We start from the raw sequence: 239,173 nt of genomic DNA, 5'->3' as shown, positions 1-239,173 counted from the left end.
CATGCATACATTACCATGAGGACAGCATGAAGAACAGGATTCAATAAATGCTCCCAAGACCCAGTAGATCCACAAGGCAATTATACCTTTCTAATTAGTTAATACAATCACCTGGTTTACTTGGCTTATTACCATGGTCTACACCTGCCTGCTCACTAGATTCTCATCCAGTCACAACTTATTACCTGGACATTGGTATCCACTGGGGTTTGGTTCAAGGACTTGGTTACCAAAATCCATAGATGCTCAAGCCCCATTAAACACAATGGCATAGTAAAATGGTGTCCCTTATATAAAATGGCAAAATCAAGGTTTGCTTTTTTGGAATTTATATATTTTCTGAATATTTTCAAGCCATGGATGGTTGAATTGATGGATAAAAAAATCCATGGATATGGAGGGCTGACTGTACCAGTCATCATAGGAAGCAGTTTTATACTAGGATGATTCTTTGTTCAGCTAATCCAGCATTGTCAACTGTGATTGGCAGCATCTTTGTAGCTTCTTAAGCAGAGAGAGGGTTCTTATCAATTCCTATCTGATTTTAACTGAAAGTATGAACCTGCTGCATAAAAAAAATCTGCTCCCCTACTGAGTTACTGCCCTTTCCCTCACCACTCAAAAGACCATCTACATACTTGATATTTGTAAGTGTTACACATCTCATATGGCATTCCTAGAAACATAATGCAGAAACCTGAAAAAGAAGACCTCTCCCTCCATGCCATCTGTCATCATCCACATGGGAGGGAGTGAAAAGGCAGGCCCAAGACAATCAGGCTTAGCCAGAGCAAAAAGAAGGGTCCTCTCTCCAGTCCATCTGCCATGGTACAGGCCTCAGAGGGAGAGAAGAATCACTGGACTTGATCCCTTTCCTCCACCACCATTCTATTCTCCTTTTCTGTCATGTCTTTTTAGATTGTAAGGCTGATGGCAGGGAACTGTCTAATTAAAAATAATAATAATAATAATAATCGTAAGCTGCTCTAAAAGCCTTTAGGGCTGAAGGGCGGGGTATAAATACCGTAAACAAGTAAGTAAATACATACATACATACATACATACATACATGCAAAAAAAATGATCTTCAGAGAATGCTTGCCTGGAAAGGAGTTGGTTTTATATACTGGGTGACCTGGAAAGGCAGGATTGATTTGCATGTGTATTGTTTTGTTGCTAATGGCAGGCCTCAGGGTGGGAGGGTCTGCAAAAGAGAATTAGTGGCGGGGTACAGACCGCCGCCGCCAGTAGGTCCGCGGGGGAGCCGGAGCCTTCAGACGGCCCGACTCCCGCACGGACCGAAAAAGAAGCTCCAAAATGGAGCTTCTTTTACCGTCGCGTTTGCGACGTAGCGAGGCGCCAGGGGCGCGCTCGCTACATCACAAGCGGCGCGACACGTACGGACGCTCAGCGTCCGATACGCAAAGATGGCGGCGCCCATGTGGAAGGGGCGCCGCCATCTTGTACGTATAGGATACGTACTAGGGTTAGGGGGGTGCGGAAGCACCGCCCCTTCCTAACCCTAGTACGTATTCTATACGTACTAAATGGCGGTATGTATCCCGCCAGTGTCTGCTTGATAGTGCTCACTGTCTGCTGGGAAGCCCCTGACCCTGGGAGATTTTTCATTTGCATTTGTTGACTCTTGATCTTGCTATTTTTCAGAACTGGTAGCCAAACCTTGTTTACTTTAAGGGTTTCATCTTTCCTGTTGAAATTGTCCAGGTGTTTGTGGATTTCAGTGGCTTCCTTGTGCATCCTGATATGGTAGTGGTTGGCCTGGTCCAGAATTTCAGTGTTTTCAAACAGTATTTTATGCCCAGGATAGTTTGTAACATGTTCTGCTACTGCTGATTTTTCTGGCTGACCCAGTCTGCAGTGTCTCTCGTGAATCAAGGTTTCCCAGCAGACAATGAGCACTAATCAAGCAGATACTAATCCTCTTTTGCAGACCCTCCCACCCTGAGGCCTGCCATTAGCAACAGAACAATACACATGCAAACCACTCCTGCCTTTCCAGGGTCACACTGTATATACATACCCAACTCCTTTCCAGGCAAGCATTTTCTGAAGATGCCAGCCACAAATGCTGGTGAAACGTCAGGAAGAAACTCTTCTAGAACATGGCCACATAGCCCCCCCAAAAAAAAAACACCAAAAAAAGTTATCAACTCTCTCATGAATTGGTTGGTTTTGGTTTATGTTGAATATTTATGCTTATGTTTAATAGTTATGGTTAATGCTTAATGGGGATCCTACACTGGGGATCCTGCACTGGGTGTTACCTGGTGTGGGGGGTGGAACTTCCAGGCAGGACTTCCAGGGGCAGGGGAACAGCCACGTGGGCCGGGGAAGCTCCCATGTGGACCGGCAAAGCACCCACATGGGCTGGGAAAATGGCCACATGGACTAGGAAAGCACCATGCAGGCTGAGGAAATGGCTGCCCGCCCAGGCTGAAAACATCCCCCAAGGACCAGAGGTACCTGTGCGGCCCTGAGGAGCACCTGTAGAGGCGGGGGACTGACTGGGTGTCATTCCCCTCTTCTGGGATGTCACCCCCTTCTGGGGTCTCACCTGGTGCAGTCCACACTCCATGCACATACACGCACAGTGACGCCACTGCGGTAGGCTATCTATGTGTATCTAAATGATGGGAGGTTTAGTGATGGAAAAATCCAAATAATCTGGTCCTTTGTGTTAAAGATAATTGCTTGGATGAGGAATGCACTGAATGCTATTTCCCATGGAAGAGTACTGTAGAGCATAAACCGAAAGTAGTAAAGGGGGTATGGGAGATTTGGTAAAGAAGAGTGGCATACAGAGTTGCATTGATTTATGGACAAATTGTTTTTAAAAGCCCACAAAACTGTAGGGTAGGCTAAAGAGAATATTGGCCTGGTATATGGAAATGATAGCAGTTCTTTCTATAGACATCTCTCTGCTAACATCTACGATTGCTGGAATAAAGTTTTACTGTTTGAAACACAGAACAATGGTTCACTGAACTGTGGAGGAAAAGAGCAGTTCTTGACAGTCTATTGGGGAAGGAAAGATTCTGCCCTGTTTTCTCCTCTCCCATCGGCTGAGTTGAGTTCAAAGTACATTTGCCCTCTGAATTCAGGTTGCAGAAACTGACATAAGGTAAAGAGAAAGGAGAAAGGTGGAAGAGAAAAAGAGATCACAGGATATTTTAACAGCCACTGAAAAGTGGGATAACACAGGATTAACTGTCAAATCAGGACAGCTGGAAGGTAAGGTTATGTGTGGTGTAACTCACTGGGAAGCACCATAAAACTACCAAGGTCAGTTGAGGATTCATGGTAACATGTTGTCTGACAAAAGGTCCCCAGACATTTTGTTGCCTGAGGCAGAATAACAAATAAAGAAGGTGCAAATAGTCACTCAGCACAGTTATTGCTCAAGTCATTGAGCACAGTCCCCAAAGCAGGCAATTTATCTTGGCACACAAGGGGGAAAAGCCCCATAATTGTCTCTCTGTGTCCCTGGCAGTAAAAATAATAATACTGTAACAACAAGTGGAATAACTAAGGTACAAACCAAAACAAGGGCAGGAATCATGAGCATCACTTTGGGTTATCATGAGGGTGGTCAGAGTGGCCAATACCTGGCAAGCATTTTCAATCTGATCAAAGAGACAGAAGGTTATTCTTGTGGTGACACGTAATGCTATTTCCCATATCCAAGAAAATATAGAAGCTTCCCTGGCTCCCGAAATCCTGTTCAGTCAGTGCCAGAATCTGATAAATATATACTGTATGCAGAGGCTTCTTTACTTTAGACAGCGGTAGATTTCATACAGCCTTCCAAATGTTGATGGACTCGAATGCCCATCATCACTCACCATTGGCTATGCTGGCCAGGACTGCTGAGAGCTGCAGTCCAACAACATCTTGAGAAACACATGATTTGGTTCTGCACACTATGCTAAACATGAAACATGCAGCTATATATCTTCTTTTAAAACTATAAAAGTAGGAACAGGCAAAATAGGCCCATGTGCTGCCCCTCAAGAGTCTTTTTTGTAGTCTGCAACATCCCACCAGACTCCTCCAGCCCCCCCCCCTGCACCCACCGACCCCACACACTTCTAGCAAAGGGGAGGGGGGTGACTGGCTCTCTCTGAAGTTTCCAGGAGCAGCAATTAACCTTCTAAATAGGTTGCAGTGCACTGTTGCTCTGTTTAATGTCAAAAATAACCAATGTTTCTTTTCAAATCCAGAATAACATTTCACGGGACTTTTGGTTTTGTTCTGTTTTTCCCCCAGGTGAAGGGGCAGCGTGTGTAGTCCTGGGAAGCTCCCAGGGTCAGGAAATCATCCATTTCACGAACCACATTTGGCCACCCTTTCTCTAAAGTAATTCAATACAGCTTTGATCTGAATAAGGACTAACCAGGGGGCAAATTTCAAACTTCACCCATTCTTTTTTTAAATCTAAAAATGTGTCTTCGCTACATACAGCTTATATATATATATATATATATATATATATGCGCGCGCGCTTTCTTTTCTCTTTGTTAATCCATGTGCAGGAAGTGTATGAGTGTACATGGCATAGAGGGGAAAGAACTTTTAGAGAACACAAAACAGGAATCACTGCTCCCAGTTGATATTGGAGCTGCACATGCTTACTTTAGAACAGATGTGGAAATCATGCGGACCTCCAGAGGTTCTTTATATTACTATACTGATTATTATTATTTAGCTATATAACACCATTACTGTACATGGTGCTTTACAAGTAAAAGAAAAAAAAAAAGCCAACCCTGCCAAAAACATACAATCATGTATATACAGAGAGAGAGAGAGATAGGGAAAGGAAGAAGTACAGCTGATCCTGTGTATTGACAGATTCTTTATCCACAGGTTCAACTATCCACAGTTTGAAAATATTTTTAAAAATATAAATTCCATAAAGCAAACCTTGATTTTGCCATTTTTTATAAAGGATACAATTTTATTATGCCATTGTATTTAATAGGACTTGAGCACTTGTTATAGAGGGGATCCTGGAACCAAACCCAAGTGGATTGCAAGGTCCCATACATAAAACTATACAACACAGTTGTAAAACAAATTGTCCAGAAATAAATACAAAAATGAATGCAGCATAATATAGAGCAAATTGAGAAATACATATAGCCAAGCAATGCTAGACTGAGGAACAATATGAAACTAAAAATACAGTTTTGATTGCAAGTTCCAGCTGCCCTAGTCAGTATGACCAACGTGGAAAAATGCTACAAGAACATCTGGAAGATTGCTTTAGAGTAAAAAGGGGGGGAGGGGGGAGTACTTCCCTGGATGCTACATGTTTTAACCACATGGGTATTTTGATCTTAAAATTTGTTATGCTTTCATGATTTGCCTTAGGCTGCTACCTCACAGTGCCTGAGAGCAGGGCCAGCCATGTTTCCTAGAATTCTGGCTGTATTCTGAATCTCTATTATTTGGAGAGACATGCCCTGCCAGACGACTGTTCATTGAATAAATTGTGTTGGTTTTGACATGTGCATGAGTCCCTATAAACTGGTATTCCATTATTAAGCTGATGAGAGGTAGTAAAGTGAAGCCTGTTTCCCTGTCTCCTACTTCCACCACCAGGTCCCAGAGTCCCTTCTCAAATCACACACAGGATGAAATTTGCTTAGGCATACATATATTTCTGAGTCACGCTATGTGTATATATTTCTTGTATAGTGTCTACATCAAGAGAAGTAATAGTGCCATTATATTCTGCTTTGGTCAGGCCCCACCTGGAATATTGTGTCCAATTCTGGGCACCACAATTAAAAAAGGACATTGAGAAACTGGAGCGTGTCCAGAGGAGGGTAACTAAAATGGTGAAAGGTCTGGAAACCATGTCCTATGAGGAACAACTTAAGGAGCTGGGGATGTTTAGCCTGGAGAAGAGAAGGTTAAGAGGTGATATGATAGCCCTGTTTAAATATTTGAAGGGATGTCACATTGAGGAGGGAGCAAGCTTGTTTTCTGCTGCTCCAGAAACTAGGACCCGGAGCAATGGATGCAAGCTGCAGGAAAAGAGATTCCACCTCAACATTAGGAGGAAATTCCTGACAGTAAGGGCTGTTCGACAGTGGAACACACTCCCTCGGAGTGTAGTGGACTCTCCTTCTTTGGAAGTCTTTAAGTAGAGGCTGGATGGCCATCTGTCGGGTATGCTTTGATTGGGATTTCCTGCATGGCAGGGGGTTGGACTGGATGGCTCTTGTGGTCTCTTCCAACTCTACGATTCTATGATTCTATGTATGCAGGGCCAAAAAAAATCACCATTGTGCAGTGAACATATTCTGCTGATAGATGAAGTAGAGTTGTACAGACAACATGTTCATCTCTGTCTGGTCTTAGCAAGTTGTGCATTGTGCAATATTGTTATTGTATTCTGGTTGTGCTGCCTATTCTCTGCATTATGGCTGTGCTTCCTACACTTTGCATTGTGATTGTGCATCCTATAGTTTGCATTTCAGTTGTGCACTGTAGTTGTGCAGTCTATACTCTGTATTCTACTTCCTCATCCTATGCTATGCACTGCAGTTCTTCACTGTGCATTGGCATGTGCTGTGCGATGTTGCTAGTCAACATGGCAGTTGTATAGTGCTGCCATGGCATATGTCCATATGCAGGTATTTAGGCTACACTAAGAGGATGTTGGACTGAAGTTATATAGTGTTGGAGGACTCATCAAAATGAGGCAGGTAGTGATTCAGTGCCTGAGGGGCAAAGGAGGACACCCCCCCAGAAAAAAAACCCAACAGGCAAAAGCATATTCCAAAATCTATGGCAGAAAAAGCATGCTTTTTAAAGTGTCAGCCCTAGCCACAGTTAAAATATCCTTCAGATTCTTATTTGGCCCTACCAGATATTTTCCTAGGCACCCAAGGGAGCAGGTACCAGGTCTGTTCAAATAGATTGTTTCAGTGGCATTGAAATGGGTTTTTTGGATTATTCAGTGAAATGGCAAAACAAGTAAGAATGTTATGCAAAAATCCAACGATGCTCAGGGACGTAGCCAAGGGGGGGGGGGGGTTCTTGGGGTCCAGACCCCCCCCTTCCATTAGAAAAATGAATGGTGTGTGCTGCTGCGCCGCCACACCCAAGCCCCATTATAATGGTGGCACTTAGTCTGGACGCCCCCTTCCTAAAATCCTAGCTACGTCCCTGCGATGCTGCATGCAGAAGCAGACCCAAAGATTTGCAATGAGGCATGAAATATATTGGTTCCTTTCCAAATAAATGCCCCAAATCCAATTGATAGTCCCAATTACTGTATCCATGAAATTTACATAAATCTTGGCCTACCATTTACCAGTCAATTCAATTGATCTACTGAAGCTGTGACTAGCAACGGAATTTGGCAATCTATTTCAGGAAAAACTGAGTACTGCTAAGACTGTGTGAGTACCAGTGTCTTTGTATTTATCTTCAGTGCAGATTACCTTGATCCAAATTCATGTTTTCCTGCAAACAATGGTGTACCACGAGGGAACATCATGTATTGGATGAAGTGGGGGAACAGGCTGCATGGGTCATTGCCCCTCCTATACCTGATATGTTTGAGGAGAGAATCTATTGTGGGTTTAGCAGAATTTAGAAAAGTTACATTTTGGATTATTGCACCCATAATCCTCCAGCCAACACAGACACCAGCTGTTGCTGGGTGAAGGGTTCTAGTAGTTGTAGTTCAAAAAAGTCCCTTTTTTCCTACAACCCAGGACCTAGGTGGCAAAAGGTATATTTCAGAGTGCACAATTATAGCAGTCTGATGCCAATTTAAGTGATTTGGCTTCATCCAATGGAATCCCTGGGATTTGTACTTTCATGATGGTCTCATAATCCTTTGCTAAGTGGGTTTTAGTGGAACAGTTCAGGAGACTGCTAGTCTACCCACCAAACTACACCACAGAATGGAACCATAGCATTTAAATTGGCATCAACGTGCCACAGTTGTGCAATGTGGATCTACCCAAATATGTGGTATTTTGGGATGAAATTCACTCATGCAACATCTGAAATTCCACCCCATCATCTGCGTAAGTAAAATCTGAGTAAGATACAGTCTAGTTTGCTTCAGTGATTTGCGCTTTCAAAGACCAGTCCATGGAGGATTAGATTATCTGAAACTTGCAGGTTTAAAGGCAGTTGAAATGCTCTATGCAGGTAGGCTAACAAAGGAATAGGCACTAGCACATATGCATAAATGCAGCAACAACCCACTGAAACTGTCCTTCACTACTATCCCCTCAAATCTTCACAAAGCTCCACCTCAATATTTGACAAAGCAAAGTGTATTTTTAATGTTATTTGACCTAGAGATAGCCTAAATTTGGTATCAGCAATGGACCAAAGTATGGTCAAGGATATGAAAGCGTACAATGTAGCAACCTTGCTGAAGCCAAGCAGGACTGGAACTGGTCAAAACGTAGATGGGAGATTACTGTGGACCTACATGTATACTTAGAAAAGCAAAAATAAGTCCTAAATTAGACATCCATATACCAATTACATTAACACAAATCCAACGAAAAAAGTCTGGATAAAGTGGAAACAGAAGTTAGCAATAGGCCACTCTAGATTAGGGTAGGCAACCATGGAGGGCAGAGGGGCCACACAAGCCCCAGTTCCTTATTGACTGACCCCAGCAATTTTGTTGGAAAACAGGCTATTATGAATCTGCAGAAAAGTCCAAAACCATTTTAAAGAAACAATTCCTAAAATAGAGAGGTGAACACCCCAAGAGGCCTCTATAGGCATGGGGAGAATGATTCGTGTTTTCAGCAATGGAGAGATATGGAGATTAAAAGAAGACCTTGGTGGGTCACACGCAGTCTTCAAGTGCACAATGTTTTTGAGAGTTAGCTTGAAAAAATGAGTCTCCAAAGTGTTGATCAAGAACCTAGTTTGCCCTCCTGCAGGAAGGGTGAATGTTGCCTTCCAAGTTGCCATAGGTTTATAGCCCTGTTATAAGTTGCTACCATACATTTTAAAGAAGCCCAGAAGCCAGACAAGCAAGTTGTGCTCATTACAATGATGAGACCAACATACAACAATAATATAGATAAGTGATGAGCAATAGTACCTGGCATGGAGGTTAATCTCTGGTAAGTGCTCTTTAATGTCTATACAATTCCTAATTTGCAGTTTGTGCCTACCATGTTTTATTTTATTGCTGTTTAATCTGCTCTCTCCTGACTGCTGCAACAGGCAGCTGATATATCTAATAGGTTCTCTATGGAGACTATTCTCTAAATATCTTTAATGCCTGGTGATATCTCATTGTCGCCAAATTCATATTTCTTCTCCCATGTACTTAGATGCTGCCCTGCTGAATACATGACTCTGGGATAAATGCCTAGATATTTAAATATCACCCATTTTATAACAGCAGCAAAGAAACAGGAAAATAATGGCATTTCTGTTAAAAGTATGTACTAGGCATTTACAAGTCATGGAAACCATTAGGTGACAAGGTGCTAGACAAGTAATCCATAGTGTATAAACTCATTAAGGAATTTTTCCATCTCAGTGGATAATGAATAACTTTCCAGCTAATCTCCATGACATAACAGAGCCATTCATTTCATTCTGGAATAGAGTTTTCTCATTTTGACAATAAACCTCTCTGAAGGTGAACAGAATGATGCTCCGAACTCCAGATCTCATGTCATAAGTTGTAAAAGGCTGCACGAAAGGATACAAAAATGTAAGGTTGTGAAAGACAAGAGAAACAGACTGTGGAACGGAAATCTGGAGTGTCCTTTCACAGATGTCTGCCAATGGGACTTATCCTACTGTTTTTTATATCATGCATAATTTTATTTGACAAACAAGCAGTACTTCTAAATTTGTCCTTGCAACAGAATTCAAGACTGTTGTTGAAAATTATTCTTTAGATCAAGGGAAATAGAATGTGATCTATGAGATGTTGCTGGACTGCAACTTCCATCATGCTGGTGAGGACTGCTGGAAGTTGGAGTCTTTACCCATGCTTTAGGTGATGCTATAACATAGACAACATCACACTTGATCTTAGCCAAAAGGCCGAGAAGCGATCTGAAGACTGTTGAAGAAGATAGATTTATATGGATGTTTATAATATAACTTATAAGTCTAACATTGTATGTAATGTTTTTTTCTCTTTTTCATTTGTTAATGTATAATTCTCACAATATCCAATAAAGATTAATGAGTAAAAAAAAAACATAGACAACATCATAGTAGTTTTTAGCCTAGGTTTAGTGAAATTAAACCACCAACATCCTGTTTTAAATAAGAACTACCAGTAAAGGAGGTGTGGTGGGCAGACTGCATGAACCCACAATCCTATTTTTAAGACCCCCAAGTGACTTCTAAGAGCCACAGAAATGTTGGCAAAAATTGTTTGGAATTTTTAATATATATTTTTCAAATTCCACGGGGCGAAATTTTGCTAGGTGGTTCTTTTTGGTTTTGTTTTGCTCCCTTATGTTGTTAAAGATTCAGAAATTGACTTCCAGTTTACTTTTGTTGTTGTTCATGTTACTTGCGGTCAAGCTGGCTTTGACTTAGCTGACTCTTTAAACAAAGGATCCCCAAGAGCTCTAGTCATCAACAGCCCTGGTGAGGTTTTGCAGTATCGGGGACATCGCATTCTTTATTGACTCAAATCTATCTGTAATGTAAAGTTGAAGGCTTTCATGGTTGGCATCCATAGTTTTTTGTGGATTTTTCGGCCTATGTGGCCATGTTCTAGAAGATTTTCTTCCTGACATTTCGCCAGCATCTGTGACTGGCATCTCTGAAAAAAATCTTCTAGAACATGGCCACATAGCCCAAAAAACCAACAAAAAACTATACTGTATCTGTAATGTAGTTTTCCTCTTTTTCTACAGCCTTCTACTTTTCCCAGCATTATCATATTTTCCAATAAGTCATGTTGTTTCATGATACGTCTAAAATATGATAGCCTCAGTTCAGTCATTTTGGCTTCTAGTGAGAGTTGATTTGCTTGAGGATCCATTTTATTGTTGTTGGTGCTGTCATCATCATCCTTGGTATCCACAAAACTCTTCCTCAGCACAATTTTTCAAGAGAGTAGATGCTTTTCCTACCAATTTTCTTCATTGTCCAGCTTTCACAGTCATACATAGAAACTGGAGACACCAGTCATGGATGATTCTGGCTTTGATATTTAATGGCAAATCTGTACACTTGCAGATCTTGTCTAGTTCTTTCATATCTGCCTTTAAAAAAAGGGGGGGGGGGGACTGCCAGACATAAAATGAGAAGGTCCAAAATATAATCATCATGCTCTCCATGGGCCCTGGGGAGTTGTGGCAGGGGGACCTTTAAAATAAAAACAATAGTTTTAAAAGTAAAAAAAAATACTCCTATGTCTCCTAGTTAGCAGAGCAAGCTGTACAGCCCTCCGGTATCCCACAGGGATAGCCCCTCAACAGCCCAACTTGTAGTATCAACTGCTGTGGAAAGGGGCTGGTTATCAACTGGTTCTGTGTATTTGTGGAACAACAATCTAAGAACAAATACTGCAATAAAAATCCTCAGCTTCTGATTGTCTTATATTATGAGTAAAAATGTGTGGGACCAGCTGTCAGTCTTATCAAAGTGGCAGAGTTGTGTTGACATGTAGTTATGTTGTTGACTATTTTACATTTTAAATTCTAGGCTATTGCTCCGTTATTGTTGTATGCCTTCAAGTCATTTCCAATTTAGGGAAACCCTAGGGTGAGCCTATCATGGGCTTTTCTTGACAAGATTTGTTCAGAGGAGGTTTGCCATTGCTTTCCCCTGAAGCTCAGAGAATGTGACTTGCCCAAGGTCACCCAATGGGTTTCATGGCTGAGCTAGAATAGCACAAATATGCTGATAAAGGAAGCCCAATATTAGGAACAATTCCAGAGCCCAAACTATTTTAATCTAGCCTTGCCTTCATGGCTGTTGCATCAGCACCTTTTACCTTCATCAGCATAGTTATGCTGGTGTAGAGTTCCCACACGATTCCAGTCTAAAAGGGGGGCAAGCTGTTACCTTCAACCAACAAAACAGTTATGCAGCTATTCTACCTCCTTTTTTCATATGGATCACTTATACAAAGATAAAAAGAGGAAAGAAGAGGTAGGAAAAATCAGTTATAAGAAGGAGTTTTTGTATGTACTTCTGACCCCAACCCATTAAGCAGGACAATTTAATAACAAAAAGACTTGTCTGGAAGTACCCTTCACTCACAGTCTGTTATAACTATTTTAGTGCATCAGGAGTTGCACAGAACCTCCTAGTACTTTGTACATACTGGCTATATTCTTTTTGGATGATCTCCTCTAATATCACAGAGGCCCTTGTTAGCCATGTGTATATTTTCCTAGCTTTCTTGGCTGCTGTTGGCTTTGCTGCTCTTATATCACTGTCTCAATTGACATCACAAGAGACCTTTTAATATTTAGATGTTATAGCTGATTGGCATAACCTTCAACTATCTCAATTTGGCAGGGACAATCTCAATTAATTCTCTATTGTTCCATTTTTTAAAAGCTGCTTTTTAAATGTCTGTTTATCTCTCCTCCTCTCACTTCCCCCTTTTGACATCATCTTGCTTCAGTTGCTGCAAATTGAGTTCAAAGTGGAAAAGTAGGCCTGCATTCAACTCAATAGGGCAGGGGGAGCAAAGGAGAAGAGAGGTGGGGAAGAATCTTGTCCACATAGGCAAAAGCAAACTACAGATGTCCCTCTGTATGCGTGGACTTGGAGTCTGTGGTCTCGCTCTTTGCGGGAGGAACAAGCTGCTATCTTTAAAATGTGTGTGTGTGTGTGTGTTTTTGTGTGTTCGTGTGCGGCCCTGTGCGTGCTCTACGGGCATGCACGCCATTATTCTCTATGGGACTTGCATACAAGTGAGTTGCCATTTTCTCAGGGGGGTCCGGAACGGAACCTCTGCGAGTTAGCAGAGGAGACTGTACTGCAGTGTTTCTTGCTCTTTAACTCTGGTAGCAGCTTGGCTAGCAGAGATTATCGCACCCAGAAATCCTGCTGGGATAGACGCAGGATTGAAAAGTCAAACACGGATGTTATCGCACACAGCTGCAGCTGGACAAGTGCAATCCGTATGTAACCCAGACCCAAGATGCACTTATCCAGCAGCTTTTCAAAAATGGGAATTTGTTTGACTTTTAAATCCTGTGTCTATGCCAACGGGATTTCTGGGTATAATAATCTCCATAGTATGTACCATTTAGGAATTTAAAATCTACAGCTCTATCAAGGCTGCAAGCCTTTCAGGATTTGGTTCTGCAATTGTGGAACCTCCAGCTGGAGGAGGAACTTACCTGCTTTTGTAAAAGATTGAAGACCTTTCTCTTCAATTTGCTGGATTGATTTGCTAACTGTGCCTAAAATGACAGATGGTTAGTGACTGAGCAGCCACTTCTTGAATAACGGAAGTTCCCGTTATTCAAGAAATGTCTGCTCCGCAAACGCTTTGACAACGGGAGAGAAGCAGGATGCCTCAATGACGATTTAGAAGCGCGACCAGCTATCCCACCTTCACGCTTCAGGAATGTTTTGCCAGCATTTTAGCACCTCTGTGTGATAACCCCCTTAGGGAGTGCTAGTTCACCGATAACCAATATAGAAATTACTTGCTGTTGCTACTTGCTATTGGAAAGACTAAGAGCCCTCCTCCTGACCACCATCTTGAGGGGGAGAGACGAGGCCTGGCCTGGAAAGACTAAGAGCCCTCCTCCCAACCACCATCTTGAGGGGGAGAGAGGCCTTGCAATTTTTTGTATTGTACTGCAATTTTTATTGTACACCGCTATGATCATTGCGGAATAGCGGTCTATAAATAAAACTTATTATTATTATTATTATTATTATTATTATTATTATTATTTCTTTTTAGTATTTTAGCATTACATAGTGTTTTATCATCCATTTTTTATTATAGCTGTCTGGTGTAATATAGATGAAAAGGGAGTTATAAACAAATGTTGTTGTTGTTGTGTCTCCAAGTTTGTGTGTTCTTCCTCAGTAACAACTTTTACCATATCACCCACACTCTAATTCTGCTTGGCTATATGTATCCCAGTTTTCATCTGTGAAATGTCACAGGGCATGGATTGCTTACATACAATGTGGAGGATTTCATTCTAAATTGCAGCATTCATGAACTTTACTTATGTGCCAAAACCTTTCAGTAGCACTTTGTGTTCAGCATCCTGTCAGTTACTTACACATGCATAAGTGCAATTTACACATTCACATATCTCTTTCTGGACAGGGAACATAATTTATTCTATTGCCTATGGGGTCTATCAGAAAAGTTGCCTTGGACTGGGATTCAGGCAGTGATTCAGGTGATGAAGATCTGGCTGCTCTGAACTCCTGATGGAAGGGGAAAGTGGGTGCACTCCATTTGAGAGCACATCCTCATTTCTTCCCATAAGTGCGATCAGCTGCTTCTCTATGGTCTGAATCACCAATGCCTTCTCTCTTTTTCCCATCAGTAAGCAATAAGCATCAATAGAGAACCAGCACGGCGCAGTGGTTTAAATGTTGGACTATAACTCTGGAGACCAGGATTTGATTATCAACTCAGCCATGAAACCCACTGGATCACCTTGGGCAAGCCACATGCCATCAGCCTCAGGGGAAGGCAATGGCAAACCTCATCTTAACAAATCTTGCCAAGAAAACCCCATTATAGGGTTGCCATAAGTTGGAAATGACTTGAAGACACAACAACAAGCAAGAGCGTCAGGGTCCTCCTGGGGCTTGACAACTGCCAGGCGAGGATACAGAACTGTGCTTGTGGAGCTATGTGAACATGTAGACTCTTGAAGTGTGTGTGCTAGGTTTACATCATAAGAGAGATAGATACTATTTGATTTCTACAATAGAATTGTTTTATAAATGTGTGCTTGTGTGTGTTCAAGTTGCCTGTTGACTTATGGTGACCCCATGAATTTCAGAGTTTTCTTAGGCAAGGAATACTCATACTGCACTCAAAAATGCCTGCATCCCAGCTGTACGGTTTACTACTAATGTTGTTAAACTACCTATTGGAGCTGCAGATTCTGTGCCAGGTCAAAGCTTCAGCAAACAGCCTTTTCGTCTCATCCACTGCCCAATCTGATGAGTCAGTTTTTGTCAAACGCTCTTCTTAAAACCACATTTCAAATATAGGCCACGACCAAAATATGACCAACAATGCTGCGTCAGCTAAGGAGGCTGAAGACACAGCCAGTTTTTGTAACAAAAAAGCACAAGTGCTAGCTCACGCTTCACACAACATTTGAAAATCCAAGAGTTCTCGTCAGCATAATTCTTCAGGACAGCCAAATGTTTTGGGCCAGTGCTGCAAGTTTAACTGGTGGATTGTGGGCTGTGTATTAACCTGTTCATTGTCATAGCAGCATATTTCTTCTCGTGGTCTTTCTCAGTGCTTCTAAGTTAAAGAGTGGTGCTTAACCACTGTGCCATAGTCACCTTCCCAAATACGATGGCGTAAACCTAACATGGGTTCAGAAATGACAACATAATTATTGCTTTTTTTTTCTCCACAGAGTTCATTAAACTAAATGTTAACTTGTTTTCTTTCCCACAACAAGATTTCTTTGAAAACATTGTCTTTCCAAGACGTGTGTCTTATGTAAATTATGCCATGTTTCTAATTTCAGTACCAATCACAAAACAAAGTTTAGTAAAAGGAAGATACACATGTGAGTAAATTCACATGCTATGACAAACAAATGTCTTTTATCACAGAATAGGGTAGTCCTTTTTAAAATGTACCGAACTTTGAACTTGCTTGACCCTGAATCATATAATTTTATTGTGGTTTTTATACAATTTTAACTTTACTCCTGTGTTTGTTCTTTGGGGGCACTATGTCCATGTAAGACATGGACTTTGGAGATCAGGATTTGATTCCCCGCTCAGCCATTGAAACCCACTGGGTAGCCTTGGATGACTCTCACACACACAGCCTCAGAAAACACCATGATGGATTTGCTTTAGAATCACCAAAAGTCTGAAACAACTTGAAGGCATAAAGCAACAACAACAAAATCAAATTACTGATGATACTGCGGGCAGGGAGGGTTGAACCAAATTCTTTAAAAAGTGTTAAGCATTTGGGGATATTTTAAAATCAGGGGTAGACAACTGTTTTCTGTCAAAAGCAGCATTCACTTAGGGGTAATCTTGTAGAGAGCCAGTGTGGTGTTTGAGTGTTGGACTAGGACTCTGGAGACTAGGGTTCAAATCCCGGCTCAGCCATGTAAACTCACTGAATGACCTTGGGGAAGTCGCACACTCTCAGTCTGAGAGGATGGCAATGGCAAATCCCCCCTGAAAAATCTTGCCAAGAAAACCCCATGATATGTTCACCTTAGGGTCATCATAGAAACGATCTGACAGTACATACAACACAATCTTGTAGAACATATGCTGCTAGTGGGCAAAGCTGAAAGATTACACCCTTTCTTTTTCCCCTCCTTCTCTTTCCTCACCTCAGAGGCTGTGTAGAAGGGTCATGTTACCTAAGTCGAGGCTGGAAATGACTATTTTCCTGGGGGCTTTTGAAATCATGCCAAGGACTACATAAAGTGTGTCCATTGCTTAGAGAAGGTGTTTTTTTTTTTATGTTAACACCTAGAGGCTATGGTCTTATAAAGGGACTTTTCTGAATTCTGATCAGGTCAAGGGCTGACGGTTGCTCGCCATTTTTCTAAACGAACAAACTTTTAATGGACTTAATTGCTTAACCGTGCTTCACATTCCATATATATATATATATATATATATATTCGGCACAGAGAGGCAAGCATGCAATACATCTCCCTGCACAACCTTGGAAAAGCTATCTGTGCACAAGTTTCAGAGCTCAGATTTACATAAGATCAGAACAGCTTGGTAACACTGCTCTGTGGATTTTCAAGGCTACTTATTAACTTATTATGGTACTTACTGGTGTAACTCAAATCTCTTGTCTCTCTCTCTCTTTTTACATATTGTAAATTAAGCACAGGCCTTTTCACAGAATAAGGGCAGCTCTTTACTTCATAACTTCATCCACATAACACCTCCTATCACTGCTATCCTCCAACTCTCATGATTTGCCTGGGATCATTCCAAATAAGCCTTTGTCATTCCATTTTTTCAGGTGCTTTTAAAATGTCCCCCTTTTTCCTCTCCTCCTCCCATTTTCTTCTTAGCTCTCAGCTTACTTCAGTTGCTGAAAACTAAGTTCAAAGTATAAAAGCAGTTTTCATACAATTAATTCAAGAGCAGGGAAAGAAGACAAGGGGGCAGAATTTTGCCTTTCCCTGTATACTCAAGCAAAGCAACCTGTTGCAACCTAGCCTAGCTTGTATTTCTTCCTCATTAATAAATTTTGCTATAATGACTACACTCTGATGTTGCTTGGACACATGTGTCACAGTTGTCTTCTGTTGGAAGGCATGCCTTATACATATACAAATAAGAAACTACAACACAAATGGACAAATATGTGATTTATTTATATTCCAACCAAGTTCAGGATAGAACATACACTATATTGGGAACTGCAGTTCAACAGCATTTTGAGAACCATGCAGTTCCAAACAGGAGCATAATTTCCATTCCTGACATACACAGAGGACTTCAACTGAGTTCAAGCATACTTGCACCGTACAGCCATGGGTGAATAAGGCCGGCTCATATGCTTCACTGGAGAAGCCTACCTGATGGATATCAGATATTTAGCCCTAAAAATGCTCATAGACTTTGCTACAGATTATAGATTTTGCTACAGAGTTTCATGGGAGTTGTAGTCCAAAACATCTCAAGGACACTAAATCTAAGGTGTTTCAAAACCAGAACTGAACTGATTTTTAAAGATCTGTGGAAGTTACTCTTGCAAAGTACAAGAGGAATAACAACTCTAGATGCTCCTATAAAAGGAGTTAGGTAAAATTTTACTGTTGTCATTTCAGATATCAATTCAAAGATAATACCAGAAGGGGGGTTCCAAATTTTGCTACAGAACACCCTACACATACAGTACATAGCCACCATGGAAGTAAAATCTCAAGTATGATTATCTCCTTCAAGAAAAGAAAGAATAAAGACTAAATAGTTTCTTAGAAGGAAGAGGAAACAGAGCTGTAAGTAGGAATCTGCATAGTAACTAGCGGATCCTTATGTCAAGAGGGGACAAAATTCCCAAACCAACCTGGCCAGTTCTCTATTGTCCCTCTACTGATTACCTTTTCCATGTGTTGATGTTTGTTTGTTTTGCTTCTAACAATTACTTTTCGGGAGCATCTATACTGCTGATTTCCTCAGTCATTCTGCACTGTGTGTGTATGTACATATGTTCATTTCAATATTCATTTTTATATTCTATATTTATTAATTTCTATATTGCACTTGCATGTCATTTTTTCTCTTTAGCTAAGCTTTAGCTTGTGTATGATTCCCAGGCATTCTCTTATTATGGCAGTTTACAATGACAAAAATAATTGAAACAACAAACTGAAATAAAGGCGGTTTACAGACCGCCCTTTTGGGGTGGCCAGTACTTGCCCCTTTCCCCGACGGATCGGCGCCTCAGCTGCCATAGCGGCAGCCCTGAGGCCCCGATCCGCCACTTTTCCAGGCTGCGGGAAGCGGCAAAAGGCCGCTTCCCGCGGCCTGGAAAGGGGTGTCCTTGGGGCTTAAAGCCCCAAGGACACCCCAACAGTGGCGAGGAAAGGAGAAAGGGGCCGCTCAGCCCCTTTCTCTTTTGTGTCGCTGGTGCAGTTGTGTAAAGGCTGCACCAGCAACACAAATGAAGGAAGGAGCTTTGTTTCGGAACTCCTTCCTGCACCACGGAAAGGGCACAACAGGCACCCTTCCGCGGCGCCAGGACATCACGTCTGCGCCGCCCCATTTGGAAGCGGGGCAGTTGTGACGTCCTAATGGCAGTGCCCATGTAGAATGGGCCCCACCATTTTGTACTAGGGTGCCCTTCTGGAAAGGGCCAATGTTGCTTTTCTTTAAAGCAGGGGTTCCCAACCTGGGGGTCGCTGGACCCTTCCTTGGGGGTCGCCAGGTTAGGATTTCCCCCTACCTACCCCTCCTCCCTTTTTCCCCGCGGGTGCCGGTGCTACCACCGGCACCCGCAAGGAGAAGGGGAAAGGGCTGGGGCTGCCACCTCCTTCTCCACTTCTCCCCATGGGTGCCAGTGAAGGCACCTGCGAGGAGAAGGGGAAAGGGCCGGGGCTGCCTCCTCCTTCTCCGCTTCTCCCCTCAGATGCCAGCGAAGGCACCTGCGAGAAGGGGAAAGGGACGAGGCCGTCGCCTCCTCTTCCCTTCTCCCCACAGGTGCCATCGAAGGCACCTGCGAGGAGAAGGGGAAAGGGATGGGGCCGACCCCTCCTCCTCCGCTTCTACCCACAGGTGTAGTGTTAGAATATAATTCAGAGTATCTTAATTTACTTTTTTTTTTTACTAAAACCAGAACTACAGAAACAGAAACCAAAAAATCCAAACATCCATGGCCCACTCTTAATCAGAAACTTTTACCAAACATTCTCATGGAAGCACACAGAGACTTTTGTCATATGCTCTTTTCACAAGGAAATGAGCCTCAGAACACTTAATCACTGGCTATTTGCACAAGCTAAGTAATGGTATCAAAATGTACACAAGCACATTCCATTAATATGGTAAATTTTATCACAAGGACACATGTGCATACTAATATCTCAAAATTATTTGTTCAGCTCTAACCAAGGAAACAATTCGTTTATATGCTATTATGCTAGAGTCCAATGGTTTTAATAAAACCCACTTCAGAGTTCCGAAGCTGATATAAAGTCTACATGGTTTACAATTGAAATCATAAACAGTTAAATAAATGGAATATGCTCCCATGTAATACTGAAGGATTGATGTATATGATTTTTTTAACTGAACCTCTAGCTAAAGGTTTTTTGAATTCCTGCACTTAACTAGTTTTTATTAGATGAATAGAAAGCAACAGTGACATCCAGTGGCTTCTACAAGTAAAGTCCTGATAGTTCTGTCTTGGATTGCATGTGGACAGCATCCTGCTTTCTCAATCAGTGAAATTTTTCAACCTTGACTTCATTCAATAGATACACAATGTACCACTACAGAACGAGACTTGGTTTTGATGTCTAAAGAGGAGAAGCTAGTGACTCATGTTATTGTTGCAGAGCCAGTCAAGGGAAAGTTTATATTACTCCAAGAAAATGGAAGAAGATTATGCAAGATGTCCTTAGAGGACCTAAAAGAACCGTTTATGTTAGATAATGTGTCAATGAAAGCTAGTTATCTAAACTAGAGGTGTGGGAAGGGAGTTTCACTGGAACAAGTAATGAACTGCACCCCATCCCAGTAAACACAGTGTGCAGAGACCAAACACCTCGGGGTATTAGGGTGGAATTCCGAGATGACATGCCCCAGAAGGCTGATTTTTTGTGTATTCCCATTCCTAATGTCTGATTTATAACTTTATAAATTTATATCTGATTTATAAATCAGACATTCAGAATGGGAATATACAAAAACCAGTTGCAAAACACTGGACATTCCATCTTAAACCTCAGAACAGCAGTCTCTGAACAAAAGAACTACAAGGGAAAGGGAAGACTGGAAAGAGAAACAGCACAACAGGGATGTATCCACAGACTACAGTCCATCAGCAGTGGATTGAACAGAGATCATGGTTTCCTGGCACACTACACACATTTCAACACTAACCACCCTCCTCAGGAGGGCACCCTTGACCATCATCTCATCTCTGTTTCTCACACTACATTCCAATATTCATTCATATGATTATCTACTCTCCTTAACTTTAGGCAACATCCTTTCTCCTGCCTTTGTCCCCCAATGACCATCATTAAAACTGAACTTGCCACTTCATCTCCATAACCACAAGGTTTTGGATTTCAATGGACATTCCGGCTTATACAAGTCTGTCTCTGGACTCAAATCCACCCTATGCATCTGAGGAAGTAGGCATACGTCTACAAAATACCATGCATCTGATTTAAGCCAGTGATTCCCAACCCAGCAAGTACCATGTCCATTTAAATTTTAGGGATCTCCTTAGCTAAAATAGAGGATATGACTCAGAAATGTCTTCTTTCAAGTCCATCTAGGAGAAGATGTATGATTTAAGACACTTCAGTTTTGTGTATGAAGATGTTAGTAGAACATTGGGGAAATAGTCTTCTTTATCTTGAGGTCATGGATAGACATGACATACATTTTTCTTTTCTTTTCTTTTTTTACTGACAGACCATTGAGGTAGAGTACAGGATTGATCTATTCACTCTGATTCTCAACAAAGATGGCCCTACATTTAGGCAGAGTATGCAGATGTGATGTGAATTGGGAACTTCTCATCTCTTAGGCATTCTTCTTAAGTACTATTCTACATCACCTTGCTACATCAAAGTAAATCTCACTAGGGTGCCAGTGTGGTGTAGTGATTTGAGCACTGGACTACAACTCTGGAGACCAGGATCCAAATCTCCTCTTGACCATGGAAACCCACTGGGTGGCCTTGAGCAAACCTTGCTCTCTTAGCCTCAGAGGAAGGCAAAACCCTTATGAACAAACCTTTTTGAGAAAGCCTTGTGATTAGTTCACCTTAGGACTGCCATTAGTCATCAACAATTGCAAGGCTCCCAACAAGAAGTCCCACTGTGTATTTTAAAAATCCTGATGCCACACATTTGGAAAGTAAAAAAAGGACTATGGAAAAGAAATGACTTTGAGGGGATTTGGAAAGAATTTGTCAAGAAAGTATTGAGAAAAGAAGATGGAAGATTACCTCCAGAAGAAGAACTGAAATTTTGGATGGAATATAAGGATGGAAATGGCTCTGGGGAAGGGGAGCACTGAGGGGTATATAAAATAATGTGTTAAAATGTGATAGTATGTAATAGAATGTAAGAAGACATTTGTTTATGGAAATATTTAAAAAATTAAATAAAAAAATTTGGAACAGGGATAAAGCTCTATGATGCTGTGCTCATGCATATTAGATCTCACTGAAATATGGATCAAGTATGGGGTATGTATAGTTTGTATGTGTGCAGGCAAGTTGGAGACATACAAATGGAGAAGGAGTGGAGCTATGCCCCCAAGTGAATCATTATATATCTGCAAAAATATGCAATCAGTCCTACAGCAGAAAAACAGGTCACACACATTTAGTTGGAAAAACATAAAAGGAAGGCCTTATCTGTTTGTAAAATTTGAACTGATTGGTTTATGGCAATTAAGGGAGAAGGAAAGGTCTCAAATCCAGACTTTAAGTAGACAGCCTCCAGTACCTTACCTTCCCTATGTAAGAGATTTTTGGTTGTTCAGCAAACCAGGCCAATTAAACTCAATGAATCAATACTGCCCTCTAGGCTCCAGAAATGGTTTCAATGCAGTCAAAGACTCCCCTGCTTCATATACTGTCAGCCAATTTCAACAAGCAAATCAGGGCCCACTAGACCCTATAAACATCCAGAAATATGTCTGTCTCTGAACTCTCCACTCCACGCTATGCATCTGAGGAAGTAGGCTCAAGTCTAGGAATGCTCATGCTATCAGCTCTTTCTTTCAGTCTCAAAGGTGCTGCAAGATCCTTTGCACACTGATTTTCAAGACTAACATGGCTATGTCTTTGCAAGATTACTCATTTGCACCTGCATCTGATTTAACCCAGTGATTCCCAGCCCAGCAAGCACCATGCCCATCGAAATTACTTTTGGGGAACTCAGTACCTCTGTATGAGCTACTTGCCGTCAGGAGTTGCTGCTCATCGTGCCACCAGCGTATCTTTGGGAGCATTTACACTTTAGAAATAACAGCTTGACACCACTATAAGTGCTGTAGCTCCATCCTACTGAATCCTGGGGTTTGTGGTTTTGTGAGTCACCAGCACTCTTTGGCTAAGAAGGAAAAAGGCCTTGTAAAACTGCAAATCCCAGGATTCTATAGGCTGGAGCTACAGCACTTAAAGTAGTCTCGTGCTGCATATTTTATACAGTGAAGCCAACCAAAAGGCCTTTCTAGTACTGAATTCTTTCCCTGATAATCCACCAGGTGTCTCTATATGAGGCCCACAAGCAGATCATGAGCATAATAGAGCTTCTTTTTCTTCTTTTTTTAATCTTTTAAATTAGTTTCTAACTTATTATTGCAGTTTAATATGTTTTTAAAATAATTATTCTATTGTCTTAAACTGGGAAACTGTTTTAATGTTTTTGCAAGCTGTCATGAGATCTTTGGTATAGGGTGGGTTATAAATATTTTAATACAATAATAACAATAATAACAACAACAGCAATATCTCCCTATTACTGTGCAACTGATACGGAAAGACATAGCACCTCTGAAAAGGCTAGGTAAATATATAGCAGTGTGGATTAGTAACCACTGACAGCCTTATGGACAGGGTGGCTATATGTCTTACTTCGAAGTGGAGAGTCCTATAACACTATTTTGCATTATAACAGGGAAGACCACCAAAGTTATCTGCCTGCTCACTAATTTATCCAGCTGCTAATTGTCAATAATTTAGACAAAATTACAGTACTACTTGCTACTCCAGAGCTCTTGCTCTTCCTCCTTACATTTGCCTTAGTGTTACCATACATCTTCCTTTTCCTGGACATGTCTTCCGTTCCCCCTTCCCCCTTACTCAGAGCTCTACTACCTGATCATTCACTACTTCTAGTCTTGACCTTGAAAGAAAAGCTGGACTTTTAAAATATAAATCTGCCCAAAAGAGATGTTTTAGCTGTGAAAAAGAAGACATGTCCAGAAAAAGGAAGTTGTATGGTAACCCTAACTATGGCAAATGTAAGAATGGAGAGCAGGAGCCCTGGAGTAGCAAGTACCGTAGTAATTTTGTCTAAATTATTGATAGCTGGCACCCAGATAACTTAGTGAGCAGGCAGATAGGTTGCTTGGCTGGTCTTTCCCACTATAATGCAATATACTGTATTTTTGTCTAAATTATAATACCTCTACATATATCTATATGGTACATATAATTTAGAATATGCAAATCTTATGCAGATTTATAGGTTTTTAAATGAAAGATCTCCTCTTTTGGCCACTCTGTCCATAAATTTGTCTAAACTTCTATTGAAATAATCCAAGAGGGCAGCCACCTCTAGCAAATTTAGCAGCAAATCACAGTCTGCAGTTTATATTCTGTCACCATTCTGCACTGGATGATCCTGAACTTGGTTAAAAACTTACCTGTATTCACTTTTTCCACACCATGCCCTATGTTCCAAAGAGTGACTTCCCACAACACAAAAAAAATTTTTTTCATCTTAACACAGATCTCCCATTTCATGTTGGCTCTCAGTTCAAAGGTATTTTAAGACACTGGGGCATGCAATCCCTGAGCATTCCTCCAAAACCTGTTCTGCAGATTATTCTACTTCTGTTGTACAGATCAACTCTGAGAGAAGCAGAGTTTAATGCCTAGGGAAAAAAAGCATTACCCTAACACTGCCGTCTAATCTACATAGATATCTGATGGCATTCCCGGGTCATTCTAGCTGTACATTTCAGAAAAACCTGGCCTACAAGGCTGATGAACTGGTACTTATTTGTTTTCTATACCTGCCTATGGCTTATCCTTTATTTCTTGATGTTATCAGGTTCTCCATTCTGCTTCACTTCTGCATGTACTGAACACAAGGAACATGTCAGCCAAAGCAGAGCAAGGAACAGAGCTAAAGCATATCATAGAAATCCAAAATTCATCAAATTTTCAAAATCCAAATTCAAGGCTTCACATTTTGAACACAAACTTTGTTTCAGAGAATGAAATCAAAATATTATTTGAGAAAGTCCTTGTTGATAGTTATACCATAATGCTAGCAAGTACTACTAACCTGAGAGCCAACATGGTATAGTGGTTTGAGTGTTGGACTCAGGCTCTGGGAGACCAGGATACGAATTACCCCCCAAGCTGTGGAAACCTATCGTGTGACTCTGGGCAAGTAACAACATTTGTTATTTGCCCGGCTTGAGTCCCTATATTGGGGAAAAGGAAGGATAGATAGATATATATTTGCCAAATACTGCAAATACAAATTTGAACCGGGGAAAAAATAATCATTGGGTTGCAGCAAGAGATGTGCTATACAGTACTTGACAGCTACCTAGGACACCTTAGAAGAGATTGTTACAAATACTTCAGTCCCACCTTGCACATGTTGGAGTCAATCAAGATTTCCTTTATTCTTTCCAAAGGTGACTCTAATCTTGCAAAATGAGCCATGTTAAAGATGAATGTACTACTACAAAATTGCATTAATTCGTTTATATCAGATTTTCTGGTATGCTGTCATAAAACAGCCAGAATCAATACAAAGCTTCGTATTTCCTGGACACCGTATTATAAAACAGCTGCTACTTGGCAGTCATAGCAAAACTTTGTTACCTAGATACCTACTTTAAATAACTGTTACTAAGACTACTTTTTGTAATCAGTTAAACATCAAGGCTTTGGTCTCATTGCCCTTAGTGTGAAGCTCTAGCTCCAGATCACCAAAGGTTCTTGCCTCTGCTTCCATATATCTTCTGCATCTGATATGTAGAAACAAGTGTGACCAGAATACCTTCCTTCTACAACTTTATCCCTTAGTGGCAAATCTGATTTTTGCCTAAATTACTGACTTGATTAACATGTGCTTTCTTTCCTTTAAAGCTGCATTTCATTATGCAGTTTTATATCACCATCCTTACAAATTTGGCTATCCTTACAAACATGGTCACATAATTAATTCTCTCAAATAATATATTATGTATGAGCAGTAACTGCAATTATAGCAGCATGATTAACATTCATACCCTTAAGGGTATAACTCTGTACCCGTTTACCTGGAAGTAAGTCTTGCTGAATTCAATGGGATTTACTTCCTGATAGACATACATGAGCAGAAAGTAAAATATATTATACAGTCAGATTAATATGTATTGTTGACATATACCTTCAAGTCATTTCTAACTTATGGTGAGCCAAAGATGAATCTATTGTGAGGTGTTTTTTTTTTTTTTTTGGGGGGGGGGGGGTTTGGATTGCTTGTTTGTTTGTTTGCAAGATTTCTTCAAATTTGTTTACTTCCCTCTGAAGTTAAGAAAGTGAGACTTGCCCAACTTCACCCAGTAGATTTCAATGGCCAAACAGGGATTGGAACCCCGGTCTCAAAGTCGTAGTCCAATACTTAAACCACTACACCACATTAGTGCTCTTAATGTCTGTAGGTAATCCTCATTAACACAATTATGAGAAGAAACTACTGTATTACAGCACAAACCTGAAGCCAGTTTGTATTTGTTCAAAAATTCTGAAGTATCACCATACAGTTATTTTAGTTTTGTTTGGTGTGTATGTGAGAGAGAAAAAGGGAGAGAGAGGGAGAGAGAGAGACACCATGATTTCTCAAGCAAACATACAATTACTGGCCTTGTTCCCACTATGTTTAAATCGGGATCTGGGTTAAACGGGCATGGTTCCCACTGAATCCGATTTTAGAAATCGATTCAGAAAGGAGGCCCATGCTTTTTTGACCATTTTTACCCATTTTACCCACATCAAAAAAACGCTGGTAAAATGGGTGTTTTTTGGGCTGAATCAATTTATTTGGAAATAAATCAATTCAGCCCAAGTAGGAACTAGGCAGCCCACCCTGAAGGGCAGCTGGCATGGCCTGTCCTGTCATCGGCTTCTCCTGGCCCCAAAATCCCCGGCCCAGCCTCCTTACTGGCTTCTTTGGCTGCCAACCGGCTTTTCTGCACCTTTTTTAAAATTTCCCACTGCTGGGGAAGCCAGAAGGAGGTCGCAGAGAAGCCGGAAGCCTTGCAACCTCCTTCCCGGCTTTCCCTTGGCTTCTCCGTGACCTCCTTCTGGCTTCACTGGCCACAGGAAATTTATAAAAAGGTCGCAGGGAAGCCAGTCAGTGGTCAAAGAAGCGGGTAAGGAGGCTGGGCCGGGGATTTGGGGGCCAGGAGAGGCCAGTGATGGGCCGGGCCAACAAGCTGTCCCCTGGGAACTACGTTTTGTCTGAACCGGTTTCGGGCATCAGTTCTGGAAATGGATTTTCCAGTAAGTGGGAACAGGACCACTATGTCATATTTCAAATACATACTTTTCCATACCAGTGCTAGCTGCTTCTGAATTACCTTCCAGTCCGCTAGGGAGAAAGTAACTTTACTTGAACAGTGCTTGCTTAATTCTTTGAAAACAGCATTCTTACTGCTACTGCACAAGTTGTTTCTCTCAAAATGGCCCGGTACAGATGAGAAGAAAGGGACGGCCAGAGGCCATCCCTTTCTTCTCTGGATCGTTGCCGTGGCAACCACATGGCTCCAGCAACGATCCGCAGTAAAGAGGAGCTCCGAAATGAAGCTCATTGCTGCAACATTGCCAAGGCGTCATTTCCACTTTGTGGCATTGCGGTTACATCATGTATGTGCTGCGCTGTTTGGATGCGCTGCACATGTGATGTAATCTATATGTGCGCTGTGTGGATGGCACCGTGTAACAATGGCGCCATCCACACAAACTAGGGCTTGGGAGCGTGTGGTTGCTATGCGCTCCCAACCCCTAGTATTGCCGCCGCCACACCACTTCTCGCCGGTATGTACCGGCCCAATATTTGGAATTAAAGCAAATAGTAACTTTGAACCAAGCCTGAAGTTATTTAATTCTGTATTAAAATAAAGTTAACAAAAGGAACAAGTGTGGACCATACTCATTTTCTAATGAAAACCCCTATTAACAGTGTTTAATTCATTTTTTATATTTGGCTACTATATTTGTTACAATTCAAATTATGTTCTCCTAGTTTCCTTTCCTAAAACAAGGCTTATATAAAAGAGCCACTGCAAAACTCAAGTAACCATAAATCAGTATGCAAGGGCTTCTCAAGTTGTTTCTGGTTCACTACAGAAGTAAGGATGCAAAAAACACACAAAGGGACAGTCAGTCGTAACTCCTTATTGTAACTAAAATGGCCATTATGAGTTTTCAATTTCTCAGGAGGGTCAACTTGTGATATATTTGCCACGGGTAAAGTCTCCTTATCTGAAATGTTTGGGAGCAGAAGTGTTTTGAATCTGTTTTTTTCCCCAGATTTTGGGCATATACATAAATGAAGGTCATTTATATATAATATTTTAAATAATTTTGTGCATGAAACAAAGCTTATATATACTGAACCATCAGAAAGCAAAGGTATCACTATCTCAGCCACTAACATGGACAATTTTGGATTTTGAAGTATTTTGGAATTTGGAATTCCAGATAAGGGATACTCTGCTTGTATTACCAAATACTTCATGGCAGAACTAAATATTCTAAATGTGGAATACCTAGCCCTCAGCGTGGGGTTCCACATTTGTTTCAGAAACTTCTTCAAACAACCTAACTGTGAATCAGCTTCTTATGTAGCTTTTACTCTTTTAAATATATTTTGTGATATATACTGTATAGCCAAGAGAAACAACATCACTGGAGTTTATCACACGGCAGGAATTTCTCTTAATTTTGAATGAAAAGAAAGTGGGGCCAGAACGCATTCATGTGAATTCGCTAGTTCAGCTAATTTACGTGAATTTGAATTGCGTTTGAACTGACTCCCCATTGCCCAAACATAGCTTGCTATTGCCCAAATTTGCATGTGGTAGTCCACCACGCAATAACGTGAAACCCCATGATTGCATTCGGACTGACTTCCCATTGCCTGAAATTGCTTGTGGTAGTCTATCACGCAATAATGGTAAACCCCATGATTGCATTCAGATTGCCATTGGATTATACTTCCAGTTTCCTTTGTCTGATAAACTCTACTGTCAATATATATTAAATACCTGATACTGACAGACAAAGTCCATTCAATATATTATTTGTACAGCAATGTCACAGGACTGGATTCAGTGTAATTTAGTCACGATTCATTCCCATTTAAATCAGTGGGCTAAATTAGCTGAGACTACTTCAAGTCCCGCTAATAATGGGATTAAAGAATGACAAAGTGCTCTAAATCAAACCAATAAATACTGAATAGCTCCAATCCAGAGCTAATCAATTTTAAGTCCCATTGTATTCAGTGTGATAACCTAATTGTAACAGAATAGAAATAAAATAAGACTAATGGTGTGTTAGTCTGGGTCTTTAGTGTAAATTTCAACTGTCCTGATTAAATAAAATACTAATTATGATTTTTTGGTAATATGTACTTCCTTAATTATTACTTTTGCATTCAAATACTTTTTATTCAAATAAAAATAGTCTTTAGAAAATGATTAGGGAGTGAGATTATTATATGAGCTCTTGGAAATCACTACAATTTTTTTTTAAAAAAATGTTTCAGTTTGCTAGAACCATACATAAAAAACAAGTCTCAGGCGCATGCTCAGATGACACCAAGTATGAAGATTTTTCTAACCAAATTATATTCTGAATGCACTTCTTTTGTTTCGCTTCCATGTAAATATCACTTCATGTGTAAATTTACAGCGCTTTATAAATAAAGGTTAATAATAATAATAATAATAATAATAATGAATGCATTTATATTTTGAAATCTAAATGTGCTAATGTCTGAGTTCTCACTTCAGATATATTTATTCACTAAGTCACAATTAAGTTGAAGCTGACTTGACAGCATATAGCAAATACAAACTTTATTATCTCATAGAATCATTGAGTTGGACGTGACCGAAAGGGCCAGCTAGTCTGACCCCCTGCCTTGGAGGAATATACAATCAACGAACTCTGGGTTAAGGTAAAGAAACATTCAAATTTAAGTTGGCTTCAGTTAGTTGCAGCATGACAACAATTTTCAGATTTAAAAAAACAAAACCCGAATCTAACTAGAATTTTGAAAAGGGGGGCTTGTATTACAGTCCTCAAAGTTCTCCAGCCATCATGGCCATATTAGTTAAGGGATTCTAGCAGTAGTCTTCAAAAAGTAACTTTTCCAAGCTCTGAACCTAACATAACAATGTTTACTAACATGAAGGTCCATAATATAATAAGCAGACAATGACTGCCTTTCTAGAGGAGAGACTAATTTACAAAACATATCACATTATCACACACCGCACGCGTATCCTGTTCTTATCCTGTCTGTGAAGTGTAATGGACCCATCATTTGGTATTAACAGGAGTTTCCGTTAATACCAAATGACGAACCTATCACAGGGTTATTCCTATTTAATACTACAGTCGGCCCTTCTTATACACGGATTTTTTATACACGGATTTAAGCATACACGGTTTGAAAATGTTCCAAAAAAGTATAAATTTACCTTGATGTTCCATTTTTTATTAGGGACACCATTTTGCTATGTCATTATACTTAATGGGACTTGAGCATACACGGATTTTGTTATACACGAGGGATCTTGGAACCAAACCCCAGCGTATAACAAGGATCCACTGTAACTACAATTTATCACAAGCCAGAATCATAAATGATTTGATTCTGATGTACTTTCAATAAAAAAGTGTTCAAACTACATTTGGCTTCTAGGATCTAATGAGCAACCATGGTTGAGTACTGCTTTATTTATTACACTTGTTTCCTCTTCTTCCAAACAGTTCAGAGAAGTTTACAGGGGACTTCTATCTCACTATAGAGGATACAACCAAGGATTCTTTTCCTGCTGCCTCTCCACCCCAATGGTGACCTATATAAGCATGACACTTACACTATAATTTAAATTTTAGTTTTATTTGCTTATAAAAAAACGATATAAGGAAATTTGCAACCCTGTTCTGCGGAATACCTTTCTGATCTAAAAATGTACAATACTATTTACAAACGCTATTGATATATTATTTAAATCACAAAGCATTTTAATTGCATTTTGAGTCATTCTGTGACCTAGATTTTTTTTAAAAAAAAAATTAAATAGATTATGGCATAAAGAATATCTATTCTTCAGGCAAACATGTGATCCTACTTATTATTCTAAACTGAAATATGTCTCTCTTTGTTTCGATTGCAACCTGTATGATCCCTATATGTACATACTAAAGTCAAGGACATCCTTGTATTCAAGAATAAGTTTAGTTAACAGCGCTCTTTTAAGTAGTACTGTAATGCAATTTGAGATGAGACTGCAAGTTGTAAATTAAGATGAACTGCAGCATAGAAATATTTAAAACATGGAGCCCTGGTAGTACTGTGGTTAAATGCCTATACTGCAGCCACTCACTCACAAACCACAAGGTTGTGAGTTCAATACCAGCCATGGGTTTCAGGTTGACAGCATGGCATACTTCCTTAGATTGCTAAAATGAGTACCCAGCTTGTTGGGGGGCAATTGTAAACCGCTTAGTAAAAGATATAGGCCCATTACAGACCGCCCAAAAGGGGTGGTCTCGGGCTGCTGCCGGTTGCAGCACGGAGGAGTCGCAGCAGCCAAACCGCGCGACTCCTCCACGCTGCAAAGAAGGAGCGCGAAAATCGTGCTCCTTCCAGCAACCCGGAAGAGACGCCACAAGTGCCAAAGCACGCACTTGCGGCATCACTTCCGGGCCGTGACGTGCGGACGCAGAGTGTCCGTTACGTCAAAATGGTGGCAGCCATGTGGAACGGCCGCTGCCATTTGTTATGGACTCTGTCCGTAACAGGGTAAGGGGTGTCTGGAAGAGACGCCCCTTTTTCAAAATGGGACGTCCTAAGGACGTCCCTTATGGCAGTATGTAGAAATATACTTGCTAAAAAATCCACAGGAAACATAAAGGAGGGAGCAAAAGCTAAAAATCAAGTAATTATACAAATAACCCATATAGCTTCTTGCTTTTCTGTGGAATGTTTCTTTTCCAAAGCTGTTAATAACACAAAACGTTTTTTTTTTTTATAATCAAAGCTCCCATGAGCAAAAAAAGTCCTTTTTAATATGTGCCACCTTGACTTTTTTCCTTTTCTTTTTAAAACACTCCAGCACATTTTCTCCTGTGTTTAAAATTCTGCATGCCAAATATTAAAGCCAAGTTATAAACTTCTGGAAAACAGGATTTATAATGGAAATCAAGGACTACGTAATCACCAGACACTTTTGCACTTTTAAGTTCTGACCCTAGATTTTCAGGAGGTGGAGAGAAAACACTTATCAGAATTTCACATTTGGGTACAGCATGAATTGTAATATAGCAGCCAAAGCAACCACAGTAACCCAGGTTAGTTACAGTTTATATTATAAAACTTTACCTCACTGTTAAACAATGCCATTACTTGAGTCATCCATTTTCAGAAGCAGAGTCAGGCTTGCCAAAACACACCGCTAGCTCTGCACAGCTGTAAAGAATAATTCCTGTCCACCACTAGATCACTTCTCTGAAACCACTGTTCCAACACAACTGTGTATTTTAAATTTAATATTGATGTTGTACCAAATGCTAAGTTCAGCTTAAGTTCTTAAAAATGCTGTAATAGTCAGCAGCTGCTTGAGGCTTTCAGTTGACTGCTTGATCTAGGGTACAGCAATCCCAAAGAGACTATGGTCACGGTGGTTAAAGCAGTTGTATGAGCACAGAAGTGTCCTGACTGGTAAGAGCTCCAAGTTTCTGCTAGTCTTCATTCGCTTTTAAAAAAGAAAAAGAAAAATATTACATAATAATAATAATAACAATAATAATAAGTTTTATTTATAAACCGCTATTCCGTGTTGATCATAGCGGTATACAGGTAAAAATTGCAATATCAAATACAAAATACAGGATAAAAATTGCAATGCATAAATAAAACTTCAATAAAAACATTTCAGAATACAGATTAAAACCATACATCAAATCCAGGCCAGCTAAATGTGCTCGGTAATGCTGTACATATAGGGGGGAGTTATATATCATCAAGGAGCATCGGGGAAGGCTTGCTGAAACAGGAAGGTCTTGAGTCTCTTTTTAAAGAGATCCAGGGAGGTGGCGGAGCGGAGTTCCTCAGGGTGTTCCAGATCCCAGGGGCCGAGATAGAAAAGGCCCTTTGTGAGGTTGATACATATCTCATTATCGGGATCCTCAAAAGATGGTATCAGGGTTATAGTACTTTCTCAAGTAGGCTCCTAATTTATACGCTCTAGTTACATATAAATTTAGGGATACTTGTGAAACTCTCTCATAATACTCAATATAGTAAACTCCCCATAGATTTGCTTTTAAAAAATGAACAAGAAAGTGTTGGCAGAAATTAATTTTAAAATTTAGAATGTTTATGTCAGGGCCACAGCCGTAAAAACTGCCTTGAAGCTGGTTTATCACTAAATGGGAAGGCAATAGGCATTCTGCAACTGTGCAGAACAATTCAGCACTACATAATCTGCTGAGAAAATGGGCCAGAGCAATGCAGGGAAAGTTAACGTACTGGATAGTATTCAAAAATTAATTATTGGAGGTGCAGACAGTGCAACAGAAAATCAAGATATCATGTGCTGTTGATGAGGTGTTAGAAAACAGTGTCAGAGTTGCCACTTCTGCTCATGTCTCTAGAAACCTTCCCCAGAAGAAATATCACATTATAGTATCAAGCATAGCAGTGTGTGTGTGTAGATTCCAAAATTCCATAATCTTATTTTCTCACTGCATCTGTAGGGGGGCAGAGAGGATAGAAATAGCAAAATTATGCAAGTGGTGTGTCTTCTTCATGGCAACTCTCTCTCCATGGTAGTAGAACAGTAGGATGTCTGATCCCAAGTCTTGATTTCAACATGTGGCAAGGGCCACATTCTCCTACTGACCCAGGTACATAGACAATGAGATACATTGACTTGTTTATACCAAAATCAGACACAAGATTGGTTCAGATATAAAGCCAAACTATGCTTTTTGCCATGTCTGAACCAATACCATTCAAACAACCATGATTTTTTAATGGTAATCAAACTACGACCTGGAATCACATTGTTTGAAATAGAGCCTCCAATACAGCTCCTCTAAGTCAAACACTTCTGGAGTGAACCACTTTCTCCTTCATCTCTTTTTCAAAGGCAGTTTTTCATTACATCATTTCACACAGAGCTGAAAGTTCATTAGGTAACATGTAATATACTCTCCACAGTTATAATTTTAAGAGGAACTAGGGAGAAGTTAAATATTGCAGAGCTAACAGAAACAAAAAATGAACAATTATGAGTCAGCCAATGGAATCCAAGTCCCTTTACTTCTCAGTAACACTAGAAACTAAGGATTTGATCACTAAAAACATTCTGTCTTAAACTGAATGAAGTAAAAAAAAGATACAAGGGTACAAATAAATAAACTATGGGGTGGTACAGACAGGCCAAAATAAAGCTGCTTCAGGTCACTTTGGAGGTATGCTATTTAAATGATGCATGCATTCTAAGAGGCCAGAAGCTGTGCCACAGCCATGTTCCAGTCCTGGAGCATGGTTTTGGTGCAGCTTCTGGCCTCTTAGGATGCATGCATCATTTAAACAGCATACCTCCAAAGTGAGCTGAATCAGCTTTATTTTGGCCTGTCTGTAAGGGCCCTAAGTTAAGGAACTAGATTAATGGAAATTGTAGCCCCAAATGGAAAAGGTTGTAAGAATATGATTAGAAGATAGATTACCACCGTTGAAACTTAATGTTGGTAATCCAGTATTGTTCTGTTTATGAATTTTATCCATTTGTTTAGAAAGGGGATATTTTAATAGGATACAAAACAAAGCATATAGAAGTTAGCAAGATTTTTATTTAATTTTTAGTTAATTCATCTCTAAAGAAAAAAAGCCTTTCCTATTTTAAATCTTCCTGTACCCAGATATCAGCATCTCAGGTCTCCTCAAAGAGATGTTCAGAAAGTGGTGATAAAGCAAGGCAAAGCAAATTGACTCCCTGTCTATGAGATGCTCCTTCCCAGGGATCCCACCTCAACCCTAATATTATCATCCTTTGGGACCTACCTTAGATGTTTCTCTGCTTATAGGCTTTTGATAGGATGTAGCTGGGCGGTTTTAAATAGTACTATCATGTCCATTAATAATCCCTATGATTTGTTATTCTTGGTTTAGTTTTATAATATAAAAACATATTCTTTCATAACTTCTGTATATTTCAGTTGTTGCAAGATACCTTGAGTCTTTTTTTAAAGAAAAGGTATCTAATAAATTCAAGTACAAATAACAAATCTAATAAATAATAGCAATACATTATTCAGCAAAATTACCTGTTTTACATCCACAAACTGCACACATTCTAACCACATACCCAGAAAGTCACGGCCACAGTGAGCACATTTTTGTTTATGGGAAAGTATAGTCTGCACTTCTAGGTTCTTCTTTAGTGCTCTATGTAAATAAACGTTTTTGTTTTCCAGCTGAGTGAGAATAAATCTTGCTGTTAGCTCCTGTACAATCAAAAAGAATAACCAATAATAATTACAAAAACTTGCAACAAAACCTCAAAACAATGCTTTTAGTTCTCAGTATTTAGCAGGTGATTTTATGAGTATGGTTCCATATTTTAACAAATACTTCTACAGATGTACCTTGCGGCCCTTTACAATAAAATGCACAACATTTTTACTGAATGTCCTCATGCAAGTGTGAATGTGTCCATACCCCTAAAACCAAGAAATACAGTGATTTGTTTACTTATTTGCAAAATTGCTGTGTACATGGTATTATACTGCACTGCAACAACAATGATAGTTGAGACACAAATGTTATTTTATGTTGTTGTGTGCTTTCAAGTCTGTTCTAGCTTATGGCGACCATGGATTTTTTTATATTTTACAATAAATGTTTACAAAAAGAAAACACCTACTGGTGTGTTGGCTTAGTACTAGGGAGTTTGTATGTACATTCCCTATAGAACAGCAGACTGTTTTATCAACAAAAATAGAGCCAAAACCTGCACAGGTGGAGAGTTACAGTTTGCCAAATAAAGAGCAAAGATGATTACCACACTACACTCTTATAGTAATTTATAGTCCATTTTTACTGCTCTGGCTGCCTCCTGTTGTATCCTAGGGCTTGTAGTTCAGTGAGGATAAGAGCTCCCTGGCTGAGAACTCTAAATGTCCCTTCCTAACCTGTAAATCCCAGAATGCAACAGGAGGCAGCCAGAGTAGTTAAAGCAGAATAGCAACTCTGTAAGAGTATAGTGCTGTGATCTTGAAATAAGGTGCTAGGGTTTGCAAGGTGCAATACAAAAAGGGATCCTTCACTGTTTCAGTGGGAAAAGATGGATCCTACAAGAGGGGCAATGGATGAATTCTGAGCAATATCAAGATGAGAAAGAAGAAGCTGAAATATGTTTCAGAGGCAGAGAACAAAAAACTTTTTTCTTGGTCATGATCACTTGGAAACTCAACATGGGCATGAGTAATCCTGGTCTTTACTAGCTTTAGGTAGCAAGGTAAAGTCCTCTCTGGGGCTGGATGAACAGGCCACAAGGCCAACAGGCATTTTATGTGGGCATTTAGAGAGGATGTTTTGAGGGGGAAGCACAGAGTTCTGCTTCAGTGCCTACTTAAGACTACTGGATGTGGATTGGGAACAGGTGTGGCATGTTTGTATTCTTTGGCCAGAGGATGTAGGTAGCTACAAGTTGGTTGCCCTGTTTGAAGAAAAGGTCAAATGAACCAAGGCCCACATATCTACTCTTTAGCATTTTAGGAGCATGAGGTTTTCTTGGACAGAGAAAACTGTCCTAGATGAAGGGCACACAGATGATATCTCTGAGGAGGCGGTCTGTTACCAAACACAAAAGTTAGGCATTTAGATGAATGTAATACACAGAAGTAGAAGAACCAGGAGTCATTCTGTGAGTTTGGAGCTACAGAATTTATTCAAAGCTCTCCCCCTTATCAGTGATGACAAGAAGCAGCAACAAGAGCAATAGTGTCAGTGGCCCTGGAAGATTCAGCACATGGGATGGCCCCTGCCAATCCTCACAAGAAATGTGTGTGTGTGTGTGGGGGGGGTTAGTGCTGAGGGGAACAGAAGCAGTGGTTTGCTAGCCTGGCAGTATGTCTTAATAGGTGTGTCTCCTCCCTGCAGTAAAAATCTACGTTATAACAGAGAGAAGGACAAGACTCAACAAACTCACTGACTGTTACCCCTTCCTTTTTGTCCATATGGGAACCTTCAGGATATTGCAAGTGATTATGAGGTTCTGAGTAGGAAGGTGAAGGACCTTGATACAAAGGTTCATCTCTCCTTTCAGGACAAGCTAGTAAAGTGTGGACTGGACAATGCTACTGTTAAGTCAATTTGTAATTGGTTGATCGACGGAGCCCAAATGGCTTGTCCTCATCCTGAAGAGCAGTGAAAGGGAGAGGTGCCAGCCTACAGATAGCCCTCTCTACCATATGGATTAAGAGCAGAAACAGAAAATGCAAGCCTATGACTAACATCTTTCTCATGTTTGCTTGATGAGGAGACCATTGTGACTTCGAAAGCTTGCAACTTGTAATTGTGCATTTTGGTTGGTCTAATAAAGGTATCATTGTTTGAATGTTATTGGATTTGCTATATGGCCAACACGGCTACCCCTAGATGTTAATATGTTATTTTAACTGTTAATAGTGTCTTTGCACAGTCTGAATACTGTAAAATTGTTACCTCAAATTAATATTTGAATGGCTAACCCTTTTTATAGAATGCCATCTATTTCACATTGTTAAAATTCTGGCTGTTTCCAAGATAAATACTTATTTTGTAATTATAGATGGTTTGCTGAGGTCTTTAAAGTTATGTAAATAATCTGTAATCATTATTTTTTTTTCCTTAATGTTCATCTGTAAACCTGCCTTTGCACTTCCTTCCTTGATTTCAAGTGTTTGCTATTTTCTGCTAGTAGTATGGGGTCATCTGTATGTCTTAAATTGCTAATGCTCCTTCCTCCAATTTTCATTCCTACTTCCTCCAAGTCTAATACTGCTTTATGTATAATATGTTCGGCATACAAGCTAAACAGACACAGTGATAAAATGCAGCCTTGCCTGACCCCCTTGCCAAGTGGAAACCATTCTTTTTCTTTGTATTCTGTCCAATGGTAGCCTCTTGTCCTCAGTACAGGTTATGCATCAGGATAATCAAATGTTACAGCACACCCACTTCTTGAAGACCTGTCCAAAGTTTTTCATGATCTATACTATAAAAGGCTTTGCTATAACCTATATAGTTTGGATTCTCCTGAAATCACATATTTGCAATATTATCCCCAGTGATGCTTCCTTTCCCATGGTCACCTGGCATTTTTCTGTCCATATGTAGCAAAAGTCTTTGATGTAGAATTTAGATCATAACTTTGCTTGCATGCGAGATTAACGTGGCCTGTGGTTACTGCAACCCCTGCTTTCCCCTTTTATTGGGTAATGGGGTGTATATTGAATAGTTCCATTCCATGCGCCATTGTTTTGTTTTCCATATTTGTTGACAGATTTTAATTATAATTTCAGTAGATGCGGGGGTGAATAAGACTGAGCGAAAGGAGTGGCCAGAGGTCACTCAAGCTCCGATTGCTCCAGGATCACAGTGGTCAGACACCATCGTCCCGAAGCTGGCCACTGCCAAAGTCCCAAATGGGCTGCTGGCAGGAGCAGCTTTTTGCAGCTCCTTTTGGGGCTGGTTTTGGGCTGCCTTAAGTGCCCTCAGAGGACATCCAAGTGATTTGGGGGCAAGTGTCATTTCAAAGCACCCAGAAGGTGCTTTATTTGTCCCATGTGTTTTGGGCCACAGTCTTTTTAGCTTGAAGCAGCTCTATTGCTATGTCATCTGTTCCTGATTATTTATTTCTCCCAAATGCTCTGAGTGCAGCTTCCACTTGACTTTTTAAAATCATAGGTTCATCTTCAAATGTTTCTCCTCTGAATGAATCTGTCATCTTTTCATCTCTTTTACATAGTTCTTCAATATATTGTTTCCATCCTGGTCATATAATTGTTCCCCTGTTGGCTCTACAGCACCCCCACTCTTGATTTAATTTTTCCTTTGATTTCTTGAATCTTGTGGAAGAGGCCTCTTGTTTTTCCTTTTTTATTGTCATTTTTATTTCTCTGCATTGCTTATTACTGTAGTTTTCTTAGTCCTTGCATACAAGCTGCTGAACAGTTGCATTCAGGGTTCTTACCCTATTTCTGTCTCTTTTTACTTTTGCTTCTCATTTCTCCTTAACTGCTTGAAGAGTTTCACCTGTCATCCATTGAGATTTCTCTTTCTTTTTGCGTGCAGATAATGTATTTGGCCATTTTTCCTGACTGTGTCCCTGGTTTTAGTGCAGAATTCTTCTGGTTCCTTGTTAATAGGGCAAATCTATTTTTACCTTATCTTTAAATTCTATGGGTTGTATTTTGGCTCAGTGTTTGGTTCAGTGTTCTTCTTTATCTTTACTCTAATTTTTGAATATTAATAGTTCATGGTCTATGCCAAAATCTGCTCCTGGTCTTGTTTTTTAAGAGAACAGACCTTTTCCAACTTTTGCTTCCAATTATGTTGTTTATTTGATTTCTATATTGATCTTTAGGTGATATCCATTTATAAAGTCACCATTTTGCTTGAACAGTGTGTTTCTGATAAGCAAACGATGGTTTCACAAAATACAATCAGTCATTCAAACAAAAACAAACAGCTTCATTTATATACCGCTTCTTACCAACATAGCAGTGTCTAAGCGGTTTACAACTGTAAGCTAATTCTCCTGCTTCACTTTTTGATCCTAGGCCAAATACTAACCTTAAGAGTCAAAATGTCCTCCTCTTGTATGGCACTGACTGGTTTCTTCTCAAACAATGGATTATCTTCACAGTAAAGTTCTTCAAGCTCAAGGCTTTCTATCTGTTTAAACAGAAATTCTTAGTATAAGAGGAAGAATAATCAATATTTCAAAGATATGTTTACTAATCATCCAAAATATTTGCAGTTATATTTAATTAACATTGATCAAAAAAGAAAAATAGGTTTCACACACACACACACACACACACACACACACACACACACTGTATATATAAATACATTAATTCAGATATATTGATCAAATATGATTTTAACAACAGTAGGGGAAGCAAAAACTTTCCAGTCAAGAACCATCTATTCCCAAATTAGACACCATCTTTATTCAGACTATCTGAGGATGCCTTTATTGTGTGCCCTGTCAATGCCTGAGGATCAAATTGGAAGAATGCACAAAAGGGCATTCTCTGTTGCAGGAGAGACAAATCCCCCCTCCTACTGGATGATTCTTGGCTCCTGGCTCTCATTCTTGATATCTTTTGCTGCCACACAAAATCTTTTTGCCACAGCAAGTCTTTGGGAGCTGATGTTCAACTTTACTCTAATAAACAGTCTGTTTTTTTCTGTTTCATTCATATATCTTTTTTTAAAAAAAAACCTTTGGTGTAAGTTGACTTAAGACATTCTGTTGTATCAAAAATATAAGATATACATGCATTAATAATAATAATACCAACAAAATAACTGTGAAGGCTGCCTAATAATATGGATTGCCAATTCTCCAGCTTTGGCCTGAAATGACAAAGTTCTAATTCCAAGAGAATGACCAATCCTCCTGTCTTGGCTCAATGTCCAGCAATTGACCTTGCTCCCCAAAATTTTCCAGAGGCAATATGGGATATGTGACAAGCCACAGCATGGTCTCCCTGTAGCCTGTCATCTCAAAAGACCTAAACAGAGTTGATGCAACTGCATGCTTAAGCAGGAGAAACCACAATTTTTTCTTAAATTTGTGCAAAAACTTTAACTTCTTGACAGATGCTGATGAAGGACCTGCAGACACTAACAGAATAAAAAAATAAGGAGTAGATGTCTAATTTTAATGATAGGTGCAAAGAAAATGCATTCAAAAATCAGCTTCACAAATTCAACACAGTTACAACAGAATGCATTCTATACTGTCAAGTATTTTCAGCTAAGTAGAAGGAATGAACAGCAGTGGGAACTATGCTAGAAGCATAAAATACAAAGAATTAAAAAACAAAAAAATGGCACATCTCTCTTTTTTTTTTTCACCAAAAGAAATGTATCCCCAAGAAAATCAAGTGATAATTCCTGAAATAGGCCAGGTTTCCCACAGTATTCTCCATGACGTTGTTACACAAACCAAGACTGTGCAAATAAGATGGCACTGAGAATTAACAGCTGTTCTTCTTACAGTATGTGGGTGGCAATGCCAGAAAAGCAGAATATGGGAAGATTATTGGGGGAGCTGTAAGTGAGACGAACAGAACTCTCTATCTTTTGCTATGTTTTGCAAAATCTGTTGGTAATCTTTCAAGATGCCATGAAGAAACTAGAATGTAACAATAACAGCTCCAAAGAACTGTATGTATCACAGAAGACCTACATTCCAAACTGAAAACAAGGGCAACTTCTATGGAAAATCAGCTCAAGTTATTCTGGATAATGCTTCTCCAGCTGACAACTGAAAATTCATAGAGGAAACCCGAAGTATACTGACACAGTATGTGAATACCAGAAGACATTGTACAGTGTTGAACGTTTGCACACAATGATATGAAATGGGTTGATTTATAAATTCTCACTCTACACTGTGATAAACATTAGCAAGTGTGATGATGTGCAAGCCACACATTTAATGTAATATGGTTCTTTCCAAAGAAATATTATAGGTTGAGTCTCCCTTATCTGGAATTCTGAAATTCAAAATATTCCAGAACCCAAAACCTTTTACACAGGCTGCTGAAATAGTGATACCTTTGCTTTCTAACAGTTTAATGTACACAATGTACACACACCTTGTTTCATGCACAAATTTATTTTTAAAAGGTATACAATTACCTTCAGGTTATGTGTATAAGGTGTATATGAAATCTAAATGAATTTTGTGTTTAGACTTGGGTCCCATCTCCAAGATATCTATTAATGTATATGCAAATACCTGTACAGGTATTTCAAAATCTGAAAAAAAAATATCTGAAATATGGAACACCTTTAGCCCCAAGCATTTTGGATAAGGGTAACTCAACCCTTAATTGGATTGGACTATGTCTATGAACAGGCCTGAGTAGTTCTCAGATGCTTAAAAAGACACACACCTGCTTTCAGAACAGGCAAAGCCAAAACTACTCTGAACAAATTTTGCCATGAAAACTCTGTGATATGGTCTCCCTAGGGTCACCCTAAGTTGTAAATAACTCGAAGGCACACAATAACAACGCTGTTGAATGAAAAACCACCCAAGACTTTATTTTTGCTTCATAGTTTCAAGAAATTCTATTAAACGTTTTATTTATAACTCTCCAATTAAAGAGATGCTTTCAAGTTCATTCTATAATAATAATAATAATAATAATAAGATTTATTTGTATACCGCTTTTCTAAAATGAATTAATCAAAGCGGTTTACAACAGTTCGCAAACAATAACATAATACAGCATATCTCAAAAACATCATAACATCATAACATCAGTGGCAATACATCTCAATACAAAGGCAACAATATAATTCTCAGTGCATATCACAAAACAGCCGATTTTACATAACAACAATAACAGCAATAACAATATCCAAACAGCAATTAGCCCTCCAACCCCCAGAGTTACCACAAAAACAAAAGACTCCAGATTGCCCAGATGGTATCAGGGCACAAGCCACAGTTCTTCCGGCCGCGCTAGCAGCAGTGGCAGTGAGAACGCCCCAAACAGGCGCAGGCGAGTCCTCTGGCCTCTCTCCCCGATGGCGTGGGGGGTGTGGAGGCGTCCTCCGTCGGGGCCGGCAAGTCGAGATTTTATAGAGGCCGCTGCCACCGGCCTCCTCCCGGTGGAGGGAAACGCCCCAAACAGGCGCAGGCGAGTCCTCTGGCCTCTCTCCCCGATGGCGTGGGGGGTGTGGAGGCGTATTAGTAGTAGCAGGTATTACTTCTCTTGCATACTTTCTGGGCTATGACTAAATCCCATTGACAAATGTGTAGAGATCATTTTTATCATGAATTTATTCATGGGGGAACATGATGCACATACCAGTTCTAAGAGGTTTGACATAGTTATACTAAAACAGCATAAAGTTTGTTTTGCCATTATGACATTTTCTTAAGTCACCCAGGTTACTGTATATACTCAAGTATAAGTCAACCTCATATATAAGTCGAGGTCAGGTTTGGGGACCAAAATAATGGATTCTGCCATGACCTGTTGATAAGTCAGGGGAAAACTGAGGGGCCATTCAGACTACCTTTTACCTCGGATCAGGAACTGAATTATGCACGTGAAGTTCATATTTGCCCTGAATCTCCCACAAGCAAATCCGAGGCTTCCACACCCGTTCCAGGGTAAATGCCTCTTAGCGTGGGTCATTTGGAAGCGGAGTAAAAAATGTATGTTTTGAAAAAAACAGGTTCGGTGAATATGAACTTGCCCCCGATCATGATCGGGGCAAATTCAGGGAAGGGATTTAGGTCAGAGGGAGGGCAGTGGACAGAACATTCCTTCCCCTTCATCGGAGAAGGAGGAGGAGAAAGAAGGAGCTGGAGGAAGGATGCAAAGGGTGATTGGGGCTAACAAAGGAGGAGGAGGAGAAGGCAGGAGCCGGAGGAAGGATGCAAAGGGTGATCGGGGGTAACGGAGGAGGAGGAAGAGGCAGGAGCCGGAGGAAGGGTGCCAAAGGGCGATCGGGAGTAATGGAGGAGGAGGAGGAGGCAGGAGCCAGAGGAAGGATGCAAAGGGTGATCGGGGTGCCTGAGAAAGGGTCAAGGTCAGGGTAGGGCAGAAGGAGGGCACAGAATGGAACAAGCCTCCCTCTCGCGCCAGGCAGCTCTTTTTTATTTTTTTAGATATATGACAGTCTATGCGCATAGTTCTACAGGTAGATACATACATAGATAGAATGTGTGTCTGCTTGTGGTACTTTCCCTTTCATTTCCTTGCTCCCAGCACACACTTTGCAAAAGACTTTTTTTCTAAATTATTTTTTATATGCGAATGCCACAATGCGAATGTTACAAATGTTTCTCTTTCAATTTGGCAAATTGATACAGAATGCTTTTGCTACATATGTGTATTCTTGGGTGGCAATGAGGGAAAGCAAAGGATGCAGAGATGGCATTCCAAGGTGAGTTATTATTATTGTTGTTGTTGTATGTGTATATGAGGCATTCTGGGGTGGCAAAGCAAGAGGTTGCAGAGATGGCATTCTGGGGTGAGGAATTATTATTATTATTATTATTATTATTATTATTGTGATGGGAAGAGGATGCATGGGGGGAGGCAAGGGCTTTGGAGGTAGCATTGGGCTGGAAGCGAAGGGGAGGCAGGAGGTTGGAAGGCTACAGAGACCCATGACTTTGGGGGAGTCACACTCTCTCAGCCTCAGGGGAAAGGCAATGGCAAATCTCCTCAGAACCAATCTTGCCAAGAAAACTCCAGGATGGGGTCGTTTTAGAGTTGCCATAATCTGTAGTGACCCAAATCCACACAACACACACACACCTGGAGGTTTTTAAATTTGACAGAATATGCGCACACTCCTGCCTGTTTGTTTTTTTTAAAAAGGAGGGGGGAAGCACACTTCCGATTGCCCAATGGCTGCAGGAAACATCACCTATGACGAAAGTGGAACTGAATTTGATTGACAGCAAAGGAGCCTTCATTTTAAACTGGTTTCTCTGCAGAAGCTACAAGGGCATTCAGGGTTAAAATACCCTGATTGAGGTAGTGGGCACTTGCTTCCAGAGGGATTCGGGGGGGGGGGGGGGGGGACCGAATCTGCCCGTTCATCCAGCACAAAAAGGTCAATATGAATGGGGCCTTAGAAGACAGCCGGGCTGGAAAAGAGGCTTCAGGGCAAGTGCATGCCCTTCCTCCTCCTCCTCAGCTTGGCTGGTCCCATGGAAGATAGTTGGGTTGAAGGGGAGGCTTCAGAGTCAACACTCTACCCTTCCTCCTCCTCCTCAGCTTGGCTGTCACTGACTGACCTGGGTATAAGTCGAACCAGTGTTTTTGGATCAATTTTTGTGCACAAATTTCTTGACTTTTAGTCGAGTATATATAGTTATCTACCTCTATGGTTATTAGGAAGATCATCTTGTGGTCATGATTATTATATAAAGCATATGAAGACACATTATGCCTGTGAACTACTATTTTGCTAACATTACATAAACAGCTACCCAGTGTAAATAAATGCAGAAAGCTATGAAAACTATGAACACCTGTAACACACATACACAAATGAGAGGATTCTGTGCAGCTGCTCTATCTGTAAAACAGCTTATAATTTTCCACCAATAAAATCTTGAAATTTTGTAACATTAAATGGTTCATACCTCCAGGGCAAGATGAGTGAGCAGGCAATTATATTCTGGGTCACATAGTTTGTAGCAATTGCCATAAAAATATATCAGTTTCTTAAAATATTTTTTAAAATACAGCCATGACAGAATCCTTGAGGTGTAATCCAAAAATCTGCTTTACAAGAAACGTCAAAAGATGATTTCACTCTCATAAAATATAGCGAAGAACAGATCAGTAAGTTTGGAACTCTCGAATTCTATAGCTAGTGCAGGTTTCACATAAAAATGGACTACTAGATGGTCAAGAATATGCATTAAAGATACACTTATTAATAATTTAGTCACACTAAAACATTTAAAGCCCACTGGTTTGCATGGGAAAGATTTAAACATAGTAAATTTTTCCACTGAGATCAATGGTTTTAAAAGTACTTGACTCTAATTGGATCATACCAATCAACCAACAGTTCAAGAGGCCAGGAATCTGCATTTGTGGTATACAGACTGCCAATTGACAACAATCTGCAGTGCATAACAAACAGTACTTTCACTGTGGTAATTTGTGCAAAATAAGTTTTCATTCATACCTGTCTTAACAAATTAAGAAAAAAAGATATCACCGTGTATGGTAGTCACTACCCAGTTCAAGGCAGCAATTCTAGATACACTGACCTTTCGATACAATAGAATTAAGTTCAAGACGTAATCAGGCACTTTAAAACCTGAGCAAAGTGAGAAGCAGGAAAACTCTAACCCTTCCCCTTGTGTTCTCATTTCTGTCACTCTCTACATGTCTCCTTCTTGGAAGGTTTTTAAACAGAGTCTGGATGACCATCTGTCAGGGGTGCTTTGACTGACAATTCCTGCATGGCAGGGGGTAGGACTGGATGGCTCTTGTGGTTTCTTCCAACTCTATGATTCTATGTGGAGAGCAATGATCTGAAAAGGAAGTCTCCTCTGTGTAGAGAGAGTCAGGAAAGCTGATTTTTTTTTAAAGTGCAACCCCCATATCTGTGATGGATACATTTCCAGAATTACCATGAACAGTTGACTGAAAATCACAGATAATAGTGAACCCTGTATTTTGGGCAGAAGTTGCACTAGAAGACCTCCAGATGCCTAGAAAAACCATATTTTTTTGACACAGGTAAGTGAAACTGTGGGTAATTCCAAGTCCCCCCCCCCCCAAACACACACACACACCATTAGTTTTGGCCAACTGGACTTTTTTTTAGAAGAACTGAGGCATCAATGGCCTTCTGAAATAATTTTTTTTTTAGTTCTTTTTTGCCAATTCTTTATTTTATAAATATTTAGGGTTATAGGAATTGTTTGGTAGACATGTATGTCAAGAAAGGATCAGACATTTACCATATATACTCAACTATAAGTTGACCTCGCATATAAGTCGAGAGCAGATTTTCGGACCAAAATTATGAATTTTGATATGATCTATGGATAAGTCAAGGGTAAAGCCTAGGGGCATGTAGTGAAGGCTTCACTGAAGACCACATTTTCAGTTTTGTATGCATCCATCTGATAAAAGTTGAATAGTTATGTCTCCAAAGCTGCTTCAGGTCTTTGGTAAGAGAAATCTTTTTAATCACTGAAAAACCCATACTCATGTCTGTAAAATTATCAAGTCTTAGTTGGCCCTGGACTGAGCTGTAAAAACATAGAAGTTTTGATTTTGAGAAGTTGGTTTTAAAACTGGAGTATATCTGAAATATGTCCAATACAATATATAATTCTAATATTGATCTATCTGGCTCCATAATAAAAAGCAAAACATCATCTGCAAAAATGTCGATGGCATGATGACATGGAATGATCTAAATACATTTAATGTTACAATTTGCTTGAATTATTTCAACTAGTTCAACTGCAATAGCAAAAAGTAATGGGGAAAACAGACAGTGCCTCTTGAAAGATGATGAATCATACTTTCATGCCAATAAGCATACTGTTTACATTATAGAACACTTGTCATTTTTCATTCTTTTTTTAATTTACATAATTTGAGTGCATGTAAAATGATAGTTCTAAGAAAGTATTTTAATTCAGAATTTATTTGGTTTAATAACATGCTTGTTTTCATTTTTCATAATTTTTGGAAATTTTCCCCCTGGAGTGTGTATTTTTCAGGCATATATATTAAGGTTTTGCCAATATAATCTAGAGGAAAATGTCTTTGCAGTGTGGATATGGGCCATTTTAAACTTTCAAAGAAAACATGCATGTATAACGTTTTAATATATATACCTAGAACAGTTGCTCCTTTCAGTCCTTTCATTATGCACAAAATCAGCAGAAGAACAGGTTGCTTACTGATAACTGTGGTTCTTCAAGTGGTCATCTGTGCCCTCACACAATAGGGTTTGTGCCTGTGCAGAGACTTCATTCGGAAAGCTGAAAAGCTGAGCAGATTGTCAGGAAGCCCCACCCACTCCTGTGTACTGAGCTTGCTTAATCCCGTCAATCTAGTCCCACCTTCAGTTCAAGTCTACCACAAAAAAATTGGCAGGGACCTGACTGATAGGGAGGGTTTGTGTGAGGGCACAGATGACCACTGAAAGAAACACATTTACAGGTAAGCAACCTATTCTTCTTCGTGGTCTCTGTGCCACACACCACACACAATAGGGTGACTAAAAAGCTCACCTGTGGCAGGTGGGAAAGTCACTGCAGAGAGAACAGCACAGCCAAAGCTGGCATCCCAACGAGACCTAGAATCAAGCCGGTAATGCCAGACAAATGTGGAACGTTGAGACCACATCGTCACCTTGCAGACATCAGGCAGAGGGACGCCTCTGAGGAAGGTGGCAAATTAGACAAGCCGTGGTTGAGTGTGGGCGCACACCAACAGGAGGAGGGCATTTGGCAAATTCATAAGCTAGAAAAATGGTCTGGCTAATCCACTTTGAGAACCTTTGAAAAGAAATAGGGTGGCCTTTCCTAGGTACACTATAACAAACAAACAACCTGGTGGCCAACCTGAACTCAGCAGAACGTTGAACATAAAACACAAAAGCACAGAGAACATCAAGTGTGTGCATAATCTTTTCCAGAGGCGTGGAAGTGTCTGGATAAAAAGTGGGTAGCATAATGTTCTGAGAAAGGTGGAAAGGGGACACCATCTTAGGGAGAAAGGAAATATCTGGCCTGAGGACCACTTTTTCCCTGTGAAAAATTAGGAAGGACTCATATGAGCAGAATGCTGTCAGCTCGGAAAACTTCCTGGCTGAGGTGATGGCCACGAGAAATGCCACTTTCAGCATAAACAACCTCAGAGAGGTCAACCCCAAGGGTTTAAAGGGCAGCCTGGTAAGGTGCGTAAGCACCAATGAGAGTGACCAGGAAGGAGCCAATGGAGGTAGCAGTATAGATGGTGTAGACCCTTTCAAGGTAGGTGAGGTGAAGAGTTTAGCAGACGGCAAACCAGGGGGCTGGTTAGTTACAATAGCTGACCGATACATCCTGAAAGATGAAAAAATCTGTCTTTGATTACGCAGATGGAGCAGGAAGTGAAAGGTAGTAGAGAGTTGGACTGGCGAGCATGGCTCAGCTCTAGCTTCGGCAAAGGTACAAAAGCTCTTCCACTTTTAAGAGTAAGACCATTTGGTAGACTCCTTCCCTGAAGCAGAGAGGACTCGCAAAAGTTCTGGAGCAAAGGTCGGATCCTCCAAGCTGTCATGTGGAGGCTGTGTAGGTCTGGGTGAAGGACCACACCGTTGGAGAGAAGGTCCAGCCAGTTCGGAAGTTTGAGACATTGGCCCCTGGACAGCTGGAGTAGGGGGACAAACCAGGGTTGTCTTGGCCAGCAAGGAGCCTGTAGAATCACACTGGCTCTGTCCCTGGTCATTTTGGCCACAACTCTTGCCATTAATGGGACCGGAGGGAAGGCGTAGAAGAAGTGACAGCCCCAACTGAGAAGGAAAGCATCTCCTAGGGAGCCCTTCCCTCAGCCCACTCTGGTGCAGAACATCAGATACTGCATATTCTCTGGAGTAGCAGTGACCAAGATGGGGTGCTGCAATGCCAGCAATGGTACTGATACCATAGGAGCAAAAAAGCCACAGTAGTCACCTAGGCGGTTGCTGCCATCGAGACCTGAGTGGAGGTTGAAGCGGACATTGAGGCCAAAGAAGTGGTAGGCGGAAGAGATATCTTAGACTTGTACTTCTTCTTAGACTTCTCAGTGTCACAGTCACTCAAGATGCCAGGCCTCTTTTTGGTCTTGTGAGGTTGCTTATCCTTGGAGACAGAAGGAACCTCCTTCAGTAAAGGAGAATGAGCAGCAGATGGCGTAACCTATGACATCGAGGGAGCAGGCTCTAAAGCACTTGACGTCGAGGACCTTGGTGTCGAGGAAGGCACTGTTGATGTTAAGATTTTCGGAGTCACAAGGGTTGACCTCGAGACCGATATTGATGTTGGAGCCAATGTTTTGGAGATCTTAGGGATCTTTGCAGGTTTGGAAATTGGAACCAAAGCCAAAAGATCAGTCTGAGAAGAAGGTTTCTCCTCAAGAGAAAGGATGTGTTCCCAATAAAAAGCTTTAAACGCTGGTCACCATTGCAAAGAGTCGTGCTGGTAAAAGAGCAGCAAATATTATGACGATGCGTAACATGTCTCTCACCAAACAAAAAAGGCATTTAGAATGTCCATCAGTGAGGGGCACCTTCCTAGTACAAGAAATTCAGAGCTTAAACAAGAGTTGGAGGCTATAAGAGGCCTAGAAGTGAGGTGCCCAGCCAGGCAAATTACACTAGAAATAATCCTCACTTCAAAGCTCTGCGAGGTCAATGCTCACAATAGAATGAAGAAAAAATTGGGGGAAAAGCTTAACTCTACTGTACACAAGAGAACTCAGCTGGAGAGCAATCCAAAGGGAGTGTTTCTCTTGCAGCGGATGAAAGAGAACTGAAAGTGGGGCTAGATTGGCGGGTTTGGGCAACTTCAGTACACAGGGGTGGATGGGGCTTCCCACCAATCTGCTCAGCTTTTCAGCTTTCCAAATGGAGTCTCTGCGCAGGCACAAACCCTATTGTGAGAGGCAGAGAGACCACGAAGAACTAAATATACCTCAAATCCAGTGCAGATGGCAGGGTTGAAAGAGGCCTTCTGATAAATAGAACCATATAGGACTCAACTATTAATGATAAACTCAACCAAAAAAAAAAAAAAAGGAAAGCAAGTATCAGACACGTATAGAATGCAATACTAAATAAATACTAAATGCTATGCCTTGAATTCAGAGCTTGGATGTTCTGAGTTACAAGAAACATAAGGGTGAACAAGACTGCCCCAAAGAGGCAGCTTGAAACCACCCCTGAGAGAGCTGGGTTGGGGCCATGGCAATCCCACACCGCAGTACCAACATGGTCTTTTGCTGGCCCAAAAAGAAGCAACAAAATGCCACTCCTTTTTGAGTGGGTAAAAAGCTGGCTTTTCCCTCCCTGCCAGAGTTTTACGGCGTTCTGGCAGCATGCAACATGTAAACACCATGCTGGCAGAACACCATGAAGGTGAGCCACGTGTGGGCAGCCTGGCAGCTTCCAGGCAGCTTTAGGGCAGCATTGGGGCATGCGTCATGCATACACCATGCCCCCAAGCCACCAGGAAGCCAGCGTTTCGAGCCAGTCTGTTTCAGCTCATAGTTACCTGCAACACATTCTTTTTTTTTTTTTTTAATAATAAGGGAATAATGAAGTCACATTGCAAAACCCATGTAACAAGGTACTTTGGGATGTAATAAGAACTATTTTGTTCTTACTTTTCAAACCAAATTTTAAGGGACTTTTAGAGGCATTCTGACAGGATTTTTTTCAAGTTTTAAGTCATTATCTTATCAATGCTAAGGAGTATACCTTTCGGAAAAGGCAGCACAATAGTAATGGGCAACAAAAAAGAACAGTTTTTCACACTGCATCAAATAACAGGAAATTACTTCTTAATGACCATAACACGTGTTCAAGAGCTATTATGAGTGTACATCTTTCTTTTAAAAAGGGTTTTGTCATTCTAAATTCTTCAGCCACATGTGGGCCAGCATCATGGTGCTCCAGTGGCATGGCATTTACATGTTGTATGCTGCCAGAGCACCATAAAGCCACAGTGGGGAGGGAAAAGCCAGGTTTTTACCGGCTCAAAAAGGAGCAGCATTACTGGAATGTACATGACTTATATCATGAGTTTTCCATTTTCAGTTTGAATACTCATACATATCCATCTGCTTTACTGGGTTTTGAAACTTCCTAGTAAATTGTGCCCTATTGGATTGGATTTCTGCCATCTACTTGACTGCTATTAATATTAATGATACAAAAATCTGTTGCTGAAGGCAACTTCTTCAGTTTACTTCTCAATAGACTGTCTTCATTAGAGAATCTAAGCTATTAAAGAGTGCTATTCACAATACTTTGCAAATTCAGGTAATGCTGGTGTTATAAAATTGGTGTTTCTTGCACTGCTGTGTGTATATATGTGCCTTCAAATCACCTGTAAACTTTGCCAACTCCATATATTTCATAGGATTGTCTTCAGCAAGGAATATTCACAAGTGGCCATTTACCATGTCCTTATTCTGAAATATAGGCTACAGCACCTGGTATTTGTTGGTAATCTCTCACCCAAGTACCAACCATGTGTGACCCTGCATAGTTTCAAGATCAGACAGGATCTGTGCCATTACAATATTTAGGCCCTATTACTACAGATGACTTAATTATTAATGCAGACATTTGAACATATGTGACCACAAATGTATGTTATCCATGCTGTTCAAGGAAGCACAATTTTACATACAACCCTTATGTTTGCTGTATAATGTATGCACCATACACAATCATTTTATCGTTATAAATAGTGCCTCAGATAAGCTTCAATTTTGCTGCACCAGGCAACAAGTATGAACATTGTAGAAAAATGTATAAGAAAATTGTTTTTTGAGTGAACATTTCTACCTACTTTTTCTGTAACAGACTAAAGGAGAAACATGAAATGACCTTTGTGAAATAATTTAGTGCTGACCTCAAGTGGCCATTGATATCATTGCATGCAGGTATTCAAATATCCTATCCTGCTTTATTTGGCCCGTGTGTTTCACCCCTAAAATATGTCAATTTTAAATGAATATCTACATAAATTGTAGTAGTTCAAGGATGCTTTCACATTGTCTTTTCTTTTGAATTGCTACCCAGAGATTTTTACACTCCTAAACAATGTAGAATGAGGTACAGAAGACTGCAGAGGAAGGGGGAAATTACTCCAAATTAGGCAGAGGTCCTCCCAAGCTGGGACATTTCTCCTCATTCATAACCCCTATGACCGATCCTAATTTTTCAAGAGGACTCTCTTAATCTCTAAAGATGCTTTTCAGGAGTTACAGATGGCTTCAAGAAAAGAGAAGGGTTGCTATACCTTTACATTAATTTCTCTTAAGGTAATTGCTCTTAGGATTCAAGCCTCTGTGGTTTTGTTTAATTGTGTCAATATTTTATGAGCTAAGAAAAATACAGTATCAGCTTGTCTGTGGTACTTATCTGAAGACAAGCAAATTGTTATTAAATTTGGCTTTTCAAGGCCTTTGTGAAGGATTAGCAGTTAACAGGGGTGAAGCAGATGTGGCCAAAGGAGTGGTCAGAGACTGCTCCCACCCTGATTGCCCTGGACCACCACAGGACCACGGCAACCAGATGCTACAGTCCCAAGGACACCTGCTGCCACAGTCCTGAAGGGGCTGTGAAAAGGAGTGGTAAGAAACCACTCCTTTCGTGGTTGGTTCTGGGCCACATTCAGCGGCCCTGGAGTGCCCTCTGAGCGATCCAGGGCTGTTCTTCATGTCCACACCCCACCCCCACATCAGCCCAACAGCGGCCCTTTGGAGCTGTTTATCTGAGGCCAGAGCCTCTGATTTGCCTCATTGCATCCCTAAATTGTCCCAATACCAGTATCAGTTCCTACGAGAAGGTGAAGACTAAAAGGACTGAGAAGAAGTTAGTACCCAGATTTTCTTCATTTCCTGTAATTTAAAGAGTAAAGTATAGTTTTAGATATTAATAGGAAAGTCTAAATAAATCACAATACAAGCATGAGGCTTCACCATGAAGGAAAGGAAGCAAAAATATTCATTCCCAGATTAATAAACCATGATTAAGATTATTATGTTAAAACATACTTTAGATTTACAGTCCTTTAGAACAGAGATGGACAACTTCCCACAATGATTTAGAGGACCATTATGCTCCTGTCCAGCAGAGCTGTTTAGGGTGGTAAGGGAACTGACAAAGGTTCCACCTGTGCAGAATCCTTTGCTTAACCTGATAACGGCCTGCTGTGATGCTTTTAACAACTACTTCTCAGATAAAATCTCTCAGATAAGAGCCGACCTGGATGCCGGGATTGTAGCAGAATCGACTGATGAGGTGTCCAGTGAATCCGTTGTTGAGGTTAAACTGGATCGGTTTGAGTTCGTGAGTACCGATGACGTGGACAAGATCCTTGGAAATGTGAAGAAGACGACATGTCCCCTCGATCCCTGCCCATCATGGCTGGCCGTCCAGGGGGGTGATGCCTTGAGGGCATTTCTTAGAGATGTCATCAATGCATCCCTTAGGGAAGGTTATGTTCCAATTTGCCTAAAGGAGGCGGTTGTTAGACCGCTCCTGAAAAAACCTTCCCTGGACCCCCTGGATATGAAGAACTAGAGGCCTGTATCCCATCTGCCATTTTTAAGCAAGGTGATCGAGAGGGCTGTCGCCCTTCAACTCCAAGCCATCTTGGATGAAACCAATTATCTAGACCCATTTCAAACCGGCTTCAGGACAGGATATGGGGTGGAGACTGCCATGGTTGCTCTGGCTGACAATCTTCGTCTAGGCATTGACAGAGGAAGCGTGACCCTGTTGGTGCTTCTAGACCTCTCAGCGGCCTTCGATACAATAGATCACGATATCCTCTTGGAACGCCTGAGAGAGTTAGGAATTGGTGGCACTGCACTCCAGTGGTTCTGGTCCTTCCTCTCGGGTAGATTCCAGAGGGTGATGCTCGGGGAGAGTCACTCCCCAAAAACGGAGCTTAAATGTGGCGTCCCTCAAGGCGCCATACTGTCCCCGATGCTATTCAACATTTATATGAAGCCGCTGGGAGAAATCATTCGTAGACATGGGGCAGGGTGTTATCAATACGCTGATGACACCCAAATATATTTCTCCATGTCCCGATCAGCAGCTATGACAACAGATGGCATTTCTCCCCTCAATCAGTGTCTTGAAGCGGTAATGGGCTGGATGAGGAAAAACAAACTCAAGCTGAATCCAGACAAAATGGAGGTACTTATAGTAAGGGCCCCCAAACCAGATACAGGGTTGCAACCTCCAGTCCTAGATGGGGTCACGCTCTCCACAAAGGACTGTGTTCGCAGTCTGGGGGTGCTCCTAGATCCGTCGCTTCACATGACGAACCAAGTGAATGCAACAATCAGGAGCGCCTGCTATCAGCTCCAGCTGATACGCCAGCTGTGCCCTTTCCTGGAAGTAAAGGACCTAGAAACTGTTGTACATTCACTGGCAACCTCACGACTTGATTTCTGTAACGCGCTCTACATGGGGCTACCCTTGTGCCTAGTCCGGAAACTTCAACTAGTGCAAAATATGGCAGCCAGGCTGGTCGCCGGAAAAACTAGGAGTGACCGAATAACACCCATTTTAAAATCTCTTCACTGGCTGCCTATTGGTTTCCGGGCACAGTACAAGGTGTTGGTTATCACCTTTAAAGCCCTACATGGCTTGGGCCCAACCTATGTGAGGGATCGCCTGCTCCCATATAATCCGCCCCGCACCCTCAGGTCCTCTGGGAGGAATCTATTGCAGCCTTTAAAAATCAGACTAACTGCTACCTCCCAGAGGGCCTTCTCTGCAATTGCTCCCAAACTATGTAATGGTCTGCCAGACAAGATCCGTCAAACTGCCAGCTTAGACAGCTTTTAAAAAGCTGTCAAGACGGATCTCTTCCGGCAGGCCTTTCCTGAAAAAAAGTGCCCAGCCACAGAATGACTGCCCCCCCCCACATCATGTATTAGCCCACTGCTCTGTCCTCTTATTTTTGTGTGTGTGTGTTTTTAATAGATATTTTAATTGTACATGTTTAATCCTGTTTTAAGGGGGGGGATTTGGGACATAATTTTGTAAATGTGGATTTTAATATGTTGTGAGCTGCTTTGATTGTCTTGTAACAGTAAAGCGGGATATCAATAAAAGTTTTATTAGTTTATTATTATTATTATTTGCACACATTGCTTTTCTCTTTCATGCAACAGGGCTCTTTTTTCACTTTTTCAAAGAGACCCACAAGTTTCCAAATGAGGCAAACCATAGTTTGTCTTTGCAAAATCAGGATCATAAACCAAAAGGAAACACGGTGTGCCACAAACAAAGACCAGAAGAAAGGAATATTATCTTCAGAAGGAAAGAAGGAGTGCATTTGCACAGAGCTTCATGGTTTGATATTATGATTGAATAACCCCATATTAATTATAACCTTGAAACATTCTCTGTACTTCACCAAAATGTACCTTAGGATACATGCTTAAAAACAATAACCTTATAACAGTCATGGCAAACTATTATATGTAGTTTGTTGTGGCCCCAGAGTGACAGAGAAGACTAAATATCTTACAAAACACAGAATTCCATAGTACCAAGGCATGACAATTAAAGTGGTGTCAAGCTGCATTATTTCTGTGATACAGATGCAGCTCTAGACATCTAAATCAAGCATATTTCTATAACTAATAAAATATATGCTTTAGAATATACTCACACTTCATATATCTGAAATTCATTTACTACCGGTAAATTCCAGAGTTCATAGATTATTCCAATGAAAGGATTTAATACTCATACTTACACCTGTGGGAAAAATCTTAATGTTGTTTCCTGCTACATCCAGAACTCTAAGCTTCTTCATTTTGGAAAGTCCCTAGTTGAAGATGATAAAGAAATTTTAGTGCTTTAACATAATTGAAGTATATTATTTATGGTGTGATCTTAAGCATGTATACTCAGAAGCTCTGCTGAATCTCAAGTAAATATGTACAGGATTAGAGCTTTACATTCTTAAATGTAAAAAGCGTTGGAAAATAACAATGATAGAAGGAAAGGTAAAAATTACTTATAAGAGCAGGTATTAATTATTTCCAAAGTGAAACAAATAAGGCACACTGAATGTAAAGTTTGGGGAGGTAACCGAGGCATGTACTTGTCTGGTATTGATGAATGAGTTTCAAGTTGTTCAACATGATGATGTGGGCAAATTGCTTGGAGAGATGAGGCCAACCACTTGTCTGTTAGACTCATGTCCATTTTAGCTAATTAAAGTTGCCAAAAGAATGGCCAGTTTGGGTGCTGTATGCTGTAAATGCTTCTCTTGGACCTTACTTAGAAAGGGGTGATTAGAGACTGATTGACAGTTACCTAGGGAAGTTGGATCTAACTAATTTTTCCCTGCACCAAAGGTCTTACAATTGTTTCTTTCAGAGAGGTTGGAACATAACCCTCTTTCAAAGGTTGTGGCAACACAACTCTAGGCTTTCTTGAATGAAACAAATAACCTGGATCCATTCCAATCTGGATTTGTAGTTTTCAACATCAGCTGGAGAATCTTCAACTCAGTTTTTGTTTTGTTTTGTTTTATTTTTTAAAAAACTTGCTTGAATTTTCTTCAAAGAGAAATTTCAGCATGCCCAGTTAATATTTTAAACTTCCCAACTATTAAGAGCTGTGTGTGTTTAAAATACTTTTGTTTATAACAGCAACTTTAACCTCCTCATTTATTTCATGGGTTTTTACAAGTGATAAACCTAAAGTGAGTGCTGTGCAAGGCATGTTTCTTAAGAATTCTGAAACTACTCAACTCAATATGCTTTTAACATGTACAGATAAGATCAGAGGAAGCTTGTAAGATACATATTAAATCAATGTTGGAATGAGTACATATGTCAGAGGTTGAAGACTGGCACGTGCATGAGCAGGGCAATATATATATACACCATTCAAACTAATTGATGTGGCCTTTAATAGCCAAAACACCTACAGACATTTTACCTTCACTTTGTATTTTCTCTGACTTAACATATATACTATATTTAACATGCACCACTCATATCTTATCTCCACCCACATATTCCAAAATCTATCTATCTTTGATTTTCTATGTCCATCAGATTCAGATAATCAATGATCTCCTGCTCCCTCGATGGATTTTTTTTTCTTGCCAAATGGGCTGTTTTTGGACCTTATCACACACACAATTTTAAACGTTCTGGGGACGGAAGGAGGACGCTCGTGCGCGCGCACGTGCTGCAGAAAACAGAGTTTATCGCACACGAATACATCCTCCAAGAGGCCCTGTTCTGTCCCCCGGCGCGCACCCGTTCGCGTCCAGTCCTGATGGCTGTGATTTTTTGCTGACGGAATTAAAGAATCAAACAGAATTTGCCTAAGGCACAAGTTTAAAGGCTAAGTGTTCTTCCAAACATGAGTTTGCTACACTCAAAAGGCTTAGTGCAAATATTCTAGCTTTTTCCATAACAGACTTTTTGAACAAAAAGGAGAGAGACAGAAAAACAGTGGGAAAAATGGGAAGCTTGCAAATTTAAGAAAATGACATCTGAATCTCCCATACTGTTCTGGGGATGAATGAGTGCAGTAAGAGCTTTGTTTGGGGGGGGGAGTCTACATAACACATTAAAACATTATAATTAATCCACAGAAGATGAGCTCACTGAAGCATTTTTAAAAAATCCCTCGAAGAGAATATATGACTGCAATGTTCTCAAGACAGTTTTTCAAAGCACAACATTACTCACATCAGGGAGTTCTTCTATTTGATTTCTTGACAAAATGAGGATTTTCAGTTTCATCAGGTATTTAATTTCTTCTGGGATTGCAATGATGGAATTGTGGGACAAATGGAGTTCACGCAGCTTTCTGAGGCAACAGAATTCTTTGGGAATACTTCTTAGTTGGTTATTGTCTAAGCTCACACATTTGAGATTCTTAAGCCTATGGGGGGGGGGGGGAAACAAAACATTTCAAGATAATGCCCTCCATGTTTATAGGAATGATGGTCTGTATCAGTGCTGCTCAAAAGTGATGGTCCCTGGATTGGTGTAGGCCCATAGCTACTGGTTGTAATTTCTTGACAAGTTGCCAGGAAAGAAACAGTTGTAGCCAGTGGAGATAAATATGGCTGTGGTTCCTAGCATATGGGTAGGGGTGGATAAGCATTCCCTCACATCAGGTAGCTTGAGATTTACTGGTCTACACTGTATATAGTCAGTAGTGTTTACATGTATGCATTTGTTGCAGGACAGAGCTAGCCTAGCCTTATAGATGAGAAGAATCAACTAAAATAGTTAAGGATGCCAAGTCACACTGGAAATAAGTAGGGCTGGATTTCCTCTTGCTTAAGCCTTACCCCCTGCTAAACCCCATAATGGCTGAAATATCATGGGTGGAAATGTCAAAACAGCTAGGATATCTGTATGCATGTGTGTGACTATAATACAATATATGATAATTTGGATTCAGTGCAGTATTCATTTGGGCAGAAGAGAAGCAGTGGTGGTATCTAGTATAGTTAATGAGTCTTGGCAAAAGTAATGTGTGTAAAAAAAAACTTCTACTGTATATCAACAAATGCTAGCTATTAAAATCTACTTGCATGATACAGCCAATTCAGATGATTCAGATCAATAGTCATTAAAATTACCTTTGAATTTCTGGAGGAAGACAAGTGAGCTGATTATTGTTCAGGTTAAGGAGTACCAAATTCTGCAATCCATCTGTTAAAAAAGATGGCTGTATATTATGGTGTATTCTACAGTATACCATGTTCCTCCATAGATTTCATTATGCATTTTTGTATTAAAGAAATACAATCCATTATTTGCTATATGGCTATGCCTTTATAAGCATTTTGTTATTGCATTTCTTTAAAATGCCTCAGTATATATAAAACACAGATGAATATTCAATGAGGTAACTTGATAAGTAAATAGTTTCAAATAAAAGACATAGTGCTGTCAAAAGACTCAAAGAAAGAATGCACAGAGAGATAGAAAGCAGTGTCCTGGAACCCCAAAATGAGAGTTAAGAATAGGATGAACCCCAGTATGGTCTGGTACTATTACCACCCCAATCTTATACATAGTTCTTGAATGGAGGTTCCTCTGAATTGGTGGAAAATTCTATCCAGGATGAATGAGTGCAGAGCGGAATGTTAAATGACAGTCTTAACTGGAAAGCTTTAATTGAAGAGAAAGAATGTTCTGATTTACATACAAGGACTCACAGACAACCTAAAGGCTACTGGTGGCCCTATATTAACAGAACGTATAACAAACAGTTAGAATTGGAGCCCTGGTGGCACAGTGGTTAAATGCCTGTACTGCAGCCATTCACTCCAAACCACAAGGTTGCGAGTTCAAGACCAGCAAAAGGGCCCAAGCTCGACTCAGGCTTGCATCCTTCCGAGGTCGCTAAAATGAGTACCCAGACTGTTGGGGGCAAATTAGCTTACTTGCTAATTAGCTTACTTGCTATTCACCGCTATGATCATTGGAATAGCGGTATATAAATAAAACAAATTATTAATTATTATTATTATTTGAACAATAAGGTTTGCCAATTAATAAGTTATATTAATTGATATACAGTAAATATTTTGAAAGAGTAAATCAGCCTTTAATTAGTCAAGCATACAGTTGTCCCTCCATATTGATGGGGGTTCTGTTCCAAACTCACCACCTCCACAGATAGGAAAAAACATGAGATGTCAAGTCTCATTATTGTCAATGGGTGTGCAACATGCATGCAAATATGTTGGCATGGATGCATGCATGTGCCACCATTGACAATAATGGGGTGGGACCATCCACAGATGCTCCAATCTGCAGATGGCTAGCCCGCGATATGGAGGGCTGACTGTATTTTCTTAACATTTTAAATATGGTTTCCTATAGAATCCATAGTAGTCAGAAACCAGTTTAGAAGAAATATTCTCTTTTCTCACATCAGATTTTTTCCCTAAAATCCCAATCAATGAGGAATCCGGGCGGCTAACAACAGTGGAAGTGCAATAAAAATATAATAAAAAACAAACTAATTCCTTCCCAGCCCCCCAGCCATATAAAGCAGACAATAACAATAAACAATATCAATTCAGTGGCAATCAATATGAAAACATAAGAACGTTACAAGTCAAACAAGGTTCATAGAAAATCCTTTCACCAACCCCTCAGCACAGGTGCAAATCAAAACAATATTAAGCAAATTAAATATAAACATAACATAATAACTGATAGAAAAAAATAACATAAAAATAGCAATTACAGTAAGTCAAAATGATAATACATATAACATAATAAACAACGAAATTACAATTTATCACAATTAATAAAAAAACAATTATGACAGATCAAAATTCAAAGGAGGAAAAAACAGTTTCCACAACTGCCTGCCAGGCAAACCCCCCCAGGAGCCAACACAGGTGTCTCCTCTCCTCCTCTTCTGGACGAGGGACCGATGGAATGGGAGGAATATGTTTTATTCCTACGCATTTGTAATTCAACAAATTTAATTAGGCCTGAAACAGATGAGCCACATACAGCAGCTTCCGGCTGCTTTGGGGGAGTGGCGTTTATATGACACATGCCTCCGAAGTGCCTGGAAGCCACACCAAAGCCGCAAGAGCCACCTCTAAAAGGAGCAGCATAAATCCACTCCTGCCAGCAGCCTGTTTGGGACCACTGCAGCAGACCACCTGTGGGTTTTCATGGCTGAGTGGGGTTTTGAACTCTGTTCTCCAGAGTCACCGTTCAACACTCAAACCACTACATCATGCTGGTTCATAAATTGACTCATCATACTTTAACAAACCTACATGTGTATGCCAAATTACCAGTGATGTATTCCAAGTATTTTACTCCAAGTCCCTACCTTGAAGTCCTTGCAAAATACTTTCAAGTCAAGTCTGGGAGCCAATTTTAATAGAAAAAGAGGAGGAGGAGGAGGAGGAGGTGTGTGCGTGTTTCTAAGGAGGTAGGATATGGAAAGGAGGGATCCAGGTTGTTTGAGCTGATCAGCAGCACCAAAGGGTGTGTGTGCAAAGATGTGTGATTATTTCAGTTGGTTTGGGGGAGAAACAGGAGGGATATCAGAACAAATGGGAAAAATAAATTAGAGGTGGGAGTTGATGTCTGCTTGGCAGCCTGTGGGAAATGCTTCCTGTGCTCTGGGAAGTCTTGCCTGTTGCTTAGGAAAAGATTTTGAAGATCCTTCCACCCTGAGCCTATTGCTGAACTTGTTTGCTATGTCCCCCTCCAAGAAATGCTTCCTGCATTCTTGGGAGCAAGTTTTGCCTACTGCTAGGAAATGCTTTAGAAGACATCTCTGGGGCCATTCAGACTACCTTTTGTACCGAATTGTAACCCAGATTAAAAGGCAGAAGTTCCCATTGGCAACGGTTTAAACACATCAGAATAAGGGTCTTGCACACCCAATCCAGGGCAAATCCCCCTTAGAGTGGTTTTTCTGAAAGAAGATTATTTCCAGTGTCTTTAAGGAAAATCCGTTTCTTCCCTACTGCCGGCAAATGTGAACTTGGCCCCGGTCATGATCGGGTCAAGTTCAGGGGAGGCATTTAGGTCAGAGGGTGGGCAGTGGGCAGAACATGGTTGCTTTGCAAGTGGCATTTTTAAAAAAATATTTGTGTGTGTGTGTGTGACAGAATATGTGAATGCTTGCTTGTGTCCCCTTTTATATTTGGCAAATTGATACAATGTGTGAATGCTTTTGCTACATATGTGTATGAAAGGAGAGATGGAATTCTGGAGTGGCAATCCGGGGGGAAAGCAAAGAAAGAGGATGCAGAGATGGCATTCTGAGGTGGCCTCCCCTGCAAGCTATATTTATTATTATTATTATTATTATTGTGATGGATTATGCACATGCTTTGGGCTGGAAGGGAAGGGAAGAGGTTGGCATGGTGGGGAGGCAAAGGCTTCAGAGGTGGCATTAGGCTTGAAGGGAAGGGAAGGGAAGAAGTTCGAAAGAGGAGGAAATGCTGGGCTGGAAGCGAAGGGGGAGCTAGAGGCTAGCATTCAGAGGGAAGGCTGTGGAAACCCATTACTTTAGGGGAGTCACACTCTCTCAGCCTCAAGGTAAAGGCAATGGCAAATCTCCTCGGAACCAGTCTTGCCAAGAAAACCCCAGGATGGGGTCGTTTTGGGGTTGCCATAATCTGTAATGACCCAAATACACATACACACACCTGGAGGTTTTTAAATTTGACAAGTTGACAGAATATGTGAACACTGCCGCCAGTTGTTTTTTTAAAAAGGAGGGGGGAAAGCACCCATTCCATTGGCCAATGGTTGTGGGTGTCAGGGATTTGAAGGGTTAAAACACAGCACACAGGGAAATGCTTGATGTGTGTGTGTTTGGCCATGAGCATTCAGCAGAGTGGCAAGGCTGATCAGCACAGCTGAAGCTCATTGGCTCAAGGACACTTCAGTGTCCAAGTGCACGTAGCCATGGATGATGAAACATGTGTCTGGATTGCACAGGAGACACATGACATGGTTACACACCTGAACTCACTGGGTTGGGGAGACCACATCGTCTGGAGACTATATAAACCCAGGGGTTGCAAGGGATAGCTTGTGGGTTTGAAGTAGGAGTTGGATTGGTATGGTTTGGAGTTTTAGAGATCTGGTTTTGTATTATAGCACTGTTAATAAAGAGCACTTTGGGGACTTTGTTTCTCTGGTGGTTTATCAGAAGAAGCTACAGCATCGGTTTGCTGTGTGTCCCCGGAGGTTCCTGCATTGCTGCAGTTCCTGGAAGACATCCAGTTGCTGTCATCCCAATGGGACTTTGGAGCCACGCTTCAGCTTCTGGAAATTGCCAGCTCTGCTACAAGGGTCTGATTTAACCCCAGGACTTGTTTGAGTTGCTGACAGTGGTTGTTGGACCCCAGCAGTTGCGCTGACAGTGGGATATGTCACCTTTGAGGAAAGCAGAAGTGTAATTGATTGACAACAAAGGAGGCTCCATTTTAAAGCGGTACTGCAAATGTGAACTTCAGAGGGGCAAATTGCATTGATCAAGGTAAAGGGTAGTCAGAACATCTACCTGGGGAAATTCGGTATGGGGGCAACCGGATCTGCCCAGTTCTATCCAGAGCAAATTTGCTAATGAGAATGGGGCCTCCTACTCCTCCAAGGCCAGCAAGTCAGTAGTTAAAAACGTTACAGACCGCCCAAAACAGGCAGTCTTGCGCCGCTGCTGGTTGCTCTGCGAGGGAGCTGCAGCAGCCAAACCGTGCGGCTCCCTCGCGGAGCAAAAAGCCGCAAAATGGTGCTTCTTTCCATGGTGCGGATATGATGCCACGAGGCGCCAATGGCGCACTTGCAGCGTCATATGCGCTGCGCAACGTGCGGACGCAGCGAGTCCGCTATGTAAAGATGGCGGCCCCCGTGTGGAACAGGCACCGCCATTTTGTACGGACTCGGTCCGTATTAGGGTTAGGGGCGTCTGGAAGGGACGCCCCTTTCTAACCCTAATATGGACCAAGTCTGTACTATTACGCCCGTTTGTAACGGGCCAATGTTTCAGTGCTTCATTTATGGGAGTCAAGGCACAGATATGACTTGAGTCCTACACAGGTCTGAGTCAAACAACTCAAGTCTACATCACTGCAAATTACACATCATATTTGATACCTAATGAGATATTATATGACCTTACCAAATACTGAGGGTGGTATTCTGTTGATCTTATTTCCAAACAGATGAAGCTTCTCCAGAGATATGAGGCATTTCAGCTGTTCTGGAACTTCATCCAAATTATTGTTTCCCAAATTTAGTACCTTCAACTATAATCAGATATTTGATTAAATAGCCTTGTATCATTTCTGCTCCTAAGGTTAAAAATAAGGCTGTTTATCATTACCACCATTCATCTAAGAGCATGTATTACTGAAGTACATTATCTTTAAGCACTGTTTTAAAGGTCAAACTATACAAAGTGATACAAGAATGTAGCCACAAGTGTTATTTTTAAAACACTGTATTATCAGTCTGCTCATTATATTCATCACTACTGTCATGCAAAGTCATGCCCTTCTTTAGTTTTCAAATTAATGGATCATAACAAATGTTATACTAGTCTAAAGAAAACAAGAAACAGACCAGATTCTCCTGCCAAATATTCCACAGAGACTTGAGATTTGACTATGGACACCAAGAACTAGATTCAGGATTTTAATTTTGGAGAAACCCAGCAACACTACAGAAGCATTTTAGGAACAATGAATTGTCTTTGAAAATGTCAGTTCTTTGGGTCATCCACAGATATGCTGAATGTATTTGGCATTAAAAACATTGAGGAGTGAATGATGAGGTCCATTGTAAAATATAGAACATGGTTTATCTGAGTTATCTGTAGCCACTGTTTCAATGAATGGTGTTCTGTAACATGCCATGATAGAGAGCTGGTAAGATTGAATAGCTTTTTTGGCCCTTGCAAGTACTTGGATTCAATGAACTATTACAGGTGTGCCCAATTTTGCATATGCCCCTCCCCAATTTCCTTCTTTTTTTATTTACACATAAGACCCTAAATCCTATCAGAACTTTGTTTTGAAGCTCCCCTTATTCTGGAATGATGAAACAGGTATCTTTTTCTTTTCCAAAGCATCATTTAGAACAGAGCAGCAATGAAAACCAAATGCCAAGGAAGAAACTGTTATAGGATTGCACCCATTCCGAGAAAAAATGCTGGCAAAGTGCTCCTCAAAATAATTATGCAGTGTGATATAGCCAGCAATTTCAACAACACTGCTTTCAGTATGAAGTATAAATATTTTACAACTGTGGAAAAATACACACATTTTGCCACAGTCACTGGGCTTTGTTAAAAGTATACTGAAGTAATTTCAGTTTTACCAGAACATTTTTCAAATGATGTTTTTAAAAATTCATTTTAATCCCAGGTTGAATTACAAAACTGCCAACTTTTAGTCTGTCATAAAAGTTCCATAACCACTTTTATGGCCCATTTAAAAGAACGGCTGAGATTGAAAGGTTTACAGAACTATTCCCTCCACCGCCAGTTCAGCTATTCACTCTATCAATGCAATCTTAAAAGTATGCACTATTTTCAATGGCCTTTACCCCAAGTATTTGTAAAATTGCAGCCTGTGCAGTCAAGTTGATCCAATATCCACTGAAAGTACAGCCTAATTTAAAGATAAACAGCCCAAAAACACAAGTAAATTAAAGCTGCACTCCTCAGAATTAATAGGATTTCAGTGGGCGCATTAAGCACACAATTTAATCTCTCACTGAAATAAATGTTCTTAAAATTTACTATCTTTGGATGGTGTGTACCTTCTATTTGAAAATATTTAAATTAAAGTATTTTTATTTACAGTTCAAAAAAATATGGACTGCCATTAAGATAAATAAATAAATAATTGTGCATGCTGGTTCTCAAATGTTCTAAAAATATTGCTTCAAAGACAACCAACACAAACTTACTTACAAAGGGAGCAACTGTTCATTGTGAAAGCCCTTCTCATTTTTCATTACAGTTTCGATGGCCAAAACTGTCCTTAGGAACAGTTGCATACATTTGTATAAACCACTGCAAAGTATCCCTTTCTCTCTAAATTTGTAATTAGTGCTACATACGCAAGCTGTATAATTCTTATCAGTGAAGATTTTTCAGAAACAGGATGATGTACAAATATAGCATTTTATAATTCCACTTTAACTGCCATCATGGTCCCACCCTATGGAAACCTGAATTTAGAGATGGATATTTAGGTGATGTAGCAGTTTGAGTGTTGGACTACAACTCTGGAGAACAGGATTTGATTCCCAGCTTGGCCATAAAACCCACTGGATCATCTTGGGCAAGTCACATCCTCTCAGCCTCAGGGGAAAACAGTGGCAAACCCCCTCTGAACAAATCTTGTGGGGAAAAGCCATGACACAGCCTCCATAAATCGAAAACAACTTGAAAGCACAACCACAGGAAATTTAGAAGTCTTGGCCAAAGAGCTTTAGTGCCTCTTGTTGTTGTGTGTCTTTAAGTTGTTTCCAACTTATGGCGGCCCTAAAGTGAACCTATCATGGGGTTTTCTTGGCAAGATTTGTTCAGAGGAGCTTTGACATTGCCTTCCCGAGGCTGAGAGCATGTGACTTTGCCCAAGGTCACCGTGGGTTTCATGGCTGAGCAGGGAATTGAACCCTGGTCTCCAGTGTCATAGTCCAAACCACTACACCATGCTTCATCTCAAGGACTGCATAGGATGTAGTTAAAGTAAACTATAGTGTGATAGTTATGTAGCATGAAAAGACCCCTAGTTTCCTTCATTCTGTGTAGAAAATGGATTCCAAGCCAGCAAACATGGCAGTGATTATTGTGGACAGATTATTATTATTATTATTCATTTTATTTATATCCCACTTTTCTCCCGATATAGGGACTCACAATGGCTAACAATAAATTTAAAACAGCACAAGTTAAAGACAATACAAAAGCATTAAAATATAGATAGAATTTTTTTTAAAAAAAAATTAAACCACGTTAGCAAGTTAAAAACATCTTGTACCACCCTTGAGACTTAACTGAAAGAAGTTGGCAGCATGAGCTTTCGTAGTCTTAAATCCACTAAATGCATCTGAGGAAGTAGACTTAAGTCTACTAAAGCTCATGCTGCCAACTTCTTTCTTTTAGTCTCAAGGGTGCTACAAGATCTCTCTACATACTGATTTTACAGACTAATTGGGCTACATCTTTAAGTTTGAAACATCACGCTTAAGTGTATTAATTCTGTAATGGAATGATTATTCCAGATTTATACTGCTAGCAGTTTGCGTGGTGGATCATGACTGGCACTGCCAAGAAGATCCACACCCCGCCTTGTTTCCTTGTGGCAAAAGAGAAATGAAGGATTCTCTTTCGCTTTAATTCCACGCTGCTCCAATAATTGCAAACTAATAATTAATAATAATAATAATAATAATAATATTTTTAATCATTAATTTTCAACCTGAATTTTATATGTAATTATTATCCTATGTCCTGTGATATAAATACTGCATACAGTTGCAGCTTAATATGTGTATTTTATGTAAGGATTGTGTTTTAACTATGTTGTAATCCGCCTCGAGCAATGAAATAAAATAAAAATAGCTCCACTTGGAGCTATTCTTAAAAAACGCAGGGAGGAAGTGTGTGTGTGTGTGTGTTGTGCCTTCAGTTCATTTCAGATTTATGCCTACCCTGAAGGGCCCCATCATGGGGTTTTCTTGGCAAGATTTGTTCAGCAGGGGTTTGCCATTGCCTTCCCCTGAGGCTGAGAGAGTGTGACTTGCCAAAGGCCAACCAGTGGGTTTCTATGGCAGAGCTGGGAATTGAACCCTGATCTCCAGAGTCATAGTCCAACACTTAAACCATGCTGACTCTCTAACTTTAGTAGTCACTTGTGTATCTTTAGTACTCAAGCGTGTATCATTGCTCTTTGATATCTTGTCTTGTTCTTTCATGGCTGCCCTTTCCATTCCTAAAGTCTGCTTCTTTATTTCTTGGCTGCAGTCTCCATTAATATCAAGGTCTGATCCTAGGTACGAGAAATCTTTAACTACACTTGTCCCTCCATATTTGCCAGGGTTAGGGGCACAAGACCCCCGTGAGTATGGAAAAACCGCAAATAACAAAAACACCATGTTTTTACTTGAAGGACACCTCTCTAGGAATCTCGAGGTCCTCCAGGGCAACTCTGTGGTCAACATCTGACAGACACTGGCCATAGAACTGCCCTGGAGGAGGTACATATGCCTAGTAGAGTATCCTTTCTAGGAATCTCTCGGTCTTTCAGTGCAAGTTTTAGTTAAAGTTGACCATAGAGTTGTGCTGGAGGACCTAGATATTCCTAGAGGACACATATTAATCAAATCTGTGAATCATTAAAATCCGCAAATATCAGATCCGCAAACATGGAGGGATGAGTGTATTTTGATTAGTTGTCTAAATAGGAGGGTCTATGTAGGTGTGAGACAGTGGTTCTCAATCTTTGGTCCTTTTGAGACTCCAACTCCCAGAATCCCTGAACAATGAGCCTACTGACTAGGACTTCTGGGAATTGAAGTCCAAAACATCTGGAGCAGGCCCAAAGGTTGAGAACCACTGCAATAGGACAATGGTCCTCAAACTTTGTCCTCCAGACTTTTGGACTTCAGCTCCCAGAATCCCTGACTGTTGGCCAAGGTGGCTGAGGCTTCTGGGAGTTGAAGTCCAGAAACCTGGAGAACCAACCACAGCACTGGGGTGAAAAATGAACAGGAGACGGAGGAGGAGGGGCCGGAGGGGCCGCCTCACCTGGCTGAGAGCCTCCATCTCCTGGGAGAGCCGGCGCAGCCTGTTCCCCCGAAGGCTCAGCCCCTCAAGGCCGCTCATAGTCCCCAACCCCCGGGGCAGGTGGCTCAGCCCCCGCGCCGTCAGCAGCAGAGAGCGAGTCCCTCGTCCGCCCCGCAGCGCCGGGAGCAGCTGCCTCTCCGCCATGGCTCCCTCCCTGGCTCTCTTTGGCCGCCTAATAGTAGCGCCTTAGAAACGGGATGAAGTAAACAAGGCCGCGTCGTCATGGAAACAGGGAAGAGGGCGGGGAAGGGAAGGAAGCGCATCTACGGAAGCCGGGAGGAAAAATGGACGCATGCGCAGAGAGAAGTAAAAGGGGCAGAGGGAGGAGAGGGGAAGTGGAGCGAAACAGGCGCATGCGCAGAAGGAAGCAAAAGGGACCTGAGGGAGGAAAAGGGGAGTGCAGGGAAAGGCAATAAGGAGGAAAGGCACAAGTCAAGAGTTTTCTTTGGATTCATCCACACTGCAGAAATAATCCAGCTTGACACCACTTTAACTCCCGTGGCTCAATGCTAGGGAATTCTGAGAACTGCAGTTTGTTGTGGCACCAGACAGAAAAGGCTGAATAGCTCACAAAACTACAGTATTCCCAGAATTCCATGGTCAATGCTATGGCATTCTGGGAAGTGTAGTTTTGTGGTTGTTATTTTTATTTATTTATTTTTTGTAGGTTTATTTTTATTTATTGATTGCTATATTTTATTTTTTATTTATTTTATATTTTAATTTCAATTTCATTATTTATTTTATGTTATTATTTATGTTATTTATTTATTATGTTATAATATTTTATTTATATTTTACTATTTAATGTTAATATGTATTAAATGTGTATTATGCTACATTATATTTGTAGAATGTATGCCACAGGCACGTTTATTTTATTTTATTCTGTTTTTAACCGATTACAATGCAATCAGTTAAAAATTTACAATGCTCTATAAATAAATCTTAATAATAATAGTAATAATAATGTTCAGCCTTCTGTCACAGAGCTTTGGTGCCACAGTTCCCAGAATTCCATAACACTGAGCCAGGGCAGTTAAAACAATGCCAAACTAGATTGTTTCTGCAGCTGCAGCAGGGTCCTCTAACCGTAAAGGAGGACACGGCACTGCAAATGTAGGACAATCAGGAAAAATTGAGCAAATAATAATAATAATACATTTTATTTCTATACCACTTTTCCGCAGTGATCAAAGCGGTGTACGTAGTAAAATTATTAAAACGACAAAACCACATTACATTAATTACAATATACAATTAAAATCCAATTCATAAGTGTATGTAAGTGAGAGGGAGAAAATGGGGTCGAACATAACTTCAGTGAACATGGGTGAATGCTTGGTTAAAGAGAAAGGTTTTAAGTCTCTTTTTAAACAGTTCAAGGGAGTAATGAGACGGACCAAATAAAAACTAAAACCAAAACGCTGGTATAAATTCATGCTACTTAGGTCATGCTGCTCAAAGTGACGAACATTTTGAAATCCCCCCCCCCCCGACAGAAATTTGAAATGCAGGACATGAAGGGCGGCCAGATGTTCTAACTGCAGAGGAGGAGGCACCACAAAATGGAGAGCCTTGAAGAACCATGGAGGACATGACCAAGTAAAAGCTAAAAACACTCATATACTGTAAATATAAATGTATGTTTCATAGGACTTTCTCACATGGAGAAAACCAGGGCTTTAAACAATGATTATCCTGTGAAAATCGTGGGATCTTGATTAAGATTTTCACACACATCGTAATTAAAGAGCCACTATCCCAGGAATAAACAGGCAATAAACAGCAACAAATCAATCACAGGGAAATCCCATGAATAATTTGTTGCTGTTTATTGCCTGTTTATTCCCGGGAGAATGGCTCTTTAATCACAATGGCGAGTTATAGACCGCCAATTTGGGGTGGGCTGCACCCGCCCCTTTCCCCGGTGTATCGGGGCCTCAGCGGCTAGAACGGCAGCCACTGAGGCCCCGATCCTCCGCTTTTCAGGCTGTGGGGAAGCAGCAAAATGCTGCTTCCCCGCAGCCTGAAAAGGGGTGTCCTTGGGGCTTCAAGCCCCAAGGGCACCCCGCGGCAGCGGGGAGGAGGAGAAAGGGGGGCCCCTTTCTCCATTGCTTCGCTGGGCACAGCCGCCTGAAGGCTGCGCCCAGCGAAGCAAAGCGCCACCGCAAAGCAGGAAGGAGCTCCGAAACGGAGCTCCTTCCTGGTCCGCAGAAGTGAGGATGTCACGTCCGCCCCGCCCCGTGTAGAGGCGGCGCGGCCGTGACGTCCTCATGACGGCCGCCGTCATTTTTTACGCGCGGAGCGCGTATTAAGGTTAGGGAGGTGCGGAAGCACCGCACCTCCCTAACCCTAGTACGCGCTCCCGCGTACTTTAATGGCGGTTTGTAACCCGCCAATGTGTGTGAAAATCTTAATCACGATCACACAATTTTCACGAGAGAATCACTGTTTAAAACCTTGATTTTCCCCATGTGAGAAAGTCCTTACTTACGCTCAAAATGGAGAACATTTTGGAATTCCTCCTGGGCAGAAGGTTAAAATGTAGGATCCATTCTGGAAAAGGAGGGCATCTGGTCACTCGGGGGGGGGGGGGCAGCCTTCAACTATGTTAAAAGGTCTGAATCATAGTTGGCTAATGTGTGTGGACTGCAGCTTCCAACAGCCACAGCCAACGGGGAAGAAGCTGAAGCCCAATATCATCTGGTCACAGCTGCTTACTCCAGTTCTACAGGGGGATCGTTAGAAAGTGGGGGGGAGAGGACTATTGGGGCTTTCAGAGTGCACACTGCAGAGGATTCAGTGGTCTACGAATTGTATACCCTCCTCCTGGCATTGCCTATAAACAAATGCACACACCGCCACCCTCCCACGTCTCTGCATTTTGCAGGAACCTTTTTTTACCTGAAACGAGGCACCAGGAAAGAGGACATACATTTTATTTTAAAGAACTATTGTCTTCCCAGAAACTGCCAGGAGCTCCACTTTGTTAATACAGTATAAATCATTCTCTCCCACACTGACGTCTTAAACAAAAATTTACTCTTCTTTAATACAGTCAGCTCTCTGTATCCATGGATTCTTAATCCATGGATTCAAGCATCCACGGCTTGAAAATATTACAAAAAGTATAAATTCTAACTAGCAATCTTGATTTTGCCACTGTATATAAGGGACACAATTTTACTACAACATTGTATATAATGGGACTTGGGCATCCATGGATTTTGGTATTCATGGGAAGTCCTGGAACCAAACCCCAGCGGATACCAAGAATCCACTGAACAAGTCATTCTCCCCCATACTGATTTGTTTTGAATTACACAAGCATGAAGTGGAGGGATCAAACACACGCACGCCCTTCCACATTCACTGGGGTTAGGGGCACAGAACTACTGTGAATGTAGAAAAAATGCAAATAACAAAAACACTGTGTTTTTACTAGGTCCAGTGCAACTCTGGGTTCAACATCTGCCAGACATTGACCATAGAATTGTGCCTGAGCAACTACAAATGCCTAGTGGAATGTTCTCTCTAGATCCTTCAGTGTGACTTTTGGTTAAAGTTGACCACAGAGTTGCACTGGAGGACATAGATCTTCCTAGAGAACATATTAATAAAATCCATGAATAATTAAATCCACAAAAGTCACAGCCACAAAAGTGAAGGGATGAGTGTATATTCCAAAAAGCAAACCTTGAATTTGCCATTTTAAACAAAGGGACACTGTATTTATTGTGACTTGAGCATCCATGGATTTTTATATCCTCCGGGTATCTGTGTGTGTCCTGGAACCAACCACAGTGGATACCAAGGGCCCACTGTATTGAATTACTGAACTTCTGCCATCCAGTTTTACTAGGACCAGAGAACTTCCCAAGATGGATCCTGGGTAGGGGAACTGGTCCTTGGACATACCAATATTGCCACCCCTCTGCATCCAAGAGGCTTTATTTGCAGTTGTCTCAATAAAGCACCATTATTATCTGCACAAGTCATTCTTATTCATGTATCTGCATCTTCATTACAGAAAGAAGTAGCCATCCTGTTAACTATCACAGAAGATCAAAACAGACAGTTTTGACCTAGATGGCCCTTGGGTCTGGTCTGATGTAAGATTATTTCGTGTATGATCCAGAACGCAGATTTCAGGACCTTTGAATTATGTTGAATCAGAAAATGTTGTTAAACACAGTGTGAGGATTTCAGAATGAATGAATGAATGAATAAATAAATATTTAAAATTTCCCAACAAATGGTTAAAAATCTTAACATGAGAAGCATATAGAACAAGGGTTGGAATTGTGTGGCCTACAGACCACACATTGCTCCTGAAGGTTGCCTACGCAGCACTAGTCCTCCCCTGGATGCCCCCGTCTTTTAAAAAAATGAAGGGACAAAAACGGAGAATCACACCTCCAGTAAGCCCCATTTCATATTTCTGAAGTCCAAAGCTGTATCTTTAGAAAACCAGAAGTGACCTTCTGATCACTCCCAGTTTTGTAGAAATGGGAGGATATGGCCCAGAGGGGGAACAAGGCAGGAACAGTGAAAAATGGGGCAGTTATAACTTCTAAACCTTCAGGCCATACCTGACTCACAAACATTCCAACAATTCTCCATTATTATTTCAATGTTTTCAGAACACTATTTTCTACTTGCTATCACTCAATAGAGCCAGTAAGGCATAGTGGTTGAGCACTGGGACTGTGACTCTGGAGATCAGGGTTCAATTCCCTACTCTCCCATAGAAACTGATTGGGTAACCTTGGGCAAGTCACACATACTCTCAGTCTCAGGGGAAAGCAATGGCAAACTTCCTCTGTACAAATCTTGCCAAGAAAACCCCATGATAATTTTGCCAACTTGAAGGCACACAACAACAAAATCACTCAAGAGAAATGGATAGGAATGCAACAGTCCGTATATCATTGCTGGTCCCCCCCCCCCCAATTTTATAAGATGCCAGGCAAACAAACAACAAATAAAATCTGTAACACACAATTTATTGTGAATTGTACTACAACACATCAAGGGATATTTTAGAAACATGATTTAAGTTAGATTTCATAGTGCTTAAAACAGGTTTCTGATATACAGTACATGTCCAAGCTTTGTATCTTTAGTAAAAGAATTCAGCAGAATTAGTTTGCTTAAAAGTTTTGTATCCAGGTAAGTCAGAAACTGTAAAGATGGACCCATTTTTCAGTATCTTCTGATGAGTCGTGTGTACTAGCTTTCATTTTCTGTAGTCTTATCCAACAGAGGTTTCACAGAATTATAGTGTTCTCCTAATCCATATGCATGTCTCATATACCTAGAAAAAATGAATTACAAAATGAATGACAGTAATTACAAAATTTCTTCTCAACTAGAATGAAACATACTCTAGCTTCTATAAAAATGGTGAGATAAAAATCAAGTAATAAATAGTAATTACACACACACACACAAACTGCAAGTTCTCTCTCTCACACACACACACACAAACTGCAAGTTCTCTCTCTCTCTCTCTCTCACACACACAAACTGCAAGTTCTCTCTCTGTCTCTCTCTCTCTCACACACACACACAAACAAACTGCAAGTTACTGCTCATCAATAGAAAAGATGTAAGTATACAGACTCAATATTTGGAATAAAAATAAAACTGTAAGTGCAAAGAGAAAGTTCAGTGTCCACCAATAAATAGCAGTTATTTAAAAATGAATATTTCTCTAGAAAAATGCATACAAATGATCAAACAGTAGAAATCCCTCCCTTCCCCACACTTTCTCTTTTGTTAATTGGAATATAGTTTATATAAAAAACAGAGGACAGACTTCTTTATCCATGGATGTTTGTTCCAGGAAATGGGAAACATGCTGCTAACCTCCCATTATTGCTTTATGCTTGTACAATAATGTAATGATGGGAGAGATTGAAATAGTGACTTTAACAAGTAACATGCTTTCAAATGACAGCCATTAATGTGCTGAATTATTTGTTACTCACAGCTAACAAGTACTGTGTTGCTCATAAAAATTAACGTGCCACTATCAATCTTTTTCATATTTTTAAAACAAACTGCACAGCACTTAAAAATAGCCCTCAAACCTTTTTGGATCCCCAAAGTTTCTCTACTAGTGCATAAATATTATATATTACACAACACAGATAATACCTTATTTCTAGTAAAAAAAGTAACAAATTGCCCCTCATTATTCTGGGACAGAGAAGAGTAACATACTATGGCCTGAATTCTGTTTGTAGGCCAAACTAGAGTAGACCAAATGAATCAGGTGGATATGTCTATGTGTTGACTCACTATGCAACCATTCCAATCTAGTCAGGGCTTACCAATGAGATTTAATGGCCAACATGACACTAGTGGAAAAAAACTCATCTAGCAGAGGTTTAAAACATACTGCAGAAATAACCCAGTTTGAGACTGCTTTAACTGCCCTGGCTCAATGCTAGGGAATTCTGAGAACTGTAGTTTTGTGAGACATTTAGCCTTTTCTGTTAGAGAGCTCTGGTGCCAGAATAAACTACAATCCCAAAGATTCCTTAGCATTGAGACAGTTCAGTTAAAGTGGTCTCAAAATGGATTATTTCTGCAGAGTGCTTTGGACTATAGTTGCACTAGATTAATGTTAGGCAAACAGTAGTGCAAGAGACAATGTAGACAGGTCAAAAATGGAAACCATGCTCAATTCTGTCCCTGTACTACCTCAATATATGCATATCTGCTATAGCAAGAGATATCACTTTATAGAAACCACTGAAACTTTGTTACATTAACATAACAAGTATAATATAACAGACTTCCCACTTAATAATAGACTTTTATAATGGACTTCCCTATTTTTTATTTTTTAAAAAGCAAATACTTTAAAAGCAGGTCACAAAAATATGATAAACATTGTTAAATTGTGAAGTTTTTCTATGTTGAAATGAGGTTGCTATCTATAATGGCGAATCAGAGACTGGAAAAATATTCTAGTTACTAGCCATGTTTTGCCTATGGTAAAATCTTTACCAGTAGCCTCTATTAAGAGACTTGGAATTACCAGCCCCTCTATCAGATTCCTGTTTGTAATGTAGTACAGTATCTGTAAATCTATATGCCTAGCATCTGCAAAACGAAGCAACTTTATACATAGAATATACAGATATTGTTATATAAAGAATATGACACGGCTTAATTTTTCACTGGATGCTAGCACCATATTCCAACTCCAAACCCTGGCTATAGTGTATTTCCCCTTTCCCCTTGTGAGCTCCAGTATACAGGGCAATATCTGTATTAGAGGGAGTGACTCTGACCTTTAAAATGTAAAAGCTCTACATTAAAAAACATGAATCCCAGCCTAAAATAATGAATACTTACTCATAATTAAGTTCCATCAGATTCAGTGGGTCTAATTCCTAGATGAGTTATAGAGGTTTAAACCTTACACTGTAGTAATTACAAGTGTTAGTGATTTCATGGCAACTAGACAGGATGGCTATAGGCCTGATCCAGATGGGCCTTTGCAGCGCTCCCGTCACATGCTAGGGGTTGGCCGAGGGCGCACTGCCCATACTGGCCTCACCCCTAGCACGTGATGAGGGCATCAAAATGGCGGTGCCCTATACACATGGGCGCCACCATTTTGACACGACAGACACTTAGCATCCGCACGTCATGCCCCCATAAGGATGTCACGAGTGTGCCATTGGCGCACTGCGATGTCCTTATGGCACCACAGAAAGAACCTGCTTTTTGCGGGTTCTTTTTGCTGCGTGTGGGAGCCGCGCAGTTTTCCGCTACGGCTCCCTTGCGCAGCAAAACAAGGCGCGGGCAGGCCACCCTTTTGGGGCGGTCTGTATAGCGCCACTATTACCTTCAGTATGAGAAGGAATATGCCTCTCAGTAACAATTTCTGGGTAACATAACTGGGACGGGGCTATTGCACTCAAGTCCTGGTTGTGGACTTAATATGAGCATCTAGCTGACAACAATGCAGATTGAGATAAATTTCTGGTTTAATGTAGCAAGGCTCTTTTTATGTTCTCGTGTTTGAATATGCCTAGGATCTGAGTCTGTCTTTCTATGATTAAACAGTAAATACACAAATAAAACAAAACCTTAGAATATACAATTCAACAAATACTTCACATATTATCTGACCTTCTTCAAACACTAAAGTCCCTTAAACGTCTTGGAGTACCTACTTACACAAGTATTAGTGGGTCCCCATTATATTCTTCACCAACTATAATAGGAGGTGAATCCATTTGAACAACTTCAATTGGTGTTTGCAAAATGTGCGACAGAGCTCTTAGCTGTAAAATAAAATTAAAATCTGTTACCCATACAGAACACTTTTCTCTCTTTTTCACACAATTACCACAGGCTTTAAACAAAACAGAACTCAGGCCCGTTACAGACCGCCCAAAAGGGGCGGTCTTGGGCCGCTGCAGCCAAACCGTGTGACTCCCCCGCGCTGTAAAAAAGGAGCACACAAATCGCGTTCCTTCCGGCAACCCGGAAGAGACGCCGCAAATGCCAAAGTACACATTTGCGATGTCTCTTCCAGGTTTGGACGTCTGGACGCACAGCGTCTGTTATGTCAAGATGGCCGCGCCCATCTGTATAGGGCGCCGCCATCTTGACGTACGGAATACGCGCGAGGGGCAAGGCGCATCCGGAAGTGCCGCCCCTCGCGCGTATTCACGGCGCGATGACAGCACCGCTTAGGCCCATCTATAAGGCGCCTCAGGTTTTTTTTAAAATAGCAGAGTAGTGATTTGGAAGAAAATTCCGTTAATATAATTTTATATTATATTATATATGCTTTAAATGGTCCAAATCAGAATAAGCACATAAGGACTATGATTCTATGACAGCAGAATGGATTTTGTACTGCTGAAAACAGGCCAAATAAATATTTCTCTCCTTCTTGATATTAGTGGCAGAAGGTCACATAACACTAACTAGGATCTATAATGGACTAATGGTATAGAGCTATTTATGAAAAACAGTCACTAGTTCCTATTAACCCAATACTGGCTTCAGTAAGCTAGACATATACAACAGTAATGCATACACTGGAAGGGCCCTTATGATGGCAAGAACATTTTTAGAAAATAGAACCATTTTTTCACCATGCAAACAAGATGAAAATGTACTTGACTTCTACTCATGCATTAAAATTTCTCCTTCCTCTCCTCTCCTCATCTCCACCCCACTCCACATTCCAAAATCTGCTCAAAAAGGTGCAGATTTGGGGCATATGAGGAAGGGAGGGCAGACATTCCTAGATACAAATAAAATTCCAAGCATTAGCCTGTAAGGCAGAGGTGGGAATCATCCTGCTCTCCAGATCTTTTGCTGAACTGCATGTCTAGCAGCCCTAACCATCATAGCCTACCGTGAGGAATGCTAGGAGTTGTAAACCGATATTAGGGAGGGGCTCAGGATTCCCATCCCTAATTTAAGACAGCAGGAAAGTATAGGGTGATATACTTACTTCTAATTGCCCACCCCATGAAGCTGTGTTTGCTATATCATAACAATATTTTTCAAATTCCTCTGGAAGGGAAAAAGAAACTTTGAATTAATGTTTAGTGCAAATGTATGAAAACAAAAAGATAAGTTTTAAAAGGAAAGGTTATAATGGATGAAAGTTTCAAAGGCTAGAGACCTTTAAAAAGTAAAGTAAAACATGAAGCAAAGCATAACAAAATGGGACCAAAAGATGAAAACATTAGATGACATGAAAAAGGCAAGAAATAAAAGGAATTGATAGATTTGATAGTGAAGTGTCCACTATAATAATATGTTCTTCTTCTAGATAACATAATGGCAATGTTTTCATTTCCCCCTTTTTTTCATAATTCAGGAAAAATATTTTGCTCTTAAAAGTTGCCAAAATAGTCTTAACATTCATGTTTTGAGTTGTGACCAAGTACCCAAAGTTTTAATTTTTTTTTATTACTTACTGCTGATGACCCCTTTCTTTCCACCCAGGCTGTAGTACTGTACATTCACTTAAACAGTGGGGTTTAAACCTTTGAGTATCATCCATAGGATTGGATGATACTGGACTTTTGAAACAGCTGGTCCTTACATTTTACATGACATGTCTACATGATGTAACTGTTGTAATTTACTTTTACATGATGTAAAAGTAAATATAAATAATCTTGATACTTTTCCCTGGAAGATTTGACATTCCTTGTAATGTACAAGCAATGACAGAAGTAATTAACCTACCTCGACTGTACAGGTCTCCTGTATTTGGATTTGTTAAAAATGGTAGGAAGTCATCCACATGACCTCTCATGTACTCTGCAGTCCGACTCCTAAGAGTTGCAACAGTCCAGGAGTTTTGTCGTTCTCTGAGCTGGTCTTCAATAGCTCTGTACATGCAATGACCATCAGATGGGATCTGTTTAATTTCCAATTGCCTTGTGGCTAAAATATGTGCAAGTTTCTGACTTTCAAGGTGCCTAGCTCCTGTTAAATTTTCTATTTCAGCTTCTGCTATTCTTTCCTCTCTTTCTTTTTCCAAGGCTGCTTTTTTGTCCTGTTGGTTGAAAAAAGTAAAACACGTGATAACTTCGTGTTTGCTCATATTATGAACACTTGCACTTCCCTGGTCTAAAGAATGAGAGATATACAGTGGAAACTCGCCATACGCGAGGGATCCGTTCCGGATCCTGCCGCGTATGGCGATTTCTGCCTATGCTCGAGCCCCATTGTAAACAATGGGGCTCATGCACGGCGGCGCGGAGGTGCACACGGTGCAACGGGCGTGCACGCCCATTCAACTGAATGGGACGTGCCGCCCCTTCCGTCCCGTGCACGCGCTGTGGCTTGAGCGCGTATGCTCAAGGCTGCGTATGGCGCGCCCACCTATGGCGAGGTTCCACTGTACTGCTCAATACCAACTGAGAGCTGAGCAAATTGTAGTGCAGTAGCATCAGTTAATAACAGTACTGAATCTTTTCTAAATATTTAAGTTATATCCACGAACAGGAGAAATCCTTCCACTTATAGGGAAGGATGTTTGCTAGCAGAAGGCCAACATGGATATTTCTATAAAATGAGTTCTATAAACAGGATCATAGTTAGCAGTTAATTATTGCTAGTAAATTACCGTATATACTCAATTATAAGTCGAGAAATTTATGCCCCAATATTGACCCTAAAATCTGGGGTCGAATTATACATGGGTCAATACATGGCTTGAGATCGACTGGAGGACAGTTACCAACATCAACAACAACAAACAGTAATAATGCTCATAAAGCTCCTTTAAAAAGTAGCCCTGATGTCCCACTCTCCGTGCCATGGCAGTGTTTGCTGAAAGAGCTGTGAGGCACCAGTGTGAGTGTGCATGTAGTGATTCTCTTCTCAATCCTATCTCCAAATTTTGCCTCCTCTTTGCATTTCCCCATTTTCCCTGTTTGCAAGCTGATCTCCAAACCTTGCCTCCACTTTGCATTTCCCCATTTTCCCTCCATTTGCAAGCTGATCTCCAAACTTTGCCTCCTCTTTGCATTTTCCCATTTTCCCTCTGTTTGCAAGCTGATCTCCAAACCTTGCCTCCTCTTTGCATTTCCCCATTTTCCCTCCGTTTGCAAGCTGATCTCCAAACCTTGCCTCTTCTTTGCATTTCCCCATTTTCCCTCCGTTTGCAAGCTGATCTCCAAACCTTGCCTCCTCTTTGCATTTCCCCATTTTCCCTCCGTTTGCAAGCTGATCTCCAAACCTTGCCTCTTCTTTGCATTTCCCCATTTTCCCTCCGTTTGCAAGCTGCTCTCAGAAATGGCTTCCCGTGCCAGAGAGGGCACCAGTGCCATAGGTTCACCATCATGGACCTAGATGTTGCTTACAAAAGATAATCACATCAAAAAGAATCTTACCCGTCTTTTCTGTGCTTTTGATATTCTTGGAGGCTGAATCTCACCTGTGCCCTCCAACTCCAATCTTGCAATATTTATAGTTGCTGAGTGTTCCTAAGAGACAAATAAAAATTAGCTAAAATATGGGGAAATTACTTGCTTATTTTATCATATCCTAGATTTAGGTAAGAAATTATACAGAGACCTGGGTGATGTCCACAATTCCTTCTTATGTCTATCATTCCTTCCATGGTCTGTCACGTTCTATAAATTAAATTTCCTTTTGGCATTTAACTTTAGAGACCTCAAATTTTCAGAAGTGTCCACAACATACAAGTAGGTACCATAGCCAAGGTTTCACTCAACCTTTAATGCTTCAGCTATCAAGCTTTGTGCTTTAACAGTCAAATCTGGTGAAGCAAACAAAGCTGGGGGCGGGTGGGGAACTTTGTGCATCTAACAGCTGTGTAGGATCACAGTTCCAAACTAGAGACTAGATATTTCAGGAAACGTTTATCTCATCTCATTCAGACTATTCATCTAAACCTGAGCCAGACAATCCATCTATAATCATACAGTACGCCCTCCACATTTGCAGCTTTGACTTCTGCAGATTTGATTATTCGTGGATTTGATTAATATGTTCTCTCTATGAATCTCTAAGCCCTTCAATGTGACTCTATGGTCAACTTCCACTAGAAGTCATGCTGGAGGATCTAGAGATTCCTTCTCTGTGCATCTGTAGGTCCTCCAGAGCAATTCTATGGTCAACGTCTGGCACACGCTGACTACAGAGTTGCACCAGAGGACCTAGAGATTCCTAGAGAGGTGTTCTCTAGGTAGAAAAAACAAAAACAAAACAGCAGCCACTGAAATTTACTGTCTACATCCCCATGACCAACATAAGTGAGAGATAACTCATAGAACATGACAGTATTGCTAACCTATTCTAGAATTGTTACTAGGAAATTTAAATGCAAGTGAGAGTGGAGGGGATTTATCTACAAAGTAGATTTATCTATAAAATGCTTTGCAAACAGATCAGAAAAGGTTCTGTAATTCACACAGAGGGCTATTCTAAATCCTGGCTGCTGTGGAAAGAAAGCTAGATATATGCTGACATTTGTTGATGCAGCAAAAAAAAAAATCTATTTGACCTGGGAACTGAAGCATATATCATCAGTGTTTTCTGGCAAAGGACCACATATATTTATAGACCAGCCACATCTATTCTGAAGAGTCCAACTTACATTTCATGCAACATGGTTGCTAAAAAATATTTTTTTAAAAATATTCTTTGACATGCAGTAAATGCAAGATTAATAAAATTCACCACAATCAGATGAACAATGAGACTGAAAATTCCTAAACAGAAATAAAAAAAAATTACTTACAAATATTCTTCAGTAATTCAGTGGATATTATGCCCTGCCCAAGGGAGAATAATGCATGCCCATAAAGTTTTTAAAATAACATTCACCAAACACATACTTTATTCTGTTCAGGCAATGTCTCCTTTAGGTACTTTAGTTCTCCTCTGTGTTTCTCTTCCAACTCAGCTTCCAGTTTAGCGACATCTTCCAGCAGCTGTTTTCTTCTCTTTTTGTCATTCTTTGGAACTGTATTTTTCATTCCTTGGATTTTGGCTGCAGAAATAAGAAACAGATGAAACAAACAGTTACAATTGTTCTTGTTATTGTATATAAGTGAAATATATATAAGCTGTATATAAGCCAGAATGATAGTCAATAAATTTTCAGAGTTATACAAGTACAGGCCTCTGTTCTAAATAAAATCTGCCCCTGCATAATTAATTTAAACTTAATTATCATACAAGCATATTGATGAATACCTCTGTAATATAACTGCACTATACAAAGTAGCTAAATTCAGTGTAAGAAAGAAAAATATGTACTCTAGCCACATCATTAGCTATAATGCAGTGGGCCTTTGGTGTCGGTTTAGGTTTGGTTCCAGGACCACAACAACCACACCATGGATACCAAAATCTGTGGGTGCTTAAATTCCATTCTATACAATGGCAGAGTAAAATGGTGTCCCTTATATAAAATGGCAAAATTCAACGTTTGGTTTTTTGAATTTTTAAAAATATTTTCAAGCTGCAGATAGTTGAATCCATGGACACAGAATCTGTGGATATGAAATATCAACTGTACTTTATTACCGTCTAGCTATGATATTTAATATGGAACACAACCATTGCTTATCAAACACTGACTGTAAAGAGAAAGTTAGTTTTCAAAGCCAGAATGATAGTCAATAAATTTTCAGAGTTATACAAGTACAGGCCTCTGTTCTAAATAAAATCTGCCCCTGCATAATTCAAGATGGTAGTCTCAGCTATTATTCAGTTGGCATTCTCTTCAGCTTGTTGTTTTCAATGAGCCTGAAGATGCTTAACTACCCATTCAACCTTGAGTAAGTTTTGTGAGGGTCAAGGAGTTCTTTAAGAATGAGTGTAAGTAAGTGAGATACATGTATGGGAGAGACAACACATGATGATTGTGTGGAAATGTGGCAGTATTTCACAGATTTTCTAAATCCCTTCTCAGCCATGGAAGCCCATTGGATGCCACATCAACTTCTCTCAGCCTCAAAGGAAGGTAATAGCAAACCCCCTCTGAATAAATCTTGCCGAGAAAACCGAATGTAAGTGTAGTTTATATCACTCATGTCGCTCCAGCTTTGGATGTCTTCAAACAGGGGTCAGATGGGCATCTTTCAGGCGTGCTTTCGTCCTTGATAGCAGGGGGTTGGATTGAAGCTGCCTTGTGAGCCACCTTGGGGCCCTTTTTGGGAGAAATGCGGCATAAAAATGAAAACAAACAAACAAACAAACAAATAAATAGCTTTTTAAGATTCATGATACAGAGGTTAAAAGACCTATGCCTGATATTTGTTGATCCTAGATGTCTCTCATCAAGCTATTTGTTGTTAACTGCCATCAAGCTGACTTCAACTTATGGTGACCACATGAATGTGAGACCTTTAAGTGACCCTATCATCAACAGCCCTGCTCAGGTCTTGCAGATTTGGGGCTGTAGCTTCCCTGATCGAGTCTACTTATCTGTAATGCGGTCTTGCCCTTCTCTTACTGCCCTCTACCTTACCAGGTTTTATCATTTCTTCTGAGTCATGTCTTCTCATGATATGTCTCAGTTTAGTCATCATCTTCTTCTAGGTTTCTAGGGAGAGTTCAGGCTTGATTTGCAGTCCATAGTACTCACAGCATTTTTCTCCATCACATTTCAAATGAGATTATTTTCTTCCTATCAGCTTTCTTCACTGTGCAGCTTTCACAAAAATACATAGAAATTGGAAATATGATGGAATGGACAATTATGACTTTAGTATTCCTGGTGTCTTTCTGTTTGAATTTCTTCTGATTCTCATTATGATAACTTTTACCTCATACTGTTATAAATAATAATAATAATAATAATAATAATAAAATTTTATTTCTATACTGCCTCTCCAATAAGATCATTATATTCAGTAAAGATTTAAGGACATAGAAAAAAGCACAGACTAGCTAATATTATACACCTTTATTCATACCAGTTGAAAATGAACAAAGCAAGTAAAAATATCCATGTTACTGCCAAGCCACCACAGTATAATAAATAAATCTTACAAGCCTAGTTACGTTAGGCCACAGAAACTGCAGCAGCACTGTTCCTTCCAGAGTCACCAAAGCAAACAAGAAAGCTGGCTGTGATCATGCAGGAAGACAAGAAACCCAGGCTCCTCCTATTACCACAACTTCAAGAGAATAATATTGTTGAGGCTACCATGGCAGTGAAATAATATAAAGACCCCATATCAAGAGTGCTCAGAATGCACCCAAGAGGGGATTGTTAATACTTTGTGACTGCTAATATAGGTTGACCTCAGAATACAATCTGTTTCTATGCCAAATGTGTGCCTACGTATTTATTATTTTGCCTAGGCACTAGCTTATTTGTCCTTCACAGAATGCAGAAGGGCATTCCTGGCAGATGATGACATATATTACAATTCAAAACATGTATGAGGTCTTGTAGTCATCTTACCAAAACGTATCTTTGTCATCCAGAGTCATGAACAGATGGCACTTGGCAAGTCCCATCAGGACTTCAGTAACTTTCACATTCTTTCAAAATGAGCCTAGACACAAGTTGGTTTTCTGGACAGTTCTGTGAAACTGCATAATGGACATATAAGCACTACCTTTTATCAAACGCTATTGCTGACAACTTTCACTAAGAGCATACCACTAAAACCACAATCTGTAACTAAGCCCTATGATACAACAGTCGGTTAAGATTCTGATGATTAGGGTGTTTACACCTTATATTCAATATGCTGATCTGTACATAGAGAGTGGTGTTTTTTTTCAGATTAGCCAGTGTGAACTGGTTTGAGGGTTGGACTATGACTCTGGAGACCAGGGTTCGAATCCCCACTCAGCCATGGAAACCCACTAAGTGACTTTAAGCAAGTCACTCTCTCTCAGACTCAGAGGAAGTCAATGGCAAACCTCCCTCTGAACAAATCTTGCAAAGAAAACCCCAGGATAAGGTCAGTTTAGGGGCTCCATAAATCAGAGATTACTTAAAGGCACAGATCAACAAACCATTTTTACATATTAACATTCAACATATGTACATTATATCCAGATGGCTATTTACAATAAACAATACAAAATAAAATACAAAAAACAAAAACAGGTACAATTACACGTAATGGGATGCGCATGTGTTCATGCAACTTGGGTGTGACACTGCTTACACTGCTCCATCACTACTGAAGCTTCTCAATTTAAAAACAATAGAAATAATGGATGGGGGAGGTCTGTTAATCACTTTTAAAAATGTAATCAACTCATAGATTTAGTGCTACTACCCTAACCAAACCTACGTCTGACCATCTTCAGTGGGGCTTAGATACAGTTTCACTCTTGAAAAGCTACTAGCTCTATATATGCACATGTGTGTGTCTGTGTAGCTCAACTGTGTAGAGTTTTTATTTTATTGTCTTACCAAAAATGTTGTTGTGCCTTCAAGTCATCTCCAACTTAAGATGACCTTAAGGTGACCCTGTGTTTTCTTGGCAAGTTTTTTCAGAAAAGGGTTTGCCTGGGCCCAGGGCTACTCAACATCTTTATTAATGATTTGGATGACGGCATTAGGGGGCATAGTTATCAAATTTGCAGATGACAACAAATTAGGAGTAGCTAATATTCCTGAGGACAGGGTCAAAATTCAAAATGACCTGAATAGATTAGAAAACTGGGCCAAAGCTAACAAAATGAAATTCAACACGGAGAAATGTAAGGTACTGCACTTAGGGCGGAGAAATGAAATGCACAGATATAAGATGGGGGACACCTGGCTGAATGAAACTACATGTGAAAGGGATCTTGGAGTCCAAGTAGACTACAAATTGAACATGAGTGAACAGTGCGATGTGGCAGCTAAAAAGGCCAATGCAATTTTAAGCTGCATTAATAGAAGTATAGTGTCTAGATCAAGAGAAGTATTAGTGCCTCTCTATTCTGCTTTGGTCAGGCCCCATCTGTTACTCTGTGTCCAGTTCTGGGCATCACAAATCAAAAAGGATGTTGAGAAACTGGAGTGTGTGCAAAGAAGGGCGACTAAAATGGTGAAGGGTCTGGAAACCATGCCCTATGAGGAACAACTTAGGGAACTGGGTATGCTTAGCCTGGAGAAGAGAAAGTTAAGAGGTGATATGATAGCCCTGTTTAAATATTTGAAGGGATGTCATATTGAGCAGGGAGCAAGCTTTTTTTCTGCTGCTCCAGAGAACAGGATGCGGAGCAATGGATGCAAGCTCCAGGAAAAGAGATTCCACCTCAACATTAGGAGGAACTTCCTGACAGTGAGGGCTGTTCGACAGTGGAACAAACTGCCTCGGAGTGTAGTGGAGTCTCCTTCCTTGGAGGTCTTTGAACAGAAGCTGGATGGCCATCTGTTGAGGATGGTTTGATTGAGAGTTCCTGCATGGCAGGAGGTTGGACTGGATGGCCCTTGCGGTCTCTTCCAACTCTATGATTCTATGCCACTGACATCCTGAGGCTGAGGGAGTGTAACTAGCCCAAGATCAGCCAGCAGGGAGTTCCATAGCTGAGTGAGGATTCAAATCCTAGACTCCAGAGTCATAGTCCAATGCTCAAACCACTACAGTGATGTGAAATTCCAAAATTGGAATAAAAATGTGAATAGAAGTCAAAAATATTTGATGAGACTATTTTTAAAATGAGGGGGTAAGACCCTAGAAAACCCCATGACAGAACCTATCATACACACACACACCCCTATGCATGCATGCATGCGTGTGTGCGTTGTGGGTGGGTGCAGGTGCACGCATATTATATACATATATATGGATGGAAATGGAAAACCGCCTTCTGAAGAAACTTGCTGAGAAAATCTGATGACAGGTTCACCTTAGGGTCACCATAAATCAGAAATGACTTGAAGGCACACAACAAATGCATGTGTGTGTACTCACATGCAGTATATGTATGTCTCTGTATGTTGTGTGTGTAAATGCATGTGTATGTATATACAGTAGAATCAGAGTTGGAAGAGAGCTCAAGGGCCATCCAGCCCAGCCCCTTGCCATGCAGGAACTCACAATCAAAGCATCCCTGACAGGTGACCATTATTACTTACTTACCGTATTTATAGCCCGCCCTTCAGCCCTAAAGGCTCCCAGAGCGGCTTACAGGGATCATTATTTTTAATTAGATGGTTCCCAGCCCCCAAAGAAAAAGACTCCATCACTTGTAGTGAAATGTATATATAGATGTGTGTATGTATATACGTGTGTGTATGTGCATGTGTATGTATATGTCTGTGTATATATAAATATATATAGTGTGCATGTGTATATACAGTACATATATATATATATGTCTGTATATGTGTGTGTGTATATGTGTCTATATGTGTGTGTGTTTGTATACATGTGCGCGTATGTATATATATATATGTCTGTATATGTGTGTGTGTATATGTGTCTATATGTGTGTGTGTTTGTATACATGTGCGCGTATGTATATGTATATATATGTCTGTATATGTGTGTGTGTATATGTGTCTATATGTGTGTGTGTTTGTATACATGTGCGCGTATGTATATATATATATATATATATATGTCTGTATATGTGTGTGTGTATATGTGTCTATATGTGTGTGTGTTTGTATACATGTGCGCGTATGTATATATATATATATATATATATATATATGTCTGTATATGTGTGTGTGTATATGTGTCTATATGTGTGTGTTTGTATACATGTGCGCGTATGTATATATATATATATATGTCTGTATATGTGTGTGTGTATATGTGTCTATATGTGTGTGTGTTTGTATACATGTGCGCGTATGTATATATATATATATATGTCTGTATATGTGTGTGTGTATATGTGTCTATATGTGTGTGTGTTTGTATACATGTGCGCGTATGTATATATATATATATATATGTCTGTATATGTGTGTGTGTATATGTGTCTATATGTGTGTGTGTTTGTATACATGTGCGCGTATGTGTATATATATATATATGTCTGTATATGTGTGTGTGTATATGTGTCTATATGTGTGTGTGTTTGTATACATGTGCGCGTATGTATATATATATATATATATGTCTGTATATGTGTGTGTGTATATGTGTCTATATGTGTGTGTGTTTGTATACATGTGCGCGTATGTATATATATATATGTCTGTATATGTGTGTGTGTATATGTGTCTATATGTGTGTGTGTTTGTATACATGTGCGCGTATGTATATATATATATATATATGTCTGTATATGTGTGTGTGTATATGTGTCTATATGTGTGTGTGTTTGTATACATGTGCGCGTATGTATATATATATATATATGTCTGTATATGTGTGTGTGTATATGTGTCTATATGTGTGTGTGTTTGTATACATGTGCGCGTATGTATATATATATATATGTCTGTATATGTGTGTGTGTATATGTGTCTATATGTGTGTGTGTTTGTATACATGTGCGCGTATATGTATATATATATATATATATGTCTGTATATGTGTGTGTGTGTATGTGTCTATATGTGTGTGTGTTTGTATACATGTGCGCGTATGTATATATATATATATGTCTGTATATGTGTGTGTGTATATGTGTCTATATGTGTGTGTGTTTGTATACATGTGCGCGTATGTATATATATATATATATGTCTGTATATGTGTGTGTGTATATGTGTCTATATGTGTGTGTGTTTGTATACATGTGCGCGTATGTATATATATATATATATATGTCTGTATGTGTGTGTGTATATGTGTCTATATGTGTGTGTGTTTGTATACATGTGCGCGTATGTATATATATATATATGTCTGTATATGTGTGTGTGTATATGTGTCTATATGTGTGTGTGTTTGTATACATGTGCGCGTATGTATATATATATATATGTCTGTATATGTGTGTGTGTATATGTGTCTATATGTGTGTGTGTTTGTATACATGTGCGCGTATGTATATATATATATATATGTCTGTATATGTGTGTGTGTATATGTGTCTATATGTGTGTGTGTTTGTATACATGTGCGCGTATGTATATATATATGTCTGTATATGTGTGTGTGTGTATGCCTGTATATATGTATGTGCGTATGTGTGTGTATATATATATATATATATATATATATATGTCTATATGTGTGTGTATCACACACCCATACATAACACACCCACCCACACCCCCATCCCAAGGGGAGGAGGAGGCGCCTCACCTTGCAGCTCCCGCTTCTCCTTGCGCTGCCTCCTGGCCAGCAGCTCCAGCCGAAGGCCTCCCTCCTCCTCCTCCTCCTCCTCTCCTCCTTCCCCTGCCGCCGCCGCCGCCGCCTCCGCCTCCTCCTCCTGCGTCCCTTTTGGCGGCGGAGGCGCCTCGCCTTCCCCCGGCCCCTTCTCCATGGCGGCGGCTGAACTGGCCCCTTCTCTGGGCCGGGGCCACGTGCAGCAGCAGCAGCAGCAGCAGCAGCAGCGGCAGCAGCAGGAGGAGGCCCCGCTCCCAGGAAGGCGCGCCCCTCCCTCGCTCCCTCCGCCAGGAGACCAAAGACTAAAAGACAGGCGCGGAAGCGGAGCAGGCTCAGCCTAGAGATAGGAAAAGATAGAGTGGCTTTTCACGGAATTTCCTCGTAGGCCGCGAAGTTCCTGATGGATGTCTGCCTTCCAAGTCGTTTCCACTCATGGCCACTCGCCTGAGGGACTTTCTGAGGCTGAGAGAGTGTGACTCTGGAGCGTGGAATCCTACCCCGGTCTCCAGAGGCTGGTCCTTCTCTCAAACCACGACGCCATGATGTCTCTCTCTCTCTCTTCCACACACACACACACACACACGTATGTTATATGATCATGTAACCTATTAGATATATATATATATATATATATACACACACAACATACATATGCATATATGTATATACACACATATGTGTTTCCATATATACGTGTGTGTATATATGCATATATATATATATATCTGCATATACATATATGTATGTAGGTATATATATATATACACACACACACATTCATATACACATATATACATATGTATGTATACATATTTATACACACATGCATATATGTATGTGTGTATATATGTGTGTAAATGTATATTTATACACATATATGTATACGCACATACCTATACATACATATACACACATGTGTATGTATATATCCTTATACACACACATATACAAATACATGTATACAGTCAGCCCTCCCCATAGGCAGACTTGCCTTCCACAGCTTTGCGTTTACATGGAAGGCAAGCCCCGGCAAAAGAAATGCAAGCATGCGCCCCATTATTTTCTATGGGGCTTGAGCATATGCTCTTTTCCCCATATGGGGGGGTTTCCAGAATAGATCCCCCGCAAATGGGGAGGTCAGACTATATAATATGTATGTATGTATATATACATACACACATATACATACACACACACACATATATATTATTTATAAAGCGCTGTAAATTTACACAGCGCTGTACATACAATCAATTTGTAAATTTACACAGGGCTGTACATACAATCAATTAAAATAGATAAAATAATATGTATATGTGTGTGTGCATACACACACACATACACACACACACACACATATATATACACACACAGGATCTATTAATACACAAGCATATACATATATATGTGTAGGTACTGTATATATGCATGCAGACTTAATGGACTGACTGTCAAAACAGGAAAAAATTGAATATTATGGCAAGACATTTTGCTTCTGTCTTCTTTGTTACAACAAGCAGTAGCTAGGCATCTTAATTCAGAACATCACAGCATATCTCATTTGTCAGTGACTGGAACAGAAATGCTATTAGATACAAGAACAAAAAAGGGAAGGGGGTGTCTAAATTTATAGACATCATATGCTTGGCACTTCATGCCGTGAGTGGAGCAGATCCATCCACAAAGGAGTATCCTATTCTCTATTAACTGCCACCTTGCCGTTTTTGTTAACTGCCATCAAGTGAACTCCGAGTTATGCCAACCCTATGAACGAGAGACCTATGGTCACCCTGCCATCAACAGCCTTGCTCAGGTCTTGCAGACTCAGGGCTGTGGCTTCCTTGAGTGAGTCAATCAATCTGGAATTTGGTCTTGTTCTTTTCATACTGACTTGTATCTATACAAGCATTAGTGTCTTTTCTAATGGATTGTGTCTTTTCATCATATGTCTAAAGTAGGACAGTCTCAGTTTAGTCTTCTTGGCTTGTATTTGTAGAATTGTTCTCCAGCACCACATCTCAAATGAGTTGATTTTGTTCACTGTCTAGCTTTCACAACTATACTTGGTAATGGAAAATACATTTGCATGGACTTTAATATTCAGTGATATATCCTAACACTTCAGGATCTTCTCTAGTTCTTTCAAAGCTGCCCTTCCATGCCTTATAGGTCCAAAATACACTACAGAAATAATCCAGTTTGAGACCGCTTTAATGGCCCTAGCTTACTGTTAGGGAATCCTGGAAACTGTAATTTTGTGAGACATTTAGCTTTCTCTGTCAGAGAGCTTTGGTGACAAATAAACTAGCACTGAGCCAGGGCAGTTGAAGCAGTCTCAAACTGGATTATTTCTGCAGTGTATTTCAGACCCTAGTCTTCCTCTGATTTCTTGACGGAGTTTTCATTCTGATGAATGACTGAGCCCAGTGGCAACACTAAAGTTGGAGTGACCCGGTGCAGTAACCATACGGAATCCTTAGTAATGTTTTTTGTACTAATGTCATTCATAAATCGTAATTCCTGTATATAACAGAATGGAATGGCAACAGTTGTGAAATACAAAATTAAAATCATACCTTTAAATTGCAGTATCATATACACAGCCTAAACGTGTAATTACACATACATGGATTCATGTGGTTAAAGTGAACATTTGGTAAGACATGATGTTTTAAAGAAAATGTTAAAATAATAAATATTTTTAAATTGTTAAACAATTTACAAATTAAAAAAAAAAAACAGAAGCCTCTCCTTTCTCCTCTCATTGAGCCTCACACCATCTCTTCTACTGAGGTCCAGAGTTTTAAAGAGATGCAGGCAAATACCAAAACCTATTTCTGCCCAAAGGCAGATGTTTGGGGAGCAGTGGTGTCAACCCACCTTGGGGTGTCACCTGGTATGGCCTGAACCCCCTGCATCCCCCTAGTGACACCCCTCACTATGTCAAGGTATGGGAAATCTTGAACAATTTCAACATCTTCATTGTCTACTTTAAAGCTGTGTTAAACATCTGTGGTCATTATTTTTGTTTTCTTAATGTTCAATTGTAAACCTGCTTTTGCACTTTCTTCCTTGACTTTCTAAAGTAATCGTTCCAAGACTTTGCTGTTGTCCTTCTATCAGTGAGCTGTGGTCAACACATATAGCATGATGGTGATAAATTTTCCCTTTTTAAACCACAGAAAATAGATTTTATACTGTTTATATATAGTAATGTGTGTATTGTGTATACCTGTACATATTTATAAAAATACATTTAATGCATTTATTTATACGCTTATATACACATATATGGTTTATTCTGTGTGTATTATTATTATTATGCTGTCATACATCAGGCACGCAGAAAGCTAGAATACTGTAATTTTTTCAGGTTTGCCAGTCAGTTCTTCCCACTCTCTCCACATCCATCATACTTCTTATTTCCAACAAGAATATGTATTTTAGGATTGCAAGTTCTTGCACTGTTCTAAAAATAAGGTTAAGAAAAATAGCAGACAGATTAAGCAAAAAATTAAAGAGGCACCATATGGAATAGATAATAGACCTTGGCAATAAGAATAAGCGAAGTCTCCCTTCATATAAATGAAGACATTGTCACAATAATAACTACTGTCATGTTAAATCTACCATAGTAAAAGCAATTGTGTTCCTGAAGTATATTCCAGCTTGGTTGACACCACATTGTTTCGTATAACACAAAGCACTTACGTTGCTGAATATTTAATTAGAGGAAAGATTTGAGGCATAAACAGCCACAAAGAAACATAGAAATATTATGCCAAATGCTTTTTCATTGCATTTGCAACTTGCATTTGCAAATAGCTAGTATGTCATAATGGATTACAGATAAGATTTGGAACGGATGCAGGGGGTCAATTTACAGGAAAAGGTGCTTTGCAGCCTGATTTCTTTTGTGCTGCCAGGTTATCTCTATAATGGTTATAACAGTTGCATGGTCTTGTCAGCACAGCCATACCAGGTGACCTAAGACCTGAACAATGTTCTGTAACTTTTTGTTTCAGGTTTGGTTCCTGAAAATGAGCGAGCAGTCTGTGCAGGATAATGCTAAATGAGTACCCATCAACCTATTTTAGACCCTGTTATCTGCCATACTGTTTCCTTGTGACCCTACTGGACTTTTACACCAATGAGACCTAAAGTAAAATATGAGTTCTGGAAAGACTTTCTCTAGTTTAGGAAGAAAAGTAGGAAATCCAACTACAGATGCTAGGGAGCAGAGTAGAATTCAGAATACAGCCTGTCTTGTGCCCAAGTCTGCACCTGCATTGCAGAACCAATGCAGTTTGACATTGCTTTAGCTGCCATGGCTCAGTGCTATGGAATTCTGGGATCTGTAGTTTTGTGGGAGAATTATCCTCTCTCAGAGCACTCTGGTATCATAAACTACAAATCCCAGGATTTCAAAGGATGGAGCCATGACTATTAAAGCAGTGTCAAACTGTATTGTTCCTGCCACGCTGTAGCAACCTGAGATGTGGTGGACAATATCATCTAGTCATCAGTACTGAAAAAAACATCTAACTGCTATTCCAGTTGCCATCTATATGTAGAATAGAGAATGGTGCCACCTTCCCTATTTCAGGCTACAAAATATATTGAACTGGCCATAATAGTGCTGAGATGCTGAACCCCTGGAAAAACATACTTAAAGATAATGTATAGTTCAGCATTTACAGGGGGACAAGTACAAGATAGAATTTCAAAATATGCATGCCTATTTAATATTACCTACCTTCTCAGTGAGGAATCACTGATAAATTTCCCTTTATCATGGCATGCAAGTAACCACAGGGGAATCAAGGGGTCAGGGAGCTACTCACAAAATTAGCAAAGTTGCAGTAGACATACAAGGGGTGTAGCCACAGGGAGAAGTTTAAAATGAGAACATTGCCTTCCTGAATAAGAATTTTGCCTTCCCCAGTTAAATTTTCACCCAGATCCAAATTTCTAAGATTGCAGTAGCTTTAAGGTTCCCATATTTGGAAAAGCAAAAAAAAAAAAAAAAAAAAAAAGACATGTTTACAGACTATTTCAAACCGCTGATGGCTATGGCAACTCTAACTCTAATACCTCTGCTATATAAACACTACTAGAAATATTCCTAAAGCTCATGGTATTTAAGTAACAACTATTTTAATTGACTGTTTAGTGATATTCAATAATACCAACAATGATACCAAACAGTACTAACTTCAGGCTTACAAACCTTGTTTCTGGGCCAAAGAAAGCTGCTGGGAATATCTATCAACAATGGATCTGGTTACCTCAACCCTACCTCAACTGAAATTGGGAACAGAGACGTCTAATTTCTCTATTTAAATGGAAACCCAGTCTGGATGGATCCTAAGAGTAAACCCCAGGCCGTTCAAAGTTTGTGTTAGTAAGGTCCAAAAAAGAGGGCCGCTAGTTTAGAAACAGGCAATATACAAATAGAGTCAAAGGTACTCCCACATAGGCAGCACAACTAAGGTTGCCAGAGTGACCTGTACCTTCATTGGTTGTGTAGAAGAGGGAATTTTCATTTTGTTTGCTACCTGGTTGTGTGATAAGCAGCACCTGCTGAAATCCCCTCTTCTACACAACATTTAAAGTACAGGAGCTCTCTCCAGTTTTTACTCTGGCAACTCTAACACAAGATCCAATCTCACAGGAGCCACATAACCAAGGAAAGCCAATGCACAGCAGTCATTCCCAGCAGGCTTCTTTTACTCAGAACAAAGGTTTATCAGCCTGAGGTCGCAGAGGTTCACCTAGGCCTCAGCTGTAAGCATATAAACAGAAGTCATCCTTAGAAGGAAGGCATTATGCATAAGGACAGCCAGCATGGTGTTGTAGTTAGAGCATTGGTCTTTTACTCAGGAGAACAGGTTTCAAATCCCAGCTTGGCCATGGAAATTCACTGGGTCCTCTGATATATTTTTCTCTGTCATTTAGGCCTGGTTCATCTTTGAAGGAGAATCCCTCTGGTAAAGGCATAATAATGCCATGAGGAGAGGTGTGTAAGAAATAAAATTATTATTATAACTGCTAGTAACAATATGGTGGTAAGTGGCTGTGGGCTAAATAAATAATATGCTGCTACAAAGAATCCTGTATTCAACTAGAGATCAACTTTGTTGTGACAGAAGTAATATGCTTTTGTGCAGATCTCAAAGAGAACTGAGATGGAAAATGGCATTTAACATGGCTGTTTTCTAAAATGGCAGCTCTTAATTTACTCCTTATCAAGCTCAAACATACGTGTTTGCATATTGGCTCTATGTGCACTTGAATTAAAAAGGACTTTCCAAACTTGACAAAACAGGAGTCCTAGACACCTGGATGTTCTGCTATATCCATCTTGCCAGTTTCCAGTATCTTACAGCAAATATAACACTCTAAATTCTTTTATCAGCCCAACCTATAAACCAGTTAAACAGGAGCTATCCAATGTATACCTCAGTTCCCAGACAGTGCATCTCTGCAAATATGTGCTTTGGAAGGAATGGATGAACTGCTGCACTGGTATGAGATCAGGAGAAGCACAATGTTGCATCAGGACACAGCTGGGAAGTGTTAACGTTTGGACTACAGCTCTCAGAATTCCCGAGTCAGCACAGCCACCATACTAGATGGAGTCTTCTGGAAGTAGTCATCCAGAGAAACAAAATAAAACCTTTCCCAGACCTGCAGCAGGGTTGCACAATATAAAATTGATTGTGCTGGTAGAAAATGCAAACGTACATATTGCGAGAGCCTTTCCAGACAGTGGTTTTCCTTTATCTTGTAAGTCCATTCAATTCTCCTTGAACTCCAAATGCTCATTTGCCCCTCTGTAGTCTTTGTTTCTTATTCCTTATGGATTCTTTATCTGCTTACTGCCACATGTTCAAGACAGTGCAGGAAGTAAAACTCCTGCTAAGGTGGAACTTTGTATGGCACAGTAGGACATAGTGGTAGAAATCCTTTGTAAATTTATTTTTGGAGATACAAATGGCTCATGTACATATATAGTTTTCAGCACTTTTGTTCAGGCAGAGGGATTTCTAGACAGAAATTGATGAGTGATCAGACCATACAAGCATCTTTTTATATGTCTGATGTAGGAAAGATCTTTAATACGTAAAATGTTGGCAAATATCCTCTTGGCTAGATTGACCAGATATCTTCCTTTCCCTGGACATGTCCTACATTTCAGCCTTCTGTCCAAGGGGAATTCCAAAATGCCTTTCACTCTAAGCACGACTAATAAGCATGAATTCATATTTACATGAGTGTTTCTAGCTTTTATTTGGTATTGTCCTGCATTTTTCCTGAATGTCAGAAAAAGGTATTTTGCAGTGCCTTTTCCACCTTTGCAGGGTTGACATCTGGTCAACCTGCTCTTGGCTTGTCTTTGGCCCACTGGCTGGTTAAAAGAAAAGATGCAGATATGTTTGTCAGGTTTATGCCCCCGAAAGCATGAAACCTAGATTTTCCAGCGATGTAGGTGGAAACATCCTCTAACGTGGGTTGATTCCATCTCTTGCTCCGAAATAGGCAGGAAAAACAGACTTGAAGGAGTCAATGCCACCAGAGGGAGCAACCCCCTCCATCCCTTAGTCTTTTTCCTGCCTCGCTCCAAGTAGGCTGTGTTTTTCCTTTTCTCCTCCTTCTTTGTCTTAAAGACTTTAATATTTCTTCTTATATTTCTTCTATTCTTCTTATATTCATGATCTGTTCTCTCCTGCAAAAAACAGCAATGTTTTTCTTTAGTCTTTCTCTATCCCTTTGCCTCTCTAATGGCTGAAACAAAGCCAGGCAGGGAGCGACAGTTCAGAAGCTGCTGTGCTGTGAGGCAACAAGGCCCAACTCCAGCATTAAAGAAGAAAAAGACAGCCCAGCCATGTCTGGCCGAAGGGGCTGAAGGGCCAGAGAGCCCAGGTGTGGCTGGAGGAGGGAGATCCCTCTGTCCTGGACCAGATGCGCTCCACTTCAATCTCCAACCCCAGGAAGGGGTCTGTGCAGTGAGATGGACATCCCGAAAAGAATTGGCGCAGTGGAGGAGGGAATATTCCCTGTCCTTAACCAAAAGGCGCCACACCGCAGTTGCCATCCCCAGAAGGGGTTTGGGCAGTGAGATGGACAACCTGAAAAGACCTTGGCGTGGCCAGAGGAGAGAACCACCTGTCCTTGGCCAGATTGCGCCCACTGCAGACATCAAACCTGGGAAGAGGTTTGGGCAGTGAGAGAGAGACAGTAAGTGAGTGAGTGATGATCCTACTTCTAATACTAGGTTTGTGGGTTAAGATTTACTCCAGAAGTTTGTTTCTGGCTTACATTGCCAGTTTTCAAAGAGATTTCAGTTATCTCATAAATATGACTGGAGAGTTTGTTACTGGCTTGCATTGCCAGTTTTAAAAGAGTTTCTGGCTTGCATTGCCAGTTTAAAACAGACCCCAACCCAAAATTACAAATGGAGAGTTTGTCTCTGGCTTGCATTGCCAGTTTAAAAGAGACCTCAGTTGCACAGAAGTGCAAATGGAGAGTTTCCCTCCAAAACCAACTGCCGCCGCCTCCTCCTCTCCTTCCTCCATGATCCAATTGGACTGAAGGGATCAGAGAGGGTTAACAAAAGGATTTGCCAGGTACATCATCCACTAGTTGGATGTTTCAGTCAATCCTTTGGAGAAATTTGCCTAAACAATGTATTTATTGTGCTCCCCTTTTTAAAAGAAGAGGCAAAGCTACAACTTAAGGTGTGGCAGCCATTTTGTTTAAGGACCCCAAGTCAAGTCAAAAGAAGAAAGGCCTGTTGCTTCTGCTCCAGTCTGCCTCTCTTAAAACAAAATATTAACCGGAGTTCATTCCTCAGAAGAGGAATCTGATCTTAAATATATATATATATGTATGTATATATCAAATACAAATAAAAATGAGGGCCCTTCAGTAGCTCCTGAAAGCTCCTGAAATCTCTTAGACTTTTGGGGTCTGATAATATTTTATTATTACTATATTTGTTTTTATGGTATTATTTTATAAGACAATTAATATATTGGAGTTTAATGACACCTTTGTACAATTAAAACTGGAGGATCCTGATCTTCCTCAAGGAAAGGATGTTTTCCCCCTGTCCAAACCTGGGCCTTCAACACCAAATACTCCATTTTCATACAAATTTTATGAAGGTCATAAGGCCTCCATAGATTGTTATTGTGAGACCTAATCCAATAGCTCTGTGTGTGTGTATAGTTACAGCTCACCTCAATTTGTTATGGGAATCAGCAGATCCCACTTGTGATTGCCATAGTTTATGCTCAGTGAAAGTTGTTTCTCCTGTTTTCATTTTTTCTAGAGCTATGTGTGGCCTACAGCGCTTGTTAAAAACAAACAAACAAATAACACTTGAGGCCAAAATAAAGTTCTGCCAGAACATTAAAAAAGGGTTTAAGATAGTGGCTATGTCAGGAGACACTAGCCTAAATGTGATTTGATACAATCCAAGACCACAACTTGTTTAGTCCTAGTACAACAACAGATTTGATCAAAGAAATTGACACATAGATGTCCATTACAAACAAAATCTGACATTTCCACCTCTTACTGGAGACCAATTGTTTAGAATAAAGTCTCTTGGCTGAGACTAAGGATAACAAAAAAAAAGGTTCTTTCCTATGATATTATTATTATTATTATTATTATTATTATTATTATTATACATGTATATATATGTACACTAATAAAATGACAGATAAACGATCATAAACAGCATCCTCCTTGGCAATTAGGGCTGCTTCAACTATGTCATTTTCTCAAGGGCTGACCTTATGTAGGCTAAACATTTTATGAGATCCCTCATAATCAGATAAACATAAAATTATATCAAGACAACCTACAAAATACTCAGAATGGCTGCTTTCTCAGCTGATGCCAGGCCAGATATAATACAATTTGACATAAGGCCACAGGCAGCCTCTGTATTGGTCAAGAGGCAGATTTTAAATAAAATCAAACAAATAAACTAAACCACAGACATGTGGATGCCTGTTCTAAACAAAATTTGATAATTTGATTGGTGATATACTCTTTCAACAATCACTGGATCCAATATTGATAAAAAAAAATTAATGAAAAGGGAAAATCATTTGCTTTTTCACATAATAATAAAAAAATGAGGTCCCTTCATCAGGGACAATCCTCCTTTTCCCCCCATAGATACTTATTTTACAAGAGACAATAGGTTTGGCAGACAGTAGTCTGAGCTTAGTTACCAACCTTACCATCTGTCCCAGGAACTGCTTCACCTGAACCTACAACAACAATGTTCAGTGACAATTCTTGTCAAACAATGACACAAATAGCCCCAGTCCTGGCTGACTGGTGCTAAAGGATAGGAGGAAGACTGCAGTCTTTCTTTCATCTTTCATAACAAATTCAGCCAGACTTATGGGTCCTCCCAACTCTAAAAATTTGCTAACATATACATATACCATTCTCATCACTATTTCATTGCTTCCTCAAGATACAGGAAAGCAAAGATTCATTGGCTGATACCAAAAGCCACAAGACATCTGATCAATATTGGGACAATTAAAAAACTATAAAAACAAAGAGGCTTGTTCCAATCTTCTTTAATTCTACATTTAAAACAATCAAAAACAAAATTTAGAGTGTGGTGCTAGACCTAAAATGGGTCAATTGGTTTATTAAAAACAAACAAACAAACAAACAAAAAACAGGGTCAGACTGGAGATTCTCCAGAAAACCCTGGAGGCACTTCAGCTCCATGATTTTGTGTGTCCCTGTTCTTAGTTGTAGTTGTTTCTGCATCCCAATCCACCTACCTCATCACAATTATCTACACACTGCTTACCAGGGAAAGCTTTTTCCATACAAGGCTCTACCATTCAGTCTGTTGTTTTATTCAGTGACACTCACTACACTGATAGGGACACATTAAAACAGTGAGATCTTCTTGTATACCCATAACTTCACAATGTCCTGATCAGATCTGTTTCTCTTCCATAAGATGTAACAGATGTCGAGTTGTGCTTTCCTTCCTATCCAGAAAAGGTTTTCTGCTAACTCATAAAAAGGACAACCTAGTTCCATTTCAGAAGCTACAACACTTTGGAGTGGTTGTAGATGCATTGCTGACCAGAGTCTACCTGACCAAACAAAGGATAAGATCCATGAAGAACACCTTCAAGCAGGTAGGTTGTTCTCAGTTATCTGACCTAGTGTTACTGGCGCACCTACAGTGCCTGATCTGCTTCAATTAATAGTTTGTCATAAACACGAGGAGCCTAGAGTGGTTCCTCTAGCTATTTCAACAATAAATGGCACAGATAAATCACTTGTTCTGACATATATCAAATAAGTTCAAATCCCTTTGAACGGTGGTTGTGCTGCCAATCTAAAAGGATTGTCTGATTTGGCCCCTGATGGAGTTCCAAATAATGATAGATGCCAGCTTAGGGCGATGCAAAACATTTTGTTACCCCCAATAAGCAAAATGATTACGACCAACAATCTCTACTCCACAATATAAATTGGCTTCAATTAAAACCAATAGTGTTTGTTTTCAACCACAACTACTAACAGCTCAATTCTGATTCAAATTGACAAGTTTATATTAAGGGTTCATATACACCAAATGACTGACCCAATCCAGGTCACTGATGACAAAATCAACATTTCTAATAACTTGATTCAAAAAGTGATTTCAACATCTTGTCACAATTAAATTGTGGCTTGTCTTGGATGCATTTTAACATGCTACAAGAAGATTGAGATATCTCTGTTGTGATCAGTTGCTGATCACTCCATTTACAGTGCAGCTACTTCCTCTGCACTACCAACAATCACATCCATCTAAGATAAATGTAGGACATGACATGGCCTTCATCTTCCACATTTACATGCCACCTCTGTTGAGTTGACTTGAATCAATAAGAGGCTTCCTTTGGAAGACACATCTGGTGGTTATCACATAAGTGATATGCCTCAGTTCACCCACCCATTGGTTTGGGGAGCTTTGGTAAGTCCCACGTTATAGGATGTTTCCACCTCCATCGCTGGAAAAAGGAACATTGGGTCTTACCTGTGAGATGTTCGTTTTCAGCGATGTAGGTGGAAATATCCTCCCCACCCAGAACTGAGGAGGCTGTTTTCCCTTGACTTTGCAAGGGTGGTTGTTAGTTAGTTATTTTTAGTTTGACTTTATGATAGTTTCCATTGATTATACTTAGATTTGCATTAAATACTCTCTGAGTTTGTTTTCTATCCTCGGCTGTAATATTGACTGAGGGATGGAGGGGGTTGCTCCCTCTGGTGGCGACTCCTTCAAGTCTGTTTTTCCTGCCTATTTCGGAGCAAGAGATGGAATCAACCCACGTTATAGGATATTTCCACCTACATCGCTGAAAACGAACATCTCACAGGTAAGACCCAATGTTCCTTTCCCAAAACATGGTATGTATATTAAGGAGACCATACTTTCTTTGTACTTTCTTACAAAATTTCTTAGGGTTGCTGGTGGAGTAGATCCAGGAGGCTCAATCCAACTGAATAAGGCAGGCTAGCCTAGTGTTGACTTTCATTCTCTTATGAAGACTATTTTAAAGGCTAAAAATAACATTCACTGTTGAAGTTGTTAGATCTACTTCTAGAGAAAAATCTTCATGACATTATGATTTATTTTGCAGCTATTAATTTCTCAGTTGGTGAGTACCCTGAAATGGCTTCCCTACAGAAAAGCAGGTAGCAATAATAATTATTAATGTCCATAAAGTATGCAGAGCTTTTCACTCTCTATTTTCTGTGAAAGATACACAGGTCATGAAAAACCCTGGAATTGGGAAGGACAGGATGGAATTTGTTTAATACTGTGCTGTGGGGGATCAGCCTCCCTGAAATTACTTGATAAAATTGGACCACCAAGATGGCTATGTATCTGAATTTTCTCAGCTATTATCAGTGAGAAATGTTTTACAAATGATCAAGTACTAAGAAATATTAAAACCACAATTGTTGTTGAGCTCTCCCAAGTATAATAAAGACTGACTGTAATCTATCCTCTGCAATTTGCTTGGGAGTAAGCTACATCTGAACACATGGAGGGGACATATAAGTATAAATTGTGCTTGTAAGAGTCTTTATATTTAAGGATGTTTCAGTTACAATGGGCAAAAAAAGTAATTTGCACTCCACCTGTAAATACCTGCAGATAAGTATAATTAATAATAACTTGCCTGCCAGTATTGAGGCCCTCACTCACCTTAAAAACAATTCCTAGGGCCTACATCTAAAAATAATGCAGTTTGACACCAGTTCAACTGCTATGGCTCCACCCTACAGAATCCTGGGATCTGTAATTTTTTGAGGCACCAGCATTCGTTGGCAGAGAAGGCTAAAGACATTCAAAACTACAAATCTCAGGATTCCAAAGCATGCAGCTATAGCACTTATGTAATGTATTACCAAACTGCATTATTTTTTGTAATTAATTTTATTTGTTTTATAACAACATTACAAAACAATTAATACATAAGGAACAACTATAGATGCACCCTGAGAGATAACAGTAACAATTCTGAATATACTCCCACTCTCTTTCACTCACTCTCTCTCTCACACACACATATATACATACACATCAAGTGTTACAACAGTAAGAAAAATGCAGGTGTGGTACTCCTTTGCCCAAACTTCATTCCTTGCCCTAGAAAAATGCTAATAATCCTTTAAAACCCCCACTGCTTGCAGAAAAAAAATCCTACTTCTGCCAATCTTTTTAATCCTTTTCACAAGGAGGAAGAATTTTCATGAGTTAAATGAGCCTTCCTCAAAGACAAAGTTGGTATCTGAGTAGTTATCTCTTAATTACTATTCAACAATGGAATCAACTCACAATATATAGCTTCTCTTGACTGATAACCAGACAGCCAGAATTCTTTAAAGCTCTGCTGTTTGAGTTCAGATTAGAGGCAAATGGATTATTCAGATATTCCTCTTCTCCTTCCATCTTTGCTTTGCCTATGCTTGTCTCATCCCCCACCCACCACGGTTTCAAGACTCTTCCAGTCTGTATCTTAGAAAGATGAGCTTCCTCTCTATTTCTTAAGATCTCTTGCTATATGACTACAGTCTAGCCTAGGAGAAGTAGTTACAGAAGTCTTATGGAAGCATTCCAGTGGATGCATTAAGAAAATATTGCAGAATGAATGTGCAATACTTTCTTACAAAATTTCTTACAAAACTAGGTGGATTTGACCATCTTCTTATCTAGGGAGTGTATGGGCCACTTTCCACTATGTGTGAGTAACTAGTTACAAATAACTAGCCATTTGTAATTAATTACTCTGCCCCCAGTAACAAAGATGTAACTAGTGTATATTGTTGTTGTGCCTTCAAGTAATTTCCAACTTATGGTGACTGTAAGGTGAACCGATCATGGGGTTTTCTTGGCAAGATTTGCTCAGAGGTTTGCCATTGCCATTGCCCCTGAGTCTATATTAGTAATTTCATGAAGGATAACGCTATTCCAGAGCTTGTTGTATAACCGTAACTTTTCACATTACTTTTATAGTTATCAGAATGTGGTCTCACTAAATCAGTGCTTCTCAAATAGTGGGGCAGGCCCCCCAGGGGGGGTGCGAGGCTCCGTAAAGGGGGGTGCGAGGCTCTGTAAAGGGGGGCATTTTATAGACAAATGATACTATTTACAGTCGCGGGGGGGGCGCGAAATGTTTTCTTCTTCCTAGGGGGGGCATGACAGAAAATAATTGAGAAGCACTGCACTAAATGATAGCAAAGGAATATCATAGGTTTGTAATGTGCTTCTTGGTTTGTTGTGAGGGCTGAGGAGACAGGAGGAAAATATGTTTTGTTACCCAGTCTGTGGCTTGTAGCACAAAATTCCATTTAGTTGTGTCTGCAAAACAGGAAAGTCTCTAGTTGCTTTTAAAATTATAAGGATAAAAACAGCTAACTGTTTTGCTTGGCATCATAATTATAAATAATTTATTTCAATACCAGTGGCTTTGGACATTTCAGCGGTTTTCAATACCATAGACTACGGTATCCTTCTGAAACACCTGAGGGAGTTAGGTATTGGGGGGCATTGGTATTGGGGGCATTGCACTCCAGTGGCTCCAGTCCCACCTCTTGGGCAGATTCCAGATGGTGATGCTGGGGGACAACTGCTCTTCTAAGAGAGAGTTGACATCTGGTGTCCCTCAGGGCGCTATTCTGTCCCCCATGCTGTTTAACATTTACACGAAGCCGCTGGGAGAGATCATCCGGAGACATGGAGTGCTGTGTTATCAGTACGCTGATGACACCCGAATCTATTTCTCTATGTCTCCGACTGTTGCAGTGACTAAGAATGGTATCTCTCCTCTGGATGCCTGCCTTGAGTCGGTAATGGGCTGGATGAGGGAAAGCAAACTCCAGTTGAATCCAGAGAAAACAGAGGTACTTGCAATAGGTACCCTAAGTCCAGGGACGGAGATTTGTCAACCAGTCTTGGGCGGGGTCACACTTCCCCTAAAGGACAAAGTTCGCAGTTTGGGAGTACTCCTGGATCCATCTCCACAGTTGTCATTTCAAGTAGATGTGATGGCCAGGAGTGCTCGGTACCAGCTTTGATTGATATGCCAACTGCTCCTTTACCTGGACCAAAAGGACCTTGAAGCAGTGGTACATGCACTGATAATCTCTCTTTTAGATTTCTGTAATGCACTCTACGTGGGGCTACCTTTGTACCAAGTCCGGAAGCTTCAACTGGTTCAAAGCGTGGCAGCCAGACTCCTTTCCAGGCAAGCATTCTCTGAAGATGCCAGCCATAGATGCTGGCAAAATGTCAGGAAGAAACTCTTCTAGAACATGGCCACATAGCCCGAAAAACTCACAATTTTTTTAAAAAAAACAATGGATTAAAGATTCATAATCGCCTCTGAAAGCTAAATGAACATGGCATTCCCAAAATTCAGATACACAGTTTGAGATCACTTTAACTGCCCTGGCTCAGTGCTAGGGAATTCTGGGAACTGTAGTTTTGTGAGACACTTAGCCTTCTCAGGCTGTAGACCGGCCATTAAGGCTGGCCTGGGGGCAGAATTGGGGTGTGGCGCCCATACAACTCACAGCCTGCTCCAGGCCAGTGTGATGCCATGTGCCACACCACAAGGTGTGTGATGTCACAGTGCTCCGTCTAGATGACGCAACACCAAAGAAGCACCGAAAGCTGCACTAGCGGCGTTTACAGCCCCCTTTCCACTGTGCAGAAATGAGCCACTTTTTGCAGCTCCTTTTTGCGCTACGGAAAGGCAAGATTGGGGCCATGGCATGTGGTTGCTGCAGCCTTGATTTGGCACTAAAAGGGGCGGCTGCAGGCCTCTCCTTAGTCAAAAATATCTGGTGCTACAATAAACTACAATTTCCAGGATTCCCTAGGAGTGAGCCAGAGCAGTTAAAGCAGTCTCAAACTGGATTGCTTCCGCTGTGTGTTTTGGATCCTAGTCACTCTGACTATATAATTCATCAATCAGTCATTCAAGCAGCAATTATTATCATTCAATTATTACCAATCAATCAGGCAGCAATTATTATTTTTGTTGTTTTAAAAGATGGACACATACATACAGTATATGATGGATGGAGATGATGGAGATATATATGATTGATGGAGAAAAGATGGATACACACCCACTCCCATATATATCCATCTTTTAAATCATAATAATAATTGCTGCTTGATTGATTGGAAACCTCTTATTACCAATCAATTATTAACAATCAATTAGGCTGCAATTATTATTGTTGTTGTTTTAAAAGATATATATATATATATATATATCCATCTTTTAACATAATAACACATCTTTTAACACAATAATAACTGCTGCCTGATTGAATGGTAATAATTGATTGGTAATAAGAGGTTTCCAATCAGTCAAGCAGCAATTACTATTATGTTTTAAAAGATGTATATGTGTGTGTGTTTGTGCTATCCATCTTTTTAAAACACACACACACATATATATACATATATGTTTTAAAAGATGGATACACACACAAACACAGACTATAATAATTTCTGCCTGATTGATTGGAAGTCCCTTTCATTCAAAATGAAAAAAGTTTCCTTTTCCCAGCGAGTTGCAGAGCTGCAACCCTAAACCCCAAGGGTCGCCTGCTGGGACCAAGCCCATGCATGCATCAATAATAAATCAGGCAATCCCATCATCCCCCCACCTCCAACTTTTTTTTCCCAGGGAGCAGGAAGCGATTCCATGGAGTCCCGCCCCTTTCCCATTGATTTAACTTGTAACCTTGGGAAAAGAGAGAGGGAAAAGGAAATAGCAAGCCTGGGCCAGCTTTTCCAACCCCCACAGCCCTTTCCCTCTCCCTTCTTCCCTTGCCTTGTGACACACACACACCATACACACGCAGCAGCTGCTGCTGCTGCAAGAAGCCCTGGCTCCTTCTTTGCCTTTTGCAGCAGCAGCACCAGCAGCCCTTGCCTTGCTGACTTTGCTGCTGCAGTGGCCATGGCTGCTGCTGCGGATGATGGGGTGGATGAACGCTCCCCATTGCTCTCAGCCCCCAGCTCTGGCAACGTGACCCCCACAGCCCCGCCGTATTTCCCAGACAGCAGCCCCAGAGGTAAGACCCCCCCTTGCCTTGCCTCCCTTTTTGATTTCTCTTCCAAGGGCCATCAGCTCCTTGCTCCACTATTAGGATCAGTTTTTTTGCAAGCCCTCTTCTGGCCCATCCTTTGCCAACTTGGGCTGGCTGGCTGGGGAAGAAGAGAAGATGGAGTACCTCGTGTGTGTGTGTGTGTGTAGGGTGGCCAGGCCTGGTCCTCCTTTCCCCGGACATGTCCTCCATTCCCACCTTCTGCCCAGGAGGCGTTGCAAAAGGTCCTTCATTTTGTGCATGGCTAAAGAAGCATGCATGGACATTTCTAGGAGTGGGGTTTCTTTTAAAGCTTTTCTTTGGGACTGTCCTCTATTTTTTTCCTGGAAGGTCCTCCATTTTGAGCATGACTAAAGAAGCATGCATTGACATTTCTAGGATTGGGTTATTTTAAAAAGCTTTAATGTCCTCTATTTTTCTGGAAGGTCCTCCACTTTGTGCATGTCTAAAGAAGCATGGATGGACATTGATAGGTGTGGGGTTTTTTTTACAAAAAGCTTTTCTTCAAAATCCTCTATTTTGAGGACGATTAAAGAAGCATAGATTGACACAGATGGGAGTGGCGTTCTTCTTTTAGCTTTAATTTGGTTCTGTCCTAAGTTTTTTTCTTTTCTGGATGGCCCTCCAAAGAAGCAGGGATTCACATTTCTAGGAGTGTGTTTTTTTTAAAGCTTTTCTTTCCTCCTGTCCTCTGTCTCCCCCCCTCCTTCCTGGAAGGTCCTCCATTTTGAGCATGACCAAAGAAGCATGGATTGACATTTCTAGGAATGGTTTTTTTAAAGCTTTTCTTTGCTCCTGTCCCTTTTTTTCTTGGAAGGTCCTCCATTTTGCAGGGGCTTGTCCTCCTTTGCAGTAAGAGAACATCTGGCCACCCTGTGTATGTGTGGGTGTGTAGCCTGTATATGGTTTCCTTCTTCCATTGTAGAGCTTTGAAGCCAGGGCTGGGTGGGATGGGGTGGTACTGGGTGGCTCTCCCTTTCTTGTTTCCCCCACCAGAGCCATAAGGGTATGAAGAGGTCCTGGATGGAGGGGTGCAGGGTTTCTCTCTTTCACAGGCTTCTCCTTGGGGGGCAGGAGTGGGTTGGGCTCTTAGGTGGACTCCCATGTCCTTGCAGGATGACCTCCCCACAGCCTTTCAGCCCCCATGGCTTCCCTGCCCTCCCTCAGTGCTGCTGAATCAGGTGAAGGTCTCTCCTGAGGGATGGAGGGAAAGGCCAAGAGTGCCACCCTTGAGTAAAAGGCTTTGATGTGTGTGTGTATGCACTTGTTGTTGTTGTGTGCCTTCCAAGTCCTTTAGGCGGCCCTATCATGGGGTTTCTTGGCAAATTTCTTCATTGGAGGGTTGCCATGGCCTTCCCCTGAGGCTGAGAAAGTGTGACTTACCCAAGGGTCACCAATTGGGTTTCATCTTTTGCAGAGGAGGATGGAAAAAGAAGGCCTACTTTTGTACTGAGCCAGTCAGAAGGAAAAAGAAGGGGGGGGGGAAACGACACCTTTTCTCGTCCTTTCCTTTTTTCTTTTTCTTTTCTTTTAAGATATTTATATCTTATATCTCAGTTTTCACCCAAAATGGGATTCAAGGCAGCTGTCCAAGAAAACATATCCAGTCCTGTGGGCCATGTTTGTTGTGTGCCTTTAACTCGTTTCTGACTTATGGTGACCTTAAGATGAAGATATAATGGTTTTTTTTCTTGGCATATTTCTTCAGAGAAGGTTTGCCATTGCCTTCCCCTGAGGCTGAGAAAGTGTGACTTGCCCAAGGTTACCCAATCAGTTTCTATGGGAGAGTAGGGAACTGAACCCCGATCTCCAGAATCACAGTCCAGTGCTCAACCACTATGCCTTACTGGCTCTATTGAGTGATAGCAAGTAGAAAATGAAGGAGTTCTAAAATCATTGAAATTTAGGGGCCCATCACAATGCACAAAATAACCCGTGGCAAGCATTTGAAGCTTTGCCAGCTTCTTTGTCAGGCAAAAGTGTTCAGAATCGTACAGGAGAAATCACACACCCACCTGAACTGAGAACAGCTGCATTTTGACACAATCCAAGCTTGTGACTTAAAATTTTGTCAATTTTTCCTCCTCTCCTGTATGATTTTTAACACTTTTGCCTGATAAAGAAGCCAGCAGAGCTTCGAAAGCATAGTGTCTAGATCAAGGGAAGTAATAGTGCCACTCTATTCTGCTCTGGTCAGGCCTCACCTGGAATACTGTGTCCAGTTTTGGGCACCACAATTCAAAAAGGACATTGAGAAACTGGAGCGTGTCCAAAGGAGGGGGACTAAAATGGTGAAGGATCTGGAAACCATGCCCTAAGGAACGACTTAGGGAGCTGGGGATGTTTAGCCTGGAAAAGAGAAGGTTAAGGGGTGATATGATAGCCCTGTTTAAAAACTTGAAGGGGTGTCATATTGAGGAGGGGGCTAGTTTGTTTTCTGCTGCTTCAGAGATTAGAATGCAGAGCAATGGATGCAAGCTGCAGGAAAAAGAGATTCCACCTCAACATTAGGAGGAACATCCTGACAGTAAGGGCTGTTCAACAGTGGAACAAAATCCTTCGGAGAATAGTGGAGTCTCCTTCCTTAGAGGTCTTTAAACAGAGGCTGGATGGCCATCTGTCAGGGATGCTTTGAGATTTCCTGCATGGCAGGGGGTTGGACTGGATGGTTCTGCGGTCTCTTCCAACTCTAAGATTCTATGAAAGCTTGCAACAGGCATTTTGTGCCTTTTGGCTGACCCCGTAAAGTTATCCATTTTGTGGATTTTTGATATTATTGTACCATTTAATAGAGTGCCTTACAATAGTAGAATGGTCTTTAAAAAGTGCTTAAAACAGAGCTCCTTCTGTTTTAATTAGAGGTTAGGTTAAGTGAAGCTTAGAAAGATAAATCCAGTCATTGCAAGAAGCAGGGTGGGTTGATTTTAAATCTAGGTGATTTGTTGTTTGAATTGTCAAGAAAAAATAGTTATGTATAGTGGGCCCTTGATATCTGCTGAAGTTTGGTTCTGGGAACTCCCATGGATATCAAAACCCATGGATGCTCAAGTCCCATTTAATACAATGGCATAATAAAAGGGTGTCCCTTGTATAAAATTGTAAAATCAAGGTTTGCTTTTTGGAATTTATATACAGTAGAGTCTCGATTATCCAACCTTCGATTATCCAACATTCTGGATTATCCAATGTCGCTGCTCAGTGATTTCTTTACATTTTCAGAGGACTGTTTATACATTACAATGTTATTCCTATAACGTTACTGCAACGTTACTTTTACTGTTACTGCAATAAAACTTCAATACGTTTGCAATTCATAGTGATTTCAAGGCTTTTCTTGGACCCTCCGGATTATCCAACATTTTTGGCTATCAGACTATCAGCCCGCCCGTTTATGTCAAATAACTGAGACTACTCCATTTTAAAAATATTTTCAAGCCGTGGATGGTTGAATCCATGGATACAGAGGATGTCTGTAGTTAAAAAGTTATGTATTGTTCTTGATTTAAGTTTCTAGCTGCTATGGCATCTGTTTCTTGAACCATGAGATATATGAAATGGTTAATCTAATTTCTAAAGCATGCTGAGTGCAAGATGACAGTGGATGTCTACAGAGGAGAGTTGTGTTTGGTGTCTAAGAGAAATAAATGGAGATTTAAGCCTCCCTGGAAGTTATGCCATCTGACCTGGAAGTGCTTGTTTCCATTGCTAAGTGTAAAGATCATGGCTGGCAGAATCTCCTTCTGAGACAAAAACATCAAAGTCTTTTTGCATTTTGAAGACTGACAGATTTATTATGGCATAGGCTATGAGGACGTGGGCCGTAGTTCAATGAAACTATTTTACTGTAATAATTTGGTTAGTTACTAAGTGCCACGGGAGTCTTTTGTCATGTTGTTGTTAATGCTTCATATGTTTCACTGGATCTGCTCATGAAAAACAGTTCTGACACCCCTGAGACATGGCATTTGTATTGTATTTTGTTTTTCTGTATGCTTAAGTGATCAGGAAGGGTAGGTGTGGAAAAATTGTAGGTCAGGCCTCAGTTGCTGAAACTGCCAACATGACAGCTAGTTGCATCCCTGACTATGATGAAATCTTGAGGTGATAGGAAAGAATTGTGGTTTACAGCAAAATCCTGTGTATTCTCATTCAAAATGAAGGGTTGAATCTGTAGCTACAGAGGGCTCCTACACTGTAGGAATAATACACTTTGACACCACTTTAAATGCTATAGCTTTATCCTATAGAATCCTTGGATTTGTAGTTTTATGAGGCCTTTAGCCTTCTCTGCCAAAGAGTGCTGGTGCCTCATAAAACTACAAATCTCAGGATTCTGTAGATTGGAGCTACGTGGCAGTTAAAGTGGTGTCAATGTGCTTTATTTCTACAGTGTAGATGCACCCAAAGTTTTGTTGTATTTATTGGCCTTGATTCCAGATTAAGAGTATGCATTGGATGGGCAACACATATCTGTTCAAATGTTGTTCAACTCCAGCTACCACTAGCTCTCACCATTAGCCATGCTGTCTAAGGCTGATGGAAACTGAGTTCAACAATATCTGAAAATCTCCTATTTTGGTATATTACTGGTTTCTTGGATCAACACCTGGTAGTTCTAGGCCTCTGATTCTGTTTCCTACTGTACTTATTGCTGCTTTCTGTTAATAACAGATACTGTGAGTTTTGAAAGCAAGCAAGCAAGAAGGATCATGTTGCTCTCTATATTTAGATTCATGTTTGAATAGTGTTGTATGTATATGTGTTTTGAAGTTGTGAAGCAAACTTGAAACAGTTCAATTATAATTTTGAATAAACACAAGGTCTTAAAAACAGTGATACTTCTGTTTTAATTAGAGGTCAGGTTAGGTAAGACTGGAAAGGTAAATCCAGTTATTGTGATAAGCATGACAGTTTGATTTTAAATCTAGGTTATTTGTTGTTTGAGATGTTGATAAATAATAGGTGTTTAGTTATACTGTAGTTACGTTCTTGATTTAAATTAAATTGATAGTTGCTGTGTCCTTTATTTTCTGAACAATGAGATAGGTTAAATGGCTAATCTCTTTGTTACCTAACACATGTTAATCTACAACTGTAATTACAATCTTAAATGTACTGTTTAGTCTCATCAAACACTTTGTGGGATTTATTTTGGAATAAACATGCATAGGTTTGTGCTGTTAAAAAGACAATTACTCTCTTTAGGATAAAAATATTCATGGGTAGACATGTTGGGAGTGCAGCAAAATACAACAAAACCCCAAATCCGCAAGCAGAGAATCCTTTTTGAAGGGCCAGTTCCAAAGCTTCACTGGCTTCTTCATCAGGCAAAGATGTTAAAAATCATACAGGAGAAAATAGTAATGATGTGAGAGTCAAAGGCCTGCTATATTCCATCCAAGTTGTCAGTTAAGATGATGTTGAAGGATTTCAATGCAGGCAGAGGCCACATCTATTATTGGCCATGTGAGAACTAGAGATAAAGAGCAATAAAATAAAATTTCAACTCCCACTAGCAACAGAAAATAACTTTTATTGTCCCTGTCCTGTGCAAAGCTATCTACTTCTTTCTTTGGCAGAGAACATTGAATTTTTTAAAGAGTCTCTGCACTCTTACATTTGGAAGAACTTTTTACATGCTGCATAGGTAGGAATTGTAATCCCAAATTGTAGTTCAGAACCATCTTAATTGACAACTCCCCAGACAGAATTTAAGCCTGTGTCTCTAAAATCATAGCTACCCTTGGATATTTTTACCTAGATTTCAAGATACCAAATTTAGCTGCAGCAGGGGAGTTCTAAACAAGAGGAAAACAAAGGACTGAGACTTAATGCTTTGGGGTTTTCTAGCTCCTACAAAGGTGAAACTCTTTTATTGTACTACAATTTGGGAAGCTTTGCCTATACAGCACCAAAAAGTATTTTCAGATGTAACAGTATGTTGTCTAATGAAGAAGCCAGTGAAACTTTGAAAGCTTGCATAATGCATTTCATGCTTTGGAGTCGGCAAAAAGCGGTATCACTGCTTGTGGATTTTGGATTTTGTTGTGTTTTTCTATAGGCCAGTGGCTTTCAAACTTTGATCGAGGAACCACTGCAGAATCCAGTCCCTTGTCTCTGCTCCCCCCCTTGCCCATTTTATTTTTTTAAAAGTTAACAGTGATAGGAAACATTAAACCTTGCTTGTCTGCTACTTTGTGGCACTTGTATAACTTATTCTCAAAAATGCCTGAGGTAGGAGGATATACAGTAAATTATTATGGAGCTCCAAGAGATGATACAACCCAGGTTTTAAAAAAATGCTCACATAACATGTATACTTTCCCCCCTGTTATACCTTTTAAAAAATAATTCCTCATATCCTGTAACTCTCCTGGATCTTATTGCACGCAATAGAAAAACAAAGTACTGTAGATAACAATCCATAACTTGCTGATCATAGCTCCTTGGTCTATGTCTATAGCCTTGAGATAACTAAAGCAGGGCTTGGTAGTTAGGTACTGGGCAGAGCATTTTATTACCACAAGCTGAAAAGGAAAGTCTTCTTGCTTATGTATACCAGGAGTAAATAATGATAGACATTTCAAAGCTTGTGGAGCTACAAAATATAAAACAAAGGGGAAAACCCAGCAGGTTTTTTTAAACTTTTGGATTAATCCTGCCATGCATGTGTTAAAATAACTATAGTCACGTTTTAAGGATCCTGATGGCAAATATTAGGTCCAAAGGAAAACCTTGTGGAGTATCATAGTAATCTACAGATTTTACAAGATGAAGATGATCAAAGCCATCTTGTGCTTGTTATGCCACATAATTGTTTAGAGTTACACATTTGGCAAGTTAATATTTGCAGTGTGATCCAGCCGAAAGTTAAGCATGTCTTAAAATTCATTAGTCTCAGTGAGACTGAGATAAGCATGGCCTCCTATCTTTCCCATTGAAGTCAGTGGGCCTTAAAAAGTGCTTAACTTTGGCTGGATCATGCCCTTAGTCATTTGTCAGTCAAATTCTGATAAAAATAGGTCAGATCTTTTCTTACTTTATCTCAAAGCAATAACAAATAGTGAGACTTCATCTTAACTCGAAAGCACATATTTTAAAAACTCAGGATTTTAAAGTGCTATTTTCTTGGAAAACTGAGTTCCAAATGGATTTAATCTTTTAATAAAAACTAAGAAATGCAAAGTACAAAATTGGTAAGAGCATGTGCAAAATATGAGGGAATGGTATAGATCTAATGAATGAAATGTGATATAGTCACTTAGAGGCAGTGATGACAAGACTCCTGGGGCAGAAAAACATCTGTCACTAAAAGCAACATGCTGATCTAGTGAATGTATGAGTTATTCAGAGCTGTAATGTTGTGTAGTGCAGGAAGAGACTTTCTCATTGCCTTAAATGGGAAAGGTGAAACTTTGTATGTATAAATCGGAGTATGTGAATTCCCACAAGTCTTTGAAACAGAGCATTTACGTGTTCATCCTTGAAGACACTTTTCCAGACACCATATCCTATGTTGATATGTTGATGCGTATAGAGCAGACATAAGGAACTATCATTGCCATCCTCTGATGGCTGAGAGAGTGTTTTCACCTTAGGGTTGCCATAAGTCAAAAAGGGCTTGGAGGCACACAACAACAGGAACTGTTGGGTTGGGGGACATACATTCAGATAGTTATTCCTAAATTATAATTAATGCAATTCATTAACATTTTAAGCTTCATGGAGGGGATTAATTAGCATGTAACTAGTTACAATTAGCCAGTTCTTTTGAAACTTTGGGTCTGTCACATCATTTGTATCATTTGTATCTTGTATGCAAACAGTTCAGGATGGCACAAGGTGACTAGATGCAAAGGAGGATAAGGCACCATAAAATGTAGGACATTCAAGAAAAATGGAGGGTGTTACAAAATAAAAGCTAAAAACACTAATAGAAATAGAAATTCATGTTTCTTAGTCACGCTCAAAAAGGAGGACATTTTGAAATTCTGCCTGGACAGAAGGTTGAAATGTAAGCTGTATCCTGGAAAAGGAGGACATAAGGTCACCCTCGGATGGGAACCATTGGGTTATACCATGTTGTCCTTCCAACAGTGCTGTCATTTATGTAAAGCTGAGAGGGTATGGCTTGGATTCAAAAGAGCCCTCTGTAAGTAAGAGAAGGGTTTCAATTTGTGTGTGTTTGTGTGTGTCAGGGGGAGAGAGAGATAAGTCTAGTGTGAGGGGAGATCAATTTAACTACTCTACGATTTCCCCTTTCCTGGTTCAGTTTCCTGTATCACATTCCAGGCACCCCAGCTGTCAGGATTAGGTTTCTGAAAGGCATGCGGGACTGCAACAGGAAGGTGGAAGTGGGAGACTCATTTGGTAAGGTGAGCTCTGTACACAGACATTAGAGTCGAAGACAGCTAGCCTATAGTAAGTTCACCCAGAAAACTTCAAGCTGAGCAGATATTTGAACTGTATATCCCACGTCCATGCTCCCATATCCAGCGGTGACAGATCCTTTGACTCTTTAATGTTGTAATCTTCCAATCCCACCGTCCTTGACCATTAGTTGTGTTGGCTGCACTGGTAGGATACACAGCACAACAACATTTGGAGGGCCATAGGTTTGTCACCCCTGCATCACACAATAATAATTAAAGCTTGTTCCTATGTAATCTCTTTGGAGACGCGTGGTGGGGACGGGGCACACTCAGTGTTTCATTTCTTCATGTGATTCTTTTTAATGTTTGACTTGATTTATGTACAATTCTGGGAGCAAACCCAAGTGGGCTTGATAGACAGACACTAGGAACGAGTTCTGCCATGCTAAACAGGGCTCCATAGACTTGTTATCCAATCTGTTAATATAAAGCTCTTGCCCCATAGCTTCTGTTCTCTGTGAATAAAACAGAATCTTCAGAACACATTATACTGAGGACCAGTTCTGTAAAAATAGGTGAGCAATCCCCCCGCCCTAGATTGAAATTCAATTCTGACATATTGCAGCATTTTTAACAGGCCTGTGATTTCTCCGTAGTCATATCAGACTATTTTGAGCAGTAACTGCTTTCTTGTGGCCTTGATTGCAGAAGCCTGGTATGTGTCTTGATAATGAGCTTCCTACTTACTATAATGGAAGTGGTTTGAAGCTGGCATATAGAAGCTAACCTTTGTCTGTCTGACATCACATTTCAAGCTGAAGGACTTTTGCCTTATCATTCAAAAAGGCTAATTTGCATGCGAATTTTGTTCAAGCTGAGAACTCCTTAATGGCAATGTGTCTTCCTTAGCTGAGCATCCATGTGTACATCATGAGGAAATCAGCAGTAGGTATGGTGATGTGCTGCCTTGGGTCCCTTACTGGGGGAAAGGTGGTCTATAAATAAATAATAATAAAATAATAAATAATAATAGACTGGTGGTGGTAATTAACTGCAAAAAAAGCAGCAGCGTCAGTTTTGTACTACCATGTTTTGCTTTTATCAGTCAACCCACAACCAAGTGCGTTGTACTATTGCTGTCATCATCCCCAGCTAGAATGTAGTGAATTGTAAAGGAATACAAAGTTTGAAGAAGGGTCATTTATACTGTACTATTTTAGGTATTATTGCTTATGGATTTTGGATTTAGGCATGTGTGATTTTGTGCCTGTTGATTTATGGCAACCCCATGAATTTCGTAAGGTTTTCTTAGGAAGGATTACTTAGACGTGGTTTTGCCAGTTCTTTCTCGTGAAATATTGCCTACAGCACCTGGCTTTTGTTGGTGGCCTTCTATCCATGTACTAGCCAGGGATAACCCTGTTTAGCTTACAATATCAGATGGAATCTAGTACCTTTAGTGTGGTGGTATTAAAATTGCCACATATTCTTTCTTCATCGAAATGAGATCAGAATTTATGACATCCTGGTTCCACTCCCATCCCCTTTGATTCTCTCCTACTAGAACATTCAGACTATGTTGAGAATTCACCTAATCAATGGCAGTTTGGTTTTGTTACTGCTAATTTCTGTGTGTGCATAGGTAAACTGCAGACTGAGAATTGGCACACTTGCCATTTGTTTTAAGTGGGAATTCACCTTTTGCTTAAAACCTTTTATCTGCCAACTTAGTAGGGAAAAGTTCAGTTTAATTGTGTATTTTATCTCTTAGTGTACATGGCCCTGGCAAATGAGAATTCAAAACACAGAGCAGGGTTATTTTGGAGTATTTAAATTTGATGTCCATGAACTTAATATCTGCAAAAGTTTGTTTACAAAGACAAAAAGCTATGCTGTAGCCACATCCTCTTGGCCATGATGACCATATTTGAACAGTTTTTTGTGGGGTTTTCAGGCTATGTGGCCATGTTCTAGAAGAGTTTCTTCCTGACATTTCACCAGCATCTGTGGCTGACATCTTCAGAGAATGCTTGCCTGGAAAAAGTGGGTATATATGTATACTGTGTGAGCCTGGGAATGCAGGAGTGATTTGCATGTGTATTGTTCTGTGCTGATGGCAGGACTCAGGTTGGGAGGCTAATGCAAAAGAGGATTAGTGTCTGCTAATTGGTAATCATTATCTGCTGGGAAAGCCCCTGACTCTGAGTGGTTTCCTATTTGGATTTGCTGAGTCCTTATTCTGCTATTCCTCAGGACTGGTAGCCAAATTTTGTTCACTTTAAGGGTTTCTTCTTTCCGGTTGAAATTATCCAGATGTTTGTAGATTTCAATGGCTTCCCTGTGCATCCTGACATGGTAGTGGTTGGCATGGTCCAGAATTTCAGTGTTTTGAAACAGTATTTTATGCCCAGGATGGTTTGTGGCATGTTCTGCTACTGCTGATGTTTCTGGCTGGCCCAGTCTGCAGTGTCTCTCGTGTTCCTTGATTCTTGTTTGCACACTGCGTTTGGTGGTCCCTATGTAGACTTGTCCGCAGTTGCATGGTATGCAGTAAACTCCTGCGGCTGTGAGAGGGTCTCTCTGGTCCTTGGCTGAGCGAAGATTTATTGGATTTTCTTCGTAGGTTTGTAAACCATTTGAAGGTTGTGTTTCCTCACCAGTTTGCCTATTCTGTCTGTGACTCCTTTGATGTATGGTAAAAATACCTTTTCTTTTGGTGGCTGCTTGTCTTCACTTCTCTGGGTTTTCCTGGGCCTGGCAGCCCTTTTGATGTCTGCGCTGGAATAACCATTAGCCTGTAGAGCCCAGTCCAGGTGCTTCAGTTCATCTTCCAAGAAGTGGGGTTCACAGATGCGTTTTGCCCAGTCTACCAATGTTTCGATTGTGCTTCTTTTTTGTCCTGGGTGAAGGTTGGAGTCCTTGTGCAGGTATCTGCCTGTATGTGTGGGTTTTTGGTATACTGTGCGACTCAAATGTTGGTTCAGTTTGCGGATGACTAGGACATCCAAAAATGGCAGTGTTCCTTCCTTTTCTTTTTCCATAGTGAATTGGATGTTGTTCAGATGATTCAGGAAGAAACTCTTCTAGAACATGGCCACATAGCTCGAAAAACTCACAAAAAACTATGAATACTGGCCACGAAAGTCTTCAACTTCACATATTTGAACACTTTCTGGAAGCATAGCCAAGTTGGTCTGTTGCAGCAAAAACAACAAAGGTTTGTAAGACCTTGAAGACCAACCAATTTATTATGGCATACATTTTCTTGGATTTAAGTCCATTTCATCAGATGTATGAGGCATTCTGCTGAGTTGCAAGTATGTATATGCACAAATGTGCACAAGAGTGTTTTTGTTTACTTGTTGTGCACTGCTGTGATCTTTGGAATAGCGGTATAGAAATAAATTATTATTATTATTATTATTATTATTAAATGGTGGTAAGGAATTGCACACAGCGAAGCCGAAAGGTACTAAAATACTGTAAATGCAGACACTAATAATTTTATTAATGGTGCCTATTCACAAAGCTGTTGTTGGGGGATAAGAAAGACAATCTTGTATTGATAAGCTGATTACTCCTGCATGTTTGCTCCAAGCTGGTGGCTGATTACTTTATAAGCTTGTGTTTGCCTGGGGTGCAAAAAAGTATTCTAAGGATATGCAGCTGGATGGGTTCAGGGGCCAAGTTTGATCATACATGGCTCTCATCCAGAAAATGTATGAAATCAGAAAAATATATATAGCAAAACTGGAAGTCCATTTCTGGGTTTAGTTGTGGCTTTTATCGGGAGATGTCTGCAGATTAACTGATCCTGGAAGCATTATGGAGTGGCAAATTACAGGGATGGGTCAAGCCCAGGGAGCACAGTAAAACATATGGTAAATATGAAGAAAGAACAGAAATCTAGAGTACCCTTTCAAAGAAGTTATAACTTAACTGGGTTCTGTGTATTGGTATAAAACCCTTCTCCTTCTTCTTAGGGTTCTCCTGCCCATCACATAGCAACTTGTACTGTAAAAAGAAAGGGACTATGGAGTAGCTGCATAGCACCACGCAGAAATTTCTCAGATGAAAAGCTAGTGTTAGTTCTCTTGCTCTTATAACACCTCTTGGATGAGTAAGGCACACACTCTTGAATAATTTCTGTAGAAGAGTGCCTATCAGGGTGTATCCCCTTTTCCTTAATTTAATTCCACCATTAAATTATTAAAATTATAGCAATGCAATGCCAAACAGTACAGTATTACAATATAAATAAATTAATTAAACACATTAAAATATCTCAAATCACTCTTGCACCACTGCTTGCTGTGAGTTTTGAACAGTGGCAGCTACAAGACTAGCTTTTCAAACTGTGTCTTTTGGGTTTTTTTTGTTTTTGCAGTGCAGGTCCTATCCTGCCTGTGGGGCTACCCAAAGACGACATGGCGGAGAATAGCCATTGACTAGCTAGTATTGTGGCTTTTCAATCTGTACCTGTCTCTGCTATACTAGCTTTCATTATGTATTCACAAGTAATTAGAGGGGTGTCGTTTCAACACAATTTAGTGGCAACTTCAGTGTTATTAACTGGAGGTGAAGTATAGCTAAAAACAGCTGAGTTTCCTTACTCATTTGTTTTGGTTCTCCAAACAAAAGCTGGCAGTATGGCAGGAATTGAGGAGGAGAGCCTGTCAAGTGAGTCCTGTGATCGTGACTCAGACTTCCTCTGTTTAGAGTCAAGCAAGGTAAGTTCCTCCCAGATAACTAGTTCCAAAAACTGGCAATTTTGTTGGGGCTCTTCTTTCTCAGAACAAACTATTTTGTTATTACATGAGTTGCCTCTTAGCTCCTCATCCCCCCTTTCTCTTTGCAAAAGGTAAACACCACAGCAGAGCTAGGGAACAGATGTTGTTGAACTGTAAATTCAGTCATCTTTCACCATTGGCTGTGCTGGCTTGGGATGATGTGAGTTGAACTCCAAGAACATCAAGAAGATATGTTCCCCACATCTGTACTCTAGGTATTTCTTGAGCAGAAACAAAACTAACCTGCACAGTAGATACTTTATTTGGTGGAACTTGTATGGTTCCATGATAAAGAGAAATGTGGAAGCCTCCATCATCATGTGACTCAGGGTGTATCCACACTACAGAAATAATAATAATAATAATAATAATAATAATAATAATAATAATTTATTTATATTCCGCTTTTTCACAAAGGAATCAAAGTGGATCCCAACAGTATAATTAAAACATCAAACAATTAAAAATTACAATTTAAAAATCCCCAAACACCAAGCCTCCCCCCATCATAAAAACAGTGATCAACCTATGAAAAGAGATTAAACATCCAAATTTAAAACTGTCCAATAGGAATACACTAAAATTTCGGGCAGATTAGCACAAGAAATGGGGGGATGGTATCAATCAATTTTGATATCAGAACAATAGAGGTATCATTAGAGGGGGGAGGTAAGTCTAATGGATCTAACCTAGTCTGGAAAGGCCTGCCAGAAGAGATCCATCTTAATAGCCTTTTAAAAGGCTTCCAAGGTGGTAATATGGCGGATCTCATCCGACAGGTCGTTCCAGAGCCTGGGAGCGGCTGATGAGAAGGTCCTCTGGGTCACTGCTAAAAATCTGGTCTTCTTAAATAAAGCAGTTTGGCACCACTTTGACTAACGAGGCTCTATCCTACAGAATGCTGGGGTTTGTAGTTTGGTGAGGCACCAGACCTCTCTGACAGACCAGGCAGAATATCTCACCAAACTACAAATCCCAAGATTCCACAGGATGGAGCCATGTCAGTTTCTGGAGTGTGGAAGAGCTGTCAGTGGCTCAGTTCAATATCATGGCCAAGCCTTCATTTTTTAGTGGAAAAGTGGGCATTCTCATGGGTCAGAAAGACAGATTAGTTTTCCCTCAATACGCAGTGCATATGCTATAGTGGCAAAATTCCCATTTAAGCCAAGTACATACTCCTTGTGCTTTTTCTTTAGAAGTGAAAGGAAATATCTCAAAGGAGCTAGATGTGTATTTGGTGCAGGGTTAGTTTGAAACTGAAAGATCTGTGTCCCATTGAGAAGTGATAGCAACCTTGTTTTGGCCTTTTCTTGTCCCAAAGTTGGAAATGTATTCATTACATTCACTTATTATCTTAGAGAACCTAAGTAAAAACAAACAAACAGTACATATTCTTGCCAAAGAAATCTCAGTAACGTTTGTAGGTCCAGCTGACTGAGGAAGCAAAATCTCATCAGCTATTCTTTGAATTTTAAAATAGTATTCTTGGTGGTACTCTTGCTTCATCTGAATATGCGTTAAGAGAAGAGAATATATATTTTATACAGCCTGTCTTGTATGATTTTATTTTGGTTTTTTTTGGGAGTGAGGAGAGAACTTTGTATATATTTTTCAACCTTTGTGTATGTATTCCTGACCAAGCAAAAAATGCATAACTTACAGAATGTGAGATAAACAGTAGAGGTAGGTTCTATTTTCCTTCTTGCGTGACCTAGTTATTCCCCTCTTCTCCTTATTTTGAATGGCTGATTGATGTAGAGAAGCAGCTATAAATTTCTATAAACATTAATGCCAGTAAGATGAATCAAACTTTATTACTCCAAGGATGTTGGAGGACCTTGTGGCTTGTAAAAGTAAGTTTTACTGGTAACAGCTAGAAAACTGGAATAAAATAATCACCTCCGCTTTCTCATAGCTGCCAGTAAGAATTGTCTTATACATGAAATACGAACCAAGCTTTATAGTCAGGTCACTGGAAGTCTTTATTTTCTTTAAAAAGATATAATTTCTATTTCCTTGTTTCTTTCAACAAAGTCTTCTTTGAAGTGTTGTTCATTTGATGCTGGAGCCCTTCCAAAATGTGTATATTAGAATGAAGATTGTTGCCCCAAGGTTTCTTTAAGCTTGGCTTGACCTTCTGCCCAGTTCACAATCTGTCTAGGTCAGCTAAGACAAATGCTGCTCTTGTCTCTAGTGCACGTAAGGTGATCAGGATTCCTCTCATTTGTGGTAATAGATCAAATGAACAATGTTTTACACAAGCTCAGGCTTGCCTGGAAAGTGACAAGAGAGAGAAGAGGGTGTAGGGCAAAGAGCAGACGTTTTAACTTGCGTTGAAAGCTGCAGTAGGTCCTGTTTTAAAAGAAAGGCAGGGAAATAAATAAATAGCTTATTTTCTTTTGTCCTATAACCCATTCATGCTTCCTACCTCTGTGAGGCCTACAACTAAAACATGATTTGGAAACAAGGGACTCTGATTAATCCCCCTAGATTTTTGGGGAAATCTAACAGTGTTCAAGCAAGGCTGGGTCTCTAGTTGAAGCTGTTGGTGGAAAGCGTTTTCAGCATGTCTCCCTGGACTTGGCTCCATGGCAGTTGCAGTGTGAAGAGCCAATACAATCATCACTTGGCCCTCACTTCAAGCTTCAAAGCCTCTGGCTTAAACAGTGGGATTTCAGCAGATTGATCTGTTATGAATGAGAGTATTGAATTGAAGCCATCAGTCCAGCTCATGTCAATCCTGTTTTAGATTGACTGACTGACTGACTGACTGACTGACTGACTGACTTATTTATTTATTTATTTATTTATTTATTTATTATTTCATTTTTATGCTGCCTTTCTCCCAAAAAAAGAACCCAAGGCGGGTCACAAAATAAAAACATTTTTTTAAAATTGCAGTAAAAATTTAAAAAACAGTTACAATAATCTAATTAAGACAATATAAAATTAACATTAAAAACATACAAAAAATAAAAACACAACTAAAACATACACCCCATTTAAATACACCCTGTCATGATTGATACATTTAAAAGCCTGCTTAAATAAAAAGGTTTTGCTTGCCGGTGAAAGGCCAGCAGGGAGAGGGACAGTCTAACCTCTCATGGAAGGGAGTTCCAGAAGTTGGGAGCAGCCACCGAGAAGGGTCTCTCTTGTGTCATCACCAGGTGAGCCTGGGATGGTCGTGGGACCGAGAGAAAGCCTTTTCCTGAAGATCTTAGGGCTCTAGCAGGTTAGTATGCATAGATACAGTCTCTCAAATTGTCTGGAGCTAGCCATATAGGAATTTATAGGTCATTACCAGCATTTTGAATTGTGTCCAGAAACAAACCAGTAGCCAGTGAAGTTGTTTCAACAAGGAAGTTATAGGTTTCCTATACCTGGCCCCAGTCAGCATTCTGGCTGCAGCATGTTGAAGTTTCCAAACAGTTTCCAAAGGCAGCCCCACGCAGAGTGTGTTACATAACTCCAAACAAGATGTAATCAAGGCATCTGTCACCACAGACAGATCTAATGTCTCAAGGAACGGACTTGAGAGGCAGGGACGTAGCCGGGGGGGGGGTTCTTGGGGTCCGGACCCCCCCTTCCATCAGAAAAATGAATGGAGTGTGCTGCTGCGCCGCAGCACCCAAGCCCCATTATAATGGTGACACTTAGTCTGGACCCCCCCCTTCCTAAAATCCTAGCTACATCCCTGTGAGAGGGTGTATAGTTGAGCATGTATAGTGGGACCTCACCATCCAGGGACTTGAGCATCCGCAGATGGCAAGCACTATTGTTCCCAATGGCAGCCATGCCCATGTCACACCACCATTAGGAACAATGGGACTTGAGGGCCCGCTTTTTTTCATATCCTCAGGGGAGGTCTGGAATGGATCCCCTATGGATACGAAGGTCCGACTGTACAACCTAACCAGGCCAATTCCCCCTCCACTGTACATCCAAAAATTGCAAAGTTGGGTCTTGCTTTACAGTTTTAAAAAACTGTTGCAAAAAGAAGTTGCAAAAGAGTATGTTTCTGCAAGGCCAGTTCCCATCCTTCCTTCTCAAATCCAAGGATGCAGAGCATGGAGAAGTTTCTTTTTAGACTATGACACTCAAAATGTCCTAGTCAGCATGGCCAGTAGTCATGAACCAAGGATGTCCCATAATTTCCTGTATTTTTTCCCACTTTGCACCTGTGTACATAGAACATTGGCTTTGTTAACAGGCCAAGTGAAGATGCCAGCCACAGATGCTGACAAAACGTCAGGAAGAAGCTCTTCTAGAACGTGGACACATAGCCTGAAAAACCCACAAAAAACTATGGATGCTGGCCATGAAAGCCTTCGACTTCACAACATGTTCATTTCATTTTTTAAGGCTATACTACGTCAGTGAAATGGCACTTTTGTACTATACAGCTCTAAAATTTGCTCTCCAGACCATCAGACCATCTCAGCAAAGCATTCCCCAATTTAAAAAAAACACCTTGAAGAGCCCTAGTGCAGATGTAAGAAATTGCTACACACAGCTCCCCAAAAGAATGGAATGAGTGGATGTGGAGGCAATGACAACTGGCAAAACCAAAGAACTACCAGTATATCATAAAAATTCACACTTCATTAGACCAATCTGGAAGAGCTTTAAGGAAGAGTTTTTGAAGTAGTGGTACTGGGGGTATTTTGTATATACTGTCAAATTATAGTTCTTGCCAATGTTTTACATGATCTCACAAACTGTAGTAGATTGTTGTGTTAGGCTGCTTTAAAGTTCAGTACTCTTGGAGGTAAATAAACTTTATTGAGAGCTTTCATTGCCCCATTTTATAGAAATGAGACATTGGGAATTGTAGCCGAGATGAACAATATTCTTTTCACTGCTCTGTAGTTGGTACATTTTGAACTTTCTCTGTACCAGTTTTTGTGATTTGCAAAGTATGTTGCACATTAAGAGCAAAGTTACAAGATTAAGAATGGGTTGCTTCTGAAGCCTCATGTAAGATTGTTTTTTGAGCTTGCCGAAGGTCACAGAGAAGTTAGATTTCTTCATCCCCTTGAGAGAGAGGTTATCACTTAATGGCAGAACTCATGTTTTGCATACAAAGTTTGGGGTTAAATCCCTGACCTTACGGCTGAAAGGGTCTTAGGGGTCAGGGGTGGGAAAGTCTCTTCTTAAAAGACTCTGCAGAGTCCTTTTCTATTAGAGTAGGCAGTACTAGTTTGAGAGGCCAGAGGGCATCACAGCACACAAAGTAGAACAAAGCATGAACTTCAGTTTTATGAAAATAAGCAAATGTACACAATTTATTTTGAATTCACAATTCCTCAGTCTACTTGTAACACGTTAGTAGAAGGGTGCAGAGCTTGAAATGCCTTGCCTATGCTTGTTAGAATATTTGTAATGAACAACTCTCACAAATCACATAATTTCTCCAGAGTGGATCATCTTAGTGAAACATCTTGAAATTCTTGTCAGTTGTAAGCAGTTGTAAGATCCCCTGCTACCATCAGCAGGAGCTACCGAAGAAACACTGAAACTATTCCTACTGAGAGAACCGTTTTTCCTTAAAAGTTCTTTTTTGTGTATGCTATTTTGACTCTATTTCCCATTCTCAGGCTTTCTTTGTGGCAAATGTGGATGGAGTCCTTTAATAGCAGTTTAAAATTATTTAACATCACTAGTTTGAGTTTAGAATCAACGTGGAGGAATGTAGGTTTTTAAGGTTTTAAGAGTTGGCCTGGCATCCTTTAATATCATGGTACCAGTGTCTCATAACCAGTTGCCCAAGCAGTGTCTGAACTTTGTAGCCTATATCACAGATGAATCTATATTAAAAACACGGTAAAGCTGTTATAGAGAGAGCTAGAATAATATTAATAATAATAATAATAAATTTTATTTATATGCCGCTTTTCCAAAAGATCAAAACGGTTTGCACAGAATTAAAACCAGTTACAAACACATCATAAAAATAGATAAAAATCAGTAACACAATATACACTATACAAATCTAAAACAGTCATTCAATAGGGTGAGGCAGAGAGTCGATGGGATCAAAATACACAACTTCATTTTCCAGAGGGGAAGGCTTGACAGAAGAGGAAGGTTTTAAGCCTCTTTTTAAATGTTTCCAGGGGGGTGATAAGGCGGAGCTCCTCGGGAAGACTTCCAGATTTGTGGGGCCGCTACTGAGAAGGCCACCTGGGACGTAGTAACATATTTAGAAGGTGGAATTTCCAGCAAGTTCTTCCCGGTTGTTCTGAGTGTGCGGGGCGGATTATATGGGGAGATGCGGTCCCTCAAGTAACTCGGGCCCAAGCCATGTAGGGCTTTATAGGTAATAACCAACACCTTGTATTGTGCTCGGAAGCGAATAGGCAGCCAGTGCAGATCTTTCAGAATAGGTGTTATATGGTCAAACCTGGAAACTCCAGTGACCAATCTGGCTGCCATATTCTGTACTAGCTGAAGCTTCCGGGCTTGGTACAAGGGTTGCCCCATGTAGAGAGCATTACAGAAATCTAAGCGAGAGGTTACCAGAGCATGTACCACAGTTTCAAGGTCCCTTTGGTGTAGTAGTGTAGTGGTTTGAGCGTCGGACACTGGGAGACCAGGGTTCAAATCCCTCTTGGCCATGTAAACCCACTGGGTGACTTTGGGCATGTCACACTCTCTCAACCTCAGAAGATGGGAATGACAAACCCCTTCTGAAGAAACTTGCCAAGGAAACCCCATACAAATGCCTTAGGGTCACCATAAATTGGAAACTACTTGAATGCACACAACAACAAAGCTGTCATGCAAAATCTCTAAACAAATAAATCCTTTCAAAAGACATTATAGTGTACAAATCTGTGGGAAAATTAAATATACTGATAGATGGGTGACAGGTTCCTTAAGATTGAGTAATAACAGTATGATGCCAGAGGAAGGAAGGGGTGTTTGAGAATCAAGGAGTCTGAGGTTTACAAAATTAATGAAGAAAGAAAGGATCATGAAGACAGAGCCTCACAAAGGGTCTAAGAATGGGAACAATTTGTGGGCAGGTATTTGTTCTTGAGAGGTCAGAGGACTGACCAAGATTCAAAGGTCAAGATTCTAGATATAGAGATCAGAGATGGTGTGGTGACATGAAGATAATGAATTAATCAACCAGATACTTGACAGCAGGTCTATGTAATCCCTTGAATGTCACAGGTCAGTTGGTCAAATGATGCACTGTAGACAAGTTGTATGAAATTACTGTCTTTGCGAAAGATAATAATCTTAGACTGAGAAGGGCAGGCTTCATTGTAGGTACAAACATTGGGAAACTGGAACAGGAAAAATGCCGATTTAGTTAATAGTTTTTCCTGTGTTGCTTCTACTTCCCTCATCTTCTACTGAGCTTTTATTTTTATTTTTAACAAGAACTGGGAAAAGTTAGAATATGAATCTGATTAAAGCACTGAATGTTTTCATTGTACCTCTGCATTAGCTCTTGAGATGAAATCTGCACCCTTTCTACAAATATACAAAGAACTTGAAACAAAAGGACGGGTAGTTGATGGTATGAGAAGATGGACTGAGGAACTTGTGGACATAGTCTGCTTATTAATATATTGTAGATTGAAGGCTTGAGTAATGGTATTGATTGTCAAGCATTTCTGTAGCACATTTTTATCTAGCTGATCTTTATAATAGCTGTGTAAAGATTCAGTCCTCATATTGAAAATAAGGGGTCTGAATCTGAGAGAATTAAGACCGCTTACTGAGTCCAGTGGCAGAAACTGAATCAGATTCAATTCTAACTAAAAACTGTCAACTAATATGGAAAACAAAGCAATGGGCCACAGATCGGAAGTGATCAATATACATCCCTACACACAAAAAGGGAAACACAAAAGACTGCAGTAACTACAGGACAATTGCACTAATTTCCCACACAAGTAAAGTCGTGCTCAAAATTCATCAGCAAAGACACCTTCCATATATTGAACAAAAAATACCAGAGGTGCAAGCTGTATTCAGGAAAGGAAGAGGCACTAGGGATTACATTTCAAACATAGGAGAATTTAGTGAGTGGGATTGGCTTTATGTTTTGGGCTATGGTCTTTGCAAGTGGGGCAGGAATTTTGGATGTTTACAACAAGGAGTCTGTCACTTTAGCAAGGGATTTTGATTAATACTTGTAAATCAAGCAGGGAATTCTTATCTCTGGTCTAATCTGCACTGCAGAAATAATGCAGTTGGACACTGCTTTAACTGGCATGGCTCCATCCTATGGAATTCTGGGATTTGTAGTTCGTTGTTGCACCAAGGCTCACTGACAGAAGGCTAAATATCTCATAAAACTACAAATCCCAGAATTCCATAGCATTAAGACATAGCAGTTAAAGTGGTGTCAAACTGCATTAAATCTGTAGTTCAGATTAGATCTGTATGTTAAACACAAGACAAAGAGGTGTGAGAAGCAAAGGGTGCTCAATTGAGATTTTAGTGCACAGGAGTCCTGCTCAGGAACAGGGAATTTACAAACTAAGAATGAGGGTTTCCATTTTTTAAAAATTTTTATGAGGGTATTTGTGTGTGCGTGCTTACTTTATCCTGGTATTGTAGATTAAGACCTCCCGCTTACCCACCCATTCACCAACTTGGATCACAGGCTTATAGTATGTTACAGTGTTTGAAAAGAACTCAATGTATTGTTTGTTGCCTTACTCATTTTTATTACTTTTTTGTACTTTAAAAAATGTAAAGATATAAGAGTGGCAGTAAAACTTAGGGGGGAAACCTGCTCAGAATGCCTGTAAAAGTGCCCTTTAAAAGACCTAGAATTTTTACAGGGATGGAATGGGGAAGAGAAAGCTACCTCCATCAGTGTTGAGAGAGAAAGTTGCACGGGCAATTTTCAAAGCATCTAGTTCAAGGAACACTCAGAAGCCAGGCATTGGAGAAATAACGGTGTGAAAGCTTGCTTTGATAAAAATTTTGGAAAAGCGGGTTACAAATAAACTATATTATTATTATTATTATTATATGGGGTTCTCAGCATACGCGCACGCGCGCACACACACACAGAGTCATTTTTGTGCCTGCAGCTTTTAAAATCTTATTGTCCCACAACCTACTTCATTGCCCCCATCGTCTCTTGGGCATTCTGTCACTATTTGAATTTTTTGTGTCCTCAAATAAACAAACAAACAAACAAACAAACTGATTTGTTTCCAGTAACTACATTAGAACTCATTATTTCCGATATCTATTCTGTTCAGAATAATCTGTATGCTGGTGTAGAGATTGTTTGCTCATGCTTGACATCTCCTGGTAGCGTGAGTAACAAAACCGAAGTCGTTTGCTTACTGAGTCATCTGACTATGGTATCCTGGCTGGTTCTTCCTTTTACAATTCTGGATTCTTCTCCTCAATAATAATAATAATAATAATAATAATAATAATAGATGTTTCTTACTTGCCTTGATCCATGAATCAAGGCAGGGAACAGCAAAAGATTAAAATACTTCAGTTAAAATGCATAAACCAGTTAAAACACATAACATCAATTTAAAAGAACATGTAAGACCAATGCATATTAAAATAATCAGTCCATAGTTTAAAATTAATAATTTAAATTCATAATTGAAAAATCATCTGGATATTGCAGGTTTACAATCCTAGCTTGCAAAGGGAGCAAAAAGCGAAGATCCCAGCTTCAGAGAATACACTGAGCCAGGGCTTGGGAATCTGGGGGATTCCAGTTTTCATCAGTCACCAGTAGCCTGGCTGCTGTTCAGAAATTACAGGAGTTGTTATTCACATTTGAGCTCTGCAAACTGTTTCTAGTTTGCGCCTCCCACTAGTGTGAGTAGCCAAAAAATGTGGTAGAGAATGGGCAGCATGCAGTAGCACCCAGCATGCTCATTGTTAAGTTAGGATTTGCCAGAATCTTGTCTTGCCAATTTGGGCACGCATAGCCCTTATTCAGCCTATCTAAATTGTAGCAGCACAGAAAGTCAGAACTTTAGTATGTGTCTTTGCTTTCCTCATGTTCAGTTGTAAATGTATATTTTAATATGGTTTACCAACTGTTGTCCTTCTGGGTATATGCTAGCCTTTTTGCTCTCAATTTCCAATTCCCTGTCAGGTTCTATTAGTCATCCTACAATGCTATTGCCCTTCTGTTTCTTTTAAAATTAACCATATTTGGTATAAAAGCTGATAAAATGCTATGGTCTCCTGCACCTACCTTTTTTAATGCCCCACATACCCTGGTGCCTGTTTGTTTACAGTATTGCAGAATGCTTGCAGTCTTACTGAAGCTGTTCTGTCACTTCATATTGCTTTCCTTCTTAGTGATGGGATGTCCCTGTAGTTCCTCCATTCTCATGCCCTAGTTCTATAACTGCACAAGGTGTGCGCCTTCCCAGAGAAAAATAATGTATTCCAGCCATGCACATAAATGCATTTACACATAAAAAAAGATGCAGGTCTGCAGACAAAAAGTGATACTGTATCGCTGTGTTACAAGGTGCTGCAAATACTGTAGAACCAGAAAGCATGGGTTTTGTTGGGACACTCTGGCATATAAACCTGAAACCGTATCCAAATATTCACAGAAAGCACATTGTTCAGTTTTTCCAGGAAACTACCACTTGAGAATGCAGAAAGGAGGCCATATTTAGCCTCAGCTCCTTGCCATAAGGTAGCCTAGCATGTCAAATTACATAGTTTAAAAAGCAAGCCCAATCACTACTGTGAAAACTCAGTTTTGGGAGCCTTATTAACGTTGATTTATACCGCATCTGCACCTCTTTATTTATGCAAAATCAGAAGTGACATTCTAGTTGCTTCTGGATGCAACTTGAGGTTTGTGGGCAATTTTTAGGGTTGTCCTCCTCAAAACAGCTGTGTAACTGAGAAGTGCACCTCTTGGACACCTCTGGAGGTTTCTTTTGTCAAATCTTTTATTGTTTGGGAAATGATGGGGGGGGGGGTAAATCACATGCAGCCGATAGGCTGCAGATTTTTGCTGTAGAAAAGCCAGATTTATTTTATGGTAAAATACTAGTTTTCAGAAAGATGGTTTTGCATGGTACAGATATAGTATAGCTGAGTAGTTTCTACGATCATGTGCCTTTAGCACTTTCAAGAACATTTGCTTTTAGGTCCAACATTTAAATGGCAAGGAAAAGAATGGCATTTGGTTCATGGATGAATTCATGAGCCATATTAATGGTTACTGCCCTGCTGTGAGATGTCACTAGTTCTCCTTTACAGCAGTTTGTAGAAGCTTGTTAGCATTCTCTTCATATTTCCTTTCTCAGAGATTGATGAGAGGCTGAGGCCAGGGTGACATTAGCAGCAATTGTATTTCATTTCAAGTATAGCAAGTTGAGAAATGAATCCTGAAACAGTGTGATTTGAATCTAGGGTGATCTCGTCTTATCCAAAAGGCTCAGCTTTTTACCATGGGCAAGTGCATGAAATTGCAATGCTGAGTGAGCTGATTAATGTTCTGTGTATGAATGGCATATTTTGATTTTTGCTGTTGTTTTGCATCTTCAGGTCATTTCCAGCTTATGGCAACCCTGAGGCAAATCCATCATGAAGTTTGCTTGGCAAGATTTGTTTAGAGGGGTTTTGCCTTTCCTTTTTTTCTGAGGCTGAGAGAGCATAACTTGCCCAAGGCCATCCTGTGAGTTTCAGTGGCTGAGCAGTGATTTGAACTGTGATCTCCATAGTCCAACACCCAAACCACTGTCTTTATTTTTATTTACAGAGGAGGCCCAAGATACATTGCTGCCCAAGGCAGAGTGGCACATTACACACCCACAGTATCCTAGGTTAGTCATAGAGTTTTGGCCCTTTAGCCAGAAAATCTCACCATGTCTCTTCTTCCCTGGCATTAAAAAATACAATAATCAGTAACTAATAATTTGCTACTCTTTCATGACATCCAAACTCTGTGTGTAAAGAAGTGTCCTTAATCTAATGTTTTTGTTTTGTTCCTTCTAATTGTTTCTGATTTATCATGGGGTCTTATTTGGCTTCCTCTGAGGCTGAGAGAGTGTTATTTGCCCAATGTCACCCAGTGGGTTTCCATGGCCAGTAAGGGTTTTGAATGCTGGTCTCCCATGGTCCTGTTCCAACACTCAAACCGCTACACTATCCTGCCTAACGGTAGAACCTGTGTATTGCCAGGATGTTTTCCGTCCATTTATGTATTTGGTTATTCTGATTAATTTTCATCCTTTTTTTTGTAGCTGAACTCCCACCACCTTACACCGCCATTGCCAGCCCAGATGCCAGTGGTGTTCCTGTAATAAATTGCCGTGTGTGCCAATCGCTAATCAATTTGGAAGGGAAGCTTCACCAGCATGTTGTCAAATGTACAGAATGCAATGAAGCAACGGTAAATGGCTTCACAGGCTTTCAGCCTATATGGCACACTTGATTGAATCCTTTCTGGTTTGAAAGAAGGTGTGTCAGCATCGTTGTTCAGCAGCCAAGAACATGCATGCAATTTCAGAGATCCCTGGTGTAAAGAAAGCCTTCATCAGTCAGTTAACTGGCTGCCAGAAAAGAAAATGTAGATGATGCCAGGGTTGTTTAGGCTCCTAGGTGTCAAGGTTTTGATCATATTATTTCTCTTTGTTGAAAGCAGCTGCTCCTATTAAAGAAAGTTGGGAAATTTGAATTTCTTCTCTGCTGGTTGAGCTAAAAACATGAAAGTCAAAGGTTTATGTTCTACATAACTTCATAAGATATTACAGTAATGGTCATTCCCATTAACTAAACAGATCTGGAATGAGTAGTTCCTCTGATTGTGGTCCAGTCCAGGAGTGGCCAGCTTCTCTTTGCTGGTGTGGTATTCCATTTCTGAGCTTGGAAAAGTTATTATTTTGAATTACAGTTCCCAGAATCCCCAAGCCAGCATGGCCAGGTCTGGGAGTTATGATTCAGGAGATATTAAACTTTGGTCTTTCAGATACTTTGGACTTCAACTCGCAAATCCCCAGCCACTAAGTCCAGTGATAAGGGATTGAGAAGTTAAAGTCTGAAATATCTGGAGGTGGTCCCCTCCTTGGATTAAAGAACAGGTGGAACTGCCTGAATCAGAAAAGCCCCCTCCCCCCCTTTTTCCCTTGGAGGAGTAAAGAGTGGAAAATAATTTGAGGGAACACAGTAGGAGACAAAATCAGAGGGAAATGAATATTTGGGCAATACATGTATGTGTAAAGAGAATATTTTTGGTATATCTAGGGAAAAAGAGTGATAACTGTATTCATTTGTTGCATAATAATAACAAAAACATTTATTTATTACACCCTTTCCACCAGAACATATACAATCAAAACAAATGATAACACAACATAAAATGTTACAATACTAAAGTACAAAAATAATATAATAATATGCTCAAAACAAAACGAACAAAATCCTCATCAGTTGCTACCCATCCTGGCATAATATAAGAACTTCTTTAAGCCTAGCTTTGTTCCTGTAAACATTTTCCCCCAACAGTTCTGTTCTCCCCTCCTCTTTATAAAGAGCAAGAGCAACCAGCTTTATTTTGTTCAGTTCCTTAAAATGTCTAGTGAAGGAAATACATGCATGCTTTCTTTGAACAGCCCAGTCCGAGAACTTTCTGTTCTCTGTCATGACACCTCATTTGTGGAACTCCCACCCAGGTATTATGAATGCTTTCGCAGTTCAGTCATTGAAACTTCAGACTAAAGAGATTTTTTTTTGTTCAGCTTTTGGATGCAGGTTTGTTTGGGATGATCCCAGAGGATCTATTTTTTTTAAAGTATGGTTATTTTATATACCCTACATTTCTTAGTATCTTATATACCTTACAGTTCTTAGCTATTAGCTTTCCTGTACCTAAGTAGGCAAAGAAGCGGGAGATATAAAAATATTAAATAAAAAATAAACTTCTGAACCATATCTAGAGTCTTATTTCATTATGTATTTAAAATAACATCCCACTCTTCTTAAGAAGATGAAAGAGGCATACACTAAAAATCTTTTAAACAATATAAGAGACATTTTTGTTGTGGTTTCAAATCATTTCCAACTTATGGCAACTCTAAGGTGAACCTATCATGGGGTTTAACAAACAACCAAACTCACAGTTAATTTTCCCTCCAGCATATGTCCACCTTTCCAACAGTGACAGCATCCTTCCCTTCCCCTGTGAACCAATACACAAGCAGATGATGATGGTGATGATGATAATTTATTATTTCTATTTCCCGCCTCTCCCAATGGATCGAGGCGGTATCACAGCAGATAAAATATATACAGAGCATATTAATTTATAACATTAAAACCTCATAAAATAACCCTCAAGTTACAAAACATACAAAATAATATAATGCAATACAGGTGAAATACAATAGTTGAACCAGAGTTAGGGTTCGTATCTTATGTAGTAGATATAATTTCAGGCTGTATGGTTATAGGAGCCCTGGTGGCGCAGTGGTTAAATGCCTGTACTGCAGCCACTCACTCAAAACCACAAGATTGCAAGTTCAAGACCAGCAAAAGGGCTCAAGCTTGACTCAGGCTTGCATCCTTCCGAGGTCGCTAAAATGAGTACCTAGATTGTTGGGGGCAAATTAGCTTACAAGTTGTAAACCGCTTAGACACTGCTTAGGCGGTATGAAGCAGTATATAAAAGAAGCTTGTTTGTTTGTTTACAACCAACATCACAGGGCACTATCCAAAAAGCAAATGAGCCAGTGTGGTGTAGTTAGGAAAGGTAGAGGGCAGAAGGAGGAAAGGAACACCACACATCACATAGATTGACTCAGTCAGTGGGGTTGTGGGCATGGGCTTACAGAAACTAAGCAGAGAAGTAGAAGATAGGTTTTCTTGAAGGTATCTCATCCACAGGGTCGCCATAATTTGAGGTTGACACAGCAGATAACAACAAAAACCTTGGAATAACTCTTTCCAAGAGAACCTTATGCTAGGGTTGGAGTCTCCTTGCAGACACACAATAACATAAAATCATAAGAACCAGCAGCAATAAATATTTATTTATTTTATTAAAATTTTATTAATACATTCTAAAACAAAACATGACAACAAACAGTACACCAAATCAACAATAAATACAGGCAATAACTGTAAGGCCCTGAAAGTTATAGATAAAAGGTGTGTTCAAGGATCCTGAAAGACATCTTTCCATAAAAGTTTAACTAAAATTGGGGAATGTCTAGAGACTAAATCTTGCTGGATGTATACAATAAATGAGTGCCAAATCTTATGAAAGATCAATCCAGAGTGTAAGCCTCTTGCTCTGTTGTTATTATCTGCCATTTTCTCCATTAACCATAAGTCCCAGAGTCTAGTCCACTATCCTGCAATATTCAACTTTCCAGTTTTCCAGTTACTGGCTATCTCGAGCCTGGCAAAAGCCAGAAGCAAACTAATACGTTCTTTATGCAGCAGGGCTTTATTTTCATTCATAAAAATGGAGAACAAGAGCAGGAGTGGGGATAATTGTATACTTTGTTTAGTGATCTTGGAGATCAGTTATAAAATTTCTGCCCAATACACATGTACTAATATTTATTTATTTTAAATGTTTATATCTTGCCCTTTATCCAAAAACCTCAGGGTGGTGTACTATTAAAATTAATTTAAGACAATAAATAACAATAATTTAAAAAACTAAAATATATATTTAAATCATAAAATCAGTGAGGTCCCAAAACGTTTACTAAGGGCCCTGCACCATTGGTACTCATTTGGCCTTTGAGGGAGGGTATTCGATAACTGTGGTGCCAAAGCAAAGAAGACCTTCTCCCATGTCCTCTCACAGTGTATTGCACCTACTGGTGGGAAACAGAGGATGGCCCCCCTCCAACAGACATCAATTTTTGGGCAGGCATTTGTATATAAATATAGAACATGACAACAACACATCAGATTACAACAGGGATATGCAAATTATTTTCCCCTCTAATTCCAACACATTCACCAATTTAGATAGCAACAGACATAACCAAAATGTTCCCTTCCCTCACTACAGTACTCACCTTGGAATACTGCACTCACCCACTCTGTCAAGTAGGGAACCTTCTTTCCTCTCAATCTGAGTTCTTTCCATTTGTCCTATCTGTTGTACTCATGAAGTAGGAGTGGAGGATGCCATACCTCTCCCAAGTGGCAATTGAGGTGAGCAGGATACTAAAGAAAAGATTTCCTTTTCTGTTGATTAAGGGGATTGTGCGTCTCTCCTGGTTCTGTTGTGCTGCAGCCTTTGTCAGCCCTTTCTTTTGGCGATAATGGTCCAGCATCATCTGGGTGGTCATACAACCTGAAGTCAGGGTGATTTTCAGTAATGACCCCTCGCTATGGAACTTTCTCTATCAGAAAAATGTGTGTATGGCTCAGTGCTTAGAACTTCTAAAGAAAAGGTTAAGATATTTTTATGCCAGTCTGCTTTTTAATTGGAACTTCGTCTGCTCAGTTTATATATTATGGTTTAATTGGGTAATTATATTTTATGACTATTGGTTCTTTTTAATGAAATAATGTACAACCCTTTGGGAGTCCTGAAATGCAGTTTTATAAATCATTATTTTAAAAAACACACACAAAAAAAAACCCCCAAAATTGTATAAGGCCATTTAATCATTGTTGTGGTTAGCTTCAAAAGTTATCTTAGGTATGGCTCTTATAGAATCATAGAGTTGGTAGAGACCACAAGGGCCATCCAGCCCAACCTCCTGCTGCATAGGAACACAGAATCAAAGCACCCTCGACAGATGGCCATCCAGCCTCTGTTTAAAAACCTCTAAAGGAGACCCCATCACTTTCTGAGGGAGCATGTTCCACTGTCAAACAGCTCTTACTGTTAGGAAGTTCCTCCTAATGTTGAGGTGGAATCTCTTTTCCTGTAGTTTGAATCCATTGCTCCGTGTCCTATTATCTGGAGCGGCAAAAAAAAAAAAAAAAGCTTGCTCCATCCTCAATATGACACCCCTTCAAATATTTAAACAGGGCTATCATATCACCTCTTAACCTTTTCTTCTCCAAGCTAAGCATACCAGCTCCCTAAGCCTCTCCTTGTAGACCAGTGTTTCCAGACCCTTCACCATTTTGGTCCCCCTCCTCGACATGGACGGACTTGAAGGCACAGCAGGCATAGGAGAGCTGGCATGGCATAGTGAGCTTGTAGACTTAAGAAGAGAGTGCTTATGGACAAATTGTGCCAAAACCAATAAAAATTGATGGGAAGACAAAGGAGAGCTTAAGAACACGAGAAACACTAAAACAAAGGGGTGGTGATGCAGGCATATATCAAATTGTTTAAAATGTCAACATGCTATAAATGATAACTGCTAGAAATAAATATGTGGTCCTCAGCTTAGAGCTGTAAAATTTCTGTTGCTGTGTTTGAATCACTGTACCATAGTTTCTTCCTCTTTCTTCTTTTGACAGTTGGTACACTATATGTAATTTCTTTTTCTTGTTTTGTGTAGCCAATCAAAAACCCTCCTTCAGGGAAAAAGTATGTTAGATGTCCATGTAATTGTCTGCTTATCTGTAAGGATACATCACGGAGAATAGGATGTCCAAGGCCCAATTGGTAAGCAATAAGAAAAGTTACAGTTTGTGTGGCTTTTTGTCTTTGTTTTCTGGCAAACATTTGTCTGGCTATGGTGATATGAATAGCATAAATAAGTAAAGACTTGAATAATGCTTGTTTGCCTATTTATAATGTTTCTAATAAACCTCTGTGTGCTAGCCCACGGAGGCCTAAATCACCAACCATCTTCAGGAATAAAAATATTTATTCCTGCTGCTAACAATTTTGCATTTTCCAAAACAAAATTTACTGTGATAATAATGATAAAAATGGAAGTAAGGTTAATGTCTTTTGTGCATAGTAAGAGGGGGACAGCCCTTATTTTGGAAGAAATTGGTCATAATTTGGTAATGCACTTTACTCATGCTTCAGTAGGAAATTGCTGAATACACACTTAATTACAACTAAATGTCAAAACCCATTTTTTTCTTTTTTAAATAAATATTTCTTACATGTGCTTGACTAATGTAGTCAGAACTAATATTTATCTTACTTCTTAGAACAAAGAAGTAATAATACCTGTCTTTCAAAAAGTCAATAATAGTACCATTCTGTAGTTGTTTATCCAGAAGCAAGTGCCAATGAATTCAGTGGAATTTATTCCCAGGTTATTATAGTCTGATTTATTATACAGTATAGGTATAGTATTGTATGTTTGTTGGAAAATTATTTCCATCATGTTACATAGAGAATACTCCCTGATATGTTCAGAATTGCAGCCTAAATGAGCCTTGCATATACAGTGGACCCTTGCCTTAAGCGGGGATCCGTTCCGCCCCCCCCCCCCCCCCGTGTAAGGCTAATTTCGCATATGCTCAAGCCCCATTCATTTGAATGGGGCTCGTGTGTGGTGGCGCGGGAGCGTGCGAGGCACCACGGGTGCACATCCCATTCATTTGAATGGGACACGCCACCCCTTGCGCCCCATGCGTTCCCCGCAGCTTGAGCGCATACGCTCAAGTCCGCGTAAAGCGCACCGGCATATAACGCAGGCACACTGTACTTAAATGCAAGACATAAAAATGAAGAAAAAATTCAATACATGTATCCAGCAGAAACAAAATAAAGCCATCAGTGCCATAGGAGACAAAATGTTTAATGACCAGTCTTGATTGATTTTGCACATTTATAGAAATTAAGTTATACAGAATTCTTTGTTTTGCATTTTAGGGTGTTGCTTTAGGTCTTGATGATGGAACCATCTTAATTTAAGTGGGGGGAAATGGAATAAACTGTTGGCTATAGAGCACCCTTTTTCTGTGCTATGTTGAATGGTATGACATGTTCACTTATCTGTCTACAGTAGACGCATCATTAATCTTGGCCCGGTTATGCTGATTCCGGAGGAACAACCAGCACAGCCTGCAATACCTGTTCAGCCAGAAGGCACTAGAGTGGTGTGTGGACACTGTGGAAACACATTCCTAGTAAGTGCAATCAATATAGACCACATTTCCCCCCCTGAATTCTGCCTTATATAAGAGGAATTCTCAAGAAAAAGATTTCTTCTATACATTAGCTTCAAAACACTTCCTAGGGAAGTTCAATGCATTTGAGATTTTTTTTTATGGTTTAGAGTTCACTTTAATGTACCCAGTTGTTCATTACACACAACTGTGTTTTTCACCTAAGAATATGTTTGTTGCTGTAAACTGAGACCACAAGGAGATTTCTCACTGGCAGCTATTTGCGTTATATGCAGATGTTCTCCAGGTTCAAGCCCTGACATCTTGAGTTAAAAGAATGAGGTAGTAAAAGACCTCTACCTCAGCAGCTGTCAGTAAGTGGTTCAAAACACACTGCAGAAATAATCCAGTTTGAGATTGCTTTAACTGCTCTGGATCAATGCTAAGTAATTCTAGGAATTGTAGTTTTGTGAGACATTTAGCCTTCTTTGTCAGAAAGCTGTGGTGTGACAATGAACTATAATTCTCAGGATTCCCTAGCACTGCACCAGGCCAATTAAAGTGGTCTCAAACTGGATTATTTCTGCAGTGTGTTTTCATAGAATCATTGAGTTGGAAGAGACCACAAGGGCCATCCAGTCCAACCCCGTGCCATGCAGGAACTCCCAATCAAAGCAGACAATACTAGGATAATGTGAAGTCGAAGGCTAATATTAGTGTAGATTGAGAACCAGTTTCCTTGATTTTTAGGATAACTAAGAGAAAGTTTTCTTAATTGTGCCATGTTTTCTGATGATGTTGGTTGTTCTCATGTTGGTTGATGCTGATTTTTGTGGGAAATTTTTCAGGCAAGAATTTTGAGGGCATCATTTATACCAGTGCTCAAAATGGGGATGGAAAGGAAGTGAGTGGTATTATTTCCAGTTAAGTAACACTTAGAAGTTTCTCACAGTAGTGAGTTGCTGTGGGCAAACGGGAGTTAAACGGGAGTTAAACTACATTCGAATTTGAAGTAGACTTGTAAATTTGGTTAGTTTTTCACACCGAAATGGCACCAAAGTGCAATAACGAGTGGAAGAAACCAGCAGATTTTCAAATTCGGAACCCAAAAGAATTTGATAAGCTGCTGGTTTCCTCCACTTTAACGGCAGATTAACTTCGCGTTATTTCACGTTAACTGCAATGTTGTGTGAAAAACTTTGGTCATTTCTTGGTTTCCTTCACATCAAATCGTGTTTAAATCCCGTTTGCCCACGGGATCTCATTGGTGTGATAAACTTCTCAATTTTGCCTGTGATCCATTTACTATTTTTTTAACATAAGGAACTATTATTTATTTATTTGATTTATACCTTGCCCTTCCTCATAAGAATGAGCTATATAAATAAAAAATAATTAAATTCACAAATTATAAACACCTCAAATCACAATTAGCACTTACCTAAAATTAGAAATACTTAAAATCACAAACCCATGTTAGAAGGCAATACAAGCAACACAAGCCAGCAGCAGTAGTAACAAACTGAACTTGTTTATTCCCCAAAGTATGTAAAATTAGATATATATGTATAATTAGATATATAATTAGATATATTAGACACATTGGTGTCTAGAAGACAAAAGTGTGGAAGAAAGCTAGATTTCTGAAGGAAAGGAGTTCCATAACCACAGTGCCATGACCGAGAAAGTCCTGCTACATAGTTAGAGAACAAAACAACACAAAGCAGAAGTGATCACAAAATACTTTGGGGTGGAGTACCTTTAAAAAACTTCCAGAGATTCTCATTTCCTGCATTTTCTCACTGAAGGGCAAGAGCTTATCATGTCCCCTTCCCAAATCTTATACACCATTCTGGCTTAAAAACTTGTACCAAACAGTTGGTTGAACTGATTTTTAATAACATATAGGTAATAATTATAGTACGGAATGCCCACTTAGGCCTGTTACAGACTGCCAAAATAAAGCTGCTTCTAGTCTCTTTGGAGGTATGCTATTTAAATGATACATGGGTCCTAAGAGTCCGGAGGTCGCGCCAAAGCCACACTCCATTCCTAAGCACTGGAGTGCAGTTTTGGTGCAGCTTCCGGATTCTTAGTGTGCGTGCATCATTTAAACAGCATACCTCCAAAGAGACCCGAAGCAGCTTTATTTTGGCAGTCTGTAACAGGCCTTACATTCTGTAAGTGGTTTGATTAAAGAATTAATAGTTGCTTGCAGTGACTGAAACGCCTTGGTAGTCAACATTCTTCATGTACTAGCAACACGCAGACACTTTGACAGAAGGACTGAGTTCTCTTATCTAAAAGCCTAAGTACAACGTTGTTTGTTGTTGGGGAAAGATGAAGCTGGATTTGCAAGCCTGCTCTCAAAATTCCACAAACACCTCTGTCTTTTCACAACACTAGTATCTTTCACAGTTTTATATCATTGAAAAGAAACAGGATGATTTTACAGTCATGTGAATAATAGCATCCTAACCTATTTAGAGCAGGGAGCAGGGAAAATAAATGTCTTCAATTTGAGAAACGAGACAGATAGAAGGCTGTTATTATGCAGTAACAGATTTTTCTTATTTATTTATTGTACCTTCAGCATCCAGATATATTTTACTTAATTTTATTACAGCGTTAAATTATTCTGAAAGGATTGAATTAATTAAAATATGGGAAAAAGAAACTAGAAAAGGATACTAACAGAGGGCTGAAACAGACAGCTTCATGCTGCCCCTTTCATTGCTGGATCAGGGCTGTGGCAACCACATGCCACAGCCCACATCTGGCGTTTTTCCTGCCCAAAACAAAGCAGCAAAATGCTGCTCCTTTTTGCGCCGGAAGAAAAGCTGTCCTTGCTGCGGTCACAGCTTTTCAGTGCTCCTGTGGCGTACAGCATCTAAATGCTGGAGCACCGAAAAGCTGCCTCTCTTGTGGGCAGTGGGGCAGGGTGACACCGGCTTTGGGGCGGTAGAAGGGTACGTGGCGTCTGTACACCACGTCCCCATGCCGCTAGGAAGCCGGCGTATTGTGCTGTTCTGTACCGGCCTAGAGTTACCAAATGAAAGAGCTAAAAGAGAATGGCATTGATATATGAACAATAAAGCTAATAAACAACTTACTATAAGTTAAGTTGGAAATAAGAAACTCTTTGGACCTTGTCTGCATAGGGCTCTGAATCCTAAATGCTAAGGAAAATTATTTGGTTTACGTATTTCTTTCTTATTTGTACTCTCTTTCATTTAAAGCAACCAGAAATGTTCTTGATTTTCGCAAACTGCAAGATTGATAATTGAACTCAAACTTTGCTGAATTTTGTTGTTGTGGATCTTTTGATATTCAGGCTTTTCTTGTGATAAATCTCCACTCTTGAAGGAAGGCTTTTGTTTTACATCAACATGGCTGCCTGGTATGCTGGTGTTCAGTATTAATTGCACTATCCACATTCCTTCAGTGTTTGCTTTGAGTCAATAGGATTATTTTAGAGAAGTGTTTTGGAGATTGCACTTTAATGCTCAACATGTTGCTCACATGCTGTACAGACATACTAGCCTGTCAGCCTCTTTGCTTTAATCCTTTGTCATCTTCCACCATCACAATTGCTCTCCTCAAACCCTAGGTATATGTCATGTTGAATTTGTGGCTTGCATTGCGTTGATGTGAACGTGTATGCATGAGATAGAGTTGTGGACCATAAACACTGCACAATCTAGAGGGGGGTATTTAATGGCTTTTCTTCTCATATTGCAGTCCTAACAAAAGCAGCCTTTCCTATGTTGTTATTTGTTTAAGGAGGGGTTTTTTTTGTACACAAGCAACCTCTGATGTTTCTTTAGCAAGGTTCTTTATACTTAAAAGCAAACTGATCCTCAAAGTTCCAGTTCCTCTATGAGCAAAACACCCCTATTTGTGCATGAAAGGGATCCATTACAGTAGAAGAAATTAATAGATCCTGACAGTTTTCTTCTAGCTAACACTGAAAGTCAATAAATCAATCATTTTCAAGTGAACTTCCAAATGATAGTTTTTAGCAATACTGTTCTTCTCATTTTCTACAGAATTATCATCCTTCCATCCATCCATCCATCCCTTTATTAATATCCTGCCTTTATATCCAAGCTGGGACTCAAGGCAACCTACCAAAAGCCAGAGAATGAAAAAAAAACACATATAGCTAAAATAGATATAAAATTAAGATTAAAACGGTATTAAATAACAGATTAAGAACATTACACCTTAAAAACCCTTTTCTTGTTAAAATCAATTTCCCAAGTCTTGCTCGAAAAGACAGATCTTCACCTAAGAGACAACAAAGAAGGAACCATGATGAAATGATTGAACAAGAAAATGTTACAAAAAATACAGAGGGAGATGCTTACTCAACCATGGGGAACTTCCCCAAAATACCAATAATATAGTCACAGTGACTAAATGTCTGCTGTTTCATATTATAGGTAAAATGACTTTATTAACGAAACTAAAGTACTGTTGCTGACATTTGTAAACAGAACTGCGTCATACAACCTTGCAGCTAGCAAGTCATGGGAAATTATTTGGAACCGAAATCCCAAGGGCACAGGGGTATTTGCTTGTAAAAGGGCATCCCAATGACGGAAGAAAACAGGGAATAAAATCTGAGAGAAGCATGAGAAGTAAAAAAACGTTGTGATCCTCTGTGACATTTATCATGAAGCAAAATAAACTTTTCCCCCATGCTGGCATTTTTTCAACACTCCCTTATCCTTTTTTTCATTACAGTGGATGGAACTAAGGTTCAATACTCTGGCAAAGTGCCCACACTGCAAAAAAATGTAAGTTCTACTTATTACAATTTATTTTATGTTATATATTAGTCATTTAACTATCACAGTCTTGATAATGTATGTCAGTTGACCCTTCTCTTGGAATTTCTCATTTTTTTTTAGTCAAGAGCTATTGAAAATTCTTGCTTGATTGTAAATGTTTGGATGGTCATTATCTGAGAAAGGAGGCTCTATGTAGAAATACAGTTGTTAAAATTAATAGATCTTGACATCCAATATACCCTTGAGTTTTTACCATTTCATACTTAAATAGGAATATGTATCTGAATACTGAGAGGTTTTGGCAGTGATAGGGAATAGCAAATAACTATGCATTGATTGACATGAAAAATATGGCTACAGCTTTTTCAGCATAGTGGCTAAACTGAAATATATATTATGACATTTATTATATATTTCATTTAATACTTTTATGATGGTCATTTTGATAATGCTAATAGATTCTCCCTATATAACTGCATAGTGTAATATTTCTTGAAAAACAGTAATAATAAACCTACGTTTAAAATCCATTCTATAATAATAATAATAATAATAGAATGTGTCTGAGTTAAAGTTCCAAGTCACTCTAAGGAAGCTGTAGGAATATGCACTTGGGAATATTTTGTATGGAGTTGTTGTTGTTGTTTAATTAATTAATTAATTTAAATGGGAACCAGCATTGCCCTGCTACATTCAAGTGAAATTACATAGAATTTTCTTTCCTAAAAGAATGATAAAAAATTATCTGAATCAAAGCAAATCATTCATGCTGATTGTTCAGTTTATTTGCGAGCCAGTTTATTTGCGAGTTGTCGTTTGAGCATTGGACAACTTGAGATCAAGGTTTGAATTCCTTCTCAGCCATGGAAACCCACAGGGTGAGCTTGGGCAACTCATATTCTCAACCTCTGAGGATGGCAAGGCAAAAAACAAACAAACAAAGGTTTGAACAAACCTTGCTGAGAAAACCCTGTGAATAGGGCCTTACAGTCATAAATGAAGGCACACAGCAACAGCAGTATGTCTTTGACACTACATGGTGTGCTACCTGAACCAGCAAATATTTTTGCTGTCAATATAATTTTGGCTGTCCTCTCCCATAGAGAATATAGGTGTATATCCTGGCAGCAAGCAAATCTGGTGACTGGCTTTGCTCAGATTGGACAATATGTCCAATACCAAAAATTTTAGTTCAGTTCTGAACTGAAGTTTGTTCTTTGTATTTGTGTGGAGGTGTGTGCATGTGCACATGTAGGGAAAGTTTCTTATCTTTCACTGGTCCAGCTTAAGTTTTTTGAACAGCTAAAAGCTTACGCTAAAACCCAATGGTACTAATGTATATATAGACCAATAATATATTTGTCTTCACGACATTTCCTTCATGATTTAAGTTCCCCTCTCTATATTACGCTTCCAGTAAGTGAATGAGTAAGATTTCAAGAGTGATTGAGTTCACCTAGTCAGTTTCTGTGTGGTCTCCTGATGTAGGTTGTGAATAAAATGAACTTTTGTTGTTGTGTGCTTTCAAAATTGTTTTCGACTTATGGTGATCCTAAGGCAATCATGGGTTTTTCTGGGGCTGTGACTCACCCAAGTTCACCCAGTGGGTTTCCATGGCCGAGCAGGGAATCGAACCCTGATCTCCAGAGTCGTAGTATAGTGCTCAAACAACTATACCTTGCTGGCTGTCAAATTAAATGAACACTCAGTGTGAATGGCAGTGCTTTGATGCTAATAGTTTTGTATTGTCCTTTTAGGAAAGAAAATTCTGCTGATTTTCACATGAGCTTAGCAGGGCAATGTTAGCCTGTGTTCTGAATTGGGAACAAAAGATACCATCCCTTCTCAAAAGGCTTATGCTGGGGACAGGGTAGTTGTTCCTTCACACAAAGTATCTAAAAATCTTATTTCCCTATAAGAAGTAAGCTTCATGTGGAAAACAAAAGTTATGTTTAAAGCAGCTCAAAATGGTTGTAGAATCTACAACTAGCATGATGAACAGCTTAATTAATTTTAGTTACATTTGGATTGATGTAAAAAGCCTTAGGACCTGTACTGAAAGTCTAAGCAGCACCCAGGGAATGTCATCTTTTAGTTTACAAACCCGGAAATTCCTTGTTGTAGTAAAGCTGCTTAAACCAATCAAATTGGAAGCTTTCCAGCAAGATTGTTTTTTAAAAATTAGTCGCATGTTAGTCATGTGGGGTTTTGTGTGTGTGTGTGTGTGTGTGTGATTTTAACGAATTTGAGCCCTGGAATTTCTGGTCAGTCACATGGCGAGCTTATTCGTTTATGTTTCTGTGAATTTTACTGCAACTTCCGTAACTAAATATAGTCACAGTGCGCAAAACTGTTCATTAGCACTCACAGAAAGCAATATAAGGTTTAAACCCAACTTGATCTTAGAATCTGTCAAGTTTCAATTGATTCCTGTATATTGTATGCCATTTAATGGCTCCTCAAAATTGTATGTCAAAACTAGCACTGTATTTAATTCTGGCCCTGGTTTACCATTCACTTGCAGTTCTTCTGTTGGATGTGCACTCCCTCGAAGACGGTGTTGTGCATATATTACTATTGGAATGATATTTATCTTCATTGGAGTTGGATTAACTGTGAGTAGCATAATTTAATTTCATTATGGATACCCTGAAGTTCAGCAGCTAGTGGGGTATCAACAATTTGGGTGTTTCTGCTTTTGTATCATTAAGATAAGGAACTGATAAGCAAACATGCATCAAAATGTTGTTTAAAGCCTCATACCCACATGTTAGGACATTAAGAATATCTTACATGTAAATCCTATAGTTTCAGTGCATATGCTGCAAGTGTGACTAAATCTGGAACAAACCATTAAGAGGTGTAATTAGGGGAGAGATGCTATACTGTAACAGACAGTAAAAATATTTTAAAAAGTAAGAGCTTGAGGCAATATAAAGAGATTTAGCAGAACAGAATGGCTGGCCTAGGGCTATACAGTTAAATACAAAACTAGATAGATATAAATGGTTAGCTATTGAAAATAACCTGGGTCCTGTGTTAACTGTAAATTCGGAAAGAAATTAATGGTAAAAGCGTAAAGTCAGTATACCATTATGCTTGACAGATAAACTCAGTGCTGTGATTTAAAGAGAAACAAATAAAATTTACTGACCACAAAAGCTCTTATGTAAAAATTAGAAATTTTTGAAGCTGAATGCTTTAATTTGTGTACTTTAAAAAAAATGTAGTAGCAATAGGAAACTTCCTCAAGTGGGGAAGAGCATGGCAATATGGCCCTGATACTTAAAAGATTAGAGCAAGTCAATTTTGTGACAAAGTTTACAGAAAGTCAGTTTAATGTCTAAATTTATTCTTTTACTTCATTGAAAATAAATTTTCTAAACGGGGAAGTATTTGCTATTATGTTACATACACATAGGGCCCCAGACATCTTGTTTATTTGTTTTTGTGTTCTTTGAAGTTACAGGTTGAGTCTCCCGTAACCATAATACTAAAATATTTCAGAATTGACAAGTGTCCCAGTGGCCAAGATAGTGACACCATTACTTTCCAATGGTTCAATGTACGCAAATGTTGTTTCAAGCATAAAATTATTTAATATATTGTCTATAAAATTACTTTCAAGTTATGTGTATAAGGTGCATACGAAATGTAAATGAGTATCATGTTTACACTTGGGTCCTGTCTCCAAGATATCTCATTATGGGAATGCAAAAATCTGAAAAACGCCAGAATCCAAATTTCAGATAATGGAGACTCAATGTAAAGTCGAAGGCTTTCATGGCTGGCATCCATAGTTTTTTTGTGGGTTTTTGGGGCTATGTGGCCATGTTCTAGCAGAGTTTCTTTCTGACGTTTCGCCAGCATCTGTGGCTGGCATCTTGACTCTGCCAGAACATGGCCACATAGCCCCAAAAACCCACCCACCCCCCAAAAAATGGAGACTCAACCTGTATTTCTGACTTATGTTAACCCCAAGACCTATCATTTTCTTGGCAGGATTAGTTCACAAGGATTTGTCCTTGTTTTCCTCTGAAGCTGAGAGAGTGTGATTTGCCCAAGATCACCAGTGGGTCTTCATGGCTGGGGGGGGGGGGGTTGAACTCTGGTCTCCCACTGTCCAACGCTCATATCACTACACTATATTGTCTCTCTAATTCTTTACAACTCATTATGATTTTTTTTTAGTAAATTCAGATGGTCCTGTAGCGTATGTTGACAACTTTGAAGTTCTTCCATTGTTCAAAACAGAATTTGTGTTTGTCTCTTGTCACAAAACAATATGTTCTTTGTCAAAAATCATAAAATACTAGCTGTTAAAGTTGTTAAACTACAGCTTGCTGAATATGGAGTACAGGCTAACTATTGTCTGTACAGAAACATATCTCAGATGTGAACTTAGTACAGGATTGTCTATCCGAAATGAGTTCATTCAGAGAAGACTATAAATTCAGATTTTTGCTTTTTAATATACTCATCTAATTTTTATCAGTTGTTAATATTTCACTTCAAAGACATAGTCACAAATATTGATTATTTATGTTTTTCTGCTCTTGTTTGTTTTAACAGGTTGGTACACAAGATTTTGCCAGAAACTATCATGCCACATACGTCTCTTGGGCTGTTGCTTACCTCTTAGGCTTGGTCTGTCTAATTCGAGCCTGCTACTGGGGAGCCATAAAAGTCAGTTATCCAGAGCACAGTTTTGCATAGACTCCTAATGATATCTTGTCAAAAACAGAGCTTTCTTAAGAGAGTCTGCTAATGATGAGATGAGTAATTTAAACTCTTTTTTTTTCCTTTTAATGTTTCCATTCTGTTACAAATAATTTTGAGGCTGGGGATCCTTTAAGAACAAATGTTCATTGCACTACATTATATGCAAATAGTTTGTTTTGCTGCTAGATTCCCAAGCTTTGAATACTAAAGCTTTGTTTACACCATTACACATCTGTCTTAAAAAGTACTGTTGAATTCAACCTACAGTATTCTTTTTCTGTATTACGCCTTGGTCTGTGCCATTTGGGGATGAGTATGCAAAAGCAAGAAGTGTTTATAGGTGTTTCTACAATTGCTTCACATTTGTATTTACACTTTCAGAAACTGTCAGAATGGCTTGCTTTAAAATTATAAGCAATAAGCTAAGCCTTTTGTTTGACAGCTTGATGTAAATTTTACCTAAAATCAGACTGATATTACCAAGTGTGCATCATTTTTGAAGAGTGGAGCTTTTGCTTGGAAGACATTATTGTAAACACTGTATGCTTTCAGATTTCCGGGTTGAGAGATGCAATATTTTGATAGTCCAGCTGAAGACAAAAGTTCATTTGTCCACTACTGAAATTCAACTTGGGTATTTTCTTCTTCTTTTTCCCCCCCAAGGACTTAATTTTTAAAAAAATGTTTTTACAGGTAAAGCCATGATTGGATTTATGGAACTTATATCTCTGATTATGTATATGAGTTCCTTTACAGGGTCTAAGTAAGGGAAGCATTTGATACTGACTCATTTTATAAATTTAGATTATAGGGTGATAATGGGTTATCTCTTTGTGTGTTTGGGTCATGGTCAATTTTCCATGATGGGAGAATAATTCTCCAGTCAATGCAAAGGGAGACATTATAGCTTTACACTGATATGAAATGGAGTAAACTGTTACTCTGATTAAGCAATGTATAACTGGTCAGTACAATTCTAAGATGTGATATAAATAAGAAAGACATTTTCTCAAGGTCTGTTTGCAGATTGATTATGGGGACCAGTTATTTCACTGCCCACCTTTGAAACTTCACAAAAAAAAATGTTTTTCTAAATTTTAAAAGAATAACCTGAGCTCTCTAGATTATAGTAGTCTTTAGGCAATGGGGATCAAGAAGGTAGATGTGAATGTTTCAGGACTGTGTATAATATTTTCCATTATCTATATTCCTGTTTAGGGGCAAAGTGATGCTTGGATGAGGATTTGGAGCACAATAAATATATCCTTCAAACTGTAAATGGAAGTCTTTGTATAATGTTAAATGTACAAATGCAGTAGCTCAGGATTACCATGTTCCTTTTAAAATACACCAATAAAGATTATTATTCAAAACTAATTTTAAGTCCCTCATCAAAGAACATCTCTGAATTTCACTTCGGTATGCTCAAAGCTTTTATTAACTGATGACTCCAGATCAAGGTAATCTAGACATGTGTACTGGTCTATGAATGGCAACAGCGCTAACATTTGTTTCATTGCTACAGACAGCTTGGCTTAATTAGCATAGTCGGTATTTTAAGAACTAAAATTTTATTCTAAATTTTAAAAACAAATTTTATTAAAAATTTAAACATTCATACTTAGAAGTGGAATTGACTTCTAACTAGTTGGAGTTATCTAGTGTTATGGCAGCAAAGCAAATTTTCTTTTCCTTCAAGTATGATTATTTTTCTTTAGGAATTCAAACAAATTTGACATCAGGGGACTTAAAATATCTGTGGATATGAATATGTAAAGTTAATTGTATTTCTGCACAACTGGGGGCATCCTTATACATGAAACTGTTGACTAATGATTTTGCCCACAGAACTGAAAAGGGAGGGCTAATATTATTGATCCAAAATTTTCAGTTTTCCAAATAATAAATAAAGGGATTAATCATCCCATTGGTTTGTGACCAACTCACATTAGGTTTATGCAGAATTTCCATTATAATTTCCTATATAACATTCTAAACTTTTACAGTTAGCAGGGTCATTTTGTTTGGGCACAAATAGTTTTTCAAAGTCAGTAAATACTGAATTTCCATTATTACCTTCATACACCAATTATGACAAAAGTGGAAAAGCCATTTTTGCTATTAATTGATTTTTTGCAGAACAAACTACCGTATATATTCAACTATAAGTTGACTTCATGTATAAGTCAAGGGCAGGTTTGGGAGCCAAAATTACGGATTTTAACATGACCTGTGGATAAGTCAAGAATAAAACTTAAGGGCATGTAACAACAGATCTAAAGGATGAACCAAAGGCCTAAGAACTTACAAATTTCAGCAGGCATAACTGTTTGTGCTCACCCTAAAAGCTAGATAGATGAAAGGGGGGGGGGGGTCAGTTCTTTCAGGAAAGATTATACTCTTGCCTTCCATCGGGGGTGGTTACTTTTTTAATAAGAGTTAAAGTACATAACGTACAGTGGCCCGTGGATACATCGACACAGGATTTTTGGATCAATATTTGACTAAAATGTCTAGACTTATACGTGAGTACGTACAGTTGTACTGAAAGACAATCCATTCAGAGGGATGCACAATGTATAAAGTAACTTTTGAAAGGAAGCATTTTAAAAAATCTGTTAAGAAAAAAATAAGATGACTTGTAATAGTTTTTTTGAAATGAAAGAATTAGCTTAAGCACCAAAGACAGTACTTCATTGAAGTCTGAACATTTTCTAGTATAGACGCACAAAGGGAACATCTCTGTGCTCTTTCTCTCCTGGCACTTGGGGAGTGGGAAATGGAGGACATTACTGTAACATGGTTGGGGGGGGGGCAGCAGACAACTCACACACTGCATGGCAATGTAGGACAGAAAATGAAATTTTAAGTATGTTCACTAGTGTTAATTAGTCTATATGAGTACAGTACTGCAGTTGTAATTAAATATCTTACTGGCAAGCTATATTGGCATGATATATTTACTTACAGTATGTAGTGGTTTAAGTGTTGTACTTCGATATTGGAGAACAGTTCAAATCCCTGCTCAGGCACAGAAACCTACTGGGTGACCTTAGGCAAGTCTCATTTTATAAAAATTTTAAACATTCAAACTTAGAAGTGGAATTGACTTCTAACTAGATGGAGTTAACCAGTGTTCCTCAGCCTCAGAGGAAGGCAAAGGAAAATTCTTTTGGAACAAATTTTGCAAAATAACCATGTGATAAGTCACCATAAGCCAAAAATGGCTTGAAGGCACACAACAACAATAACAAAATATTTCTGCATTGCTTCCTAGCCTACAACCATATCGGTTTATTGTTGTTTTTAAATGCCCTTGAGTCATCCCTGATCCCTGGTGAACCTATGTATGAGAGGTATCCAAGACTCCCTGTCCTCCACGGCATTACTCAGTTCCTGTAATTTCATGCCCATGACCTGATTGAGTCTATCCAACTGTGTGTGGTCTTCCTCTCTTTCTACTGCTTTCTACCTTTCCTAGCATTATTGTCTTTTCCAATGAATCACGCCTTTTCATGATGGAGCCAAAGTACGACAGCCTCAATTTCATCATTTTGGCTTCCAGGGGTATTTTCCTCTTATCTGCCTTCTTCACTGTCCAGCTCTTGCATCCATACACGATAATGGGTTTTCAGTTGCATGTCTTTGTTCTTTATGATCTTTCTAGTTTCTTCATAGCTGCCTTTCCCATTTCTAGTCTTCTTCTGATTTCCTGACTGCAATCTCCATTCTGATCAATGTCTGATACAAGGTAGGGGAACACTAACTATTTCAATTTCCTCATTGTCTAGGATGAATCGGTATAGTTCCTCCATAGTCATTTTTTTCTTTATATACATTAAGCCTGACTTTGTACTTTCGTCTTTGACCTTCCTTAAGTACAGTGCACCCTTGTCATATGTGGGCGTGCTATACGCAGCTTCCAGCATATGCTGGAAGCCGCACTGGAAAGGCTTCTCCCACACCCCGAAAGAAACAATGGGGTATGCTGGGTGTGCACCGCAGGAATGAGCCCCATTGTTTCTAATGGGGCTTGAGTTTACCAGTACGGTCGGCCCTTCTTATACACTGATTTTTTTATACACGGATTCAAGCATCCACGGTTTGAAAATGTTTTTAAAAAGTATAAATTTCAAATATCAAACCTTGATTTTCCATTTTTTATAAGGGACACCATTTTACTACGTCATTATATTTAATGGGACTTGAACATCCACGCGTTTTGTTATACACGGGGGATCTTGGAACCAAATCCCAATGTATAACAAGGATCCACTGTATTTCCCTTATGTGGCAGGGTCCGGAATGGATCCCCTGCATAAGGGAAGGGCCAACTGTAATTGTTCCAAGTCGATGTTTTCCACTAGTTGTATGGTGTCATCTGCATGAGTTGATATCTTTAGTCCTCCTTTTTCTGAATCTAAGCTTTCTCTTCATATGAAGTTTTCTACATACAAATTGAACAGGCAGTGTGATAGGATGCAGTTGCGCCTGAATCCTTTGCTGAGGGGGAACCATTCTGTTCTATTCTAACAGTACCCTCTTGTCCTAAGTACAGATTTCTCATCAGGACTATCAGATATGGTGGCACTTCCATGCCCTGAAGATAGGGTTGCCATAAGTCAGGACCTCCAAACCGGTACAAATGTAGGACAATATTTTCAAATGTAGGACACATTTTAAAAAAAATGGTGGACACGCGAAAAAATTGATGATTTTTAAAAAATGTTAATATAAATGCATGTTTCTTAGGCATGATCAAAATGGAGGACGTTTTGGTGTTATTCCTAGACAGATGACAAATGTAATTCCCTTTCTGGCCAACCCCCCCTCCCCCATTCCAAAACACACACGAAGCACATTTGGGCATTTGCAAACTGACTCACACAGCTAGGTCTTTGCATGCTAATAATAATAATAATATTGATAATCATGGAAGGTCCCTTTGCAAACTGACTCACACAGCTAGGTCTTTGCATAACAACAACAATAATGATAATCATGGAAGGTCCCTTTGCAAACTGACTCACACTGAGGGAAGCCGAAAACGTTCCCCCCCTCCCCCGGCCCCTTTGGTCCTCTCCTCTGCTGCCTCAGTCTGCCGCTGTCGCTGCTTCTGCTGCTGCTGCTTTTGTTGTTGCTGCTTTTGCTGCTGCTGCTTCAGCAGCGGCTGCCCTCCACCTCAGCCCCTCGCCGGCCCATGTGGCTGCAGGAAGTAAACAGAGGAGAGCTCCTCCTCTTTCAGTTGGGTGGCCAATGGGGTCAGAGAGCTGGAACAGCCCCGCCCCCTCCCAGCAGTCACAGACTCCTGAAGCAGGGAAAGGACTGTTCCGCTATTGGCCAGCCTGCCAGCCAATAGGAGGAGCTCCAGCCTCCGACAGCCCTAGGCAGCCAAGGCACAGTAACAAAGAGCGGCCAAGGCAACAGCAGCCAAGGCACGGTAACAAAGCCCAGGGCGGGGGCAGACCTGGGGCAAACGCCAAACCGTGGCGTGACTGTGCAGAACGGCCCAAAAAGGGGAAATTCACGCCCGCCACCAGGTTATGGCAACCCTACCTGAAGAGCCATGCATAACTTTTTGTGGTCTGTGCAGTCAAATGTTTTGCTGTAGTCTATAAAACACATGCTGATTCCCCCCCCCCCCGAAATTCCTTGGTACATGCCATAATTTCTCCCCAAAAATACACATATAACTCAGTTAACAAAGTAGATGTGTTCCTGGGTGTTACTACTTTAACATAAAATCCGGTACATGAGACAGAAGTAACATGGAAAGAACAGGGATATTTTCCTGCACCAAAAAAAAAAGAAAGAGAGAGAGAGAGGAGTACAGTGGTACCCCGGGATACGAATTGATCGCGTTACGAAATTTCCGGGGTACGAAAAAGTTAGATTTGAAAAAACTGTTCCGGGTAACGAAAGATTTTTCGGGTTACGAAATTCATTTCGGCGCGAAATTCAAATGCGAAGCGCGGCTAGCGGCTTTCCAGCGCTAACGGAAAGCCTTTTCGGGTTGCGAAATGTATCGGGTTACGAACGGCGCCGCGGAACGAATTAATTTCGTAACCCGAGGTAGCACTGTACTTCAATATGTTTCAGCAAACTAACACTGTGCACAGATAGACTAGAATAAGTAGACCAGGAAAAAAAGTTAAAATAAAATTGCTTTTTAAAGACATTTGAAAGTTTCTTATAAAATGCATCCAAGGATGTTTTTTCTCTCACACACATCAGTCTCCCTTTTGTTGTTTCCATTTTGGTGGCCAAACCTATAGTTAGTTCTATGCTTTATGAGATTCTGAGTGTTGCTGGTGTTGAGGTGTGCTTTTCACCCTTTTTTCCTCAGGAAGGGATTCTGGAGGCAGCTGCTGTTAACTTTGCCTCTTGTAAGCGGGCAAACAGTGGGACCGGCTAGAGTACAATCCCAGTCTCTCCCAGTTCAAGCTATACTGCATTGTGTTGAATAAATATTTTTAAACCACCTTTGTATCCTTGGTATCCACTGGTTTTTGGTTCCAGGATCCCCCATGGATACCAAAATCTGTGGATGCTCAAGTCCCATTAAATATAATGGCAGAGTAAATTGATGTTCATTATACAAAATGAATGTTTGCTGCTTTGCAATTTATATATATTTTAAAATGTTTTCAAACCATGGATGCTTAAATCTGTGAATAAAAAAACCTGTGGATAAGGAGGGTTAGCTGTACTGTACAAAATGGTGCAGCATAATCGTTGTGCGCCTTCATGTTGTTTCGCGGCTACCCTAAGGCAAATGTAGCAAGGGGTTTTCTTGGCCGAAGTTGTTCAGAGGGATTTTGCCTTTGCCTTCCTCTGAAGCCAAGTGTGTGACTTGCCCAAGGTCTGTCTATAGTTTGTGGTTGCTTTTAGTCCTCGAATGAGCTAGATTAGCTTAGGGCAACACTATAAGTGTATTTCTTAGGATCTGAGACATCTTTAAACATTCCTATTTTCACCCATTCCTTTTGTCAAGCCTCTTTATAAAATGACAAACAGGTTCATCAAGCGTATTTCTTGTTCATCAAGCATATTTCTTGCTTGTTACAAGGTGTTTTAGATTTTTGGAATAGAGTAGGCCCTTGGTTTCCGCTGGGGTTTGGTTCAAGAGCCACTCGTGGATCCCAAAATCAGTGGATGCTCAAGTCCCATTAAACATAATGGCACAATGAAATGGTATCCCTTATATAAAACAGCAAAACCAAGGTTTGCTTTTTGGAATTTATATCTTTTTGGAATATTTTCAGACGGTGGATGGCTGAATCCGTGGATACGGAGGGCCAAGCGTACAGGTATTTGCATATATCTACATAATGAGGTAGTATCTTGGAGAGGGGGCCGAGGCTAAACCCAAAATTCATTTATGTTTCATATACGTCTTATACACGTGGCCTGAAGGTAATCTTATACAGTATATTTGAAGAAACCAAAGGGGTCGCTATTTCAGCCACTCATGAAAAAAGGTTTGGGTTTTTTGTTTCTTTAATATTTTGGATGTCCAGAGAAGGGACAGTCAACCTGTCCTCCATTTTGCAGCGCATTGGCCTCCTTTGCGGTTAGGACATCTGGTCAGCCAGCCCATTCCCCACCAGACCCTAAATGGCCATGAAGGGGGGAGCCCCATAGCAGGAAACTGGGTCCCATGAGATGGGAGATCTGGGCGACCAGTGTCTTAATCGCAAAGGAGGACGAGGCACCACAAAACGCAGGACATCTTTTGAGGGGGAAATGTAGGACATGTAGGGTGTAACAACAAAGGAGGACAAGGCACTACAAAATGGAGGGCATTCCGGGGGAAAAAATGGAAGTCATGAACAAAGCTAAAAGCACTCATATAAACTATAAACCAGTCCTCCTCTAAAAAGAGGGACTTCTGGGGACGCTTCCTACGAAAGAAGAAGCCGAAATGGAGGACGGGTCCTGGAAAAGGAGGACGGCCAGGGTCGCCCTTGACAAAAGCTGAACGAGGAAGCCACGCCCCCTTCTCCACTCAAAAAAGCCTTGACGCGACGGGGGCATTCTGAAGTCAGTGCGCAGGCGCGTCGGCGCGCGCGCGAGAGAGAGAGCCGGGAGGAGGTCGCCGGGCCACGCCCCCTCCCGGCTCTCTCCCGCGCGCGCCGACGCGCGTGCGCACTGACTTCAGAATGCCCCCGTCGTTTACGCATGAGGAGACCGTTAAACCAACGGCTTCCGCCTTGGTTGGGTTCCATCCATTTTAGCTCCGTTGACGCCCCGCCCATTCCCTCCCCTTGTCTTCCCCAGAAGCTCCTCCCATTTAGAGGTGTGAAGGCGTCGGCGAGGAAGACGACAGCGGCGGCTATAATAGTAGCCTCCTGCGCTGATTAGCTCTGTGGGTCGGAGTATGAGGTCCTGGTAAGAGGAGTCTGGTAACGTCTCCTGGGGGCATGGCTGGGGATGTTTAGCCACAGAACACGCGCATATCGGTCCTGATCAGAGACACAACAACAGCCAGAGGTAGCCATGCTGGCCATATAGCAAAGTACAACGACACCCAACATCCACAAAACCGTTGATGCCTTTATGGGGCCAGCCAAAAAAGGCTGATCTGTGATTAACATTGCCATGTATATATATATGTGCTCCTGTATAATTTTTGACACCTTTGCCTGATGAAGAAGCCAATCAAGCCTCAAAAGCTTGCCACCTGTATTCTGTGTAGCTGACATACTTCCCCCTTTTGAACTTGCCCTCTCCCACTCTCTGCTTATGGAAAACTAATTTCTGTGGCGGATAATGGCTGTAGTAAACTGGTTGTTGCTGTGTGCCTTGTGGTAAATTACCTCACTGCCTTCTTATAGTAGCGCTAGCCCACTTTTACTGTTGCATTCTGGGGCTTGTAGTTCAGTGAGGCCTTAGAGCTCTCTGTCTGAGAATTCCAGATGCTCCTCCTTAAACTGCAAATCCCAGAATGCAACAGGAGGCAGCCAAAGCAGTTAAAGTGGGATAGCAGCGCTGTGACTAGTGTGGTATTCTAGCAAGTCACTTCCTGCTTACGGTGACTCTAAGGCAGAACCTATCATGGTGTTTTCTAGACAAGGTTTGCTCAGAGCAGCTTTGCCATTGCCTTCCCCTGAGGCTGAGACAGTGTGACTTGCCCAAGGTCACCTTGGGTTTCGTGCCATAGCTAGGAATCGAACCCTGGTCTCCAGAGTCACAGTCCAGCATTCAAACCACTGCCATATGCTGGCTCTCATAAGGTGACCATATCATGGCTTGACAAGATTTGTTGAGAGGTGGTTTGCCTGTGCTTTCCTCCGAGGCTGAGAGACTGTGGCTTCCCCAAGTTCACCCACTGGATTTCCATGGCTGAGCAGGGATTCGAACACTGGTCTCCAGAGTCATCATCCAGTACTCAAACCACTACACCATGCTGCTTTTACGTTGTATTACATTACATTACATTAACATAGTAAAACTAACACAAGACATTTCATTGCTACCACAAGAATCCTCAGGCTACTTAGACTGATAGAACATAAAATATACATCAAATAGCAATAGCAAGTACATTTCTATACTGCTTATCAGTGTACTTAAGCACTCCCTAAGCGGTTTACAACGTGTAAGTTGATTGTCCCCAACAAGCTAGGTATTGATTTTAGCAGCCTCTGAAAGATGCCAGGCTGAGTTGACCCTGAGCCCCTGGCTGCTGTTGAGTTCACAGCCTTGTGGTTTGTGAGAGAGTGGCTGCGTAACAGGCATCTAACCACTGCGTCACCACAAACTTCTGAACAACGAAACTTTCCTAAAATCCCATGAGAGTAAATATGCAACAAACTAGGTAATAAATATTCATAGGCCTGTTACAGACTGCCAAAATAAAGCTGCTTCGGGTCTCTTTGGAGGTATGCTGTTTAAATGATGCATGCACCCTAAGAATCCGGAAGCTGCACCAAAGCTGCACTCCAGTGCTTAGGAATGGAGTGTGGCTTTGGCGTGACCTCTGGACTCTTAGGACCCATGCATCATTTAAATAGCATACCTCCAAAGAGACCCGAAGCAGCTTTATTTTGGCAGTCTGTAACAGGCCTAAGTTTTTATTTTGATGCTGGAGGCAGAGTCGGTAGATTTTCCATCAGCTCCACTTCCATCCCGCATTGTTTCTGACTCCACAGCCCTGCCTAAGGCTGGGGCAAATTCTCTGCATAAGATTGAGCCTCATGCTTGCTGCCCAACAGTTAAACTCTCAGTTTAGTTCATGCCAGTTCAATTTTGTGTACAGTCTGTTATTTATAGTGGTGCTCGGTGTGGCTAACAACGTGGGAATGGAAGACACTTTTAATCAGCTTCTCAAACAGTCCTTTCCTGGGCTTTGGTGGCTATCCATGGTGGGAATTGCTCTAGAAAGCACAGCTTGGCAGATACTGTTCTAAAATTTTAATGGCAATCTATTTTAAAACTGTTTATAGATAGATTTTTATATAGCAGGCTCAAATATTTTTTTGTTTTTCCTTTATTTAATGTTGAATGTTAATCTGTTTAATATTGCTTGGCTAGTGGTCTGCTTCTGGGTCCGATTCAAAGTGCTGACTATTACCTATAAAGCCCTATGTGGCTTGGGTTCATAGTATCTGAAAGACCTTATCTCTTCATGTAAGTCTGCTTGAATTTTGTGATCCTCATGGGAGGACTTTGTTTCTGTCCCTCCACCGTCACAGACACATTTGGTGAGTCATATGAGAGGGGCTTCTCTGGCTGCTCCTAGAATATGATTCCCTTTCATGGGAGGCTAGGCTGGGCCCTCTGTCTGTTCTCTTTTCACAGGCAGGCTTTTGGCTGTTAACTGGTTGTTCCAGAAGGGTCTTTTAATGGGGGATGCTGTATTTCTATCCTCTCTTAAGCATTTTCACTGTTTTTGAACTGTTTTATATTAGTGCTTCGTGCAAACTGGAACAAGCATGATCTTAAAGAAAGATTTTATGCCAGCAATGGAGAAGGGGCATTTTATGGCCTTTTGTACTGGTTTTGTGCCTGTCAATGTCCCTGTTGCTTTGGTTTTTGGGAGGATGTGGGGATGGAGAGAGGCTCTAAACTTTAGTCTATCTCACACTGTTCCTGACATTGAAACAACATTCAGATCTGAAAATAAGTGGTGATGTTTTCCTTAACATATCATGCTTAGCTGTGTAGCATATCATACTTAGCCTTTAATTTTTTGTAAAACAAATTTGTTGACCTGTGCTGTGGACTGCCTTGGGGCCCACATTGATAGAAGGGAAAGACAGAAAATAAATAATAGCGGATTACAAAGAGGCTTTTGTGGAAGCTGATGGTAATTTGTAGGACCTATACTAGCCATGGTGAACCCATGGCATGTGTGCCAGAGCTAGCACATAGAGCCCTCTCTGTGGACACGCGAGCCTCTCACTGCCAGTGAGAGAAGAGAGGGAGGGAGAGAAGGCAGGAAGAGGAGGAAGAAGAAGAAGCAGTGGCCCCATGCTGCCAGCCGCCTGTCCGCCAGTGAAAACAGGGAGGGAGGGAGGAAAAGGAGGAAGTGGTGGTGGTGGCTCCATGCCTCCAGTTGCCTGCCCACCGCTGGTGAGAACTGGGAGGGAGGAGGAGGAGGAGGAGGAAGAAGAAGAAGAAGCAGTGGCAGTCCCATGTTGGTGCCTGCCTGCTGCCAGGGAGAACCAAGAGGGAGGAAGAGGAGGAGGAAGCGGTGGCATCAGCCCCATGCCTCCAGCGACCTGCCTGCCACCGGTGAAAACAGGAAGGAGGAGGAAGAGATGGGAGGAAATGGTGGTGGCACAGTGTTCCATCAGAGGAGAGTTTGCTATTGCTAGCTTGAGGCTGAAAGAGTATGCCTTGGGTGTGTGTGTGTCTGTCTGTCTTCAAGTCATTACTGGAGACCCTAAGGTGAAACTATCATGGGGTTTTTTTGGTAAGCTTCGTCGGGGGGGGGGGGGGGAGCGTGTCTTGTGTTCGTTCCTGGCAACCCTAAGGTGAAATTGTCATGGGATTTTTTTGGCAAGCTTTGTCAGAAGGGCATTTCTATTGCCCTCCTCTGAGGCTGAGAGAGTATGATGTATGTGTGGTTCCTTCAAATCATTTCTGACTTATGGCGACCCTAAGGTGAAACTATCGTGGAAGAAAATAAAGATATAAATTATGGATTGGAATTAGTTTAGATAGGAGTAGGTAAATCCAGGCAGTCCTGAATTCCACATTGTTGAGTTAATCGTTTGAAATTGGGTTAGAGATTCAAAGGAGTGGGCTTCTAACTTTGAGATTGCTATAATTCTTCACAGCATATAATTTTGTTCTAAAGTTGGATGAACAACTGTCAGGGGTTACAAGGCTACATGGATGCTTCATGGGACCTTGGAAGGTAGGACTCTCACCACTATCACATACCACATACCACAAAAAGTGTTTTGTGTGTGTGTGCATGTCTATATGTGCCTAAAATGGTTCCTATGCCCACTGGAGGGGGTGTCTGGGGAGTTTTGCCCTAAAACTTGTCCCCATGTCCATAGAGAACATTTGGGGACAAAAAGTGTTTTGATTTTAGGGGAGGGGGGAGCAGGTATAGTGGACAATGAGGCTCTTCCAAGTCTCTTGAAAGGCTAATGTGGTCCTCTAGCCTTCCAAACGCTGCCCATCTCTGGTGTACATGGAAATCACCTGATAACCAATGTAGAGATCAGATAGACTACATAATTGGAAGCAGAAGAAGGAGATGCTCCATTTTCTCAGCATAAAACAGGGCCAGGACCCAATTGTGACATAGATCATGATCTGCCATTATCAAAAGTTAGAGTAAAGGTAAAGAAGTACACTAAATCAATCAGTGTACCAAAACACAACCCAAAGAACAGCTCTATAGAATTTAAAGATCATGCAAAAAAATAGATTTGGACAACTAAGGCTAATTGACTGTAAGACAGAAGAACTCTAGAGTCCACTCTAGACCAAAAGTTAGGGACGTTGTCAGGGAATAATGCAAAAAGATACTATTGCAGCCAAAAAGAAGGAGGAGATTTTTTGGATGACAGATGAAACTCTTCAAACAGTTTAAGGTCAGATGGCATGTAAACTTAGAAGGTTAAAGAAATAGGCTTAGAATGCTGAATGCAGCTGTTCAGCAACTTGTGTGCAGGGATAAAGAGAGCTATTCATTGCAGAAAAATAAGACAACAAAGAGGTAGAACAAGAGACTTCTTCCACAAGATCCAAGAAATCAAAGGGAAATTTAAACCAAGAGTGGGGATTCCATGTGACCAGCTGGGGAACACCCTACATCATCAAGAAGAAATAAGAAGAAAATGGAAATAAGACCCTGAAGAACTATATAAAAGAGGTGACGGATTCATTCAAGGAAGAACTATTTGAAGATGAACCCACAATTTTAGGAGCCTTGGTGGCTCAGTGGCTAAATGCCTGTACTGCAGCCACTCACTCAAAACCACAAGGTTGCGAGTTCAAGACCAGCAAAAGGGCTCAAGCTTGACTCAGGCTTGCATCCTTCCGAGGAGGCTGCTAAAATGAGTACCCAGACTGTTGGCAAATTAGCTTACAGTTGTAAACCGCTTAGATACTGCTTAGGCGGTACGAAGCGGTATATAAATGAAGCTTGTTTGTTTGTTTTGTTTTAGTAAGTGAAGTGGAAGTTGTGGTCAAAAGACTTGGGAGAAATCAGTCACCAGGAACAGGTGACATATCAACAGAGTTGTTTTAAGCTATAGCAATAGAGGCCACGCAAATTTTATCCAAAATCTGCTGAGAAATATGGAAAACAAAACAATGGCCCACAGATTGGAAACACTCCAGTCCCTAAGAAAGGGGAAACTTGAGATTACAAGTAACCACCAGACCATTAGCTTAATCTCCAATGTAAGAATGGTGATGCTCAAAATTTACTTTATATGGAACAAGGGATGTCAAATGGCTAAACTGAGTTTAGAAAATGAAGAGACACTGGGGATCATATTGCAAGCATATGCTGGATAATGGAGCGCATCAAAAAATTTCCAAAGTAAATCAGGCTGAGCTTATAACAAAGCTTTTGATTGTGTTTATCGTGAAAAGGATTGCTTTTAAAGGCATGGTGTTCCACAATATTTGATTGGCCTTATGTATAATCTATACTTAGGACAAGAGGTCTCTTTCATAACATAATATGGAGAAACAGGATAGCTTCCCTTTAGTAAGGAGGTCTAAGAAAGCTGCATTTTATCACCCAGTCAATTTAAGTTATATGCTGAACATATATGGAAAGCTGGATTAAAATTGGATGAAGGAGATTTGAAAACTGCAGGAAGGAACAGCTACAATTGGAGATATGCAGATGACACCAGATTTCTAGCAGAAAATAGCAAAGACTTGGAATAGCCATCATGGAAAGTTAAGAAACAAAGTACAACGGCAGGATTACAGTTAAACATTAAAAAAACATAAATAATGACCACATATGATTTACCCAACATTAAAGTAGACAGTGAAGAACTTGAATAGTTAAAGATTTTCCATACCGTCTATAAATCAAAATGGACATTGTAGTCAAGAAATCAGAAGACTGGGACTTGGAATGGCAACTATGAAGAAACTAGACAGTATCCTGAAGTGCAAAGATTATTATGGAATAACAAGGTCAGGATTATCTATGCCACAGTAGTTCCACTTTTTACGTATGGCTGAAAGCTGGAGAGAAAAGAAAGCTGATAGGAAGAGAATGTAGTGCTAGAAGAGAGTTCTCTGGATACCATGGAGTGCTAAAAAAACAAATGAATTAGTCTTAGAGCATATTAAGTCTGAATTCTCCTTTTAAGCCAAACAATTATACTGAACCTATCTACACTACTTGGACATATGATGAAGAGACAGGACTCATTAGAAAAAACACTAGTACTTGGTAATGTGGAAGGCAGTAGGAAAAGAGGAAGATAGCTTTACAGATGGGTAGACTCAATCAAGGAAGTCACAGCCCTGATTTTGCGCGACCTTGGCAGGGCTGTTCATAACAGGAAGCCTTGGAGTTATCTCACTCCTAGGGTTGCCTTTATTCAAAGTGGACTTTGAACAATTAACAATATATTGAGCTTTTAAATTATGATTAATAGACCAAATTATTTAAATAATTGTACTAAAATAGCATATTAGATAATGCCAATAATACACATTGGAAGGATTTAATAAAATTATGAATCACCAAGCATTTGTCATTCTTTTGTGTTTATAGTTAACTTCTTATGTCTGAAAAGAAGAGACAAAGTTGATGAATAGTCAGAAAATGAATGAGACAAAAAACTACCACATGTACTTAAACCATTTATCTTAATTCCTTTCAGTTTTATAAGTATTACATGTATGTATGTGTCCTTTGGTTTTTTTGTATTTTACAGCATGGCACCTCACAGTGTTAAAAAAAATGGAAACAAAAAGATTGATTGGTAAGTCGCTCCAACCAGCGAGACCTGTGCGACATCTCATTCCCCATGGTAAGTGTGTTGATTATTTCAGTGAACAGACACCAAACAGCTTTATTATCCCTAAGTTGTATAGTACCTTTGTTGGCATCATCAAAATGCTAGAAAATTGGTGCATAAAGATGTGAGCGTTTGAGTTTTCTAGAACACTTGTGGAGTTATAATAAATAAATAAATAAAACTTTTATTTTTATCCCGCTTTTCTGTGACGAGACAATCAAAGCAGCTCACAACACATTAAAATATCCACATTCAACATTGTCCCATATTCCCCCCTTAAAATAGGATTAAACATGATACAATTAAAATAGGAGATTGAAATATCTATTAATAACACAATAAAAAAGAAAAAAAATATAGCAAGGACAGAGCGGTGGGCTAATACATGATGTGGGGGGCAATCATTCTGTGGCCGGAGACTTTTATTCAGGAAAGGCCTGCCAGAAGAGATCCATCTTGACAGCTTTTTTAAAGCTGTCTAAGCTGGCAATTTGACGGATCTCGTCCGGCAGGCCGTTCCATAGTCTGGGAGCAATTGCAGAGAAGGCGCTCTGGGAGGTAGCAGTTAGTCTGGTTTTTAAAGGTTGCAATAAATTCCTACCAGAGGACCTGAGGGTGTGGGGTGGATTATATGGGAGCAGGCGATCCCTCAAATAGGTTGGACCCAAACCATGTAGGGCTTTAAAGGTTATAACCAACACCCTGTACTGGAGTCATGGTGTTACAAAGAGATAGAAAAATAGTGAGGGGGTACAAGGAATTTTGCAGCATACTTGAGGTGCTGGAAAATTTCTTCCCACCTCCTTTTTATGCCAAAACAGACTCCAGACACAAACTAGAGGATTACAATTAGAAGATAAGAGATTCCACCTATACACTAGGAAGATCTTTCTGATGGTAAGAGCTATAACATGGTAGGCAACGTTGAACGGTGGTAGTTTATCCTTCTCTGAAGGTCTTTAAAAGTTTGGATGGCTTGAAAGTGCTTTAATTGTGTGTTCCTGCATGGTAGAGTTCAACTGGATGATCTCCATGGTCTTTTCCAACTCAGTGATTCTATGAGTTGTCCAGAGCCCCTCCCCCCAAAAAAATTACATTAATGTGTAAAGGATGAGTGGATAGTTCTTAGTTAACAAAAAATTAGTAATAATATTGTATATGTTACTGATTTATTTCTACTGTATTCTTTCCCATAGTTTCACCAACCACTTTCAACTTCCAGTCAAAGTTTACATGCAGTACTTCAGGATGTTCACCTGTTGAAATTAGTTCTGTAAGTTTAATCTAATATACCAGATAAATAGGTTTTACTGTATTCTGCATTTATCTAAATTGTTGCAATGGAACTTGAGCTTGCTGCATAACCTTCATGTAATGCCAGCCATGGTTTAGTGCTTTGGATATCTCCTACTTTGAAACTGACCAGCATTTAATATGAACAAGTTTCTGTCTCTTCTTTCCCAGAAAGAAGAGAGAATTCTGTGAAAGTGAAACTCTGGATCATGTACTTTCCCCACAGCCAAAAGGATGCCTTCAGCAGTATTTAGTTTGACTTTTACAGAATTGTGTTGGTTTTTTTGTTTGATTTTTTGGGGCATAAGCAAGTAAGTGTTTTTCATATCAAACTCTGTTCAGCTTCAGGACGATATAGGACCAGGCTATAGAAACAAACAAAAAGGAAGGAACTAAAACATATAGCCATGCATAACACAATAAGGAACTGCAGAAAGTAATACCTAATTCAACAACTGTAGGAGTAAATCAGTATATATTGTGCCATATACTGGCGGGTTACAGACCGCTGCTTTGCGGTGGTCCGCCGCCGCCGCCGTTTGCTCCGTGCGGGAGCCACAGCAGCCACACCGCGCGGCTCCCGCACGGACCGAAAAAGAAGCTCCAAAATGGAGCTTCTTTAAGCGGCGCCTCTATGACGTCGCGAGGCGCCAGGGGCAGACTCGCGACGTCATAGGCGTTACGACATGTGCGGACGCACAGCGTCCGATACGTAAATATGGCGGCGGCCGTGTGAAACGGCCGCCGCCATATTGTACGTACAGAATACGTACTAGGGTTAGGGGGGTGCGGAAGCACCGCCCCTTCCTAACCCTAGTACGTATTCATTACGTTCTAAATGGCGGTGTGTAACCCGCCACTATACATTAGTATACAAACATAACACATGTAATTGATGAAATATGAAACAAACTTTAATATAATTAAACCTTTATGTATGTGGCATTCATTATACACAAAATGTACCTGGGAGGCAAGTTTCTGGGAAAGCTCATGATAGTTTATAATGTTTAGGCTTCAGATAAACTGCTGTCCATTGAAAACACCTGCAAAGATAAAGCCAGCTCCTTAGGGTTGTACAGCATGAACTTCTAAATATGTTTTATCCACCAATTTCCTGTTTGCTCCAATCTTACAACATCAGTTTGTTATCTTCCCCTGTTCAAATCCACTGGAAGCTGGTATTATATATGTTGATCCATAATACAATCTTAACTCAAAGATGCACTAGCTTACAGGGTTTAGAATCAGGCTGTTGTGCTGGCAATACTGCTTTTCTATCTAAGGGGTGGACAGCTGTGGAAGGCTAAGGGACTAAATTAGACCCCTATGATACCTCGAATAGCTGCACGTCTCCACTATATATGCTCCCACAAAAATATTAATCTTTTTTAAAATCTCTTTTTTGCCCCTCCTCCAAGCCCTCTAGGGGTTACAGGGGCATTTTCACTATGTTTTGCTGCCCTTCTAGGCCACTTTATGGCCTTTCTAACATTAGGAAATGAGCAAAAGTCATTTGCTGTTTTAGAAAAGGCTTTTACTGGGGTTAAATTGTGGGGTTATTGTTATTTGCAAACATTGGTTTTGATTCCCTGGCGGCTCAGGTGACCTGCAAACATAGTGGAAATGCCTTAGAGCACCTTTGGAGTTGCTTGTTGTACTTCACTCTTCTGTCAAGAATGCTTACATTTGGCTGCTCATGCTAAAATAGTCTGGGCAACAGAATACAGTACTTTTTCTTGGGCTTCCAGGCTAAGGCAGGATTTACTCACAGGTTTGCTATTGCTTTTCTCTAAGGTCAAAAGAGTGTAACTTGCCCAAAGTCACCCAGTGAATTTCTGTGACTTTGCAGGGAGTGTGATTATTATTATTATTATTATTATTATTATTATTAACCTTTATTTATAAAGCGCTGTAAATTTACACAGCGCTGTACATACAATCTTTTAGTCAGACGGTTGCCTGCCCTCAGGCTTACAATCTAAAAAGACACGACACAAAAGGAGAAGGGAGTGGTGGTGCAGAATGGGATCAGGTCCAGCAGATCTTCTCCACCTCCGAGGCCTGGACCAAGGCAGATGGACTGGAGGAAGGGCTTGGCTTCTTAATGGATGGTTAAAAGGAGGCTTCCTGGGTCAGAGAGGGGCTCGCCTCTGGGGGCGCTTCTCTAAACAATATAGTCTTTAACTCAGTTTTGAAACTGGGTAGAGAAGTGATGAGGTGTGCATGTGGGGGAAAAAGGTTCCAGGAATAAGGGGCAGCAAGCGAGAAGGGACGAATTTGGGAGGGGGCAGTGGTAGTCCTACACTGTGACAGGAAACCTTGACTACCAGAGCGGAGGGTGCGAGTAGGAATGTAAGGAGAAAGAAGGTCAGATAAGTAAGGAGGGGCCAATCCATGGAGGGCTTTGAAAGTCAATAACAAAAGCTTGTACCGGATGCGGAAGGGGAAGGGGAGCCAATGAAGGGAGGATAAAAGAGGAGAAACATGGTCAAAGCCGCGAGCAGATGTGACAATACGGGCAGCTGAATACTGGACAGAGATTAAAGGATGGAGGTGTGAAAGAGGAAGCCCTGTTAGAAGGAGGTTACAATAATCTAGTCGTGAAACCACTAGGGCATGGACCAGAGTTTTGGCAGTAGAGGCTGAGAGGAATGGACGGATCTTGGCAATGTTGTGGAGAAAGAATCTACAGGCCTTGGCGGTGGCCTGGATCTGGGGAATAAATGACAGAGAAGAGTCAAAAATGAAGCCAAGACTGCAGGCTTGATGAACCGGTTGAATAGAAGTGTCATCAACAGAAACAGAAAAGGAATAATGAAGGGTGGGTTTAGGTGGAAAGACGAGAAGCTCAGTCTTAGACATGTTGAGCTTCAAGCGCCGAAGCCGCATCCACTGAGAGATGGCAGTCAGACAAGAAGAAACTTGCTGTTCAAGCCCCGTCAAAAGGTCAGGGGTGGAGAGATACAGCTGAGTGTCGTTAGCGTACAGATGATAGGAGAAACCAAAAGAACTGATGAGTTTACCTAGGGACAGTGTGTATAGAGAGAACAGAAGGGGATCCAAGACAGAGCCCTGGGGAACTCCAACAGATAGGGGAACAGAGGACGAAGTCTGACCACCCGTGACCACTGCAAAAGATCTATCTGACAAGTAAGATTTAAAGCCAGTGTGATCCATAGTTTCCTGGAATCATAGCTCAACATTCACCTTGGAACTAATTTTCTGTGGTAGTGAGTTTCTTGTGTGTTCCAGTGAGGTAAAAGGCTATGCTGATCGTAACATTGCTACTGGTAGGCTTTTGCTGAGGAGCCATACTAAATGTATCAAATATCTATTGAACAGCAGCAGCAGTAGGCAGGCGTTGATACTGTTAATACTGCACAGAATAAGGCAATAATAAATCATCACTTAACGCCTTTTAGCTTGAAAACCCTATGAGTTTGAAACAAACCGAAAGAAAGCACAATGCTGGAAGATTACTATAATTTATGGGACTGTTAATGAAAATCCCAGGTTGGAGGTTACTCAGCCAACTACTGAGGAAGTTCAGATGACAAGTATAAATATAAATAACAGTGTGTCTGATGAAGCAACTAGACTCAAACTGGCAGGATGGTCAGCTGCTCAGAGGTGAAATGAAAGTCCGAAACTGCATAATGTACGAAATAGCAATATGAATATGAGGAGTGTGAACGAGGGAAAACCACAAATTGTAAAACAAGTGGTGGAAATCATAAACAGTTGCTGTGAGTGAGCTAAACAGGGCAGAAATGACATTTTCAGTCAAATCATTACATAGTGTTCTAATCTGAGAATGACAAGAAATGGGGTGGGACTGATAGTAAGGCGGCATGCATTGAGAGCAGTCAGGGAATACAATATGGGGAAAATCCATCACTATAACCATAATCCAAGGTTATACTCCTAGCATAGAGACAGAAGAAGAAGAAATCAAAAGATTCTCTGGACATCCAGGAGGATGTTGATCACACACCAAAACTCAGGACCCAATAGGGAGAAACAGAATAGTTCCTTTTGGTAAGGGGAAAGATAATGTTGCATTTTGGCAGTGTATCTGCTTGATTTATGTGCAGAACACATATAGAAAATGGGATTAAACATGAAAATTGCGGAAGAAAGTGCAAAAGCAGGGCTATGATTATTAAGAAATAAAAAATAATGATCACAGATGGTTTGTATAAAATTGAAGTGTGTAATAAAGTCCCTAAAGGCACCAGATCCTGTCTGATCTTGGAAGCTAAGCACAGTCAGCCCTGATTAGTATTTGGATAGGAGACCACCTATGACTACCAGGTGCTGTAAGCTATACTGTATTTCAGAGGAGGGAATTGGCAAAATCACCTATGAGTATTTTTCTCCTAAGAAAACACTGTGAGATTCATGGGGTTACTATAAGTCTGCAAGTTACTTGGAAGGCACATATGCACACAATGAAGACATAGACATAAATGATTTTTATACCTCACGTCAGTCATTACCGTATTTTACGGCGTATGAGACGACCTTTTAGCTCCAAATGGCGTAGCCACCTCTCTGTCTCCAGGGATGGGGTCCTTGCGGGTTCCAATCCCAGCAGGCACCACGGCTGGGTTTTCCCTTTCTTGTAGCCATTACAGATCAGGTGAGGGAATGGAGGGGCTGGTTTTGGAGGTTGGAAGCCAGAAAAGGTGGAGGAGAAGCGCCTTCAGAGCCGGTCCGGAGAGTGAGGGATGGTCGGGTTGAGGGAAAGAGCCGGTCCCTTATGCCTCCCCGCCACCGCTGCCTCTCGGGATGCTCCGCTCCAGCAGCTTCTTCCGTGGCATCGAGTGCCCTTTTGGGCCGGACTGCGGGAGGCCCTACTGCAACTGCTGACACCCACCTTCCAGGCCGCCACAGAGACTCCCTCAAGCCGGTGCGTGAGAGCGCCAGACCCTCTTAATTTGGCCTGGAGTAGGCCAGGGCGCTGCCTGCACGCAAGTTGGGGGTCGTTTTATATGTCCAGTCACCTTATAAGCCACTATGGGCGCCACCATTTTTTCGCCCAAAATGGCGGCGAAGTCTCGCGCGACCTCGCCGCCATTTTGCTGCCCAGAGCGGCGAAAAGCCGTGACGGGCGGCCATGGCGGCGGCGGCAACAGCAGCCAGGGGCCGGTCAGCAGGCCTCCGCGGGCCGCATCCGGCCCGCGGGCTGGAGGTTGCTGACCCCTGATCTAGAGTCCTATTTCTTTTGAGGTGTCTATTATTTGATTCATTTATATCCTGTCTTTTCCCCAATAATGGGACTCAAAGTAGATTTCAACTTATTAAAAACATTAGATTTAAAACTATACACAAACATCAGTAAAATATATTAATATACTGTATTTAAAAAGTTCCCAAATATAAGGACAGTCACATTTTTCCATTTATCCAATGTTTGCCTTACAAAAGATCAGTGTGAATCTGTACATTAAAATTGCCATTTTCTACATTTTCAAAGAGAGAGGCAGGGCTTCTTTCTTCCATAGCTCTTGGTGCCGAATTTAAATTATATCAGCATAACATTTCCATTCCCTCTGAATACTACAGATACTCAAAGAAGAATATTTTGCTTTTCTCAATACAAATTTGGATTCAGATAAGCAATTGGAAAGATAAACTTTTGTTAACTATAGTTGCTAGATAACAAATTTATGTTTTTCCAGATGTGTACATTGTTCACTATAGTTTTTAGCAAAGCCAGTGTGGTGTAGCAGTGTCAGTGTTAGACTAGGAGACCAGGGTTGAATCCCTGCTTGGCCATGGAAACGGTTCAGTGTGGTTTTGGGACAAAATCAGCTGTAGTCTCCTTGATGAATAGCATGAACAGAGGAATGTGGGGAGCCGCTTTTCTTGATCTTTTGAGAACCATCAACTGTGGTATGTTACTGTACTGGCTACATGTAGTAGAAGTCACTGATTTAACAGTGGTTCTGCTTTTGCCTGTAAGTTTGATTCTTGAGACTGGCTTGGAGTATTGTGTCTTGGCCTGTAGGCAACTCCTGTATTAATTACCCCACAACCCCAAATAGAATTCTCAACTCCTGTAAAACATTAAGGGATTATTATTATTATTATTAATTATTATTATTATTATTATTTTAGATGTGTAAATCCAATGGACTACTGGTCTTAAATGAAAGTCTGATTCCAAGTGTATCTGAGCAGCACAAACCTGAAGTTACAAAAGGTAAAAATTGTTGTTACAAGTATTAAAAATGCTTAGACTATGGGGGAAATGGAAATTTCTGCAATAATGCCAAGTACTGTTTTACTTGAGACATGGCTTGATGTATAGCTTGATGCCAAGATTGGCTTCAGACAAATCTAAAACCAATTTACAGCTTGATCAATGTAAATTTATAATCTTGTTTTAAAATTTTCAGCTATTTTGACAAAGACCTATGTAGACTTACTCAAGTTGTAGAACTCATCCAGAAGACAATGCTCACTGCAGTTTTTTTTAAATTAGAGAGTTTAATAGAAAAACACTTAACAGTCACTTGACCTTTCCTATCCCTTCCATAGCACTATTGGTGTTATGGTATAAACTGGTATTGTAAGCCTTTAAGGCTACCATATATACTTGACTATAGGTTGATCACATGTACAAATTGAGGGCAAGTTTTGGGGCCAAAGTTATGGATTTTGGTATGACCCATGGATAGGTCAAGGGTAAAACTTTGAGGCTTCTCAGGGCAAGGTGGCGCTTCAGCATTTCCCTAGCAGTGGACAGAAGCTGTTTCTCTGCCGCAGTGAGAAAGCACCAAAGAGCCCTGGTTGCAGCCATTTGTTCCTTGGAGTGGGGTTAAACAGTCACAGACACCCTCTGCCCCTTCAATCTTGCCAAGAAACCTACTTTCATAGTAGATTTTCCTTGGAATGGAAACTCTTCATTGCTGGCTCGTCCACAGTTGTCTGCAGCGGCTGGCTTGTCTTCTCACAGAGGTTAAGGAGGAGGCAGGGGTGAGCCAAACATAAAAGGAGCTAGGGCCAGGAGAGGGAAAAAGTGTGTTTGTGTGTGAGCGTACACACATACGTATGCTGGACTAGAGAAAGTGGGGAGAAAGGTGTGTGTGTGTGCGCGCACGCTTGTGACTGGATCAGCTGTTACTCCCATAAAAATAAGAATCATCCTACACTCTCTCTGCTTCCAGCAGCCCATTCCCAGGCAGGGAGGGAAAGTGGGAAGGAAGGTGTGTGCGTTTTTATCACTGGATCAGTTGTTACTCCCAAAGAAATAAAAATTGCCCTGCACTCTCTCTGCTTCTAGCAGCCCATTGGCATTACTATATTGACTTATACGCGGGTTCATTATGGGCGGCTTTCAGCTTACGCTGAAGCTGCCTGGGAAATGGGAGAATGGCGCGTGCACCTGTGGCGCATGTTCATGGCCACGCAACAAGCATGAGCCCCATTATATCCAATGAGGCTGAACATACGCACTTTTTGCTTTGCACAGGGTGGTGGTGGTTCCGGAATGGATCCCCTGTGTAAAGCAAGGGCCCACTGTATATAAGTTGAACCAGGATTTTGGGGTCAATTTTTGGGCATAAATTTCTCAATTTATAGACAAGTAGATATGGTATGTGTTAATGTCTATCTCATCACTTCAGAAATTACTACATTTCAAGTAGCATTTAATAAGCTTCCAAAACCCTTCCAAAATTCTGTTGGAGACTCAGATTTACTTATTTCCACAACATTTACAAGCTTTGTAAACACACCTCTGTTTTTAGTGATTTAAAATAATAAATAGTCTATTTTCTTTACTTTCTAGTTTTCTTGGGAAGTTGCTTGTTTTTTGTTTCATCACCTGTGTACTTCTCAGCCCAACAGTTCTTAATTCTGTCTTGGCAGAAAGAATAACATATAGTAGAGATTACCTTTTGAAGCTTTCAGAGGTTTCACTTGCCCAAAAGAAACCAGAATTTCTTCCTGATCATCCTGTTGTGCTTGAAAAACCAGTAAGTACTTGCATTTCACATTGAGTTTGAAAGCATTTAAGATACATTTTAGTGTGTAGTTTATTACTAGATTTCATGGCCAAAGCAGCACCTGGGGGCAGGGTGTGGAGGAAAATCAGCAGAAGAAACTGGTTAGAGGCAGCTGGTGTGAAGAGAACTCTTTCTTCTATAAGCAACCTCTCTCTCTCTCTCTGTGCCTCTCTCTTTCTATCTCCCCAGCATTGCTTATACAGTGCACCCACATCATACGCGGGTGCATTATATGCTGCTTTCAGCATACACTGAAAGCAGCACTGCTTCTTTCAAACCATGCGCTGGAAGGAACAATGGTGCGCGCTCCCGTGGCGTGCACACACTGGCACCGCACGCCACCACGAGCACGAGCCCCATTACTTGTAACGGGGCTCAAGCATACGTGTTCTTTGTTTTACGTGGGGGGCGGGGAATGGATCCCCGCATAAAACAAGGGACTGTACCAACAAAAGTTATTTGATGACATGTTTAGATTTCTTATATTTCAGTATTTTAAAGTAACAGTAATTTCTGTTATTCCGAAGAAAAAACATTTAAAGTAAATATGATCAGAAATCTTTGTATGTAACCAATTAAAACTACAATATTGGATTTTGGAAGAAAGCTACTAATTGTTCAATGCTTAAAATTTCCATGAGTTCAAAGAACAGTCTGTAGTGAGGGACTTGTTTTAGATTTACAAATTAAGCAATGATTCGGATGGGTGCACAGTTATGCTCTTCCCCCCTTCCCAGCAGGTTTTCTTACCCTTGGTACACAAAACTATTTTATGTAGACTATGTACACTGGGAAGTTCCTTAAATAATCTGGTGAAGTCTAGTTCAGAACCATAATAAAATGTTTAATGCAAATATTCTTAATTAAACTTGGTGCTGGGATTTTTTGTCTTGTAGAAAAACTACAGTTTAATGTCTGCCTCAAGCGATGATACGTCTTTCTGAAGATGAAGAATGTCTTTTTTTCACCACTGAAAAAATTAAGGGAATGTGATCTGTAGTGACAATAGACTGTAATCAGTTTTATCTTTTAATATACTAAAAGTGTACTCATCACTTCATGTCTGGAGTAAAGCTATTTTCAAAAGAAAATACTTGGTAGATCAACTTCAAAGTTTTGTATGACTGTACCAATATTGCATTGAGTTTTAGGGTTATAAGAGAGACAGCTGTTGGAATGAGGTAAGAATACTGTATCAAGTTGAGGTATTTTATATAAAACAATATGCTATCATACCTACTAGTATCCCAAAGATGTTTAAATGTAATCTTTTTGCTGCAACTAATGAAAAGAAATATGGAAGAGTTCAGGCATATTGTATGGCTGCCTACTGCAAACACTGACTCACTGTAGCTGCATGAACCTATAGCATTTTTTTAAGACAATTACTATAGGATAAATGTTTATTTTTAAAAGGGATTGATGAGATACTCTCCCATATCTAAAATACTGACTTTTGTTTTATTAAAAAAAATTCTTAAATTTGTCTTTTGAAATTATTGGGACTTATAAGTCCTTTATTGTGATTGAATGGTGCTATTTTTGTAATGCTGCAACCCATCGTGTGTTTCAGTACATGTAATATTGGTTTGTATTAATAATTCTGGACCTTATCACACATGGGGAGGGGTTGCAGCTCAGATCCGCAGTCACTCCTGTTCTAGCAATGCAAAGCGTGATGTTTTTCCACACCAGATCCAGAGTCACTCCTCTCTAGCAATGCGGATTGAGGTTAAAATGTGATGTTTTTCCACACCTGGTTGCCTTTCTGTTGTCCTTCCAAAGTGAGGGGCAAGCGAAGTCAGTTCGATTCCAAGCAAGTCACGTGATGCGGACTCAAGCAAAGGGGAGTGAGTGCACATTGTATTACCACACCAGAGCATACTTTGAGGGTTCAATGATTTGAATCGGCACCCTTGCACATGCTCAGTGGGGCTCTGGATGCTGTCCTCCTTCCCTGCCCCCTCCTTAGCTGTCATCCTTCATCGAGGTCTAGGAGAAGACAGGGGATGATGGGATAGCTCGCTGGGGGTCCCTGGGGCCAGGTTACTCCTCTGTCTCTTTACATGGTTTCCCCCTTTCCTACCTCAATACTTTTTCTTCTTAGCATTTCTTCTTAAGTTATATTATCTACCTACCAAGATGTTGAAGGTAAAGATAACATAAATATTAATTTCTCTTTGCCTGAGTATATCATTCATTTACAAGGAAATCACTGTAATTCTTCTTAAACAACAAATCAAGTTGATCTGCTGTGGAATTGATTCTAGGCAATTTGTAAATTCAGCGTAAATATATTGATCTGTAACATCAGCATAAAGAAGAAAGGAAGTAAATAAAGATGGGAAAGTAGTTTTTGAAATGCAACTTACATTACAGCTTCAAAAGTCGCTAAATATAGCTTAATCACAAAACATGAACAGTGAAAATTCCAAAAGCTTCTTGTTACTAAACAATACAGGCTGAGTCTCTCTTTTCAGAAATGCTTGGGGACGAAAAGTGTTTTGGATGTTGGCAGTAGCTAGCTAGCTAGCTAGCTAGCTAGCTAGATAGATAGATAGATAGATAGAATTTGGAATTCCTGTATTTCCACATACGTACATAATGAGATATCTTGGAGATGGGACCCAAATTGAAATACAAAATTCATTTAGGTTACATATCAAGCAAAGTTTGTGTACATTGAATCATCAGAAATCAAAGGTGCCACTATCTCACCCATCCATGAAAAAGGTTTTGGTATTTGAAATATTCAGTTTTCTAGATAAGGGAAACTACTGTAAACCTGTATAGGATTTATAAGGGATGCTAATTGGTGTACTCTGGCTGAGATCCTGTATACTTTTAACATAGGGTAAATATACTGCAGTATAGTTATGTTAGATGCCACATTTGTGCAACTGATTGTGCAACAGATGCCTGCGCACACTGTTGTACAATGATTAATTAGCTCTGCAGTCACAAGGTCAAAAGTGAGGGCGCTGTCTGTGTTGTTGTGGAACAATGGACTGCTGTAGTTACACACACATAACACTTGAGAGAGGAGAACCATTTGTGCACCTATTTTTTCACTTGTGTAATGCCCCCAAAGGGTTCTGGCTTCAAACTTAAATTCATATCATTTTTGATGTATTATATCTGTTTTTCTTTTTTGAACTTGTTAATACTTCAGCATTCTTCATTTGACATTTATTTATAAAATCAAAGTTTGAGTGAATTTTGAATATTCAACAAAAGCTGATTTTGGCTTGGGCTGTAGAGCTGGAATTTAATAATGGCATCAATACTTTCACCCATAATTTTGTAGGACCTTTGAACAATGTAGTAATAAATTCTTCATGATTTCAAGAACAAGCTGAGCAGCAGATAGGCCAAATGAATTTTATATGTCTGCTATACAGTTTCATGGTAGAGAGATGATGAAGGCCCAAATCCAGCTAAATTTAACTGTCATTGAGGTTGAACTATTATATTAAGTGGGGTGAGCAGAAGATTCGGTAGTACCATTTCTCTCTCTCTAAAAAGGAATTTTGATCTCTTGTTTATAATTTCAGATTATAAGATATACAGTAACTCTTTTTACCCGATGCTTATTTTTTTGTTATATTTATTTGCTCTGTTCTGTCTTCCAGTAACTGAATAAGACTTAACTACACAGCCCTTGTTGGAAGTAATGAAAGGTACTTATTGGTTTCTGTAGCCTTTGGGAAAGATGCTAACAAATTTGTTATATTTCCCTAACCACTAAACTTTATTACTGTTCCATGAAATTCAAGGTGGAATGGTGTTTGCTGTTTTGCAAATTGTTTTCTTGAGGTCCTATGTATCGACCTAAAGCTATCAAATAGTTCAGTTCACAAAACAGAGCAGCAAAAGCTGGATCTTTCCTATCCACTACTTACAAACATAAATACGAAAATAATAATCACACTTTGTTTGCAAACTTTATGCACCATTTCTGTACATGTAGTTGGGCTGATTTACTGCACATCAAGTTAGTACGCAAAGGCAGCTGTGACCAATACAAGCTTATAGCATTATTATTCATTATATGTATATTCTTCTTGATTTCTGAAAATAAATTCACAAGATACTTTACAAACAGTTAACACATACAGTAAAATACAAGGTAAATAAAAAAAAAAAAAAAAAGAAACCAGTCATTTGAAACAAAGACCAATTCACACCATTCCTGAAAGTATCTGTGAAGATTTGTACACCTTAGCTGTTTTTAAATGGGAGTCTGCGTCCATGAAGGAGTGCTTGTCATCTGTTAACTTTATTGGCTTTACTGTTATTCTGTTGGTGCTATTTTAGAGTAATGTACAGATTATTATTAGTGTGGAACTGTAATGGCGCTTCTAGTTGTTGTTCAGCACCCACCAGGAAGCTGAAAAGAAAATATTAGTAAGGGTTAGAAAATCCTGTTTTTTTATAACATTTTTCTTTTAGTTACAGTACTTCTGTATGTTGAGATTTCATGTTGCTACTTAGAACATCATAATAACAGTCTTACAGTGTGTAGGTGATAATCTTTTTTTTCACCCCATAGTTGAAGAGTAGATCATGCCATAATGTCATCCTGAATACAAGCTGTGCTTGTTTCTTTTTTTGTTGAACAAACACACCACCGGTGACCCCCAATTACCTTCCTCTTCCCACCCAGATGTCATTCCATTGGATGCCTGCTGGCATGATTGGCCATACAGTCATATGTGTGATGCAACGCCTGTACAATGCATCAGTGCATCAGGGTGCTGGATACATTGGCAAAACACAATCATGAAGGCTCCCCATACATGCCCTCTTTCTCCCCATGCCCTCCTGCTGGTTTGTGTATGTTGTAACTATAGCCATTGCATTATTGGCAATTGTGTTTTTGCTTTGCTTCAGTCCTATGCTGGCACCAGGCTGTGTATATGCCAGAACAATGAAGCACATTTTCCTGTTTGAGTTGGAGTAGCCCATCTGATTTTTGTTCTGGTTTTTAGCCCTGGAACACAGCTTCATCTCACTTTCCAGCCAGTTTTGCCTTGCTCATCATTTAAACACCTTGCCTTCAAACCTTTTAAAAGCCACTTTATTTGGCCAGTGCAGACTACCCCATTTTCCAACACTCAAACCATGATGCATCATGATGCCACTCTGGCTCAATCCTATTATCTCCATCCTTATTTTTTTCCCTTTTGTTTATATAGCTTGTAGGCTATATAAACAAAATTATATTGTTTAAGGTATCTTATCTTTCTCTCTGTTCCTTCATTTGTGACCATAGAAAGTTGCTTTTGTACTGATTTTGGGTTTTGAAGAATTTCTTTATTTTGAGATATATCAGCTAAGTTCTTTTCGGATACCACAAGCTATTTCCTTAGATATCCTGATCATGTCAATCCTGGACCATGATCAATGTCTACTGGAATAAAAAGTGAAATCTTGGGTATTTGGTGCCTTGTATCTTTATTAACTGTTGTTCTATTAATTGAAAAAAAATATTTTGCCATTTTACCTTGTCCTTTTTTCCCCCCTTTACTGTTTTGTTCTGTCCAGGGATAAGCCCACCACTCCATTCTAATCTCCAAGTAAAAAGTGTCATTCATAACAGTGTTCTGCCAAAATTTTCTCTAAATCATTAGAGAAAGACAGATTTACATGAGACAGACAGACATATCAAAAGTAATGTCTTCCCTTCTATTGTAATTTTAGCTTCAGCATATTCACTGTGAGTACATTGGTAACATTTACATTCTAGTTATCTTCCAGCCAGTGCCATTGGACCCAGTATGTCAGGAAGCCAAAACAATTCTGTATTATGGAAGAGTATACAGGGAAACAATGATGCACCCCATTTTTGGACTCTTCCAGCATTGTGGTGACAGAAGTGACATCACATAATTCTTGGTTCTGTTTTAGGGAGTGAGTTAAGAACATTTTTAATATATAAGGGTGTCCTTTCCCTGAAACACTACTGGCTGGCATCCTGTTAGTGAGCTGCAATGTTGCAAGTCAAACTTACACCATTGTCACTCACTTTTGGTTGCTGTGGAGGTTGGAATTGTGTACCAACTGCACAATGACCAAAATCCCCTGCAAAACTCACAGTTTCTCTGCTGTGGCTCCTCCTCCCAACATGAACATTTTCTGGCCAGTAGAGAGTAGGGAAAACAGCTGAGAAACATCAATCAGCTGGATAAACATCAATATAAATAGTATCAATGTATTCACTGAATTTGCTGAAACTAAAATGGGTGCTCATTACCAAAGAGGAGAAAGCAACATTGTTCCCAGGAAGGTATCTAGCAGAGTTCTCAAAATTCTCAGGGATGAATAGAGGACCTCTGAGATATTCCAAAGGATGCCTGTTATTGTGTGTCCAGTTATAAGAAAATCCCCCTGCTCTCTGCAAGCCAGGATATGCTCGTTGGAGAAGGTGAGGTTGGTTGGACTGCAGATGTGTCGTAGTTATACGTGTGAGACACCTCTCAATACAGAATCTTCTCCAATATATTGGTATTTTGACCATTTTGCTCAGTATCAGTGTTTCAGGGCCATTATGTTGGAGAGAGCAGGTGGGGGGGAGGCACACTAGTGCACACAAAGGACTGTATGTAGCTTTCGTGTAGTTTGCATGATTTCTACCCTATTAAATCATGAAGCCAACTGTAGTTAATAAACATATATTTTGTCAAAGTGGGTATGTAGTGGGAGCCATAAAGGAATTTGCTGTTTACAATAGCTATTGCTGTATTCAGGTTCCATTATATTCAGTAAGGATTACATGCAAGGAACTGTATTTTAGTGTATTATGCCATGGCATATGCTTCAGTGGCATTCTCCTGGAAATAAACTCAATCAAATATACTAATTTCCGCTTCTGAATGAACTTGCATAGGTAAGGGTTGTAGCCTTACTTGTCATACACAGACCATTGACTGAAAAGAAAGAATGGTAAAGGGATGCTTCTTTGCTGTTTCCCCTAGAATGGAATATGGATGCAGAGAGGAAAGACAGTAGAGAACAAGGAAAAGACAGTATCCTTACATAAATTTTAAAATATTACCAGGCACTAGCATTGTTGTAATATGTTCTGGCATTTTCAGGCAATCCACGTTACTCCTTTGGAATGTCTTGCTGTAATTTGTCTGCAAGTGACTATAGAAATAAATATTACATTTAGATATTTACATTTCCCTTTCTATATCAGTCCACACTTACATGCCAGTAAGCATAAATTTACAAGTTTATAATGTATTTGTTATAGTATGTTTCTTTGATAAAGGAAGCAAAAGTACACTGACCATAATTAATGGCTGAGTTCATGTTTACGACATCCCATTTTGTCACTTCAGAAGTGCACAGTGTTAAAGGATTAATAACTAGGCACCACTCAGGTAGAGCTGTTGTTTAGGAGCATGGTGCCTCTGTAGCAGTCCCTGTGATTTGTCTTACTCAGGCATCTTACTTGCACCTAGTAAAAAGTCCAGTGGTGGATCCCTAAGTTTTTCATTTATTTGAAAACCACCAATAGTGTTAATTCAACAAGAAGAAATCTGCTTGTCTTTTGGAATATTTCTGTATTTTGTCAGAGCAGTTTTCAGACGCATCAATGCCTTTATGATGGTCAGATTTATTAAAACTGACAGCATGCTTTTTTATCTCTTTCTTACATGCTTCCACCTAACATAATAATATGTTAATCCAAGTATTCTGAGTAATAGCTAAAGGTTTTATACAGTTACAGGAAGAACTTGGTATTCTAGCAAAGTGTATTACCTGTTCCTGTCTAGTGATAGGTAGGTAGGAATTAGCGATACAGTTCTCTTTAACTAATAAACTAATAGAAAAAACTGACACACAGTAAGCAGCTTATATTTTAAAAAGTGTGGCCTTTCACAGCCCTAGATGGTACTGGCAAATACTGTTTTTTTGTGGGGAAATCATAGCATCATAGAGTTGGAAGAGACCGCAAGGGCCATCCAGTCGAACCCCCTGCCATGCAGGAAATCCAGATCAAAGCATCCCCAACAGATGGCCATCCAGCCTCTGTTTAAAGACCTCTAAGGAAGGAGATTCCACTATGCTCTGAAGGATTTTGTTCCACTGTCAAACAGCCTTACTGTCAGGAAATTCCGCCTAATGTTGAGGTGGAATCTCTTTTCCTGTAGCTTGCATCCATTGCTCCGGGTCCTAGTCTCTGGAGCAGCAGAAAACAAGTTAGCGCCCTCCTCAATATGACATCCCTTCAAGTATTTAAACAGGGCTATCATATCACCTCTTAACCTCTTCTCCAGGCTAAACATCCCCAGCTCCCTAAGGCGTTTCTCATAGGGCATGGTTTCCAGACCTTCCACCATTTTAGTCACCCTCCTTTGGACCCACTCCAGTTTCTCAACATCCTTTTTAAATTTTGGTGCCCAGAGCAGAATAGAGTGGCACCATTACTTCCCTTGATCTAGACACTATACTTCTATTGATGCAGCCTAAAATCGCATTGGCCTTGTTAGCTGCTGCATCGCACTGTTGACTCATGTTCAATTTGTGGTCTACTTGGACTCCCAGATCCCTTTTGCACACAGTCTCGTTCAGCCAGATGTCACCCATCCTATATCTGTGCATTTCTTTTTTCTGCCCTAAGTGCAGTACCTTACATTTCTCAGTGTTGAAATTCCTTTTGTTAGCTTTGGCCCAGCTTTCTAATCTATTAAGGTCATTTTGAATTTTGATCCTGCTCTCTGGGGTATTAGCTGCTCCTCCTAATTTGGTGTCATCTGCAAATTTGGTAAGTATGCCCCCAGTTCTGTCATCTAAGTCATTGATAAAGAGGAATTAACTTTTACTTCTATGTCTAGATCCAATTATGGCAGCATGGTTACACAGCCTCCAGTTATGCAAGCCATTTTATGCATTCCAGACTTGAACAAGGATAATCCAATATATTCTTGGGAAAGTAGTTCTCACTATTTGCCATTGTGACAACAGAGCCAGGTGGCTCAGTGAGTTTACATGCTGTTTGGGCATTCCAGCCTCTACATCAATAAGCCAAGATAGCCACTGAGTAGCCCACAGGGGTACTAGAAGCTCTCAGATGGATCTGTGGGGTGTCAAATGCCAGAATTGTCTGATTCATTACCGCTGGATGGATGGTTTCTTCCTCTGGGCACAGATCTTGTCAGAATGACCATACTTGCAGGGTTTTTTGCTCTACCTGCACTAAGCTTGATCTTGGCCTTTAAAACAAGTTTCATTTCTGACATTTTCAAACACATCCAATCATCATAAATGTGTACAGTTGTGTGGATACCTGTTCCAGGCATTGTCATCCCAGAATTCATAAACAACGAAGTGGAGTCCACTTGAAAGCTTCTGAATAGAAACACTAGAAAGGAAGGGAAGGAGGGGACAGAATTAGTTTGATGGATAAACAACCAAACAAGAATGAAGAAGAGATAGGCTCAGTTGGTGCATATCGGTGAAAAGCCATGGCAAGCTAGGCTTCCCTTCCCTTTTCATTTCTTGGCCACAAGGAGATGGAAAGTGGTTTTGAAAGAAATTGCAGTTCCCATGTGTTACAGGAAACTTGTTCAGAAGCTGCTTCACAGACACAAAAGAGAAAGATGAGAAGGGGAATGAGACTAAAATTCACCAGCTGATTCTCACAGCAGGAAAGTGTGGCTCTGTGGTCTCTGTGTCACATACCTATGGTCTTGTGCTTACACAGAGCCATCAGCTGGAATATTCTAGACCTGAGGAGCCTTGGTGAGATCCCTAACCTGATCCCTGATCTTTCTTGTCTTGTGATTGCTTGGCCACAGCATAGGCGTCATTCAACAGTATGTAACAGGCTGAGCTTCCAAATAGACATTTTAATTGAAGGGAAATAAATCCAGTAAGAAGTATTACTAATTATTATCTGAATGGTATAATGAGGGATCCACACAATTCGAGTTATTTCCATGATCTGCCAGCCAGAGGCAGAGAATCCCATGGTCCTAGTCCTTTCTTCCCATTTCCTTCCCTAGTTTGCCCAGAATAAAGCCGTATGCCATAGTTTTCTACCAGTTTTCTTATTCTTACACTTTTCAGTCTTTTTTCTACCCTCTTTTCTAAGACCCCCCCCCCCCACACACACACACACATACACCTTCTACTCAGGTATTAAGAAGGGGTAACTGACACTTAGCTACTATTATGTTTTTCAGCTAAAGTAGCATCTGGCACCAACCTTGTAAGGTAAACATACAAGCAGCAGCTATGTGCATCAGTGGATCCTCATCCAAGTGGAAAGATGTGCAGCAAAGCCTACTTCCTTGAGCATTTGGCTGCTAGCTAGACTGGAATGCTATCAGGTTTTACTCTCTTCAGACAAAATAACTTTGTTTTATTGTTAACTGCCCTCAGGTCAATCTCAACCCATGGTGACCCTGTGGATAACACATCTCCAAGACTCCCTGTCCTCCACTGCTCTTCTTAGTTCCTGCAAATTCATACCCGTGATCTCCTTAACAGAGTCCATCCATCTAACGTGGTCTTCCTCTCTTTCTACTTCCCTCCGCCTTTCCAAGTATCATTGTTTTTTCTAATGAGTCCTCCCTCCTCATGATACTTCTGAAGGATGACAGCCTCAGTTTTGTCATCTTGGCTTCCAGGGAGATTTCTGACGTGATCTGATCTAGGATCCATTTGTTTGTCTTTTTGGCTGTCCAGAATATCCTCAGCACTCTCCTCCAGGACCACATCTCAAATGAATTGATTTTCCTCCTATCTTCTTTCTTAACTGTCCAGCTCTCACATCCATACATGGTAACAGGGAAAACAATGGCTTGTACAATTCTGACTATTGTATTCAGCTGTATATCTGCATTTTAGAATCTTTTCTAGTTCTTTCATAGCCGGTCTCCCCACTGTTGATCTTCTGATTTCCTGACTGCAGCCCCCATTTCTATCAATGTTTGATCCCAGGCATGAGAACTCTTACTGCTTCTATTTCTTCATTATCTATGTTTTTGTCTAGCTGCAAAATAACTAGCTGCACAAATTGTCAAACTTGGAAGGACCAGCAGGTGGCACCACATACATGTAGAATACAATCTGCCAAGCCAGGGAGGAATGTCCTTTTCTTCAAGTATCTTGAAAATAAATATTTTTGTCTGACAAGTAATTCATTGTTTCTACCCAAACCATTGATTTATTGCAAGCGTCTCTTCATCCTTTTCCATTTCTATGCTTTTATTTCCTCTGTGTTGATAACAGTTCCCAGATATTTCATTTTTATTTTTACAGTTCTACACGAACAATAAATAGTACAAAACAAAATAAAATCAGCTGTCTGTATAAAAATTTTGAGTAGACTAACTGTTCTTCTGATGATGGATGCACTAGGTTTACTGACTGGCTCTGCAGTTTAGATTCTCCAGACACACTCTGAAGATACATACAATAAAGTTACTTACAATAAATATATATTTAGCGTCGCTAATTTCTTCATGGTACTGCCTTCCTGAGATGAAAGGTATGAACTAGCATGAAGATAGCTAAAAGCACTGTAATTCGTTTTCTTTACTCTTATCTCTATGGCTGAGTTAATTGTTTCATCATTTTTCTGCTGTTCTTTAGAACTGGGTTGCCACTGAATGTTGGAATTTGATCTTCACAAATATTTGTACAGAAAAGTCTGTTCCTCAGCTTGTAGTTCTTCATGACCAAATGTGATTGCTTAGATTGTGGTGATCAGTCAACCAAAGCCTGAGAGTTCTTAGAGGCAGAGAAAACCAAGCATAAATTACTCTCTTTGCAACTTAAGTATGGTTTTCTACTTTTGAGTGACTTGCTTTTCAGCAATAGTCAAATAGTCAAAATACCCCAGAGAGGTACGTTAAAGGAAAAAGAAAGTTGCCTTGTGATAGGAAGGGGTGATTTAAATAAATACTCCTTAGTATTCTTACTGTTAGTGTAAATTTCTAACTGCCTTCCATCATTGATGTCAACAGCACTTGAATAACAAAACTGATATTTTCAAAATTCTATGGCAAGTATTTTATTTAGCTTTCAATACTTGAAAATTGACAGGATATTTACTCAGAAGTTGGTTCAAATGTGTACAGTGAGGTTTGCAGTTACCAAAGTAAATGGTAACCTTGGTGTTGCTTTTTTAACAGAAAATTTGGTACTAGAGGCATAAATTAGAAGGAAGGAATAAGAACAGGTTCTTACACCACATAAAACAAGAGCAGTTCAGCATGTTTCAGCAAACCTAATCCAAAACTAACACTATACACATGTGAAATGAAAAAAATCGAGTCAGGTAAGTAATGCATGTAAGTATTGCAGGTAAGTATCCCCATCCATGAAAAGGGAGACACAAAAGACTGCAGCAACTATAGGACCATAGCATTCATCTCCAATGCGAATAAAATCATGCTCAAAATTCTGGAACTTAAGACTCCAACCATACAAGGAGAGAGAAATCTCAGAGGTTCAAGCAGGATTCAGGAAAGACACTAGGGACTACAATGCAAACAAGATGGCTAATGGGGAAGCCTTTGATTGCATGGATCATGAAAGGCCCTTAAACATATGGGAGTGCCAACACGTCTGATACCTCATGAGGAATTTATACTCGAGACAAGAGGCTACTGTAAGAACAGAACACGGAGAAACAGAATGGTTTCCAATTGACGAATCAGATAAGGCTGTATCCTTTTAAAGGCAGGCACACATGGCTGTAGTACAGTTGAGTAGATGAGATCCCTGCTGTTTCCCAACTCAGCTTTTATTAAATTGTTTATGGCAGCCACACTACAACCCAATTTCTCCAGCCCTCCTTCACTATCCTCCCAATGTCAATGCTACTTTTAAAAAAAGAAAAGAAAAGAACAACTTCTAGCTAGGTAGAAGACAAGGAGCAAAGGGGAGCAGCATGGTGTTAAAAACAAAATAGGAGCAGCTTTGTCAGAGGCTTTGTTAACTGAGGTAAGCCTGTGTTTCCTAATGTGTTAATGATTGCTGCTTCTGTTTACTTAAATGATTAGCCTACTATGGTTTGTATTCTATATGTTTGTAATTATGTCCCACTTGAACTCAAATAAGACTTTAAAGCTACTAGACTGATTTAGATCTTCATCATAATATGAAGTGTGTTTATAGGATTTATTAATTAGTGACCTTTAGTGCTTATCTGAAATGGAAATTCCCTTTGGTGACCTAAATGCATTGTGCCCACGCCATATGTGGGTGCATTATATGCGGCTTCCAGCTTACACAGAAATAGTGCACCAATCAAAGTAATGGCTGCCCCAAGCTGCGAGCATGTACCCCATTGTTTTTAATGGGGTACGGACATACACCGATTTACCCTTACGTGGTGGGATCTGGAACAGATCCCACCACGTAAGGGGAGGGCCCACTGTATATTCAACTCCTGAGAGAAATGTACTCACTGTAGACATCCATCCTGGGAAGAGGCGGTGTCCACATACTGCTTCAGAGCAAATCGGAATGTCTCAAGTTCTTCTGCTATTACTGACATCTGGCGCTGAACTATCATTATGTGCTGGCAAAAACAATAGAACAGTGGAATCAGTGAACATGCAATATATTCCTGCCATCAAATTAATTTTCTTCTGTTCCAAAAGGTCAGTTCATGCACAAAATTTACACATATAATGCAGTTGCTGTTTCATGTAGTCACATAATTGTTCAGCTACAAGGGTCTCCAAAAACTGCCTTTTTTAGCTTGTTGCAAAGGCAGGAGTCTATAGCTAAAAAGTTCCCAAGAGATGACCATCCAACGTTGTTTAAAAATGAAAGATAGGTCATCACTTTCTTTTCCAATGTTAAACTTATACTGGAATCTTCTTTTTTGTAATTTTTACTTTGGAATCTCCTTTTTAATTTTAATCAGGTCATAACATCTGGAGCAGCAATCAAGTTTAAGTGTCTTTCAGATATTTGAAGATGACTATTTCAGCTGTTAAACTTCTCCAGACTAAACACACCCATTGTTCATAGAATGGGTTTTCTATACCATTTACCATTTTGACCACTGCCATCTGGATACACTCAAGCTTGCCCATATCCTCATTAAAGTGATACTCAGAAATGAATGCAGTACTCCAGGATAGGTGTGGCCAAAGCAGAATAGAGTGGTACTGTTCTTTTCTTCTTGATACAGCCTAGAATTGTATTAATGTATTGCTACTGCATTACACTGCTGGTTCATGTTTAGTTTATAAAGTCTAGATCCATTTAGTACAAACTGCTGAAAAGGCGGGTGTGGGAGTAGATATTAAACAGTTCTACCTTCTTTCTGTCTCCCATGGTAGTCATCAGCTTCATTTATTACAAGTGGAAACTGCAGATAAAAATAGGGCACTGTTGTATGCCCCTCTTCTGTGTGCCTGGCAGTCAGCCATGTTATCGTCCAGGATATCATCATCATCATCATCATCATATTTACATCCTACCTCCTCTCTCCCCCCCCCCCCCCCCAATTTGTGACTCAAGGCAGCTTACAGCAGTTAAACATAGTGAAAAAGTAGCCTCATGCAGATGTTAAAAATGCAATCAAACTATCAATAAAGTTAAAAACACTTAAAAACAAAACTATTAAAAAGAACAACAAATAGACAGTGCAGCACATTAAGCAAGGCCCAATCCCCTTGAGCAGTCAAATGCAACAACCTTGAGCAGATAACCCATTCATTCTCCATCCCTGCAGTTGTCTGCCCCTTTGCCCCATAGTATAGATAATTTTGATCTTTGGGCTGTTTGAGGGTTTTCCCCTTGTAAGCATTTATGTACTTCTAGAGTTCTGAGGCTGCTCATCTCCTCTGTGTCTGGCTGGTGATATTCCAGTTATGTAAGGGTGAATACTGGTCTCCAATGGTCAATAATTGGAAAATGGTTAGTGACAATATGAAAGGTGCAGATAGTGTCAGTATATGTCTAATCCTGGTTTTTTAAACCTTAATATAACTGAAGAAATATAGGAAGAGGAAAAATAAAAAAAAGTATAAAGATTACAAGGGAACATCAAAGAAAAGACTCCCAGATCATGTTTGCTTTCCTGTAGTTACGTTTCTGGGATTGAAATAATCTTGGGTGGGTTAGAGAAGCATTACTGCAAGGATGTAGCTCAAAGGAGGGTCTGTCTTTCGCATACACCAAGACAGATGCCTAAATAAATCCTAGTGTGTTTGTGGTGTGCTTTCGGTCTTAAAGTGAGGAGAATAGCACAAGGAGCCATTGTAGTTTCACGACTGTCTTCCAAGCTCTGGTATGTTATGGAGTCATCGGTCTTTGTGCAGGTAAGCCTAAAGTGCAACAGTGCTGTTTTGTGCAAACACTAAATAATTTTAAAGGCACAGTTGGCCCTTCTTATCCATGGATTTTTTATCCATGGATTCAAGAATCCACAGTTTGAAAATAGTTTTAAAAAGTATAAATTCCAAATAGTAAGGTTTGATTTTCCATTTTATATAAGGGACAGCATTTTGTTATGCCATTATATTTAATGGGATTGAGCATCCACAGATTTTGTTATCTATGGGGGATCCTGGAATCGAACCCCAGTGGAATCCACTGTATTTTAGATTAATGATGAAAGGACCAAAATGTGATTGGTAAATCTTAGTGTGTACATACAGTATATATGCAAAAGCTTTTAACCTTTGATATGAAATTTTAGTTGCATACTCATACTTTACTGCATATTATGAAATTTTATTTAATGAACATATAGCCCACCTTTTTCCTGGGATGGCACCCAAAGAGACTTACAATAATTCAACACAAGATTCAGTTAAAATCTAATTTTACAAGGAGAAACATAATTAAAAAAGTAATCATTTAAAAAATTAAACATTTAAAAATGATTCAAAACAATTAAAAACACATTTAAAACATAAATACTAATAAAGGATAAAAACACAGCACATCACCACACATTGCATAATAATGTCTCTAAGTTCTGTCTGAAAAAAAAAGGTCTTCACCTGCTGGCAGAAAGAGAGCAGAAAGGAATACAACAAGACTTTCCAGGAAGACAGCTCCACTCCCTGGGAGCAGACACTGAGATGGTTCTTTCCTGTGTCCTCATCAAACATGCCTATGAAGGTGGGGAGATCAGAGAAAGCCCTCCCCGGCAGAACTTAAAATTTGAGCTTTCTTGTATAGGGATGTATAGTTTTCCTGAATCTAAGATGCTCTTTAAAGATCAAAACCTGCACTTTGAATTGTGCTTGGAAACAATCTAGCAGCCAGTGAATTTGTTTGTGGGTGTGTGAGTCATAACATCCCTCTAACCAGCCCCAGTCAACATCCTGGCTGCAGTACTTTGGACCCGCTGAACTTTCCAAACAGTTCCTAAAGGCAGCCTCATGCAGAGTGTGTTACAGGAAACTGAACAGGATGGGATCAAGGCATGTGTCACAAAAGTCAGATCTTGCATCTTCATGAATGGGCACAGAGGACACATCAGTTTCAACTGTGTAAATGTACTTCTGGCCACAGTCAAAGCCTAGGCATTCTGACTCCATTCTGAGTTCAGGAGTATGCCCAAAATGCAAACTTCAGATTTCAGGAGGAGTGCAATGCTATCTAGCACAGGCTATATCCCTGTTCCTTAACCTGCCTTAACTTGCCTTGCAGTTTACAAGGAGCACCTTTGGGTTGCCTGTAGTAAGCTTCAATATGTTCAACCACACCCAATCCATTACCAACAAATAGTTCCTTGTCATTTTCAATAATTATGGATGTGATGCAGAGCTGTATATTAATTCACAATGAGAGGAACACTTACAGATTTAGTGTCTCCTTCTGATATCTCTTCTTCCAGTGGCTCAAGCTTTACATCCTTGTCAACACGCAAAGGTGGAAAGACAAGAAAAAAACACAAAAGACTGGCCATTAGTGATGCTATAATGGTACTTGGATTTAAAAGAAAAAGCAAAAACATGGCAACAGTCAATTTTATTAGGGGCTAATGTTAAAATTGAATAGAATGTAGAATTTGAGGAGATAAGTATGATCTTGTATTTTGGAAGAGGTGTTCTGAGAAATGTCATTCATTCCTAATCTACTTTTCCATGCAATTAATTGTATGTGCTGCACGTGGATTAAAATTAACCTTTGAATCAGTAGCAGAACTCTACATTTTATCAAGGAGGAAAGCATGTTCTGGAAGTAGATTAGCTAGTTCTGTGTATTTCTATAGCCATACCTTTTTAGAAGGGGAAGGGGAAAAGCAGGAATATTTGTAGAAATAAATGTTTCATCTCAGTTTTCAAACATGTACGTACATTTGTTAGAACATTATTTATATTTTATTTCTTTCATTTGTATGCTGCCTTCTTCACAAGAGCAATTTCAGTTGACTACACTAAACTAGGATTTGCAGTGCTTGGTATTTTTGGAAATCATAACTCTAAATTTGCCCTTTCAGATATAGGGGCTGAAAATAAGCATAACGATCTCTACAATATCATGGTTTTTCCCTAAGAAGCAATATATCTCACTAGGTTGGGCTTACTTTAGAAGGCTGGTTTCAGATGGCACTATAAAAACATCCATTCTTCTGGTGTAATCTCACTGTGAGTGAGATGAGCTAATAATAATAATAATAATAATAATAATAATAATAATAATAAATCTAATATTATGCTGCAGCAAAAAGTATAAGAGGTGCTGCTTCATTAGTACATTTGATGATAGAACAACTAGCACATCTAGCCCAATAAAGTTGTAATGGATTTGTGCAATGGCTTATAGAACAGCTTGTACAACAACTTTTATGATGGTTTATGGGATCAGTTTATGAAATTGTTTGTTTCATCAGCATATTGAGCAACTGGTACAAAAGTCTGTGGAGTAGCTTGTGCAGTGATTTATAGAATGGTTTAGACATATGGAATCAAAATATTAGACACATGTGCAAGGATGAAAATAGAATTTCCAAAAGTAGTAGCTTTGAGAGAAGGAATCAGTTATAACCGACTAATGTGTAATTATGTGATGACAAAAAGCCTTTATGTTATAAAGTTTTATTGTTGTTGTGCCTTCAAGTCATTTCTGACTTATGGCAACCCCAAGGCAAACTTATTACAGGGTTTTCTTGGCAAGGTTTGATCATAGGGGGCTTGCCTTTGCCTTCCTCTGAGGCTAGAGAGTGTGACTTGCCCAAGCTTTCCCAGTGGGTTTCCATGGCTGAGCAGGGATTCTAACCCTTGTCTTCATAGAATCATAGAATAATAGTGTTGGAAGAGACCGCAGGGGCCATCCAGTCCAACCCCCTGCCATGCAGGAAATCCAAATCAAAGCATCCCCAACAGATGGCCATCCAGCCTCTGTTTAAAGACCTCTAAGGAAGGAGACTCCACTACACTCCGAGGGAGTGTGTTCCACTGTCGGACAGCCCTTACTGTTAGGAAGTTCTACCTAATGTTGAGATGGAATCTCTTTTCTTGTAGCTTGCATCCATTGTTCCGGATCCTAGACTCTGGAGCAGCAGAAAACAAGCTTGCTCCCTCCTCAGTATGACATCCCTTCAAATATTTAAACAGTGCTATCATATCACCTCTTAATCTTCTCTTCTCCAGGCTAAACATCCCCAGCTCCCTAAGTTGTTCCTCATAGGGCACACAAACCACTATGCCATGCTGGCTCTTCTTATAAAGTTACCATGTGATAAAAAGCAATGAAAGGATTGTGACTGCAGGAATAACATAAATGTCTGAAATCCTCTTTACTGTGGGCCTTATACAATATAGCAGCTTCAAAGAAGTGCTAAATGGATTGCTTAACATACTTACATAGATATTTACATTTATACACAGTATATAACAATATTGGATTACTAGGTTGTTGTAACAGAAAAATAAATAATTCAACAGCATTGATATCAGTGAAAGCATTTCAAAGAATGGTGAGATTTATTCCATGTAAATTATTGGCAGAATTTCATGGTTGTCATTGACATGGTAAAGTTCCCAGTACCTTTGGATATTGGGAGTGGGAAGGGAAATAACCAGTCATGTTATGGTGATGGAGAAGGGGAGCATATCCTACCTTTTGCACACTTAAGACATTTAGGTTTGAAGAGGTTCTGGAAAAAGCATATTTCTCTCTTATCAACTTCTGTCTTCATAGCAAAGAAAATTTCACAGGCAATTAGAGAAAAGTGAAGGAGGGCATGAAGTGAAGGGGAATGTAATGCAGGGGAAATGCTGAGATCTTTATAGCATAATGCACACCTTCTGTTCCAGCCTGTCAATCAGTTTCTGAAGTCTGTCTATTTGGGTCATCCATTGGTTGTCTTCCTCCAGCCAGCCTTTGGAACACATATACCATGGAGTTTAAAACACTAATGAAAGCTAAAAGTACATTTATTTATCTGTTTGTTTTAATGAGCATACTTGCATTTACTGTATGTTAAGACTATTCAAACACATTTAATCTGGTGGTGGATACTCCTCTGGACATTTTCTTGCAATTTTCTTGCAAGTTCATGTGGTATTTCAAGATGAACATAGTAACATACAGACAAAAGTGTAGAACAAATACATTTTTCAAATAGGATCAAATATAGATTGATACTGTACAGTCCTAAGTGTTCCCATACATACCAAAGGCTGCTATCTTGATCCTAGTTATGCCCACCCACAAGTCTGATTGAAGTTAATTGTGTTGCTCTTGGCAAGATCTTCAAAGACACAATGTTGTTAGAATGCAGGATGAAATCTCATTCCCATACATGAGACTGTAAGTAACGTGTGTGGTCTTTGTGCAATGAAATGTGTGTTTAATTTATTTTAAAAATGGAACCAGTGTGAAGAGAAAGAGTTAAAATCTCTCCACATCTGTGCTGTCCAGGCCCTATTCTGATACTGCCCTCCTGCAGTTATGGTTCCATTTTTAAAATAAATGAAATACACATTTCATTGCACAAAGACCAAGCTTTAGTCTGAACTTTAAAGGAGTTATCAAAGGTGCTGATCCAATTTTGCAGACAAGAATCAGTACCCTAGCTGCTTTAAAATCTGAATCAATAACATGGAAATCACTAGACACTATTATTCTGCCACATTTTAACCAGCATTCAATTTGCAAGGATGATCCAGTAAAGGGCCATCACAGAACAAAGACTGGCAGGTCATATAAGAATTTTAAAATGGACACACCTTAAAACATTAAAGTATACACATGGCAAAGGTATCCAAGTGCTAGTGTACTTGTCAGAGAACCAGAACTGACTGCAGATTTTTGCAAAATGTTAATTCTATTTAGGCAAATTCTGTTCATGAAAAATATATATATAATTTGTTTTGGTTGGCTGCAGTTATAAGGAATGTTTGCACTTAATTTTCATCCAAATATTTTAAAATGTGGAAACGTAAATTGCAGTACCTCTCTTTATATTACCTTGGCTAAGAAGAGGACTTATTGGAGAAAAACTGTTATTCCTCTGAAGTCTTCGACTTAAACGTTTTCCTGGCTGATGAATTTTGAGCACCTCTGGCTTTGCTGGCCATTGTCTTAAAAAATACAGACATAAAACATTTGAAAGAATGAACTAGTTTCTTCATTCTAGGTCTGTTTCCAGCTCTCTTTGAATACTAGCATTAGTCACTGAAATGCTGAAAGTCAGAATATTTATTCACATTCTAACTCCTGAGGGTCTGCCATAAACATATTACTCACTGCACTATTGTGAATGAAAATAGAAGAGAACTTTGGCAGGGTAATAATAACTGCACAGAAACTAGGAAGAGGAAGACCTCTGGGTAATACTTTTTAAAAAGCAAGATCAATAGGAAGCGTCTCTTATATTTGAGGATGGAAAACGTCTTTTCTATTGCTCCAGAAGGTGGGATCTGAACCAATGGATTCAAATCACAAGAAGATTTCATCTAAGCAATTGGCAGATATTCTTGGTAATAAGGATTTTGGCAGACTACTGTGCAAGCTGGTGGCCCTCCTTGTTGCAAATTTTTAAACAGTAGGATGGTTTAGCATTTCTTTGCATTTAAAGAAATGGGAAAGAGGGCTCTTTCAGTTCTTTCTAACTTTACACACCAAAGGCATTCTCCAGGACCTCCTGGAAGTCCTCCCAACATCCCAGAGGATGACATAGTGGCTGTGTATCCACCTACAGATACATAGCTGGATGCTTTGCCAGCACCCTCCACTTTCCATTGTCCACTAAATGGCCATGATAGTGGACATGAATAAGGTGAGTGCTGTGGGAGGAGAGAGGGGAAACAAGACATAGCTTTGCCTGGACAGTTCATTTCTTCCTATCCAGCAGATCAACTATAGATTTCTTACATTCATCACTTACTGAACACAGTTCAAGCTGGAAAAATGTTTTGTGGCTGAAGGAGCCATTAGGTTGTGAGACAGTGTTTTCATAACTGCTGTTTCCTACTCTCTTAAGCTGCTCTCATGGAGATCTTGGGGCCTGTTTTTGATTCAGACACACCTGGGTCTCAAAATGCAAGACCTAAAACAACTGAGTAGAAATGTGCAGCAGTTCCTCGATGTAACACTACTAATATTTGTAGGAGGGAGGGGACAAGAATCTTACTTACTTTTCTTGACGTGTTTGTTCTTCTGTGGTTTCCATGGCACACTCCAGAGAGTTGTGGAGAGAATGGAGCTGATTCAGGGTTTCTTTGAGCAAAAAGCGCGTCACAAACTGTTCCAGTTTAGAAGTCTCCTGATAAGTCTAAATTATGATTGTGACAGTAATGATGATGATGTCAGTGACAATGATGAAACAGACATCCATGGGAAAGAAAGGCTTAATATTTCACCACTGTGCATGCTTTCTCCTGTGAGTTGTATCTGACCCATGCTTGAATGTTCCCCATCCCCGCCTTAGGACATTTTAAAAAAATCAGGTTGTTTTTATATTATATTTGCATGATAAATATTCCTACTGAAGAGATAGTAAAACTCAACTGAAATCAAACAGTTGTTCATCTCCATTACATTTTCAGGGTCTAGAGGCTGGTCTAAAGCAGGAGCAGGCACTACAAAACTCTTTTTGTGGCCCCCAAACTTTCCCACAAAGAAACTGAGCCACTGAAACTTGACAGGAAAACCTCTTTAAAGCAAGTTGAAAATCTTGTGCTCAGTGGTGTTTCCTGCTCTGCTATTGAATTTTACAAATGTAGTAGTGTGTCAAGGGAGTGGTGCACAGTCAGAAATAGCCCCCCTGGACTTGCTTGAAATTATCTTGCCCTGGACTGAAGACATAACTTTATAAAGCCACATTCTGGAGAATGCTGAATAGGAGACACAATTTATTGCACATCAAATGCTTTTATTAAGTGAGAAATACATGCTATTTAGTTGTTCTGTTGCTGTCAGAAGATCAAGCAGCTGTTGAAATCCCAGCTGTTAGCCTGCCCCATAAATCATCCATGCTCATTGTTTGCCTGTAAACATTAAAGTCATCACCTCCATTTATTTAGCATCCATGGACATCAGTCAAGCCTGTGAAAGTACCAATCAAAATAGTATGTGCTTGCAGGACAGACTGTCTCACTTCCTTTGGCATCTCACTGAAGCTGACACCAGAGCTGTGTGAAAAATATTTGTGGCAGCCTTTTTAAAAGCGGCAAATCTCATTTATGCTAATAAAGCTAATTTCTATCTCCCCCAGAATTATTTGACATGGTCCCTCTAATTGGATTAAAGCTGCTGTATCTGGCAGATCTAATTTCATTGCTGGAAACTTTGATTCACTGTGACAGAAGGCTGGAGAAGCCCATGGGAATGTTTTCAGAACAGGCAGTGAAATTCAAAATTTCAGCAGACATCGGACTGCTTCAAATGAGCCACTTTGATTGCCAGTATTATTTTCTGGTGCTGGAGAAGAGTGCTGAGGATACTGTGAATGGCCAGGAAAAGCAAACAAATGGGTCCTAGAACAGATCAAGGCTGAACTCTCCCTGGAAGCTGGGATGGCTAAACTGAGACTGTCATAATTTGGTCACATCATGAGAAGGCATGAATAATTGGAAAAGACAATGATGCTGGGAAAGGTAGAGGGCAGTAGAAAGCGAGAAGGACCACATGCCAGATGGTTAGTCTCGATCAGGGAGGCCTGCAGGACCTGAGAAGAGCAGTGGAGGACAAGGGGGCTTGGGGATGTCTCATCCACAGGGTTGCCATGAATTGAATGAGGTTAACTGAAGGGCAGTTAACAGTAATTTTTTCTCTAACAAATGCATAATGAAAATAAGCATTTTCTGAAGCTCTGTCTTGTCTGTACAAGGTTTGAGATTGTAAAAATTTTTCTCAGAGATGGATAATCAAAGAGGTCCAAATTCTGTAAGCATCCCTAGAACATTTGTGAAAGAGATGTATTAGTCTGTTTCCATATTAGAAGACTGAGAGAAAGGGGAAGAAAAAGTTGTGTGCTATTTTTGAGATGAACCAATGTATTTTATCATGAGTTTTCACAGATTACAGTGCATCTGAGGAAGTGGACTGTAATCCATGAAAAACCTTCTCCAATATATTTTCCCTCTTTTTCCCTCTTTCCTCTCAGGAAGAGGGTTGCATTTCTAGAGATAATGTCTAGAGAAGATCTGTGAAAAGCATTACCTTCTGAAGAGCCTTCTACTTTGGGGCAATTTTTCTACCGGTATAATGCATAGATTATACATTTTCAAAGTGTAAGAAAGATACGTGAAATGAGTTTATTAACATGTAGCAAATTATCAGAAGGAGACTCCCAGTTTAAAAGGTGTTTGAATACCCATTATACTTTGTGGTCACACCTTGAGCTACCTTTCCATGTTGTTTGCAATGTGTGCTCCAGAGGCAAGAGGTTTATGTTTCTGGTAGAGTCTCCTAACTAAGACTTTTGCTGAGGAGCCAGATTAAATTTGCCAAACAGCGATGGGCAGCAGCAAATAATGGGGGGGGGGGGGGGGGGGGAGGGTAACACTGTCTCTCAGAGACAACGGCAGTGACATTTTAGGTAACACTAATGGAGCAAGTGTGATATAGTGATCGGAGTGTTGGACACTAGGACCAGGATTCAAATCCCTGCTTGACCACGGAATTCTATTGGGTCACTTTGGGCAAGTCATACTCTCTCAGCCTCAAATGAAGGCAAGGGTAAACCCCTGCTGAACAAATTCAGCCAATAAAGCAATAGCAAAGTTCTGACAGAGTTACATTACTGTAAGAATTGTACTGTAAGAAGAGCTATGTTTATTTATTTTATGGGGTATATGGAACTTTCAGATCTGTCCATAACATCTGAAGAAGAGGGTTGTGACCTACTAATGCTCCTGAAAAGTTATTAAAACATCTGAATAACTAAAACAGTTACTTTAGTTCATTATGATGTACTAGCTCTTAATTCTATAGCTTCTATAGTTACCTTTATGAGGCAAGGCCCACTGATTTCAGTGGGACCAACTCTTGGAAGAGTGTCTATAGGATTGCAATCTTAAAAATTAGCATTTAGGAGAGTAGAAAAATCCACTTTTATGCTTTCTGTTCAGAAAATGGTCAGTATTAACCATTAAAAGACTTTTAAAATATTAAAAGATTTAAACATTACATTACTTAAAATTAGTTTGATTTTTGAATAACAAAGGTGGGACTGAGTTACATTACAAATGCAGTGTAAGAAGGATGGGTTAAGTGAAATGATGTCTCTTCCAGTCCAGCTGGATATTCTGAGGCAAAACAGGGCTATACAGTTGCCCCTCCATTTGTGCAGACTTCATATCAGTGACCCTCTCTTACTTGAGAGGAGCAAACGGTGGGCATTAAAATGGGCCATGCACCCCCATTTAAGCCTATGGGGCTTCAATATGGGCAGAATTCCATTTTCACTGGTGAGTCTGGAATGGATCCCCTGCAAAAACGGAGGGCTGACTGTATTTTAAAACCAACATTTCAGGGTAATCTGTCTTTAAAAAAATATCTATGCATTATTTTTTAATATAACTGCTGGGGTGGGAGTAGGGTCTGGATATATTGTTACAGAATTCACTTATTAGTTACTGGTTAATTCTATGGATTTTAAAAATCTGTATCCTCTGTGTGTGCTCATTTTTAATGTCTTGGGTGTGTGTTGTGCCACATGCTATTCACATTCAAATAGTTTGTTTAAAAGTAACCATAGTTTCAAGAAATTGAAAAATAATTTTACTTTAAAAAGACTGCAACTATAAAGGATAGCTAACTATATATGGAGACCTTATGTAACTAAATGCTCTTTCCTGCTTGCTTTATTACATGCCCTCTTTAGTCATTTTATTGTTTGTATGCCATTCTTTAAAAATTGCTGTACAGAGAATTATGGTCATCAGGTGTTCCATAAGTGCAAAAGAAATAAGTAACAAATCATGTTTATGGCAGGAAAACTTCAATATAGCTGTAGCAAACAAAACTGCAGTATGCAGAGTGAGATGGACTTTTGTTTGATGGTTATGGGAAGCAATTTTGCATGGCTTCTAAAGTTTTATGCTGGAGAATAAAGAGATAGATAAAATAACCTAACTCAAAAAATGTGATAGAAAAAGATAATGAGAAGCATTTGAATACTTTGTTTGGGTACATCAGACAGAGAGGTCACTAAAAACACAGCTTTCCTACTTTGATCAGAAAAATTGTAACCTGACAATGCAAGAAAAACCTTTCTGAAGCCAATTGTTACACCAGTCACAGTTCCCTTTTGCAACAGAAGTGACTCATAGCCACTGATCTCCAGGAGAAAAGTAATGGGGATTATATGCAACATTTCTTCTTATCTCCTTCTTCTCACAACACAGTCTACTACAAACACCTTAGACTTTCTTTACCTTGCATGTTCTGCCTTGGTGACACAATAAGGCATTACCAAAACCTACTTTTATAATGTGTCTCTAGTATTCTAACTGATTTTAGAGAACTAATAGGAATTGGTAAATTCAATATTAGTGTTTTATTGATTGTATTAGTATTCTGTATTATTTGTATTACCTTGTATTATTTTATTGTTGTAATCCCGCCTCAGTCTTTGGAGAGGCGGGAAACAGTTAACTTTCATCCATTTCATCCATCCATTTTTACATTCCCACTTGTTTTCCTTCTGTGAAATTGCATGAAATGTATCAGAACACTCAATATTTGTACTAAAATGTGGCACCGTGGTTTGAGCATTAGACTACAACTCTGGAGACCAGGGTTCAATTCCCGCCCAGACATGGAAATCCACTGGATGACTTTGGTCAAGTCACGTGCTCTCAGCCTCAGGGAAAGGCAATGGCAAACCTCCTTAGAACAGATCTTGCCAAGAAAACCCCATGATAGGGGGTCACCATAAGTCAGAAATGACTTGAAGGCACAATGCACAATGTATGACCAGATAAGAAGATATGTTAGAATCACCACAGGGATGCCACTGAAAAGTGAATTGGCCTAGGATTTTGAGGTTCCTGCATGGGAAGAGCATCTCATGAATTCTGCAGGAAACAAAAAGAGTTTTGATTGCATCCCTAGTTTTAAACTTCCTTGAACTGTCACCAAATTTCACTTACAGTGAAATATGAGGCACATATGGTTTTTCTAAACCAATGAAGAAAGACGTGTGTAAGGTGTGTAAAAGGTTAGTACACCTTCCACCAGAAAGCAAGAGCAGCATTTCTTGGGAAGTAGGCATTTCCAGTCCATGCTTCTTCAGTCAGGCTGGTACATGCCACAACCTTTTCCTAGCTGAGTCAAAGGGCATGATGTCCTCTCCTTTTCACACAGATATTGGATTATCTCCAGAATCTTACTACGTACTACGTAAGTGATAGGATAGGATCCTCCTCTGCTCCTGAGGGCAATAGGCTAGCTAACTGAAACCATAACAGGCTGCTGTCCTTGAACATCTAGACACCACCCTGCGTTCCTTGATATCTGCCACACATTACAACCATTTCTTCATCCTTAATAGTAAAAGATGACCCCACTTCTGAAGTACTGAATCATGCTTCAATTTTACCAAACCACCTCATGTGATCAGGCTATTGAGAAGCAAAGCTATAAAATACAGGAGTCAAGTTAAAGTTAAAGACAAAATGAGATACAAAGATGTTGTATACCAAGAAGCCTGGCATTTCATAGCATTTCTTTATCCCACTCCAATTCCACTGGAGGTGGCTAGTCATGTCCACATGTACATAGCTAATAGACAAATTCAGTTTAGCAAGCAGAGTTAAAAAACATCTTTTCTGTGAGCATCATGTTATCTTTCTTTACTTTCATGTGAGAGAAAATATTAATCAAAAATTTACTCCCTGGTTTCTTGTTTTGACAAGTGTTGAACTTAGCATTTCAGAGATCCTAGAATCCCCCAGCCACTTATAGGATTCTGGGATCTAAAGCTAAAAACCTAAGTCTTCTAACCTCTAGTTGAATGTCTATTTGTATAGGACACTTTATTTATTTAGTCATTCATTTATTTGTTTATTTATTTCCTGCCTTCCTCCCCATATAGGGAATCAAAGTGACTAAACAAAATTGAAAATGGTCCAAGTTAAAACAATACAAAGCATTAAAAATTAAAAAATTAAAAAAACAAACAATTTAAAAACGTTAAAAACATTACATTTTAAAATTTTAAAACTCTTATAAAACATTACATCTTTGCTAGCTACTGACTGTTGGGGTTCCCCTTATGACCTCCCTGTGTCATACTGGATAAAAGGGAGTTTGTGTTATGTGGTCTTGTATCATATCTTATATAACATTTCAGTGAATATTCAGGAAGAAATTCCTTTTCAGAGCAGGTATAAGGCAGAAAAGATATGTGTCAGCCTAGGATACATTGTTTAACAAATAAATTTCTTACTTTTAAAAAATGATCATACCCCCCCCCCCTTGGGATAGCAAAGTGGTTTGCCATGTGTCAAAGACTATTTTGGACCATGCAACATGTCTAGGAAATGATAATAATAATAAAGGAAAACGTGCATTAGGTACTTGCTGACAGTGTCCAGAAGGATTTTCAAAGAGTGTTTCCCTCTCAGGTAACTAAAGATTGTAAATTATGGATTACTTCTTCCCTGAGACCTGAATGTTATAAAGGATCAAGTGCTGGTGTCACAGAATTTAAGCTCTGCCCTAAAACCAGTGTTACCCTGGGACTTGACTGTCAGTGTGACCATTCTTTTCCCTCCCCACCTCTGTTGGAAATTCTATAATACTTAGCACATAAAGCATTAGAGATGTCTGAGAGAGAGCAGCAGTAATAGGGTTACAAAGTTTTCAGTGACTCAGACTCTTCACATCTCTTATCTATCTATCCTAACATCTCCAAGATATAAACAGATACTGTTAGGGATTATTCTACCTTTTCCCATCTCCTTATTCTTTCTCTACTACCAACAATGAAACTAGCTTAGTTCAGTGCTGGCTTAGCATGCTTAGAGAGCTTTTCATTGTTAATGGAATTTTTATAATAAGGCCTTAGTTTGTGTCCTTAGCCATTAATGTCTTTATTCCCTATCAAAATTGTTCTTGGCCTCACACATCTACCTTCCCTTGCAGCTCCCCTTTCTGCCAAAAAACCAGTTCTGGGGAATTCCCAAAGCTCTCTAGATTTGGTTTTGAAGGTGCATAGTGAGCCACAGTAAGGAGACGAGATTGTCCCTTACCTGGTTCTGTTGACAAAAGGAGTTCCATCAGTGGAATTACCCTTATTTATCTATTAAAATATTTATATTACATTCTATATCATAAGATCTCTGGGTGGCTTACTAAAACTTTTGTTTAAGCAATTTAAAATGCAAAACATTTTAAAACATTTTAAATACTCTAACACAATATTAAACCACGAAGCATTTTAAAAGTGAAATAATTTTAAAGGAAAGCCTAAAGTTCTGTATATACAAATCAGGAGAAAATCATTCGGTGGAAACTGTATCTAGATATTTATTTAAATCATGGTGCAATGGACAAAGCCATGTTTAGCATCCTATCTTCCTTGGCAGTAAGCATAACCACGTATGTTTTACCTGTTTTGTTCTGGCATGCAAAGAAGAAAATTTCCATCATTTTCTGTGGGAATACGGGAATATTTTTGTGCCGAATACTTATGTGGACTTCCGTGTAATTCTCCCAACCATTTGTCAACAAACAAATAGCAGAAGAAAACTGTAAAAGCTTCATTGCTGCTTATTCAGTTCTCACCCTCCTCTTTGCTCTGCATCTATCTTCTGGCTAGAAGCAAGTAAGTCAGGTTAAATCTTCCTTGTCCCATTTCCCAAAGTAAATGAGGAATAATTCCCTCATTTCACCTTGATCTGAGAGCAGCCCCTTTAGCTAAGATTTCTATCTTGATTTCAAACCGGAAAATGTGCTTGAATTACGAGCTATAAGCAACTCTGGTTGGTACATAATGGTTAATGGCATTACCAGGGGCTTTCCCTAGATTTCAGGTTTAGCCTGGAAATCTCAGGACAATACTGAACAGGCAACCTATGCTCTGTAGTCTCACTTTCAGCTGCTTTTAAAATGTCTGAGTTTCTGTCTGTTTTCCCCCTTTGAGTTTGGCTTTCTTCAGTTTCAGTAAACTGAGTTAAAAGTGCAAAATATTTGCATTCAATTCAATAAGGAGGAGAGGAGTGGGTGAAGTCTGGCCTTTCCCAGTAGGCTCAGGCAAAAGCAGTAGGTTCTTTCTCATTAAAAGCTTTTTGCCATCTTGACTACCCATGCTTTGGTTTTCATCTGTGAAATGTATGGAGTTGTAGTCCACAAAAGGAAATTTCTAAGCCTGTGGTGTCACTAGAGGTGTGTGGACCGCACCAGGTGACACGCTAAGGGGGAGTGACACCACTCCTCCTCAAACACCTACCTTTTTAGCAGAAATGGGCTGTGGCATTCATCTGCTTCCCTTTAAAATGCTTTAAGAGATGGTGGGAGTGGGGTGAAGCTCAGTGGGAGGAAAAAGGAGAAGATGCAGAATTTTTTAAAATTAAAATTTCAAATGTCAAAATTTAAATTTTTTAAAAAAATTAAAAATATATATTTTTATTTATTTATTATTTTAACATTTTCTTTAAAAACATCAAATTTTAATCAAATCTTCACTATGTATATGTAAATACATTTAGGTTGTGCATATGATATTGTAATTTGAAGGTATAATTTTAATTTTGCTAGTTGTTTATGTCACAGTTATTAGCATTACATTCAGTGGTATATGGGAATTATGATTTACAAGTAACATTAGTGCAAAAAAGCATGACTAAGGATCCTGCATTGCGGAAATGGGAGGAAACCAATGGGGGGAGTGACATCAACCCTAGTGATGGCACTGTTCTAACTCTGCTAACTACACATTGACTAGCAGAAAGTCTCAGATGGGAGTATTTTTAAGGCCCCATCAAGGAAAAGCACCTGGGACAAATCATTTTTTCTAGCCACTGACAGACAGAAATTGGTCCTGGTACAGCAATATATAAGTGGAATTTTTGGTAAATCCATTTGAAATTGTTATGCATACAACACAATATTCAACTGAAATTAACAGAAGCATTGTCTTATTTACTTTTAAATGTGTTTATATAACTTTTAAAGCATACAAAGACTTCTCAATTCAGTGTACAAAATAATTATACCAAAGAGAAGTACTGAGTTCCAAACTCTGTCCCATCTGCACAACTCTGCTTTGGAACTTTTGGGTTCCTCAACCTGTCAGTCCTCAAACTTGGATGCCTGATAAAGGCTCTGAATAGGGAAAATGCAGAAAGGAAGACCAAGAGCCCATAGCCTCTAATCCAAGTCACAGTTATGTCATGACTGGCCCATTCTTCTTAAACCAGTCCTTCCAAAATGGCAGTCTTCATATGGCTTGTACTACAATGACCACTACTGCAGCCACACATGGGCAGTGCTAGGTGAACATGGTGTGAGTTGTAGTTCATTACATCAGAAAGCATATACAGCATTGGGGACTCTATGCAGACTGGGCCAAATGTTTTCCACAAAGCATGTCCCCATATCCCTTAGCAACAAAAACCACCGCCAGACCCAGAACTTCGTAATATAGTAGAAATGACACTTTCTTCTACCTTCTTTGTTGTGTCCATTGCCTTCAGTATGGATGCATTGAGATCTTCCAAAGCCGACAACACATCTTCATACTCTCCAAGGTACTGGGAAAAATATTCTAGAAGAAATATAGTTTCACAATTCAATTAAAGTAGGGAGAAGTCAGGGATTTTAAAAATTGTGAATATAATACAGTCCGCCCACCCCATATGTGGGCTTGCTGTACGCGGACTTAAGCTCTCATGGATGGCATGCCTGGGGAGACAAAATGGCACGTGGGAGTGCACCACTATTGAAATAAATGGGACTTGAGGTCCCACGGTTTTTCCCATATACTCAGGGTCTGAAAAGGATCCCCTGGATATACAAAAGGCCCACTGTAATATAAATGTATACTGGAAGCATAAGGATCTCTCCTCCAATAGAAGTATAGATACAAGTCCAGTGCTGTGTAAAGTAGGGTGACTCCTTAGGTCATTCTGTTTTCTAAAAACAGCACCAAGATCTTGCAAAAGCAGAAGTGTAGACATGTGACAGGAGTGGTGGGTAACCTCCAAAGATCCAGGAGTAACACATGCCTTGCCTTGGACCTCTGAAGGCTTCACTGCCTCCCATGACGTCTCTCCCAAATGTTTATTTTTTAAAGGCCTCTTGTGTCCTCTGGGGCGCAGATCGGAACAATTTTCACCATGTTTTTGCCACTGTTGACCTTTTAGAGGTTGGACAGTTTCAAAACTAGACCTGGCTTTTCTCCAGTCTAAAACAAGGCAAAAATATGAAGCAACTGCTGCACAGATCACCTAGAAAATACAAATTAAATAAACGAGGCACTTTACCCGCCTTTAAATTACAGCAAAAGCAAAAGGAGGAAACAGAAAGTGAGATAAGAGGAAGAAAACTAAACAGAGAGATAACACAGATATGACAGGAAAAGCAAAGTAGATGTAGCTTGAGGAGATACCAAAGAAAGTTTAGTAACATTAATTATAAACTTATGACAGTCTGCTGTTGCTGTTGCACTTCTTCTTTCTTGTCATAGGTTCAGAGGGGAGCTTGTATGCCTACTAGTCCAGTAGGTGGGAATCTCCAAGGTTCACAATCCAACCATTCACTGTACCCTTCCTCTCCCTGAAGACTCAGGAACTGAATCATCACTATCTTCACTCAAAGACAAGATAGTAATGTGTCCCCTGCTTGTTCATGGCAGGAAATCCTCATCGTTATCTGTGACTAGAGGTAGTACATTAATGGTACAACAACAACAGTAACAAGAGGGAGTCAATAGTCTATACCCTGCTCCTAGCTGCTAGTGCATCCAGCCTGCAACCTGTTACTTTTGTAGGGGCTTAAAGTGAAAGCTAGATTCAACTGTCTGATGCTTCTCAGAGCCCAAGAATTGTTAAACAAACAAACAAACAAACAGTCTTAAGCCAGGCATCAACCATGGCATTTGCCAACTGAAACCCTTTTAACTATATAAGTATATCATATAATACAAATGCTATGCAAAGAGAAAGAACTGAAGCACAACTTCTTCTGCATGGACAGAAACTTTCAGAAACTATGACAATATGAAATAAAAACAGCCACACTGAACAAACATTTAGGCATCTTATAAAAATAAATCTGGAATATATTATTTGCCTTTTAATCAAATATCAAAACTTAGTCAGAAATAAGGCTAATGAAGCATATAAAATCATAAACAGTTTTGTTATGGAGACGACTTCTTGAAGATTAAAAAGAAAATAGCTTAGCAGAGAATCCATGAAGTCGTTAAATGATCCAGACATTTTTTACTAGTCTGCAGAGAGATTTGGGGGGGGAAAGCCATAATTAACGTGTGTGTGTGTGTGTGAGAGAGAGAGAGAGAGAGAGGAGATTATCGCACTGCGTTCTGAGACCGTTCTCATCACGTGATGAGAACGGAACGCATTTGAGTATACCGCACGTATGTGTTCCAATCGGGTTCTCAGAACGCTTAAATGTATTCCAAATGTGTTCCAGGAGGGTACAGATATGAATGTGTTCCCAGAGAGCTGAAACGTGATGAGAACATTTCAACAGAGAAGGTTATCGCATCAGTGCCTGAAACGTTTCTATTCTGTTCCGAAAACGTTTCAAGATGTAACGTTATGGGAACGGATATTATCGCATTCGAAAATGTAAAGCGTTCCAAGAACGTAACGGGAACACAATTTACCGCATTTGTCCTTATAGGAAGCGTGATAAGTATGAGAACGTTTCAATATTCGCGCATGCGTATTTATCTCGGAGGACCTTGTAATGATGACGTAATCACTCTACTGTTCCTTTTCACCCGGAACTGAATCGGGTGACCTTTTGTGGGGTGTAAAGATGGCGTCTAAGGAAGTGTTTTTGGAGCTACTGTGCAGTATTATAAAGATTGATGAAGAGCAAAGACGGAGGAGAAGAAGTCACATTGCAAAAACTCTATTTCTCTTGAAGTGACGAAAAGCTGCTTTAAGAAAAATGTTAATTTTAGCTGGCAGTGGAAATGTAAATATTATCGGTTGTCTCGCATGGATGGCCACCTGGCCTCGCATCCCTCGCTGGTGGGTGAGACCCCGCGAGCGTTCCAACTGGTGGAGCACAGAAGTCCTCCAAAATTGGGATAATGAAATGTGGATATCCAATTTCCGCATGCCCAAAGAAACTCTTTTTGTCTTCCCACAGAGACTGGATGGCCATGTGTCAGGATTGCTTTGATTGTGATTTCCTGCATGGCATGGTGTTGGACTGGATGGCCCTTGTGGAGTCTTCCTACTCCATGATGCTAGAAAATGCTTCATTATGGATGTGAAGAAAGAATTAAAAAGACACAAAATATAACGTCCCCATACAATTTTGTTGTAACCAGCCTCTGCTGGCTCATGTTTTTTCAACCTTACATTATTATATTACTGCCTCGACATGCAAAAAACTCCATTTTTACAATGAAAGCATAGTATTCTGATCCATGTCATCAGGGAATACCGTGGTCATGACCATCCATTAACACACAATTCATCTTGAGCATTGCTGTGATAAATTTAGTTAATTTCACTTTCCTATAAGGAGTCAACAATCATCAACACTTTACATATTTTACGCACAACGTACAACATACCAGTAATACAGCTTTTGATCGTATTGGACCTATTTGCTGCAGTACTAAGTTTTGGCCCATTATTACTAAAATGATACCTCAACCACATTGTTTTATTTATTATCTCGTCCATCATGTATTGTGACAACTAATCATTAATGCAAAAAAAAAAAAAAAACCTACTACAATCATCTATATGACCATACATAAAGATGACATACAGTGTATTATTATCCATGAGTACCACATGCACAGAAGGAAAGGATTTCCCAGAAAAAAATTGTTTTCAAACACTGCCTTGATTTTTTATATACACATATAGACAAACACACACACTCACACATAAATATGTTATATATACATAATATATATATTACACACACACACACACACACACACACACACACACACATATATATATATATATAATATTACACATACACACATATACATATATATGTAATATAGATATAATATATAAATATACATATATATTGCCAGTTATCTATATATACAAACATTGATATTACTAATCTATATAGATGTCATTTATATATATATATGTGTGTGTGTGTGTGTGTGTGTGTATATAACATGTTTTCTATTTATTACATATTTCACATGTTTCTTATATATATATATATATGTTGTATATACGTATGTATGTATATGTATATATAGAGAGATAGAGACAGAGCGAGAGAGAGAGAGTTTTCCATATACATATATATATAACCATAATTATACACACATCTATCTATACATAGCCCTCACAAATGGTGGGGCTTGATTTTTTTTCTCTATTTATTTTACTCGATGAGTCCCAGGGAGAGCAAGAAAACCGACGCTCTAGGAATGGGGAGGAATGCAGGGAGGGAAGTCCGTTCAGCCAATCAAAACAAGGCAGATCATGAGAACGGAAGTAAGAACGGTTACATTACCGCTCTCACATTTCTTGGACCGTTTTAAAAACGTTTCTACAAGCTTGGATCACTTTCTCATCCGTTCCCTCTGAGGAACACATATGGAACGCTTTGAGGGGTATGTAGAACGCGATGGGAACCCGATGGGGACAAAACCGTGCGGTAAAGTTAAAAGTGTTCTGTTCCAATCGGGTTCCAATAACGTTCTCGGAACGCGATGCGATAACCTTCAGAGGTGTGTGCGATATTCTTATCTGTTCTCAAATCCGTTCTCTCATTCCTCCGTCTCCTGATTGGCTGAAAGAATGACAGGCAGGGAGGGAGGCAGGCAGGCGAGCGACTGCAGTGAGGGAAGGTGTGTGTGTGTGAGGGGGGAAAGAAGGAGGGAGGGAAGGGAGGAAAGTTGGGACAAGTGAGAGAAGAGGAAAGAAGGGAAAGAGAGAGAAAGAGAGAGGGAAACAGGGGGGCCAGAGCAGAGAGCAAGAGGGAGAGGGTCTGGCTGCTTCTGCGGGGGCCTCTAGTGTCATGTCCAGCGGGGCTCCTGTGCTGGCAGCCTGCAGGAGGCAAGGATGGCAAGGATGCCCAGGACCTTCTCCTCCTTCCCTCCAGGAAGGAACCCACAAAAGCTCCTCTGTTTGGAGCAACACACAAAAGCAAGCAAACAACTCCCAGAATTCCATAGCAAAGAGCCAGACAAGAATTAAAGCGGGGAGGGAAGCTCACAGGCCCCACCTGGAATATTGTGTCCAGTTCTGGGCACCACAATTCAAAAAGGAGCGTGTCCAAAGGAGGGCGACTAAAATGGTGAAAGGTCTGGAAACCATGCCCTACAAGGAACGACTTAAGGAGCTGGGGATGTTTAGCCTGGAGAAGAGAAGATTAAGAGGTGATATGATAGCCCTGTTTAAATATTTGAAGGGATGTCACATTGATGAGGGAGCAAGCTTATTTTCTGCTGCTCCAGAGACTAGGACCCGGAGCAACGGATGCAAGCTCCAGGAAAAGAGACTCCACCTCAACATTAGGAGGAACTTCCTGAGAGTAAGGGCTGTTCGACAGTGGAACACACTCTTTCCTCAGAGTATAGTGGAGTCTCCTTCCTTGGAGGTCTTTAAGCAGAGGCTGGATGGCCATCTGTTGGGGATGCTTTGATTGTGATTTCCTGCATGGCAGAATGGGGTTGGACTGGATGGCCCTTGTGGTCTCTTCCAACTCTATGATTCTATGATTCTATGAAGGCACACATTACATGTGCACACACACAGGAGGCAAAAGGCTGACAAGCAGCCAAAATGGGGAATTGGGATGACAGCAGAGGACTCTTCTTTTCTAACCGGTTTAAAGAGCTGCTATGGCTGCCGGGGCTCTGCCCTTGGCCCAGTCCCCTCCCTGGCAACTTGCTTTTCTTCGGCTTGAAGAGACCTGCATGGAGCTCCTCCTTCTTCCCAGCCTTGCAAAGGAGTTTTGGGATGTAACTTGCAAGGCTCATCTCTCCTCATTTCTCTTTCTCCCTGCCTTCCTCCCGATCCCTCCTTCTTCCCTCCCTCCTCCTTTCCCCCCTCTCTCTCTCACACACCCCCCTTCCCTCACTGCAGTCGCTCGCCTGCTTGCTTTCCTGCCTCCCTGCCTGTCATTCTTTCAGCCAATCAGGAGACGGAGGCGGCCTTGGTGGAATATGTTCTCGGAACGGTTTCAGGAATCGCTGTGCGGTAAAATGCAGTTCTGATCACGTTCTGATCACGTTCTAGTTTACTAATGCAGTAATATCTGTTCCAGGAACGTTCTCATCACGTGATGATAGGAACGTTCTCAGAACGCAGTGCGATAATCTCCAGAGAGAGAGAGAGAGAGAGATTATCCCTTGAGCAAACTGGAATCTATTTCAAGCAAATGACTTAACGTGACTGAGGGATAGATGCACTTTTATAAGAAGAGAAGGAAATTTAATATGGAAATACTATTGCATTTCTGAGTGGCTGAGAATTATACTGCAGACAAGGCCAAAGCAAGTGATTTGTATGCATGTGTGTACATATGTAAAAAAGCTACTGATGAAATCTTGTTTGTTGTCTAAGTATATGCCCTGAACAATTAATGTGTCTCTTAAGTGGCTATTTGGATCCTGGCCAGTGCATGCACTCATGCATGCGGTCTCACATATCATAAATGAAAGATGTTTAGATTAAACCCATTCTTCAAAAGTTAAATTCAGGCTACAATTTCTGCAATACCCAGTCACAATGACTAATGCATTCTTGGGGTTTCAGTCCCCAAAAGTAACTTTCTCAAACGGTGAGATTAACATATATCAGAAGTATATTTAATTCTGTGCCAGTCTCTGCTTTCATTTGCATTAGCAGTAATGGCTTCTCCATCTTTTACAGCTCCCCAAACAGTCTCTAGCCCTTGCATTTTATGCAGTTAACTGGTGCATTTGATCATGATCTGCTCAATGTGTACCAGGGATTCTTTGTTGAGATCCACCAGTCTGTAGCTTCCCCAGAAGAGATGAATTTATTTACTTTTATTCAGATTCAAAAGTCACTTACCAAACAGTTCTTCAGTGTCAAGATTGCTGAAAGGAAAAGGACATCATAATATGAGTGGTGTGTTGCTAATTTGTAATTCTGTTAACTTTTTTTTATTTAGATGAAGAGGATGACAATGATGATGATGGTGATGATGATTTCTTTTCAACCTTTCTCCCAAAATTGAAATTCAATTTAAAAACCAATGCAGCTAAAAAGATATTAAAAAGTAAACATAACAATGGGGGTTAAATGATTGACAATATTAAAATGATTTAAAACTTCACTTTAAAAAATAAAGTGCTATTTAAAAAAAAACAACCAAACAGGTCTGTCTAAAAACAATACAGTACTCTCAGCCCATTCTTTAAAAAATTGCCATTTTAAAAGCCTGCTGGACTGAAAGGGCCTTTGCCTGGTGACAGAAGCACAGCAGCGTGGGGGCCATTCAGGCCTTTCCTGAATAGATGCCCAGCCACCAAAGAGAGAAAATAATGGATTGATCCCATTTGCTGTTTGCTTGTTTTTATTTATTGTTTAAATTGTTATTTATCTTTTAACATGTTTTAAAGTGTAAAATAGTTAATTCTATTTTGAGGGAGGGAAGGAGGGTTGGGGGATATGATTTGTATAATTTTTAATGCTGTACGCTGCCCCGATTGCCTGAGTGCAGATGGGGTGGGTTATAAATAAATTTTATATTATTATTATTATTATTATTACCTCATTGGGAAGGGAGTTCCAGAGTCTAGGGACAGCAATGAGAAGGCCCTCTCCTGCCCCCACCAACCATGTTTGTGACAGTAGCGGGACTGGAAAAGGGCATCTCTTGAAGATCTCCAGGCTTGGGCAGGTTCATAGAGGGAGATATGGTCTGCCAGACAGCCTACACTTGAGCCATATAGGGCTTTATAGTCATAACCAGCAGTTTGCATTGTGCCCGGAAACAAACTGGCAGCCAGTGGAGCTGTTGTAACAGGACAGTAGTATAGCACCTGTAACCTGCCTAATTCTGGCTGCAGCTCTTTATACTGTACTAACTCCATGTAGAGAGAGAATGTTACAATAGTCCAAATGGGATGTAACTAAAGAATGTACCAGTCCCACCATGACCAGATTTGATGTCTCAAGGAATAGGCACAGTTGGTGAACAAGCTTTGCAAAATTGTTCCTAGCCACTGCAAAAGCCTGGGCTCTTAGGTTCAAAGCTGAGTCCAGGAGAACTGCCCAAGCTATCAACACAAATCTTCAGAGGGAATGCAACCCTATCTAACACAAGCTGAATCTCTTTTCCTTGATCTGCCTTTTAATGGACTAGGAGCACCTTTGTCTTGTCTGGATTTTGGCCTGAGACAGATAGGCCAAAAGGGGCATGGAGGTGGTGATACTAGGGTTAGAGACCGTGCACCAACCGCATGGTCCCTAACCCTAGTACGGAGTGGTGGCATACTAATCGCGACGTCACTCCAGCACCTTAAAAAGAACCTGGAAACACTGGCGCATTACAGACCGCCCAAAACGGTTGGTCTTGCGCCGCTGCCGGTTGCTGCGTCTGGGAACCGCAACAGCCAAACCGTGCGGTTCCCGGGCACAGCAAGAAAGAAGCGCCAAAATGGCACTTCTTCCTGTGTCCCGGAAGTGGCGCCGCAAGGCGCGAGGTGCGCACTCGCGGCGCCACTTCTGGCGTGTGATGTCCGGATGCTGTGTGTCTGTGATGTCAAAATGGCAGTGCCCATCTGTATGCGGCGCTGCCATTTTGACATACTCGTTACGCACGAGGGGCAAGGCATGTCAGGAAGCACTACCCCTTGGGCGTAACGATGGCATCTCATTGGCCCGTCTGTAATGCACCACTGGGTTTTTTATACTCCAGAGGGAAGCCGCACGGTTTGGAAGCTGCAGCTTCCCTCCAGAGGGAAATAGGCCGCCACTGGCCTGGACATTCAGCAAGGTATATAAGTTTCAGTTTGTTTGTCCTCATCCAGTCCACTACTGACGACAGACACTGGTTTAGGACCAAGAGAGCCTCCTTGGATTGGGGTGGAGAGGAGTAGTAGAGTTAGGTGTCATCCACATAGAGATGGCACAGTACACCAAAATTCTGAATGACCTTTTCCAGATGTTTCATGTATATGTTAAGTAGCATAGGGGACAAAACAGAACCCTGGAAAACCCCCATAGGCCAATGGCTAAAGAGTCAAACAAGAGTCCCCAACACTACCCTCTGGGTTTGCTCCTCCAGGAAGGAATGAAGCCACTGTAAAACAGTGCCTCAAAGTCTCATCCCAGCATGGCAGCTCCAAAGGATAGCATGATGGTATCGAAAGCCACAGAGAGGTCCAGCAGAGCTGACAGGGACACATCCCCCCTGTCCTGTTCCTGTATAGGTCAGCTACTAAGGCAACCAAAGCCAGACTTGGAGGGAATGGGCAGCTGGCCAGGCAGGTGGGCAAGCCAGTAGACAGCTTTGCCCTCTCTTCCTGAGAGGGAAGGGAGGGAGGGGCAACAATCTGCAATAGGGGAAACCTTCGTCCTTTTGCAGAGGTGCCCTGGCTGGTTGCAACCATTCCCCCAGGTGTTCATCCCCCTCTGGAGGTCTGCTTTGGGTCCCACAACAAATTCCAACTCCCAGAATTCCATAGCCTTGAGCCAGGGCAGTTAAAGTGGTGCAAAACCAGGTTATTTCTCCAGTGTGGATGAAGCCAAAGTAGTGTCAAACTGGATTATTTCTACAGTGCAAATGCAGCCTGATTATGTGAAGAACATATTCACACCATCATTGCACACTGCAAGGCCCCTTTTTGTGAGTTGTCTCCTTGGCTGTGTAATCGTGTTGTTCTGTGAGGAAAACAGCACCCACCTCTTTCATGAAGGAGAGCTCTGGGGTGAGGAAGTGGAAAGCCACAGCTGGTGTTAATCTGTGTAATCAGTACAGTTTGGTAAAGGGAACTGCAGATGGGATGCAGGGCCAGCTTCTGCCACCTGAGCCCCAGGTCTCTAATTGCAATGCCAACGCCTTTAGAAGTGGAACGCTTAGCAATGTTCCAGCAAAATGTCAAAAGATGTGTAAGGCCGATTTTCTGTTCTGCATAGTCTTGTTTTAAGCTTTTAACTGGGTTAAACTTTAAAATGAATACTTTCCAAGCAATCATTTTATAAGACATAGCACTTGATTCCCAAATTAACTCTAAATAGTAAATGTATGTAAAAAGGTCTTGTAGCACTTTTGAGATGAACTTAAGGCAGAAGTTGGCAGAATGAGGTTTCTCAGACTTAAGTCTACTTCCGCAGATGCATGTGGTGGAGTGAAAAGCCAGGGACAGACCTATATATAACATTAATGTATGAGAATGTCAATTCTAAATATTGGAGTAGAGGCAAACATTAAGGAGAAAGTTACTTTTAATTTGTATTTGGCAGTATTCTGTTCTGAACTTCAGTCTTGGCTTGAGTTTGTACCTCCCTTTTGCCTTTCACAGTCACTCCAAATGTAGATATTCACATGGAAAAATGCATGACTTTCACAGTGACTGTATCATTGTATGAGAAGGTGTGTTGGATTTCTGCTCAACAAAGGCAAAGAAGCCTAGTCAGAAGATAAGACAGCAATCCAGTTGGCTCCCAAAATAATACTTCTTATAATTAATGACACTATATACACTCTCTTTACAGCCCAATGCTACGTGTGCTTACTCAGAAGTAAGTTCCATTGAGTTCAGTGGGGCTTATTATCAAGTAAATGTTACAGCTTTAATGAAAAATTACTTGGAGTCTTCACAGTGACGGGGGGGGGGGGGGACTGCTATGGTCAGACCCTGTTTGCAGAATTCTGCAAGAACAAATTGAAGGCCATTAATGGACTCTGTTAGTAGACTGAACACTAGTGTTGTGTCAAACCAATCTTTGTCTCATTCTGATTTTTTTTTTAAATTGTTTGTCCCTCCCTCTCAGGGGGGAGAGAGACATTGTTGACAAGTTTCCCGAATGATCAAAATGGAACAAGCGAACATTTATGCTAATTACGTGTGTGGGTGCTAATTTCATTTACATTACAGAGCTTCCTTTGAAGATCCTCCCCCTGCTCACCTTCAAAGCAAAAAGTGACCAAAATAACATGGCAGAAGTCCAAACAAAGAATTTTCCTTAACTTGAAACAGCTGGAAGGCACATAACAACAACAAGGCCATCTACTTTGGTTGTAGTCCGAAGAAGGAATTTTAGAGTTAGAAGGGACCATCCAGTCCAACCCCCTTCTGGCATGCAGGAATACATAGGATTTTAAAGTTGGAAGAGAGCCAGGGCCATCCAGTCCAACTCCCTTCTGCCATTCAGGAATACACAGAATCCAAGAGTTGGAGGAGATCCCAAGGGCCATTCAGTCCAACCTCCTTCTGCCATGCAGGAATACATAGGATCCTAGAGTTTGAAGGGACCCCCAAGGGCCATCCAGTCAGAGGTGGGCCCAGGAGTCGTAATATGGGTAACTCTTTGACACTCTTTCAGCCTCAGAATAGCTCAATGCCCTACTCTGATGACATGGAGGACAGAATATCTGAAATCAATTACATTGGTGAAAAGAGTAGTAGTTTTTTTTAGCTAACTCTTCTTTCATGCATTTCCCCAATAATCTCCAATAATCCTGTGTCCATGAGTCTATCAGGAGCTGCAGCTCAAAATATCAGCTCTCCTCCATTTGGTCAGAGGTGTCTGAAATCAACTACGTTGATGTGAGTTGTATACCTATCTCCCATCAATAGGGTTCTGGGGCCTTCAGAAACAGGTACTGTATATGCTTGACTATAAGTCAACCTCATGTACAAATCAAAAGAAGGTTCTGGGGCCAGAATTATGGATTTTTCTATCACCCATGGATAAGTCAAGGGTAAAACTTAGGGGAATGTAACAAAGGATTTAAAGGATAAAGCAAAGGAAAACAATGCCAAAGAACTTACAAGATTCCAGCACGCATAAGTGTGCTCATACTGATGGTTGGATAGATGAAAGAGTGGAGGGGGATCAATGCTTCCAAGACAGATTACACTCTTGGCCTTTCAACAGGGGATGGTTCCTTTTTATAGTACAGCACTTACATTGACCCATGGATAAGTCGACTCAGGTTTTTTGTATCAATTTTCTGACTAAAATTGCTAGACCTATACTGTATATACTCATGTATATCAGTCATACGGACTCAGCACTGTTTCCATGCTATGCATGTCACATTTGTTCTTTGTAGCTCCCACTAATGTTCTGGCAGTATCTTTATCAGTAAAATGAGTCAAAATATTTCAGGATCTATGTCACAATGGCCTGTATGTGTTTGAGATAACTTGAAATCTCTAAAATCTTCCAATTTTCTGTAAGTAGACTTTTTCTTCATCATGGCTCTACCTAACTTAGGCTTTATTTCCTCTTTGATTCCCATAGGACTCTAAGTTAAAGAGGATTCTGTATTTCAGTGCTTTTCTTCTGGACATAGAGTGAGATAAGAAGACCTTACAGCTTTTTCCTTGCATCGTAGAGTTGCCCTACTAGTGAGAACTACAGCCCAGTTCCACTATGGAAATGATAAAAATAATCTATTTTCCCATTCTCCTAAAACACCCTTAAATTCGGCACAAACTCTTTTTCCAGTCTTCTCACAGCTGAAAAGTCACTGTTCCTGATGCTCATGATATCTGGAGAGTAAGCTAAAATGTACTCTTCTGGAGAAATGCAGCAAAGAACATAGAGAAGGCAGCCTCAAAAACAGATGCAGAAATCTACATGGAAATTTAGACCAGTTGTCCTCAGTCTTGGTCCTCCATATGTTTTTAACTCCAGTTCCCAGAATCCCTGACCATTGGTCATGCGGGCTGGAGCTTCTAGGAAATGAAATCTGAAATATCTGATGGACCAGAGTAAGAAAACCAATGGCCCAGAGCAAGGATAATGAGTTGCTATCAGGAAAAATGGAGAGAGGGTGCAGAATGAGACCTTCCTCATCCAGCAAACATATGTAAAAATCAAAATTTGGAGGTTACTCATGAGCATTAGATTGATTAGCTCATTTTTCCCCAATAAGATTTTTGCTTAAAATCACACATAGAGGCAGTGATTACCAGGCAGACGGTGCATTAATTCATGTTTTATTTAAGGCCCCATTCATACTGGTCTAAAAGACCTGGAAGGAACTGGGCTGATCCGGATGCCCCTCCCCCGAATCGCTCCGTTAGCAAGTGCCCACTACAAATTTGAAATTGAATGCATTTTGACCTGCAAATTAGAAATTGAATGCATTCTGTGTCTGCTGGCGAGGTGGCTGCTGCCAATCAAGCTATCGTCATGGTAATGTTTGCAGGGCATCGGGGAAAGTGTCCTCCCTTTTTAAAGAGCCAGGCACAGGGGTTTCAGCGGCTGAAGCAGGGAGAGAGATGCCTCTCTCTCTCTCTCTTTTTTTATAAACCTGTGGGCTTTGGGGTCAGATCTGCCCCTGTCCCAGGCAAAGGATGGGATTGCCATGCATTTTTTTTATGCTTTTAAAAGCAACATTAGCTTTCCCTTTGCTTCCCTTGCTGTATCTGCTCAAGAAGACAAACCATGCGCATATTCGCTCCAAAAAAATTGTTAAAAATGTAACATTGATTGTTTGCAACATTTGTAGCTTCCCCCTCTGCAGAAGGCAAGGAGATCCAAGGATATAAAGTGCAAGCCCAGCTCCATCTGCCTCTGGAATACAAACATAATGTATTCAATGCGCATATTTGCTCCAAAAAAATTGTTTTAATTTGAAAAGGGGGGGGGTTGCCTGACGTGAGCTCCGTTCGTGACCTGAATTTTTTCCTCCTGCAAGGGAAGGAATGCCCAGCGACAGAGGGCTTTGGGCAGGGGATGCAGGGAAAAGAGGCTCCTAAAGAATGCCTTCCCTTGCTCCCTTCTTCCCAGGGCTCTTTCCTCCCCCCCCTCCCCTCCGATGAGGGGAGGAAATGCCTTGCCCTTTGCCCACCCTCTGACCTAAATCCCTCCCTCAATTTGCCTCGATCATGATCGGTGCCAAGTTCTCATTCCCAGGACCCGGGGTTTTCCAAAAGAAACGGTATTTGCGCCGATTTCAAAAACACCGCGCTAGGGGCCATTTAACACGGAACGGGTGTGCAAGCCCCGGATTCGCTTGTGTGAGATTCGGGGTGAGTAGGAACTTCACGTGATTGAATCGGTTTCAGAACCGATTTTTTTGTAATGTGAATGGGCCCTAAGAAGCAATGGTTTTACCAGATAATTCATATAGCAAATCCACATTGCCTTTCCAAGTAAACTATACATGATAGGTCTCCTCTCTGGGCTGGCTTTGCAGTTACAAGCCCTTGGACTCCTATCATTCACCTTACCCCTTGTCCCTCAAGATCCCTCCCTGGATCTGGTACTGGGGTCAGATGTGATCCCTATGTGAACCAGTGAATGTGTTATTCAGAGGTTTCACTGTGGTAAGCATAGCCAGACTTTCTATCCAAACCTAACAGGAACAGACAGAAACAGTTGTAAAAAAATAAAAAAAGGAGTAGAAGTTTACTAATAGATATTTAAATCAAAAATTAATCGCTGAACTATTTAATCCTTCACAAAATCCTTCCAAAACCCTGTTTAGTTCTCAACAGTTGGCCATCCTATCCCTATTACAGCTTTTCCCTATTTCTATGCCATCTTTCCCCTATCTGCCTTCTGTCAGAGACAAGCCTCAGTTTTGTATTCTTATATAACATTTATAATTTTATACTTATACGGTATAAGTACAAAAACTTATACAGTTTATACAAAACTGTTTTGTATAAAAAGTTATATAATTTTGTATAAACAGTATAAGTATAAAATTATAAATCTCCTTTCACAGCATTCCCTGAACTGTGATAATCTGGCACCAAACCAGCTTGTCCAGCTCCTCTTTTCACATCATATGCTTTCAAACGTTTCCCCCCCAATAAATGTGACTCACTCTGTACTGTGTGTGTCAATAGCATGAAAAAGCTCATGAAGCTCCTCTCTGCTCAGGATTCCATCAGCAAAGTAGGCTTTGAATTCATCAAAGGACAGTTTGCCATCATCTGAAATTAAGGAAACAGAAGAAAAATTGGTTACATATACTACCAGATCTGCCTTTTCACCCAGTTGATTTTAAAATGGTATTTTAAAAAGCATCAAATGATTTCTGTGGGTTAAATTTCAACATAATTCAAAGTAAACCCTATATGCATCAATGGTAATCAAGAAGCACAACTGATTGTTATTACCAGGTAACCAGCGCAGCTGCTTCCTCAATCAATAACCAAGCTACAACATGAAGTATCTCAGCAGCATCAGAAACAGTCAAATAGAAGACTCAAGACTGGAGGAAAGGTGCGAGTGGTTAGAATCATAGAATCATAGAGTTGGAAGAGACCACAAGGGCCTTCCAGTCCAATCCCCTGCCATGCAGGAACTCTCAATCAAAGCTTCCCCGACAGATGGCCATCCAGCTTCTGTTTAAAGACCTCTAAGGCAGGAGACTCCACTACACTCTGAGGGAGTGTGTTCCACTGTCAAACAGCCCCTACTGTCAGGAAGTTCTTCCTAATGTTGAGCTGGAATCTCTTTTCCTGTATTCAGCAACATATGATAATTATCTCAATAGCTCATTGATGATGCACCTTCTTCACATCAGTCTCCACAATCATTCCAGCCAACCACACCCTGAAAGAATCTTGGGCCTACTACTTCACCTTGGCTGATCCCAGTCTTTTGAATCAAACAACACAGGAGTTTATCAGACAAGGGAAATTGGAAGTATAATCCAATGGCAATCCGAATGCAATCATGGGGTTTCATGTTATTGCATGATAGACTACCACACGCAATTTCAGGCAATAGCAAGCTATTTTCGGGTAATGGGAAGTCAGTTCGAATGCAATTTGAATTCACGTAAATTCGCTGAACTAGCAAATTCACGTGAATGCGTTGTGGTCTCACTTTCTTTTCATTCAAAATTAAGAGAAATTCCTCCCGTATGATAAACTCCTTAGTGTTGTTCATTTCCATGCCTCACATTTGCACTGCATATGCCATTTAACCTGACTTTTCCCCTTATTTTCTCACTAGGAGACAGCTATATGTTCCAAAGTCCTTGCCTTGAGATAGCCTGATGTTCTGCATTTAAGGTTCTGGAAGAGTAGCGTCAAATTATGATGATGAGCTACACTCATTTCTTAGTCATTTGGTGACAATACAGGTAAATCTTAGTTAATTAAGAAGATGTGTTCCTGGGTTTTATTTCTTTATTAGCAACTTTAGTACCAGAAGTAGAAATAACATGGAAAAAAATAGGGATAGGGTCCTATATCACAAAAGGGAGAGCAGTTCAACATGTTTCTGCAAACTGTTTATTCAAAACATAATATTCTGCATATGAGAAATGAAACAACTAGGTCAGGTAAGCCTTGCATAAGTTAACAAAAACATTTTTAATCTTTTAGAAATTACTTGAAAGTGTCTTCCAAAATGTGTCTTGTGATGATTTATTGATTTCAATGGCCTCTAGTTTCCTTATGATTTCCATGCTGGTGGCAAAACTTACAGATTTATCAACATGCCAGGGTAGCTGGTGAGGCAGGATAATCTGTTTTCCTCTTTTCTTTCAGCTCTACTCTTCATATATGCTCAGTAAGTGATTCTGGATGTAGCTGTTTACCTTGTCTGTTGTAAGTAAGCACACACAGCTACAGAAGGATCACCCAGAGTTGACTCCCAGGGCATTCTTTCCCAGGTCAAGCTGTACTGTTTACTGCAGACAGGCTGCTGCAATCCAACAGTGAAAGTCTTCTTTCTCCAGTCCTCCTTCATCCTCCTTCCAATGTTAATGCTGTAAAAAAACCTTCCAGCTAGTCAGAAGACAAGAAGTGGATGCAGGGTGGGCTCCCATTGAATCAACTTAAAAAAAAAAAAGGAGCTTCTTTGTCAGAGGCCTTGTTAATTGAGGTATGCATTGCATACTTTTACAGAAGGACCATTATTGAATGCTGGCCCTTTAAGAACAGTGACAAATGGTGGTGAAATGTTTTGACGCATACCTGGTGATATCTTTCCTTTGGGTTGACTTATGTTCTCAGAACTGCTTCCCAGTGACTGCACACCAGTAACATCATGGGGTGATGTGCAACTTGTCTCTAATAATGGGAAGTTACAATATAAGTACTGTACTAGTCTTCTATGGAAAATGCAATCCTCATGTGTGAATTTTGACAGGATGCTGGTTCCGCATCATTCAAACGGAATCCATCCAAGTCAAAGTATTGACCACATCTGTCACTTAAGGGGAAATGAACAAACTAAAGAGTGTGCTGTGAAAATGAATGCCTGTCAGTTCAGCCACAATATTAACTCCACGGCTTTTCAAATAACAACAGACTGCAAATTGTGAAAATTTTTCCCTTCTACACCCTGTAAAGCTTGCCTCTGGCACTGTTAGACATGAAGAGACAGGAAATTAGGAGTGTCTGTTTAGCACTGTAAATCAGCTAAGGCACTGAAAGCTATAAACTACTATATACAATGGCATAGTGTCTTGCTTGAGCTGTTTTTCTCTTTCAGCAGAGTTGTCAAACAACAAATTCTGAATCTAAATGCGTCTGTCTGTTGGCATCAGACAATAAATGTGAAACACTGAGTGTGCAATAAATTTGTCTTCACAAATGTCTACTTTGGATGTATTTTTGACCTAGAATCATATATTGTCTGTTCAACAAGTTTGCCCATTTCACAAATTCCACTTCCTTGTGTATGTGCATGTGTTGTTTTTGTTGTTGTTTTAAAAAAATACATTTGAAACTGTAGTATGATGAATTTTTCATGTAACAAAATAAAAGGAAAGGAAATATTTATCTTCCCTCTGTGACATTAGAGGTCATTAAAAAAATTAAGGACATATGTTGTGGCTTATAGATTACAGAATTAATTCACGTTAACAGTAGTATGGGGCCAAACTTCACAAATAAACTCCCCTAATTTAGAACATGAGTCATTGTGTACTTGGCAGAAACTATCCTGCAATTCAGGCCCAGTTTATAATGGTTTTCCTCATTATTTGTTATTAACCTGGCAGACTAAAAAGTGGAATTTCTAGTGTTCTAGCTAAACCCATTTGATGGTGATGCACTGAGAACTCCATTTTCCAGACCTCCTCCTAACAAAGGATGTTCCATTAAACTCTCCAGGCCTTACAGCAGGAGTAGGCAGCTGTGGCTAAATAATCAATGCAACATGCAGTTGGTTCAGAATACAGTACAGTAACTAGTTTACTGATTCTGAACATGTCCCAATGGTTTTATAACTACTTTGGTTTCCTGTCTATGTCCAGGGTGCAAATCAACAGGACTGAATTTTGTAAACTTTGTGATGGAAAGCAACCAAAGTGAGCAACTCCTAAATAACAAATGTTTTCCTTCTTTGTTTCTGTTTGGTAGAGTTTCAAAATTTATTAACCACTTTACTTTTGCCTACATTATTGATGCTGAAAGACTTTGTCAGATATATTTGTCAAAATAAAATATGGATTTTCTTGGCTAAAAAAACAACAGTTTCTTGACAAAGAGTATAATTAAACTGTGGGATTTACTACAGCAAGATATGCTGATGAACACTAAACTTACAGAAAATGATAACTAAGCGTACATCTTTATTAGACTGGGTTGGTGCTAAAGATGCAGAATCTGTGGAATAGTGAGGACCAATTATACTGTTGTTCAGGAAAAAATGTCAGCAGAGTAAAACAGTCCAATAGGTAGCAGGTGAGAGCCTGCACTTTCAACATAACTATGATGATGGAACTCCATCATTGTACCACCAACAAACCTTTGCAGCCTAGGAGCACATCAACTGAAATGTTTTTGAGACTCTACAAATCAGGGTGTTGGGAAAGGACATATGCAGCACTCTCCTGGTCAAACCTACCTGTAAAGGTAGGCTTGGGGGGGTCATGTTTGGTCATAAATGTGAATCCCCAGCAGTTACAAGATTGTAAGTGCAGCTTACAATTGTGTAACTGCTAAACAGGATGCCAGCCAATAGATCCCCCCCCCCCCCAAATCTTGATTCTGAAGCTGAGATACCATTACTGTTCATTTGTTTTATTTCTTGAGTCTAATAGAAGACCCCATTGGGTCATGGATGCCAAGTAGTTCTTGGCTTTTGGACCTCGGTAGAAGAGCCTGTAGGAGACAATGATTCAGCCAGTGGCAGCAGATGACCCTCTTGTACTAATCCTGCTCTGAATTTTACTCTAGGGATCTATGCAAGATTATATTTTGGAGGATAATGTTCAAGTCTGTGAACAGCTCCTATAAAGTCTGGACTAAAATCTAGAGCAGATTTCCCACCAAACCAGCCACTATGAAGCCAAATAATGATGACAAGATGCTTTTGGTGACTCTCTTACTTCCTAGGAGAGCTGTAGTAACCATAGAGTGATGTGTACGTTGGAAAATGTGCACATGAGAAAGGTTTCCATTTATTTGGGGAGAATGTGCACAAAGGTATAGAGGAATTTCTATGTAATTAAGCCTCACAACCCCATGCAAAACTGGGATAGAGATTGAATGCTAGTGGCATTCTGAGAAACCTTGGTAAGAACCAGGCAGACAGATTTTTCACATGTGCAGCTAAAAGTGCTAAAGGGACCATGAAGTAAATAATAATCTCTCAGCCTTCTTGGACTGGCCTCTCTTAAGCTCACAGTGGCTGCAAGATAATCACACTTTTGCTGTCCTCCAAAATGTCTTATCAAACATGAGCCTTAGGTACTATAAGAGGCTGAAGTGAGCACAGATGGTTTTATCCAATTTCTTTCAGTAATTTCCAAAGCAGAAGATCCTCATTTTCTATTCTTTGATCCCTCTCAAAGTTCACTTGTTGCAGTGGGTTCATATGAAGATGGATGACTCATGAAACAAAAATCCTATCCTGAAGTGACATTTTCTTCAGCCAGATGAAAGTTAACCAAATGCAGTATTGGCAACGTAGCTTTCAAGACATGATTTCACCCATCTTCCCGCTCTCACATATCTTCTTTAATGTGTTATATTAGCATTTCTCAAGTAGCCATAGAAACCTGTATTCAGCAAGACTTCCTCCACCTTTGGAGAACAAATGAAACTGTAAAATACATGCTTCTCTTTCAAATGAAAATGGTATTTATCTTTGACAGCTTACTCACTAACAGTGTGCCCAGTAAAATACTAAGATTACTTGAATTTGCTCAGCAGGCTGCAATGTATCATTCAGATCTTAACTACATTATCATGAAGTACAACTAAGACCAATATTTTAATTTAGATTGATGTGTATAAGATTCAAGGTTTCAGTAACCTGGCCATGATATATTGAGAAATAAATACAGTCAGCCCTCTGTATCCACTGATTATTTATCACAGATTCAAACATCCACAGCTTGAAAATATTCCCCCCCAAATATAGGGAAACCTTGATTCTGGATACCATTTTACTATCAATTGGATTTAATGGGACTTGAGCATCCACAGATTTTGGTATCCATGGTGGGGGGGGGGGGATAGGGGGCTCCAACAAAACTCCAATGGATGCCAAGGGACCACTGTATAGTACCTTTTTTTCTTTATGTTGTTTTTTAAAAAAAAAACTGTTGTAATGAAAAGGATTGTGTTTTCTGAAGGAGACTTGCATAGCAGACACCTGATTTCCAAACAATGCCCGCATGGGATTATTCTTTGGCCCAGCCTTCTAGTCTGTTCAGGTCATTTTGAATTTTGATCCTGTCCTCTAGAGTATTAGCTATTCCTCCTAATTTGGTGTCATCTGCAAATTTGATAAGTATGCTCCCAATTCTGTCATCCAGGTCATTGACAAAGATGTTGAATAGCACTGGCCCCAGGACAGAGCCCTGTGGGACCCCACTGGTCACTTCCCTCCAGGATGAAAAGGACCCATTGTTGAGTACCCTTTGGATTCGGCCGGTCAACCAATTACAAATCCATGTAACAGTAACTTTGTCTAGCCCACATTTCACTAGCTTGTTTGCAAGAATGTCATGAGGAACTTTGTCAAAGGCCTTACTGATATCAAAATATACTATATCCACAGCATTCCCTTCATCTACTAAGCTGGTAATTCTATCAAAAAAGAGACAAGAGTTGTCTGGCATGACTTCTTTCTCTGAAACCCATGTTGACTTTTTGTGATTATGGCATTGCTTTCTAGATGTTCACAGACTCTCTGTGTTTAATAATCTGCTCTAGAATCTTCTCTAGTTTAGATGTCAGACTAACTGGACAATAATTGTTGGGGTCCTCTTTTTTCTCCTTTTTGAAGATGGGGACAGTATTTGCCCTCCTCCAGTCTGCTGGGACTTCTCCTGTTCTCCATAGTTCTCAAAGATTATTGCCAATGGCTCCGATATTACATTTGTCAGTTCTTTTTAAATCCTTGGATGTAGTTCATCTATTTACTTATTCTGTGCTGGATTTCCCCTTTTCTGTCCTCTGCTCCATTATCCTCAGGTTGAGCACCCTTTATCTTTTCTGAGAAGATTGAAGCAAAGGTGTTGAGCAATTTTGCCTTTTCTCTTTTCCCTGTTAACATTTCTCCATCTTCTCCACGTAGTGGCCCTAGCATTTCCTTCTTCTTCCTTTTGCTGCAGACCGCAATTCACCACCACCAACACTGATGAATACATAGAGAATCAAATCCAGGTTTGTAAAATCTGAGAAGGAAGGATTTCTCCCTTCTGTCTCTGTACACATGAGGTTCTTTAGAATTGCTTTTCTCACCTTTCCTTCCCTTACTTCCATAGCAGTTGAGGCTGTCAAGCTGAAAAATAGCTCCTGTATCTTTAATTATTGTGTGGCAGTGGGGATTTCAGCAAGTGCTGTTTGTCACACAACCAGATAACAATCAATACCTGCTGAAATCCCCTCTTATATACATATCCATTTAAAGGTACTGGAACCATCTCCAGTTTTCACTCTGATGTTTATCACACAGAGGTTTTTGCAGCTCAGATCCAGGGTGACTCCTGGTTCAGCTATGCAAATTCACGTTATAATGTGAATGTTTTATCACACCTGGTTGCTCTTTCATTGCCCTTCCGAACTGAGGGGGAATTGAATCCAAGGCAAGTCACGTGATGCGGATTCACGCAAAGTGGAGTGAGTGCAAATTGTATTACCACACCAGTGGGATTCAACGATTCAAATCGGCACCCTTGCACATGCTCAGTGGGGGTCTGAAAGTATCGTGACCTTGTACATTTCTGGGGTGAAAAGGGACGCAAGTTCTTGTTCCCTGTTTCACGTAATTGCATGATTACATGAATATTTGCCTTGTGAATATTTCTGTGTCTTCTTCATCCCCCCTTTTTATTTTTCCTTCCATTTCAGCAATTTCAACACACATACAGACAGACAGACAGACAGACATATCTGTATATTCACATTCACACACATACACACATATATATATTCCCAAAAAATGAGTTGCCCTGAAGGTGCCCCCCTATAAGTGAAAGGACCACCGAAAGGAAATGGGGGAAAGTTGCTGCGCTGCATCATGGGAAATTTGCAACCCAGGGGGGTTGCGGTGGTGTACCAGAGGAAAAGCAAAGTTGCATTCCACACCAGACCAATTCGGAGTGAAATCGAAGTGAGCTTGAAAGTGAATTCTGTGAATTCACTTTCCCCCCGAATTCATCAAAATGAGGAGTCACTTTGGATTCACTGCGGAAGCACCATGGAACGAGCCCCCATAGAAAGGAATGGTGTCTGATAACACCTTCACATTATTGTGTGAATCTGCATCATTGGACTCACAGTCACGTCAGATCTGAGCTGCAAAAAGCAGCAAAAACCTCAGTGTGGTAAGGCTCTCTGACAATGTTAATAGCAGTGTATGTTTGTGCACAGGGATGCTCACCCACAAAACCTTTGGCACTAAAGAGCAGCCATATTATAAAAGAGCAAACAATCCTGGGCTGGCAACCAGGGTCTCAGGGAATCCACTTCTTTTTGTCCCAGGGCTGCAAGTTGCTGTAATACTCTATGGCACCTGACCTTTATGCGAGGTTACTATCTCCCGGCTGGTGCCATCTGCCCAACATACTGCACTCAGAGCTCTTTCTTACAGAGAACTAGGAACACCAATTAAGAACAGGTAATAAACAGTCAAAATCAGTTCCCTGGTTATCAGTCTTAGGAACAGGCAGGGTTGCCAGAGCTGTAGAGTACATTGTTGAAAGCAAAGCAGTGAGTGGTACAAAGCTGTAGAAAGGAAAGGATTTATCATGAGTCTTGGTGCACCAAATGGCACGGAAAGAAATAGAATGCCATAAAAGCTACACAGCAGAAAGGAAACTGAAAAATGATAAAACAACCATAGTACTCATAGGGGAATCCACTGAAGCAGGAAAATTATAAAATAAATGCACAGTACAGACCACTGATGGTTTGTCATAAGAATTCTGCCAGACTCAAATAGTACATCACAAAAGAGAATCATGGAGGAAATACAGCATCCATTTCATCAACTATAGCCAATCATCTGGTCCCTGAAGTATTCAGTATTAATATATATTATGTCATGAAAGGCTATAGACTCAAAAATTTGATGCTACTGTTTTATTTAGGAGACAATGATTTCATTATTTGGAAGAATCAAGAAAATGTACTTGTAGCACGTGCCTCGCTGTTTCACCTAGATCAGGCATGACCCCAAAATCCTACCTCATTTATTCCCAAGTACTTACCCTTTCATATTTTTTCAGTGCCTGCCTCCACTGAATGAGAAGTGTGAAATTAAGCAGAGGAATACTTACTTTCCAACTGAAAGCTTAGCTAGCATCCTACTAGTCAATATTGCTCCAATTTTTCTGGCTGGAAGCATTGATCTTTTGAGCTGAGATCAATTCTCTGTTGTAGAATAAAAATTAATGCTGCTTTAGATACAGCTCTTTAGAAATTATTAGTCAAATAGTTTAAAACAAAACTAACAAAAAAGATCAAACTTTTCTATCAAGTAAATAACAACTCAACAAACAAAAAATCCCCAATCTTCAATATTTTAATCATTTTCTTGAATAAATTCTTAATCCTTTTAGTCATCACTTCCAAATAATACACTAGCAGTTTAGCTGCCAAAATAGGGCTCATCCAGACTGGCAAAATATGGCAGTTGGTGCAGTTGTCAGTGCTGTGAACATTGATTTTTATTTCTGATATCCAACCAACATTTCTCTCCTCCTGGTGCACTCCTGTGGTGAATATCACAATATTTTATTCCTTAGCTGAATGTAGCTGTTTTCCTATGATCATATATTTTGCAACATATTGAATTCCAAAACTTTGTCCTTGAGACTTACTCCAACGCTCAAACCATCATGCTATATTGGCTCAGTTTTGTACTTGCTAAAACCAACTTTCCCCCTTTCCTTTTGCTATCCACCTCTGCTAACTGTTAGTACAGCACTAATAAATAAATAAATAAATAAATAAATAAATAAATAAATAAATATTTTATTTGTATCCCACCTCTTCGTCCGAGACAACTGGGGTGGCTTACAAATTAAAACAGTACAATCCCATATCCCCTCCTAAAATAACAATTAAACTATTCACAATTTAAAACATACCTTAAAATTAACAAATCAAACAGTGGCTATAGCAGATTCAGAGGGGTAATGGGTTCCGATTTTTGTGGCTGGTATCTATTCAGGAAAGGCATGCCAGAGATATCCACTTTTTAAAAGCTGTTTAAATTGGTAATGTGATGGGTCTCTTCTGGCAGGCCATTCCATAATCTGGGAGCGGTTATTCCAAGAGCAGTCTCCAGTGTGTCATTAAGGAGAGCTGCACAATTTAAAGTATCTCATTCACACAAAAACCACAGAATTTAACAAATGAGGAATAGATGTGGACAATACCAAGTCATTGCAATGTTGTGCTGTTACTCTGAGATTCCTTCCCCTCATTCTGAGGACTGGAGAAGAAATCTGGGAACCTAACTCTTCACTTTAACACAAAACATGAAGATCCATTAAAGTAAGAGCAGGATCATGGGCCCTCTTCTACTTTTGGCAGTCCACAGACTTTCTTGTCCCTACTCCATCACCAAATTGACTGAAGCATTAGAATGTCCACCCCTGGAAGCCTCCAAGTATATCAATGCTCTTGCAAAGCAAATTTTAGAGGACACTTCCAGTTTTGTTTCTCAGAAATGGGGTAGCTACAGCAAATCATGGGGGTAGAAACTTTTTCCTGGATCCTTCCAGAACGTGTCCTCCCCTGCATGACCAAAAAGAAAGCTTCAAACTAATTTACAGAGGAAGCAACCATTTCGCTGCTGGTTGTTGCTCTCCCCTTTTCTTGGTACACAGTTATTTGCCTTTGAATAAAATATAGCACATTGTGTATTCACCACCATCCCTGCTGTGCTTTTCATCAGTTCTTAATTACAGAATTTTCATTGCTTTGCCTTCAGGAATGTTATTAAATGAAATGTAAGCACTGCACAGGTGCTGTTTCATTCTCTCCATTTTCTGTTTGCACTTAATAGTTCTACTTTTCCATAGACATTTTTGCTTAGGAATAGGGCAGCATATGTGACTTGAAGTCAGATAACAACAAAATGCTTCCCTAATCTGGTGTGTTCTGGACACATGGGACTAATGTAATATAATTTTATAATTAAATCTTGTTGTTAGGGGCTTAGAAGTTGATTCCAGCTAATTGCAACCTCATTAGTTTTTGTGGTTTTTTTTTTTTTTTTTGCAAGATTTATTCAGAGGAGCTTTGACACTGCCTTCCTCTTGGGCTCACCCACTGGGTTTCCACAGCTGTGCAGGAATCTGAACCCTGATTTTATTTATTTATTTATTTTACCTCTATGCCACCTTTCTCCCAGAAGGGACCCAAGATGGCTCACAAACAAAAACACATTTAAACAATTAAAACTTCACATAAAAACAATATAAAATTACAAACATTAAAACCACAATAAAAACATGATACCCACACCATATAACAAACACCCCATATAAAAAGCTGTCCCATGATTAGACATTAAAAGCCTGCCTGAATAAAGCTGTTTTTGCTTGCTGACGGAAGGCAAGCAGGGAGGGGGCCAGATTTGCTTCCCATGGAAGGGCATTTCACAGCGCAGGAGCAGCCACCAAGAAGGCTCTCTCTCGTGTTCTCACCCGGCGAGCCTGTGATGGGGTAGGACTGAGAGAAAGAAAGCCTTTTCCTGAAGACTTTAGGGTTCTGGTAGGTTCATATGGGGAAATACAGTTTCTCAGATAATCTGGACCTAAGCCATGTAAGGTTTTATAGATCATGACCAGCACTTTAAATTGTGCTCGGAAACAAACTGGTAGCCAGTGAAGTTGTTTCAACAAGGGAGTTATATGCTCCCTATAACTGGCCCTGGTCAGCATTCTGGCTGTGGAATTTTGAACCTGCTGAAGTTTCCAAACAGTTCCCAAAGGTAGCCCCACGTAGAGTGCATTACAGTAGTCCAAACGGGATGCAGTCAAGGCATCTATCACTGTAGCCAGAACTGACATTTCAAGGAATGGGTGCAGCTGGTGCACAAGTTTTAGCTGTGCAAATGCACTCCTGGCCACTGCTGAAACCTGGGCATCCAGGTTCAGACTGGAGTCCAGGAGCACACCCAAGCTGTGAGCCTGAAATTTCAGTGGGAGTGTAACCCCATCCGGCACAAGCAAAGCCCTAATTCCCTGATCTACTTTATGACTGACTAGGAGCACCTCTGTCTTGTCTGGATTAAGCTTCAATTTGTTTGCCATCAACCATTCTATCATTGACATCAGACACTGGTTCAGTACAGAGATAACTTCCTTGGAATCAGATGGGAAAGAGAGATAGAGTTGGGTGTCATCAGCATACTGGTGACATCTCAATCCAAAACTCCAGTTGACCTCTCCCAGCGGTTTCATACAGATATTAAATAACACAGGGGGTAGAACAGAGCCCCGAGGGACCCCACAGGCCAATGACCAGGGGGTCAAACAGGAGTCCCCCAGCACCATCTTCTGAGTTTGCCCCTCCAAGAAAGGCCAGAACCAATGCATAACAGTGCCCCCAAGCCCCATTCCAGAAAGACGGCTTAGAAGAATACCATGGTCAATGGTATCAAAGGAGTCCAAGTCCAACACTCACACCACTTTACAGAGGTTCTGTATTGGACTACAGCTTCCCTAATTCCACGACTGACATAACAGAGTCTCTACTGTATCTTGGCCCCTATTGCAAGTGGGCAAGTCAAGAATCAATCGGATATCTTTATGTCTCTAACAAATAGAATAAAAGAGGTATAATGGCTTGTTGTGAAATTTCTGTAAAGTACCTGGTGTTTCTATATCACCAAGAGGATTTCCATTTATTTTAGTGAACAAGATAGTTCCATATATGAATCCCTTTGCATCCCAGAACTCCTGCTCTCACAGGAAGGCACTGGGTTCAATCATATGACCTCAGTCTTATTCTGTCAGTCTGATCCCACCTTTTCTCTCAATATGGGATCCAAGGTGGCTTACAGTGTAAGGTTAAAACAAAATACTGTTCAAACAATATATGGTATAATTTCCCCCCAAATCAAATAGACAAACATATTAAAATACTTTAAACAGTTTAAAATGCACGTAAAACTGGGTTCATAGTACAGCACACACCATTTAAAGCCCTTCTGACACACCCAGCTGAAAGCTGAAGGCCTGAGTGCTGTAGAAATTGAGGAGCAAGAAACAGAACTATATCCCACTGCGCCTCCTACTATTTTATTGGTGTGATTCTTTAAAATCACAAATAATGGACTTACCATTTTTGTCTGCTCTTCTCAGTATCTAAAAAATAAAAATAAACAAGATTTATTGTTAGTATTTTGTAGATAGTATAGACAGATTGATTCCATTGGGTCACCAACTTGTGGTTTTAGACTACAAATTCTATAAACTTCAGTCAATATGGCCAAGGGACAGGTATTATGAGAGCTGTAGCCCAAAATTGCTGGAAGGGATCAGGTTGTCTATCTTTCATTTCTGAGGAAGCTTAACTTTAGAAGTAACATTGTCTCATGGCAAAAGTCCAAAGTGCATTCATCCCCACTCATTGTGCAAATCTCTTAAATGGATGGCCACAATTGTGCCATCATTCATGCCCACTTTTGTTGTCACACTAGAAAGGTGATACCATACTTAATTCAGATATAATAGAATCCCACATGAATGCAAAGAACTCAAAAGATTATTGGAACACACTATTTAAAAAAGAGGTTTTTAAATCAAGAGCATACAGGGTTTTCCTTTTCTTCTACTACTACTTTTCTTAAAAACTGAAACAAAATGCAACTCCTAAACTGCAGTCAGTGTGGCATAGTGATTTGCGTTGGTTGGACTCACCTCTAGAGACCAGGGTTTGATTCCTGCTCAGCCATGAAACCCAGTGGTTGACCTTTGGCAAGTCACATTCTCTCAGCCTCAGGGGAAGGCATACTTCCTCTGAACAAGTCTTGCTAAGAACAAATCAAGCCTGAACTCTCCCTACAAATCAGAATGACTACAATGAAGCTATTGTATTTTGGACATATCATCATTGGACAAGATGACAATGCTTGGTAAAGCTGAAGGCAGTGGGAAAAGAGGAAGACTCCATAACAGGTGAATAGACTCAATCAAGGAAGCCGCAGCCCTGAATTTGCAAGACCTGAGCAGGTCTGTTATTTCTTGTATCCCCATAAGTTGAAACCAACTTGACAGCGAGTAACAACAACAACCAGAGTCTGCAGCAATGTGAAGCAGCTCAGCAACACAGGGCACAGTCCACTTGAAGTCCCCTTCTCCTCCAGACAGCATTGTTGAGCTGTCATGTGTTTTGGTTTTTATTGCTATTGATGTTATTGTTGCTTATGAGATGATGTAGATGTTTTTAATGTTTGATGTTGCTTTATTGTTGTGAATTGCACTTGTTGTTAACCGCTTTGATTTTTTAGAAAAGCGGTATATAAATAAAAATTTTATTATTATTTATTATTAAGTCAGTGTAGAAGGAGGTCCTATTGAGTTCAAAGAGATTTCCTCTCAGGATAGCTCACAGAATCATAGAGTTGGAAGGACCCCAAGGGCCATCCAATCCAACTCCCTGCCATGCAGGAATACACAATCAAAGCATTTCCAATAGATGGTCAACCAGCCTCTGTTTAAAACCTTCAAAAGAAGGAGACTCCACCACTCTCCCAAGAAGTGTGTTCCACTCTCGAACAGCTCTTACCATCAAGAAGTTGTTCCTAATAGTGTACTGGAATCTCTTTGTAAAGCTTGCAATGAACTGTTGCCAAAAATGTTTTTACTACATCCCATGCTAAACAATTTGTCCTGCTTGGAGGTATAAGTCATTAATCTCAGAGGATACAGTATATAGCTATGTAGAATCAGTATGTAGAGAGATTTTGTAGCACCTTTGAGACTCACTGAAAGAAATAAGTTGGCAGCATGAGCTTCCGTAGACTCCAGTCTACTTCCCGACTACACACTCTCTGACCCCATCCTCAAGGGGGCATTCTACACTCATCTATTCTCCCCACCTGCAGGCTAGTTTCCAAGGTCTAGCTGGTCTTGCCATCTTATTTCCATATCCAATGGGTATGTGTTTGTCCATAGTTAAAACTGGACTTGCCACTTCATTTCCATACCCAAAGGATTTTGAATTTGAATTGACATTCTCACATACCTATGGCATATATATGTCTGTCCCTGGCTTCTGCTCCACCAAAAGCATCAAAGGTGCTACAAGATCTCTTTCTACACGGAAAAGGAGAGTAAACCACTCTCCTCTGAATATCTGCATCTGAATATCTGCAGAATATCTCTAAGTCGGCATACTCCCCCTAATAGGATTTTTAATTTTTGCAACCCTGCTGTATTTGTATGTTTAACTGTTTTTGTTTTAAACTGGCACAGTGTTGATCTGAGAGCAGGTAGAGAGATGTCTAACCCATTTTCCAAAATTACGAGTTCCACTGTTGGGGAAAGTGGGAATAAGTACATGATTTGCATCTTGAGGAGTTTGGCATGGAGTTACCTTTGGAGTTCCTTTGTGATATGTTTAGGACTTTGAGATTCTTTTTAAGGAGAGGGACTCAACACTAGCAGGCAGGGCATTCTGAATTTTGTCTACTTGTAGGTACAGTTGGTTGTTTTTTCCTTAGAAAACTGTGAAAACACCTTGCAGAGCAGCTAAATCACAATCACCCCCTGAAGTGAAGCAGGAAAGCTTGTTTCCTGAAGCAGGAAACAAGCATGCTGCCATGAAAATAATACATTTTGTTACCAAATCAAATGAATTTATATATTTAATTTTTAAAAAAACCACACTGGTACAGCCAGCCAAGAAAAATACAGTGGGCCCTTGTTATCCACTGAGGTTAGGTTCTAGGACCCCCGCCCCATGGATAACAAAATCCATGGATGCTCAAATCCCATTAAATACAATGGCATAGTGAAAGGGACACCCCTTATATAAAATGGAAAACCAAGGCTTGCTATTCGGAATGTATCCTTTTGGGGAATTGTTTTCAAGGAGTGGATGCTTGGATCCATGGATAAAAAAATCCTTGGATAAGGAGGGCTGACTGTATGTAAGCAGATGCAAAGACTGTTTCATACTACTTGAAAGCAAAGCCGTATCTTGGAAGATATAGGACTGCATGAGAGCTCAGCATAAAAACATGGGAAGAGGTCCGAGAGGGGAAGAAGAAACCCACTGGGAGACCTTTGCCAAGTCACACTCTCTCAGCCTCAGGGGAAAGCCATGCCAAACCTCTTCTGGACAAATCTGACTGAGAAAACCCCAGAAAAGGGTCACCTTTGGACTGCTGTAAGTCAGAAAGAACTTGAAGGCACCCAACACACCCAAGCTTAGGAGAGACAGCGTGGTACAGTGGTTGGAGCATTGGACTCTATAGAGACCAGAGTTTGAATCCCCATGAAAAACCCCTGGGCAGGTCACACTCTCTCAGCCTCAGAAGATGGCCAAGGATGGTTAAGAAATCTTGCCATGGGAAACCCCAGGATAAGGTCGCCACAAGCCAGACACGACTTGAAGGCACACAACAACAACAACAACAACAACAACACACAATGGCCACACCAAGCATGCCCCCCCCCCCCCTTTCACAGAAGAAAAAGTGCCTCGATGCAAAGGCACTCGCACTCCTCCGCCTGAAGGATGCTGCATCCGCACGGCAGAAATGATCCGGTTTGATACCTCTTGAACTGCTGGGGCTCCGTGCTTTGGAATTCTGGGAATGGTAGTTGGTTGTGGCACCACTCTGGTGCCACCACTCTTCCCAGAATTCCAAAGCACGGAGCCCCAGCAGTTCAAGCTGTATCAAACTGGATTATTTCTGCAGTGCGGATGCATCCCAGGAGAGCTAGGCAGGTGCGCTCAATGCATGCCTTACATCCAGGAAGATGGAGAGCCCTTTGGTCTTCTTGGTGGAAGCAGAGCAGAGGACCTCGCAGGAGCCCAGGGAGGAAGGCAAGGAGGAGGCGTCCCCGTTGCCCTCTTCTTCTTCGCCACTGCCAGCCTCCATTCCGACGCGTGACGATCCCGCTCCTGTTGCTGTGGCTCTGCTGCCAGAGAGATGCTCTGCCAGCCCCAGCAGCTCCTTCTCTGCCTTTGCCACTCCTCTGCCTTCCCCGCCCCTTCTAGGCGTCAGGCGAGTCTCTCTCTAGCCAGCAAAAGGGTCCCTTGCTGTTCCAAACCATCCCTCCCTTTCTGGGACTGTGCAGCTCAGAGAGGCAGCCTGGTCTAGTGGTTTGAGTGCTGGGCCCTGGGTGCAGCCAGCCGTCCTCCTTTTCCAGGACCTGCCCTCCATCCCCACCTTCTGCCAGGAGGAGTGCTAAACTGTCTGTCCTCCATGGTGAGCCTGGCTAAGAAGCCTGGATGCATATTTCTAGGAGTGTTTTTATGCTTTGAATGGGCTCTACATCCTTTGCTCTTAGGACACCTGCTCAGCCTTGATCTCCACTGTGGAAAGAATGCCCCTTGACACCCCTTTTTGCCTTGGGGCCATTTGTACAAGTGTGCTGGGATCTGCAGGGTTTTTTTGGTGAAGGCAATAAAGAGCCTGTAATGCTAGAGATCCCAGGATCCTGTCAGATGTTTTGACAGTGTAGATATACCCTTTGACTATGGAAACTGGGGTTCAAATCCTGGTTTAGCCATGCAAAACCAATGGGTGGCCTTGGGACTGGAGCACAGCTTTGGTACAGCTTCTGGCCTTTTAGGACACATGCATCATTTAAACAGCATACCTCCAAAGTGTTCCGAAGCAGCTTTATTTTGGCCTGTCTGTATCGGCCCTTACAGTAGCAATAATATATAACAATCATATGGTAACAATGGGCTCTGGGGGAGAGGAGAGCCATCCTTGCCAGTCCCAGCAGCTGGTGAGGCACTCTCCCTCCATTCCAGCTGGCACTGCTGTGGAGAGAAGAGCGTAAGGCATCCAAGCAGAGAGAGAAGGAGGGCCACAGCAGCCAGGGGGAGGAAGAAGCTGCTGGTTCTACTCGTAATTGGACCTCTGCCTTCCAAATGGATTCCTCTCTCTTCAGGACTGAGGCCCTGACTCAGTAGGCACTGTGTCTGCCATCACTCACAGCAGCTTTGCTTGCTAGGGCTATAAAACCAGGACTTGACAGGGCTCTGCTGAAAAACAATCCAGCAGAGAGAATGGGAGGACACAGTGACTATGGCCCTTATCACACGAGCAAAATTTGAAGTTATCCTAGGGTCAATGTGAAGACAATGCAGGGGCAGTCATGGGGTTTCAACCAGGAGTCAGCTCAAACACAATTGGGGTCATTCCAGGGTCATTCCAGGGTTCGGTAAATCCTCTTTCCCCCCGAATTTACCTAACTGAAATGACCCTGGAACGCCCCCGATTGTGTTTAAGATGGCCCCTGATTGCATTTGGCATCGTGTGATAAACAAACTTGAGACCTCATGATTGCCCCTGCATTGCCTACACATTGCCTTCACATTGACCCTGGGATAACTTCAAATTTTGCTTGTGTGATAAGGGCCTTCAGGGTCCAGGAGGAAGAAGAAGCTGCTGGTTCTACTGCTACTTGGACCTCTGCCTTCCAAGTGCCTTCTAAGAAGCAGGGCCCTCCCTCCAGTCCATCTGGTGCCATCCGGCCATGGAGGGAGAGGTGCAGGTCCAGCTCCATCAGGCTTGTCCTAAGCTAAGAAGGAGAGCCCTCCCTCCAATCCATCTGCCTTGGTCCAGGCCTGAGAGGGAGAGAAGAACTACTGGACCTGATCCCCTTCCCCACCACCATTCCCTTCTCCTTTTGTGTCATGTCTTTTTAGGTTGTAAACCTGAGGGCAGGGAACCACGTAATTAAAAATAATAACAATTGTAAGGAGAGCACTGGTGGCGTAGTGGTTAAATGCCTGTACTGCAGCCACTCACTCACAACCATTAGGTTGCGAGCTCAATACCAGCAAAAGGGCTTAAGCTTGACTCAGGCTTGCATCCTTCCGAGGTCGTTAAAATTACCAAGATTGTTGGGGGCAATTAGCTTACAGTTGAAAACTGCTTAGACACTCTTAGTTCAGTATGAAGCAGTATATAAATGAAGCTGTTTGTTTACTCTGAGAACCTTTTGGGCTAAAGGGCAGGGTACAAATACTGTAATTTTAAAAATAAACCCAATAATAATTTATTTCTTACAAGCCTATTTCTTAGTGCTTGGACATTTGGCACACTCCTGATTGTTAAAGTCCAGAGCAGACTCAACAACAAAGGTGTCTTGGGGGTCCAGTTTGGCCAGATCATTTTGGTGTGTGTGTGCTTACAGTTTATCTTGGGGGCTAGACCACCCCCCGCTTCCCCTCTTCTAGGGGTCCATGGCAATAGGACTGTATGGGCTTTTATGTGGAACCAAGTTGTTTCTTAAAATAAATTAACGTAAAAGACTTTTGTAACTTTTTAAATTAATAATATATTTTCGGGAGAGAGCCGGCATGGCATAGCAGTTTGAGTGTTGAACTATGACTCTGGAGACCAGGATTTGATTCCCAAGTCACATGCTCTCAGCCTTAGGGAAAGGCCATGGCAATCCTCCTCCGAACAAATCTTGCCCAGAAAACTCCACGATAGGTTCGCCATGAGTTGGAAATGACTTGAAGGCACACACCAACAAATATTATTGGGAGCAACTGCCTGACTGCCCCATCTCTGACAAAGGATACATTCAGGAAAATTCCACTTTGGAAACCCACTTTAGGATGAGTGGGATGAAATACTAATACAATATTACCTGCTGTCTCTTATTTTCTGTGAGGAAAGCAGTAGGGAGGAGGCACTTTTAATGTGAACAAGGTCATAGATGAGAAGATCAAACCCACTCTCCCACTGCTGTTTGTTGTTAATCACCCTGAAGTCAATCTCAGCTCATGGAGACCTTGTGGATGAGACACCTCCAAGACTTCCTATCTTCCACTGCTCTGCTAAGATCCTGCAAATTCATGCCCGTGAGCTCCTTAATAGAGTCCATCCATTTAGCATCTGGTCTTTCTCTCTTTCTCCTTCCTTCAACCTTTCCTAACATTATTGTCTTTTTCAGGCTTGATGTGTTCAGAGATTTCAGGCTTGATGTGTTTAGGATTCATTTGTTTGTCTTTTTGGTTGTCCACAGTATCTTCAGCACTCTTCTCCAGCATCACATCTCACATGAATTGATTTTCTTCCTATCCGCTTTCCTCACTGCCCAGCTCTTGCAACCATACATGGTAATAGGAAAAACAATGACTTCTATGATTCTAATTTTCATGCTGAGTTGTACATCTTTATATTCTAGGACCTTTTCTAATTCTTTCATAGCTGCCCTCCCCACTG

General features: G+C 40.2%; 5 protein-coding genes across 11 annotated transcripts; 2 read left to right on the top strand and 3 right to left on the bottom strand.

The window, feature by feature from the left end:
- Positions 1-30,933: 30,933 nt before the first annotated feature.
- On the bottom strand, positions 30,934-68,932 carry LRRC69 (leucine rich repeat containing 69). Of its 2 annotated transcripts, none has more exons than XM_089518920.1 (8): positions 68,733-68,932; positions 64,092-64,218; positions 59,053-59,125; positions 58,148-58,343; positions 56,188-56,259; positions 39,747-39,848; positions 35,234-35,413; positions 30,934-32,655 (listed from the first exon to the last, which is right to left on the bottom strand). In XM_089518920.1, the coding sequence occupies exons 1-8, from the start codon at positions 68,913-68,915 to the stop codon at positions 32,545-32,547; spliced, it is 1,044 nt and encodes a 347-aa protein (XP_089375046.1). In that variant the 5' UTR covers positions 68,916-68,932; the 3' UTR covers positions 30,934-32,544. The 2 variants fall into 2 exon arrangements, with proteins under 2 accessions (XP_089375046.1, XP_089375047.1); XM_089518921.1 differs by having other exon boundaries at positions 32,569-32,655; positions 35,275-35,413.
- Positions 68,933-73,764: 4,832 nt separating this feature from the next.
- Positions 73,765-89,741, bottom strand: OTUD6B (OTU deubiquitinase 6B). Of its 3 annotated transcripts, none has more exons than XM_089517601.1 (7): positions 89,480-89,740; positions 82,142-82,296; positions 80,672-80,764; positions 79,017-79,329; positions 78,271-78,332; positions 76,977-77,083; positions 73,765-74,091 (listed from the first exon to the last, which is right to left on the bottom strand). In XM_089517601.1, the coding sequence occupies exons 1-7, from the start codon at positions 89,658-89,660 to the stop codon at positions 74,007-74,009; spliced, it is 996 nt and encodes a 331-aa protein (XP_089373727.1). In that variant the 5' UTR covers positions 89,661-89,740; the 3' UTR covers positions 73,765-74,006. The 3 variants fall into 3 exon arrangements, with proteins under 3 accessions (XP_089373727.1, XP_089373729.1, XP_089373728.1); XM_089517603.1 differs by lacking the exon at positions 89,480-89,740 and adding an exon at positions 83,782-83,912; XM_089517602.1 differs by having other exon boundaries at positions 74,002-74,091; positions 76,973-77,083; positions 89,480-89,741.
- Positions 89,742-106,819: 17,078 nt separating this feature from the next.
- On the top strand, positions 106,820-150,192 carry LOC149317484 (type 2 phosphatidylinositol 4,5-bisphosphate 4-phosphatase). Of its 2 annotated transcripts, XM_089517599.1 has the most exons (8): positions 106,820-107,155; positions 132,578-132,726; positions 137,816-137,922; positions 139,226-139,349; positions 144,078-144,130; positions 146,649-146,739; positions 148,697-148,810; positions 150,065-150,192. In XM_089517599.1, the coding sequence occupies exons 1-8, from the start codon at positions 107,041-107,043 to the stop codon at positions 150,122-150,124; spliced, it is 813 nt and encodes a 270-aa protein (XP_089373725.1). In that variant the 5' UTR covers positions 106,820-107,040; the 3' UTR covers positions 150,125-150,192. The 2 variants fall into 2 exon arrangements, with proteins under 2 accessions (XP_089373725.1, XP_089373726.1); XM_089517600.1 differs by having other exon boundaries at positions 106,821-107,155; positions 148,697-150,156.
- Positions 150,193-157,021: 6,829 nt separating this feature from the next.
- Positions 157,022-175,772, top strand: CUNH8orf88 (chromosome unknown C8orf88 homolog). Of its 2 annotated transcripts, XM_089517596.1 has the most exons (7): positions 157,022-157,237; positions 161,134-161,213; positions 164,227-164,322; positions 165,507-165,583; positions 171,730-171,814; positions 173,485-173,591; positions 174,518-175,772. In XM_089517596.1, the coding sequence occupies exons 2-7, from the start codon at positions 161,192-161,194 to the stop codon at positions 174,563-174,565; spliced, it is 435 nt and encodes a 144-aa protein (XP_089373722.1). In that variant the 5' UTR covers positions 157,022-157,237; positions 161,134-161,191; the 3' UTR covers positions 174,566-175,772. The 2 variants fall into 2 exon arrangements, with proteins under 2 accessions (XP_089373722.1, XP_089373723.1); XM_089517597.1 differs by lacking the exon at positions 161,134-161,213 and having other exon boundaries at positions 174,518-175,771.
- Positions 175,773-177,558: 1,786 nt separating this feature from the next.
- LOC149317482 (N-terminal EF-hand calcium-binding protein 1-like) lies at positions 177,559-235,933 on the bottom strand. Of its 2 annotated transcripts, none has more exons than XM_089518918.1 (13): positions 235,727-235,933; positions 232,088-232,112; positions 219,195-219,303; positions 211,247-211,272; positions 204,686-204,783; positions 195,203-195,339; positions 194,034-194,146; positions 192,866-192,942; positions 190,417-190,470; positions 187,055-187,167; positions 182,920-182,994; positions 180,660-180,770; positions 177,559-178,011 (listed from the first exon to the last, which is right to left on the bottom strand). In XM_089518918.1, the coding sequence occupies exons 1-13, from the start codon at positions 235,856-235,858 to the stop codon at positions 177,930-177,932; spliced, it is 1,152 nt and encodes a 383-aa protein (XP_089375044.1). In that variant the 5' UTR covers positions 235,859-235,933; the 3' UTR covers positions 177,559-177,929. The 2 variants fall into 2 exon arrangements, with proteins under 2 accessions (XP_089375044.1, XP_089375045.1); XM_089518919.1 differs by having other exon boundaries at positions 180,679-180,770.
- Positions 235,934-239,173: the final 3,240 nt, after the last annotated feature.

Source organism: Sceloporus occidentalis, unplaced genomic scaffold (genome assembly GCF_023333645.1).
Source record: "Sceloporus occidentalis isolate IW3139 unplaced genomic scaffold, rSceOcc1.0.p SCAF_3, whole genome shotgun sequence".
NCBI classification, from domain to species: Eukaryota; Metazoa; Chordata; class Lepidosauria; order Squamata; family Phrynosomatidae; genus Sceloporus; species Sceloporus occidentalis.
This window is presented reverse-complemented; position numbering and strand designations above follow the sequence as displayed.

What these genes read in the sequence shown, in the direction of transcription:
- LRRC69 (XM_089518920.1), bottom strand. Translation starts at nt 68,915, where the DNA reads ATGGCGGAGAGGCAGCTGCTCCCGGCGCTGCGGGGCGGACGAGGGACT. An exon ending in AGGACATTTTGACTCTTAAG is followed by an intron (nt 35,414 to 39,746) that starts GTTAGTATTTGG and finishes TTGATTGTACAG; the next exon opens with GAGCTAACAGCAAGATTTAT. An exon ending in AGTTTGTGGATGTAAAACAG is followed by an intron (nt 32,656 to 35,233) that starts GTAATTTTGCTG and finishes CTTTTTTAAAAG; the next exon opens with CGAATGAAGACTAGCAGAAA.
- OTUD6B (XM_089517601.1), bottom strand. Translation starts at nt 89,660, where the DNA reads ATGGAGAAGGGGCCGGGGGAAGGCGAGGCGCCTCCGCCGCCAAAAGGG. An exon ending in CAAAAGCACAGAAAAGACGG is followed by an intron (nt 79,330 to 80,671) that starts GTAAGATTCTTT and finishes TTCAACCAACAG; the next exon opens with GACAAAAAAGCAGCCTTGGA. An exon ending in CATGGGGTGGGCAATTAGAA is followed by an intron (nt 77,084 to 78,270) that starts GTAAGTATATCA and finishes TTTATTTTACAG; the next exon opens with CTAAGAGCTCTGTCGCACAT.
- LOC149317484 (XM_089517599.1), top strand. Translation starts at nt 107,041, where the DNA reads ATGGCTGCTGCTGCGGATGATGGGGTGGATGAACGCTCCCCATTGCTC. An exon ending in TGCCCACACTGCAAAAAAAT is followed by an intron (nt 144,131 to 146,648) that starts GTAAGTTCTACT and finishes ATTCACTTGCAG; the next exon opens with TTCTTCTGTTGGATGTGCAC. An exon ending in TCATTGGAGTTGGATTAACT is followed by an intron (nt 146,740 to 148,696) that starts GTGAGTAGCATA and finishes TTGTTTTAACAG; the next exon opens with GTTGGTACACAAGATTTTGC.
- CUNH8orf88 (XM_089517596.1), top strand. Translation starts at nt 161,192, where the DNA reads ATGCTTCATGGGACCTTGGAAG. An exon ending in GCGACATCTCATTCCCCATG is followed by an intron (nt 164,323 to 165,506) that starts GTAAGTGTGTTG and finishes TCTTTCCCATAG; the next exon opens with TTTCACCAACCACTTTCAAC. An exon ending in CACCTGTTGAAATTAGTTCT is followed by an intron (nt 165,584 to 171,729) that starts GTAAGTTTAATC and finishes TTATTATTTTAG; the next exon opens with ATGTGTAAATCCAATGGACT.
- LOC149317482 (XM_089518918.1), bottom strand. Translation starts at nt 235,858, where the DNA reads ATGGAGGCTGGCAGTGGCGAAGAAGAAGAGGGCAACGGGGACGCCTCC. An exon ending in GGCTCTCCATCTTCCTGGAT is followed by an intron (nt 232,113 to 235,726) that starts GTAAGGCATGCA and finishes TTTATTTTTTAG; the next exon opens with ATACTGAGAAGAGCAGACAA. An exon ending in GAACAAACACGTCAAGAAAA is followed by an intron (nt 194,147 to 195,202) that starts GTAAGTAAGATT and finishes GTATTTTTTAAG; the next exon opens with ACAATGGCCAGCAAAGCCAG.